The sequence below is a fragment of the Cydia amplana genome, chromosome 4 (assembly GCF_948474715.1).
Source record: "Cydia amplana chromosome 4, ilCydAmpl1.1, whole genome shotgun sequence".
Classification (NCBI taxonomy): Eukaryota; Metazoa; Arthropoda; class Insecta; order Lepidoptera; family Tortricidae; genus Cydia; species Cydia amplana.
This window is the reverse complement of record NC_086072.1, coordinates 4,714,296-5,002,653: the sequence shown is the minus strand read 5'-3', so window position 1 is coordinate 5,002,653 and position 288,358 is coordinate 4,714,296. Positions and strand designations below refer to the sequence as shown.

Genomic DNA, 288,358 nt, shown 5'->3' with positions numbered 1-288,358 from the left:
TCCGTCTGTCTCAGCCTATTTTCTCCGAAAATACTGGACCAATTAAGTTGAAATTGGCACATATATGTAAGTTTGTGACCCAAAGATGGATGTGTAATGTAAGTAAATGAATTTTAAATATGGAGGCAATTTTTGGGGGGTACCTAAATGAGAAAATTAAAAAACAAAGTTTTTCAAACTATATCGTGTTACATATCAAATGAAAGAGCTCATTGTAAGAATTTCAAATATATATATATTTTATAATTTCAACATAACTAGTTTAGCAGTTATTCAAGAAAATGGGCAAAACAAAGACCATTCCCCCCTTATCTCTGAAACTACTGGGTCTAAAATTTTGAAAAAAAAAAATACACAAAATAGTTCTTTACCTATAGATGACAGGAAAACCTATTAGAAATGTGCAGTCAAGCGTGAGTCGGACTTAATGTACGGAACCCTTGGAACGCGAGTCTGACTCGCACTTGGCCGGTTTTTTTATATCCTTAAACTCAATAATGTTATGAAGTTCTACAAGGTGTCATAAACACTATTTATTTGCGAGCTAAGTAAAGAATCTGTTTTTTTATTAAACACTTGGAAGAGAAGAAGAGAAGAGAAGATCCCTGGAAAGATCCCTTAAAGGATAAGTTCGCCTTATATGTTTAAGATCTAACCTGTCAAATTTGACATTTCCGCGATTCTGGAGATACTCTTTAACGATTTCCACAAGATATTACTTAGAGATCTAATTCACATCTAATAGATATCTAACACGATCTATCGTAAAAGTGACATTGGTTGCCCGAATTACGCTGCAAAAGAGAACTAGTTGAAATCTAAACTATAACGTATCTAGAATGGATCTAGTACGTGTCGTCTCTTGTGAATATCTTGAAGTTCGAATATGGCAAACAGAGCAAAGCGAAGGAGTGTTTTTACAAACGTCATTTTCATAGAAATTTGACAATAAATGATGACTTTTTCACACATTGTCATTGCAAATGCCATGCAGAGTTAGGTTGGTCCATCTCGATTAACATGCTTAGAGGGATGTTCCTTAATGTAATTGGAGGTTTTAAACTTAACAAAAAAATACACATTTTGTGTAATTTAAATCCTGTAAAGAGTTGAAGAGATGCTACTAAAGAGATAAACGAGTCACGTATAAGTACATACTTATGTAATGAGCCCGTTTCCTTCTGAAAGTTGTAACTTGCAACTAGGTAATCTGTGTTTGGGCGGAGTTTGTTGCTAACTTCGCGCTGGAGCCGTAATTAAACATGGCCTTAACGATGCGAGGAAAACATATCGCAATACACACTCACGAGAAACGATACGACGTGGAATAAATAGACTAACCACAATAGGCACCGTAAAATTATAAAACTTTGCTCTTTAACATAACTTTGCCCACCGCGTCACAGTTCAGTAAAAGCGAAATACCTTCAAAGTAGTTACAGATACACTTTCCTCCCTTTCTTCAGAAAGTGTGTCTGTAAGTATTTAGAAGTTATTTCGCAAGGGAAAAGTTTTATACTTTTACCGTATGTATTGTTTTACCTCATCGCGGCAAAGCGAAGTCACAAAGGATTATGCGCTTGATCTATTCGCTATTCTGTGGACAATATAATAAAAGTTAACGACTCTGTTACATATAAGTAAATCTCGTTTTTCCAATTTGAATTTCAAGTACCTGAAAGAGTAAATTCTCACTAAGGACTAAGTTCTCAGAAAAAATGTATCCCCCTGTAAGGGTGCAGCGTAAAAATTAGCTTTAGTGTAAGGCCTGAGTGGACGCTCGAGTTGGGCGTGCAGCGGGGCGGGGCATGCGTCGTGCATGTTAAACAAATGCAAACGTATAGGAGCGGCCTTAGTGCACGCTGCTGAAATTACTCCTGACCCCGACGCCACGCTGCATGCCCCGCCGAACGCTCCGCTTCGAGCGTCTACTCAGACCTTACAATATAAAACTAATTTTTAAAATGAAATCGTTTCACGTTTTTACAAATGCAAATGTCCTGCAAAAAATCACACTGAAACTAAACTATATTTGCAAGGGCAGACTTCAACCAAACTTTGAAAGGTTCTAAGTTTGAAGCTCGATGGAAAGATATCTCGAAAATATGTTACATTTTCAGTTATGTATCGCCTCATAGCAGTATAATTTTAGTAGATAGCTAGAATGATAGGCAAAACTTTAAACAGAAGTAACTATTACTCATGAAATAAAACTATTATATCGCGTATATTGAATTTATATTACATCCCGACGTTTCGAACCCTTTACAGCGTTTGTGGTCAACGGGTGACGGGGGATGTAGCATAAATTAAATATACGCGATATGTTAATCCGTTTTAATAGTTTTTTTTCAAAAATAACTACTTATTGAAATAAAAATTAAAAACCCGCAAGATGGATCTTCCGTCGAAAGTTTCGTGCGGCGCGCCATACTTATCTTTTATTCCCTTCTAACTTCTAATTTCCTGGGTTTACGCGCTTTCTGAAGATAAGATTTGTAAAGTTCGGACATAGAGAAAAAAATACATAGAGTGCTCACTCCATACATCAGTTTTAGTACCAAAAAGACTATTAGCATCTAGCATCGAGTAGCGGAACTATCAGTACTGCTACTTGACAATAGATGTAGCACCGACCGGAGAGTCTTATGCTGTTGAGATAAGACTTTCCGGTCGGTGCTACATCTATTGTCAAGTAGCTGTACTGATAGTTCCACTACTCGATGCTAGATGTAGACACTGAAATGAATAGTCTGAACTGATGTATGGAGTGAGCACTCTTGTCTTACTATATTTTTCTATGGTTCGGATTGCTCTGCGGAAAGGAAGCAATTGCGTTGGTTCTATCGACCGTCAGTAATAGCTTCTTGAACCATCTCCGTTAGTCACGCAATCTTTTTGAGCTCAACTTCCGTTTCCGGCCTGACTCGCTGCCGATATCTGCCGAGGGTCATGGCAAAACTGGGATAAAAGGCTTGATAGTGGGGTGAAAGGGCGTGCTTGCGCGATATAGTTTTGTGACGGTCTATTACGACATTGTATGTGAAAATTCGTCTCAAGCTTGTCAAAAAAGTAGGGGTATTTTTTTTTGTTTAATAGTACTCTTAATTCTGAGTACTTATGCAATTATAATCCATAATATTTTTTTAACTTGTCGTTTTTCTATAAAATGTACCTAATATTTTTCTATAACCTTGGTTGGTATATAACTCATTTATTGTGTAATAAATGTTATAAAATGAATATAAAATTAAAATTAACTACAACTAATAACTAAAGCTAAAAAAAATTGAAAATACCTATCAAAATTTTGCGCCTTGGTTGGTTATATTTTAAAATGTTGATGTTTATTCTAACCGGACTGCATGAATGGACATTTTATTCAGCGCCCGATTATTTCGCAGTGAATGTGTGTCCTCGACTTTCATTCCATACCAAATGAAACAAGTTTATTCTAGCGTTTTAATGTTGCTTTTTAGATTTTCCATTTCCAAAATGGCGAAATAATAACCCGTCATATATGCTGTGAGTATATTTGTAAGTATGATTAGTTTTGTTTATGAATTTTCCACAATAGGCGTTTTGTGTGCCGCTACCTAATATATGTACTTAGTTTCGTAGTCCAACTCCTAAAATATTATTGGGCACTCAATTTATTATTCTTTCGTATTTTTTTCTTTTTATAATAAATATAAATACAAAGTAGGTTACAAAATAGAATTTGTTGTGACCCTTACACTAGACTAAGCCTCTCACATAGATACTATATTCGGCTTAACAAAATTAAATTATCTAGCGGTAAAGAAATGAAACTACTAACGTAATTATCATACTATTTGACATTAATATTATAATATATATACATTCTGGTTAAAATATAATTAAATAAAAACTATAGGTACCTACTTTTACCCAAGGGCTAAAAGTTTTGGAGCTAGGTACTATTGAAATGTTAGTATAGCTTATTACACAAATTGACTAAGTTCCACAGTAAATAGGTATATTCATAAAATATCTGAATATCGCCTTGGCACAGAAACTGCTAACAATATCAATTGGAATTTCAAACTGGAGAACCAAAAGCCACCGAAATTTATTGGTTAAATTATCCACTTGATAAAACTTCAACTAGTTAAACCTTTTCAAACCAATAAAATAAACCGAGCTCAGCCGAGTTAGGGGTCTTTTAGACCCCCATAACTTGCGGGACTCGTGCGTTTAAGGTCTGCAACATAGACATGTACATGAATAGACCACGTTAACTTACCTTGTTGTCTAACAATCATGCTTCGAGCACATGCTATACATTTCCGGTTAAATACAATTAGACTTTTTCTAATGCTAAATGAAGAACAAAAAGTTTTTTGTGAATTTAACATGTGTATTTTTAAATTGTTTTGAGTCCCATGATCGAATTTTATTAACACCATAGGTAATCGAAAAAGAGTGGATTCGTATAAAAATATAAATAGGTACAATAATTATAGACGTCCGACTGTCCGTGTCCATGACGCTCATTTATGGACCTATATTGAGGGTGCATAAAATATGTAATAAATAAATTTACAATAAGATAAATAAAAACAATAATCTAACCTAACCTAAAGAACCGAACATCATAAATTTATCTTTGTCCAATTTAACTAAATGTCTATGTCGGAGGCAGATCGTAAAATCGGCCATATCGAGATATTCCTAGGCATACCATGAAACGCCGCCATTTCAAGATCTGACTAGCGACTACCAGACATATCGTTCAAACATCAACGTTTGACGATTTGCCTAGCGACGTTTAGGCATATCAAATAAGTAGGGTGTGATATTCCTAGGCATATCATGAAACGCCGGCATTTCATGATCTGCCTAGCGACGACCAGCCATATCGTGCAAACCTCAAGGGGCGATATTCCTAGGCAGATCATGAAACGCCGGCATTTCATGATCTGCCTAGCGACGACCAGCCATATCGTGCAAACCTCAAGGGGTGATATTCCTAGGCAGATCATGAAACGCCGGCATTTCATGATCTGCCTAGCGCAACCACCAGCCATATCGTGCAAACCTCAATGGGTGATATTCTTAGGCAGATCATGAAACGCCGGCATTTCATGATCTGCCTAGCAACGACCAGCCATATCGTGCAAACCTCAAGGGGTGATATTCCTAGGCAGATCATGAAACGCCGGCATTTCATGATCTGCCTAGCGACGACCAGCCATATCGTGCAAACCTCAAGGGGTGATATTCCTAGGCAGATCATGAAACGCCGGCATTTCATGATCTGCCTAGCGATCACCAGCCATATCGTGCAAACATCAAGGGGTGATATTCCGAGGCAGATCATGAAATGCCGGCATTTCATGATCTGCCTAGCGACTACCAGCCATATCGTGCAAACCTCAAGGGGTGATATTCCTAGGCAGATCATGAAACGCCGGCATTTCATGATCTGCCTAGCGACGACCAGCCATATCGTGCAAACCTCAAAGGGTGATATTCCTAGGCAGATCATGAAACGCCGGCATTTCATGATCTGCCTAGCGATCACCAGCCATATCGTGCAAACATCAAGGGGTGATATTCCTAGGCAGATCATGAAACGCCGGCATTTCATGATCTGCCTAGCGACCACCAGCCATATCGAGCAAACCTCAAGGCTCAAAAGGAACGTAATATTAAAAGGTATGATCTGGCAACACTGGACTCGGACGCAGCGCCATATAGAATGCAGCGCCACCAGTGGCAAAAAATGCAATTATTTTACGATGCGATCGGTATGAATGACACTAGGAATTCGAGAATACATTGCTCCCATCGATCTGCCGAATCTTTTATAAGACAGATCGTGATATGCCTGAGTTAATTTTAGTCAGATCATGAAATGGCGGCGTTTCATGATATGCCTAGGAATATCTCATCAATTATTTTACGATGCGCCCGGTATGAAGCTAGGAATATCAACGAATACATTGGTCTGACCGATCTGCCGCCTCTTTTATAAGGCAGATCGTGATACGCCTGGGTTAATCTTAGTCAGATCATGAAATGGCGGCGTTTCATGATATGCCTAGGAATATCTCGATATGGCCGATTTTACGATCTGCCGCCGACATCTACACGACGTTCAACTATCTGATTAAACGTTGCGATCAATGACTTGACTGGTTGTTCTTCAGCCAATTAATTAGATGCCGGATACCTGTCGAATCCCATATGAGCCGTGGGAGCTGACAGATTAATGGACTAGGCAACTAATTAGCTGGCTAATTTAATTAGGTTGGCTGCGACATATACATGAAAAAGCCCGTTTGGTGTTCATACAAACTACATTGTTTCCAATTACGAACATGCGACATCTACTAAATATACCTGATACATATCTGTGACTTCAAATACTATATGAGGCCAGGGAATATAAATATGCCATAGGCAGATACTCGTAACGTAATTGAATTATCATACGCTGAGAATAGAAATCCTCGGAAATAAGGGAAAACTAGAAGTGACTATAGATTACACTTAGCACCAAAAAATGAAATTGAGTAAGTTGTTCTTTCTCACATAGTTAACAATATAATTCCAATTTGAAGTTATTAAAAAAAAAAACGATTTGGAGCATTTAAATAGTAAGGCGACAAGAATTTAGATAAGTAAAGTATAGGTACAGTCGTCATCATATATATCGGATTGGTCAATAAGGCGCTCACACATATCTGAACACGCCTCTATTGTCAAGGCGTTAGAGTGCGTGTTCAGATATTGTGTACCCCTTGGCCTCTCCGATATATATGATGGCGACTGTACCTATATAACACATATATTATTTATCTACCTTTACTTCGCCAAGTGACTTCGTATTTCGATTAAATCTGACAATGAACTTTTTTTAACAGATTAATTAGTAGATTAAAAAGTTTACTGATTAAGGCCCATCTTTGGACTTAGTAAGGATTATTAAAACAGAAGTGACATAGCATTTACAACAGTAAGTACAATATGGTAATTACTGTCATGACGTAGCTTAATGATACGTAGAATAAAACGAAGCGCCGGAAGCTCCGGTCGGTCCTGGCCCGGTCTAGCGTGAGTCATCCTGTAAAGTGTTAAAACAATCTCTGCTGGGCATATGCCTCTTCTCATGTGCGAGGGTTTGGACAATCATAAAAAGGCCTTTATTCTGATACTAAAATACCATCATTGAAATAAAAAGGCCTTCTAATTTTTTGAAATAATTTAATATGTAATTAAATTTGTAATTTATGTATTTGTAAGTAGTTTACTATGTTTGTATTTTTTTCTGCTTACGGTAAATAAATAATAATTAGGTAGGTACACTTCAGTCTCATTAGAAACTCAAAACTTACAAACACTTCAGAGAGTTAATATTCTGCTTTCAACCTTCTCGTAGTACTAAAATTGTTTTAATAAACAAAGTCCATTACTTTAATTAAACAATTTTCTTAAGACTTTTAATACAGAAACGTGAAAATTTTACTGAAATTAGTTGGAAGAGCGAACATTCTACTAATGTAGCTCTATTTTCGGCCTTCTTTGAGTGGTACGATATTTTCTTTAATTATAAAGTCAAAGAAGAAAAATACATATAAAATTGGACGTCGTAGGTACGTACAGTCAAGTGTAAAAATATGGGTGCATACATCATACTCAAGGAACTATGGGACATATTTTTGAGTAAGTTGTATGCACCCATATTTTACACTGCCTGCCTTCTACTGGAGTCGCAATCAGAATGTTACCTTAAGGCCCAGTAAGTTCGTGTTCTTCTCTCACTCTCACTGAGCGTAAGCATGAGTGAGATGGAAGTGCGTGCCCTAGCGCGGATATGTCTTTAATTTTATTTTGTGTACGTTTAAATAAAAAAAAGTAATCGATACGTTCCCTCAATCATACAATTACCGATTTTTAGAAGCATGTTTCATATAATATTTAGCATTTGTGGAGAATTTATTACACATTTTTAAAGTGCATCTTATCGATAGTATATCGAATCAATAGTCACTCGAAAAAGGCTTTAAGTTTGCTAATAAATTTATGGCAGCCCTATTGTGACCCACAAAAGTGCCACTCAAGACTTTAAAAACTCTTTTTTCTGAACCTACTGCACTTTAAAGGATTTGGTCTTAGAAGCCCTAAAATATAACAACCGGGTATTCATAATTTTTCCAGGGATTCCTTAGAAAAGTAACAATGTCTCAGAGGAGGCTTTATTTAGAATGTAAATAGTAACGCTGGGTCGAGGCACGAAGCCAGCTAGGATATTTTGTTTCACCCAAGGGAACCTGTGTACCTAGATCCATTGAAATAATGTATGCTGAAGAGCAACTATAAAACTCAGAACGTGGTCCAAAAGCTGGATCCGTTGAAACGTTGATTGATTTTATTGAAGACGATAAGTAAAAATATACTTGGATAATAGTATTTTATGTAACCGTTGTTTAAGAGAGGTCAAAAAAGGCGAGTGGCGTGAGTAACAATTTGAGGCGAAGCCGAAAATTGTTAATAAAGACGCCACGAGTATTTTTTGACTCAGTTAAACACCGTTGCATACAATACTTTTTCTTCGACCTAGCACTTACTATGAAATAAAATTCTAAATTTAACAAATATTTTTCATTCAAGAAGTAGCAAAAATTTAGGTTACGGGCGGAAGAAGTGATGAAACAAGTTGCTACGTTACCAAACATTTATTCACATATGTACAGTTTCTTTTATAGGTTCTATGATAAACTAGCGTTACTCAGTTTTCTTATGTAACAGCGACATCTTTTAGGGAATTAGTACAACAAATTAAATATACTTCATATCGGCTCGAACATACTCCCGCCTAAATGACAGAATGTCATTTCTTAATAATAAAATAAACATTACTAAAATAAAAAATCTTCTCTTCGATAGCTCATGTGTATACTGTCTTCACTTCCACCTTTCTTTTAATCGATTTAGGAACTTAGACTGCCAGGGCTTCCAGAGACAAATTCTCAAAATTGGAAGGTTTACTTCGGCATGGAGGCTATTCAAGGATTGTTTAGAGGCCATGAATCGGATGTTTGTTTGAATCTTCCTCTCTCTGTGTATCACGCTTTTGTTTCTCCTACACAAAACATTCTCAGTAGACCTCCAGCGGTTTGACGCTATCTCTCGATAATCGTCCTCTTCTTTTATGACTCCTTTCTCGTACAGTTTTTCTCCTGTCTCTCCTGTTATATGTATCTTTATCTCTATTTCTCTGAATTCTAACTTCTTTAGCATGTGGTTAATCTCATCTCTTAAGTACATGCTAATGAAAGTTCGATCTCTTTGCACGTCTTCGTGAATCTCTATTATTCTCTCTCGCTTATACTCGGGTTTGAAATCTCTGTTCGTCTCCGTATCTATTTTAGGTTTGTGCTTTGATTTTTCGCTCGTTTCTACATCTCGCTTGAATTCTTGCTTGTTTTTTATCTCGTATTTTGTATCTTCTTTGTGCTCTTTCTCATTGGATTGGTAAGATGTTCTTTTGTACTCTCTCCGCAACAACGAGTGATGGCTTTTGTATATTATTTCTTGAAACTCTTTACTTAGTGAATGACTCTGCTCGCATAACTCAGATTTAGCTACTGGTATTGTGTGAAATGACTGTGACTTAACTGTGACTTGGGATTCTCTCTGGATTGTGTTTGTAGGCTCGAATAATTGGGTTGTCTCTAACATAGGTGGTAAATTAAAAATACTTAAGGTTTTTACATCTTCTTCCCATTGCTCTAGAATATCTGCCATGTCTGCTTTCAACTCAGTGTACACTTCCTCGCACTCGAAATACATGTTTTGCTTAAAATACTGGAAAGCGTCTCGTTCCGCCAACTTCGCGTGCTTCACTATTATTCTATGATTTACTGAGAATCGGCTCCAATATTCTTCCAAAGACTCTATTCTGGTTTTGACATGCCCGATCGTAATCTTCTTGTTTAATACATTTTTGAAATTTTCTCTAGCTTTTAGTATTCTACCGTACGTAAATTCTTGTTCCGTTATAAAATCTAGCAACGACATCTTGGTATTTTAGAAAACATGAAATCTCAACTTGAAATAGATATCTAAAACTCGAAATCTCTTCTCTCGGAACTTCTTGAACGAGAACTACGGTAGGTAACTCATTTGCACTTTAAAGATTAATTCACAAACATTATTTTACTCAGCTATTCATTCTTGTAAATTCTTGAAAACATTTTTCTTGACACTACGGAAAATTCAGATGGAAATTATTTTTGTTTTCTTTGACGTGTAAAAATTTTCACATGTTCTATTTCTAAAATTGTATTTTTCCAAGTCAATGAATTTCGATCTTGTAAATAACACTAATTTGAAGCGGCGAATTTTCTGCGTTTGCTCGTGGGTTCGAAAATATGCGTTATTTATTTAATCTTTCCGAAATCTTGAATTTTAATTTTGTAATTTTTTATGACAATTTTGATGGATGGCTTCTCGAAATACTTTAAATGTTCTAACTCACTGACACTTTTTACTACGTTACCAAACATTTATTCACATATGTACAGTTTCTTTTATAGGTTCTATGATAAACTAGCGTTACTCAGTTTTCTTATGTAACAGCGACATCTTTTAGGGAATTAGTACAACAAATTAAATATACTTCATATCGGCTCGAACAAGAAGAATGAATGAAATTAAAAAATAAAACATGTCTATGGTTCACTTATTTGTCAGAGATGGCATTTAATATAAGGTTGGCAACAATGTATTTCATTCTATATTTTTTAAGTGGTCATTACACGTAGTATCGTAAAAGTGCCAAAAGATACTGCGTATATGCACAAATGCTTTTTTAGGGAATAGACTAAAGAGTTGTCTTGACAACTGTAAGGTAAGGTTTTAAAGGTGTGTGCACGACCCTTTAAATGACAAATAAAAGTACGGTAGTAGAAAATAGTATTTTATGCAACTGTTGTTTAAAAGAGGTCAAAAAAGGCGAGTGGCGTGAGTAACAATTTAAGGCGAAGCCGAAAATTGTTAATAAAGACGCCACGAGTATTTTTTGACTCAGTTAAACAACGTTGCATACAATACTTTTTCTACGACCAAGCACTTATTTTGAAATAAAATTGTAGATTTAACAAATATTTTTAATTCAAGAAGTAGCAAAAATGGAGGGTACGGGCGGGAAAAAAATGAATGAATGAATGAAATTAAAAAAAAAACATGTCTATGGTTCACTTATTTGTCAGAGATGACATTTAAAATAAGGTTGGCAACACTGTATTTCATTCAATATTTTTTAAGTGGTCATTACACGAAGTATCGTAAAATCGTCAAAAAGATACTGCGTGTATGCACAAATTCTTTTTTGGGGAATAGACTAAAGACTAGTCTTGACAACTATAAGTTAGGGTTTTAAAGGTATGTGCACGACCCCTTAAATGACAAATAATAGTACGGAAGTAGAAAATATTATTTTATATAATTATTTACATCTATCAAAATGTAAAAATAAAATTACTTAATTGGCTAACTGAATTTCTATGAAAGTTTGACAAAAGCTAGGTTAACCTATTTACTTATAATTATAATTTAAAGTAGGTACATCGTCCGTCTCATAAATATATTATCAAACCAAACATACACGATTCCCACCATATCTTTCTACGTTTAAGGCCGAAACAGACGACTGCTCCAAAATCACGTTCCATTATTATATTCTATTAGAGATTAGGGTGTCATTTGGGCAATCGCCTCTTGTAGCTCTTTCCATTGAGGTCAGTCCCAAAAACACGTATCAGTCAAAATTATTAATCGAATAGGTATTCAATATTCATTCATTTTAATTCTTTTAAAATATTATCGAACTTCCGAAATCGCATCCACAGGGGGGCGATCACGAAACTCAAGCGCCGGGAGGATCATTACCGAGTTTTAACGTAATAACCCCCCCGCCCCCCGCAAAGGTCCCGCGGGTGACATTTCATTGTGCGCATTAACGAAGTTGAAAACTGCCTTAAAAATTTATAATGCACTTGTGCGATATTTTTTTTGATAAAGAATCGCGTTAATCGTACCGGCTCGGAGCGGGCGAGCAGCGCGGCGGTGCTAAGGTTTAATAGGCTAGTGTTTGTAGATGTTCGGTGACAAAGACCTTAGAAAAATAATACGATTACTAACCCGTGGAGCGCCCTAACAAGACACGTTTGCCAGTAACTAGTATAGGAGTTATCCCGTGGAGCGCCCTAACAAGACACGTGTGCCAGTAACTAGTATAGGAGTTCCATACTACGGTAATTTTGGGGCGCTCCACGAAACAAAAAAGTGAGATGAGTTAAACGCTCTGCTCTTGTCGGCCAGTCTTTTGATTTCCTCATACGACGCATTCTTATACATCTCACCCAATTTAAAAGGAAAGAAAGAATTTAAAATAAAGCTTGGTTAATAATGGCTGTGAATATTCTTGGGGGGCAATAATTCATTCAACCACAGGCATTCAAGCAACATTGAATGGTTTAGTTATCTATGGTAATTGCGGTGGATTGTACACTAGCGAATGATTCTTAGGTATAGCTGGTCAACCAAATCTTGTCAGTAAAAAAGGCGCGAAATTCAAATTTCCTATGGTACGATATCTTTTCGCGACTACATTTTTAAAATTTGCCACCTTTTTCTACTGTCAAGATCTGGTTGACCAAGTATACCTAAGTTTTCACATGCCACGTGGCGTCGTAATATTTTTTCCAAGCTAGTTTGTTAAGCGGGTTGGCCGCGGCTAGTACGAAATAGCTGGAGCCATCTTTTTAGGGTTCCGTACCCAAAGGGTAAAAACGGGACCCTATTACTAAGACTCCGCTGTCCGTCCGTCCGTCCGTCCGTCCGTCCGTCTGTCACCAGGCTGTATCACACGAACCGTGATAGCTAGACAGTTGAAATTTTCACAGATGATGTATTTCTGTTGCCGCTATAACAACAAATACTAAAAACAGAATAAAATAAAGATTGAAGTGGGGCTCCCATACAACAAACGTGATTTTTGACCGAAGTTAAGCAACGTCGGGCGGGGTCAGTACTTGGATGGGTGACCGTTTTTTTTTGCTTGTTTTGCTCTAGTTTTTGTTGATGGTGCGGAACCCTCCGTGCGCGAGTCCGACTCGCACTTGGCCGGTTTTTTTTTAGTGTAAATCACAAAGGCAACCTCGTTGGTTTTAACAATGCATTTTAAAGTTAGATTTATTTTGTTTACAATTTCGTATATTTTGTGATGAAAATAAGGAGATCTGTATTTTTCTGAGTTAAATACCTATTTGGGGTTGACAATAGTTATTTGTACAACAAGTGATCAAAGTTTGATATTTCTTCGAGTGCTTATTTTGAGTACCGTGCAAGCGAAAGATTCTATAATAGATTCACGAGTGTAGCGAGTGAATCTAATTTAGAATCTTGAGCGTAGTAAGGGACTCAAAAGCGCACGAGATGTAAATAACTTTGATCTCGTGTAGTACACAACATTTTTCACCTCAGTGCAGTGAGAACATACCTATTAGACAACTTGAAAAATGTAATCCTTCTTCATCACTTAATACCTGCACTCATGTTTTCTTAAGATATACAAACAATTAAGTTTAATTACCGCAATGGAACACAAAAACAAAACGTAATAATAAATTCCATTAAAATAATATAGAAATAACAAACATTAACTGACACTTCAATCGACAACTTTTTTTTGTAAAAAAATCTTTGTAAGATACGGTCCGAATTGCGGATACGTACTATTTGTCAACTATGGTAGACATTCTTAAAAGTAAAATAATTAATTTTGCGTGATGATCTGTGTATTTTTTGAGTTCGTTATTTTAATTATTTAATTGTACAATAAAATACCTAAAATATAGTATTATATCAGTTTTTATCAAATCTTAAACTTTATTTTTATTTATTAATTATTCATACTCGTACGTGGTTTGGAACGATGCGGTTTGAAGTTTTTCGGGGGTCTATTATAAACAGTGAATATACTGTTGAATGTCGTTTTAACTTTTTTTTGCCTGTTTCTTTCTGCTAACAGTGTGAAAGGGACAGAGATAATAGAACCCAAGTATTTAGAACTTTTATTAGACCCCGCATGTTGAAATGACATTTGACTATAAAGGTCACTTGAATGTCATTTTGTCTCACTCAGTGAGCAAAATCGCATTTTGCTCACTGTTTTTAAGAATCAAAGTACCCTTGTTCGAGCTGCTGAGGTGAAAAGGGAATTTTTAATACTATTATCTTTCAGATTGTATTCAGGGCTATTTTTACTTCAAAAGTAAATCTAGTCTCTTGAAATCTAGAGAACGGCTAATATAATTGTTTGATTGTATTTCAAATTAACATATTACATTTATTTAAAATAATGATAACATTTGTTGTTTAGAATCAAGTTAATCTAAGTATTTCTGCAAAAGAAACAACGCACTGACTGGATTATTCCGGTTTCCCTTTAACGTTTTCCATTAACTTTTCATACTTATTTAGAGGAAATTAAAAAAAATACAGTTAAGATCTATGAAATACCTAGTTAATAAAAAAAAATAAAAATAAGCTTAAAGAAAATTACGACAAATTGTACAAGATATGTAAAATACTTCCTATACGTCAAAAGGTGCTATATTTGATCAGTAGAAAATTGTTTTGATGATAAATTTAAGGTGCTAAAACAAAGTAGATATAGAACAAAGAGCATAAGGCTTAAATTTTTTTTACAAAACACTGGTAAAAACTATTATGGCAAAAAAACTAATTTGTTTTTGATACCAAAATTGTATAACGAAATTAACTACCTAAGGGAAGAAAATAAATGTAGTAGGGCTAAATTTAAAAATGAGTTAAAAAATACGTTATTCAAAATGTACCCTATTAAAACTGTACTTACTCATGAACCTTTACCTGAATTTTGTTGTTATTTGACCTACTTGTCTTTTTTGAGTTGTCATCATAATCGCCATGCATTGTTCGCTTTTCGGATAGTATGTATTGAAGTTTAGTATTTAGTACATTAGTGCATAGCATAATATGTATGTTTAAAACGTAAAAATGAGCGCGATCTCGCCAACAAACTGCTATCGCAGTTTGGCGAGGAATATAAATTGTTATAAATTAATATTCCGCACCTACGTCAGTGGCGAGCAAGTCATTAGTACGAATCCGAGCCGGAGGGCCTCCCGCGAAAACCGAAATTCCTAAAATGCGGGATCTTTCTCATTTACTCCAATGCAGGCGTAATTAGAGTGACAGAGAAATAAGTTTTTGGCAAAAATTCCATTTTTGGTACAAATTTTTATCACTGACTGTACTTTTTTTTCCACAGACAACTAATACTCATCGAGACAATTCTAAAAACCCCAAACATAATTAGTTTCCGTTGTTTTCATCACAGAGTTCCTATGACTACCTCCTGTCTCCATCATCAGATCAGCTCCATGCTACCATAATATTGCATTGTCACTCGACTTACACACGTATGCAAATTTTCAGCTTCATCGGAAACCGGGAAGTAGGTCAAATTTAACTTGCACGATTTGATTACAGACAACGGGACAGGTGAAACTAAATAAAAGCTTGTAAAATGCCCGCAATTTTCGAAATACGAAGTCCAAACCTATGATCTCGGGTCGCCGTCAAGACTGGGGGGCCGATTCGGATTTTGTAATAGACATCTATTAGATATCTAACACGATCTATCGTAAAAGTGACATTGGTTGCCCGAATTGCGCTGCAAAAGAGAACTAGTTGAAATCCAAACTACCTATAATCTATCTATCTATATGTATCTAGAATGGATCTAGTACGTGTCGTCTCTTGTGAATATCTTGAAGATAAGATAAGATAAGATAAGATAATCGTTTATTTGATAAAACACGAGTTATACATAAGATGTCAATATATACAAATTCAGTTCTTTACATGTCTGGCTGGAATTTCAGCATTCAAATATTTATTACAAAATTAAATTACAAATATTAAATAAGCAATATAGAATCATGTTGAAGAGAAAAAAAAAATGACAATGTGTACCAATGTCAAATTACTGAACTAAATTATCTCAATATTGTTAATTATAAATAGTTGTATTAAATTTAAATCATTAATGTCATTATCAATTTTTCGACATTGAAATTCGAATACGGCAGTGGATATCCTAACGCAGTTTTAGTTTTCAGAATATTCACATGTTTTAAACAAAAATCTTAAAAGGCTTAATCTTAATCTTAAAAGCATGGTAGATTTTTTTTATGTAATAGTCAGCAAACTTCCTAGCTTTTCTAACTTCCTAGCTTTACGCTCCCTCTGACTGACGATTAGTAATCCTTATTGTAAAGAAATAAGGTCCATGATCAGTTGAGAATATTGCTTTTAGTACAACGAGGTCTACGAGTAACAACAAGTTCCGAATTTTGAGACCACTGAATAGTTTTGAGGATTTGTTCGCAGGCATTTTGGGGAATTTACGCGAAATCATTATTCACGTGTGAACAGGACTCGTTTGCGGCGAAGTTAGCCCATTAACCCTTCCCAAAGTTCGGCTTGCTTCATTTTGGGCCCAATTAGGTTATGGGCCCGATTCGGATTTTGAACTAGATATCTATTAGACATCACCAAGATATGTCAACTGTGTCAAACAAGTGTCAAACGTGACGTTTATGTTTGAAGAAACGTCACTTGTTTGACACTGACATATCTTGGTGATGTCTAATAGATATCTAATATTTGACGTATCGTAAAGTTCTAATATGGCTGTAAGTCTGGAACGAGTCAACAGCTTCGGTGAATGTATTTAAAAACATGTTCTGTATTACGTTGCTTATCTTCACGTTGAGTGTTAATTTTCTAAAACTAAGTTTAGCTGTGCACAATTACCAGCTCAATGTAATGATCTATTACCGAGTTTGCCAAATTGAAATTTTACATTAGTATAAACTAGTTAGATTAGGTAGACAATTGGCCTTCGAGCTGTCAGCTTAATATGTGAGATAAAATAAAAACAGAGTTTATATAAATATAAAGCGATGTTTTGGGGATATCCGCTTCTGTACCTACCTTCAGTTATTTTTTCATCTTTCTTAGCCTACGGTTGCCTGGAAGAGATCGCTTTTTAACGATAAAATCACCTGCTGATCTCGAGTATAGAGTCGCGCGTGACCATGCAAGTCATGCTATGCGGTCACATTTTCTTTGTCTATTGTGTTCAGTAAAGAGTGATGGATGAAGGTGAAGGTGCTATTTGATAAATCTGTTTTATTAAACAATCTGTTTATTTAAATATCATAGCGTCCTCACTCCCGTAATAGAAGTTGAAGAGAAAAACGGTACTACTAAGTAATAGAAAGTTATGCAACAAAGAAATATTAATTCGAGAAGTTGAAAAGGCAACTTGTTAACTTATCTCGTTAAAAGTCTCCTCTCTTAAAAAACAGTGCAAGATCTCAGAATAGAAAAGCTTCCTCACAAAAAAGACATCGCAAAATACACTGTATACTTGCACCGCCATTAATGTTTAAGTATGAATACGACATATATATATAATAAGGTAAATGTGGCTAAAACCGTCATTGGGACTATTCCGTCCACGAGCGTATATTTCTTTGATTTTCAAACGTAGGAAAAAAACCCATTTGCTTTTGATCGGCGATTTGTCGATGAATTTATCAATTTCGTTCGTTGTTCGAGAAAATTAAACCCTAAAAATAGACCCTAAAAATTTACCCTAGCCTAGCCCCACAGTATGCTCAATAAGGCTTGTGTTGTGGGTACTAGACGACGATAAATATACTATTAGATATACAGGCTGTTTGGTACACATGGTTTGCCCAATTAAAATGGCAGATAGTAGGTTGAATAATTTGCTATCTTTTCATGTGTAGAAAAAAATATTGCGCACGTTTTTTTTCCAGCTCTACGCCAGTTTTTCGTAAATTGTTATGTGCGCAGCAGTAAGAAAACCGTAAGCAATTTTGATTCTTGTGAAATCTTGACCCACTGTGAAATCTTTTTACATGAGTTTTTATTACGTGAGTTGTTTTAAAACGTGAAATTGACACTTACTGTGAAAAAGTTCTACGGTGGGTCACAAATCAATTTGTTCGAATGGACATGTACATGTTTCAACCAATTGATCTTACTGTCCTGGCGACCGAGGCTGCGTTAAGTATACATAATAGAATTCCAAGAAGGACTTCATTACGGAACAATCCGTAGGAGTTACAGTTTTAAAGCTTTTTGTACGTCGTCCCGAAAAATTAAAAAAAAAACACGTGCAAAAAAAGTTGGCGACCTGATCAGAAAAAGCCGGTAATCCTGCCAGATTAGCGGATTGACAGGCAGATGTGCCAAACTCGTGTACATATATGACTAGATTAATTCGGATGGACAGGGGTAGTGCACACCAGCAAACATTTTTACAGCATAACAAAACATTTGCAAAATTAATGTTGACGTTGATTGTCAAGCCGGCTGATCCTAAGGGTCGGTTGCACCAAACCTGCCTGTCACCATTGAAACGTACACTAAATGTAATTGTATCGGATGTTTTATAGATCACGAGCTGCTGAGTGATGTTGATGAAACCACTAATTGCGGTTTGGGCAAGTGGCTCTAAGAAGTGTATGTTAGGACATACATAACCTTTAACCTTTTTTGTATTTTTTTCCTAATCAGAATCATTAAAAACTATTGACCGTCAATGAGGCTTGAACTCACGACCTTGAATTTTTCTGCTAAATTAATGGAAATAGCTTTTGTCTTCTGCAAGATTACTGCTTGTGTGGATTCCAAACCGGAAGTAGGGATGCTCAGATCACCTATGCTTATGCCTTTTGCAATGCCTTTTGTAATAAGGTCCACCGATGTACAGTTAAGACTGTTGTTGTTTGTATTGTACCTAGCTTAATATTCACCAGCGTGTACTTACGTTTTAGCATTTTAGTCATGATAAACGACGCGTATGTATAATGACGCACAATACGCAACTCTTTACCCGAAAGAGAAAGTTGTGTTAGTAAAAATTTTACCATATTATTATTATTATAGGACATTTTTACACAAATTGACTAAGCCCCACAGTAAGCTCAAGAAGGCTTGTGTTGTGGGTACTCAGACAACGATAGATATAATATACAAATACTTAAATACATAGAAAACAACCATGACTCAGGAACGAATATCTATGCTCATCACACAAATAAATGCCTTTACTGGGATTCGAACCCAGGACCGCGGCTTCACAGGCAGGGTCACTATCCACTAGGCCAGACCGGTCGCCATATAAATGTTCTTGACTGTTTTTTGTCTGGTTTTTGATAATTTTCATTCTAAGGCGATGTATTTTAAAAACATTAACCTTTCTTGGTTTATTTATTAAAACCATAAACATAATTAATAACAAACTTACAATAAAAAGTAACCTAAAATTAAAACTACCTACAAAACTCAAACTAATAACGTTGTCATTAAGGCAGGCATGGCGTGATAGGCGGCCGGCACTCTTAGAACACGATAAACCGTGTTGTCCAAGGCTGTCCACAAAAGTTCCGCAGGGGCTGCGATGGGGTGAGACAATGTTGGATCCCAGGCGAAGACCGACAGCCAGCCTGAGGGTATTGCTGTACCTTTTTTCAGTTTTTTTCTTTCACTTTTCAAGCGGTGCTTAAATCGATCCCTGAAATAAGTATCTGGGGGCACGGCAGTGCCCCCGCCAAGTCGAGCGCGAAGCAAACACGGCCGTACCATCCTTTACTGGAACCATTTCGCCGCATTTTCAGGCCCCTATTTGAGAACCTCTGGATAAGACCAGAACGCAGAAATTTTCGTCATCCAGTAATCTATAATCACATACTTAAAATCCAAAATTTCAAGTCTGTATTTCAAGTCTGTAAGTCATTTAGTTCCTAAGTTAAGCGAAAGCAAAGTTTCGCATTTATGACACTCACTCACTCTCTCACTCATGATCATCAGAGTAGAACTATTACTTCCCATAAACTCAGAGAGCTGAAATTTGCTACAGAGTTAGGGTTTAATTGCTACATAAAGGGAAAACCTAAAAATATTGCAATATCTGTCACGTTTTAAAGATCTAAGAACTGCATGAGTAAGTTTGTAATCCCATATAAATATATGATATTACAAAGTTACTGTTGCAGTTCCTACAAATAGTAGGTAAAGTAAAGGTACACTACGATGCGCGATGTGAGTATGAATGAAGATATGTTTAGTTATGATATGTGTATACATAGCATGGGTATGAGTACCCGAAAAGAAGGACTGCCTACAAAAAGAGATGAGATCCCATCAAAAACATTACATGTAAAAAGGTGCAAGTCTCGCAACGCTTTTACTACAAAAAAGTTTTGAGATGTAATGTGAAACCAAGTCCGTTATTTTAATCAGTGCCAGGGGGTGTTAAAACCGTATCAATAAGATATCTTTAATTTGTAATACATATAATGACTTGGCATTCGCACATAATGCTTTACTCGTACCGTACTCGTAAATATGCAACCGATTAGCGCTAGCGTTATGTTTAATTAGAATTATTTTTAATAGGTGACGATGATCCTTTTGTCATTATGCAGCCGTACGATGGCCAAGTCATTATATTTATTTATTTATTTAAACTTTATTGCACAAAAGAAAAACTTATCGTACAAAAGGCGGACTTAATGCCAAAAGCATTCTCTACCAGTCAACCTTAAGGCAAAGCAGAGAGATTGTGGGCGGTGCAACTGCTACTACTACTAACAAAATTTAATATAAACCGCAAAGCTAATTTAAAAAATTTTACATACATAATATACACGATACATATAATATAAATACATATACCTAACAATTTAAATATATACAATAAAATATATAAATTATATAACTAAAACTAGGAATCCTTCATTCTAGCAGCAAAGAAAGCACGTACCGATTTCTTAAAAGCGAACTTGTTTGGGGCATTTTTAATACTAAGGGGGAGTCGGTTCCAAAGGCGCGCTACCTGCACGCAGAACGAATCTGACATGAAGCCAGTACGATGTGGAGGGATGGATAAAGACATATTGCCAGAAGAGCGAAGCTGACGGTCGCGAGAAACGCCGTAGTATTGAAAGAGGGACTTGAGGTATACAGGAGAGAGTGGATCGTTTAGGACAGAGTATAGAGAGCAAAGCATGCGAACACTGCGTCGTTGACGGATGGGAAGCCAGCCAAGCTGGGAGCGGTACGCAGAGACATGATCGTACTTACGCAGGCAAAAAATGAAACGAATGCAGTTATTGAGAAGGCGATCCAACTTATTGAGAAGTTCTTCAGATAGGTCCGGATAACACACATCACCATAATCAATTATAGGTAGAATTAGAGTGTTTATAAGGAGAATTTTAGTCTTAATGGGCAAAAAGTGCTTTAGCTTGTTTAGTGAATGAAGAGAACCCATAACTTTTCGGCTGACCTCAGAAACCTGCGCTCTCCAATCCAACGAACTGTCGAGCATAATGCCTAGGTCCTTAACATTGTGACTAAATAGTATTGGTGAACCGTTAAAGTTTACTGGTGCAATAGTGTCAAAATCCAGTCTGGCGACCTGTCGAGAACTACCAATAACGATAGCTTGGCACTTAGACGGGTTCACAAAAAGGCCATACTGCTCAGACCACTGTTGGATGTGCAATAGGTCCAGATTGAGCCTATCAATCGAACTCGAAATATTAGTCACTTCACACTGGTCGTAAAGCTGCAGATCGTCGGCATACAGGTGGTGGGAACTAGGGCTTCCAATACCGGGATCCCGGTATTTCGGGATCCCGGGATCCCGTCTTTTTAGACGCATTTTTCAATACCGGTATTTTTAAAGGCAATACCGGGATCCCGGTATTTTAAAAGATGAGAGAAATGCGCAGTATAAACCCTTTAAATCCAATATATTCAGCTGTATCAAAAAATTCAAAAAGTTTACTAAACGTCAGACGCATCTAGAGTTAGACCAAGAAAAGTCTGCAACGATTTTGATAGCACGCGCAGTGCAAGTGTTATTTTAAACGTCAAAATTCTATGAAATTATGACGTACAAATAACACTTGCACTGCATACTGCGTATCAAAATCGTTGCAGACTTTACTTGGTCTAACTCTAACTGGTCTCTAACTCTCATTTTATTATTGAAACAAGATCGTTGCCTATGCGTCAGATAAATATTTGGTGGTTGGTGGTGGATGAATCCTGAAGTTATGTGAGTGATGAATATGATGATAGTGACATTAAAATAATTAGTTCTTATAATTTTATCAATAACATAAAACGAAACAGCAAGAATAACTGTAATAAGGGCAAACCAATTCTGACGGAAATTTGAAAAAATGTTGTCTGGTTGGTTAAGTTGGACTACAAATGTGACTGGTGAGGTGAAGTCAACAAATTGGATAAAATTATTGCCAACCTGGAGTGCGAAATAAAATTATTATTGCAGATGGCGGCATTGATTGTTTATTGTTGTAATAGCCTTTAGGACATACATATCTGGTATTCCAGTGAGCCTTTCTAATTCCCCTTTTTAATAAAACTATGTATTTTTAAGCGATTCATATCCAATACCGGGATCCCGGGATCCCGGTATTGATGAAGACAGTTTCGGTATTAATACCGGTATTGTGAGAAGTCCGGTATTTGGAAGCCCTAGTGGGAACAACGAAGGCCAGGAGTGATAAAATTTATGAAAGTGGAAAAAAGGAGCGGAGACAAAATTCCGCCTTGAGGCACGCCAGTCGCAAGATCACACCAATCAGATAGAGACTTGTCAAGCCTAACCGCTTGTTGGCGACCACCCAGATAAGTCGCGAACCAGTTAAGGGCTGTCGGAGACACATTCAGATGCTTGAGCAGGGCAAGGAGGATATCATGGTCAACGGTATTAAATGCGTTGGAGAAATCTATTAAAACAAGTATCGTGACCATTTGGTTCTCCACGTTATACGTATTACAAATTAAAGATATCTTATTGATACGGTTTTAACACCCCCTGGCACTGATTAAAATAACCGACTTGGTTTCACATTACATCTCAAAACTTTTTTGTAGTAAAAGCGTTGCGAGACTTGCACCTTTTTACATGTAATGTTTTTGATGGGATTATTTTTACTAAACTTATTCTAAGCACTTACTGTAAATTTACAATACAGCAGGACAGACCAAGGCGTGTACCACCCCTAATGATCGGATGGAAAAAGCACTTCGGTATTAGTTCGGAAGTACAAACTACATACTTAAGTATAAACTAACTATGTAGTTGGACGCGATAAGTCCGGGAACTTTTTAAAGGGTTAATACTGGTATAGGTACGCAATGCAATTGATTTGTTTTGAATTGTTGTATGGATAATGAAAACAAAAATAGATATATCTTTTATGTATTTTAGGTATTGGATCAAATATTTTTTACTGGGCTTGTTTGTAAACTATACTATACTATATAATATAGGCCTTATTAAAAACTAGTGTTGCGGAGTGTGCCATGTGGCTCATACCGTGACACCAAGCTGACTTAGCTGAGTGAGGATGAGGACCATTTAGCGCTGCTCTTAATTTTGTGCAATTATTTTTAGTTAGTTTTAAGGCAATATATAATTGTGCTAATAAATGATTTTTCTCTCTTTTTTTTCTTTCTAAACTAGACAGAGCACGAAACGGACGGTAGAATAACTGAAAACAGCATTTCGTATAGTCCCCAAAACCGATTACGCCAAACCGGGTGAGATGCATTCTGATATCAATATAAGACATTTAAAGTACGAAGGATCCTCTTGCTCGTAGAGCATTTAGGCGGTCTTCACGTTGTATGTGGAGGTGTGCGAGCGGGACATCGCTTTAATAAGTAGGTACATAGCGCTGTCTTTTACACCCCGGAGCGGCGTGCTGATCCGGATCAGTATGGTAATAGCGTTGTGTTATTAAGTTTCAATGGAAATTTATAATTAACATTATTTTAATCCAAAGTTTTAACGGAACTGATAGTTTAAACCCGCCTTTTTGCATTAACGTTGGGGTGATTATAATAGTATTTTATACAATCGTGATATAATGGAGAGCTTTTTTAGGCAACGAAGCTTGCTGAGTTGCCTAAGGAAGGTACGAGATTGAAAAGCTTGATTATATCACTATTGTATACAATACTTTTTCTACGAGTCAACAAAAAAAATACTTTAAACTAGTAGAAGAATCATATATGTAGGTAAAAAAACCAAAAGTATACAGCTAAGATGCGCGAGCAGCCGCGATACCTTCATACTCGTACGCGACCCGGCCCCCGCGCCCCGCGCCCCCGGCCGGTTGGTCAACGACACCTTCTCGTAACTCATGAGGCCCTGGTACTTGCTCCGCGCTTTCGATTGGTCAATTTCATTATATGTAGTTGACTAAACTGTATCGGAATGAATATTATAGTTGCCTAAACAGTATCGAAATGAATATTATAGTTGAGTTGGGGTCCCATAGTGAAAAAAGTATGCGATTTCACTTTGGTATACGAAGTCTTAATTCAAGCATTGCAGTCGACGAGTAGAAAAGCCACATTAAACTATCCCGGCAAAGTTGAACAGATGTTTCGGTAAACAAAGTATTGAAAGCGTATATTCAAGCAACTTTCCCCGGACCACCTCTTCACTGCAACTCTCTAATATCACAAACTTTACTTTGCCATCAGAGACGGTGTCCTTTTACAATGATACTAAGTAGATTATTATGTTAAATTGTTGGTTCTCGTTTTAACTAACGGCAAAGACATTGTTGTTATAAAACGGGGTAGGTATTAGACAGTTATTTTATGGAAGCTACAAATTTGTATTGTCAGTACAATGTTTTCTCTAGTGTTTGGAGTGCCGCCAGAGCAGAGGTATAAAGTATGGTTGTGTTGGCTTAGTCGGAATCGTTCTCGACTCAGACGCGTAAACGAACGAAATAGGTATCTATATCCCTTTGAAGTTGCCAAAATGTTGGAAGTAGAAGTAGTAGAGCTGCGCTCAAAGGGTGTTAACGACATCCCATTACTAAATATATAATACCTACCTATCCGCCATCAATGTGTTAACCGTTAATTCTTTTTATTTATAGGTAATTTAAGTATTTAGTCACAATATTACTGGCCGTATTGCCCCGATAAATGGCGATACTTATTCGCTGTGTGATATAGTAAACATTGGTTTTAATATGTATCTTTTTGTGTTATCTGTCGTGGCATCACCGAATGGGCCCTACGGAAGACCAGCGCTGGCTTTATAGCTAGCATTATGCTGAGTTGGGTCCATTTCTTGATGCACACTTATTGTTCTCTTCTGTTCTTGCTGTTGTTGTCTGTACATGTTCGTACATGTTTTGTGATCGTCACGAATAAAAAATCTTTTATCTTTTTATCTAAAAACGACTAGTAATCTCACCTTGCCCCGGTCACCAGAAGCCTCTTTATATATTACAGTGAAACCTGGATAAGTGAGACTTCAAGGGACGAGCAGATTTGTCTCACTTAAAGAGGTATTCCACTTACCCAGGCTCTCAGTTAGCCAGGTACAAATAAATTTCTGTCTCATTTACAGAGGGTCCCATTAATAGAGGTGAGAATAGAGGATATATTTCAGTTATAGAGGTGGTTAATAAGGTATTTAGGTAATTATCTTTAAAAATCCATAAGGTAAAATAATCCTTGTCCCTAAATATTTTTAGTCTATTTAAATATTCCTTTGAATTTATTTTGAATGATTCTCCTAAGGATAGATTTTTACAATTAAATTTGATACGGACTTCATTGCGTCTTAGAAATCTATTAAATGAAAATTTGTTTATTCGTGTTACTTATCAATATTTCAGCTTTAGTTTCGATAGTTTTAACTACATAAAGTAACTAAATGAAACTTAAAGTCGTTTAGACACAATTGAGCAAATGCGGAATTTGTAGATAGACTAAGAGTTAGTAAGAATACGAAAATTGTTCAATAAAGTCCAAGTTAGAGAGGTCATAGATTGACATTATCTCAGATACAGGGTGCCCTATTGATATCCCGAGAAAAATTACGCCGATTTTTGTTTCGCCGACAACGATTCGCCGACGGGTTGTTTGGCAGAGTAACGATTGGCCGAATCTCATTACGCATAATAGTCGTTTGCGAGTGTAGTCAATAAGCAGAACATTGATACGCATATTTACTATTCGTAGAATAATCATTTAGTAACTGTCATAATTACCCGAGAAACCATTGGTCGAAACACAATAGGTCGAATGTTCATTTGGCATATTATTGACTAGCAGAACTTAGAATATTCTTACCCCCGGAGTTACACACAATGTTTTTCATCACACTTCCGAAGAAAGAACTAAATTTTAATCGAAATAGTTATAAACTAAGGTGAGAGTTCAAATATTTTGATGAAGTGTACCTGATGATGATGATTGTTTTGATGATAATGATGATGATTTACTTTAAGTAATATGTTCAGCGATTACTGGTCCGATTTGAGTAAGTTACGTTCGTGGTATTCCCATAATCATTTTGGTTCTGATCTGATGTTGGAATCCATTAGGAATTGACAGAACTCCTAAATTTTTAAAGGCATGTGTATTATGATTTCGGTATTTTCTAAAGTAACTCAAGCATTTCCTCCCGAAATCCACCAATTTGATGTAGTGCAATTGTAGCCTTACGACGAGTCTGACACTACATATTCGCTATTTCTTCGTAACTTACTTTATATACATATATGTATACCTACTTAAAGCATTTAATTAAAAAATGATAATATTTTATATCATCCTTTTGTTGCGAAAATAAAAAATTATATGTATAATGTGAAACATTATTCGACTAAACATTGCTTAAACGAAACAGTTTCTCTGCCAAATGGAAATCGTCCGATAATAGTTCAGCTAATTTACACACAAGCGAACTGAACTGTATGTGAACCAAGAGTTTACGTAACGTTAGTCGACCAAAAGTTACATTTACAAATAAATGACTCTGCGAAACGATGTTCGGCGAATCGTTGTCGGCGAATCGATAATCTGCTAAAAGTTTCTCGGAGAATCATTAGGTACCCCAGATACAGAGGTCAATCCCTATACAATTCTAAAAAAACAATTAGGAAAATGTAATCTTATAAAGATAGTCTCAGTAAAAGAGGTAAAATACACTCTCTGTCTCAATTATAGAGGTAAATGTGACTATAAAATCACAACAACTAATCCCAGTTATAGAGGTTCGTTTTATCTCACTAACAGAGGTAATTCAGTGTCGGGACCGCACCATGAGTCCCAGCTGTAGAGGTTTCTCACTTATCCAGGTCCACTTAACCAGGTTTCACTGTATATGGTTTGTCTGAATCCTTTAACTATTTATTTACGCACTACTAAAAGTAGAGAATGTTATCTGAAATAATAAAGGAGAATCGTTCAGTCAAGGCGTTTGGTGGTCGTTATATTTACAAGTTTAGCGGGAACAGCAGTAAAACGACTACATTTTATGCGAAGCGCCAACAGTTTTTGTGTGGTACAAATGGTACAATAGATGATGGGTCTGGCAGCCAAAGTTTTACCTTAACAAACAACGAAAAGCATATGCGATTACGCTTATTGCTATTTGTTCAACAGTTAGATCAACTTTGGCAAAGTTTGGTTGTATTTGGTTGTTGCAGAGTCAAAATAACAGTCAAATACTTTATAAAATATGCATGGGAACAACAATAATTTATTCCGCGATTTATTTATTCAACGACATCTTCCTGGACTACATTATGGCGTCGCAGATTTCCTCCTTCTCTGTCGCTTAAATATACAGGTCCGAAATCAACATTTAAGACTACTTTGGTTCAAAGTTAGTTTGGTCCTGGTCAAAAATCTGACAATGATAAAAATCTGTACGAAACTTGTACAAAATCTGTAATTGGATAAAAATCTGAATATTCTGTATAAAATATTCTTGGAAAAACAACTAAAAACTCGCATATTGATTACTATTGAAAACTGAGTATGTACCATGAACACTGTATTTTGGCGAATTCCCGATAAAAATAGAAGCGAACATCAGTTATTCCGTGAAAATGGCATGTGTAGGGTTTGCAATCCGGATCCGAAATGTATGCAATTATCCGGATCTGGATCCGGATCCGCGGATCTTCCCATACATTTCGGATCCGTCGTGCAAACCCTAGGCATGTGTAATTGTGCCGACATATTCGGGAACGTGCCAAAACAAATACCTACGAGTATACCCCGTATTCAATGGTGTTTAAGTATGTACAAGTAGGCCTAAAATAGAATAAAACCTCTAGTATCTCCTGACTTACCCCTAACCCCGAGCCTAGTTTTAGTGCCGCACTAAATGGTTTCCACGTTCAGTACACAGCGAAGTAGGTATTTTGATAACTGAACAAAGGCGTTACAAAGTTACTCGCTGTTTCATGAAACATTATCTATACATATAATAAAGCTGAAGAGGGTCGAAAGTCTGTACATGGAAGATATTCGAAAAAAAGTTGGTTGGGGATACTTAGAATCGATAACAGAACACGTTCCAACAGTTTTTAGAATTTTTGTCTGTTTGTCTGTTTGTCTGTTTATCTGTTTATCTGTTTGTCTGTTTATTTGACCGCGCATCACGTGAAAACGGCTGAACGGATTTTGATGCAAACTTTACTAATCTGTCAAGAAACTCCCTGGCCCTATTTTAGGCTAGAAAAATTCAACCCCTAAAAGGGGGGGTGGCCACTACACTCAATTAAGTTATGTTTGCACCTGAATCTTATGGCGCTAACTTAAGAAAGTGGTGCACACTTTTTTTTTGTGAATGTACTTTGTAAAAAAAACAACATTTTTCTTAGTCAATGTCAAACGTCTTTGCAAATACATATTAAATCACATTTATAGACGGGTCTAGCGCGGGTTTATTGACAATAATTAACATTATGTGAAGTGGGTGGTTTGAAAATATGATGTCTACCCCAAACTTTTTCATACACTTTTCGTCGGGTAGTTGCACAAATCTCTGTTTTGACATTTTGTTGGGACATCAGTTAGCCGCGACCATGACCAGTGAAACCTGTGTCGAAACGTCGGTAAATAAAGGTAATAAAATAAATTTCGAGATAGGCCCGCCCGTCTATAAATGTGAGTTAATATGTGTTCGAAACGCGAAAGTTTTTAAATAGGTATTAAGTAATTGTAAACGTCAAACAATTTGGGACTTGCATTTTAAACGCGTTACCATACCTATCCGAAAAAAACGAATTTTTCGCAAAATTCTCGCAACGTATTGAGGTTACAAGGTAGCACGGTCTCAGGAATCTGAGGAAGAATCGGAGACGTTCACGCAGTGCGAAGAACGGTTGACCGCTCAGCGGATTCGCACGACAGACGCGCTCGACGGTAAGTACTGCGGTGCATCAGCGGGTACTGGAGAGCCCAGCACACACATTAACCTACATTAATACTATTGTTCTGTGTTTAAGCACTGACAGCCTGGACGCTTCGGGCCTTCCTCCCTACGCGGAGCTCGGCCTTCGGCCTTCGCACTTAGACAGTTATACTATTGTTCTGTGATTAAGCACTGACATCCAGGACGCTTCGGGCCTTCGGCCCTACGCGGAGCTCGGCCTTCGGCTTTCGCATTAGATATCCACACCAAAATTCAACCATTGCGGCGGTGTCTCTGACATAGCCTCTCTCAATTTTTTCTATCAAAAAAATTCGCGCTCGCTATGCTCGTGTTTTTAACTTTTAAGGTTAAGCCTACTTTGATAAAGGTGGCATTCTGGGCACCCTACCAAGCGACTACGACTTAGGCCAATTTATAATTAAACATATAAACAAACAAACAAACAAGCGACTACTACTACGACTTAAGCACTGACATCCTGGACGCTTCAGGCCTTTGGCCCTACGCGGAGCTCGGCCTTCGGCTTTCGCATTAGATATCCACACCAAAATTTCACGTAAACCACTGCGGCTATGTCCCTGACATAGCCTCTCTAATTTTTTTTCTATCAAAAAAAATTCGCGCTCGCTACGCTCGCGTTTTTAATACGATTTTAAAGGTTAAGCCTAATTTGATAAAGGTGGCATTCTGGGCACCCTATCGAGCGACTACTACTACGACTTAAACACTTACATCCTGGACGCTTCGGGCCTTTGGCCCTACGCGGAGCTCGGCCTTCGGCCTTCGCATTTAGATACTGATACTATTGTTCTGTGCTTAAGTACTGACAGCCTGGACGCTTCGGGCCTTCGGCCCTACATGGAGCTCGGCCTTCGGCTTTCGCATTAGATATCCACACCAACGTTTCACGTAAACCATTGCGGCTGTGTCCCTGACAACATTACTCCCATCTCTCAATTATTTTTCTATCAAAAAAAATTCGCGCTCGCTGCGCTCGCGTTTTTAATACGATTTTAAGGGTTAAGCCCTACTTTAATAAAGATGGCATTCTGGGCACCCTACCAAGCGACTACGACTTAGGCCAATTTATAATTAAACATTTTTTTACACTGTTAAAAGTAATCCCCGGTACATACATATATGTAGATATTTAGTTGTGCATACATAAACATAACTGTAAATAAAGTGTAAATACTCGGCCTCAAGTTTTTGATATTTATAATATTCTCCTTTCCTGTAATCTTACTTCTAACTAATATAATATTAGACCTAAATTCGAAAGTTTGTTAGGAAGTATGGATTTCTATGTGTATAAATCTTAATTTTTCATGCTCAGAATGATTTGACTGGAGGACAGAATTGGATGATATTTGCTATGGACATGTTTTGGATAGGTACACTCAAGAACGTAAAAATACAAAAGTAGTACTGTATTGTCCGTTATACACCTTTTTTTTTTTTTAAGAGGGGAAATGCTTTAAGCATACCACCCGGCGCGGGGACGGGCCGGGATGGTTATGTGGGACTCCCTGTTGTGAGCTAATGAGACCCCAGGTTTACCCACTAAAACCCCTCTGTTGCCGCCTCGCTGCTATAAGGAACCTCGCCAGCGGCCGTCCGGACTCGGACCCGACTCTTGGGGAAATCACCCCTTCACCTCATTGGGCGCGTTGGCTACACATCGCGCCCGCCCACGCAGGGGTCCGTTATACACCTACTATAACTCTGTGTCGTTTAAATCACGTCTAATATTGGAATAAGGGCGAACTACTACTACTAAGGGCGGACTATTGGTTTTGGAGTGTAGTTTTGTTTAGTGGTAAGTACCTACCTAATTGTAAAATATTTTATCTGGACTTCAGTCCGCTAATCGTATCCATCTGTCAACTTTACTTCAAGTTCCGCCTCCAGGGGAGAGAAAGAGAAATTAGGGATGAATTAGCTTACTGACACAGACCGAATTCCACGCGGGCGGAGCCGCGGGCACAGCTAGTCTTTGTAATAAAATAAACTCTGGTAGGATGGCTAAGTTTTAGGTTAAAATAAACAGTAAGTTTGTATGTTTTTACTTTTTAGCACAATTTATGGAATCTCCTTTTAAATTTCATATTAGCTGTGCAGTTTTTCCTGTTTTGTCATTAGTGACACTCGGATCGGACTATATTTAGTCTCTAGAGTGGCAGAAAGGAACAAACCTATTTATACATAATTGATAAATACATTACCCTCATTTGCGTCACACTTAGGTAAAAACAATCCCATCCCTTCCACATACTGAACAATGTAAATCCCATAAGTCTGCGACGGCTTAAACAGGCAATCTGAAACGGAACCAGTTGAAAAGCTTTCCCAACTAACTGTAAAAGGCTTTGTGCGGCAAAAACTATCTTACTCGTACACATCTGCATGTGACGTATTTATTTCCACAAATAAACATAGCAGAAAACAAGTCCGATATTGAACCTTGTACTTATACGATTAGGGCGACTGAGAGAAGCTGTGTCGTGTAAAATATTCCGAGGTAGTATTGTAGTGTCAGTCACGGTGTGCAGCGTTGTCCCGGTGAAACAATCGAGCTTTGTCGACCTGTTCCGAGGGTAAAAGTCTGATGTTATAAATTTAAGTAGTTTTTGGGGAATGGTGAGTGGCATTCTTCATGTTACATATTGTAAAAATGCAATACCTACCTATCATGTTTAGAAACGTATTGTAATAAGTTTATGAGAATATTATGTGTCGTGTGTATTTTCTTAGGTGATTCGTCCCCGCGTGTTGCGTGGTCGCTTTATATAATTTGTAAAGCAGTTTCAAGCTACATGACTGTACTGTCGGGTGTCTTAGAGCCGGTATTAAAAAATGGGTTAAGTATTAAAAAAAACATTATTTTATAAAATAAAAACAACGGGTTATACTCCGGGAGTGCCGGCAGAAGTGAAAACTCAATGACTAGTGCAAAATGTCTGCAGCACTATGTATAATTGAGGTTAACGCCATCTAGCGTCACTGTTAGTACTCGAATTATATTAGTACCAGTTAGAGGGAAACTCACTAGATGGCATTTAAATCAATAAAGAAAAACTCAATGACATTGTAATATTTATATTAATTGACAGTTTTTCGATCAGGTCACGTGTCCGTTTTACGTCTTACGAATCTTACCTGTCGCGAGTTTAACATTTTTTCCCCATCACAAAAAGTGCACAGCGCCGCTAAAGAAGTTTTCACTTCAAAAATAAGTCGCACAAATATTTCATTAGGTGTTAAATATATAATAGAAATTGTTTATGTCTAGTGTACCTTGGCTTCCAGCTGAAGTCGATATTCTCCGCTCCATATGTCACGTAGATCCCGGAGGCCCCTAAATCCGGCGCTTAGTGCCCGATGTCGCAGGAGCCCCCAGGGACTGCCGGCCTCTTCGCGCCGCGCGGCCCCGAAAACTGCGATGCGTTTGACCTTTATTTTATAGCTATATATTTAACCCTCTAATATCTGGGTGACCGAGCTTCGCTCGGAAAACATAAAAAAACTCGAAAATGCGCGTTTTCCCAGAGATAAGACCTAGCTAGTTCGATTTTTCGCCCCCAAAAACCCCCATATAGCAAATTTCATCGAAATCGTTAGAGCCGTTTCCGAGATCCCCGATATATATATATATATATATATATATATATATATATATATATATATATATATATATATAATATATAAACAAGAATTGCTCGTTTAAAGGTATTAGATTAGATATGAATATGGCACATTTAGATATTATACGGCAAAATGACCAGCCTATTTAGTCATCTTTTTTTATGCAGAAGTTTGAGCTTGAGGCTGGAACTGTGTATTTTTCATCAGAACCATTAAAGGCTCTATGATTTCCAGGTACATGACACATTTTTCCCAGGGCCCGGGGCTTCCACGAATACTAAGATTAACTAACGGAATTTTATCGTTTACTTACCAGCCCTAGTAGCACGGTCGCATTTTTATCGTTTATCACCATGCCTGTCACGTTCTAACAAGTATGTAAGTGCGAAAGTGACGGGCATAGTGATAGTCGATAAAAATGGAACCGTGCTAAGCCCGCTGGTGGTGTGGTGATGTTAAAACAAATAATCCTGATGTTTGCATTTACTTGACTCATCAAACCTCAATAAAATATATGCTGTTTAAATAAATAAAAAACATCGTAATAATTTTAATTAGCAACAGGTGTGTGTATCTTGCAGCTTGATAATATAATTATTGACAGAGAGAGAGAGAGAGGGAGACAGAGAGAGAGAGAGAGAGAGAGAGGGAGAGAGATAGAGAGAGAGAGAGGGAGACAGAGACAGAGAGAGAGACAGAGACAGAGAGAGAAATAAATTTTATTTAACACCATCATCTTCCTCGCGTTGTCCCGGCATTTTGCCACGGCTCATAGGAGCCTGGGGTCCGCTTGGCAACTAATCCCAGTAATTGGCGTGGGCACTAGTTTTTACGAAAGCGACTGCCATCTGACCTTCCAACCCAGAGGGTAAACTAGGCCCGTATTGGGATTAGTCCGGTTTCCTCACGATGTTTTCCTTCACCGAAAAGCGACTGGTAAATATCAAATGATATTTCGTACATAAGTTCCGAAAAACTCATTGGTACGAGCCGGGGTTCGAACCCGCGACCTCCGGATTGCAAGTCGCACGCTCTTACCGCTAGGCCACCAGCGCTTGACATTTTATTTAACACCAAATGTTATTTATTATTGTTATCGACATCGATCGATTGGTGTGGCTGTGATAACACCCTTAGAAAGCGTGATCAATTTTAATCAGATTCAAGATAATGATTTGAAGAAACCAAAGGGGTGAATATTTTTTGGTAAATTCGCTATTATCGTGGCCCGCCTTCCTCAAGGTAACGGACGGGAAGATGGCGGGGCTTTATTTAGCGCAAAATATATTATCGCCCCGTCTATATTCTATATTGTGGGTCAAGTGCCCAGGTGAGGGCAAAGATCACGTCCCACGGGCCTGCTGATGGGGCTATATTTGGTCTGTTTCGTTATTTTTTTTGCATTCTCACTCACGTTGTTTGAGATCGTGACTAAGCGAATAAAAACTGGTATGACCGTTTTCGAGAACCCAAGGAGTCTTTTTCGTTTTAGTTGCAAATGGGCGTTTTTTTTAAAGTTACCCTACACTTTTTTTTTTTTCAAATTTGGGATTTTTTTTATGTTATTTCTAGTCAGAATCACGAGCTCTTTCTATCCTAATAGGAGAAAAAAAGTGTCCCAAATTTCCATACATTTTTCGATCATTCCATTCCGCGACCGCCATACAAAGTCTATGAAAAATGGTGACGGAATGGAAATAAAAACCTTAGGACACTTTTTTCTCCTATTAGGATAGAAAGAGCTCGTGATTCTGAGTAGAAATAACATAAAAAAATCCCAAATTTGAAAGAAAGTGTAGGGGACAAATTAAAAAAAAAAAAAACGCCCATATCTGCTTTCACATTGTAACAAATTTGTGAGTGCAAGAATGGTATTATAGGTTTTACGGGCATGATAGACTATTAGGGAACGTGTATGTACTGTAGGGGGCAGCACAGGAGCCCCTGTTTATTGGCGCGAAGTGTAAATGTCAAATTTACGCTTCTCATGAAGCCCACAGCATGGCAGAACCTAAAATTCATAAAAAAAACCTACGTAAACTGTAGAGGGCAGTACTTTCACTACTTTCTTTGGCGTGAAGTGTCAATGTACAGCTGTTTATGTTTCCAATTCAGGTCACAAGATGGCAGACCCTCCAACGTGCACGGTCCCTATAAAACCAAGACATCAATGCTGAGTGGGTTTTAGTTCAGTTATGACAATGTGAACATAAAAAAAACTAGTTTAAGTTAAATTATCATAAATAAAATTGCAGCTATCAAATTCATACTGAACCACAGAATAAATAATAGTACTAAGTACAGAAGACTCACTCTCTAACAAAACGCGTCTGTTACGATCAGGACAGATATGGCCGCTAGGTGGCGACAGCGCCACGCGCGGCTTATGGCTTTCCCCAAAATTGGGGCCGGAACGGATGTACTTTTAGCTACCTGTAGCAAAGCGACGAAATCGCGGAGTGAGATATGCCTGACTGAAGTACAAATTATTTCCGTGAAGCCCAGGGCGTCACTTACAGTTAATAATTAATATTATTATAATCAAACTATATGCTTGATTGTTAATTTAGGTTCAATCAATTGTAATTATTAGATGATGCCATTATGCATTATAATGGTACCTATCTGTTAGCTGCAATAGTATCGAAAAGGACAACACGCCAAAAATATCCACACTTAGTTTTACGCCGTATGACACGCGTTGGTGTTAAGTTAAGCTACGGAAATACGATACGTCAAAATGATAAGTGTGGACCTAGCTTTATTCGTATATAGTACAAGTTGGCGTTTTATGTAAACGCAAAGAGTTTATTAAATGGAATATCTATTATCCTTTCCTCAACTTTTAAAAAACCCGTAAAACGTTTAAAAAACTTCTCCTGCAATCATAATAATCGTTTGTGAACTGTACTCTAGCAGGGGTTCTTCCTAAGGATCTTCTTTTACATAAAACTTAACGAAAATGTTATTGTAATAAACGAGCCAAGTTTTTTTGAGCGAGTGAATTTAATATTCCACCGTAAAGGCGCGATAGCGAACTTGTTGCATCTTTGCAAAAGAATATTAATATTATAGTAGATTCAATGTGTAGTAAGTAAAATCTTAATTGAGTTATATTTAGAGTAAATAAATATAACAAGAATATATTATGTACACACATAACATATCTATAACCTGTACTGAAAAGTTTAAGTTCAATAGATATAAGAAGATACGTTGGAGTGTAATTTTATAAATACCTAGAGGCACACGCCTTGGTCTGAACTCGCGACCAATACCTGACCCACAAGTTTTGAACCTGCACACACTATTCTACCAGGAATGGTTTTCATCCTTTAAAAATCTGATCTAGATTTTATATGTTCTACATTGCAACTCGCTCGCACTTTGTGCCGTGAGTGAAATACACTGAGATTCAATTTAATATCAAATTTTTCGAGTTCGAATGTTGGCCCAGTGCTAAATACCAGTGCTCAAATCGTTATCGTAATTTTAGACGATATCAGTTAAACGCTTCATGAAACTTAAGTAATGCGACCAAAATACCTGCAAAGACGATTGCGGTTATAACATAGATAAGGCCTATACCATAACACTAAAAACCATAAGCCGAAACTAATAAGAGAAAATAGAAAATAACTGTACGAATAAACATAACAGTTTTGCTGAACAGATGGGAGGTTTAACACATCTTCCGACCGAGTTTCAAACTTAAATAAAATTTAACGATCGGCCCGGAGCCTTGTGGGACATACTGGCGTGGCGGACAGAAATGAATACAATCTGCCATAAAAGTTTACTTGACATTTAAAAACTTGTGAGTTAAGTTCAAATCTTTTGCACATCAACGACTCGATTGGCTCTTAGAGATAACAGCAGAAAAAAAGCGGCCAAGTGCGAGTCGGACTCGCCCATGAAGGGTTCCGTATTTAGGCGATTTATGACGTATTAAAAAAAAACTACTTGCTAGATCTCGTTCAAACCAATTTTCGGTGGAAGTTTACATGGTAATGTACATCATATATTTTTTTTAGTTTTATCATTCTCTTATTTTAGAAGTTAGGGGGGGGGGGGACACACATTTTACCACTTTGGAAGTGTCTCTCGCGCAAACTATTCAGTTTAGAAAGAAATGATATTAGAAACCTCAATATCATTTTTGAAGACCTATCCATAGATACCCCACACGTATGGGTTTGATGAAAAAAAAAATTTTGAGTTTCAGTTCGAAGTATGGGGAACCCCAAAAATTTATTGTTTTTTTTCTATTTTTGTGTGAAAATCTTAATGCGGTTCACAGAATACATCTACTTACCAAGTTTCAACAGTATAGTTCTTATAGTTTCGGAGAAAAGTGGCTGTGACATACGGACGGACAGACAGACGGACAGACAGACGGACAGACAGACATGACGAATCTATAAGGGTTCCGTTTTTTGCCATTTGGCTACGGAACCCTAAAAATGTGGCTATCCATTACAGAATGGTCCTTATGCTACATATCCAATAAGGACCATTCCATCAGAAATTTCAACAAAAAATGTGATAAAAAGGTCCTTATTGCACATGAAGCATAAGGATGGAAAGCCACAAATTATTTTACAATCCCGTCGTTGGCCTGCTTCCCTATCCTCCTCTGTACGGATATGATGGTCGTTCTTGTCTACGTGACAGCGTGATAAAACGGTGTCCGTCACTTTCTTTCCCACGGTGTTAAACAGTGACAGTTATTTTATCACGTGGATAAAGATGGATAAAGCAATCCATAATAGGCTGGCTGATCTCTATCGTCATCTCATCAGTTAATTTAATAATCTAATAAGACTCTGTTACTCTATAAATTGATCCATTTCCGTGGCTATCTAATTCAAACAGGTAGATAAACTCTTCACTATAATAAATTAGCTTCTGATCGCCAGTTCTTCTCCATATAATAACTTAAACGGATCATACAAAAAGTTTTCGCCGGAACCGCGGCGATTTCTACATCGCGCTAATGAAATTTTTATGGGGATCGTATATAAGAGTTTGGGAGTAATTTAAATATATTTATTGACTTTATTTGTGACTGGTTGTCTCATTTTATAATCATTCCTTCATATGTAAAATGCGCCCTTTTAAAGAGGAGGGCATACAATGATAATTAGCAATTAATACGGTTTAGCGTAAGCAGACAACATTAAAATGTACCTAAAGTTTTTTTCACTAGATGGTTGCAACTTGCAAATATTCTAAAATTAGGTATTCATCTCATTCATAATATTCAAAACACACATAATATTCGTTTCCATACTTACGATTAGTAAAATGTTTAAATGTACAAAATATGTGTAGATATGTTGTTGTCGATTTCCCTATCAATGTGTCCCAGTCCAAACTTCGTCGTGATTACGTTATAGCTCCAACAATATGGTCGGCGGCTTGCAGCTTCGTCGCCTCTATTATCATAGGATTATTGCTTAAAACACTTCTTAACCGCACTAAGCTGTATAAGGGTTGCTCTTGTTACCATAAGTTTTGTTTTGAGCAGGAGTCTTGCCTCTGGGTAAATATGATAAGGACGGCTTAACTTGATTTACATGTTCACCTGATATTGTATCTACAGTTTCAGATTTCAGTAGAACTGATGTATTTGTGCCTACTTAAACTGTTTTATACGATCGGCTTTTTCGCTAATACATATTTGGGTAAGTAATCCGCTACCCATAATTTTTCTAGAAATAATGCTCTGAGCGATGTTGATTTCCCTACTAAAGAATACAAATTTAATAGGTTATATTTAATAAGTACATTATACTTTATGTTCCATTAATTTTCAGTGGATGTATGTTATATTTGAGTAATTATGCTTTACCTAGAATTATTTCGAAATACACTGAGCGAAATTGATTTACCATTTATGAATCAAAAATATTGTTATGAATTATTTTACACTGTTTTTCAATAGTAGTTTATGCAACAGTGATATAATAAGGGTTCTTAAAATTCAAGGGTCGAAGTTACAAAACGAGACGTAGTCAAGTTTTGTAAAAAAAGACCCGAGAATTTTAAGAACCAATTATGAGCTGTTGCATAGATTACTTTTTCTATGACAGCTGCAGCAAAAAAAAAAAAAAAAGAGTTATTATTAAAAAAAAGAGTTATTATTAAAAAAAAGAGTTATTATTTAAAAAAAATTTAGTTATTATTTAAAAAAAAAGAGTTATTATTGTAAATGAAAACATACCTCTTTCAATCAAGATGATCGGAACTTGTATCTTTAAAAAAAATAAAGCAGTTGTATTATACTCATAAGATGACTGCTAGCAGTCATCTTATGAGCCTATAGACAAAGCATTCAAATGACATTGCTTTAGATATCACTGTCAGTCATTTAATTGACACATTTAAGTGCTGGAGTAGAAAAAGATATAAACCTATCCTAATGGCAAACAAAAAACTCAAATACTAATGTCCTATAATAAGCGAAATAAAATGGGCTTTAGTGGAAATAAAGTAAAAGACATATAAAAGACATAATACTTAATTTATTTTGACCATAAAATATGAAACGTAATAAACATTAAGTACAAATAAATTTTAAGGAATGAAACATAGGGACATTTTGATGTCTCCAAGCTTCCATATATACCTACTGTACATTAAACTAGCCCAAAAATAAGTTTCACCAACTATAAAATTGTAAATTGTAAATTCATATAGATTAAAAATGTTTAGCGTTAGAATAATTTATACTGTAATTTATCATTATGAAATAAATAAACTAAAGTAAACTATAGAAATAGCCCACCTAACGCCTACTGTAGTCCATATTTCTAGCATTGATACTCTCAATACAACTTACTTGAACAAAACCCATTATAACTTCTGAACTACGTCCGAGTGCGGCGTATGCTAAAACTTCTGTTTTATAACGGGTCGAGGGGCTGATTCGGAATATAATAAAATTATAACGTTTTAATCTTATGTTCACACGACCTTCATCAGACCGTGACTTCATAAGTTACTTCATCAAATCGTCTGATGGCATGTGTTACGTTCTCGCATACTTGAAGTCGCGCAATTCGTGTAGCGCGCGAGTATGCAACTCATGCTAGCATCTCACTAATAAGTGCGAAAGAGATGCCTTATGAGATGACACATGCATTCGTGAGCATGGCCGAGCGTTAGCACACACACACACACACACACACACAGTTAAAGCGGTTTACGCTGACTCAAGGTCGTAATAATAAAAAAAACAACGGGTTGCACTCTGGGAGTGCCGACAGAAGTAAAAACTCAATGACTAGTCCAAAATGTCTGCAGCACTATGTAATATAATACCCAGGATCTATTGAAATTTAGTTCCGAAATTGCTGGCTAGTGAGCTTAAATTTGTAGCGTTAATTGTTTAAAATTCGAATAAAATTGTAAAGTTACCTTGCAGACCTCGCATCTAAATATATTTGGTCATGATATTTTGAGTTTTATTCACCAGTACTAGAGTTCATCAAGATGTAGTTTTATTGAATTATATTGGACTGATATAAAGAATGTAACTGTGAGATCCTCGTATTTCAGCCCGTACAAGATTAGAACATTGAGCTTTATTGCTTAATATAAAAGTCCATTTTTAAATAATTGACCTGATTATGATACGTTATGACTAAAGTTCTTTGGTGAATAAAAACGAAACAGCAGGCTCAGGCATACATTTTCGCTACACGGTAGAAAGAGAGGGTTGCGCCTTACGCCTTACGATGTCCCGAGTTTAACATTTTTTCCCCACCTCAAAAGGTGCACAGCGCCGCTAAAGAAGTTTTCACTTCAAAAACGTAACAACATTCAAATGTTGAAACAGAATCGACCTCAGAGTCTTATTTAGCTTTACTTTGCAGTCGCCACTAAAACGTGTGTTTAGAATATGGAACTTCAGAAAGTTGTTAGGTAATCGGAGCAAATAAGTAGTAGTTTTTATAGTAAATAAAACTAGCAGTTAGGAAACTAAAATAAACTTACGCAAAGGTTAGTTGTCAAAGGATCCGAGAGATTTTTAAACATATAAATCTGCGGTTAAAATTACAGATATATCTCAAAACGGTAAACGGTTGGCATTTTAAATTTATGCATTTTTAATGGAATTAATGATGTACCTACACTGGGAGTTATATTAGTTATAATGTTATGTAACATTGTGTGACAGGGACAAGATACTCGTAATGTAACATGAAAATTGATTACCCTTCTTACGGCATTACATGCTTCTTACACGATATTCCTCTACTTCAAGCATCTGTACTTGTTAAATTTTTGTTATGAATGTATAAGCTTATAAAATTGTAAATTGGAGCAAATGAAATCTAGTTAGTGATGAAATAACATTTGCGCAACTTGGCGATATTTTGTATGTTTAACGATTTAATGCTCGCAGTTTGGAAGAAACTGAGAATACTTGTTACTTTGATGTTTATACAATCAAGTAAGTAAACGTTTACGAGATAAACATTTCCGTTTTAAGTGAGCTCCCGCACATACTCGTTCCTACTTAACAATATGTGACAACTTGAAAAAGTATCATCCGAGCATAAAAGCGCGCGCAGTAGAAATAATCGCAGAAGTTGTTTTGGTGGAAATTTGTTTTAAAATAATGATTAAATTAGTTACGTTTTACTATAAACTTATATTAATTGCACAGAACAAGTTAGAATGGCGATGCGAGCAGGGTAGGTACGTGTCGCCGCCGGTTATGAGCAAACGCTCGCATGCTACTCGCCCGCGCTGACCGAAAACGATGTAAACATGCCTTTTTGCGCCACAATAACCTTCAGATTAAGAAGCCAGATTAATTGTATAAGATTTTTTTAATCGAATATCTTTATCCTGGCCGTAATTTGCGGTTCATCATAGACGGGTTTTGGTACCTATGTTTATATTAAAACGGATGACAAACGTTTTGTATGTTTAAATGGCTCGACATGTTTCTTTTTATATACTTAGTGAGGAGCTTCGACGTTAGTCACACGCGATGGCTGACTGATTTAGACTGTGACCTGAAAGATTATTCGGCACGGGCGAAGGCGTCAGCAGGGGAGGCGTGAAACTACTTTTGTTTTCGGAATTATTATTTAATCATCAGTTGAACACAAAACTCTTCCACACTGACCACCGACATAGTTCCTAAAACAGTTAGACTTTAAGTTTAGCCGGGATTGTGGTTTGTCAAAGCATCATGGCTGGAAAACTGTTTTAGGTACGTACTACGTTTATGGTCAGAGTGGGCGAGCGTCAGCTAGTGATAATTAATTTCAGAGACGGTACCGAGTTGTGAAAATTAATAGCTTGATATTACTGTTTTTATCAACTTTACGTCCAGGGAGAGGGACAGATATATGACAGAAAAAATAAACCAAGAATATCCCAACAGATTTATGCGATAAACGCTGCCGCGGCTTGTAAAAAACGTTACCTACTTCGTTTAAAACGACACGAGACTACGAGGAGGGTTTTAAATCTCTGGGAATAAAAAGTATGCCTTCGTAATGATAATGAAGCTCGTGATATCAGGCGCGGATCCACCGTTGTGGGCACGGTGGGCATGCCCACAACCCTAAATAGTATGTCCTATCGATTCCCTGACTAGCCGATTTTTTTACAGACGCTTTGGCAGAGGAACCTTTCGCAGAATTTCATTGCGAATTAACCTATTGAATGCGTTCACTGCCTATTGATATGCGAGTTAACTTTACTAGACTGATCGTTTGGTACCTATAATAAGTACCTAATTATAACTGTCACGATTACCCGAGTAACTATTGGTTGAAAGTGTTGAAACACAGTAGGTAGTGTGATCAACTGGTACCTATGAATTAGAAATTCTCGTAAGTTAATATCAGCTGACAACAGAGTCCTAATTATTTGCAAGCATAAGGATTATTTACTAACAGGGGCAATTATTTTTAGCTTATGGGGTCTTAGAAATCTTAAACATTCACAAATATTAGTACAATGTCCTAAATTAATAATGCCAGCTTTTAATTTACTGGTGTATTTAGGAGTTTTTTTCCGCGTTGTTGCGTTGCATTTATTTTTATATTTATCTATGTATAAAAAGTGTTATCTATGCATCAATGAATCAATGTTGTAAGTAACGCAATTGCTAAATCACTAATTTACCTGTAACTTTAGTACTTTTAGTAGTCTAGTCTACAAGCTCAAAATGATGAAAAATAGAGATACTGCACCCAAAAATACGTGTGATACCCACTGTGATACCTGATTCGATTCGGAATAATGTCTAGAAAATGTATTCGGAGCGCATATCAAAAATTGCTAAAGTTATAAATGTTATAATTATTAACATTAAAAAATACATAGGTATGGTATTTCGTTTTTGGCCAGTACATATCTCATAAACTAATTGGCGTGAAAAGGTAAAATGTTTTAAAGGTATTAAATATTCATTAAAAAATTTGGAAAAAAATAATGGTGTAGGTATGGTGTATTTTAAACATGTCAATGCATGTACTACTGTTAGAAATTTCTAGACATTATTCTGAATTCAATGAGGCATCACACGTATCTCTATGAGCAGTATCTCTACTTTCCACCACCCTGAACTCGTCGACTAGACTATCTACTTAACGAAATCTTTAAAAAAAACGGGCCAAGTGCGAATCGCACTCGCGCACGAAGGGTTCTGTACCATTACGCAAGAAACGGCAAAAAAATCACGACTAAAAGTTCCTTAAACGAGAAGATTACTCTGCCAAATGAAATCCTTACAATAATTGTTCTGCTAATTAACACAAATATCTGGGTGACCGAGCTTCGCTCGGAAAACATATAATAACTCGGAAATGCGCGTTTTCCCAGAGATAAGACCTAGCTAGATCGATTTTTCGCCCCCGAAAACCCCTATATACCAAATTTCATCGAAATCGTTAGAGCCGTATCAGCGAATAAGCGAATTGAACGGTATGTGAACCAAAACTAGAAAATGTCGTCTGTGAATCGATAATCTGCGAAAAATTGCTCGGAGAATCATAAGGTACCCCCCTAAAAGACTTGTGACGTCATCACGGTTTATTGAGATCGGGATGGTCGTTCAAGAGCTTGGAGGATACAACTAAACGGAGTAGCCATTAACAGGCTTTCCCCTCTGTCGAAAATAGGCGGCCAACGGTCATACACAATGTATGGACTGACGTTTATCTGACATGGCTATTTTTACGTTACGCATACATTTGACGTTCCCCTCCCCCGCAAAAATCGGCAGACTGTTTTGTACAGAAATGGCGTCTCCGTTTGATTATATCCTCCAAGTTCAAGAGTCATGATTGTTCATGACTCGTACTTGAAGATTTTTGGGTTCCTGTGACCACAACCTTTTTTGAGGGCTGGATCCGCGCCTGCGTGATATTGAAGTAAATACGCCCGAGATACGTTTAGCTTTAACATTTTGGACACTTTTTAAAAGTAGAACATTATTGTGACTAATTTCAGACGAGGTTGGTAGAAGGCCGAGGTGTATGGAGTTATTTTAAGAGGAAATAAGTAATTACTATAATATTTCGACTCAAGTTGTAAACCAAGCAAGAAATATGAAATGAGTTCTGGCTCCCAGTTAAGTGGGCCATTTTATTTAAAGTAGTCCCCTAAATTTTATTTTTAATTTGTGAAATTCTATGTTATTTCTATTCAGAATCACGAGCTCTTTCTATCCTAATAGGAGAAAAAAAGTGTCCCAAGGGTTTTTTCCCATTCCGTTACCATTTTTCATAGACTTTGTATGGCGGTCACGGAATGGAAAGATCGAAAAATGTATGAAAATTTTGGGACACTTTTTTTCCCCCTATTAGGATTAAAAGTGCTCATGATTCTGAGTAGAAATAACATAAACAACCCCAATTTTGAAAAGTAAGTGTAGAACAACTTTAAAATAAGATGGCCCATGTAACCCTTAATTACAAGGTCTTATGTCGAACGGAGTCCCTCAACGTCGTCAAATCACTTGGTGACACGTGTTGCATAGGTACAAACAGCAACACTTAACTGTCCATCAGTGGACCGTATTACAAAAGACATAAGGTTCACCGATGGACAGTTAAGAGTGTGGACGATGGTGCCATGTGTAACGTACTTTGGGGTATCATCGGTAACATCGAAAGATTTGAAAATTGTATTTTAGGCTGGTACAGTCCCCACCAGATATATCGGAGTGGCCGAGGCAATAGAGGCGTGTTCAGATATTTGTGAGCACCTTGGCCGCTCCGATATATCTGATGGCGACTGTACAATACTTTACAAGCACTCACGCTACTGCAACGCTTACTAAGGCTGCGGTCGTACTGCAGACGCCGCACGCAGCCGACAACGTCACGTCGCACGCAGCGTCTGAATGGTGTGTTCGAGAATGCTCGGGAGTGGTCGTTTTCGCTCGCTGCGTGCGGCGTCCCCCCGCCAACACCATTCAGACGCTGCGTGCGACGTGACGTTGTCGGCTGCGTGCGGCGTCTGCAGTACGACCGCAGCCTAAGGCATCTTGGTTAGGTTAGGTTAGGTTGTAGCAACAGCTACAGTAGAAAGTCTTCGTCACACAGGCGGGGCGTGAGCGGGGTGTGAGCGTTTTATTTATGTCAAAGCGGCACGCCCCGCTCACGACCCGCCGGAACACGCGCCTGTGTAACGAAGCCTTAAGTTCGAGTCAGACCGTTGGAAAGCGGGGTATTTTTGAAAATGTGTTCTATATTAGAAGCACTTTCTACTGTAGCAACAGTACCTAACCAAGATGCCTTAGTAAGCGCCTTTAAGGATATTGTAGAATGTTGACCTGCTGTACCTATTATAGTTCGTTTTTTTTAGCATTAGAAAGAAGGTAAGCGATCTTGATCTTGACATGTCTTTTAATTAAAAAACGCCTATTAAAAATCAGTAACTATTACTTATGAAAGCAGAAGAATATAAATGATCGTGTTAGATTCATATTTGTTACATATTTGCTGTGACTTATTTTTAAAACGTGTTTTTCAATTAAAAGACACATCAAGATTGTTTACCTTATTTCTAATGCTAAAAAAAAAGAACTATAACGAGTGTATAATTCACTTGCTTTTTGCAACGTGCATGTCATGAGCATAATTCCACTGATATTAAAATTATTCTGGATAACTACAGCCCCTATTAGGCAGCTTGTCAGTACTTTTCTTTCACAGACATGGGTTTAATGTTTACTGAATGTTTTTCATTATATTAAAGAGCATTCTGTAAGTATATAGGTATATCTTAACATGTACAAAGTAAATCCGTAATGTAATATTTCTTACCACGAGCAAAGACCTATGTAACTATCTATTCTCTTTGCCACGAGTCATGAAATTGGGTCATCCAGACTATAGTGTGTAATTAGATAATTACGGATAGTCTATATCGGAAGCTGGTACCTATTGAAATTTGATAATTACATCAGGGCATATATTACATAGCTAACAGCCGCCTTTAGACAAGGCTAATAATTATTAGTTGAACAACAAATGAATACCTACATATGTAGATAGATAGATAAAGCATTTATTGCTACAACAAGGGCACACATTTTTTTGTATATATTTTAAGTAAGGGTACATATATTTTTTTATTATTTTTGATGAATCTTATTAAATATAATTATAACTAGTCATGCAAGATATGTCTGGGAATAGTTTGTCTATTTAATAGAATTGTTTTTGTTTAAATGGGAAATACATTGTCTGGAAGAGTTCGCTCTTTAGCGATAAGATCACCTGTTGTCTACAATAGTATATATCCACTTATATACTCACCAAAAACATTAGCTGAATTTTCTTTTTAAATCAATACGTCGTTTTTTTAGCATCGTTTCAAAAAGCTCTAAATAGGTTATTTTTTTTTATTATCTTATCTACGAGTCAACCCTAAAAATCTGGTTTGAACTTTACAATTCCGTCCAAGATTGCATTTTAAAAATGCAAAGTCTGAACCAAATATGACCGCAAACTGCTTGCATACACAAGTCACTGCAGAGTTTAGTTTTAATTTGTCAAGCGGGTAGTCATAGGATAGGGTTGGAAATTTAATCTGCCTCTTGAATGTTGGCAGAATGAACAGTCTTTGCCTGAGCTCATAAACATGTGTGCAAGTTTTGAGAGGAACTTTTGCACTTTAACGAAAACGGTGCACCGAGTCTGAGTTGAGAATAACTTGATTTTGCGACATAGAAAAATACTGACCTAGTTATTGTGCTAGCTCGAATTCCATGACGTTGAAGACAGGTAAATTCGGATTGAAAAAAGCAAGGAAAAGCAGGGCTTGTTTATACATAAATTTGTTTACACTCTTGTCTGTGTATAATGAGGATACTTTGTTATTTTTTTATGACAGATATTTTTCTGCTCTTTACAGCACAAATTGAGGTTTAAAAGTTTAAATCCACGATTTATAATCACTGCACACATGTAAAAAGTTAATACAAACTTATTCAACACGCACCACCTACAGTTATTTCTTTGTTCTCATTATTTTCAAGTTGGAGCAAACAGAAAAAGCAGTTTTAATACCATTATTTATCAGTCATCCATCACAGATTAATTAAAATTACAAAACACTTAAAATTTAATGCACTAAGCAAGCATTAGATACGAGTATTTTCATTATTTGCGTAGTTGTATATTCTTTTTGTATTAACATTTTTATATACTATGCTTGCTAAGGCAAAACTTACATGGATCTACATAATAAATATTTATAACTGTACTTATCGCAGATGGCACACGAAGAAATATAAGTATTTGTCTTTATTTTTGGATATCCAGTATTAATTACTCAAATACCTATTCTATTAGACGACAAGATAAAGTGTAAGGCCTGAGTGGACGCTCTCATATATATATTATACTACTCTTTGGCGTGCAGCGGGGCGGCGCGTGCGGCATGCAACAAATGCAAACGTATAGGAGCGGCCTTAGTGCACGCTGCTCAAATTACTCCTGACCCCGACGCCACGCTGCACGCCCCGCCGAACGTTCCGCTTCGAGCGTCTACTCAGGCCTTGGAGGATATAATCAAACGGAGACGCCATGTCTGTAATTTTCTGTACAAAACAGTCTGCCAATTTTTGCGGGGGAGGGGAACGTCAAATGTATGCGTAACGTAAAAATAGCCATGTCAGATAAACGTCAGTCCATACATAGTGTATGACCGTTGGCCGCCTATTTTCGACAGAGGGGAAAGCCTGTTAATGGCTACTCCGTTTAGTTGTATCCTCCAAGACTCAGGCCTTACACAAAGGAAAATATAACTCTCTCTCAAATTAATATTGAACCTCTTCAAACTGGCTTAAACTTTTTGGACAGTGACAAGGCACGAAAAATAAATTATAATTACATAAGTACGTCAAGAAACGTCATTTATTGTTTAAATTTATTGTGCTAACTGTTAAAATCTCATTTATACTTAAAAGATAATGTAATAAATTGTTTCATAATAAATGTCTGTGATGCGTAGGTGCGAGCAACATTTTGTTCAAAAATGGGAAAGCGTAATTTGAAATGTTACCGCGGATTGGTCGATATGGTGAGTTGCATTTTTACCTTAGGTCAATGTGGATAAGACCGTCTATGGTTGAGGGCCGTTCTATTTCCTACACGACAAACTTATAAAAAGTTGGTGGTCTGTTGGAAAAAAGCGTCTAGGTATACAGAAAGACCGTCTACTATCAACTCTTGCGTTACTCATACTCTATTCTACTTCCAGAAGGTCAGTAGAGTTAAACGAATGAGGCTCTTCCGTTCTGTGTATGTATGAGTGACGTACGTATACAAATGCGAGAGTTCTTGTCCTATGGCGCTCTTCCCTGTAATGCATTTTATATGCCGGTATACCGGCGTCTTCCTCGCATTGACCTTCATTTGATTGTGCTTATAGTCCGCAAGCCAGGAAGAGATTTCCATGAGCTGGGGCCTATTGCATAACATTACAATTCATAATACAAATGGCAGTCACTTTCTAATAAAAGGGAATAAAAAGAGGCGTCCGCTTGTATTATGAGTTGTAAAATGTTATGCAATAGGCCCCTGGTCATGGAAATCTATTCGGAACGGCAACTGATATGATTCAGGGGTAATTTTATAGCATTACAGCTAGGGGCGCCAATGCTCTGTAAAATTCAATATGTTATAGTAAAGCTAAAGTAATAAAATTATATGATGAATATGACAATAATTAAGCTATAGTGATCATAACTATGTTGATTCACAAAAACGTAAAAAATCTTTATACAGTTTATGATGTTTGTCGGCAAACAAGTCGCAGTTAGGTGCAAAAATAAAAATAAATGTTGAGAAGTGTCCGAGTGCGGACGATTGGAGAGTACTGAGCGCCTACCGCGAACCACGTTCGACGTGTTGCCTCTCTATCGCACTTGTAAATTCGTACGTAAGTGTGACAGGGAGGCAACATATAGAACGTGGTTCGCGGTAGGCCCTCTGGTGAGCTGTTGTGTGAGAGGTTTCATTCGCTAGGAGGCGAAGTGATATTCACGGTGCTTCATTATACATCTTTTTTAACCACCTTGGTGATGAAATTGCATTTCATGGCTCCTCTACACGATGGGCCAACGCCGGCCACTCCAAGGGACGCAGCCATGCGGTAGAATGAGATAGCAATATCACTTGCTCCCTCTAACGCATAAATGCGTCCCTTGGAGTGGCCGGCGTTAACCCATCGTGTAGAGGAGCCATAAGTGATATAATATGCTTCCGTCTGGCTTCTGCGTTACGACCTTCAGGGATACAGCTTACGGTATTAAAATATTCTTGTTTTTACCCGTTCTTGGGGTTCTTTTCGTAGTTGGATAGGATTCATGGTTTTAATCTTAGCAGTCTATTGATTTTATAACGTCGATGGCAAACAAGCATACAGTCTGATGGTAAGAAGTTTACATAGTCTACACTTCCGACACAAATTAGGATTTACGGTGATATTGCGCTTATATTGTACAAAATAGGGAACTTTATCTATCCACAAAATTTTATCAAAATCTGACGAAAAAAAAAATCGACAACTAAATAAAAAAAACAACGGGTTGCACTCCGGGAGTGCTGACAGAAGTGAAAACTCAATGACTAGTCCAAAATGTCTGCAGCACTATGTATAATTGACCTATCCTCCTTTCTAGGTATTGAAAAACTTTAATTCCGAAATAAAAATGGTGGCTAGTGAGCTTAAATCTGTAGCGTTAATTGTTTAAAATTCGAATAGAAATTGTAAAGCTACCTTGCAGACCTCGCATCTAAATATATTTGGTCATGATATTTTGAGTTTTATTCACCAGTACTAGAGTTCACTTTTATTAGCGATTTCATCAAGATGTAGCTTTATTGAATTATATTTGAGTGATATAAAGCTAAAATATATAGCTGGTAAACCAAATCTTGTCAGCAAAAAAAGGCGCGAAATTCAAATTTTCTATGGGACGATATGCCTTCGCGCCTACATTTTCCAAATTTGCCGCCTTTTTCTACTGTCAAGAAAGTATAACTGTGAGATCCTCGTATTTCAGCCCGTACAAGATTAGAACCTTTCTCATGTAATGTCATTGAGTTTTTCTTTATTGATTTAAATGCCATCTAAATGAGTGGCCATCTAAACCTTACGGTCACGTGATCGCCTTACGGTCACGTGATCGCCTTACGCTGTCTCAAGTTTATCATTTTTTCCCCACCTCAAAAAGTGCCCAGCGCCGCTAAAGAAGTTTTCACTTCAAAAATTATACTAAAATGATAAGTTCTCGTTGTTCCCAGACCGCCAGGTTGTGAACAGGAGACTGCTCGCGTCATTATTCGCCGCTACGAAGCTCGTGCACAATGCCGCTATAATTTCCGAGGACTTTGATCATCACTCATTGCAGAGAAATATTATGTTCGGACATAGTGTATGTTTATTTCATTTTTTTTATTACACATTTTTTTTATTTAGCTTCACTGCGTATCCCTTTGTATAATATACAGTGTGGAAAGATAAGTCGGGCCCTGGAGGGAAACTACCTTAAATCCTTAAGCTGGCTCATTTTACTTAAAGGTCGCCCGGGACTCGAACCGACTAAAAATTCCAAAAAATATAAACTCGCAATTTTATTCTACTAGTCGATACAATAAATGTTAATGACAACATTTCTCCAAGAAAAATTAGGTCTTAAACTCGTCTGTCGTACAAAATATCAATAAAATCGAATATTTAATACTCAAGATTTTTTTAGACAAGCCAAATTGAAGAAATAAAGAAAAATACTTTGAATGCAGTTTTGTTTCTTTTTAAAAATAAAGGAATGTTTCCTTTAAGTAAAATGAGCCAGGTTAAGGATTTAAGGTAGTTTCCCTCCAGGGCCCGACTTATCTTTCCACACTGTATATGGTGCTTCAAATCTTTTAACTTAAATTTGAACCACTTCCAGGTATCTCATTGAACTGAAATTTCGCATACTTCCGTATTTGCGATGACAATGCATTAATATGCTAACATGGAGCTGATCTGATGATGCAGTCGGAAGGTAGCAAACGGAACTCTTTGATGGGAGAACATAAACACAATGAGTCTAAGTAGGTTCATTTGAAAGGTCTCGAGACGTACTTTATAGGCATGCAAAGTACAGTTGGCAATAAAAGTGTGTATCATAAAATATTTTTGACGGTTACTTCTTTACAAGACTTAATAGGCTGCGTTTCACCAAAGATGTGCGAGGATGCGTAGCGAGGGAAGTGCTTGTTAACACATTCATTTGTTAGCAGATCCCAACGTTTTCCTGCTTTGTATAGGAAAGCGACTACGAAAAGAGAACCCGCCAAGCGGGTTTTTAGCACTCAACGTGTTATGAGCCAATTGAATCACTCAATTGAACTATACTCACTCAGCGTAGCTCTAAATAGTAGAATAGTAGTACATATTCTATTGGTTCTTAAGAAACACATTCCTCGCTAAGCATCCTCGTATATCTTAGGTGGAAACGCAGCCTTATGCTTATAATTTTAATACTGTGGTACGGCGATCTGTCTGGCACGTTAGTTTGCAGTTGACTTAAATTAAAATTGTATAAAAATTTGGGCCCACAAAGGTTCACCTTTGTAATATCGATGGTCCCAATTATTAGATGATCAAACGAACTTACCTGAAGTGAAGTTCGATCTTAATTATCTTGTCTTCGCCGAGGAGATTTATCCTTTACATGGTAGTTGTCTAGCTATGCAGCAACCTAACGCACAAGTATTTAGAGTAGAAAGAGAAAACAAGATTGTTGTCTCTTTCTCCCATTGAATGCTCCCCACTCGCCACACCCGGGAGCAGCTTCATTGTTTTCAGAGACGAAACTATAGGAACAGCAACATTGAACTTAAGGGGGAAAAAATAAATATTCAAACCAAATGAAATTAAGTGGAGGGAGGGCCCTTAAATCTCCTCGGCGAAGACAAGATAATTAAGATCGAACTTCACTTCAGGTAAGTTCGTTTGATCATCTAATTATCTTGTCTTCGCCTCCGAGATTTATCCTTTACATGGTAGATGTTCAGATTTTCAATGTTGCGTCGTGTAATATAGTTATAGGTAATAAAATAGGACACAAAAGGAAACTCATCAGTAATATAAGGTATTTAAATAATGTATTAATTTTTACACTATCTAAATATCACATTAATACATAACATATTATTCTGGTAACAAATTTGTGTTTGAATCAACAATTGGTCTGTCATAGAAATTTGCAAACACGGCTGATTGCCCAGACCAACCAGCAGATCGTCTTATGACGTCGACACTTACACCATTACGCGCAGCGGCAGAAGTTGAAGCGTGCCGCGTGCTATGAGCTCCGAATATGGAAGTGTCGACACCACTAGCCTGAAGAGTCTGCTTGATCCAACGACCTATAGTCTCGGATGAAGCAGCTCTGTGCGGTTTTTTATGTGTTAAGAATAAACGATCTTCATTATCAAGTCTAAGAGATGATGTAAATGACAAGTATTTATTTAGCACCGTCGGTGGACAGATGTTTAAATTTTGATTGAAAAAGGGCAAATTAAAAACAGGTTGAGCACGGCCGATACCAGAAGTTTTAATCAAATCTGAAACTGTGATTATTATTCGATCATTGTACGATTTAATATTTGTTATTCGAATTAATGAAAGTGTCTGGGTCCTTTGTCCAGACGCTAGCGCTAATAACATGACTAACTTTTTTGTTAATTGTTCTAAATCATTAGTATCATTATCAATGGTTTGTAAGTATTCTAACACTACACATGGGTTCCAAGTAACGTTATAACGCGGGAACACGGGTTTCAATTTAAATATTCCTTTAAAGAACCTTTTAACCTTTTCATCCTGACCAACACTATGAGGAGAAATCAATGAAATCGCTGACCTATGATTATTAAGAGTTCCATAAGAGGCTCCAGACTTAAAACATTCTGTTAAAAAATGTAATAGAAAAGACACATTTATATCATAGGGAAAGTGATTATGAGTTTCGCAGTAAGACCACCATTGCCGTAAACTAGAAGAATATTGAGACTTTGTATTTTTCGCCAAGGAAGCGAGCATAATATCTGCAGATTCTAATGATATTCCTTGCCTGATGAAGGCTTCCCGGATAACACACTCACAGCCAGGGAAAGCTGACGATGAAGCGGGTGTGTTAGTCTGAAAGACGAACAAAGAAGATTTTTATTAGGAGGCAATATCAATATATCACATATAGATAAGGCCTTAAATAAGGGATACCAAGGTTGGGACGGCCACTGCGGTACAATCACGATGCCCGTCGCTTGATCAGTTACAATTTTATTTAGAACCTTCAATAAGGCATAAAAGAAATATGAACTCCACTCTATCGTAAAAGCATCAATATTGTACGCAAATGGATCTCTTTTCCAAGACACATATAAATGACACTTTGCATTTATCCTTGACGCAAAAAGATCAATCTCCGGCTGACCAAAGGTTTCTACAACCTTTGCAAAAGCATACGCTCCTAATTCCCACTCCGTATCGACGTTAAGTTTCCGGGATTCACTATCAGCCTCCACATTTAATGATGACTTTATATATGACGCGAATATATGTATATTTCTTTTTTCACACCATTTCCAAATCATGTTCGATACCGAATTTAAATGAGGATATTGGATACCCCCCATGCGATTGACGTATGATATAGCTGTGGTATTATCCACGCGTAAAAGAATTTCACAACAACTTAAGTCTGCAGCAAAAGATTTTAATCCAAAAAATACTGCTAAGAGTTCTAAGTAATTAATGTGCTTACAACTCTCTGATGAGGTCCAAAGACCTCCTGTCTTTTCACCATTACATGCAGCCCCCCAGCCAGTGGTTGAGGCGTCCGTGAAAATTTCCAATTTGTTCTTGTAGTGCTTTATAGGATTTACCGACGATAATATATTTCTCTTCCACCAATTTAAATCATCTATCAAAGTTTCTGGGATAGACATAAATGAGTCGTAATTGTCATTATTCTTTAATAGTGCCAAGTACTTAACCCGTTCAAAAGACTTGGTGTATAACCAGCCGTAAGCCATAGCGGGACACGCGGCGGTAAGCGAACCAAGGAAACGCGCAAAATCTCTGATTCGTATACTTTTTGTAAGCACCATATTATTTAAGCGTTTCAACAGACTCTGACGTTTACAATTAGGTAATTCCAAGGTCATTGACTCTGAATTAAGGACAAAACCTAGAAACTTACATGACGTGGAAGGTGTAAGCTTACTTTTTTTATAATTAATTACAAATCCAAGACGAGTTAAACACTCAATTGTATGATTGACGTTTTCCATACACATCTCTTCCGTATCTCCAAATAAACACAGATCATCTAGGTATCGTACAGACTTATAACCACGAGCCCTTAAGTAACCTATTACTGGCTGCAATATTTTGGTAAAAATGTATGGAGCCACAGACAAACCGAAAGGCATAGCATTAAACTCGAATAGTGAACCCTCGACAAAAAAACGTAGATATTTTTGGTGAGAATCATGAATTGGTACTAATAAATAAGCTTCCTTCAGATCAATTGTAGCCATAAAACATCCCTTTGAAATTAGTCTAGTTGCAGTTCGAATGTCTTCCATCTTAAAGTGATCTGTATTTACGAATCTGTTTAACTTTTTGAGATTTAGTATAAAGCGCATACTGCCATCACTTTTCGGTACTAGGAAGACATCCGAAACAAATTGGCCAGTAGAAGGAAAACATTTTTTAATTGCCCCAATCTCAATAAAATGTGCTAACTCCTGTTTAATTGCAATTAGCTCATTTTTGGAAAAAAGTCTTTTTGGATAATCGCTTAGAGCTTGTTTTGGTTCAGTGATAAATGGGATCTTATATCCTGAAACAGCACGTAAAATAAAATTATCATTCGTAAGCAAACGCCATTCCGGTAAATAATGTCGCAAACGACCTGCGTGTACCTGATACTGTAAGTCTAATTGCGGTCCCGATCCCGATAGGTTGAACGATGCGTCTGCGGCGGGTGACGTCGAGCGCGCGGTGGCGGCGGCGGCGGAGGCGGCGGGGGGTAACGTCGACCGGGCGCTCGCGTCGGTAGTTCGCGCCGCCGATTCACGAGCTGGTGCGGAGGGTAGGTCGTCGGCGGCCCACCGACACGACGCGGGTAGTATTGCCTGGCTCGTTGTTGCCGCGGTCGATAAGGCGGTGGGCCTGTCGAGTTTAACCCTGCGTTTGCAGATGTCGATGCTTGTATAAATTGACTTGTCTTCTTTATGCCCTTTGAGCCCAATTTGTCACCGAACAAAAAACTATCTCTTTTCCTGTCCTTAAAGGATTCAATGAGAGATTTATCAACCAGAGGTATAATGACTGATCGACGGGTGTCGGTTTCCGCATAATGAGAATCGGCGATTAGTTTGCCGGCATCATTCAAAGTAGATCACCTCGGCAATGTCAGGGTTCTTCTTTAATAAATATGTCAGGGCCTTCCCGACAGCCGCAAGAGCTCTCCCAAGCTGATCCTGCTTACCATATAATCGCTTGTCCCGAAGGCGGCAAGTCTCCACCAGCATTGCTGCTACCTCCGGGTTCAGTGTAGGAGCTTTGGCCAGAGGAACATTGCTGGGAAACAAATATTTTTTCAATAACTCCTCCCGCGTTTCCTTTTTTAAGCCGTTTATCAAAATCTGTTGGAAACGACTGGCGATGTCAGGTTGCAGGTCCACTCCAAATTCACCTTGCTCGGTTTCCGTTTCGCCAAGAGCTTTTATTAAATCTGGGTCAAAATTATCCGCGACCTCTTTATTGGCGGGAGAAACAACAGGATTGGTTTCTTCTAAAACCTCAGCATCCACATTCGTAGGACTGAGATGTTCTGTAACAATTTACGAACATAACGTAAAAATAAAAATGTAACAATTATAAAGGCCAAATGCTCGGGCGCGATGATCTCACGCGCATTAAACGGGTTACCAAATATTGCAAAAAAGAGGGTAGCCTGCAGTTGCGGTACCTATATTGCTCTCGGCAAATACCAAGCGTTATTTTTCCAAATTAACAGTAAGAAAGGCAGAAAGCCTGTTCCAATATTCTTTTGAGATAGGTACATAACCCGAAGAATACAACGGGTTTAAAAATATGTATAGGACAAACATTTTTCTACCGAAGAATTCAACGGTAATAAGTCGAATACTGCAAAAGTGGCCCGTGGAATGCAACTGAATAATCATTCGCATAGATGCGTACTGTGTAGGCAATTTTTAGCCCGAAGAATACAACGGGATTTATAAATATTTAAAAATATAATTTCTTTTACCGAAGAATTCAACGGTAAAAGCAATAAAACACGGCGAGCTGAGGGGCCATAATATTAACCTTCGGGTGGCACATCTTCATCTTCACTACTGGAGCTGGAGTATATAATACGCCGACGTTTCGGTCTTCGATCCTCTTGAAACATCCGTTCGTAATCCTCCATTAGCCGGGCCCATTGTTCTTCACCGGTTTCTTCATGACGACGTCGTGACATTTTTACTTATTAAACGTAGGTAGGTTTATTTCACTTGTGCAGTCGGTGCGCACGCACAGACAAGAATGAAGCTGCTCCCGGGTGTGGCGAGTGGGGAGCATTCAATGGGAGAAAGAGACAACAATCTTGTTTTCTCTTTCTACTCTAAATACTTGTGCGTTAGGTTGCTGCATAGCTAGACAACTACCATGTAAAGGATAAATCTCGGAGGCGAAGACAAGATAATTTGAAATTCAAAATCTGATTTTTTTTTCACTTTTAGTTTTTAAAGTAAATATAATAAAGTGTTTCGATTCTGTTATACCTACGTTTATGTCTGCTAATTAGGTAATTAGATTTTAAATCAAAAACCTACATAGTTGCGTAACAAACTTTTAATTAAACAACGAATTGCCATTACTTGAGTGTGCAGTGAAGGTGAAATACGAAAAAGAAAAAATGTGCATGCCGCATGCCCCACTCTCTTGACAACAAATTGTAAAAAAAAACAACAACAAAATATGAAAATTATTTAGGTAAAGAAATGTAGGTACTTACACATATATATGACCTGGCTATATAATGTTTATTTCGTTACCTATACTACCAATAATAACCTTATACTAGCCTCCTAAGGCCCAAGGTCCTACCCATAGTACTTATTAACTATGTTATTCAGACTCAGCTCCTTCAACAATTGTGTAGTCATAGCGTACCACGGTCCTACCAGTAGGACTTAATAGAAAACTCATCATTTTGTTTTCAAATTTCGTGCTTATCGAAATTGGCGTGTACGAACTTCTAAAGGACTGTTTTGTTTTGCCTGTAAGCCCTAATAACAAGTTCGTAAAAAAAAACAAAGTGCTGTACAAGGTGCTGTATAACTACAATAACATTAAAAAAAAGTCTTCTAAAGTACTTGGGTGTGAATGAGTATAAAACAATAGTACTACTGGTAGGACTAGGGGCCGTACTGACTATATACATACTCATTTTTTCGTTGGGCCTTAGGAGGCTAGTTTACGTACTTATTCTATGCCTTTTAGACTAAATATTCATTAATCCAAATTGTCTAGAGGTATTGTAAGTTATAGGCAGTTAGTTGTATTTACAAAACGATGTGACAGGACTATAACAATTGTATTGCAAACAAATAAAACAATCCTGTAGCAATCTTGCATCGCAAACACGTTTGTTTGATCCACTCTACAGCTACGAGCACGTATGCTGTACGGAAATGTAGTGTTGGGGTGAAACGTTGTCGATCCGCACGATTATGGTGATTGTACCATCGCCCACACTGTTAACCTTTTGGACGCCAATGACCGATATATACGCACCGCAGGTCCAACGCCAAAGACGGATTAATCGGTCATAGACCACAGAGCAACAAAGACCTACGTGCATATGCATAAAGTTCAATTTCAGTTTTGACATTTCGGTGACGTGGCGTCTGAGTGACAGCTTTTGTGTTTGACACGGCGTCGAAAAGGTTAACTGACAGTTTGTGAACCTTATAACAAAAGCCATAAGGTCCACCGATTCTTTATTCTTTAAATAAACACAAGTATAAATTTACAGCTCTATAGATATGCCAAAACACTTAAAGTGTCATTCAATAGAACTTGCGAACTATGTAAACAAAAGTTACTAGTAATGTAATTTGATATTCAGTGTCAATTTTAGTATGGCGGTTTGTTTACATAGTTAGCAAGTTCTATTGAATGACACTTTATACTGTTAATACATCGATGGACGGTTAAGAGTGTTGGTGTTTGTATTTGTCTACGTGATAGTGTTACAATGACAGTGTGTCTTTTTTAATTACACGGTGTTAAAAAGTGATAGGTATTTAAGTAAACTTATGTCACGTCACGTGGTCAAAGCGATCCATAATGCGCCTGCTAAATTTAAAGTGTGAAAGATTTATAAAACTTTTTCGCAACGAGGATTTAAATTAGCATAATAGAAGTCTTCGCTTAACATAATCGTAGTAGTTAACTAGTACAAAAATCGTTGTGTCGCTTTCATACAAATATTAAAGTTCATAGCTGGGACAAATCAAACGCCTCAATATGGTGTATGTCTTAGGCTAGAAATACGTTGTAAGGTCAGACCGCAGTCCCTTTCGTAAGAACTAGGGCCTATGTCGATTCTTGGGATTAGTTGTCAAGCAGACCCCAAGCTCCCATGAGCCGTGGCAAAATGCCGGGATAACGCGAGGAAGATTATGTAGGTAATTAATCATATTTAGATTTGGAAGCGTGAAATGCTTATACTGTTTACATACCATTAGGCGAATCGTGTGCTTGTATACCACCGGACTAGATTTTTTCCTGTTTGTATGACCCTTGAGCCCCTCTGTATATGTTTTCTCTCTGTATTGCTTTCAATAGCTCTGCTGCATCGATTTCTTCTGTTCAGAATTACTAGTTTCCGATGTAATATTCTCTCTATTGGACAAGCAGGAAGTAAATAATATATGGGAGGATTTGCAGTAGTGATTTCAATGTTTTCTGCAACGAGATAGAGGTATCTCTCTCTCGCTCTGGTCCGCGGTTACAAGGTAACGTTTCAAAACATTTTGACACAATTTTATTGTAAAAGCGCGTAAATATATTTTTGGAACGTTGGCTTCTAAAGATGCTTGTGAACTCGACTGTACGAAATGAACTTCAGAAAACCTTAAATGTTTTCATTTACTATAAATATTGTGTGTTTTTATTTGTTTTAGTTTAATACAAGACAAGTCACGCCTACGCCCAGTATATTTGAAAATTTGGACCCCAAAAGTGCGCTGGAGACGTTCAGCGTTTGGCTACGGGCACATGAAGATGTACAGGTTTGTATCCGGTACCTTTTACCACTTTTAACCTTAGTAGACTGATATAATAATAATAATAATAATAATAAAGCCTTTTTATTTCCCAAATACATAATTTACAACGATTTTAGATTTTTAATTTTTTTTCTTAATTTATAGGGACCCCTCTTGTAGGGTATAGGCCTCCTCCAGATTCTGCCACCTCGTTCTGTCCTGGGCTGCTGTTAGCCAGCTTTTGCCGACTACTTTCACAATATCATCCGCCCATCTTTGTCGTGGATGTCCGACTTTGCTTTCCTGCCAGACTGATATAATAAGACATACAAAATCGGGCTCATTTCGCCGCTGTCTGATAAATAAGACAAAACTTCGTGTAACTTCGTACCTCCCCGGCGACACGAGCACGCTCGATGACGTATTCTATGGCGGTTAAAAGGTTAATAATAGGGTATTTACTGTATTTAAAATAAATTATCTTACACCATGCATGAAATAAAGCACCAGAAGATTAATTAGAGAATATGCTGTCTATATTTCTATTTTAAAACCCGTATAAAACTATAAAGAGTAGGTAATTTGATTGTGATGTCACATGCTAAGCGTTTGATATGAATTCCATAGTAACAAAATCGTTTTGACAGTTCGAAAAAGAAACTGATTTGACTAGTAGGTAGTCAAATACCCTATTGCCAGTGAACGCATATAAAATTATGACCCAACGTAAAGTATTCGATTGTAGGCGGTGCTTACAGACTGTTCGATTGGCAACTTCAGTTCGGCCGAGATGACAGTCAGTGACGGATGGCTAAATTGGTTTATAAAAACTACGTTTTTTTGTAATTAAAAATGTCTTCATGTGTCGTGAAGTGGTGCAGAAATTGTTTTAGTTCATATCAAGGACAGTGGAATCACTTTTCACTTGTAGTAAACAAGTAACTTCAGTAAAATTTGGAATACACATGACGACATTTTTTCAATACTACCGTGCTAAGCTAAAACGTAACAACTGCATACGACTTTCATAACAACATACGACTTTTTAAATTGCGAGGATAATAGGGATGGTTTTATGCCAAATGAAGTAGACTATTTTATTAACTTATGTTCGGTTTAGGTATTTTCTATATCCAGTAGAATCCGCTTATAATAACATTGAAGGGAAGTAACAAACATGTCATACTAAGCGGATGTCATATAAAGCATAGTTGATAAACTTTTTATTTTATTTTTTCCAAATTAATCTCAAACTATTTCGTGAGAGATGAGTTTTATTAACCTTATACCAATTATCAACTTTCACCGAGAGTTAAAACTAAAACAATTTTAACGCCACAGTGGTCCTCGCAGGGAAATATGTGGGGCGGCCACGAAAACCAGCGAATTTGTCAGTATAACCGGACATAATTCCATAAAAATAGTATTTATAGGTCATAGTAAGCGGTTTATCACTATAAGCGAAGTCATCTTATCCGACTTTGTCACAAATAATTTTATATGAAAAGCAAACTTCGCACAGTAATTTCGTCATAGTAAGCGGTTGGTCAGTATAAGCGGAGTCATAATAAACGGATTCCTCTGTAATTATAAATGTAGTAATAAATTCCTTCTTACAGATTTGTATTTTCCTTTTTTATTTCATGAGATGGAGCTATAAAAAAACTACCTAGTTATTTCAAATTAATAATCAAATTTGGTATTGTCATTTTACATTACTTTCCATTCAGATTCCCACAAGATGCTATTCGCAGAGAACTATGGAAAAAAGCTGTCCAATTAGAGAGACATGAAATTGAGTGGATGCCTGGCAAGATATCTAATGTTCTGTTCATGAGATAACCCGTGAGATAATCATACCCGGTCTCCTATATGTAGATACATTGTTTTCTATCACGCTTTCACTGAATTAATTTAACAAATACACACATTATCTCAAAATGTTGATCATTTGAATCCACCCTCTAAGTGTCACATATATGTAGGTTCTCTCTCAAGCCATTTCCGTCAGTAGAAAAGAGCGGCGAATTTAGAAAATGTAAGCGCGCGAACGGTTATGGTCCCATACAAAATTGTAATTATGCGCCTTTTTCTACTGACAAACTTGCTTGACCGGCTATATACATATGAAATATTTTCATTGGAACTGAAAGTGGGGATTTATTGTGACTCCGCCTGTTCAAATGTTTTTGACCCGATTCGTGTACCCATGTAAATTTTGCAGGCTGTATAGCCTGTCCGATTTCTAAGATCAAGTTCGCCATACATTTACTATGGCGTACTTGATCTTAGAAAAACGGACAGACTATACCAGTACGGCTACCATCAGTTTGGTACTGACATAAACGGCGTCGAGAACGTAATTTACTTTTTATTTTTTATTTTATTTATTTGGCTCACAAAACAAGTTACAGACATTTACAGGAATTACATTAATAAGCTTACAGTTTAGATCTGGACTATAACTCCAAACATGTGTGCACAGAAGGATAGGAACATACAGTTAAAATATAACGCTAGAGGGATGAGATGTCAACAATAATTATAAGATTTAAGAGTTATCTACTAATTAAACTAGGTCTAAAAACTAAACAAAACTAATTAAACTAGATCTAAAACTAAACAAGATAAAATATTTAAAATAACTAACAACTAAGAATAGAAAGCGTATTTGGAAAATGATAAGTGCGAACGCAGCTTATGTACAGAAAGTCTTAAGTATTTTATTTTTAAAAGTGGATAAGCTGCGTTCGAATATGTCTACCGAAGGATTCTCGGCCGCGGTTTCGTTATATAGTCGACACATTCTAGTCACTGGATTGTAATATGAGGTGTTGTTTTTGTAAATCTGTAGTTGAAATATTTTGAGTGAGGGGTTGCGAGTTTTGTAACGTGTAATAAAATTGAGAAGAGAAAGAAGGGAGGGGCACTCTATTTGGGAGTGTATAATTTTGTAAAGTATTAGTAGTACTTTCTATACATCTCGCTCGTACTCGCATATTAGTGCAAACGAGATGTATAGAAAGTAAATTACGTTCTCGATAGTGTAAATGTCAGTTTTGACACTGTCAGTGACTCATGGTACGGGCTCTGAACGTGACTTCGCACTGCCATACAGATTGATAATAAAATATACAAAATACTCGTACTTATTATAGCGGTATACACTTATACAACAATGAATATTTAATTATGTTGAGTTAGTCTGTCATTTAATTTCATAACAACATTTTAACTAGTTATCTTTTAATCTGCATTAAATTATTATACGTGAATTATTTGACTGGTTCTTCAATGTATGACATAAACCTATCCCTGTCCAAGTCATATTCTAATCAAATATGAACCGCGAACTCTCAGCGGCCAGTACGTACAGCAAGAAGGTTATTAGCGGATTAATGTCGCTGATTGGTAGTTATTGACATTATATGCATTTCATCTACACTTAGCTGTGTACGTTAGTGTAATAGAGACAGGCTCTGTAAACGTATCGTCTTATTTAAATGTAGGCGTAATTGTGTATGTGTGCTAATTTGGCCCGAGAATTTGAACGGTAATGTTCCCAAAGGCGGTTTCCAGTTATATGCTTTCACTGCCTATTGCTCTTTCCTGGTTCCCATAAGAGTCTGATATGAGCTTAGAAATAAATTAAAAGTGGAAAGCTTCACTGTCTTGCATATTGCACTGTTCGCAGACGTTTCTGTGCTTGATACAAAATTAATTTACTCTGATGTGAGCTTTGGTAGTACAATTCTAAGAATTTGCGCCGGCATCGGCAGTAACTTTTACGAAAGCCGCTGTAAAGGTCCGTTTCTTCACGATGTTTTCCTTCACCGGAAAGCGACTAGTCAATGCCAAGTAATATTTCATGTTGAAGTTCTAAATTGTTTCTGCATGAGACCAAGAACAGCGTAATATTATGAATGTCAGGCTAATTACAAAAGTGAGAGCATACAAGAGTGAAAGTTCTATTACGACCATATATATTAAATATATGAGAGTTTTCGCAGTATATTATAGCTTATGAATTCTTAACGCAGAATCCAGAAGAACGTGGTTTGCAATAGAACATAAATTTATAACTCATACAAACCCTTTTGTGCCATAAAGAAAATATAAACCTCCAGATAACAAAAATATTATTACGAATTTAGCAAAACAGTTTCAGGCAAATCTTGTTTTAGTTTTACAATAAAATACCTAAATACCTTTGTACAGAAACTCATTTCCTGAATAAAAGCTTTGGTGAAATCCTATTGAATCTCGGTTTGCAGGCAAAATGGAAACTGTAGCTACTGCAAAGGAAAGTATAGGATTCCGTTCGGCAGTAGACAATTAGATTCGAAATCAATTTCATCAATTAGATTCAAAATCAATTTCAATCAAAATGGTTTTACAGCAACACTGTACTGTGATTTCTTTAAAATGTGGTCGTTGGAAAAATGGAATGTAGAGAGTTGAGAGGGTTTCAAGGCACGAGAGTTAAACAAACTATGCTTGCGAGTTAAACACAAAAAAAAAAATCAATAAACAAACGCGATAAAAATACAAACTGTAAAACATTAAAAATAAAATTAAAATGAAGGTAATGAAACACTAGCGACCCGCCCCGGCTTCGCACGAGTTAACAAATTATACATAAAAGTTCTCTTGAATCACTCTATCTATTAAAAAAAAACGCAAAAAAATCCGTTGCGTAGATCTAAGCATACATAGAGACCGACAGACAGCGGGAAGAACTTTGTTTTATACTATGTAGTGATTGATCAATCAAAACCATAATAGTCAATTCTACAAACCAACATGAGAAGAAAACTTAAAATTTGTACCAGGTTACTTTCCAAAAAATACGCTTTTAGCTCAGCCCGAATAGAAAATGGTCTATTTATTTTAAGGCGTTCTGAAATTACATAGCAGGTGCACCTAATACTCCAGTTGGTCGTGGAAATGGACTTCCATTTGTGCGAAAATTCTATGTTTTGTGCTTGTTATTTTTGAAAATATAATAAGCAATAAGTAGGTACGAAATTATTTCATTTGGAGTTTATTCTTCCCATACGAATCGTTTGGTGCCTTTATTTATAAAAATATCATAGTGGTAATAAAATGTTAAAAAATAAGAAATATATGTGTGTTATATAACCTTTTACAACCCAAGCTTACCGTAACAAAGAGTTGGAATTATTACGTTTACAAAAAGGTAAATCCAAATTTCCTATAGCCTATGCTTTGGCTGATAATACGTTGTCGTTTCTTAATGCTAAAAAACAAAGCAATTTTGCTTCTGTACCGTGTAATCATATAGCTATTTGGAGACTATTCTGGCAGGCTCGCTAATAGGTCTTTAGTCCGATCGTTTGCTGCATGCGGTGTTACTGTAACTTATGCAATGGAATACTAGTTAGACTTCCAACAAAGGTATTGTCAACTACAAATAGTGATGTGCTATTTCCGAAATCCCTAAGGCCGCCTTTACACCTGTAAGTTTTACTTACGTAAGTAGGGACACAGCTATACCACAGAATGAGAGATGAATATCGTTGTCTCATTCTAACAAATAGCTTTGTCCCTACTTACGTAAGTAAGTAAAACTTACAGGTGTAAAGGCGGCCTAAGGATATCTACTAAAGTGCTTGGGAATTTTCGTGGCCTAAGAGCATAATATTATTGCAAATCTTATATTTTGCATTTGGAGTACTCTTACTTAAGGGAGTCCTTTGACCAACTCTAAGCGTAGTTCGTCCCTCTTACCCAAAGGGATTCTCAGGTGATTCCGGAGTAGCGAGATAGATGGGTGTTCTTACTTCTTATATGCCTGAAAATACACTCGATCAAAATCAGAAAAAGAGGCAATTATTCATCGCTTTTTAAGTCGTACTTTGGAGTGTAGAATGCACCGTGTCCAATGTCTAAGCACCGTTGCTTTAAATACCTACGTTAACCAACGTCTCATACTAAATGCAGCAAAATTGTACCAACATTTAGCACCAAATAGATAGTGACGGCAAAATACCCGCATAATATATCGGGACACATCCTTATTTCTAAGGTAACAAAGGTGAATTACGATGTATTTGATGCTAGGGTGGGCATTTTTTACTTTTGATTACTGATTCGGGTAGATATTAATTAACGTTAAAAGAAAAGTAATTTCTTGCTTTTTTTGGTGACCAATATCGGCCCAATCGTCCTTGTATATGACACCGTAAGATTGTGAACCCGTTAGTTTATAATCTAACGTAGGTTAGGTTAGGTTAGGTTAGATTATAATCTCCCTACCGTCAGTTTATAATGTAACTAGCGAGATTATAATATGACGAGTGTTTACAATTTTACGGTGACATATATAATGAATGAACGGTCTTGTTATCACTATCCGCAGGTAATGCTGGCAAGTGTGATCGTGGTGATCGGGATTTGGTGGTTCGTGCGCACCATCCTGTCGTTAATCATCAATCTGGTCTGTCCACTTTTGGTCGTAGCCTTGGCTGTGGTAAGTACCTACTGATGTGCCGTAGGAAGGTTTCCAAAATTGCGAAATTTCCAAAATTTAAATTGTCTTTGTACCATTTCATACCTTGTCACAGTTGTGAAAGTAGCTAGGGTCCTCATACTATTGTCACTGTGCCAGGTACGAAATGGTTTAATTGTTTGACTGTAAGTATGTTCACCTTGTAAAATATAGCTGAGGGTTTAAAAAAAAAACATCATGTGTATGTTGTGTGGAAAAATGTATGCCTATTGTATAGACAGGTATTCATTTTCATAAAAAGAAATAAGGTGAAATCAAGGGTCCCACTCAGCATAACAAGCTGCTGCGATAATTTTGTTCAGTAGATTTCAGTTTTATTTATTTATTTATTCAGGTTTGTGTACCGCAACTGAGAGGCCCGCTTATGGGTGAGAATTATCCGCTACTCGCAAACCTCCTGAGAAACATCTTGCTGAAGTTAGCTGAAAACATAAAAACTTGACGGCTGTCATATAAATGGATTGCAATTTGTAAGTTTTGTTCTTAATTGACTAAATTAGTATTACGTTGGTTACGGAAGTTGATATGTGCGCAATCAAATTTTGATTTTGAAAGATAAATGGCTGCGAATAAAATCGTGGAGATAACCTGATGGTGGAAGGTGGAACTTCTTCATCATCTTCCTCGCGTTGTCCCGGCATTTTGCCACGGCTCATGGGAGCCTGGGGTCCGCTTGGCGACTAATCCCAGTAATTGGCGTGGGCACTAGTTTTTACGAAAGCGACTACCATCTGACCTTCCAACCCAGAGGGTAAACTAGGCCCGTATTGGGATTAGTCTGGTTTCCTCACGATGTTTTCCTTCACCGAAAAGCGACTGGTAAATATCAAATGATATTTCGTACATAAGTTCCGAAAAACTCATTGGTACGAGCCGGGTTTGAACCCGCGACCTCCGGATTGCAAGTCGCACGCTCTTACCGCTAGGCCACCAGCGCTTCTCGCATCACGCTCTTACCGCTAGGCCACCAGCGCTTCAAGGTGGAACTTCTTGGCCACAAAAAAATGTTTTATGAAAAAGGTGTCGAAGTGGAGTAGACCCACGTGCAAAGAACAAAACGTACAGATTAAAGATTAACATTAAAGATGTATCACATAATCTTGTAAACAAAACAGTATCGTGGTATACCTATACTACGATACTGTTTTACAAATTTACACACGATACAGTCAAGATTATGTGATACAGAAGATACGTTTAGCAGATTCAATTTAATACAGGTGTATTAAATTGAATCTGCTAAACTTATCTACGTACAACATTTGCATTTTCCAAGGCAAACTATACGAAACGTTCATAAGTCATATTAGTCATATATACCATCAATCATCTACACTGATAATAATGATTCAAAATCGTAAACCATATTTCAAATACATAAGGTCTACCGTCGGTCAGCGAAAAGTATCGCTGTTAATACAATAGCAAAGCCGCTCACCGGATATTAACTCTCCACAAAAGAGAATAGGGAATATATGTATTGGCCGGAAAAATTGTCAGCACAAGCTCAGACGAAGCAATACTTTCGTAATGAAATGACGACTGTAAAAAGCAATTTCAAAAGTACCTGAATATTCAGACCGAGCTGGCCTAAGGAATATTCAGGCCGAGCTGGCCAAAAAACTTTAATTTAAAAATGTCTACATGTGGCCCAAAATATCGTTGACATTTTTATTATTTACGGCATGTTGTTGATAATTTTAAGTATTTTAACAAGTGTTTGCTTTTTCGTATCAAAGCTAAAGGAGGATATTTTGAAGATAAAACGTTTTGTTTTAGTTAAGTAATTGTAGTTTAATTTTTATTGACAGGTTTGTAAAATATAAAAATTACGAATCTTTGTACCATTCTGCGCTTTCTAAATTTCTACTTTATGAGGTACAGAACACTAAGCTCTCTATACGAGTATTTAGTATTAAGTAAACTTTTTGAAAGGCTCTTTAGTAGGTATAGTAAAATATATTACGATGATATATGGTGTCTACTTATTATGTTAGAATAGTATAGTAATGATACTTAGGTACTTTTTAGGGTTCCGTACCCAAAGGGTAATAAACGAGACCCTATTACTAAGACTTCGCTGTCCGTCCATCCGTCCGTCCGTCCGTCACCAGGCTGTATCTCATGAACCGCGATAGCTAGACAGTTGAAATTTTCACAAATGATGTATCTCTGTTGCCGCTATTACAACAAATACTAAAAATAAAATAAAATAGATATTTAAGGGGGGATCCCATACAACAAACACGATTTTTTTCCTCTATTTTTTGTTGATGGTGCGGAACTCTCCGTGCGCGAGTCCGACTCGCACTTGGCCGGTTTTTTTAATCGGTACGCTCCTAGGCCACTTGGCTAGAAGTATCTGGATTAAAACGAAATTTGTAAGGAAGGCAATTTCCCTTCAGACTTATACATAAAAACTCGCGCGTACCCACTACAAACGACCCATTTTAATTGTCCTTGGGTGTGTAATTGTGTAGCTATGTACTCGTAGTTCCAATCACTCCGCCTGTGCAACCGCTGCCTTTGACTTTTGAACGATGAATAAATTAGTTTCTCTTTTCAGAAACCTCGACGAAAACTCTTCCATTCACTGGATTTACAACATAAATTGCAATGAATACGACGAATTCACACTGTCGAGACTGGAATATGTAAGTGCCTGTAAATTGTAAAAGCGTGTAAATATGAAATTCGCTAACTCGTAGTAAATGCCGAAAATCTGATTTTTGTGTTTTTCATTGTTTTCTAAACATATCTAGGTAATTTACCATTCATTGGGTTATTTTATTCCACAAAAACATTTTTGAAAGGATATTGATGATGATGTTCAGTACGGATCAAACGAAGGTTAATGGTAACTTTACTAACTTAAGAGAACGTAGGAATATCATTGTTAGTAATGTCATTCCAAGTGATACCTGCTCTGCTTAAAAACACAAAATCGATCATCGCTTTGAAGCCATTAATTTTCATAAGGTCTTTCATTATTAACTTTCGTACTGAAAATCAGGTGTATGAACCTAAGTGTGATAATGGTCAAGGTATCCTGTAATCCCTCATGAGGGCTCTTAGAAGGGATTTCCATTTTTCACGGACCAACGCGACCAAGGCCAGCTAATGCAGTCTCTAGCCCAACCCACTAACCCGGGGTTAACCGGTTAAACCGTTAACCCAATATCAAATTGTACTGGTAACCATAACTCCAGGTTTAACCGGTTAACCCCGGGTTAATGAATAGTGCAAGTGGCCCTAAGAGTGATAGTTAGTAATTTACGAGTAACACAGAGTTTAGTCACTGGTCAATTTTCCGTTGTACATCGCTGCTGCGATACCTCAGGTTTATGAATCTTTATTCTCAAGAATATATAACAAAAACTTCGCTTAAATGAGAGTTATTACATAAATTTTTTATTAAATTATACATGCACGCATATTGTTATTGTACCTATATTGGTTTTTAAAAGATAGGCAACGCGCATTTGACACGTCTGGAGTTGCGGGCGCCCACAAAATACGGCGGCCGATTACTAACTAACAGGGGGGTTGCAAGCTGGCGTAATATACCTACTGCAGTGATTAGAATGTTCGAGAGTGAGTGTGTGAGTGTGAGTGTTCAAATGCCGCAACAATAGCGCTGCTGCTGTAGTTGTTATCCGAATGCCACCTTAATAAAGCAGTAAAAGCCGATGTATGTCAGTCGACGTGACGGATGTATAAAAGGGTCGTTACCAGTTGTTTGTGAGACATACGGAGTGTTGTAGCGGTGACACGAGACACCTTTACAATCGCCCGTCAATAACCGCGCCATAAACGGGTGACCGAAGTTTCTAGGGTTGCCACTGACTAAAATATTACTATCCCAAAATAATGCGGTTGGTTTTGCAAACAAATTTTGTAGACAATCTTAACTTTACTGTGGACCTTATGCCTTTTGTAATATGGTTTACCGATGGACAGTTAACAGTTTGGGCGATGGTACAAATTATGTATTTTGCGCCTTATCTACTGAGGAATTGCTTCACAATAGATTATATTTTACGTTTTACTTATTATAAAAAAAAGCAAAATAGATTAACAGGTTGTACGTGTTATACTTAACTCTTTACTAAGTACACTTAAGTACGCGAAAGATTACCTAGTGCGAAAGAAATGGACATACACTCGAACAGCATTACCCTCCTTCTGATGCAGTCGGGTAAAAATACATAGACTCACTCATGGGAAAGAAATCGTCAATAAACGATCTTCAAAATAAAATCTTTTGCTTGGACAGATTCGTTAATAAAAAAACCGGGCAAGTGCGAGTCGGACTCGCGCACGGAGGGTACCGCACCATCAACAAAAAATAGAGCAAAACAAGTAAAAAAACAAGCAAAAAACGGTCACCTATCCAAGTACTGACCACGCCCGACGTTGCTTAACTTCGGTCAAAAATCACGTTTGTTGTATGGGAGTCCCACTTAAATCTTTATTTTATTATGTTTTTAGTATTTGTTGTTATAGCGGCAACAGAAATACATCATCTGTGAAAATTTCAACTGTCTAGCTATCACGGTTCGTGAGATACAGTCTGGTGACAGACGGACGGACGGACGGTCGGACGGACAGCGAAGTCTTAGTAATAGGGTCCCGTTTTTACCCTTTGGGTACGGAACCCTAAAAAAGACTACGAAAATTTGGGGCACCCCTGAACAGTAATATCGCTGCTCCGCAACGATGTTGACAGATGGCGGAATATAACCGCAGTTTCATGACGTTCGCCCCAAATTGCACTCCGACGGTTCTCTTTGTCGCATGACGATGAAAAACGTAAACCTTTGGTCCTACATCACTACATAGTATAAAACAAAGTCGCTTCCCTGTCTGTCTGTCTGTCTGTATGCTTAGATCTGTAAAACTACGCAACGGACTTTGATGCGGTTTTTTTAAATAGATAAAGTGATTCAAGAGGAAGGTTTTTATGTATAATTTGTTACCCCGTGCGAAGCCGGGGCGGGTCGCTAGTAGATTTATAAGTGACAAAACAGTACCGGCAATCGACCAATCTATCTGTCATCGTCTTAATTGTACCTATGTATTTAATGTATTTAAATTTCACTATAAGCGATGTACCTTATCCGATTAAATGTAATTGTTTTAATTCATTAATAACTAAGTATATTTTGCAAAACTAAACCGAGTGGGAAGTGCTGTATAGGTATCTTACGCCAAATAACAGCTTTCTCCTTCAGAGCTAACTCGGACAAACTGAGCGAAACTATCAATCCATTTCCAGGATGTGGATTTTGTGTTCTACATGGTCCGCCCATCTCCATTTAAGTTTTTTGCCATAGCTGAGAGCATCTAAAGTCTATTTTTTTATTCGGTAGACTGAAATGACAGTTAATAGTATGAAATGACATTTCATGTTCATACTATTAACTGTCATTTCAGTCTACCGAATAAAAAAATAGACTTTATGCTCTTTGTGTGTTGTCTTATTTTTGTATGGTAGATTTTTTGTGTTTTCTTGATGTTTAGCATGCTATGATTCCGCGTTGGCAAGTCCTTATTTTTACCATAAGTAGTTTTTGGAGTAAACCTCCATGTCTGACAGCCGCATGTCAGACAAGGTAATAAGCATGTATTCATGACTTTAGTCTTCAAGCTGACAGGCATGTTACTCTTAAATACTTTAAATACTTCTTTTAGCCGCTGGGAGACATACTTATATTGTAAAAACTCAAATGCGCGTTTTCCCAGAGATAAGACCTAGCTGAATCGATTATTCGCCCCCGAAAACCCCCCGAAAATAGCAAATTTCATCGAAATCGTTAGAGCCGTTTCCGAGATCCCCGAAATTATATATATATATATATATTGAATTGCTCGTTTAAAAGTATAAGATACAACAGTTAGTACCTTGTACCAACAACCCGGACCAAATTCCTCGTATTACTTTAAAGCTCAGAAAGAAAATGACTGCTATAATATCTACCACGACTGCCATATTACCGTGTGTTTTGTCAACCAAATGTACGCTTAGATACTACACAGGGGTTTTTATGTTTCATATTATTTACTAGCGACCCGTCCCGGCTTCGCACGATTAAACCTTAACAAATAATATACTTAAACCTTCCTCAAAAATCACTCTATTGATACTCGTAGGTGAAAACCGCATGAAAATCCGTTCAGTTTTTGAGTTTATCGCGAACATACAGTTTCCAAGTTTCCTTCTAATCAAATTTTATCACAATATTACCTACGGCGCACGTTGAAAAATATTATAGCTTTACATCGATAACGATTGATGTAAGTACCTACTCAACATCAAAAGAAATAAATGTAGAATTCTTACAAAACAGCGCGTCGGCAGATTTCAGCGCCACCTTTAGCATAGAGAAAAAAAATACATAGAGTGCTCACTCCATATATCAGTTTTAGTACTAAAAATACTATTATTTTCTTAGTCGACATCTAGCATCGAGTAGCGGAATTATAAGTACTGCTACTTATGTTGCACCGACCCAAAAGTCTAATACTAAACAAATTTCAGCTAACAATATAGCCGCATTAGGAGTTGAAAATACTCTATTTTCTTCTTTAATATTAGTTGTAAATTGTAGTTCAATACAATTTTCGTAAGTCGCGACTCACTAGACATCTTGTATCAAGTAGCGGTACTGATAATTCCGCTATTCGATGCTAGATATCGACTATGAAAGTAATAGTCTTTTTGGTACTAAACTGATGTATGGAATGAGCACTCTATTCTTACTTTATTTCTCTATGCCTTTAGCAATATTTCATATATTTACATTGCGTATTTTTCGAGAAGAAAGGTTATTCGAGAACCCTTCACGTCTTCGAATTACTCATGATTCGGAGAAATCAACGAGTGAAAGGCCAGAATACGTTATCACAACGAATCGCCTTATTGGGCCGGAACTTGTTTGATGGATAATAGAAACGCTGGATGAAGCTAGAGGTTAGAAGTGACAATCTTTACTAAGTTATTATCTTATTAAGTATTGACACTGTAAGATTGTGAACCCATTAGTTTACAATCTAACGTAGGTTAGGTTAGATTAGAATCTTCCTATAAATTTCGCTCGCAATCTCAATCTTCTATCGGTTTGGCTCAAGACCGGATAGTTACTCGTAAACTAGTGTCAAATACAAATATGTAGGTAAATAGTGGGTCAAGAAAGTGGTCTTCACCCTACGGTTGAGGTTCGTTTGAACGACATGAGACAACAAGGTCGATTTACTTTAAACTCCGTTAGAAAAGTCAACCTTAGCGATCGTTAGATCTCGTAGAAACTTTTGTCAAAACTGGTAGACCACTTTCTTGGCCCACTGTACTTTAAGACAGGTGTTTTGTTTGTCTGATTTATGATTTGAATTTGATTTGAAAGTTTATCTGATTTTGCGCTAGGTACTGACGTAGTTTTCCTTTATCCTTATTTAGCTACTAGCTTTCGGCCCGCGACTTCGTCTACGTGGGATGATGATGATGATTGATAAAGCTATCCTCGGGCCTCAAACTATTTTCATACCAGATGTCATCTAAATTGGTTCAGCGGTTTGAGCGTTAAGAGGTAACAGACAGACAGACAGAGTAACTTTTGCATTTACAATATAGAAATATACCTATACTACTTATACTAGTCGGAATAACAATTCCTATTATACTCAAGAGTGAAGGTAAATAAAAATAATATATAATTTCGAAGACGCATTTGCTTAAAAATAGTCTGGTTTTATCCAAATATTCCTCATGAATATTACAAAATAAGAGATAATTACCCACGCCGAATACTCTACCTATGCCAGTGTAAATTGTATTAAGAAAAGTTAACGACAAATTCGCTTCTAACTGAGAGAAAATGTAAGCAGCCGAAAGGATCATTGCTTTTCTTGTCAAATACCTAATTACTTTCCAAAGAAGTTAGACTGATTACACGTGCTTGTACTGTATACTTAATAGTGTCTATGCTTGCATTTGTATGTGACACACACTTCAGTAACTTGTATTTATTATGGCCAATAGTTTCCTAATTTCAATTTCCGTAGTAATAGCTCTATAAATAGTAATTTATATTGTATTTTTTCCTTATTTACTCGTAATGCATGTTAATTATAAGATTTAATTTTTTGAAAAGTTGTGTCCCGCCGAGTTTATTGCCGGTCCCATATTGGGATATATTCCTCCAATTGAGGGGGGATTTAAATCTTCTCGGGGCAGAGGTGTAGGGTTGGAGCCGGTGTTTCTTCTTTATTTGACGTTCATAAGTGCATTGTAATATGCCTACTTGAATAAACTATATTTTATATTTATCTTATCTTAGAATAGTTTGAAATAGAGTTATATTTCTGGCTGGTGTTGTTTAATACACCATTGTGTATTAAACAACATACTAAAAGTACCGGGGGGTGCGGGTGAAGCTAACGGGTAGGAGGGAGGGGGTTTTAAGGTCCCTTTTTATAGTTTTTCGTAATTAACGCTTAAACGGTGGCCCGTAGCAAAAAATGTTCCATTACATAAGTAATCTACTTAAAATTTTCTACAAATAAGATTTAGGCAAAAATTTAATTTTTGGTACCTACGAGCTTTTATCGCTGACTGTACTTTTCTTACGACAGACAACTAGAACTCATCGAGACAATTCTAAAAACCCCTAACACAATTAGGTTGCTTTGTTCATCACAGAGTTCCTATGGCCACCTCCTGTCTCCATCATCAGATCAGTTCGACAGTACCATATTATTGTATTGTCATCAGAACTACATACAGCTGCCAATTTTCATGACGCTACGATCCTTGGAAGATGGTTAAATTAGTTACCTTAGATTCCATTACATGTTAGTTACATACAGGTCGAGAGTTCCTATGGCCACCTCCTGTCTCCATCATCAGATCAGTTCGACAGTACCACATTATTGTATTGTCATCAGAACTACATACAGCTGCCAATTTTCATGACGCTACGATCCTTGGAAGATGGTTAAATTAGTTACCTTAGATTCCATTACATAGTTACATACAGGTCGACCTAATAAAAGCTTGTTAAAAAAAGATTCAGTACACTTTTTCGCTAGGATCAATATATTAAAATATATTAAGGTGGGAAAGTTACGTAACCGACTACGTCGTATCCGACCACAGCTACGTCGCTGTGCCTATATTCATACTGCATATACAAACATTGAAGTTATACTTAATTTACGAACAGAGGGAATATGTTTTTCAACTACCTACATACGAGTAGTATACCTAATGTAGCGCGGAAACTCCACCAAAGTTTAACTCCTACGTTTTTATTGCAACAAACTTTAAACCACCAGGAAAATGCAAGCGGAGTCGGGCAAGGCAAAGTTACGAAATAATGAAAAAATTCCAACTTAACGAGTGTGTAGCATTAGTTGCCCGACAAACTTACAGATTTATGACCCCGACCAGTAGAAAAAACATCTAAATGCATACCAGTATATTTCCGCAGTTTCAAATAACATTCTGTAGTTGCTACTAATTGAGCTTATTGGTACGTTTTTAATTGCTTGTCACAATTCCATAGGTACCGCAAAAAAAAATCCAATTTTTATTGAGTTAACAGAACGTTATGCTGGGCATGCTGGTGTATTCTCATGGCCATGCAATTTTGAAAATGGGTGTACATTTATACTGGTGGTTATATAAACCTCACAAAACTCAAACTTAACTAGGTAGCTTAATTTAGAAAGACACAAGCTAGCTCAATTACAAAGTTAATTTCATAATGGAATTAATAAAGCAGTTAATAAGCTAAATATTTGTCAAGTCATCGTGTGCACTAACTTATTCAAGCACATATTAGTTGTTATACAGGGTGTCCCAAGAAGTAGTGATATACTGAAGCTGGGAGATAGAGGACCTAGAGGGCTATCTGAATCACCCCCATGTATGTTCCGCGATTTTTCGTATTTTCGGAGTTATGATTTTTTTTAATTTTTCACCTATCGCCGAGTACGATGAGATTTTTATTTATGGTGACGTGAATTATTGCGGTAGATGCTTGATTTTTTTTGTGTGCTAAGCTGATAGATAGGCCAATTCAGTATGGTAACATTTACTATCGTTAGATTTCTGAATGGAATTAAAAAAAAATTTAATGCCAAGAAAGATAAAATTACCCAGTATTTTTATTTTTCTAAGCGCCCTTGAAGTTGTGAACATCAGTATATCACTACTTCTTGGGACACCCTGTATATATTATTTTACACTAGCGACCCGTCCTGGATTCGCAACCTTAACATATACACCTAAACCTTCCTCAAGAATCCCTCTATTGATAAGTGAAATCCGCATGTGAATTCGTTCAGTAACTTTAACAGACAGACGCGGCGGGGGACTTTATTTTATAAGGTATAGTGATTTCCTTGAATAAAAGTATAGGTAATCTATTTTCACATTTGGTAAATAATCCTCTACTATCCTGCATTTATTACTAACGAATTTTATTTGAAAACCCTCTTTAGCTCCATAAAAAGTCTACTTTAATTCGTCTCGCTCGTCCACAAAATGGGTGTAACGAAGTGTGGTAAATTCTTTGCATCTCAAAGTGTGCGGCTGATGCATATTTAGCTGAGCCGAGGTTTGTAGTCGGAGTGCATTTAAGGAGGTGAAAACTCGGTTTCGGGCGTCCGGGTAGCGCTGAAACCAAATTAATAAGTACCAATTTTGAATCATCCATCTTCCTTGCGTTAGCCTTAGTTTTTTGCCTTTCGAATGGAGACACTCGGAAATCTAATGCCATGAATTGTATAGGTATTAGTATTAGTTTTCCGCAAAAACTTCGTGAAAATATTCAACACATGTTTTTAGAATTTGTTCCCAGTTTATCAAGATAGGCACAATAACATAACGAAACTGAATGTAGTGTTATGTAGTAATTCTAAAACGGAAGTCGCGGGTATATTCTAAAACGGAAGTCGCGGGGATAGATATAAATAGGCTTGCTAAGACAAAATTAATGACAAACCGATTTCACACGCCCCGCTCAGGTGAGACAAAGGGCAATAGACTGTGCCTATCTTTTTTCGGCACGTTTCGTCGTATTGTCGAACCTTTTGTAGTTTCGATTTGGATAAAGCTAGAGAGTTGGAATTTTTAGAGTTCCATGTAAGTAGTTAGTAGATCGCTTTATTTGTTAGCTCAAGTAACATCGAAAGTGCCTGGTTAGATTAAGTTAATACAATATTTTTTATAAATATATTATGTTGAGTTCGTGTGTGTGAAACCTTCTAAAATTCACTTTAATTATTCCCCCAAAAATATCAATAAGTACAAAATTCAAAACCCTGTTGCGAAACCGGAAACCAAGCCTCGTTAATATTACTCTAATGAGCTCGTCTTGTTCTTTTAATATTGTAGAAATTGCATCGCTTTTGACGGGAATATTAAATTAAAGCTCCTCTTTCATACCAGAAAACCGTTGCGCCTCCTAAACCTTAAACAAAAAACGTTATAGACCGCGAGCTAGGAACAGATTTCCATGACCAATCGCCTCCCGGGCGATAACTCGTATAGTGGTTAACGGCTATGCATCATGAACCCTCGTGAACGTCAGCTGCCGCTCCGTTGGTGGGTTGAGGAATGGCAGCCACCCAAATACGTAAAAAGAAAATTGCCATCGCCTCCCGTTTGATACTTTGTCAGATGATAGTTTCCTTTGTTGAGGCCAGTATTTCCAATTTTGCTTTAGTGACATTATGAAACTAAATCTAAAATTTAAGTCGTGGACTACGTCCCACAATTTTTTTGTCCTTTCATATCATGATGGAACCGGTACCCCAGTAGATAACTGGACTGCCCCTTCAGTAAAAACCTTGCACAATGTGAAAAAAATCGTACCTATACCTATAGATGTTTGTCCCGCAAAATTCGACAAACATTTTTGTACAGAAATACGACATAAGGCTATTCCAGTGGCTATATGTTATAAGCAGGCATCGGAGTTTTTGTCGCATGGTAAGACTAATAGCAAGCTATGGAGTCGACATTTGCCATAAATGTAAACTCTTATTCATACTCATACTCATGATTAATTTTATTTAATATGAGAACAGATTACTAAATAGTTACAACGTATATAAGTTTAATTTATTAAACCTCATTTGTTGCAATAAATGTATGTTTCAATTGGGCGAGTTGTACTTCACAACTCAAGCACACTATAGCAGATTTTTCATAGTCATATTGTAAATCGTTGTATGGCTCTATCCATGCCAAAATTGCAGCTATTTCTGGGTTAGGCATAATAATTAATTATGGAATATTCCACAACGTATTTACCACTTACAGATATAAATAACTACTACTATGTTTGCAATCACCAGTGATTGACACATGACAAACACTAAAATTAAATTAATTAAACCCATCTATGTTTTAAGGGAGTTCCCTCTGCCAACAAACTGTTCTGCAGTTTGGCAGAAGAAAAAAATATGTATATTAGGGTTTATTTCATCTGAATAAACAATTTCGTTTTTTTTTTTTTTACTAATCAATTTTATCAGCGGTCAGTACCTACATGACATTAGGTCTTTCGCAGCGATGTAGTTTGTATAGTTGTACGTTAAAATAGTTGAAGTTATGAATTCATAATGTAATAGAAAAAAAAATTTTTTATATCATTCGACTAAGATAATATACACGACCGACCGCTCTAAAGGCATTTTAAGATAAATTAAATAAATGAGTATGAGTATGAATAAGAGTTTACATTTATGGCAAATGTCGACTCCATAGCTTGCTATTAGTCTTACCATGCGACAAAAACTCCGATGCCTGGTTATAAGCCCAGTAAAAATATGATATGATGATATCTCAGTTTTATTGTGCCATGCTTCACTCTTGCATTTACATACTTGTTAGACCAGGAGCCAGATTCTTATTTTTATTTATTGTTCCGAAACTGTGTCAGCAGTCAGTGACATTTCTGGACCAGAATATATAAAGCTAAAGTTAAAATCGAATCAGATCTCGAATGAAAACTGCTTCACATCGATATTTATAAAACTTTAGTGACAGTTTAGTCGATATTTAATTAGTCGCTTTCACAAAGATCCATCTAATATTAGTCTGAAATGCCACATAATCCCTGAACATACATTACGATGTATAATTTCGTGCTCGGCCTCGCGGAAGTTTATTTAAATGCCAACAGCTATCGCACAAGCCGCTTACAGAACGGAACACAGCAGTAGCGACTATCACAGTACTGGTAACTGCAGTGAAGAGTAAAAAAAGTAATTTTAAATTAATTTTAAAATTAATCCGCTTCCACTGGGATTTGCAAACAGTTTAAAATATATGGAAGAATTGCGGGAACCGGGCCTCGACCTAGATAATTACATACTTTATGTTTAGTAGACACACACACACGCACGCACATGTGTTAACCCGTGCAAAGCCGGGGCGGGTCTCTCAGTTTACTAGTGATTCACTTATCTGTCAAATTGTAATCACTTCAGAAGTGATTACAATTTGACAGATAAATTAGTAAATTACTAATTATTTTAATTTAATTAATCTAAATTTGGAAGCATTACTGTTTAATTTTAGTGATTGGGTAACCCAATTTACAGATTTTTGGCAAGAGCCGGGGTTTGAAACCACGATGACCGAATTGAAAGTTTAACATTACGAGTACATCTTCTGCTTTGCCAAATTTGTGACAGGGATTTGCCTTTTTACTGTCACGGGTTGAAATTCACTGAATATCTGAATAGTTTCCTGTGACATCCTGTTTGATACGGCATCCTTTTTTTGTGTTGATGTTCTTTCTACTATTCCGACTATTTAATTCCATTATGTCCGGTATTTTGGCCGGATCAATTAATCATCCGGTCAATTAAGGCCTGTACACACCGGCTGCGTGTGCGCGACGTGCACGTGCGCGTGCAGCGTTGTAGTATACACAGTGGCGTAGCTAGAGGATATGCCGCCCGGGGCAGGCACCAAATTTGCGCCCCCCCCCCCAAACGAAATGAACTAACGAAAGGGTTACTTTTTACTTAAATTAAAGTTTACTTTTGATTTAGAGAAATAGGTTTTTTTAGTCCATCGGTGGCTAACAAGCTTACGACTCACCTGATGGTAAGCGGTCACCGCATCCTATGGACGTCTACACTCCAGGGGCGGGCGTTACATGCGCGTTGCCGACCATTTTAAAACTTATACACTTCTTTTTTGGAGATCTCCTTACACTTGAAGATTCAATATCACTTGTAAGTTTGGGATCGTAGACTATTCATAGCGCGCCTTTGGACTGATTTGAAGGGACCAAGGTGGCATCTTGGTGCTCCTGCCCAAAGGTGACAGTCCATGGTCGTACGCAGCATTTTTTAAGAGGTGGGACAGAAGTAGGGGAGGCTGGGGACATTGTAACAGGGTACGGTTGAAACAGATTCTTAGCTTATGATCAGAGATCAGGGTGGGACAACTGCCCCAACTTGCCCCACCGTGGGTACGCCTATGGATCTGTCTGCCTCAGAGTAAAATATCGCCTCCCTTTATTGAGCACACCGAGTTTTTTGGATACGAGCGCAGCCTACCCAGCAAGGTGGCTACGAAATTATTGGACGTCACTGATGGAGATGTCAACACCGAGGCTCCCAATACTCCCTGACATGGGAAGGGTTGTGCTGTGGGCTATCAGAATATGTATGTTAGCCGACTTTTCGTAGTTTTCGAATTATGATTTTTATTTTTATTACTTTTAACTTTTGTGGAGAAATTCCGGGGTGAAGCAATTATTTATTTAAAAAACTATTGAACTTTTTTGAATATTTCTTTTTGTAACATAATCCTTGACAAACAGCGCAGTTGTTAAAAAAAAATCGGCATCCTCACTTGGCTGATTTGGGAAAAAAAGACAAACTTTTACGTTCAAGCATGTCAAGCTTAGATGTTGCCCTTACCTAAATAAATAAAAAATACAAGCGATTTCAAGGACTTTTGGTTATTTTAGAAACTGCTAGTCCCTATAGTTAGGGAGGCGAGGTAGCTAAATGGCGTAATTCAACGGCGCCGTCGAGACCTATCAAAATCGAAAGATAAAATAATTTCGAAAAGAAAAGCTCGTATGGCAAAAACCATTTTAGCGGTGGGTTTGGCGTGTACGGTTTTTCAAAAATGTAAAAAAAAAACAGTTACTTGGGCATTCTCGAGCGCGTCAGATATTCATACTACGTATGCCCCGAGTGCCTCTGATAACAACGGTATACTAATCTGCCGGTTTGCGTGGTGGGGGTAGGCATATAAAGTAGTCAAAAATGCAAAAAAAAAAAATTTACTCGAGCGCGTCAGATTTTCGGAAGGGGTGTTAAGTAGGCCCCAAGGAAGCTTCCTTTAAAAAAACTGACGATTTCGGCGTGACGATAAGTTACGATGAATTTTTGAAAATGCAAAAAAAAAAGTTTTTTTGAAATACTCGAGCGCGTCAGATTTTGATAGGGGAGGTTTATCTCGGTATCCTGAAAGCATATTTTTTTAATCTGACAAAAATGTTGGTGGGTTCTCTTAATCTGACCGGGAGTTTGAGTTTTTATGATGCTTCAAGTCAAAAAGTTTTAACTTTGGACAAAAATGTAAAGAGACCTTTTTTGTGTAAAATAAAATTACCTTTTTTGTTTATTTAAACTTTTTTTTTGTAAAATGTATCGTTCGCGACTTATATGCCGCAACGCGTTCTTAGGAAGACGAAATGGCTCCTCCACACTTCCGGTCATGCGGAAACCGGCAGATTTTGTATTTTTAGTAAGTTTTAGATTATATTCTTCAAAATAAAAAAAATAAAATTCGCGCTCGAGAATGCCGGATTAACGTTTTTTTTTTACAAGTTCGCGACCCTATAACTTATCAAGGACTTATCGTCAGATTAGTTAAATTTAGTCTTTAAACACTAAAATCAACCCCCAATATCTTAATCTGACGCGCTCGAGTATTTCAGACTATCCATTTTTTTTTACTAATCTGATCGTCTATCCTAGGCGCGCGTCACTACATATAGAGCTAAATACTTTACAAGGTTGTTCTATTAGGTCTAATGTATCTCTCATATCTTAAACTGCCACGCTCGAGTATTGCCGAAAATTCCCCTATTCGCCTCCCTAACTACTACGTTTTTATTAAAAGGTCAAAAAAGTGATACTTAATAGTCATAATTTGTCAGAGTCGCCGGTCAAAGGAACTGAGGTGGAAAGCTTCCAAATTAGTAATTCATTACAAAAATCCTGTTTTGTTATTTCTACTATTATTTTATGGGGTCACTTCCCCATCGCTATTTCATGTTATCAGTTCAAATACCACGAACAATTATTAGAAGGCATAAAAGCAACGCAAAGCTTCACCTCGGAATTTCTTAACAAAAGTTAAAAGTTAAACTCGAAAACTACGAAAAATCGGCTAACATAAGTACATGGGGTATATTCTGATAACCAACGACGACACCCTACCAAACTTGTGCTGCCTAAAGCAAAATCCAAATTATGCAGCAGGAATTGTTACTGCATGGCAATAAAAGTGTTTAACAATATTCCAATGGAAATAAGAGAAAACCAACAACCACTATTCTCTAGAAAATTACACGAATGGCTTATGAACAAGCAATTTTACCCCCTAAAAGAATATTTGGAATGTAAAGGTTTGTAGTAGCACGTTTTTAATATTTTAATTACCTATTATGTTATTTACTAATTTGTTATTTTTTTATAGTTATAGCTAAATTAATTTAGTTGTACCTAGCTTTTAGATTTAAGAAATATTACGTGCTGGACCTCGGCAGATTGTGATGGACTTTTTGTATATATTAACACCTTTTGTACTCACTTTCATGCAATAAAAAATTATGATTATGATTATGATTATGAGGATTCTAAAAAAATTTTTTGGACGTCAAGGTTTGGACCACCCTGTATACAGGGTGGCTAAAAAATGACTGCATTTCCGTTGCCAGGGAGGTTTTGGGATTATACTGAGCAATTTTTACCATGAGACCAACCTCTAAGTCGCGAAAAAAAAATTTGACTGTTTCCTACATTTTGGCTGGTTAATTTTCTATGGGAGGTCTTTTGCCCATTTTGGCGGCCCCCCTTGGATGGCGCCCGGGGCACGTGCTTCCCCAGCCCCCCCCTAGTTACGCCACTGAGTATACAGATCCTTATGAGAGACGGCACACCGCTTGCGTGACGTGTGCGTGTGCGGCTCCAACTATTTAGCGCACGCGCACGCGCACGTCACGCACACGGAAGCCGGTGTGCACAGGCCTTTAACCCTGTCCGTAGCAGCAACATACTTGCCATTATACTTAAAACAAAAACGCATCTCTACAATAAGAATTATGGTTCGAAATCGAATCACTAGAAAGAAATATCTAATGGTTAAAGGGTTGAAGTGTACCTCACGCCTGGCTACGACATTGCGTGACTAGCTTCGGCTAAGGCGACAACTATAGGTCCAATTGCTGTGTCTCGCTCCAACCTATGGTATATTGGCCTTAGCCGCAGCAGTCGCGAAATGTCGTGGCCAAGGCGTTATATGGCGACGTAGTGCCATGGGTCTAGATTATATATAATTGTGAATCCTTTATTTAGTGAAAACATATAAATATACTTTTTCTACTCCCGTACTTTTATTTGTCATTTAAAGGGTCGTGCACACATCTTTAAAACCCTATCTTAAAGTTGTCAAGACAAGTCTTTAGTCTATTCCCTAAAAAAGCATTTGTGCATACACGCAGTATCTTTTTGGCTCTTTTACGATACTTCGTGTAATGGCCACTTAAAAAATACATTGTTGCCAACCTTATAGTCATAACACACTGTCGCACCGCAACGTGACCTTGGTTCGTCGCACCCATAAGTGAGAGCGAGAAAGAAATATATCTTTCTCGCTTTCGCTTATGGGTGTGAATGTCATATCTGACAAATAAGTGAACCATAGACATGTTTTTTTTTATTTCATTCATTCTTTTCCCGCTCGTACCCTCCATTCTTTACTGCTTCTTGAATGTTGTGAATCTTGAATATGAATACTATTGTGCTTGTCGAATGAAAACTTAACTTTTGTGTTAAAAAACAGTGACTTTCAAGTTAAAATGGATGAAGAAATATCAGTAATAGCACAAGAATAACTAAAAACAGGTAGATACCGTAGATGACATGAAAAATATTTGTTAAATTTACAATTTTATTTCAAAGTAAGTGTTTGGTCGTAGAAAAAGTATTGTATGAAACGTTGTTTAACTGAGTCAAAAAATACTCGTGGCGTCTTTATTAACAATTTTCGGCTTCGCCTCAAATTATTACTCACGCCACTCGCCTTTTTTGAGCCCTCTTAAACAACGGTTGCATAAAATACTATAATGTAATAGGTACATAATTTTAAACTTAAATGTATTAACGCCCCACCTGGCCCTGGGGTTGTAATTTACATCTTTATTTAATTTGTTCACTCCTTGTTTGGACAGAATTAAATACGTCAGGACGCATGGCGCCACGTGCGAGTTTTTAATAATATCTATATTGATCTTTGTAGACTTGACTGCTTACCCACAGGCGGCCCGTACGCTTGTTTGCCACCGATGTGGTATAAAAAAACTTACCTATTACACGCATTTTCGGTTGCATTTTTTTATTAAAATGACATTACTTATTACAATCTATACTTAATTTATTATATATAATATTTTTATCATCTTCCTAGCATTGTCTCGGTATTTACTACGGGTCATGGGAGTCTGCTAATCCCAAGAATTGACGTAGGCATTAGTTTTTATGGAAGTGACTACCATCTGATCTTCCAGCCCAGAGGGCAAACTAGGTCTTATTGAGACTAGTCCAGTTACGAGTACCTAGCAGTGTTTTCCTTCACCCATAAGTTCCTAAAAACGCGACATCCGGATTGAAAGTCTACCGCTAAGCTACCAACGTAGGTATCTTAATTAATTTACAAAATTAATTCTGACTATTTATAGGTATCTGTTTATTTACCTTTTCATTTAATCGAAATTATAGGTAATATTAGAATTGGAGATATACGTGCCTGTTTAGGTAAATAAATCAAATAAATAAATGGACAAGCAACAGAAACCAATATTTACAACAATAATTTTTGTTATGCAAATATCAGATTACATTCGAGGTGACTGTATCAATGCAACTACAACACAAAATATCCAGAAGCCACGTTACAACCGAAACGAAAATTCAGTATTCATAATAATATAATACTTTTCCTATATCTATCAAGGCGTCACGCTCACACTTACGTAAATGCCCTCTAGAGCGAGAGTGAAATCAACTTATTGCGTTTTAATATTATTTTTGTACTTCAAATGCGAAATCGCGAATAACGTCGCAGATGCAACGCTGCGCAGATAAGATCAGAATATTAAATTAAATTGAAACGTTTTCAACAATCTCTGAGATCCAATTTCCTTGATAGCAAATAATAGGGGCATCGCTAGGTTTTAAGTGTAAGGCCTGAGTGGACGCTCGAGTTGGGCGTGCAGCGGGGCGGGGCGTGCGGCGTGCATGTTAAACAAATGCAATCGTATAGGAGCGACCTTAGTGCACGCTGCTCAAATCACTTGGGAGCTCGACGCCACGCTGCACGCCCCGCCGAACGCTCCGCTTCGAGCGTCCACTCAGGCCTTACACTTACACTTACAAGTATAGTAACCACGAGAATGTTCGAGATTAAACTTTCGTGAGACATATTTTAAACTGTTTAGACGACGGGCCCGAAACATGTCGCCAATAGCGACTAAAAATTCAAGTGAGTGAAACCGTTGTCGTATAAACACGAGAATGTTATTAATAAAGATTGCAACTAAAATAGGATGTTGATTCCTACACTTATTGGCTTCGTGTAAGCTAAGCTACCTGAAAACATATTACGTATAATGAAGTTCCTCGTGTTTTGTAATTTGCCCCGCATTTATTAAAAAACTTTCTCTGTACCGAGAGCCACCATTAGGTGATTTCCAAAGCGATCTTAGGGCGCTGGGCCAGGTAGTAATTTTGGTATCATCTTGGGTCGTCCCATTCGTTTTTCGTCAAGTTCTTAAATTAGTCCTATTCTGCTTTCGTCACTCATTCTACATTGAAAGCCACCGACGATTGTGACAAATGTAGAATGAGTGACGAAAGCAGGATAGGACTAATTAAAGAACTTGACGAAAAACGAATGGGACGACCCAAGATGATACCGTAATTTTAGGCGTTGAGTTGCATTGCTCGGGATAGTTAGGCCCACTTGCACTATTCCACTAACCCGAGTTAATCGGATAAACCTGGGGTTACCATGGTTATCAGTACAATTTGACACTGGGTTACCGGTTTAACCGCTTAACCCCGGGTTATTGGGATGGTGCAAGTGGGCCTTACTTGTGTTGAACATGTTTATCATAATGCCACACTCCGGGAGCAGTAATCAGATTATTCTATTCTTAATAGTTTTGATACAGCCTTAATAAATTTTAATAACAAAACTTCCGTGAGACAAAGACATATTAAATATATTACAAACGGGTCACTCACGTATTTTAAGTCGAAAAACGCTCGACATGTTTCACTTCGTACCGAGAAGTGTCATCAGGAGCTTGCGTTTACGGTGACGGACCGGCGCAGACTGCGGGCCGCAGCTCTCCGCGCCCGATGACTCGGCGCAGGCACCGGTGGCGGCAGGGGGGGGGGGGCGCGAAACTACCCTAATTTATGGCATTATTTATGGATTATTAGTTTTTCGACTTAAAATACGTGAGTGACCCGTTTGTAATATATTTTTTCTACTCCCGTACTTTTATTTGTCATTTAAAGGGTCGTGCACACACCTTTAAACCCCTCTCTTATAGTTGTCAAGACAAGTCTTTAGTCTATTCCCCAAAAAAGTATTTGTGCATACACGCAGTATCATTTGGCACTTTTACGATACTTCGTGTAATCTTACCACACATTAAACCACTTAAAAAATATTGTATGGAATCATTGTTGCCAACCTAATTATAATTGTCATTTCTGACAGATGAGTGAACCATAGACATGTTTTGGTTAATCATCATCATCATCAGTTTTCATCTTTATAGGGCTGTACCGTGCGTCGTAGCGCAAAAATAATCAAATTTTCGTTCCCCTTTGAAACCCGTAAGTAATATTTAAAAAACACAAAAAACTAAAAACAAAGAAAGAAAAATGTTTATGGGTTGTATCTCCTAAACCGTGCGTCGTAGCGCAAAAATATTAAAATGTTCATTCCTCTGTAAGAAGCCCCTAATTAATATTAAAAAAAAAACACAAAAGAGAAATAAAAAAAAAACAAAAAAAAACTTTATAATGCTGTATCTCCTAAACCGTGCGTCGTAGCGCAAAAATAATCAAATTTTCGTTCCCCTTTGAAACCCGTAAGTAATATTTAAAAAACACGAAAAACAAAAAAAAAAATAAAAAAAAGAAAGAAAAATGTTTATGGGTTGTATCTCCTAAACCGTGCATCGTAGCGCAAAAATAATAAAATGTTCATTCCTCTGTAAGAAACCCCTAATTAATATTTAAAAAAAATACAAAAAAGAAATAAAAAGAAAAACAAATTTTTTTTTATAATGCTGTATCTCCTAAACCGTGCGTCGTAGCGCAAAAATAATCAAATTTTCGTTCCCTAAGTAATATTTAAAAAACACGAAAAACAAAAAAAAAAAAAATTATAGGGCTGTATCTCCTAAACCGTGCGTCGTAGCGCAAAAATAATAAAATTTTCGTTCCCCTTAAGAATCCCACGCACTGAACAACCTATCATATTAGGAAATTAAACAATCATCATCATCCATTTTTATTATTATTTCATTGCATTTCAAAGTAAGTGCTTGGTCGTAGAAAAAGTATTGTATGCAACGTTGTTTAACTGAGTCAAAAAATACTCGTGGCGTCTTTATTAACAATTTTCGGCTTCGCCTCAAATTGTTACTCACGCCACTCGCCTTTTTTGACCCCTCTTAAACAACGGTTGCATAAAATACTATAATAAGCCTTAATACAGTTTATAAATGGCAACAATGACCTTGATAATGACAATCTGTTTCAACCGAATTTAAAGCATAATATACCTAAGATAACGTCGAATAAGGGTGTAAAACTTTTGTCCCAAGCGTGAAACGTGACGTCGCCGCCGGCACGTTTTGAAACCGCCCTATGTACGTTAAATCTTCGATGTTCTTATGTCTTTTTCGATTAGTACACTGCATAGATCACATACTTATTAGATGGAGTATGTTTGAAGCGTTTTGCATAATATGCCCATATTATCTCGCACGCTCTCATGCCAATAAAATATACATGGCCGCGAATATCCAGTTTATTGATGATAGTTGTTTTTTAAACCATTGCCCCAATTTTACATAAATAGTGATTTTGTTGGAATGATTTAAGTACTTACAATTATAAGATTCCTCAATACTGCTTATTACCGATAGTTTCCGAGTGCTATATTTTCATTAAATTTTCCTAATATTATGAAGCTAAAAAAAGAAATCTTCGCATGTTGAACAACAACCACATACACAATTTTATAACACTAGTAATATTAGATAAATATCAAATCAAGGTGAGATATACATAAAAAGCAAGTTCGTTTAAGTAGATAGGCGTTGCAGAAAATTATTATAAACTACGTAATTACCTATATTTTAAACCAAATGTAACTTATTAATTGCAAAAGCCCCATTAGGCCCGAGCTACGCTTGTAAGTTTTACTTACGTATGTAGGGAAAAAGCTATTTGATAGAATGAGATAGGTAACGATATTCATCTCTCATTCTGTAGTAAATAGCTGTGTCCCTACTTGTAAGTAAAACTTACAAGTGTATCTTGGGCCTTATTTAATGACCGCGCAATGGAAGATCTCATGAAATTTAATTAGCAATCCATACAATCTTCGTCTACTTAGTGATCGCGATTCTTCGTATTTTCTATATTGTAATACATAATCTTAGGGACGCCGGGAATCGCAGACCGGCTTAGTGCGAGCGACACAAGGAGAATTCCATTCTATTTTTCTCCGGCCCTTGAGATATTACGGGGCTTAAAATTCCGTTTGATGTCAAAACCGCGCATTTATAACTCATAATGGCTCCTAAGTAATCACTGCTACTGTTTTGTGCCAAGTACTTAAGTTACGCCACGATTGAAATTATTTTATTTAGCTTGGTCTACTTAAATATTTACTAAGTTTACTGTCTACTGACTGTCTTAAGTTGGTGTCTGTATTAAGTTTACTGTCTGTCTACCTTTTCAAATATCTTCTTCTCTGTCGTATCGCTGTTGACAGAGCGGTCGTGGTCACGTTGAGGCGTCCGCATCGGTAGTAGAGGCGGACACAGCTCTTCGCACGATCTCCCGCCATCTCTCCCTGTTGGCAGACTGCCAACAGGGAGAGATGCCAGAGCACAGTCAGATACGCGGTCTCCCACTGCTGATCTTATTTGGTCAGTCCAGCGCATAGATGTGATCTGCCCCGCGACCTGGTTCCCTCCACTCTTCCTTGTACGACCCGTCGCTCTATGGAGTCGTTATCTCGCCTAGAGACATGGCAATAATGTAAAAAAAAACCGATAAAAGGATTCTAAATTGTCAAGATCAAGACTATATCCAACACACAAAGGTACTAAAAACGTCAACGAAAGCAAGAACTTCATTCTATCAGCAATGAACTGGCCCAACTCTCCAGATCGGACCGATCTGGCTGAACAACTTTTAATAACTCTGTTATGGCAGGGGTAAGGTGGCAACTTTAATTAAATCATCTAATTTTGCCAACTTGCCCGATTCAATTGAGACACCTCGACAGCAATTTTTGAGTTGGTTTATCTTAATTTAAACGTTGGAGTTTTTATAGTAAGTATTTTCCATATTCTAAATTATGCTTGTTATATTTTTAATCCTGCTCGTTACTGTGAAATTCTACTTTTAAATTCTAAATACCTAATCACTGTACTTTCTTTTTAGGAGCAAAGGAATTTTCGAATTTAAACTGTTGTGAGACATGCTAACATTGAATAATTTTACGGTTTAGACTCACTTGTTTTAAGTCACTCGCGCGACATGTTTCGGAGAGCCTAGGTCTCCTTTCTCAAGCACTAACAGTGCGAGCAGCGTTCACGACGGCCGCGCCGTATCGCGTACACGAACCGTACCGTCATGAACCGTACCGTCGTGAACGCTGCTCGCACTGTTAGTGCTTGAGAAAGGAGACCTAGGCTCTCCGAAACATGTCGCGCGAGTGACTTAAAACAAGTGAGTCTAAACCGTAAAATTATTCAAAGGAATTTTGTTATAACTATAAGTGGAAACTGTTTTGGCTTCTGTTTTCACTATATCTTTTACCTTATTGTGTTATTATGTGCTGTAAGTATGTTTCCCAAATAAATCAAATTAAAAAAAAATATTTTTATATCGCATTCAATGGGGAAAGAACGTTTTAAATTGTAAAATTAACTCCTCAAAGAAGATGAAACGATTTAGTTGCTCTTAAATATTACTTCACTATTTGTTTTAAGATATACGGTAAATACCAATATTCTCAGAATCTGAGCCAATATTTATATCCTCAAGGAACACTGAAAAAAAACCTTCGTTAACAGAAAAGTTGTCGGTGACATTTGCTTTGTTTTTCAGTTGGAGGTTTTCTGTTGGCTAGGCAGAAATTTCATGCCCAGCTAACTTTGAGAATAATAATAAATTTCTTTTGAACTTGGTTCTGTAGCTAAATACGGTGTTCACGAGTAACCCGAAAGATTTTAACAGTGTATTCCTGATCATATCTTTTGTATCCCCAGGACCCTTCTTTCCTGAACTAGTGTGATCAAATCTTAGGGATTAATATTTTTATTACCACGTAAATAACACAATATGCAAAATAAAACACAACAACCGCGATGTATGTGCGAAATCTACGGCGCGGTCTTCCCCGACATCTATCTAGAATGTGAACAGCTAAGCATCATACCGAGTCGTAGGCGAGCGAGAGCCGACACGATTTTTTTCCGGACGTAGAAGGCTCGCAAAACATCCGACATTTCTCGTCGGCAACGACACAACATCGGTGTGGGGTAAATGTGAATAGCTTCATATAAAATGTTCTGCCACTAGGACATTCGATTTCGGATCCGACATCTAAGTGAGCAATCTAAGCTCACTTATTTCTCTATGTCTAAGTATCATTTTAAAGATACTTAATTATAAATCGAGTTCTATAGACGCCACAATATCTAGAGCTTTTAATGCCTAAACATATATAAAAAAATATTTCTTTGATTTTCCTACTTGTCCTAAATGGCGAAAAGCGGTCAGTGTCTAAGCTTAATGAAACCAATCTGCCGCATGAATTACGGTTTAAGAAATCACAAGTCCGGAAAGAGGCCGTTTCAACAGCCTCAATAACTAGAACAATAAAACAATCGTGACAAAGCAACCCTGAAAACTAATTTCCCGGGCGATATTTATGTTCTTTTAAAGAGCAAAACAAACAGACATAAATCAGTAACGTTATTAGAACAAAGTTGAGAAGTTAAGCGGATAGAAGAGTCTATTATTAACTAAACAAAAACAATTTCGGCGATGGAGTGGACTTTATGAGTATTTTGTTGGATTGTTTGCTGAGTTCAACTGCTTTGTGTATCGTTTAGTACTGTAAATGGTCATTTCTGAAGGCGTTGACTAGAAAAATTGTGATGTTACTACGAAGGCTATGGAATAAAAGGATTACCGATGGAAGGAATACAATTAGGATAGCGTATTTCAGTATTGAATCGAGACCATTTAGTAATATGAGGCCATATATAAATATGTAAAAAAATGTTTGAAGTGAAAACTTTTTTAGCGGCGCTGGGCACTCTTTGAGGTGGGGAAAAAATGATAAACTCGAGACAGCGTAAGGCGATCACGTGACCGTAAGGGGCGTAAGGTGGCCACTCATAATTTAGATGGCATTTAAATCAATAAAGAAAAACTCAATGCTATTTGATTTTCAAGACTCTTTACCTATGTTCAAATAATTTGACGTTGTCATGGCAGTATGTACTTAAATAAACATGTCAATGAAAAAGTGTGATCTTATTTGAGAATGATAATAATATATAATAGTTAGGGAGGCGAGGTAGCTAAATGGCGTAATTCAACGGCGCCGTCGAGACCTATCAAAATCGAAAGATAAAATAATTTCGAAAAGAAAAGCTCGTATGGCAAAAACCATTTTAGCGGTGGGTTTGGCGTGTACGGTTTTTCAAAAATGTTAAAAAAAACAGTTACTTGGGCATTCTCGAGCGCGTCAGATATTCATACTACGTATGCCCCGAGTGCCTCTGATAACAACGGTATACTAATCTGCCGGTTTGCGTGGTGGGGGTAGGCATATAAAGTAGTCAAAACTTCAAAAAAAGAAAATTTACTCGTGCGCGTCAGATTTTCGGAAGGGGTGTTAAGTAGGCCCCAAGGAAGCTTTCTTTAAAAAAACTGACGATTTCGGCGTGACGATAAGTTACGATGAATTTTTGAAAATGCAAAAAAAAAAGTTTTTTTGAAATACTCGAGCGCGTCAGATTTTCATAGGGGAGGTTTATCTCGGTATCCTGAAAGCATATTTTTTTAATCTGACAAAAATGTTGGTGGGTTCTCTTAATCTGACCGGGAGTTTGAGTTTTTATGATGCTTCAAGTCAAAAAGTTTTAACTTTGGACAAAAATGTAAAGAGACCTTTTTTGTGTAAAATAAAATTACCTTTTTTGTTTATTTAAACTTTTTTTTTGTAAAATGTATCGTTCGCGACTTATATGCCGCAACGCGTTCTTAGGAAGACGAAATGGCTCCTCCACACTTCCGGTCATGCGGAAACCGGCAGATTTTGTATTTTTAGTAAGTTTTAGATTATATTCTTCAAAATAAAAAAATAAAAAATCGCGCTCGAGAATGCCGGATTAACGTTTTTTTTTTTTACAAGTTCGTGACCCTATAACTCGGCGGCGTCAAGGACTTATCGTCAGATTAGTTAAATTTAGTCTTTAAACACTAAAATCAACCCCCAATATCTTAATCTGACGCGCTCGAGTATTTCAGACTATCCATTTTTTTTACTAATCTGATCGTCTATCCTAGGCGCGCGTCACTACATATACTTACTTTACAAGGTTGTTCTATTAGGTCTAAGGTATCTCTCATATCTTAAACTGCCACGCTCGAGTATTGCCGAAAATTCCCCTATTCGCCTCCCTAACTATAACAAATAAATAGAATACCTCCGCTAAACGTATGTATCGTGTTACCGGGCGTCGGTAACATAGTAAGGTGAGTTTTCACTTCTATCGGCACTCCCGGAGTGCAACCGTTGTTGCTTGTTTTTAGTGTCCTGTCTAGTGCATAGTGTTCAATATATTATTATAAATCAACATATTTCAAAGTGGTGGTTAGTGGTTCTTGTCGATCATTGGTGCCACTCGTTAACTATTTTGACATTAAGCATATTTTTTGTTTTTAATTATTATGGATATTATTTAATTTTATGTGACATAATTAAAACACATTTATATTTTAATTGTGTATTTTGCATGCCCTTCACTGTGAAATATGATTGGTCAAATTAATTTAGAAGAACTGTGCATGTTACCATACTTAATGCAAATAAATGTACCATTATCATACCACAGGCCCCGTAGACAACATGCCAAACGCTTGCAATGAGCAAGCGATTGTCACCTTGGCTAAGCCGCCTGATCCGGCGCAGATCGGTTCGTCAAAACATGGTGGCTTTCAAATTCATGCGCAGTGGAGGTTGACTTGGACCGCAGAGTGTCGGCCCCCTTTATACCCCGCTGAAAGTTAACTTAGGGGAACCTTAATAACTGTTGTAAATATCTTTCAAGACATTGTCTTCCAAGTGTAACTTCTGGGGTTAAATTAGGTGCAGAAATATTAAGTGGATTTGTTCGCGAGCCCGAATATCATCCCGTAATGAACTTTACCAAAGAGTGCAATACCTAAATTTACTGCTACTTAGTTCTGAAAACTCTAGCAATCAAGACTGAATGTATACGAATGTTAGGTAAAGTCTTCAACGATTTGGATAGCATACGCAGTGCAAATGTTATTTATAGGTATACCTACGTCATAATTTCATAGAAGTTTGACGTTTAAAATAACAGTTGTACTGCGTGTGCTATCAAAATCGTTGCAGACATATCTTGGTCTAACTCTAGGTGACCAAGGTCAAGGGCAAGGTTGGTAACTCTAGGTTTTAGTGACCTAAAATTATGAGTGCAATAAAATAAAATAAAATAGTAAATACTGAAATATTATGGTTTTGTCTTTTGCCGGAGTGATCTCTATTTGTAAATATTATTTAGATGCAGAAAAAACAGGCAATATGCTGTATAACCTAGGGCCTGATTCAGATTAACATACGACCTAGCTAGAAGATCGCTCACGCTGATTACCAAGATGATCGTCAAGGTCTCATAAAAACCAGTTCCAAACTGTAACAATTTAAGTTCATAAATCTGAATCGAGCTTCTATTCTGCACCCCTAGCACATGATTGGCGCGACAGTATCTCGCGGCGAGATAGACTACCCGTCTTTTTCTAACTATGTTAATAAAAGAGGGACGGGTAGTCTATCTCGCCGCGAGATACTGTCGCGCCAATCATGTGCTAGCCCGGCTGGTAACTCGCCCCGAGCTTTTGTTTATATTCGTATCATTTATCGTTGCATGAAAATGCTCTTAATATTGAGGATATTTTCATACTGCACACTATACGTGAAATTGAATAGCCTATTTTCATAATATGATGGCAAAGAATGCTTATAACGCGTTGAGAAACTTACTCGCATCCGTAGTCTATGAAATATGTATATTACTTCCCAAATGCCAAGCCATTTTGCCCCTTTTTATTAGGGCTCCGTAGCCAAATGGCAAAAAACGGAACCCTTATGGATTCGTCATGTCTGTCTGCCTGTCTGTCTGTCCGTCCGTATGTCACAGCCACTTTTTTCCGAAACTATAAGAACCATACTGTTGAAACTTGGTAAGTAGATGTATTCTGTGAACCGCATTAAGATTTTCACACAAAATAGAATAAAAACCAATAAATTTTGGGGGTTCCCCATACTTCTGAAACTCTATTTTTTTTTTCATCAAACCCATACGTGTGGGGATGGATAAGTCTTCAAAAATGATATTGAGGTTTCTAATATAATTTTTTTCTAAACTGAATAGTTTGCGCGAGAGACACTTCCAAAGTGGTAAAATGTCCCCCCCCCTCCCTGTAACTTCTAAAATCTCAGAATGCTATTTTTTTTATTTTTTTGTTAAAAAGGATATTTTATTTACAAAATACATCATAAAATATGATTAAATTAATTAATTAAAGTTAATTACAAAAAACACACCAAACACAATTTTTTTGTTTATCCAGTATTGAAAAATCATTTATTTACGAGGGTGAATCAAAAAGTCCTTAGAAATAGGGTCAAAAACAAACGAATATCATTTTTATTTTTTTTACTTTACAACATAATTTCCTTCTTGTTCTATATATTTATTATACCGTTTTTCAAGTTTTTCTAATCCATCATAAAAAAACGATTTTTCTTGAGCCTCAAAAAACTCCTCTACGGCACCCATGACCGCGTTGTTGTCATCAAATTTAGTTCCGCGAATGTGCTCCTTTAGTTTCGGAAACAAGTGGGAATCACTAGGAGCTAAGTCTGGCGAGTAGGGCGGATGATCAAAGATCTCAAAACCAGCTTGGCGGATTGCTGTGAGAGCCATTTGTGATCGACGAGCCGGAGCATTATCATTGTGAAAAAGCACTCCCGCACTCAATTTTCCTCGACGTTTTTCTTTGATTGCTTGACGCACTTTTGGTATCAAATCGGTGTAATAGGCACCTGTAATGGTTTTTCCTTTAGGCAGACAATCAATAAAAAGGATTCCTTCTGCATCCCAGAAAACTGAGGCCATAACTTTACCTGCTATCGGAAATACTCTAGATTTCTTTATTGGAGGGGAGGATGGCCGTTTCCAGGACATGCTTTGCTTTTTTGTTTCAGGGTCAAAATGGTGAACCCATGTTTCGTCCATTGTTACGAAACGACGATAAAAAGTGTCCGGATCATGCAAGATTTTCTTTAGATTCCGCTTCGAAACTTCTAAACGCAAGTCTTTGTTAGCCTGCGTTAACATTCGCGGAACCCATCTTGCTGACACTTTTTTAAAACCCAAAACATCGGTTAGTATTGAATGTACGCTACCAAACGAAATCTTTAGAGTCTCTGCTATGTATTTAATTGTTAGTCGCCGGTCGTCCAAAACCATTTTCTCAATTTTTTCAACGGTTTTTGCGTTAACTGAGGTAGAGGGTCGGCCGGAGCGGGGGTCGTCTTCGCAGCTAGATCTGCCTCTTTTAAACTCGGCAACCCAGAAAGCGACGGTGGAATAGGGTACAGCACTAGTGCCTACGGTTTGCTGAATATCCAAAAAAAAATTCTTGGTAGTAATTTTTTTCATACACAAGTACTTTATCACGGCACGTAACTCATTTTTTTCCATAATGGGACCTTTTAGTCGACTTATTTCGCAAAATATTGATTTACCATGTAACGGCGGGAACAATTCGAATGAAACCAACTGTCAAATATTACGTTATAATGACAGTTAAAAATAAAAAATAAACTTCATTTAAAAACTTTTTATAAACAGCCAGTTCTAAGGACTTTTTGATTCACCCTCGTATATAAGTAGGTAAGCCAAGCAATAACAATATCATAAAAAGACAAATAAGTTATGTTATGAACTACCTACATAAATATATAAATTAAATCTAAGACCCCTCAATAAATCTAACATTAAGCACGCCAAATAAAAATATCGTTTTAATATTTTGAGATAGGTATTGATTTTAAATGTAAGTTTTATTGTTTTTGTTTTTGTTTATTTTTCCTTTGTACTTTAAGAAAAAAAAATATCTTTATATTCTTTGGTTTGATAAAGACGAAATCATTATTTTTATATTTTTACGTAATTGTAGACAATCTATAAAAGATTTCCCTTAAAAAAGGGACGATGTGTGAACAGTGTGCACGCTAAGCCGTATGTACTTATAACTGTCACGTATGCCAAAATTGCTTTATATTTATACAGGGGTCCCTTTGTTTCCCATAAAGTTTTAAGACAATATGACTAAAACTGTGTAAAATGTGTCCCCCCCCTGTAACTTCTAAAATAAAAGAATGATAAAACTAAAAAAAATATATGATGTACATTACCATGCAAACTTCCACCGAAAATTGGTTTGAACGAGATCTAGTAAGTAGTTTTTTTAATACGTCATAAATCGTAAACCGCAGTTAAAATTTTCACAAATGATGTATTTCTGTTGCCTGCGTAATAGTACGGAACCATTCGTGCGCGAGTCCGACTCGCACTTGGCCGGTTTTTTTCGCGAAACCGGCCACAAATCATCCACCATGTTTATCTTCAACACCACTCGGATGCAATATCCACGGAAAGCGTTCCCTTGGACCTTAGGAGCATCGTGTTTAAACACAAAATTGTCGTTAAGAGGGAAAAAAAACCATAAAACATGGCAGCACTAACGTCCCTCATCCATCATACTTGAATAGGCCAGAAAAGGTCTCCACCGGGAAATTGCCATGTGTGTACACCGTGTTTTTTTTGCTTTCGACATTTCTAAGTGTTCTCAACTAAGTTGTTTGGTGAATATTGTTGCGTTTTGCGTGGGATAGGTTTGCATCCTACTGACTGCGCCAAATGATTTAGATGTTATGTACAAAATAAAAATATATCTCATCTGTTACTACTGGGAACAACTGAGAAAAAAATCTAGTATTTGTCATCAATTCACTTTTATAGTAGCTACTGGAAATGTTTGTCTTAGTAGCAAAGACTACACTCCTACTAAGAAACCGCACCGCTGTAGGAGCAACTTAAATAAGCGGTCGCGTTTCCATACTAAATTAGTACGGGAGCGCTTGTATGGTGAGCGCGATTGTGTTATGTGCTCCGTCTTGGTAGTTGAGGTGGTCTGTGTCTTAGTAGTTACCACGAAAATCTTATTATTGTTTCATGTTAATACAGTGAAACCTGGATAAGTGAGACTTCAAGGGACGAGCAGATTTGTCTCACTTAAAGAGGTATTTCACTTACCCAGGCTCTCAATTAGCCAGGTACAAATAAATGTCTGTCTCATTTACAGAGGGTCCCATTAATAGAGGTGAGAATAGAGGATATATTTCAGTTATAGAGGTGGTTAATAAGGTATTTTAAATTATCTTTAAAAATAAATAAGGTAAAATAATCCTTGTCCCTAAATATTTTTTAAGTCTGTTTAAATATTTCTTTGAATTTATTTTGAATGATTCTCTAAAGAATAGATTTTTTTCAATTAAATTTGATACGGACTTCATTGCGTCTTAGAAATGTATTAAATGAAAATCTGTTTATTCGTGTTACTTATCAAAATTTCAGCTTTCGTTCGATAGTTTTAACTACATAAAGTAACTAAATGAAAAATGAAACTTGAAGTCGTTTAGACACAATTAAGCAAATGCGGAATTTGTGCATAGACTAAGAGTTAGTAAGAATACGGAAATTGATCAATAAAGTCCAAGTTAGAGAGGTCATAGATTGACGTTATCTCAGATACAGAGGTCAATTCCTATACAATTCAAAAAAAAAACAATTATGAAAATGTAATCTTATAAATATAGTCTCAGTAAAAGAGGTAAAATACACTCTCTGTCTCACTTATAGAGGTAAATGTGACTATAAAATCACAACAGCTAATCCCAGTTATAGAGTTTCGTTTTTTCTCACTAACAGAGGTAATTCAGTGCTAAAGTGTCGGGACCGCACCATGAGTCCCAGCTATAGAGGTTTCTCACTTATCCAGGTCCCACTTAACCAGGTTTCACTGTAATAATGTTATCAAGGTAAATAGCGAGTGGGTTGAATTTGTGTGTCATTATGTCGACCTATCTGTTCTATCGTATAAAAATATCAGCAAGAATAAGGAATAAAATCAATGGAGCAGTCATGTTTGAGCACGCAATTAGGACAATCTGCTCACGCTAAGGAATCCCTGAGTCACCAGGGACCGGGGCCTTCATTACGCTGCGTTATAAGAAACGGGTTAACAGCTGGGAGGTGCAAGTGTTAAGAGATTAGTATAGGGAATAAACCGCCCAATTAATAGTCCAATGCTTAACTATGATACAATACAATACAATACAAATACTCATTACAGAAAACAATACAAAGAATACAGAAAAGATGAGGTTAAACAACAAGCGGTCTTATCGCTAAAAAGTTATAAGGTACTTAGTAATAAGTAGTACCTGTTAGTTTAATATTATGTTACTACCTGTAATGTCATAGCTGTTGGATCTCCAAATACAAAAAAAAATAAAAAAAGTCATAAAGTTATGTTAGCGTATTTATTATGATCCACAAGTTCAACACTTGATTAAGTACCAATGTTATTTTAGAATGGTTTTTAAGTGCTTTTCACCTTTTATAAAACAACTATGTTATGCTGCCTTATAACTACGTATTTAATCCAAATATTTAATCCAAAATATCTGGGCGACCGAGCTTTGCTCGGAAAACATATGAAAACTCAAAAATGCGCGTATTCCCAGAAATAAGAACTAGCTAGATCGATTTTTCACCCCCGAAAACCCCCATATAGCAAATTTCATCGAAATCGTTAGAGCCGTTTCCGAGATCCTCAAAATATATATACATATAAATAAATAAATATACAAGAATTGCTCGTTTAAAGGTATTAGATAGATTAGATAGATAGATACTATCCAAACCTAAACCAAGATGTGCTAGTTTTGGAGAATTTGGACTATAGTTGGGTGGATTAACGGTAGCTAAATATCAAAATAATCGAAAAGAACTCCGCGAGCTGTACCGGGTGCAAAGGTGCCCATCACACTGGCCGCGTTGCCACGTTGGATAGCGATGGCAATTAAAGGTATAAGATTCTTAATAAAATACATAAATAGTCCACACAAAATATATTCTTCAAAGAAATAAACAGAATAAAACTTCTCGCTCATCGTTCCATCCATATCCCCTTGGGCCGCAAATATTGTTAGGCTCTTTTTAGGGACTTTTTTCCCGTAACTTTGCATTTTTATTGTTTCAGATTAGATACCTGTTAGCTCGTTTTTTCCTTGTCACAAAATCTTTCTTTACCAAGTAAATTTGGATTTAAAAATAAGGACACTAAAAAATAAAAGTATTGTTTATTAGCTACTGTCTTAGATACTTAACCCAAAAAATAGCTACGAGCAGAATAGGGAATATTACGCAAAACTCTGCGTAGGAGGCGCCACTTCCGCTATCCGTCACAGTCTAAGGGTTTATCGCAAACGAGAGAGTCGAAATGTTATCTAACCTCATTATCAAAACATATATAAAATATAATAAATAAGATTAAAAAATTAAAAATAAACAAAAAGAAAACCAAAAAAAAAATAACTTAATATAATATCTTTTTTAAAAAAAGGGAACCGCCTTCAATAAACCAACCCACTGAAAAGCACAAAATAATTTTTATATGGCACCCCCCTATACGTGTCCGGTACTGTCCAGTCACTATCCCATCGTAAAGCAAATTTCTGCCAAAAAGTAATTAATACCTAATAATAAGAAAATTTATAATCATCCGGGTAATTACTTAGTTTTTGAAGGCGGTGCCCAACCAACAAAAACATTCTTTGCTGCTAATCAGAAAAAATAATACGAGTATGTAGGACCTAGAATATTACGGACGGACTGTCACCTAAGACAAACTGTGACACTGCAATGGCGGACGGTTTGAATGTGTGCGTGTAGACGAGTGTTACCATGTAACACAAATTCTCCCCTAATTGTGAAACAATTATTTTTAATATCGTCCTTGTTTTCAAATAAAAAAATTAGGACAGTTTTACGTTAGACAATAAAAAAGGTGTGTACGTATCTGATTTTATAGGTCTTGAAAATGCGCAATATTGCACAATTACTTTGTGCAATCATTATTTTCAATACCTAATGATATTTAGCATCGTAATGAAATCAGTTCGTCATGTTTTTTTAATTTATACATTTAACTTGAAACATATCTGGTTTTCAACAAAAAAAAAAAACAAAAAATTATAATACATAACAAACAAACGTTAGTATCGCTCCTTAGTATCGGGAAATTACCATACCGACCTAGTTTGAAATGCACAATCAATAATTTAACCATTTACCTAAATGATCTCTTAATACATAATGAATTGGCTCCTTTTTTTAACTCAAAAATGCGTGTTTTTCTAGAGATTAGACCTAGCTAGTGTCAATAACGGCCATACAAGAGTCTCTCAAACAGCCTATAGATGGCGCGACGGTTGCGTCAATTGAGCAACGTCACTGCCATCAACACGTCAAACCACTTCTTTCCCATCGTGGCCGCAAGAGGGCGCTCGTTCGTCACAACAATGGCGCCAGCATTCCCGCCAAAACGGACCAATCGGCGGCGTTCGTACCAATCACGCCACGGGCACCTCACAACGTGATTGGTCGAGGCAACTGTAACCAGATTATTGGAGGGGAGTTCGTTATCCAGCCGTTTGAAAATGGAGACCGACGTGGGCATTACGCTTTGAACCTTCATCGAAAATACAAGTGTAAAGTGATTGGTTAAGGATAGTGCTAAAAGATAAGTACTAGATTTAGTCTTTATAGTTATTACCTGTGTCCTTGGTAGATTCGCTGCTTGTTGATTTTACAATTAGTATCTAACGGTTTTCGGTTGCTTTCCTTATTGTATTTAAATAACGGTCACGTTTGTGCTTAATATTAATCTTTAATTTAGATAGCGTTTTGCATTTAACCGTTAACTATAGTGATAGTGATTGGCTTTATTGGTTAAGTGTTGTAATTCGAATAGGGTTACGAGTTATCATTTGAATTCAATTAAAGTAGGTTTAATGATTCAGTTGTGTGGTTTAAATTGTTGAGTATCCTTTTAATTCAGTGTTCCTATATAATATTGCCAGTAATACTAGAATACCTAGGTATTCTAGTATTTAGTACTCATCACTTTGGAAGCTAGGTTTTCTAGATTTAATTATTATTGTGCATTATGGTTTCAATTATCGTGAATATGAAGTCTATAGTTTAATAAACGTGCATTTGATTTTGATATGGTTTTCCTTATTCTAAATTAACCTTCACAAAATACCCTTATTTGAATCTACTCTCAACTGACATATCAGCGCAAGTAGTTAAGCAATAATTGCATTTTTAGGTGTTTGCTATTAATAAATAATAGGCGTAGCGATGTTGGAATAAATGACTCTCAGGTCAGGACATTGGGTGTTGTTTCTTTATTAACAATTGTTTAACACTAGATCGCTCCAGAAAAACACATGTAGCAAATTTCATCGAAATCGTTAGAGCCGTTTCCTAGATCCCCGAAATATATAAATATACAAGAATTGCTCGTTTAAAGGTATAAGATTAATTTATTTTACTAATTATTTTTAATAGATATTATTTTATTATAATTATTATACTTAACATATCTTCCAAGATAAGATCGGCTACGTCAGCCTAGGAGTCAAACTAGGAGTCGTAGTGGTCGCCATGGCCGAAATCGGCCGGAAGGATCATCATCATCATCATCGTCATATCTTCCAAAATAATTGTAAGATTAAATATCTAATTCCTGCAACATAATTAAAAAAACGGAAAACTTGGATACATTTCCGGACTATTAGTAGCACGGAATACTAGACGTTCATCAATAGACTCCGGAGTGCATGTTTTATTTGTAAAATATTAGCGACCTATTAACATTTGCGATTGCGTCATCATCATTTTATACTAAAGGTACAGTGTGGCTACCACCAGTTTGGCACACCAGCTTTATTAAGCTTACAGCGGGTCTAAGTCGATTTATGTTAGATAGTACAGTCACCTGCAATAATATGTTACACAACGAAGGCCGCAAAAATATCTGACTCGATCTTATTTGCGGAGCCATAAGAGCGTGTCACATATTTTTGCGGCCTCCGAAGAGTAACATATTAATGCAGGTGACTGTACCATAATTTTTATTTATTTATTTTATTATTTTCTTCCTGTAAAAGTTTTGAACCCCTGAAAGTTTGTTTACATTCTTTATATCATAGTAGGTGGTGGTATTTGTAGGTGAGTTGTGAGGTCTTCTTTAGTAGGTGAGTGATCTGGTGTGGGTGTTGTTTCTTTATTAACAATTGTTTAACACTAGATCGCTCCAGAAAAACACATGTAGCAAATTTCATCGAAATCGTTAGAGCCGTTTCCTAGATCCCCGAAATATATAAATATACAAGAATTGCTCGTTTAAAGGTATAAGATTAATTTATTTTACTAATTATTTTTAATAGATATTATTTTATTATAATTATTATACTTAACATATCTTCCAAGATAAGATCGGCTACGTCAGCCTAGGAGTCAAACTAGGAGTCGTAGTGGTCGCCATGGCCGAAATCGGCCGGAAGGATCATCATCATCATCATCGTCATATCTTCCAAAATAATTGTAAGATTAAATATCTAATTCCTGCAACATAATTAAAAAAACGGAAAACTTGGATACATTTCCGGACTATTAGTAGCACGGAATACTAGACGTTCATCAATAGACTCCGGAGTGCATGTTTTATTTGTAAAATATTAGCGACCTATTAACATTTGCGATTGCGTCATCATCATTTTATACTAAAGGTACAGTGTGGCTACCACCAGTTTGGCACACCAGCTTTATTAAGCTTACAGCGGGTCTAAGTCGATTTATGTTAGATAGTACAGTCACCTGCAATAATATGTTACACAACGAAGGCCGCAAAAATATCTGACTCGATCTTATTTGCGGAGCCATAAGAGCGTGTCACATATTTTTGCGGCCTCCGAAGAGTAACATATTAATGCAGGTGACTGTACCATAATTTTTATTTATTTATTTTATTATTTTCTTCCTGTAAAAGTTTTGAACCCCTGAAAGTTTGTTTACATTCTTTATATCATAGTAGGTGGTGGTATTTGTAGGTGAGTTGTGAGGTCTTCTTTAGTAGGTGAGTGATCTGTTACTGAATGGTATTCTGTGTGACAGTAAGTCGCAGTCGGAGCGAGATATCACGTACAAGATTGCTCTCGCTCTAGCGATTTTTTGATGGCTATGTAATCTGCTGATTTGTTATATATAGGAATTATATGTGTCTAATAAAGTTGTAAAGACTCAACACATAATTTAATAAACTAAAAGTACACACTGGCGTGCCAATACGTGACGAAAATTTGGTGTAAACTAGAAGTAACATGGCTATTTTAATCCAAATCTTTAGAATTTCCCTGAAGGACCATAATTATAAATTATTTCACTCTCTATCTAATATTAAATATTCTTGCAATTTAAATTTGACTTCAACTTTTGATTAGTACTGCCGCATGCGAGGAGGAGACCCTTTGTTTATAACAGTATTAATTTGTTTATCGTCAACACATGAAAAGGGGTTCAGGAACTATAAATTTTCTTTGATCGGCCCCCATAGAACCTCAACCCATCCCAATATTTGGTGTCCCGCTGTTAAGCTCGACTCCGCAGAAGGGCTTTCATTAACCAACAGCGCAGATTTCCCACAGGACGTCATTCCAATTATCTGTCAGAATTTTTGTCCGTCCAAATCGGATATTTTGTTTTGCCCCGTGCGGCCCGACTCGTTTACCCACTCAGTTGCTTCTGGTAACTAGAGCTACCAACTTTGAACACCTACAAATTGCTTCTGGTAGCCAGAGCTACCAGACGACCATTGTACGATTTTTGATTTTTTATCTGTAACTGGCGGCTTGGAAGCGGTTTAAACTATGTTCCGAGCATAGACAAGTAACATCGCAATACAGAAAAAAAAAATTGCCAACATATGGCCAACATGATAAAATAAAAATATTTAAAACAGCTGTCGGTTTCAAAGTTGTGCGAAAGTGAAGTTGCGGAAAAGTGGTCAGTGTTTTAAAAATGCCGTAAGTATTTTTAATTACTCTTTTACTATCTAAATGTTATACCAAACGATTATGTATTTATCTAACTAACAGATAGAATGTATATTTCAGTTCTAATGTAGAATTATGAATTACTATCTCACTTCAAAGTAGTTAAACGGTGATTTTTTTCGGTTACTTGCGATTGAAATAAGATAAGATTTTGAAGAATAAGTCATATTTTTCAAATAAAATATTGTTATTTAAATAGTCTAAATATTAAGTTTCATTTATAATCATAAAATCATTTAAACCTGTGATATGTTATACAGGATTAGCGAAAGAAACAATTGTAAGTATGTGCCGGGCGGCTGGTAACTCTAGCTACCAAAAGCAATTTAGCGAACGTCTCGCTCGGACGTCGTAAGGCATGAGGCACACTAGACGCTTTGCGTGCCCGTGTGGTACATTCTTGTTATGTGTTCCTACTAATGTTTCAACTACTAAGATTGTGTTTTGGGGAAACCTGACATTATTTGCACATGGTTATTGGTATATCTTTTATTAGTGCATGGTCATATACAGGGTGTCCCCAGACTATGTCACATGAAGGAAAAGTACCTTAAATAACGTAGATAAGAATATGACGGTGAGTGAAAATAATGTCTGCATACTTTTTCGAATGCTGAACCTACCTGTGCCGAACGCGCTGTGTGTGCCCCGACCCTAGTCACCAGCGGCGGCCATTATTTCAACATGGCGGCCAGTCCTACCGGCGCTCGATCACGTGTTTTTATACCGGCTTTGTTTATTTACGTTTAAATTAGTGTAATTCCGTATTTAGCAGTTTTCTTTTGTGTAATATGGTTTTGTTCTAACATTCTGTGATTAATGATGTGAAAAATTTATAGTGAAAATGTGGTATTGTGTTGTTTTTATCGGCAAAAGAACCCGAAACTACGGTGGTACGTAATACTTTCTTGTTATTTACACTTGTAAAATCGTAATGAATGCGATAATTGCAAAATGTGACTATTCTAATTAAAGATTATTAGTTACTTGTTCTTATTAGAACTATATTTCCGTACTTGAGTCTCTTTAACCATTCAAAAATACATCACGAATCAACGAAACATTTCGATCCGTCCTGCGTATTTCTTGCGTGACGTGTCGAAAAATGAAATGATGTTTATTTAAGGATTTTTAATAAACACTTATATGGTATTTGGTACTAAATAAAAGAAGAACTGATCTACTTTTTTTTACGATGCTAAAAAATAGGTGTTATCGCTTTAGTTTTTTTTTTAAAAATACATGTCTGCTTGAAGGTTTCGACTTTTTTAGTTTGTCAAGTTTACGCATTTTTTATAATTATTTTTATTATAATTACCCATACATTAAGCAACGGAATCAGATTCATTGTTTTATTAACTATTCTGTGTAAAAAAATCATAGCAAATGGTTCATTAGACGCCAAGTAATTAATTTTTCAATAAAACACTGCATCGCGCGGACATTTGCATAAAACGGGGAAGCAATTTACGCTACCATTTCTGAAATCCAAAAGCAACTGAGTGGTTAATTTTGTAGCCGATGAAAAGTTAGGGCGCGCGTGAATTTAACTACTACCGTATACTATGGCTACCTACCTTGAATGGTCTCATCAATTGGTAGGTACAAGTACACCGAACTGCAAGATTGTATGGACATTTTATCAATGGATCATTACAGTTCGTTTCGCCATCAATTTTGAAATCACTGTAGGAAGGTAAGTACTGGTTGTCATATTTCTGTGCCCCGTATAGTTCTGTGAAAGATTCATTGCTTGCATAAGATTGTGTAAAGTCTGCATGGCACTTTCAATTTAAAGTGTTGAACCCGAGTAACTTACTCTCTTCGCCAATGGCATCGGAAAGTGGCATGGTGGCAGATGAAAACAAAATTAGGTATTTCCGAGGGTATAATTGTCACTACAGAGTATAAAATAAAGTCGCTTCCCGATGTCTGTCTGTCCCTATGTATGCTTAGATCTTTAAAACTACGCAACGGATTTTGATGCGGTTTTTAAATAGAGTGATTCAAGAGGAAGGTTTATGTATAATTATTAATTTATATTAACCCGTGCGAAGCCTGGGCGGGTCGCTAGTACACTTATAAAGGGTCAAGGCTTACCAAGATATGTATTTTTTGAATAGAAGTTAGAATTTTTTTTCGTTCTTCGGAAAAGTAAGCGTTTGTGTTTGTTTATCCCTTACGACATTTCAAATTTCCATTTATCGCACATGGTATAAATAAAAACACAATTTAAAAGGAAACCACGATGATTTAAAAGACATGGAAGCTTCGTTGCTGAATTTTTGGCACGCCTTGCGGCTCAAATGCTTTTGCAGATTTTGATGTGTGTGTCTACGAGATTCATCCCAATTCGAAATGTAAAATAGACTATAATAGTGTGCTTTTTATATTTTGATGAAATTGCTATTATAGAGTTTGTGCGTAAAGAGAAGAGTCGTAGAATGTATTGGGTCCCATACATTTCACATCTTGTGGCAATGGCATTATACATTTTCTTGCTGGCGTAAATTTGATTTTGTGGCTCGTTAGGCTGTCATAGTTCGGGTCAAATCTCTGAACACAAATATGGAAAAGTGGCCATATATTAAATAATAAATAAATAAATATAGGGGTCGCAGTAGATCGCCCAAGTCCGAAACTAAACAAAGCCTGTACTAGGCGAATATGTACATACTTATAAAAGATAAATACAAACCTAGACACATAGACAGCACCCATAACTTGAAACAAATATTCGTTATGAACACACAAATAAATGCCCTTACCGGGATTCGAACACGAGGCCTTCAGCTTCGTAAGCAGGGTCTAGGTTAGGACTAGGTTAAGAGACCGTCCAATATTAAACAGCAACCAAACAATCGCACAAAATAAACGTTTAAAAAAAAGGCGTTACAAAGTGAAATACACTGTTTACAGTGAGTCTATGTTTCTGCAGAGCCTGTGGTTTAATTATTGACATCTGAAACAACAGAGGTGCTCAGGTGCTGACTACGAGTAAGTATGCCGTTGAATAGAGAAAAGTGCCAATTAAGTTTTTTAAACGGTTAGCCAGGCGTCTAGCCGTTCTGCTGACTGTGATTGCAGTTTGAATTCAGAAATCTTCTAATACTATGTTAGTGTTAAATTTGTTTACCTCTCGCGTCGAATGATGGTCCCTATGACTATTTTTACATGGAGTAGCTGTCACGTAAAATGTTTGTAGAAAATTAAAATTAGACTACTGCTGAGAAAGTACATGTTTTACAATGTCCTATTACATACTATGTATATTTCGAGTAGAGTGGACACTGACCTCTTAGCCAAAACTACTCCCACACTTAAGTACTGCCTATAAAAATAAAAGATAAGATATATTATATAGAGCAGTGGACAGTTCATAACTTGACTCAGACATACCTTTGCGTGGGATTATACGAACGTGCTACGTATTTTGTATGAGCTGGATGAATTATGATTTTTCTACGAGTATTCGGCACAAATGCTTAGGTACTTATTGGTTTTCTATCTTTAGCAGCAATGAGCATGGTTCCGTTCATGTAATTATAAGTTTCCCACTCTAGTTACAGCTAGTTTTCATAAATGTATGGTTTCCACTACGTTTTTTCAGTCCTAACAGGGATGTTACCTGTATTTAAAATAAATTATTTCACTAATTAGAAACGTAGACAGCTGTTACTTTAGACACAATTTCTTTTTTTTTTAATACTTACCGTTAGTTACTTGACTGTGACCTCATTGTTTAATACTAGTGGCTCTGTGAGCTGTAGACCTCGCGAGCAGAGATTAAAACTGAATAAATGTATTGCAAAAATATTTATTAAAATATAGGTATAGTACATGTAATATAAACAAAAAATTAAAAACTACATAAAGCTACAAACAAAAATTAAACGAATACGCTTAACCCGCGCTTGATAATTAAAAAATACGATTTTTTTTATTTTTTCAAAATAAAAAAATAAAATAAAAAACGACTATACGAAATTAAAGTATAAAAAAATACAAAAAGTTATGTAGCAGTATACAATTACTGGGGATGGAACCAGGGACCTGCCGATGCTACGAAATTTAGCTACTCATTCTCAAGTAAAAACTAAATATCTAAATACCGCCAAAACCAGCGATACAAATTTTCTGAATTTTTGCCCATTTAATCTATAAACATATCTCAAAAAGAAAAAAACTCTTATGATACCGATACGACTATTTGTTTAGGCGGGAGCTATCACGACTCCGCCATTTTGAATAATTTCCAAAAACCGGATCGACAAAAAAAATTTATTTAGTCATAGAATTCGGTCACAAAATTTCACGAAAATCGGTTAAGAATTGCGACCTGTAGAGGAGAACATCCGGACATACAAAAGCAAAATGCCCGAGTCAAAACGTAAACCTTCGCTACGCTTCGGTCAATAAATATTATAGGACATTTTTACACAAATTATATAGAATTTTTCGCAGGCTTGCGTCGCGAAACTAGCACTAGACGAAAAACAACTTTCCTCACTTACTACATACCAATAACAATTTTATCCGCGCCTTTTAGTTTGCCTGTGCAGTTACAAGAGACTGTAGTTATCTGCAGAGTTTTAAGTTCCGAACACTGTGCTTGTTGTTCAAAGAGATAAAGAGATAAAATATCAGGAGAGCTCTCGTGACGTTGAAGGGCCCTTATATTGTGCTGACCGGCGCACCTTGAAAGTTGTTTGGTAAATTGCAAATTTTTAACTAGATAACATTTAACGTGAACCTGAGGCAGAAAAACTAACGGGCAACTGCACAGTTAACAAAAGTGACGGGGCAAACTACGTGTTAAAAGTATCTACTGTAAATAACAGCTTAAACGGCTTAACCTAACGTAGCCTGTACTATAATACCTTAACAAAAAGATACATTTGAACGCAAACTCCAGAGATTTATCTCTATATGGAAAAAAATCCAGGGTGGCAGATATTTTTGGCCCGTTGATGCATCTGTTACTAATCATGTTGACTGAACCTAAAGGTGACAGTCCATTTCCAACCGCAGCTGCACTACTGTTCATTTTACTATGGAAATTTACAGTAACAGCGACGCGTTCAGTACCAGTAGTGCAGTTGCGGTCAGAAATGGAATGTTATCCTAAGGGCGTCCGCTAGCTGGCGCGGGTGCACGGAGCGGGTGCACGGAGCGAGTGCACGCACGCGGATGCCATTGTAGGTAAATTCCGTCGCACACTTTCGCGCTAGTTAGCGTTGCTCATACTCTTTTTCGTTAACCCACTCACCCGCTCCATGCAACCGCGCCATCTAGCGGAGGGACGCCCTATCATCAATAAAGGAGACGGATAACTCATGGCATAAGAATATAAGTAATAAAATCTATATATATAAACGTGAAAGACCTGACTGACTGACTTAAATCAACGCTGGGACTAGAAAGTCCAAATTTGGCAAGTAAGGTTTCCTTATAAGTTCTAGGGGTCCACTAAGAAAGGATTTTTCAAAATTCATTCTCTAAAGGGGTGAAATGGGGGTCCAAAAGTAAAAAAACTCTCCTGCGCGTGCGAAGCTGCGGGCAAAAGCTAGTACACTATAAAGCGCGATAACCTGGGTATATATTAAAATATACCTAGGTACCAAGTCTTTTATCTTCTCGTGCAATCATATCTAGAACTAGACCGCTTTTCCGGTTATGTCTTTGTTATGTTCTCTCGTAACTGAATTTGTGTGTGTCGGTGTATTTGTGCAACAAAGAGTATTGTATTGTAAAATTTGTGAGTTCAAAGTCTTTACTGGTCTAGAGAAGGGGATTTTATTTTCCAAGTTGCTTATATTTTAATAAATCACATATATTGTTGTTGTATATAATGTTATACGATTTAATATTGGTTGAAAATTATGAGCATAATGACATATTTGCTTAAAATTTACAAAAGCTGACGACTGGTCTGGCCTAGTGGGTAGTGACCCTGCCTGTGAAGCCGCGGTCCTGGGCTCGAATCCCGGTAAGGGCATTTATTTGTGTGATGAGCACAGATATTTGTTCCTGAGTCTTGGATGTTTTCTATGTATTTGTATATTATATGTAAAATTAAATGTAAAAAAAGCGAAATCAAAGAAAAAGTATACATGTAAAGCTAATAAATACATAAATGTACGGCACGATCTATATCTACAGGTCTGAATTTTATAGAATCATACAGTTATAGGTCGTACTTTGTTTAGGTACTTGTTAGACGACCTATAAAATATAATTTCATAAAAATCCTGCAGAAAAAAATATTTGTAACAAAATACACAGTTGTGCGAGGAAATCATAATATAACGATATTTTGATGGATTCTAGTTCATATATAATAATATGGTCATATAATCATGATATGGTTGTTAAACAAAAAAACATCAGCTATATTATTTTCATTTCCTCATACTTCCGGTCGGTAAAATGATTGGACGTAAGTAGGTACTTACGCTACTTACTGTCTGTCGTTCTGCCAAATACGTAGCTTTTAGTTTTTAGTCATTAGTTTTTATTTTTATATTATATTTTTAATTCGTTCTTTTATTTTTAGTAATTAACATAGTTTTTAAGTTTATACATAAGTTACTAATAACGCTATGGATCAATGATCTGAAATAAACGATTTTTATTTTTTATTTATTTATAGCGCAGAAAAATAATACCTACTTGTCTACCTAGGTATGTTGAGTTCCAAGAAATACTTTTTTTTATGCATTATAGAATACCTCTATTACCTAACCTTTAAATTCCCTTGGATTAACCACTCTTGAAATAATGCACTAAGGCCATGACTACGGAACCCTTAGTTACAAATATTGGCTCTCTTAACATTGGCTGAAGCACTTATCTATTGGCCGGGCGTGCCTAAGCGTCGAAACCTAGTTGAGCTACATCCCTTTCCAACATGACGTTCGTTATATACTGTTATATATAACCATCCTTGTCTTGTGTGATAAGTCTTGAAGATACTCGTAATAAGGGTGTATCATGCTATTGCAGCTGTGGGTCAATCACCTTTTTCTTGTTTTTCATAAAAATCCGGCCAAGTGTAAGTTGGACTGGCGTTCGAAGGGTTCCGTATTACGCAAAGAAAATTAACGACTTATAAAACAATTTACTGTTATCCTCTAGAGTGCACAATCTATTTGAGATTTCACTCATCAAAAATGCAATTTGTACAAATAGTTATGAGAAATAAATGTCTTACAAATACAAATGGTTTATTCGCAGTAATATGGGGCCCGATTCGGATTTTGAAATAGACATCTACTAAGATCTAACCTGTCAAATTTGACATTTCTACGATTCTGGAGACACTCTTAAACGATTTCCACAAGATAAGACTAAGAGATCCAATTCACATCTAATAGATATCTAACACTATCTAACGTAAAAGTGACATTGGTTGCCCGAATTGAGCTGCAAAAGAGAACTAGTGGAAATCTAAACTATAACGTATCTAGAATGGATCTAGTACGTGTCGTCTCTTGTGAATATCTTGAAGTTCGAATACGGCAGATGGTCTTTTATTTAATGATCCAATAAACCAGTTAACAAGCCCAATCAAACCTTGATTTATTTTGTTTGTTACTTACTTGAAAAAGAACTTAAACTTATTTAAAATAGCAAAGAAAAAATTAAGTCTAATAAGATATAACACTTTAAGGGCCACTTGCACCATCCCACTAACCAGGAGTTAACCGGTTAAACCGTTAACCCAGTGTTAAATTGTGCTGGTAACCATGGTAACTCCAGGTTTAACCGGTTAACTCCAGGTTAGTGAGATGGTGCAAGTGGCCCTAAGAGTGTAAGGGGCTTACCAGTTTGTAATGGGTCTCCTCTTTCATTTGGAGACTTCAACTAATACACATAATAGTATTTTATGCAACCGTTGTTTAAGAGAGGTCAAAAAAGGCGAGTGGCGTGAGTAACAATTTGAGGCGAAGCCGAAAATTGTTAATAAAGACGCCACGAGTATTTTTTGACTCGGTTAAACAACGTTGCATACAATACTTTTTCTACGACCAAGCACTTACTTTGAAATAAAATTGTAAATTTAACAAATATTTTTAATTCAAGAAGTAGCAAAAATGGACACGGGCGGGAAAAAAATTAATGAATGAATAAAATAAAAATAAAAAAACATGTCTATGGTTCACTTATTTGTCAGAGATGACATTTAAAATAAGGTTGGCAACACTGTATTTCATTCAATATTTTTTAAATGGTCATTACACGAAGTATCGAAAAATAGCCAAAAAGATGCTGCGTGTATGCACAAATGCTTTTTTGGGGAATAGACTAAAGACTTGTCTTGACAACTATAAGGTAGGGTTTTAAAGGTGTGTGCACGACCCTTTAAATTACAAATAAAAGTACGGGAGTAGAAAAAGCACTTTATCAACTAGTTTGACAGTTAAAATTGCATCAAGAAAATGAGACCCTTTCTAAAACTAGGTAGGTACATAATTTAGAAAAAAAAAACTCCAAAATTACGGGAAAATCTAGTATATAATAAAGTAAAACCACCGTCGAGTACTCTCGAGTTCCGCTCAAAGGTCGAAAGATACCTAAAGTATCTTATAATATATCTGAAGTATCGGATCGGCGCGAAGGGCCATCAGATCAGGGACCAAGTCGTTACGGTCTTGAGGGGACCCTCAGGTGATTTCGTACAAATGGAGTTTCCTTTTCGTTTTTTATACTAATTACATACAATAAAAAAAAACAGTCTTGTGAATTCGCAGTCAAGGGTGTCCATAGGTGACAGTAATTGCTTACCATCAGGCAGTTTGTCTGCTCGTTTGTCATCTATATAATAGATTTTTAGATTTAGATATTTATTCTCACCGTATGAAATTATAATACATTATAAATTAAGCTAGACTAATCTACACGAATTCATATAATGATCGTTGATCGCCATTAATATTTTACATAATATTATATAATAGATTAATAGATACAAATTAAAATAAAAACAAAAAGGAAATACGTACTAGTAATTTTAACTGAAATAACGTGTAACACACATATACCTAATATAAACAATAATATACCCCTCCGGGAAATATGCGTGATTATATGTATGTATGTATGTACGTAATATAAACATAGATATAACACAATGTAAAATTAGGATGTAATCTATCCCAATAATTAATCATCTCTGTAGATCATTGTTAACATGATTACAGCATCACTCTTCCAATGAAAGACGGTACCTATGAAACATTTGTTTATCCTGCAGGTACTTAATTCCACAAATGGCTCCAACCGCGACAAAGCGGGCCCCTAATATTTTAATGAGACGCTTATACAGTACTTGGATATGAGTGTTGTTCTTTGATTACTACCAGTATTCGGAGGGTTTCGCCAATTAATAGTCATCAAATTCCAGCCTGTGATCGATGTACTTTAGAATATCACAAGAAAATTTAATTTGTGTGAAGGAGAATTCATATACTTGGGTACTCATACTGGCGTACTGCTCTAAAGTACGTACTCGAGACGCAATCAAAAATGTTAATTTTAAGTCCAAGGTTGATATCGTTCACATGAGCGATATGCCTGTATGGAAAATGGAATTGAAGTTAGGTATTTTAATACACTTGGTTAATATTTGAATTGGTACAAAATATATCTCGTCTGAATTCAATAAATTCTAAAGCTGGTAAAGTAGCATTTAGGGGATATTGTGTTTGGTTGTGTCTTTGAATTTGGTGCTACTAATAAAAAATGATCCAACCAATCACACACTACTTCCTCATACTACGTGACCAGTTTTAGGGTGAAGAGGGGTCTTTACCACGCTTGGTTAATACAGCCTTAACATGAAAATTGCTTATAAAAATACGTGTATTTTTGATCGAAATCATCGATGACTTGTTTTTGTTAAAAAATTAATAGGTAACAATATCCGCGATCCCGGGCACGCACGGCCGTCCGCTCAGTGCTCAGCGAGCTGCGTTTGCAGTAGGACCTGGCCGCGTAGCCAACTTGCCAATCGCTTACGCTCCGCAGCGATCGAAACGTAACTGTCGCTGTTACACTAATATGGAAGAGTGATAGAGAGACACCAAGCGATTCGATGGCGAAGCGCAAGCGATTGTCACCTTGGCTAGGCCGCCTGAACTCACTGGTCAGCATTTCGCGTATAAGCATTTGCATTCAAGCGTAACCTATAATCATGGCCAGCCTTCTGGGCACACTTCCCATCGACAGCGATTTATATCTTGGGTAGGTAGGTAGGTTGGGTGGGGTGGGTGTTGGGTAGGTACCGTGCCTACGTTTTCTATTGGTATGCCAAGTAACGTAATAAGATTTACTTAGCCCCAACGTTAACATCTTCAAGAACTGTACAACTATTTAGCACGATTCAGTTTCAAAGAACCAAGCATCTATTCAAGGTGTTCGCGTAAAAAGGACCGACGGTGCTTGATGAAACTTTGCCACATTCCAAGGGCTCTCGTCCCTTTTTGAAAGGGATATGTTATTGAGAGGTAACATTATAGTACACCAAACGAACACCAAACATTGGTAATCGGGGGAAATAATTCGTGTTTAAGCCAACAATTATAGAAAATTTTATGTAGATTACTTATGTAATAGAACATTTTTTTCTACGGGCCACCGTTTACGAGTTATCTACGAAAAACTATAAAAAGGGACCTTAAAACCCCCCTACCCGTTATCTTCACCCCAACCCCCCGGTACTTTTAGTATCTTGTTAACTACATCATTCCCTGCAATTATGCCAAAATTTGCTTATACACGTATTATTTCCGCTGTAATTCCTTCGTTTGGTGGCCTATTAGTTAGTCTGTTTTCGGATTTATATACCTATTTTATTTTAAATATTATTTTGCACTCCTGCTGCAAACAGATGAACTGTATTTTAAACAGATAATAAAGATCAAAAGAACATCTTAGAGCATTTAACTTGTGCTTTATAAAGCTGTCATAAACACGACTACCGGAATAACAAGCATATTATTAAGCATATTATTATAGGTATTGTTAGAAGTATTGGTATTTATTCTTTCAGTATTAGTAGGTTACTACAATTTTTATCCAAAGTATTTTTTTTAATAATATACTTACAAGAAGTACACACTGCCTTAAAAATATACTTTGGTAATGACGAATAAAGGTTGCTAAAGATTTGCAAGAAAAAGAAAATACTATTTTTTATTTTGTTAAATGAAAGGTTTTGACTCAAAAACATAGGAACATTATTGTTAGACGCGCTTAGGTACTTCATTTCTGTGTTATGTGTGTAACGTCACATATTGCACATATCTGACCATGAGGCCAATTCAAACGTATATATTTTGATTTGAAAGTGATGCCATTTAGTTATCATTCGCGCGTGCATTTCACTTGTATTTGAAAGAAAGAAAGAAAGAAGATGTATTTATTGCCACAACAGCGAATACAGAACACGCAATATTTAAAAAAGAAGTTACTTAACCTATAAACATTATACCTACATGTCCATCTAAAATATTATCCATTTGTTGGCGCAAGCGTCGCACGGGCGAATGCTATCATATTGGTATCAAAATGTACGTTAGAATTGGCTTTCAGCAATTTGTTCGTGGCTCAGGAACGGTCACGTCGTCTGATAATATCTAAAAATGGAACATGTGAAGTCACGTTCTTAAGATTTGAAGCTCAACAGCTCTCACCGGGCTGAGATGCACTGAAGATTTCGTTCGATTCTCAGCTTCCGTTTTCATTTCTACTCGTCCGTGTTGGAATGATTAGGTATTTGTTTAGAATAAAATAAATATTCTCAGAATGCTATTTTTTTTAGTATTTTTTTTATTTATCCAGTATTGAGAAATCCTTTATTCATATAAGCAAAGCAATAACAATATCATTAAAAGATAAATAAGTTATGAACTACATAAATATATAAATTAAATCTAAGACCCCTCAATAAATCTAAAATTAAGCACGCCAAATAAAAATATCGTTTTAATATTTTGAGATATTGATTTTAAATGTAAGTTTTATTATTGTTTTTGTTTATTTTTCCTTTGTGCTATATTAAAAATAATATCTTTATAATTCTTTGGTTTGATAAAGCCAAAATCATTATTTTTACGTAATTATAGACAATCTTTATAAGATTTCCCTTAAAAAAGGGACGATGTGTGAACAGTGTGCACGCTAAGCCGTATGTACTTATAGCTGTCACGTATGCCAAAATTGCTTTATATTTATACAGGGGTCCCTTTGTTTCCCATAAAGTTTTATGATAATATGACAATCAATACATTATGACTAAAACTGAAACCGTTAACTTGAATTTTCGTAAGGTTATCATATACTTAGATAGGTTAGGTTAGGTTTGTTTTATGGCAATCCTAAAAAGTGACGCGTTTCTGAACCAAACAAATTTTGACTAACGAAAATGCGGGCAAACGATACATTATGACTTAAAACTTTTTGGGAAACAATTGAGGCCCTTTTATACAGTATAAGCGGGTCAAAATTTCCAACAGGAATTAAGTATAAAATAATTTACCGCACTACACGGAAACGTCGGAAACCATCCACATTGATGAATTTATAACATAAAAACATAATACATTATGATTCTTTATATCGATATCAAACGTCATAAAACTTTATTTCATATTTATTTTATTTTTCATTTATTTGGAAAGCAAACAGAAATTATTTGAGCAGGAGATAAGTTTACAAAGACACACTAAGGACATTTACTTATTTCCTTAACAGCTCTCACTAAAACATGTATAACAGAAATATACTACACATAGTTAAATGTACCTTTAAGTAGTATTAAGAGTACAAGTAGTATTAAAAGTAAGTTTAAAGTAGTGTTAAGTATAAAGTACTTTGAGAATCGTCAATGCACAATATTATTTTGCAAACATAAAATGTTACCGCACGCCAAAGTAAACCCAGAACCCAGAACTGTATTTTTAAAAATCGAAGTGTTTTCGAGTTTGAACTGGATATTTTCTCGAAGACAACTGGGTATTTTTATGAAGAGCCCCAATCGGACAATGTCTCATGTTTGTTACTGTTATTACTTCTACTCGAATTGAACTAGAGATGGCTACGAGTTGTTTTATATTTTGTAAGATTTTCATTTAAGTATATTTTCGGTTACTTTGTATGTAACTTTAGTAGGAAGAGCGGGATCTCCTGCCACAAGTATAATTTTACTTGGAGATTCCAACCATAATTTGCTGGTACACAATATTGTAACCGATAAAATTTCATTTTCATTTTATATTTAATAATATGCTGGCATTCTCATATTACATCAAACAAGGCCTCCATGTTATTTATTTACGTATTTCCCGATTCGTTCTCCGTAAGTTTATTTATTTTGCATATTTATTTGTGTGTTCTGATTTAAATCTTGTAAAATTTATATACACGTTTTTTTAGAATTGATTTTGCTGTATATGTGTGTATGGGTATGTGTGTAGTTTCGTAATTTTGAGGCTAAACAGCGGATCGGATGATACAGTCGAAATAATGGACATTGGAATACCGCAATCAAAATAAATGTAATTGTTTGAGGCTAGAAGCCTCCCGAAAATTAATTTGACTTGATTTAAAATTGTAGTTTGCAATAAAACCGGGCGTTTTATACAGTACCTATATAAAACTCATCACATAAGTAATACATTCTTGACATTTTACGCAGATTGAATATTTATATTATATTAAATCATGAAAAATATACTAATCTTTCGCATCACTACGTTGGTTTATGTCATGTCGCTGCGCTCGTCGTCGGGCTTACACTCGTAATTTACCCAATATCTTATATCCCTTTAAAGTGCATTCGAAATTGGACTTTAAATCATACGAATTTTGCTTTCTTTTACACTCTTTGCAGCTATTAGTATATCGGCTAGGACAGGACCACCAAGTTAGAGGGATGTAGTATATCGGGGCATGTCGGTCGACTCGCAGTCATAGATAGCTATCACAGCTTATGAGGTTATCGCACTGATGCGTACCTATCCGCACGCCGCTCCGGTGAGTGAGTATGACAGCGCTATGCACGTATAAAGCAATGTCTCGCTCGCGCATCAGTGCGGGTAGGTAAATAAAAAAAAAACTGTCTTAGTTTTCTAAGAATTCTTAAAGTCTGATAAAAATCGATTTCAATCTAGTATATGCCATGTAAAGCGCGCGATATAAGCATTTTATGAGAAACCGTAGTGTGTTTAACCTTAATCATGTCACAGTTAACCTCGTTGGCGGCGTTTAACAAATTGTTACATTTAACATCAAGATTGGCGAAAACATGAAACCTGCTCGTTTTAGCACGCGAGACAACGATACCAGAGGGCCTACCGCGAACCACGTTCGACGTATTGCCTCTCTGTCGCTCTTGTAAATTCGCACGTAGGTGTTGCCTACACGTCGAACGTGGCTCGCGGTAGGCCCTCAGATCGGCCAGGCGGCCTAGCCAAGGTGACAATCGCTTGCGCCTCGCCGTCGAATCGCTTTGTGTCTCTCTATCACTCTTCCATATTAGGGTGTTATTTTTTTCAAAGTTGTCCCCTACACTTTTTTTTTCAAATTTGGGATTTTTTATGTTATTTCTACTCAGAATCACGAGCTCTTTCTATCCTAATAGGAGAAAAAAAGTGTCCCAAAATTTCCATACATTTTTCGGTCTTTCCATTCCGCGACCGCCATACAAAGTCTATGAAAAATGGTGACGGAATGGAAATAAAAACCTTAGGACACTTTTTTCTCCTATTAGGATAGAAAGAGCTGGTGATTCTGAGTAGAAATAACATAAAAAATCCCAAATTTGAAAAAAAAAAAGTGTAGGGGACAACTTAAAAAAAAAACGCCCATTAGTGTGACAGTGACAGTTGCGTTTCGTTTGCTACGTTGCGTTAGCGATCGGCATGTTGTCTATGGGGCCAGGCCACACCAGAGGGAGTGATAGAGAAGATAATGCATATTCGATCGATATATTTAGACGGAGAGGCAGATGGGCTTCAGATGCGCAATGCCCGATTCGGATTTTGGAATAGACATCTACTATCGTTATCAGGGATGTTACGGAGCTCCGTTTCCGTTTCCGTTAAGTCGGAACTTCCGTTTGGTATTACACATCCGTTTCTGTTCCGGTTCCGTTACTTTTGAAACGGATGTTATATCGGATGTCAATGCTTAGCGCGGCAGCGGGACATGAGCGGCGTACATCAAAAACAAACAAACAAACCAGTCATTCACTCATAGCCCCGCTTGCCACGTGCTGCAGTAATTAGATGTTTTGATTTATTCGTGTTGTTGAATTTAAAGTACCTATTCGTATGTTGTGTTGTGTAATGTGTACCTACTGACAGTAGGTACGACTCACATTAGTCAGGCTCCGGTTCTGGTTTCGGTTCCGATTCCGTTTCTGGTTCCGATAAACTAAATTTAAAACATCTGGTTCCGCTTTCGGTTCCGATAAAACCACATCCGTCACATCCCTGATCGTTATCGTATCATGGTGATATCTTTTAGACGTCACCATGATACGATAACGATATGTTTAAGATCTAACCTGTCAAATTTGACATTTCTGCGATTCTTGAGATACTCTTGAACGATTTCCACAAGATATGACTTAGAGATCCAATTCACATCTAATAGATATCTAACACTATCTAACGTAAAAGTGACATTGGTTGCCCGAATTGAGCTGCAAAAGAGAACTAGTTGAAATCTAAACTATAACGTATCTAGAATGGATCTAGTACGTGTCGTCTCTTGTGAATATCTTGAAGTTCGAATACGGCAGTTGATGTTTGTTTTGATAAGATCTTGAGTCATGTCATTTAATTCACAGTTTCTGCGTACCAAATAAGTGCAAGCGAGATGCCTAATTTGATAACTTTTATTCCATTTCGCGAGTACCAATCAACATTAGTGGCTTACGCGCTAATCGTGACGGACGTGTACAAAAACTACTATATTATCATCGGGCGTTCACAAATACATATACACTTACATTACAATTACTTACTTTACAATTATACAAATTACTAAACATTAATATATTTATGTATAATTCATGAAATTTAATTTTCTGTTATTTTTAACCTCTGCCCACTGGTAAATAGAAACTTCCCAAAACATAATGCAATTATGATTTCTCAAAAACATGATTCAAAATACATAAGAATGGAAGGTATTTTTAGTCCCTAGGACAAATATACGTAGGTTACGAGTGAATGAAATTGATTTAAATAAGAATGTCACACGTTAAAAATTCATAATTAAATGTAGTTAGGACCACGTGTTTCTGCGCTTCGCATCCGGTGTGCATTGGCCTTAAACCTGGTCGCACATTGGATGCAAATTCAGGTACTTAGTACACAAACATACGGCGCGATTCGGGAAATGATTTAGAGATTCACTAGATATGAAATAGTAAAGATATGTGATGTTCCACGGCAAAAGGTACCATTGCCCCGGCTGAATATTGGAGCGGCGTTAATAATAGCGTAAGCGCCAGCCGCCATAGGGTACCTTTTGCTATGGGACATCACATATCTTTACTATTTCATATCTAGTGAATCTCTAATTCATTTCCCGAATCGCGCCGAGAGGCCAATCCGAACGTACACTGACATCAAATTAACACATTCACTGCCAGCGAACCGCTACGCGGATTCTCTGTTCGTAGCTATGCGCTTTTAGCTACAAACCGCGGTATTCGGAAAACAAGATCCGTTCTAGAGAAGAGAACGATACGACATGTACTAGATACCAACAAGTTTAGATTCCAACTAGATATCTTTTGTAGCTCGGGCAACCGATGTCACTTTTACGTTAAATTATCGTTTTAAGATCGTTTTAAACTCGTTTTGAGATCTAAAAATACATAACGAGACGTTTTAGACATTGTGAAAATCGTTCAAGAGTATCTCCAGAATCGCTGAAATGTCGAATTTGACGGGTAACATCTTAAAAATATCGTTATCGTATCTTGGTGATGTCTAATCAGAGGGCCTACCGCGAACCACGTTCGAAGTGTTACCTCCCTGTCACACTTACGTACGAATTTACAAGTGCGACAGAGAGGCAACACGTCGAACGTGGTTCGCGGTAGGCGCTCAGAATCGGGCCCACACGGAAATTTCGCTGCCAGCGAACCGCTACGCGGATTCTCTGTTCGTAACTTCGTAGCTATGTAACGTGCGAACGGCTACGCTCGTAGCGCGTAGTTCGCGCTGGCATGTCAGGCCAATTCGAACGTACGTACACTAACATCAAAGTCATTTAGTTATCGTGCGTCTCGCTCGTGCCAATTCATGAACGGACAAGTACAAGCGAAATGCTATATAAGCGTTGCAGTAATTTTACTGCAACATTATGCTGAGTCGTGACCGCTTTTAGCACCACGCTCTATGACTTAATGATTGACCCATAATGTAAAGTATTTGGTGTTAAATAAAAATGTATCTCTAGCTCTCTTTCTGTCTCAAATACAAAATAACTAAATGACATCATAATGTCAGTGTAAATTCGAATTCGCGCGTGTGTTAAATTTACTCATCATTATCATACTCAAATTAATTTATGAAGAGCTGCTTTGTGACTTCGCTACGTTTCTACGACGTAGATGTTTCGTGTAGCACTTTGGATTTATTTATTATGTCTTGCATCCGTGGCATTAATACCTATACGAGGAGCCCGATTTAGATTTAGCAAGTTGTTATGGATTTAAACTGGTTTTGATACGACCTTGCTGATAGTCTTGGTGTTTGGCGTGCATCTCACGCATTGAGGGCGTTTTTAGGGTTCCGTACCTCAAAAGGAAAAAACGGAACCCTAATAGGATCATTCGTCTGTCTGTCTGTCTGTCTGTCCGTCCGTCCGTCTGTCACAGCCTATTTTTTTTGTTGTCCCCTACACTTTTTTTTTCAAATTTGGGATTTTTTATGTTATTTCTACTCAGAATCACGAGCTCTTTCTATCCTAATAGGAGAAAAAAAGTGTCCTAAGGTTTTTATTTCCACCATTTTTCATAGACTTTGTATGGCGGTCGCGGAATGGAAAGATCGAAAAATGTATGGAAATTTTGGGACACTTTTTTTCTCCTACTAGGATAGAAAGAGCTCGTGATTCTGAGTAGAAATAACATAAAAAATCCCAAATTAAAAAAAAAAGTGTAGGGGACAACAAAAAAAAACGCCCATGACTTTCACTTCATTTCGCATGCACCAATCGGCGTGACCGATCTTCAAGGTCGAAACAAGTTGATAAATAGAAATCGATCCATTACTTCACTTCTCAGTAATATGTGGCATAGCTCGTTCGATACTTTGGGTGTAATTTTATTGCATATACTTAGACATAAAAATAGTATTATGAAACTCTGGCTAAACTGGTAACTTCCAGTAGTACCATACCATAGTAGCACCCGTGGTGATAATAGCACCATTAGTAGTAGTATTAGTACCATAAAATATTCACGAATGAATTTACTTTCCTTTAATTAGTATATTAGTATATTAAAGGAAAAAGGAAGGAAGGAAGGTTAATTTTAATTAGTTTTACAGTGAAACATCGATAGCTTAAATCTCGATAAAGCTAAATCCTCGTTGCACGAAATAAAATGCTATTCCTTTCCCTTCAAAGCCCAAAACCTTTATAACTCAAAATACGAGTAATTAACCTCATTAAGATGAAGAAACCAACGATTTACTTTATAATATCTGGGAGACCGAGCTTTGCTCGGAAAACATAAAAAACTCAAAAATCCGCGTTTTCCCAGAGATAAGACCTAGCTAGATCGACTTTTCGCCCCCGAAAACCCCCATATAGGTAGCAAATTTCGTCGAAATCGTTAGAGCCGTTTCCGAGATCCTCAAAATATATATACATATAAATAATTACACAAGAATTGCTCCTTTAAAGGTTTAAGATAGTAAAATTTTTACTTCTATAAGTCGGAGTGTGATACTTGACCTACATAAAACGAAACCTCTTTAGGATGAACAAAAACCTCTTTTACAGTACATATGGGGCTACTTTTCCGCACTAGTGCGTAAAATGGCACTTTTCGTGTGTATGTCGAAACTTTAAAGTGCCATATGTACTGTAAAACGTTGTTCGATACACGTGCGAATAGGTAATTCGCAACTCGTGTCGATTTAAAACACTCCCTTCGGTCGTGTTTTAATTTATCGCCACTCGTTTCGAATTTCCTCTTTTTCGCACTTGTATCGAAAATAACTATTCTATCCCCTTTATAAGACGAAAACTCGTTAGCGCAAACTTTTTGGCGTTTCCCTTGCTATTCGTGTTATCGAAGTTTCAGCGAGTGTCGAGTGGTTACGAATGCTTTGCTACCCTGTGAAACACAAAATTCACTTCACCAACCCGAGGAAAATACTAACTGTAAAACATGACAATTCAAATAGAAATACTACGTTTATTGAGACGCTTCCCCACTTCGGTAGTGCCAAGTCTGTATCAAATTAGCGTAGTCAGCCTCTAAACAATTTCTTTGAACAATAAGGTTGCCAATAAATAATTATAAAACGTCTACGTATAAAAACTATGTCCGTACGGTTGCACTAAACAAAACATTATTGAAACTTACTGGCCGCTTTTAATGAATCCTTGCGCTAACAGACTGGATTCCAAATTCAAAACTTAGCTTACTTCAGTTATTCAGTAGCCCGCGAGCGCTCGTGGCGGACGCACGCACGATGCCGCCGTGATGATTCGCACGCTCATCCTCATATACGTCGCGTCGTTAGTTCACAGTGAATATAAGGGTGATAATGTGAAACATGTGCGTCATTCTAGCAGGACCCTTATAAGGCATGGCCGTTCTAGGACCCACCTCACCAGGCACCGGGCCAGGGAGCTGGTTGCCCAGGACATCGAGGCTGAGAAAAGCAGTGAGCTAGGTACTAAGTTCTAAAGGATGTGATAATTATAATAAGTAGTTTTTATTTTAGACGATGTTTTACGTTTTGAGGTAAAAGTTTCTTAAAATATTTTGAGTCACTTTTCTGCATATCTTTTCGTCAAGCAGTGAATATAAGAGGGAAAATAGTCATTTTTTGTTCAAGTTATTATGACTTACAGTATGATTGCAACTTCACTAATAAGGAATTATTAACAAATTTAAATTGAGTTTTAATACAACTAGGTTACCTACGAGTAAACACTTAGTTAAAGATTACTATTAGGTACAGTCAAATCAAAAACTCCTATTATTTCACGCATAGCAACTGATGGACTTTTATGTCCCATTGCCGAATAATAAAATAAAACCAGTGCCGATTATATTATAAACGTCGTATCGAGGTATCTTCGTATCTTCGTATCGTCGTATCTCATGCGACGTCAGCTTCGGTGGTGCGGTCACATTTCGCGGATGAACGACCAGCGTGTGGCTAAGCACATCTTTTATTCTGAGCTTGAGGAGGGCAAGCGAAAACAGGGCGGCCAATTCCTCAGGTACAAAAATGTGCTTAAGCGTCACATGAAAAAGTGTGGCGTAGAGCTCTCGCGATGGGAGCAGCAGGCAGCCGTGCGTACGGAATGGCGGGCTGCACTAAATGCCAAGATAACCGATTTTGAATCTCGGCGGCGCTTGGAGCTTGATGCCAAGCGTGATAAAATAAAAGCCAGACCACCTGCGGCAATACCCTATAATTATGTCAACGGTGTGCTTACATGCCCGCAATGTTCGCGAACATTTACTAAAAAGATCGGCTACATCAGCCACTTGCGAGCGCACCAGCGACAGCAACGGAGTTGACAGCAGTCGCCGTGGCCGAAGCCGGCCGTGGAGTTATTATTATTATTATTATTAAACGTCGTTTGAATATATTTCAATGTCGCCGAGAATTTCACTTGGTTCAGTCAAAATGAACCCAGATAACCCTATAACCAAAACAGAATTTATTAACATTATTTAGAATGGACCTAACGATGTTAAAAACTCGATTTTTTACCATATCGCTGGGTGAGAATACGTTTGTGCCATACGCCACTTACATTGGTTTACAGAAGAGCGAAAACAGCAAAAAAAAAAAAAATGTTTTTCGAAAAGTTTTACATTTAGGAAATATTGAACTTATTTATCATTTAGGCATTAATGTTTACTATTTATAGTACTATACAAATATTGTGAATATAGTGGTAATCATGAAATAAAAGCACTTTTATTATTGCCATATCCGTTTATGATGAGTAAATGTTAAACGTACAATGTATGATATGACACAAAAATTTTGGATATGTCACACCTTTGTGATAATTTTCTGTTAACAGAGTGTAATTGGGCCATTTTATTTAAAGTTGTCCCCTACACTTTTTTTTCAAAATTGGGATTTTTTATGTTATTTCTACTCAGAATCATGAGCTCTTTTGATCCTAATAGGAGAAAAAAAGTGTCTCAAGATTTCCATACATTTTTCGATCTTTCCATTCCGAAACCGCCATACAAAGTCTATGAGAATATGGTAACTGAATGAGAAAAAAAGCGGCCAAGTGCGAGTCGGACTCGCCCATGAAGGGTTCCGTATTTAGGCGATTTATGACGTATTAAAAAAAAAACTACTTACTAAATCTCGTTCAAACCAATTTTCGGTGGAAGTTTACATGGTAATGTACATCATATATTTTTTTTAGTTTTATCATTCTCTTATTTTAGAAGTTACGGGGGGGGGGGGGGGACACACACATTTTACCACTTTGGAAGTGTCTCTCGCGCAAACTATTCAGTTTAGAAAAAAATGATATTAGAAACCTCAATATCATTTTTGAAGACCTATCCATAGATACCCCACACGTATGGGTTTGATGAAAAAAAAAATTTGAGTTTCAGTTCGAAGTATTGTTTTTTTTCTATTTTTGTGTGAAAATCTTAATGCGGTTCACATAATACATCTACTTACCAAGTTTCAACAGTATAGTTCTTATAGTTTCGGAGAAAAGTGGCTGTGACATACGGACGGACAGACAGACGGACAGACAGACAGACAGACAGACAGACAGACATGACGAATCTATAAGGGTTCCGTTTTTTGCCATTTGGCTACGGAACCCTAAAAACCTTGGGACACTTTTTTTCTCCTATTAGGATAGAAAGAGCTCGTGATTCTGAGTAGAAATAACATATTATATCCGTTACTATCCGTTCACTGTATTTGATGTCTTTTTCTTCTTGTCTGTTACCCTCCGTGATTCTTCTCACTTGATGGTCTCATCGGAAGACCAGCGCTGGAAGCCACCAGCAACATGCTGAGATGAGGCCATTTCGTGGCACTTTAATCTTATTTTGTGTTTTCTTTCATATTATGTATGGTCTGTGCTTACGAATAAATTATATTCTATTCTAGTCTATTCTATATAAATTCACAAATAAAAAAAAAGTGTAGGGGACAACTTTAAATAAAATGGCCCGATTATCCTATAGTAAAATGTCGATAGGGCACAACATTTTTGAAAAATATGGTTTTTCAAAAACCGTTAAGTGTCAATTAGCATATTTTTTGTTATTTTAGAAATCATTAAAAAATTATTTTGCTAAAAATGGATATGGCACAAACGTATTCTCAGCCGGCAATATATATGCAAGTTAGGTTTTGAAATGTGGACGTAGGTGTTATTGGGCTTATCCAGTTATATCCATTAACCTTTAACCTCAAACTATAAACGCGATAAATATAAATAAATGTAATATTAAAATTTAAAAATAGAATTTTATCTTACACTTACAAGTGAATATAGGTGAATTCCGTTCTTAAGCAATTTGCATACTTAAATGAAAGTAAATTTAGAAGCACGTTATGTATTTCCTGCATTATGCTGCATAGTATTATTATATTCTAAAAGTAACATAGTAATAGATGGAGTAAGAAGAACATAGTTTATTTAGCTCGAGGCAGAAACAACACTATAACAGTTACATATATCACAATGATAATTTAAGTATACGTAGATTCACGTAAACGTGCCCCGTCCAAGCCAATTTTGTCATTTTAGATATGACTAATCTTATTATCAACTAGCACTCTAATAAATAGAATAATGTAGGAGTAATATGTTGGCTTAGGCCCACTTGCACCATCCCACAAACCCGGGGTTAAGCGATTTAACCGTTAACCAAGTGTCAAATTGTACTGGTAACCATGGTGACTCCAGGTTTAACCTGTTAACCCCGGGTTAGTGAATTGGTGCAAGTGGGCCTTACTGGAACGAAATGTTTTATTAATTTAAAGGGTGGCAATAATATTACTTATTCTACTAATATTCTGAATGTATGTGGGTGAGTGTGAGAGATACGAAAAAAGCGGCCAAGTGCGAGTCGGACTCGCCCATGAAGGGTTCCGTATTTAGGCGAATTATGACGTATTAAAAAAAACTACTTACTAGATCTCGTTCAAACCAATTTTCGGTGGAAGTTTGCATGGTAATGTACATCATATATTTTTTTTAGTTTTATCATTCTCTTATTTTAGAAGTTACAGGGGGGGGACACATTTTACCACTTTGGAAGTGTCTCTCGTGCAAACTATTCAGTTTAGAAAAAAATGATATTAGAAACCTCAATATCATTTTTGAAGACCTATCCATAGATACCCTACACATATGGGTTAGATGAAAAAAATTTTTTTGAGTTTCAGTTCTAAGTATGGGGAACCCCCAAAATTTTTTGTTTTTTTTTCTATTCTTGTGTGAAAATCTTAATACGGTTCACAGAATACATCTACTTACCAACTTTCAACAGTATAGTTCTTATAGTTTCGGAAAAAAGTGGCTGTGACATACGGACGGACAGACAGACAGACAGATAGACAGACATAACGAATCTACAAGGGTTCCGTTTTTTGCCATTTGGCTACGGAACCCTAAAAAGCAGGGGAATGATGAAATGACGAACGATTCTGACTCTTGGAGACCCTATACATGTCTTAAGGATAATTTGATTAACTATATATTGTAATTTTTTAGTTATGACACTTAGAGACATTTACACATCTAAATAATTTTAGATTATAATTTTTGTATCTTTGTGTTTTTTTTTAATACTATTATTATAGTTTTTTTTGTAATTCGACATTTAGAGACTTTATACATCTCTATGTAATACTTTAGTTTGATTTGATATTTGCGGCTTAGATGTATTTTATAATTGCCGATGTGTTTTTTTTTCCTTGTATGTAAATTCCATGTTGACGTGTAAAAGTGCCCTTGTGGCCTATTTGCTGAATAAATGTTGATGTTGATGTTTGATGTTTGAACGACAGCGATATGGAAGAAAAAACATCCTGTCCCGACCTCAAGAGAATGTAATGGCTCCTCTACACGATGGGCCAGCGCCGGCCACTCCAAGGGACGCAGCCAGACGGCAGAATGAGATAGCAATATCACTTGCTCCCTCTAACGCATACATGCGTCCCTTGGAGTGGCCGGCGCGGGCCCATCGTGTAGAGGAGCCATAAAAAGGGCAAGCGAATGACTGCCCGATTCGAACTATAAGATACGTCAATTAATAGATCTAGAAACGATATGGATTACATGTGTCAGTGTCAAAACTGACGTGTTTGTTTGAAGAAACGTCACATTTGACACTGACATATCTAATCCATATCTTTTCTAGATCTATTAATAGACGTATCTTAAAGTTCGTATCGCGCCGACATAATTATGAAAGTGTGTATATAGCAGACAGCTAGTACAAGCATTTACTTACGTATTTTTAAAAAAGCTCTGTCTCTCGTGAATAACAATTCTATCACTCCGTGGACAAGGCGTGAAAATGTCTCGCCGAATGAAATGGATTAATCATTTACTTAAATTAACGTCTTAATGCGATTAACTAATTATACGAACTTCCTTTTACATTAGAAAATGTTCTTTCATGTCTTGTCCTCAACTTAAATTCTCGAGCTTATTTTCATTCGGCGATATTTTTTAAGTTATCTTACTCATACACGTAGTAAATGAAAATCATTATTTAAAACTGATGAAGAGCTTTTTAGTTATCAACAAATGTTATATTTGATGATTTTCAATCTAAAAGAACTGTTTAAAAATTAAAAAAAAGAGTGTTTTACACATTGTATGAGTTTTGCTTAAAAATGTGACTTTATTACCAATGTGCTAAAACAAATTCTATCTCAGACTAGTTTTATTCACTAAAATAAAAAGAAATCTCATCGACAAGAGCACCCAGAAAATGAGAAACTCTTCATTTCCTGCAAGGGCTGCAAGTTTCCAGCAGATAATGAACTAATAATAAAGACTGAAGGAATAAATTCCCGGTGGCGCTACAACTGAACAGTGCAAGTTTAAGTGTAAGGCCTGAGTGGACGCTCGAAGCGGAGCGTTCGGCGGGGCGTGCAGCGTGGCGTCGGGCTCACAAGTAATTTGAGCAGCGTGCACTAAGGCCGCTACTATACGCTTGCGTTTGTTTAACATGCACGCCGCACGCCCCGCCCCGCTGCACGCCCAACTCGAGCGTCCACTCAGGCCTTACACTAACAGTTCGGCTACGGGCCCGATTCGGATTTTGTAATAGACATCTATTAGATATCTTTTAGACATCGCCAAGATACGATAACGATATGTTTAAGATCTAACCTGTCAAATTTGACATTTCCGCGATTCTGGAGATACTCTTGAACGATTTCCACAAGATATTACTTAGAGATCTAATTCACATCTAATAGATATCTAACACGATCTATAGTAAAAGTGACATTGGTTGCCCGAATTGCGCTGCAAAAGAGAACTAGTTGAAATCTAAACTATAACGTATCTAGAATGGATCTAGTACGTGTCGTCTCTTGTGAATATCTTGAAGTTCGAATACGGCAGCAACGAAGCAAGTTTTGAAAGTTCCCGCTGAATTAATTTTACGCGGATTTATTGATTAACTCGAAACTTCGATGGTGTAATTTATTTAAGTTTTTGCTAATTTCGATGCCTTTTTTTCACATTTTTGTTACGTAAGTACTTGTTTACGATTACAGACTAGGTTCACCTTAAAATTTACAAAACAGGTATTTAAAGTAACAAGAATACCTATATTGTAAATTTTTAGCTTTTAAGTAGTCTGCTTGCTAATTTTCCTTATTTTATTTATAGTCATAGACAAATACATAGAATAATCGCTGAATAAGAATGACACCGTTTCACCGCAATTTTTTTCTTCTTCTTCTTCTTCTTATATCAAATCCGATTAGAGAAACTGGAAAACATTAGAAAAGCATTTCGACTATTGCAAATCTCCCTTTGGAAGTTGTTTGCAATCAAGACTTATCGCCGAGCGGAAAACCATCCCGAAAAAACAAAGCTTTATAAACAAAAACAGACATAAGGTAAACGTACTGGTGCTCGACGCGGTCCCAGTACTTATATGTCATGTTGAAACTTAAGTCATTGTCAATAGAGGTGACGGCAGGATCTCATCTATTGGGCATTAGCATGTCGAGCACTAGTACGTTTACCTTACCTCAACTGATGTATCTTGATCCAAGATTTTTAAACCTTGGACTATAAACTAACTACATAACAGTTTAAGAAATATACAGTTACAAAATTTAAGATTGAATATCTTGTGAAAATAATTTTATGACTTGGGTCAAAATATGCATCATCAATCAAAACTGATATTTTAGTTGATACTTGATAGTTTGTTATTTGACAAAATCTTGACCTTGGTCTAAGATCTATAATACAAGAAATTTCATTTCTTGGACGAGGACATTTTCGAGTTTCCTTATATCGAAAATCCAAAAGATATTTAAAAAAAATATTCATGGCTCAAGAACTTTTATTAACTGTGTAAAAGTATTTGTATTCCAAATTCAAGCGACCTGGTTGAAACTTTCAGTTGCACGTGCATTTGCATAGTTTGGAGCCATGGCAATTGCTGAAACAGGAAAATTCGTGACAAGATGCACTTTATTACCATTTTGACGTACTTGCTAGTTCGGCAACAATTTATGAGATAAGTGCATGCTGCAGTTCAACTTTCGAACCGGCTGCACAGCTCGTACGTTACAAAAGTTTACCCTAATCTTGTTCAAATAAGGGTTGTTTGGGTTTAAAAGAAAACTGGACATGAAGGCTTGGAAATTTATTCCATTATTTTATTTAAACGGAAACGGAATAGCTTCTGCTTTACAAATGAAGAAGAGTTGTCTTGAAAAAATAGTTCAAGAAAAAGACAAGGAAGCGGACTGGTTCTTTATTTTCTACATTAAAAAAAATATTCTGGCACTCTTGCAGGATGCTTTCTTCTCGTTTTCTTCGAAGTTTTTAACCCTTTTGGCAAAGTTTACAAGAAATAGATATGAATATATATTTTTTTGTAAATATTATGCTTATTATTATTAAGGCGCAAGCGAAGCGCAGTATGTTTGTGAATTTTGGAATTTCAAGTACTTATATGAACTGTGAGCTTGAGAAAACATTTCACTCTGTGCATGATACGCCTATATAAAATATAGTTTAAGTATACATAATTATTATTATTATGAAACGTAACCAAATTTTAAATCTAAAATAAGATTTATGTGAGTTACCCCTTAAACAGGTAGTGTATCTATGTATATGTACCACATAGCAAATGACTTTTTTCGACGAGCTGATTAAATACAACGACCGCAAAATGTCATTGCCGTATGTAAAAAAATGACAGGTGTCAAAACAAATTTCTTTGACAATTTAGTTGTCAAGTTCAAATGACAACAAATGGCAGTTTTTGTACGTTTCTCCCGCTGTATAAGTTCGCTACGCGGAAAAAAAGTAGTGTAAGTATTTTGTTTTGTATTTTTATGGTAGATTATTAGATAATGTATGTGTAGTAAGTCATAACTTACCTTAGTTATTGTTTTATGATAAAATAGTTCGAGTGGTTTATAAGTGGCCTCTGCCCTGCAGGGAGTTTACATGACATTTAAGGGTAAGATTCATTACTATGAATGAGCCCTCATAGTAAAAAAGTCATTCAAACTAAGAAAAATATATCGCAATAATATTATATTTTCCTTTGGTTATTAAATTAAATATTTATTCAACGATTAATCTTACGAGCCACGATATCCGCGCGACCTCTATTTTCTTGATTAAATTGTGGTTTTATTATTTTATCGATTACATGTGAAGACGTGACTTACCCTTAAAGCTACTCTGTATGGCTAACAAGGCAGTGGCCATATATGTGCCACGCAGCACCATTTTTAACGGGCAGAGGGCTTATAAAAACCACCGGGTATTTTTTTATTGAATTAATGATAATAAGAAAAACAAGAAATTACTTTTCTTTTAACGCTATTATCTGCCCGAAACAGTAATAAAAAGTAAAAAATTCGTCAGGCCTGTTTAAGGGTTAACATGGTTACACCAAACTATCTTTATCTAATCATAATCGTAATTTTTTCATCGAATGGATAGTTTCACAACTACGTCTATTGTATTTGGTGCATACGGCCTTTCAAAATTCAAATATCTATTAGGGTTCTTTCACACATGGATTACATGTTGATAAAACATTGACAGTAATATATAGGTATATCGTGACATGAAAATACAATTCAACATTAATTCAACAGCCAAAATCGTTTTGAGATCTAAAAATACATAACGAGACTTTTAGACATCTGGAAATCGTTCAAGAGTATCTCCAGAATCGCGGAAATGTCAAATTTGACAGGTTAGATCTTAAAAATATCGTTGTCGTATCTTGGTGATGTCTAATAGATATCTAGTTCAAAATCCGAATCGGGCCCAGAAAGTACCTATAAGTACCTATCAGTTTTACATAAAACTAATACTTTGCTATTAATTTTAAATCTGGATGATATTTTTTATTTAGCTACTTGTAATATAACAATATAATAATTGTTTTCATTAATTTGTATGGTATAAACTAAGAGTGTGACATTTGTATTAATAAAAATTGGGGATTGCGTAAGTATTTCATAATAATGAGAATAATAAGTTTATTGTATTGTTACATTCTTTTTTAATTTATTTGTCTTTTTAATTTTACTGTGGGGCTAAGTCAATTTGTGTAATTATGTCCTATAATATTGATTTCTTTATTTTTATTTATTTATTTAAAGCTTAAACTAAATAAACATTTAAACGAAATATGTAAGTTCTATTGGGATTATACCGTCAAAAAACTCTTAGTTTAAAATTAGAAACCTTAACTAGCTAAAAATGAGTTTAAATCAAAATAACAGATTCAAAAACGCATTTACAAGATTTCTGTAAAAAAAATCTGGGCGAAACGCTGTCTTTTCGCTCCTGCTTAATAAAACTGTGTGGTAAATATTACAATAGAGAAACAAAGGTTCTTTTGAAGACCTCTTTTAATTTTAACTTCGTAGGTATAAAGCTTTCAGCATAATCAAATTTTCAATACAGTCATCTCAATCCTGGAGATTGCTATTTATTTTGAAATATTTTATTTGCGAATATTTTAAACTTGGAATGGTTACAAGCATACATATAAATCTCTTTTTGAATAGGTATAATACCTCGTTTTGAGGGGTTCCGTACCCTAAGGGTAAAAACGGTTATTTTGTAAGGTAGAAGCGTAATTTCGCGATTTTCTGCCGCTACGTGCGGATTAGGGCTAATTTAGACGATGCTAGAACTCGCATGCATTACATTGCGGGTTTTGAACGGTCGGTTGAATTGGATGTAACCAACAGTCCGCAATGTAACTAAAATCGCATGCGAGTTCGCGCGCCCTCTAAATCAGCCCTTAAGGGCGTAATTCGGTTTGGGCGAGTGCTTCATATTTTTGAAGTCTTTAGTTCAAAGACGGATGCGAAATCGAATCACGAAAGACACTTAAGACAGGTATGTTTTTAAGTACGAATTACCTCTGCTTCTAACTATCTAAAAATACATATTTCAAAATTCTACTGCTTATTTTAAGGGCATTTTTAGATTAGCTTTCTTTGACGTTGCTTTTTTTTATATGTAATTGTTTCAAATACGTTGTTTAGGAGTGCGAGTGCGTATATTCTTAAATAATGGTAGACCTTTAAGGTTATATAAGCGCGACCAGAGGCTGCTACTAAGTCATCATCTTCCTCGCGTTGTCCCGGCATTTAGCCACGGCTCATTCCCGAGCCTGGGGTCCGTTTGGTAACTAATCCCAAGGATTGGCGTAGGCATTAGTTTAAGCAACTGCCATCTGACCTTGCAACCCAGAGGGTAAACTATTAGGCCTTATTGGGATTACACCGAAAAGCGACTGGTAAATATCAAATGATATTTCGTACATGAGTTCCGAAAAACTCATTGGTACGAGCCTGGGTTTGAACCCGGCGACCTTCGGATTGCAAGTCGTACTCTTACCGCTCCTAGGCCAGGGCTGCTAGCCTGCTACTAAATACAAACATTAAAATAGTTATCGAAATTTCGCTATCTACCTCTTCACCCCATACCTTCTTCATGTTTTACGAAGGCCAAACAACCACATATCCAAGCAAGGGCTGACTTGGATAATTCCCGCAAAAAGGGGGCAAGGTCGCCCACGTACCACCTGGAGGCGCACATTGGAAAAGGAGGCTGCACCAATTGGCCTCGGCTGGGCGGAGCTGGAGGAGGCCGCGCTGGACCGCGAAAAATGGAAATCCCTTCTGAGAGCCCTATGTCCCTGATGAATAAAAGGATACCATCATCATCATCATTATCACCACTTCACCCCGCTCATGCATGTTAGAGCTTAGAGCGTTGAGGTTTTTTAAATTCGAATCCCATACTCCAGTTTCCCATACTTCTGGGCAGGCTCGCTCCATCGTAGGCCACGTCTTCGCCTCGGCTAGTCTGTGGCCATGAGTAAGCCCATTAATTATATTTAAAAAAAAACTCCAGTTTCACTGAAGCATACAAGTGTCGGCTCGAAAACGCAACCGAAATAAAATTCTAACCAGTAAGTAACTAGAACACCTACCAGTTATTGAACTATAATAATATAATTAGAGTGGAATGTATCGGGCACCATACATTCCACGACTCTAAAAGTTTCCGCACAGACTCTAAAAGTGTTTTCACACTAATGAGTATTAAAAATTCCGTTGTCACAGGTATGTTGACAGAGGTTTGCACAAAGGGAAACAAAATGCCTCTCTAACGTGCCAATTGCCAGAATTCAAAGCAGGCGTTACTGTGAACAATTTACTCGATCTGCAATAGGGGAACATTCTCAACGAGGCATCCTCGGAATGTACCATCACGCTCCGCGATGGTTGTGCCATTTAGGGTCCTAACTAAATTGGTGGTCAATACTTACGCTATAGAATTTCTAATTTAGCAAGAACTCTAAACGGCATAACAAACCCGTGTGGTGACTGTACACTACCCAAATCATAATCTACCCAGGAACATAGATTGATTTTCTCTAATAAACCTTACAGACAAGACAAGAAATTGCGGGTGGAAATTTGATGATTCCTTACAGTGTCTAAGAAAATACCTTCATGAGAACAAGATACAAAAACAGGATATTATAATATATATAACACATTACGAATCCGTAAAATGACTGAGCCTTAAGTACAAAATGGGGTATCAAAGGCGTCTAGTTTTGATACATTGGCGATTGGGGAACAAAGACGCTGGATCGATCTTCTGCCAATGAATGCCTCCGTTTCTGGCCGCTTCGACATACTGAACACGGTGATGATGTTTATGGACTAAGAGCTAGTCCCAGAAAATGGTACCGTAAAACTACCCAACTGTAGCAGTCCAGTACTACAACTATGGCCACAAGTTTAATACTCAATTAAGTATACCAATGTTTTCTTCTGTTTTGTCTGATTTTTTCTTCCATTAATAATATGTAAACCTACGATATTCAAATAATAGTCATTCGATTTTGTGTGGCTCCCTTCAATACGAATTCCCTTCAATTCTATTAATAGAATTTAAAACATCTACCATCGCCCACACTGTAAACTGACAGTTCGTGAACATTATTTCATAAGGCATAAGGTCCACCGATAGACAGGTTAAGAGTGTTGCTGTTTGTACAGTCACCTGCAATAATATGCAATTTATTGAAAATAAGGGTTGGCTAAAGTACTTATAAATATATCTACTGTAGAAAACTCTTACTTCGCCGTTGGTGCCCAACATCACCCTAAAACATTAATGCCACGGCTGATGATCTGGTGGAATATGTTCGCAAGAAGAACCGGTACGAGCTGAAAGTGTTCCAGCTGCGATCGCGCCATTACGTGCACTTCACCTCGTTCGTGGTGCGCGTGCCGCGGCCGCTGCTGGAAACCATCTCGAGCGCGGACTTCTGGCCGAAGGGCGTGGTGTTTCGGCGGTTCCGTGGGAATCTACCAAATCCTACACCGGAACATGCGACACACCAGAAAACAACCGTGTTGCCGAAAAAATTTTTAGCTTAGAAGATTCTTATTATTGTGTATGTATGTTAGTTGGCAAGGTATGTATCTATGGGCCTCAGTTGCCTGACATAATGATATTTGATTTTTTGATTTTGATTAAAACAATAATTTTGCTAAGAAATACATGTTGTTTGGTATATCGTTTGCCAAATTAAAATGTCAGATAGGTTATGTAATTTGCTATCTTCTCATGCCTAGAAAGAAAATTGCGCACGTTTTTTTTTCCAGTTCTATGCCACAGTTTTTTGTAAATTTCAAATTTTTACGTGCGCAGTAGTGAGAAAAACCGTTTTTTTTTGGCAAGGGAAGATAGCAAATTACTGCAAATAATAATAATACTCAACCTATCTGCCGTTTTAATTAGGCAATCGATGTACCAATCATCCTGTATATATCCATTGATCTCACAATAAAAAGTGCTGCGTAAAATAAGTTTAACTACATTTGCATGAAAAAGCGGTCGTCCATTTTTCTCTTAACAAGTTTCATTCCAATACTCTATTTATTAGCATGCTTCAATTTAACTTGCATGTTTGAATGCGTTTCGTGCATTTTGCTACCTATTTTTAGACTACACGCTACGGCGTCATATTAGGCCCTATTATTAAAAAGTACACACTACAATTTTTCTACGTGGACATTTTATAAATGTAATTTTGTTAATGAAGAAAATGGTTTATTATTATAAAAACAATCATACCCTTAATTGCACTAAGTAATGTCAAAACAAGTTTTACAATACATATGGTGCTTTATTTCCGAACTAGTGCGGGAAATAGCACTTTCCATGCGTATGCCAAAAGTTTAAAGTGCCATATGCACTGTTAAACGTTGTACGATACACGTGCGAATAGGTAACTCACAACTCGTGTCGATTTAAAACCCTCCCTTCGGTCGTGTTTTAATTTATCGCCACACGTTTCGAATTTCCTCTTTTCCGCACTTGTATCGTAAATAACTATTTCAATGAGCAACAGAGAAATATGAAAATGTACCCGGGTGTTAACGAGGAGCATCGATCTCTGTCAAAAACGGAATTCGTGACGATATTGGCAGTTTTGTTGACATGGTTACTGAAATACCTCTTTGAGAAAGTATGAAAAATATTCAGCTTCGCTGTTACTGCTAGTAAAAAATAAAGAGGCTAGTAAACTAACAATCTCCATAAAACACCGCGTGCAGTATCATTTTTAGGGTTCCGTAGCCAAATGGCAAAAAACGGAACCCTTATAGATTCGTCATGTCTGTCTGTCTGTCCGTCTGTCCGTCTGTCCGTCTGTCCGTCTGTCCGTCTGTCCGTCCGTATGTCACAGCCACTTTTCTCCGAAACTATAAGAACTATACTGTTGAAACTTGGTAAGTAGATGTATTCTGTGAACCGCATTAAGATTTTCACACAAAAATAGAAAAAAAACAATAAATTTTTGGGGTTCCCCATACTTCGAACTGAAACACAAAATTTTTTTTTTCATCAAACCCATACGTGTGGGGTATCTATGGATAGGTCTTCAAAAATGATATTGAGGTTTCTAATATCATTTTTTTCTAAACTGAATAGTTTGCGCGAGAGACACTTCCAAAGTGGTAAAATGTGTGTCCCCCCCCCTGTAACTTCTAAAATAAGAGAATGATAAAACTAAAAAAAAATATATGATGTACATTACCATGCAAACTTCCACCGAAAATTGGTTTGAACGAGATCTAGTAAGTAGTTTTTTTTTTATACGTCATAAATCGCCTAAATACGGAACCCTTCATGGGCGAGTCCGACTCGCACTTGGCCGCTTTTCTCTTATTATTATGTTGCTATTTCCATATTTTAAAACGTACCTTTTCAACAGTTAGGTATAATATAAATGTGACGTTCGGATTTCAAATATCTCGGTACGGTCTTATGGAGTTAAAAAACGTATTGGAAAAAAACTGTAACTATGCCTGGTGGCATAGTTACAGTTTTTTTGGCAGGTTGTTTCAATAGGTTTAGATATCACGAGTCATTTCATAATTATTCACTATACAATTAACTCATTACTTACTAAGTCCTAAAAAAACCCTATGGGTCGAAGTATATCCAAGGGCCCCCGAAAACAATAATAAACAATAAGTCCTACAATTAATAGGTACCTACATTTGCTTACAATAAATGTTAGAGTCTAAACTGATTAAACAGCTAACAATAAGATTAGTAGTCTGTGCGCCGCCGTGGTGAGAATATTTCTAATTTCTCGTATTAGGTACCTACGCGTTGTTATTAAAAAGTTCGTAGCTCGGCCGTGCGTCTCTGTGGGGAGGATTGGATTAACGCACCAAAGCACGAAATTTCTCGACGCGATAAAAATCTCTAATTTTCGCGCCCTAGCTGTTGTAATAGCCAGTTTTATAGTACATATAATTTGAAAATGTCCAACCTGCAGCGCCCGTTTTTGCCCGGAAGGCACCCGTGAAATTTTTTATTAAAAAGTATGCTACGTGGCTGCTGACCAAGCGCTTTTGTGGGTTGGCTTAGCAAAAACTTTCTTGATGCGATAACAATCTCTAATTTTCGCGCCCTAACTGCGGGAACAGCTGGTACCGGACCGGAGTACACATAATTTAGTAGCTGTCAAAAGCGAGAAGTTATTTCTCGTCTCGAGTTCCATGGTCGGATGTGAAATTGTCAACTTTACAGAAGAGCGAAAATAAAATTGGCACTTATGTTTGCCATTATTGCATGAACTATGTGGGCTTGAAAGACCATTATTTTGTTTTTTTGAGAAAGGCCCTTTTACCTTCTATCCTGGATTAACTGAAAACGTTGTAAAGGCGGTATGTATGATAAATGTATTAGATCCGACTTCTTAATTTCTCCCTATTGAACAGTACAAGGGCATAAAGTCGTAGTTTCAGTTTAAAGATCCTTAATAACAATTATTCACTTACACGAGAAAAAACACAACAATCAATTACGAAATTAAATTAGTCAGCAAAAATGATAAACATTATCGTATCGCGCTAGTAAGTAGTAGTAGTTTGACTTGATTACAGTCAATACTTTGAATAATTTAGGCATATCGTAAGTAGACCACTAAATTCTATTTTATAAAAATACATATAAACAAACTGTATAGTTTATGAAAAGTTGAAGATTTAAAAGAGTCCCGCACGAAGATAAAATGGGATATTATTTGTTATTTATTTAAAACCATCAGACCCATTTTGTTTTTATCTGTTGCCTGTTACGAGTACCTACCACCTTATGCCCTCACTCACTCCGCAAAACCAGGGAAATATCAAATACACCCCACGAATTTTTTTAGTATCAATTAGTTAGAAAAAAAATGCTCAACATTTGCATGTCAGCCTATGTCTCAGCCTTTATCAAACTAAAAGGAAGTTACCGCCAAGTAATATTTAGGTCAAACACATTTTGAGAAATAGAAAATGAGGTTTTCATTTATCTTTTATGGTTTGGTTAGGAAGTTTCTGGGGATACATAAGGCCTGTACCTATGTCAGAATAATGATGGGTGGGTAGTCTATTGTTTGAATTTAGGTACCTACCTAAATGTTACACTACTTATTCATAATTTAATTATTCATCTATTCATAAGCAACCAAACATACGTACATACGGGTCGAACTGAGAACCTCCTCTTTTGAAGTCGGTTAAAAATAGAAAAATGTACCATTTTGGGCAAGACTCGAACTTACGACCTCTTGGAATACTAGTCCAGTAGCTCTTAACTGAGTTACCGAAGGTTACCAGAAGCGGTTTTCCACAAGGTCGTAAGTTCAAGTCTTGCCCGAAATGGTAAATTTTTACAATTTCCCTTTAAGTTAATATTTTGCAGTATCGCTTGCACACGTTAAATGTTTCTGTTTGATAAAAAAAAAGTATTTCATTTTCATTAACGACGGACGAAAGTTGAAACTGCATGTAGAGAGGAAGTTTTTTTTGATTTTATAAATGCTTGGATCTGAACATCACCCAAAAATGAAATATCCAAACCTTGCCGTATGTTGCCTGATGTTCCTGTTGGATGTCTATTTTTTTTATTCGTGTTTCAAAGAATCAATACTAACGGGTGAAATTGAATAGAGGAGCGTATGTTCATATTGACATAAAACAAAGACATACTTTAATATATTGTTATTATATTTGTTTGATTTAAACATGACTGAGTCAAGTCTGATCTCGCATATATATTTGTACGTTGCATAGGTAGCTATACTGCACGGAATATAGAAGTGGCATTCGGACTTTACGAATTTATCTAACTGGTAATTTTATCTCATTTTGTAATAACTAATGATGATGATTATTTTACTAATATTTTCTCGCTACAGGCCAGCTATCATGGTCGCATTTTATCACCTGTCATGCTATGCGTCACTTTCGCACTTACATATTTGTTAGAACGTGACAGCCATGGTGACAAATGATAAAGAGCCGGCCATCTTAGCCCTACAGCTTATAATAGTCCGTCTATCTCGCCGCGAGATACTGTCGCGCCAATCATGTGCTAGGGTTACTACGGGCATTAAGAAACATGTTATCTACATGTACGTTGAGCTGAGATCCCTAAACTTATGTAACTTATATCCCACATCACTGTCGTTGACAGGTGCTATCATCTCGCCGACTGCGTCCGACGCGTTCTATCTTTCAAGAGACGTCCATCATTTACAGTGATTGATATAAGTCGTCTGAACTCAATTTAAACCTAGAGAAGTTAGTAATTTGTCGCAGTAAGACGTGATGAAATCTCACCATCTCGAAGCGCTTAGATTAATTTGATTACATAAATACATGTCATACATAATTACATAGTCCCTACTATGCTGTGACGCCTGTGACGAACAATGAACATGTCACACTTTGAAATCCATTACGGGATCTTCTACGTGAATATCACAAAAATACACGTTTTCTTTGTTAAAACTTTATGTAAAAAAGTTACTCTTCTTTCTTAAGATTTCTAACTATAGGTACAATTTTTGTCAATTCCGACAAACTTCTTAATGATCTTCCGTAACATTTTTACTCATAAATGCGTGGAGTCGGATATCGTTATGTAATACGAATTCATCAATTGTGCTGAAAGGTACACATCTGTTCAGAAAATATATCTTCTTGTATATATTAAAAACAGCATTGGACTTCAATAATGATGACAATATCTTTATTACATTGGTAAATTGAAATTGAAAAGAAATCCATTGTCCACTAAAGTCTAGAACTGTGTCTTATGCATAATTATTGAAGCGCGATTTGGCTTATACTCCTTATAGTGGTGTTCCTAGGCTTGGAACCCGTTGTTGCCTAACTGAAAAGTGGCGCCGTTACCTCCACCAGCCCCTTCAAAATGTTTCCTTACAACTTTATTTTCATACATTCATCGTAGACAAAATCAATGTACTTACCTATGAGATTCGTAAGGGAAATTCGAGGGGCGGGGGGTGGAAATAAAACCACTTTTCGGTCTGTGGCAACATCGAGTTTCTTGAAGCTTAGGAGCACCAGTGTAAGGACCCCAGAAGTCAAATTGCGGTCTAATAAGTATGCAAACGACACAGTTCTAGAGATCCTCGCCGCGTAGCCAACGTGCTAATCGCTTACGCTACGTAGCAATCAAAACGCAACTGTCACTGTCGCACTAATATGGACGAGTGATAGAAGGACACAAAGCGTTTCGTTGTCGACGCGATAGCGATTGTCAGCTTGGCTAGGCCGGCTGGAAGATTTGTGTTTAGTTTGGCGATAGCGGAAGCATTCATGTATGGGGATCCATTTAATTTCATTTGGTATCGTGTTTTGATTATGAAAAAATAAAAGAAAATTATTTTGACGCTTCAACTTTCCATACAAGGGCCAAATTTTTTAGCGTCAAACATTTTTTTATTATAGTTTTTCCTAATCAGAACACGATACTGAATTTGCCCTGAAACGGATCGCTACTATATTTGTTACAACCTGTATAGTATTTGGTTATAATTCCCGTCTCCGTCAGTCGGTTGAAAATCAATTCGGCATACAAATACAATAATTGGTTACAATCACACATAATAAATCAACATCATCTCAAGCATAATATAATGAATATAATATCCTAATTTAATTCAACCAATATAACTCAACTAACTAATGTGCTAAATAACCATTGAACCGAAATTGTATACATATATTGGGAGATGTAGAACTCGATACAAAGGCTCTTGCTTCGGCTTTGAGATCCACATACAGGTGGACGTCTAATTAAGGGACCCAATTATCTGTATGGCATGCGCATCAAGCTGGCAAGGGGCTTATAGCTGTACACCGACCGTCTTAGTAACTGACTGATACAAAAGGCGAAATTTGGATATTATGGTTTTGTTTTTGTGGATCAACTTTTTCTTGTTACCCGTTTCCATGTTATACCACTATACATCTAATGTAAAACTCTTAAAATATTTGGGATAATTGCATGTTTGGGTAAGTTACGAATATGAACCCATTTCGTTATCGACCAACTAAAAACGGTTAAGGAGACTGTGTTTTAAGATTTTCTTACTGTATCAATCTGTGTGCCTATTGTTTTGTGGTTGACTTGGCAGAATAAGAATAATATTTTGTTTTGTGTTTATTAATAATTAGTTCAGTGTGGGTTAGCAGTGTTAGCACATTGTTTAAAATACCTACTGGTGAATTCTCAATGCAACTTAAGACTTCAGTGTCGTTAAGATATATATATCATTCTTACGGTAGATGGCGCTATTCGCCTCCCTAAGGCGGGTGAAACAAAAAGGAATGAAAGGAGAAATTCTCACGTTTCTGGTAAGCTTCGGTAGTTCAGTAGGGTAAGTGCGATTGGGCCAGTGTTCCAAAAGGTCGCAAGTTCAAATCTTGCCCGAAGCGTTGGTTTTTTCCATTTTTCCTTTAAGTAATTTAAAAATCTATTTTTAACTTATACGAAGACACAGATTTTCCATAGGTGGCTCTACTACCGAAATCTGAACAATCCCGTATCGCATTAAAGTCGCGACGATATTCAAGACCCTCATCCGAAACTTGGAACCTAATAAAAAAAGTCATCCCGAATCAATACCACCCGGGATCTCATAACATCTTATTGCCATCAGACACATGGCGGGAGAAACTTTATTTATTGCAATTTGTACTTAATCCCGAACACTGATATTAGTTCTGTATATGTGTATTTACTTGGTATATTTACTTAATATTTACTTCGCTTGGATTAGCCTGGGAACAACAACAATGGGTCGTAATAAGTGGGTAATATTTGCTTCTTTTGTAAGGATTTGTGTTTCATTTTTTAATTACAGCTTTATATTAGCAGACAGAGTAATCTCAGTATTTTACTTTCATACAATATTTCGATTAAAAATACAATAGTGTGCTCAATTATAAAACAAAAACAAATATCCATATTTTAGCAGCCCCAGAGCCCTGATACAACTGTAATTTGCCCTCTATGACGCTGGATGGGCTTAAAATAGATCAATCTGTGCCCATCATACTGTTATCCTGAACAACATAGATAATAAGAACGTTGATTGTAATACCAATGGCAATGAATTATTCGTGTTAGTATTTTTTTATTGTAACATAACAAGATCTAAACGTAAACAATTTGAGTACCTACTCAGAAACAGTATCTCGAAAGTTCGACAAGAATTTACTTATTTGGATTGACGCTCTTGAACCGAACTCTTTTCACTCGTTTCGCTCAATCGCTTCATAAAATCTTTCTGCCGTAAATATACCTTTATAAAACTTCCGCGCCACCCGTATAAGACCATGAGGTCCAACGGTTTTCAAATAAAATACTTTTTGTTACACGTATTCATAAAGTATAGAAAGTATTTTACGAGTTTCATATGACCTCGAGCCGTATGATGGGTGTTTTTAAGTATTTACTGAAGTATTTTGCGGTGCGGTGCGGCTTATGTACGAAATATCATTTGATATTTACCGCTAGCTTTTCGGTGAAGGAAAACATCGTGATTCAAACCTGCATACATCTGCGAAGAAATTCAAAGGTGTATGTGAAGTCCCCAATTCGCATTGGGCTAGCGTGGGGACTATAGCCCAAGCCCTCTCGCGCATGAGAGGAGGCCTGTGCCCGGAAGTGGGACGTATATAATAATAATAAATAATTATTGTTTATTTTGCGGTACTGCTTTTCAAATACAGTGGATGCTACGGGCGTATAATTGAATTTTGTTTACATTAACCTTAAGCGGGGTATATTAAACGTGGGATGTACGGACCGAAATCAGACTTGAAACAATGAGATTCCAACATGATGTCAATTCGGGTTGTTTCACGCTCATATTTGTATATTCATGCGAGCGAGACGTATTGAAGAATTATATATCATGTTAATACTAACATACACGTTTACACACGTTTTGACTTCTGAATGCTCCTCTAGCGTATGTACAAATCCTAATGAGTATAAGGAACGAAAATAACTTACTCGTACTCCAAGGATGATGCGTACTTAATATGAAATTAACGTTATTTGTATACGAATATTTCGGTTTCTGCATGCAATGAGCTCGTCGTTTCGCATAAAGCTCGATTTGTAAACAAATATATATTTTAAGAAACTTAAAATAATTGTTTAAGATAATCGATCGGTAGCAATGCAATCGAAGCAACCGTTACTAAAGGTTTGTTAAATTAAAAGAGTTACCAATCTCATATTTCTGAACACGGGTTTGAGTAACGGGTTTCAGTGAGTACATACTGTAGACTAGGCTAGAACCGTTGTAGGCTAACCTGCTGTAAATGTCTGTACTGGCAGTATGCAGGGCATGTTGCTCCAGGGTCATAAATTTCAGCAGTAAAGCGTCCCTTTCTGCAAGGCCTTAATATAAACTCCTCTTTATAGGATGCAAATAAAAAAAATCGTTTCTTGTAACGTTAATGTATAAGCGCGTATAAGTTAGCAGCACACTATGACAAAATATAGTTAGGTAATCTAATATTACAGACAAAAACATATTTTACAGTACGCATCCACCTATGGATCAGTGTCATCATCATTTCACCCTTTTTGGAACCTTTCTGCACAACGTTTTCCTGTACGCCCCTTTTATCCAGCCAAATCTTTATGTCCCAGCATCAGTTCAACAAGCAACCACACCCACATCAGCCTGGCAACTCTGAGCTATGCCAACTTCCTTCTAAGAATCTCCTCACTAAACCATAATAATATTGTTGCTTTAATATCGCTGATGGTGAAATTTTCGACAACTTCCGCTCTTCAAAATCCGGAAGCTGTAGAAGATTGTTTCCTTGTTTGAGTTTCCAAAGTGCCTTCACTGTCACTTGAGCAAATTCTGCTGCGAAAATTTATGCCCGAATCCTCTTCAACGCTGACTTGGGGTTTGTTTAAGTCATTAATGCTGTTTATATACATTGACTACCTTTCATAAACTTCACATTGCTAAGCAATCTCCGTAAATTTGTTCTTGTAGTAGGTATAAGAATTTTTAAGATCCTGACGTGATAAAAAAGAGCCTGTAACATTTTGACTTATATTACCTACTTAAATACACTTAAAAGACATACCTAACTCTATCTTACTAATTAACACATAAATGTATCGTTCGTTTATAACGCAATCACTAAAAAGTATAAAACAAAGTCGCTTCCCGCTGTCTGTCTGTCCCTGTATATGCTTAGATCTTTAAAACTACGCAACGGATTTTGATGCGGTTTTATTAACCTTTTAACCGCCAACAATTTTTGATCTAGCGTGCTCGTGTCGCCGCCGACAGTAATTGTACCACGCAGAGTAAGGTTGGCATAGTTACGAGAGTTATAAATGTGCTGTAAAAACCAAATCAGATCTTTGTCTTATTTATCAGACTGTGGCGAAATTAGCTGGATATGTAATGTCTTATATTCTGACCGCAGCTGCACTACTGGTACTGAACGCGTCGCTGTTACTGTCAATTTCCATAGTAAAATGAACAGTAGTGCAGCTGCGGTTAGAAATGGACTGTCACCTTAAAGTATAATTTGTTAACCCGTGCGAAGCCGGGGCGGGTCGCTAGTACAAATAAACAAACAACTTTGCCAGGTCGTTATCGCTTTTATATCGCATTTCCGACTATCAATTAAGAGCCAACAGGAGCTAAGATTTAAATATTTTAGGTAAATATACCCGTCTCGCTAACGGAAGCGGCTCCTAACACTAGTGCGATAAGGACAAGGCGAAAAATCCTGCGTAAAAATATCAAAAATCGAGGTTTCGTACTAAACTGTTTCCTCCTCCAAAACTTAACCAATTGTAACCAAATTTGGAAATCTAAATGATTATGACATTATCTGTGTCGGACCGTTTTGCTTTTTTGACTAATTGATGTCAGTTTTGAATAGCACGCCTCTCATTGCGGCATAGTCAATTAGGCCATTTTGGCCATTTTTGAAGGGCTCTAGCGCCTTAAAAAATAAAAATATAAAAAAAGCAAATCGGTCCGACACAGATATTGATAATATTAATCTGTGTTGAAAAAATCATTGTTCTAGCTTCAAAACCCACGGAGGAAACAGTCGAGTACGTTTGTATGGAGAAATGACCACTCCTGTTGGCTCTTAACAGTTAGTGTTGGTAGAATTTAATAATGGACCGGCATCGGCATAACTTATAGTTGCAATTAAAACTCCATTCCACCCTGCGGTGCACCGAAAAGTAATTTATCAGCAACGCTAACCAAATCTTGTACACAATGGAACAAATTACTGCACTGTTTTCAGTGTTGTCGCATGATGAAAATTATTATTTGTAGTGCAATTTTAGTTACTTAAACGGGATATTATTATTTCAATTTCAATTCAATTCAATTTCAATTTCTTTATTCATAATTCATAACGTAAGTTACATGTCAATTTTATTATACATACAAAGCATACTTACTTTTTTTATAAAATTCTTACCACTTAAGATTATACGTATTTACATACCTACAACAGTAAAACATTAGTCTAACGTCTAGATTTCTATATTTTTCGCTGCCGTTTGTTCATGTCGCTTACTAGTATGTACTGTGTATAGAATAAAAAAAAATAGAATATAATAGAATTTATTCGATTAAGCACAAACAAACGAGACAATAGAGAATATAATAGAATTTATTCGAAAGCATACATAATATAAAAGAAACACAAAGTAAGATTAAAGTGCCACGAAATGGCCTCATCTCAGCATGTTGCTGGTGGCTTCCAGCGCTGGTCTTCCGATGAGACCATCAAGTGAGAAGAATCTCGGTAGGCAACAGACAAGAAGAAAAAATACCTACATAAAAATAACATGTGTATGTATGTGTTTTGTTAACAAATCTCTAATGCATTCTAATAATATATGCACTAAGAAGTAAGTTTTGGTGCATTTGATATATCGGAATTACCCCTTGCCGTAGGTATATGTGGCATATTATTTTAATAAAATTAATTACGTGAAGAGCAGCTTCGAGCGAAATTTGGGAAATATGTACATAATTTCAATATACCTAGGTACTCATGATATTTGTGTAGGCTTATATTTGATTATCTTCAGATTGTAATAATAGCAAGTTAGCTCATTAGTTATACATACGCATTACTTCGCTCCCATGTTCAACAAATTATCGTGCTCGTCAAATATACTCTCTTAACTTAAGGCCCAGTAGGTTCGTGTTATTCTCTCACTGAGCGTAAGCTTGAGCGAAATGGATGTGCGTGCTCAAGACCGCAGATATCATGTTTTTTTAATTTTAATTTTTTGTGTTTTAATAATAATATTAAAAACGCTGAAAGCATAATATTGCTCAGTTTTAGAAATAATTTTCGTCTTTTTAGTTTTTGCGCAAAATTTATTATAATTTTTTAAAGTTCTACCGAATGAAAGTCGAAAACTTAGGATTCGAATGGCTGACGTCTCTAGAGAAAGGTTTCAAGATTGCTAATAAATTTTTGGCAATCGTAATTATTGTGTTCTAAAGAAGCGACTTTTAAAAAACTCCGTTCTCTGAACCTACTGCACCTTATATAATTTAACACATCACGAGCTACGACGAACAAATCTATATACGAGTATAAATCTAGTTAATATATGTAGTTTTCATTTGTTGTGCTATAGCAAATTAGTACCTATTTACATATTATATTATACATACTTTCAAATACGAGTAATACTTCTAATGAACTATAATATCTGCAAGCGACATCTGTATAAAAGCAGTTGAAGTTTCCAATCTTTCTCTGTAAGCCGGAGCTTGACAGCCGTGACAATAACAGGTGATCACGTATGATTTCCATAGAAAACGAAGCGCCGGAAACTCTGCCCCGGACACGGCCCGGTCTAACGTGAGTCATCCTATACTAGGTAATTATTTATATTTTGGCTGCTAATCAATTTTATTATCGGCAGATCAAATATAAATTATTTACTTTCCATTAATCATCTATTGTAAAATCATTCATAGATCTAAGTGTTTATTGCTTCAAGGCTTTAATGGAAATTTAATGCTTATTGTTTCCGTAACGATGATGTATATTTTGATGATGATCAATGAGTAAAAAAATATATGTTTATTTCGAAGAAAGTATTACTTAATTCGGATTGCATTGGTGACGACCTGAATGACGACCGGTCTGGCCTAGTGGGTAGTGACCCTGCCTGTGAAACCTCGGTCCTGGGTTCGAATCCCGGTAAGGGCATTTATTTGTGTGATGAGCTTTGTTCCTGAGTCATGGTTGATTTCTGTGTATTTGTATATCTTGAGCTTACCGTGGGGCTTAGTCAATTTGTGTAAAAATGTCCTATAATATTTATTAATTTATTGGTGTACTAAATATATAATATGAGATATATAAACTCGCGATGTTATGCTGTTCAATTCAATTATTCTTAACTAATAGGTTTATAATAAGTCTAGAGCCTTGGAGAAAATATGCTCGCGTTGTAGGTACAGGGTACAGTCAGCATCAAATAAAGTCAAAATTCTAAAAGTATTCTATAACTAATAGACCTCAAGGGCTTTTTCACATGTTAATGCAACATTTTACAGTGACATCATCATGAAAAATAATATTAGCAATTAAAACAACAGTCAATACCTGGGTAAACATTAAATTATAATAATCTTAAAATAAATACTTAGTTCCTATCCAGATATCTAAATAGGCTAAATAGGTAATGCCGGTTAACTTGACGAAATATATCGGAACACATCCTTATTACTATGGTAACAAAAATAATGTTATATTTTTACGGTACTCGTATATTTGGCCATATTTGGTCGTCACTATCTGTTGATGCTGACTGTACAATCTACAATTAAGGGAAGACTGGAATCTAAGGGAATTTTTCCCAAAATTATAAAAAGTTCGTAATTCAGTGCGCAATAAGTAGGTACTTAATATAAAAATTCCAAAATCTGAAATGCAAATTGGGTTGTATGATCGTTGAATACAACTTTAAATAGAATTTCCCATTTGCCAGGCGATAGGTACTCGTAGTGGTGTCCAGAATACCAATATTTGGGGAGGTTAGTGCTTGCAGTTAAACCCGTCGCAGTCACAAGAGTTTAGTTCATCAAACTAGTTGATTCGATTAGATGTGTCCACTAGCTAGGTGTCCGGTCCGCACCGCGTCTCCAATTGCCATGGAGGATAAATCAAATTATCCTATTGAACTGGATCTAATACTCATAACATGTATATAGTGGACTAGTTTAGGTTTGTAATAACGGCGGACATTGTTTGCGGGATTAGGTTGGGTTTTAAAATATGATTTAAAAAATAGAAATGCCCATTAATTTACTGTTATGTCGTAGTCAAACTTTGAAATTAATTTAAAGAGCTATTGCTTACGCCTATATTTGTTAATTACTTTTAATACAAAGTTGAGTGTCATGTTTAATTGTATGATGAGTCTGAATATTTATTCCTTAGTTATAGTACATTTTCGTCTAGTGCATACACATACATAGGTATCTAGAATTTAATAAGCTTTCTTTTAACACCGATTTAAACTTTCACGATTTTTACACATTATTAAATTATACAACGGGACTTAATCGCGTATCTAAGTTTTAAGATTTACCTCCGACGTTTCGAGGACGGCGTTGTCCCCGTGGTCTCGGAGAAGACTGGCTTAAGTTGACATCAGCATCGTCTAACCGCGCGAGTTTTTCGAACTACCCGCACTTGGTCTTGTTTATCCGCTTGAACGTTTTGCGCACTAGGGATGTCACTCTGTCGACACACAACACTAACGATATTCGATTTATCGACTGTCGATATTCGTTTACGCTTACATTTACTAATGACTGGATTCCATGTGGATGAGATCTTGAACCCCTCGTCCCGATTGAAATTACTATGTTTTTTGATTTCAATGGCTTCCCGTACTTTCCTGCTGTAGAAATGACGATCCGTGGACAAGATTTTAGGGTTATGCAGCTCAATCCAGTGGTTTGGTCCTGACTCCAGTAAATGCTCAGCCACGGCAGACTTGTTCACCTGACGATTTTTGACAGCTGCAATATGTTCCTTAACTCTTTCTGCTATTGTGCGCTTTGTTTCTCCGATATAGGAACTACCACAACTGCAATCAATTTTGTAAACGCCAGGTGACTGATACGGAATAACGTCCTTCGGTGACCTTAGGCTCCCTGCTACTTTGAATAAAGGAGTGTACACCGTCTTTATAGAGTACTTTCCAAGTACCGTGCCAACTTTATCGGTTACCCCTTTTACATACGGCAAAAATGCCGGTTGTCTGGAGACATCAGGACGTTTTCCTCTTGACTTCCGTCTGGGTTGCCACTTTTTCGAATCGAATATCGTTAGTGTTGTGTGTCGACAGAGTGACATCCCTAGTGCGCAAAACGTTCAAGCGGATAAACAAGACCAAGTGCGGGTAGTTCGAAAAACTCGCGCGGTTAGACGATGCTGATGTCAACTTAAGCCAGTCTTCTCCGAGACCACGGGGACAACGCCGTCCTCGAAACGTCGGAGGTAAATCTTAAAACTTAGATACGCGATTAAGTCCCGTTGTATAATTTAATAAAGTTTTCTTTTACTCCAAAGTCTCCAAACTATACACTCACGCGTCGAATGATGGTTCCCATCACAGTTCACTTTTCCTCGACCTCGAGCTTGTGATTCTAAATAGCCGCATGTAGTCATAAAAACAGGCCAAGTGCGAGTCGGACTTGCGCACGGAGGGTTCCGCACCATCAACAAAAAATAGAGCAAAACAAGCAAAAAAACGGTCACCCATCCAAGTACTGACCCCACCCGACGTTGCTTAACTTCGGTCAAAAATCACGTTTGTTGTATATGGGGGGCTCCCCATCCACCCATACTTAAATCTTTATTTTATTATTCTGTTTTTAGTATTTGTTGTTATAGCGGCAACAGAAATACAACATCTGTCAAAATTTCAACTGTCTAGCTATCACGGTTCGTGAGATACAGCCTGGTGACAGACGGACGGACGGATGGACGGACAGCGGAGTCTTAGTAATAGGGTCCCGTTTTTACCCTTTGGGTACGGAACCCTAAAAAAATAATTTTCACTAAGTATAGCAATCACAAATGTAAATGTATTTGCTCCATCAAATAACGGTAGACCAGGTACAAAGAAATTTAGAACTGAAAACTACTTCACAAGTTTTTTCCTCATAAATTCGTAGATTCCCGTTACTTTCTGAAAGTTTAACAAGTCTCATCGCAAGTTCGAACACATTTTCCAGAACTGTTTGCACTTAAGTTAGGAAGTATCAGTGGGCCTATGATACTCGTACTTCGTAGTTATATGGTTTATCATGGTGGATGACATGTTACCTATAACTTATAACAAAAGTATTACAGTGGGAAAGAGTCGCAAGACACTAAGATAGGTTATTTATTCTTATATATTAGAGACATACAAGATATATACAGTGTATTAAAAAAGAAATTAAAAACTAGCTTAAGTCTAAAATAGGCCCTTGAGGCATTGTACCAAGGATGCTGGCGACATTTCCTCGCTGTATCGCAATGCTGATACGTTGTGCGAGGTAGCCGCCAGCTCTTCGGTCACCAGTTACGTCAACCAGACGCTTCGCGATTTCTGCGAACAACTTATGCGCGCTGGGACCCCATGGACCTAGAGTTTCAACTCCAAATGGTACAAAATGGTACTCTCTACCGAGGCTCTTATATTTGTTAATATTATATGATATTTTATTATATTATATTATATTTCTTATATTAGATAGGTAATATTATATGATAAATGATATGGTTTTAAGAAAGCGATGGGTACTATTCATATTCATATTCATTATTAATAATGTACACATACATTACACGTCAAATATACAATCGGTGAAATAATAACTAAGCAATATTACATCAAAATAATGATATGAAAATTATACACAAATGAGTTCAATAAAATTAATTGTTGCAAGCGCTGGTGGCCTAGTGGTAAGAGCGTGCGACTTGCAATCCGGAGGTCGCGGGTTCGAACCCCGGCTCGTACCAATGAGTTTTTCGGAACTTATGTACGAAATATCATTTGATATTTACCAGTTGCTTTTCGGTGAAGGAAAACATCGTGAGGAAACCGGACTAATCCCGATACGGGCCTAGTTTACCCTCTGGGTTGGAAGGTCAGATGGCAGTCGCTTTCGTAAAACTAGTGCCCACGCCAATTACTGGGATTAGTTGCCAAGCGGACCCCAGGCTCCCATGAGCCGTGGCAAAATGCCGGGACAACGCGAGGAAGAAGAGAGTTCAATAAAATTAATTATTGTATGTACGCGAATTACGTATGTAATAAAATTACTCATGAAAATTATTCTATTTTACTGTGTTTTACAATATTTCATTAATGTCGTAAAAGGCATTGTCGATTAGCCATTTTTTTAACTTATTATAAAATGAATTGTCATTTGAAATACTGGCTATTTCTACAGGAATAGCATTATAGATTTTTGGGCCTATAGCATACGTCGTTTTGGTAGATTTGGTTAGTCTGAACTCTGAATCTGGATGTTTCAAGTATACCTCTGTTCCTGTACCTTAAACTTCTTAGGTTACCCGCCCTGAGGGGAAATGCGTCCATGTTGGTTCTTACGAACTTCGCGACGTTGAAAATGTACTGCGATGGTAATGTCATTATTCGTAATGATATAAATAGTTGTCGAGCTGGTGAGCCGGGAGGAGCGTTGGCTATTATTCTTACAGCTCGTTTCTGCAGCACGAAGACGCGATGCCAGTCAGCGGCGACTCCCCAAAATTCGAGACTGTAGTTTAGCACAGAATGGAAAAGAGCAAAATAACTGCTACGCACTTGGGCCCGTGGAAGAATAATAGACAGTCTTTTAAGTGCAAAACAGATTCCCGCTAACTTTGTGCAAACTAATTGAATTTGGGTGTCCCATTTTAGTGATGTGTCGAGGGTAACGCCCAGGAATTTGGCAGAAGTGACTTGTGGGAGTGTTGTGCTGTTAATGACTACAGCGAGCGGTCTTGGAGGTCTGCCACCAAGGTTAAAATGAAGAACCTGGGTTTTTATACTATGAATGGCATCTCATGTTGTGTGGTAGGGCGCAATATAGCGGAAGTCATTTCAGATCTAGAGCAGACCCCAACTGGGGAAGTACCTCCACCTTACAGAAAACCGCACCCAAATAACGCTAGACTCCACTTATAGTGCCTTGTTCCTGCCGGTGAGTAAGGTTGCCAGTGCTCAACGAGGGTGCGGTGTATTAAGATCGGCAACGCGCATGTAACACCTCTGGAGTTGCAAGCGTCCATAGACTACGGAGTCTGCTTAACAACAGGCGAGCCGTTTGCTTGTTTGCCACCGACGTAGTTTAAAAAACACGATACATAATAAAAGCGCAACCGTCATATCGACAGGGATCCGATTTTACACGAGAAAGTGATCAGGCATCAATTCGACACGTGTATCTAATGGTTGTGTTCACAAAGCGGAATACATAGCTTAGAAATGCCATTAAGAAGATGGAATGAAGAGAAAACTTTCAGATACCTACCTAAATATATACATAATCTACAAATATACAGTACAAAATCTGTAATATGATATTGTGACCGCGGTCACTAAACTCATTATTCTTAACTAATAGGTTTATAATAAGTCTAGAGCCTTGTGTATCTGACACGTGTATCTGATAGTTACTTTCACAAAGTGGAATTACATAGCTTGGAAATGCCATTAAGAAGGCGGCCCGAAGAGAAAACTATTAGATACCTAAATACATCGCTATGGTGATACCTATTTTGCTTAGCATTAGGATGAGATGGGATGAGAGTCAAAATTATTAAGTATTTTTTTCAAAAATATTCAATTTATCCAAAAATGTCCTTAGAAATATTCCAGTTATTTTTAAAGACCCATTTAATGATGTGCAACACGTTGGTGATTTCTGAAAAAAAAAATTGTGACAATTAGTTACATAAAAAATACATTTCTTACAATTTTGAGTTCTTAATCCAGTAGCGGCTTACAAAATACACCTATATTTCAAATTTATATGCCCCTTTCAGCACTCTAAACAGTTTATACCCACCAATTTGGGTATAAACGAGTAAATACGGGTATATTGAGTAAATACTGAGTATTTACTCGGTATTTACCCGTGAGTATTTACTCACTACCCATCTCTACTTGTGGGCCAAGATAACCACGGAGTGGGTGCCCCACGAGTCAAACCGGGGATCCGGCAGACCTCGTCGGCGATGGCGAGATAACTTGGACTCATTTTTGAGAGACTGGCCAGATGTAGCTCAAAACCGGGATGAATGGAAGAAGAGGGGGGAGGCCTTTGCCCAGCAGTAGGACACAGTAGGCTCACAATAACAATAAATATAAGTTAGAACATTTAATTCTTTCGCGTTTTAAGCACATATAAAATTTATTTCCGACGTTTCGACGCAGGTTTCACTGGTCGTGATCGCGGATAACTGCAACCGCAATCCGCGACCACGACCAGTGAAACACCAGTGCATTGAAACGTCGGAAATATTAGGGTAATAAAATAAATTCGCGATAGAACCGGATTTAAATAGTATGTTTTAATATTGTATAAGTTCCCATTTCTGCACAATTTTGCCAACCAGCCAAAGGCACATTACCCGTCATCACATTACTTCGGACTCATTATTATATCTCGCTCGCTCACAGGCAGTTACATTTATAAATTTCCGTCGTCACTTACTTATTACATGAACGTTGCTTTTTAGGGTTCCGTAGCCAAATGGCAAAAAACGGAACCCTTATAGATTCGTCATGTCTGTCTGTCTGTCTGTCCGTCTGTCTGTCCGTCCGTATGTCACAGCCACTTTTCTCCGAAACTATAAGAACTATACTGTTGAAACTTGGTAAGTAGATGTATTCTGTGAACCGCATTAAGATTTTCACACAAAAATAGAAAACAAACAATACATTTTTGGGGTTCCCCATACTTCGAACTGAAACTCAAAAATTTTTTTTTCATCAAACCCATACGTGTGGGGTATCTATGGATAGGTCTTCAAAAATGATATTGAGGTTTCTAATATCATTTTTTTCTAAACTGGATAGTTTGCGCGAGAGACACTTCCAAAGTGGTAAAATGTGTGTCCCCCCCCTGTAACTTCTAAAATAAGAGAATGATAAAACTAAAAAAAATATATGATGTACATTACCATGTAAACTTCCACCGAAAATTGGTTTGAACGAGATCTAGTAAGTAGTTTTTTTTTATACGTCATAAATCGCCTAAATACGGAACCCTTCATGGGCGAGTCCGACTCGCACTTGGCCGCTTTTTGGAATGGTTTAGTAGTGGAGCAAGAAGGGAGTAGTCCCTAGAAAAATGTGATTTATCAAATAGGTAAAGTAATTACTTCGACTTCTTCTAGCTAGGACCCTAAATGGCGTAACAATCCCGTGTGGTGACTGTACAAAACCCCCCAGCTTATTGGAACATACTACTCTTAGGCAGTTTTACATTGTAAGACCTTATCTTGTCGCCATAAGTATCTTTTTACAGCAAAAAACCTCAAGCCACCGGAAGGTCTAAAAACATCATCAAATATTAGGTAGGGTCTTATAGTTACGGTCTCTGGGCCCGATTCGGATTTTGTAATAGACATCTATTAGATGTCTTTTAGACATCACTAAGATACGATAACGATATGTTTAAGATCTAACCTGTCAAATTTGACATTTCCGCGATCCTGGAGATACTCTTGAACGATTTCCACACGATATGACTTAGAGATCCAATTTACATCTAATAGATATCGGCTGGTATTTAACTGACCACCAGATATAGTAAAATTTAACACCAAAAAAATCATTTTCACCACCAAAAATAATGAATGATCATTGATCACCAAAATTAGAACTCCAATTTAATGCAAAATGATTACCAAATTTAACACAGTTTGCTATCCTTTTAAAGCAAATGACACCAAAAAAAACATTGTTAACCCAGAAATAGTAAATTATCACCAAATTTGAAACTCCATTTTAATGTGAAATGATAACCAAATTTTGACATCTTGCTATACTTTAAAGAAAATAACACCAAACTAATAATTGTTAACCCAAAAATAGTAAATGATCACCAATATTAAAACTCCATTTTAATGTGAAATTATAACCAACATTATTTATCTTGCTATCCTATAAAATCAAATGACATCAAACTAATCATTGTAAACCCAAAAATAGTAAATACCACCAAAATTTTAGCCACATTTTAATTAAAAAAAAAAGTGCAAATATTTAACATCTGGTTATCCTATTAAATTAATTAAACCGCTTCGTCACCTTTTTTTAGTAGCATTTCGTTTCTGTAACGGCCGCCGTTCTAACCTAACCTAAGCCACTTTTCTAGAAGCATTTCATTTCTGTAAGGGTCGCAAATCAAACCTAACCTAACCTTCTTTTTAGTAGCATTTCATTTCTGTAAGGGTCGCAGTTCTAACCTAACCTAACCCACTTATCTGATAGCGGTTCGGTTCTGTGAGGATCGCAGTTCTAACGTAACCTAACCCACTTTTATAGTAGCATTTCGTTTCTGTAAGGGTCGCAGTTCTAACCTAACCTAACCTACCTTTCTTGTAGAATTTCGATTCTCTAAGGGTCGCAGTTCTAACCTAACCTAACCCACTTACATGATAGCAGTTCGGTTCTATGAGAGTAGCAGTTCTAACCTAACCTAATCCACTTTTCTAGTAGCATTTTATTTATGTAAGGGTCGCAGTTCTAACCTAACCTGACCCACTTTTCTAGTAGCATTTTGTTTCTGTAAGGGTCGCAGTTCTAACCTAACCTAACCCACTTACCTGATAGCAGTTCGGTTCTGTGAGAGTCGCAGTTCTAACCTAACCTAACCCACTTTTCTAGTAGCATTTTGTTTCTGTAAGGGTCGCAGTTCTAACCTAACCTAACCCACTTACATGATAGCAGTTCAGTTCTGTGAGAGTCGCAGTTCTAACCTAACCTAACCCACTTTTCTAGTAGCATTTCGTTTCTGTAAGGGTCGCAGTTCTTACCTAACCTAACCCATTTTTCTTGTAGCACTCATTTCTGTAAGGGTCGCAGTTCTAACCTAACCCACTTACATGATAGCAGTTCGGTTCTGTAAGGGTCGCAGTTCTAACCTAACCTAACCCACTTCTCTGATAGCAGTTCGGTTCTGTGAGGATCGTAGTTCTAACCTAACTCACTTTTCTAGTAGCATTTCGTTTCTGTAAGGGTCGCAGTTCTAACCTAACCTAACCCATTTTTCTTGTAGCACTCGTTTCTGTAAGGGTGGCAGTTCTAACCTAACCCACTTACATGATAGCAGTTCGGTTCTGTGAGAGTCGCAGTTCTAACCTAACCTAACCCACTTTTCTAGTAGCATTTTATTTATGTAAGAGTCGCAGTTCTAACCTAACCTAACCCACTTTTATAGTAGCATTTCGTTTCTGTAAGGGTCGCAGTTCTAACCTAACCTAACCCACTTTTCTAGTAGCATTTCGTTTCTGTAAGGGTCGCAGTTCTAACCTAACCTAACCCACTTTTCTAGTAACATTTTATTTATGTAAGGGTCTCAGTTCTAACCTAACCTAACCCACTTATCTGCTATCAGCGGTTCGATTCTGTGAGGATCGCAGTTCTAACCTAACCTAACCCACCATTCTAGTAGCATTTTGTTTCTGTAACGCAGTTCTAACCTAACGTAACCCATTATTCTAGTGGCTTTCTTTTCTGTGAGGGTCGCGCGTGACTAAATTGAGGATTGGATCGAGCATCGGGCGTGCGCGGCGCGTGCGGTGCGGTTTACGGGGGATTGAGCCGGAGGGGCTAATAATTTTGGCATCACTTTACTTTATTTGGTAATACGTATACATTTTTAGTAATCATAGTGGTTTATTTAGGTGAGAATATTGCATTAATTTGGTCTTCAAGATTTGGTGATCATTCATTATATTTGGTGATCATTCATGATTTTTGGTATTTGAATACAATTTGCAGGGTAGTTGTGTTAAAAACAGGTGGTAGTTTTGTACTTTTAGACCTTATTTTTTTGGTGTTCAGTAATTTTATTTGGTGAATGAGATTTTTTTATTTAGGGTACCAAAGTTTTTTTGGTGGTCATTATATTTGTAGCCATAGATATCTAACACGATCTATCGTAAAAGTGACATTAGTTGCCCGAATTGCGCTGCAAAAGAGAACTAGTTGAGATCTAAACTATAACGTATCTAGAATAGATCTAGTACGTGTCGTCTCTTGTGAATATCTTGAAGTTCGAATACGATACGGCAGTCAGTTTTCCGACGCAATGTTTTGTCAAAGATACTTCCGCGTTGATTGGATCCCAAAGTTCTCGATCCACGTTTTTCCGGGCATTAGGTCTGCGGTGTTTGTCCCCTGTCAAGAAAAGCTTATTGACAAGGAGCCTTCTTTAATATATTAAAAGAATGTTTTTCTAAAATTCTGATAACTACAAGAAATTGTGTTCTAGAGCGTATTTTTGTTGGTTATAGTTCGTTTGTTTAACATTAGAAAGAACTTGAAAGAAGGTAAGCGATTTTGACATGTCTTTTAATTGAAAAACACTTTAAAAATCAATAACTATTACTTATGAAAGCAGAAGACTATAAAAGATCGTATTAAATTCATAATTGTTACATATTTACCGTAACTTATTTTTAAAATGTGTTTTTCAAGTAAAAGACACATCAAGATAGTTATCAATTGATCATATATCAGAGTAAAATTAAGTAAATAAATTACATAAAAAAAGCGGCCAAGTGCGAGTCGGACTCGCCCATGAAGGGTTCCGTATTTAGGCGATTTATGACGTATTAAAAAAAACTACTTACTAGATCTCGTTCAAACCAATTTTCGGTGGAAGTTTACACGGTAATGTACATCATATATTTTTTTTAGTTTTATCATTCTGTTATTTTAGAAGTTACAGGGGGGGGGGGACACACATTTTACCACTTTGGAAGTGTCTCTCGCGCAAACTATTCAGTTTAGAAAAAAATGATATTAGAAACCTCAATATCATTTTTGAAGACCTATCCATAGATACCCCACACGTATAGGTTTGATGAAAAAAAAAAATTGAGTTTCAGTTCTAAGTATAGGGAACCCCAAAAATTTATTGTTTTTTTTTCTATTTTTGTGTGAAAATCTTAATACGGTTCACAGAATACATCTACTTACCAAGTTTCAACAGTATAGTTCTTATAGTTTCGGAGAAAAGTGACTGTGACATACACGGACAGACGGACAGACAGACAGACAGACATGACGAATCTATAAGGGTTCCGTTTTTTGCCATTTGGCTACGGAACCCTAAAAACACAAAGATCAAAGATTGCATATGACACCGTAAGATTGTGAACCCGTTAGTTTACAATCTAACGTAGGTTAGGTCAGTTTATAATCACCCTACCGTCCGTTTATAATTTAACTGGCGAGATAATAAACTGACGGTAGGGAGATTATAAACTAACCTATCCTACGTTAGATTGTAAACTAACGGGTTCCCAATCTCACGGTGCCATATGTACTAGAAAATTTGGGGCGGATGACACTGTGGCCGGGTGCTGTATGTGATAAAGGCGTTAGTTGCGTAAGGCCGCCTTTACACCTGTAAGTTTTACAATTACGTAAGTAGGGACAAAGCTATTTGTTAGAATGAGATAACGATATTCATCTCTCATTCTGTGGTATAGCTGTGTCCCTACTTACGTAAGTAAAACTTACAAGTGTAAATCCGGCCTAAGCTGAAGACGCTGGTCACTTTTTAGGGTTCCGTAGCCAAATGGCAAAAAACGGAATCCTTATGGATTCGTCATGTCTGTCTATCTGTCCGTCTGTCTGTCCGTATGTCACAGCCACTTTTTTCCGAAACTATAAGAACTATACTGTTGAAACTTGGTAACTAGATGTATTCTGTGAACCGCATTCAGATTTTCACACAAAAATAGAAAAAAAAAAACAATAAATTTTGGGGGTTCCCCCATACTTAGAACTGAAACTCAAAAAATTTTTTTTCATCAAACCCATACGTGTGGGGTATCTATGGATAGGTCTTCAAAAACGATATTGAGGTTTCTAATGTATTTTTTTTCTAAACTGAATAGTTTGCGCGAGAGACACTTCCAAAGTGGTAAAATGTGTGTCCCCCCCCCTGTAACTTCTAAAATAAAATAATGATAAAACTAAAAAAAAATTATGATGTACATTACCATGCAAACTTCCACCGAAAATTGGTTTGAACGAGATCTAGTAAGTAGTTTTTTAGGGTTCCGTACCCAAAGGGTAAAAACGGGACCCTATTACTATGACTCCGCTGTCCGTCCGTCCGTCCGTCCGTCCGTCCGTCTGTCACCAGGCTGTATCTCACGAACCGTGATAGCTAGACAGTTGAAATTTTCACAGATGACGTATTTCTGTTGCCGCTATAACAACAAAAACTAAAAACAGAATAAAATAAAGATTTAAGTGGGGCTCCCATACAACAAACGTGATTTTTGACCGAAGTTAAGCAACGTCAGGCGGGGTCAGTACTTGGATGGGTGACCGTTTTTTTGCTTGTTTTGCTCTATTTTTTGTTGATGGTGCGGAACCCTCCATGCGCGAGTCCGACTCGCACTTGGCCGGTTTTTTTTTAATACGTCATAAATCCCTTAAATACGGAACCCTTTATGGGCGAGTCCGACTCGCACTTGGCCGCGTTTTTAGTACTTATATTGACATCTATTTCAATTTACTATTTATAAATAGTTTTGTGACCACTTTATGAAAATGATTCGATTTGTTCCCTATGTTGAACATAAAAAAAACAATTGAACATTGTCTAAACCTAAAGTTATCTAAACATAAATAAATATAAACGTAAATAGGTACATATAAACTTAAATTAACACTAAACATGTATAATACCTACCTGCTATAGCCCGCCCCGTACTGCTCCCGACGCCAAAGAGTGCCCATAACGCTCGCTGCGTTGCCACGTTGGCAGCCTGTAAAAATCAGAGTAGGTATATTACTACGAGAATAACATAGAGTCACATAGCGGCTCGAACTTATTAATTACCTTGGATGGGTTCAATTGAAATGGGTTGTTATAATTTTTCTTATGCACTATAATAAATTTTCGGCCTCGCGGTAAGAGCGTGCGACTTGCAATCCGGAGGTCGCGGGTTCAAACCCCGGCTCGTACCAATGAGTTTTTCGAAACTTATGTACGAAATATCGTTTGATATTTACCAGTCGCTTTTCGGTGAAGGAAAACATCGTGAGGAAACCGGACTAATCTCAATAAGGTCTAGTTTACCCTCTGGGTTGGAAGGTCAGATGGCAGTCGCTTTCGTAAAGACTAGTGCCTACGCCAATTCCTGGGATTAGTTGCCAAGCGGACCCCAGGCTCCCATGAGCCGTGGCCAAAATGCCGGGACATCGCGAGGAAGAAGAAGATGCACTAATAATAAATATAAATATTAAGGTGTAATAAAATTGTGTATTCATTAATAACATTAATAAATAGAACTATCGAATAAGAAATATAAATCACGTCAGTTTATTATTATTTTGGAAAAGATGTTCGAGGTATGATCCTTTAAGTTTTATGATTTCGACAAAAATACCAACTGTCGTATTCGAACTTCAAGATATTCACAAGAGACGACTCGTACTAGATCCATTCTAAATACGTTATAAAATAAAAAGTCATTTATTGTTGCAAAACACAGTAACAAAATAAAACAAACAAGGAAAAAGAAAAAGACACAATAAGCACATAAGTCCAATAGGGTTGTTGACTGTATAAATATATATATGTTTAATTATAACTAAATGTAGAAGGAGAAGTTAATTTGAACGTGACGTCGTGTGTGCGTTCCATATACACTAGTATCTAGCCGTTCCGACAGTTAGAGAAAAAAAAAAGAACTTGATTTGACCTGACAGTCAACCACCCTATAAGGGCAATAAGCATTAATTACAGCAGCAGTAAAGTAGCGATAAGTATACATACATCTATTAATTTATTATAGTTCAGATATCAACTAGTTCTCTTTAGCAGCGCAATTCGGGCAACCAATATCACTTTTACGTTAGACAGAGTTAGATATCTATTAGATGTGAATTGGATCTCTTTTCATGTCTTGTGGAAATCGTTCAAGAGTATCTCCAGAATCGCGGAAATGACATATTTGACAGGTTAGATCTTAAACATATCGTTATCGTATCTTGGTGATGTCTAAAAGATATCTAATTGATGTCTATTTCAAAGTCCCCCAAGTACTTTAATTAAATCCTATATACCTACCTAACTGAGTTTATCTTAAGATTCATTAAGGCGACGCAAAATTTAGCAAGAGGCTAATTGCCTTGCTGGCAAAGCAAAAATGTAAGTGAGAATTTTTAACTTTTCTTTGATGTCATGTCATTTTGCCGAGGTAATTGTAGAACACGTTAATATACGCTGTAAGAGGATCCCGGAAAGAGTTTCTTGTTGTTTGCTCTTTGCGTGTATTTTCTCCAATGTTTTACTTTTCCGGGAGTTGAGCATGAGCGAGAAGATTATTTGTATTGTGTTGTAACATACGTTAATATTTACCAAAAATACGGAATGTTTTATTGAGATTTTCACCTTTTTGCATTACACATAAATATTATGGAAGGCCCTTCTGCTGATTGGAATTGACAGTTTAATCTGGAGCAACTACGCGTGTGTTTATAAAACTGATATGGAATGGAATCTTGGGACAGAAACCGTTCCGCCTGGGCCAAATAGGTACTTTTCGCCAAAACTGACTTGTTGGGAAGTGAAATTTGGCCCTAACGGAAGTACACCCGCTGTCACTGTCAATATCCTTGATAATAAGAGTGACGTTCGTAGCCGTATTAGGTACTGCAGCGATTAGAATGTTCAATTTGTCACTATATGTCATCTAAAAACATTATTATTTAAAGTCTGATTTACTTATAGCATTACTAGCTGTTGCCCGCGACTTCGTACGCGTGGATTTGTATATTGGTGGTTATATATTCTACATTAGCTTAGAACATTATGCAGCAAGAGATTGCGGTAGGACGGTTAATCATTTCTTAATTATTAATATTATACAACGCATGAGACTTTTCTTTCACAACCTACGAAGTTTCAAGCCCCTAACTGAATAAAATTATCCTCGATGTAATCCCTCTAAACCCCCTTAGAAGATTTTCATGTCCTCTATTTAATAAAACCTACTACCTAACTACCTATTTACGAAGTTTCAAGTTCCTAGCTTTAAATAAAATTTGCACCCTAAGACGAACTTTCATCCCCTTTTTAACCCCCTTAGGGGTTGAATTTCCAAAAACGTTGCAATTACTTTTTTTTGTAATCGGCTATTATGCCTTTCTAAGAAGTTTCAAAGCATTTGTAATGGATTCAAACTTTCAACCCCTGTTTAACCCTGTTAGAGGATGAATTTTACAAAACGCTGAAATTACTTTTCCTGTATTTTAATAATATCCCCAAATACAAAGACTCAAGTCCTGCGTTCGAAAAAATGTTTGATATCCTTACAAACTTTCGACCCCTTTTTCACCACTTTAGGGGATGAATATTCAAAAACGCTGAAATTAGTTTTCTTGTATTTTAATAACATATATTTTTACGAAGTTTCAAGTTCCTAGCTTAAAATAAAATTTGAACTTCATACAAATTTTCAACCCCTTTTTAACCCTGTTAGGGGATTAATTTTACAAAACACTGAAATAACTTGTCCTGTCTTCTAATAATATCATCAAATACAAAGATTCAAGTCCCGCACTCTCAAAAATATTTGATATCCGTACAAATTTTCAATCCCATGTTTTACCACCTTCGGGGATGAATTTTTAAAAACGCTGAAATTGGTTTTCTTGTATTTTAATTTAATATCTTTTTGCAAAGTTTCAAGTTCCTAGCTTAAAATAAAATTTGCACCCTATGACGAACTTTCATCCCCTTTTTAACCCCCTTAGGGGTTGAATTTCCAAAAACGTTTCAATTACTTTTTTTTGTAATCGGCTATTATGCCTTTCTAAGAAGTTTCAAAGCATTTGTAATGGATTCAAACTTTCAACCCCTGTTTAACCCTGTTAGGGGATGAATTTTACAAAACGCTGAAATTACTTTTCCTGTATTTTAATAATATCCCCAAATACAAAGATTCAAGTCCCGCACTCTCAAAAATATTTGATCTCCGTACAAATTTTCAACCCCTTTTTTACCACCTTGGGGGATGAATTTTTAAAAACGCTGAAATTAGTTTTCTTGTTTTTTAATTTAATACCTTTTTACGAAGTTTCAAGGTCCTAGCTTAAAATAAAATTTGCACCCCAGGACTAAGTTTCATCCCCTTTTTTACCCCCTTAGGGGTTGAATTACCTAAAACGTCGCAATTACTTTTTTTTGTCATCGGCTATTATGCCTTTCTAAGAAGTTTCAAAGCATTTGTAATGGATTCAAACTTTCAACCCCTTTTTAATCCTGTTAGGGGATGAATTTTCAAAAACGCTGAAATTACTTTTCCCGTCTTATAATAATATCCCCATATACAAAGTTTCAAGTCCAATACTCACAAAAATATTTGATCTCCATACAAACTTTCAACCCCTTTTTCACCACCTTGGGGGATGAATTTTCGAAAACGCAGAAATTAGTTTTCTTGTTTTTTAATATAGTACATTTTTACAAAGTTTCAAATTCCTAGCTTAAAATAAAACTTGCACACCATACAACCTTTCATCCCCTTTTCAACCCCCTTAGGGGTTGAATTTTTCAAAATCGCTTCTTATCTCTTGTACACTTTATAAATTCAACCTAGTGTGCAAATTTCAACTTTCTAGCTTTTGTAGTTTCGGCTCTGCGTTGATGAATCAGTCAGTCAGTCAGTCAGTCGTGCATTTATATATATATAGATTACAAGACCCATCGTCTCGTCGTAGGTAAACTATTTTCTATATGGTATAAAGTTTAAACCCTATACAATCTTTTAACCCCTTTTTAACCATTTTAAGGGATGAATCTTTGAAAACGCTGAAATTACTTTTCTTGAGTTCTAATAATATGGCTTTATACAAAGACTCAAGTCCCGCACTCTCAATAATATTTGATCTCCGTACAAACTTTCAACCCCTTTTTCACCACCTCGGGGGATGAATTTTTAAAAACGCTGAAATTAGTTTTCTTGTTTTTTAATTTAATACCTTTTTGCAAAGTTTCAAGGTCCTAGCTTAAAATAAAATTTGCACCCCAAGACAAAGTTTCATCCCCTTTTTTACCCCCTTAGGGGTTGAATTTCCTAAAACGTCGCAATTACTTTATTTTGTAATCGGCTATTATGCCTTTCTAAGAAGTTTCAAAGCATTTGTAATGGATTCAAACTTTTAACCCTGTTAGGGGATGAAGTTTCAAAAACGCTGAAATTACTTTTCCTGTCTTATAATAATATACCCATATGCAAAGTTTCAAGTCCCACACTCACAAAAATATTTGATCTCCATACAAACATTCAACCCCTTTTTCACCACCTTGGGGGATGAATTTTCGAAAACGCTGAAATTAGTTTTCTTATTTTTTTATATAATATATTTTCACAAAGTTTCAAATTCCTAGCTTAAAATAAATCTTGAACCCCATACAACCTTTCATCCCCTTTTTAACCCTTTTAAGGGATGAAATCTCAAAAACGCTGAAATTACTTTTCTTGAGTTCTAATAATATGGCTTTATACAAAGACTCAAGTCCCGCACCCTCAATAATATTTGATCTCCGTACAAACTTTCAACCCCTTTTTCACCACCTCGGGGGATGAATTTTTAAAAACGCTGAAATTAGTTTTCTTGTTTTTTAATTTAATACCTTTTTGCAAAGTTTCAAGGTCCTAGCTTAAAATAAAATTTGCACCCCAAGACAAAGTTTCATCCCCTTTTTTACCCCCTTAGGGGTTGAATTTCCTAAAACGTCGCAATTACTTTGTTTCGTAATCGGCTATTATGCCTTTCTAAGAAGTTTCAACGCATTTGTAATGGATTCAAACTTTCAACCCCTTTTTAACCCTGTTAGGGGATGAATTTTCAAAAACGCTGAAATTACTTTTCCTGTCTTATAATAATATACCCATATACAAAGTTTCAAGTCCCACACTCACAAAAATATTTGATCTCCATACAAACTTTCAACCCCTTTTTCACCACCTTGGGGGATGAATTTTCGAAAACGCTGAAATTAGTTTTCTTGTTTTTTAATATAATACATTTTCACAAAGTTGCAAATTCCTAGCTTAAACTAAAACTTGAACCCCATACAACCTGTCATCCCCTTTTTAACCCCCTTAGGGGTTGAATTTTTTAAAATCGCTTCTTATCTCTTGTACACTTTACAAATGCAACCTCGTGTCCAAATTTCAACTTTCTAGCTTTTGTAGTTTCGGCTCTGCGTTGATGAATCAGTCAGTCAGTCAGTCAGTCAGTCAGTCAGTCAGTCAGTCAGGACACTTGCATTTATATATATAGATTATAACATTGCTTCTGACATACGCTTTACAAAAACTTCTTAGACGAGCAATGGCTTGGACTAAATTTATTTTATATACATCTTTAAATCAGACACGTGGTCACTAAAGTTATGAGGCTCACGTTCTTATATATATGATATATATATAAAGCTGCAACACGACTGACTGATGATCAATTGATCTCCCGGAATGGGGTTCGGGGGGTATTTGACTATGGTACGGTCGTATAGAGGGCGGCTCGGTGACCTCCAGAAAAATCTGACATTTGGTCTACCGCTCTCGGTCAGAAAAATGTTTGACGGCCCGGCCAAACGGTGAGACCTAGGTGGGGGGTGCTCGACCAAATGTCATAGAGGGACCCTGGCAGTTTTTGAAGCCGCCATTTTTTTTTCAAACGGGACTACTTTTTTTTTTTAATTTTTTCAAGTTTGTCCTAGCGCGCAAAAATTTTGCGCCCGGAAACTCGGGGTCCCCTAGATTCCTATGAAGAAAAAAAATTTTGAAAAATGTTTCAATTGCGGAAAATCTGGTCACTTTTATTTTGTATGGCAACTTTTAAACGGTGCCAGATAGGTGGGGGGTGCTCGACCAAATGTCATAGAGGGCCTCGAGGGAAATAAAACTGCATTTAAAAAAATTCAAAATGGCCGACTTTTTTTTCTTAATTTTTTCAAGCTGGTCCGAGCGCGCCGAGATTTGGCACGGCGGGAGATAGAGGCCTCTAGATTCCTATGAAAAAAATTTTTTTTCGAAAAGTCCCAAGATGGCGGAAAAATGGTAATTATTTTTTTGTATGGCAGCTCTTAAACGGTGCGAGATGGGTGGGGGGTGCTCGACCAAATGTCATAGAGGGCCCCGAGACAAAACAAACTGCATTAAAAAAAATTCAAAATGGTCGACTTTTTTTTTTTTTTTTTTTCAAGTTGGTCCGAGCGCACTGAGATTTAGCATGCGGCGAGCCTGGGGGCCCAAGATTACTATGTAAAAAATTTTTTTTGGAAAAAGTCCAAAACGGCGCGGACACTGGCAAAAGTCAAATTTCCAAGTAGGTTAAGCGAGCCCGAAGGGCGAGCTTCAGGCCGGGAGGCCGAAAGCCGACCCCGCGGAGGGCCGTCAAGCCCGGAGCTTCACCCCGAACTTCCAAGCGTGCCTCACCCCCAGTAATTTTGGGCGAGGCCGAAGGCCGAGCTGCGGGAATGACGAACAAAGCAAAATCCTATACAAAAAGTGTGTTAAGCGAGCCCGAAGGGCGAGCTTCAGGCCGGGAGGCCGAAGGCCGACCCCGGCGGAGGGCCGAAGGCCCGGAGCCTTCACCCAGACCCCCAAGCGTGCGACCCCCAGTAATTTAAAGCGAGGCCGAAGGCCGAGCTGCGTGAATGAAGTGCTTCCAAGCGTTCTACCAAGTCAACTGTGTTGATAAGCGAGCCGTCGGGCCGAAGGCCCGGCGGCGAAGCGTCGAGGCTCGCGAAGGCCGAAGGCCGAGCTCCGCGTAGGGCCGAAGGCCCAAGCGTCACACGAGAGGGGGAAGTTGGAGCTCAAACACGACCCAATAGTAAAAGTGGCTTAGACAAGCGAAACGGCGGGCCGAAGGCCCTCCTTCGGCCCTCCGCCGGGGTCGGCCTTCGGCCTCCCGGCCTGAAGCTCGCCCTTCGGGCTCGCTTAACACACTTTTTGTATAGGATTTTGCTTTGTTCGTCATTCCCGCAGCTCGGCCTTCGGCCTCGCCCAAAATTACTGGGGGTGAGGCACGCTTGGAAGTTCGGGGTGAAGCTCCGGGCTTGACGGCCCTCCGCGGGGTCGGCTTTCGGCCTCCCGGCCTGAAGCTCGCCCTTCGGGCTCGCTTAACCTACTTGGAAATTTGACTTTTGCCAGTGTCCGCGCCGTTTTGGACTTTTTCCAAAAAAAATTTTTTACATAGTAATCTTGGGCCCCCAGGCTCGCCGCATGCTAAATCTCAGTGCGCTCGGACCAACTTGAAAAAAAAAAAAAAAAAAAGTCGACCATTTTGAATTTTTTTTAATGCAGTTTGTTTTGTCTCGGGGCCCTCTATGACATTTGGTCGAGCACCCCCCACCCATCTCGCACCGTTTAAGAGCTGCCATACAAAAAAATAATTACCATTTTTCCGCCATCTTGGGACTTTTCGAAAAAAAATTTTTTTCATAGGAATCTAGAGGCCTCTATCTCCCGCCGTGCCAAATCTCGGCGCGCTCGGACCAGCTTGAAAAAATTAAGAAAAAAAAGTCGGCCATTTTGAATTTTTTTAAATGCAGTTTTATTTCCCTCGAGGCCCTCTATGACATTTGGTCGAGCACCCCCCACCTATCTGGCACCGTTTAAAAGTTGCCATACAAAATAAAAGTGACCAGATTTTCCGCAATTGAAACATTTTTCAAAATTTTTTTTCTTCATAGGAATCTAGGGGACCCCGAGTTTCCGGGCGCAAAATTTTTGCGCGCTAGGACAAACTTGAAAAAATTAAAAAAAACGAGCTGCGGGAATGAAGTGCTCGCATGCGGATCTTTTCTTTCTAGCAAAAGTACAACTTTATTTCTTTTTCCCTTTGGAAAACAAATTACTACAGCACCAACAACAGCACCAACTACACAACAACAACAACAACAAACAGTACGCACACCGCGGGGCCCTCGGGCCCCGCGCACAGGGCAAAATCTAGTATATATATATAAATGCAAGTGTCCTGACTGACTGACTGACTGACTGATTCATCAACGCAGAGCCGAAACTACAAAAGCTAGAAAGTTGAAATTTGCACACTAGGTTGAATTTGTAAAGTGTACAAGAGATAAGAAGCGATTTTGAAAAATTCAACCCCTAAGGGGATTAAAAAGGGGATGAAAGGTTGTATGGGGTTCAAGTTTTAGTTTAAGCTAGGAATTTGAAACTTTGTGAATATGTATTATATTAAAAAACAAGAATACTTATTTCAGCGTTTTCGAAAATTCATCCCCCAAGGTGGTGAAAAAGGGGTTGAAAGTTTGTATGGAGGTCAAATATTTCTGTGAGTGTGGGACTTGAAACTTTGTATATGGGTATATTAGTATAAGACAGGAAAAGTAATTTCAGCGTTTTTGAAAATTCATCCCCTAACAGGGTTAAAAAGGGGTTGAAAGTTTGAATCCATTACAAATGCGTTGAAACTTCTTAGAAAGGCATAGTAGCCGATTACAAAACAAAGTAATTGCGACGTTTTAGGAAATTAAACCCCTAAGGGGGTAAAAAAGGGGATGAAACTTTGTCTTGGGGTGCAAATTTTATTTTAAGCTAGGACCTTGAAACTTTGCCAAAAGGTATTAAATTAAAAAACAAGAAAACTAATTTCAGCGTTTTTAAAAATTCATCCCCCGAGGTGGTGAATAAGGGGTTGAAAGTTTGTACGGAGATCAAATATTATTGAGGGTGTGGGACTTGAGTCTTTGTATAAAGCCATATTATTAGAACTCAGGAAAAGTAATTTCAGCGTTTTTAAAAATTCATCCCTTAAAAGGGTTAAAAAGGGGATGAAAGGTTGTATGGGGTTCAAGATTTATTTTAAGCTAGGAATTTGAAACTTTGTAAAAATGTATTATATAAAAAAATAAGAAAACTAATTTCAGGGTTTTCGAAAATTCATCCCCCAAGGTGGTGAAAAAGATCAAATAAAGATATGGAGATCAAATATTTTTGAGAGTGCGGGACTTAAATCTTTGTATAAAGCCATATTATTAGAACACAAGAAAACGAATTTCAGCGTTTTTAAAAATTCATCCCATAACAGGGTTAAAAAGGGGTTGAAAGATTGTATAGGTTATAATTTTATTTAAAGCTAGGAACTTGAAGTTTCGTAAAAAAATATTTTATTAAGAGAAAAGAAAACTAATTTCAGAGTCTTCGATAATTCATCCCCCAAGGTGGTGAAGGGGGTCAAAAATTTGTATGGAACCCAAATATTTACTTGAGTGCGGGACTTGAATCGTTGTATAAAGGCATATTATTACAATACAAGAAAAGTAATTTCAGCGTTTTTAAAAATTCATCCCCTAAAAGTTTAAACAGGGGTTGAGAGTTGGTAGAGGGTTCAAATTTTATTTAAAGCTAGGAACTTCAAACTTCGTAAATACATAGGTAGTTAGGTAGTAGGTTTTATTAAATAGTGGACTTGAAAATCTTCTGGGGGTTGAGAGAGAGATTATATCGAGAACAATTTTATTCAGTTAGGGGCTTGAAACTTCGTAGCCAGGTTGTGAAAGACAAATCTCATGCGTTGTATAATAATTAACAAATGATTAACCGTCCCTTCTGCTATCTTTTGCTGCATTATGTTCTAAGCTAATGTAGAATTTATAACCACCAATAAGTACGTAACAATAAGTACGTGTAAGTACGTAAGAAGCAATCTAAGCTCTTATAAAACCCGTGAGCAGCAGTCGGGTAGAAGCACGCGCGGTGGAAGTCTCATTCTGGTACCGGCCCATACTACCGCTAAAGCTAAGAAATCCCTTGGTGTTTTAGGCGTCAGACTGTTCAACACGTTATCACTGTTTCGATGGGACCATGATGGGACATTACTTTCACTGTAAAATGTTATTTTTAATTTAGATATTTGAATATGGATTATTAGAAAGCCTTAATGTAACTATTTAAAATTATTTAACGAAACATGGAATTACATATTTTAGTTTTAAGTTTATAATTATGATCGACACGACATATGTATTTCTGTTCTGCTTTTATTTGTTGATAAGTATGTTTACATTTAGTGAAATGTAATTTTATTTTATGTACTTACTCCTAACATGTAATTAACGTTATCAATAAAATATGAATATGATTATGATTATGAATATGAATATACAAATCCACGCGTACGAAGTCGCGGGCAACAGCTAGTTAAGTATATAGTTAGGTATAAATAATGTCACGATTACCTATCATATTATCCATAACACCGTTTAAAAACAAGATAATAAAGTTAGAATCGCCCTCATGCATATATGTACCTACATATTATATGAATATTTTAATATATCAATATAGATATTGTATGCATTTTGTATTGCCTAAGAGTCTTTGTTTTAGCTAAGAGTTCATCGGAAGCTTGTTTTGTTCCACTTCATGAATTCACTTCATTGTTGTTGATAATTCTAAAATGAAGAAAATGGTAATATGAAAAAGAAGCGCTGGTGGTCTAGCGGTAAGAGCGTGCGACTTGCAATCCGGAGGTCGCGGGTTCAAACCCCGGCTCGTACCAATGAGTTTTTCGGAACTTATGTACGAAATATCATTTGATATTTACCAGTCGCTTTTCGGTGAAGGAAAACATCGTGAGGAAACCGGACTAATCCCAATAAGGCCTAGTTTACCCTCTGGGTTAGAAGGTCAGATGGCAGTCGCTTTCGTAAAAACTAGTGCCTACGCCAATTCCTGGGATTAGTTGCCAAGCGGACCCCAGGCTCCCATGAGCCGTGGCCAAAATGCCGGGACAACGCGAGGAAGAAGAAGAAGAAAATGGTAATATATTCATTGAGTGAGCCACTTTACAACTTCATTGTATCCTGATTTCCTCTGTCTCATTTAATAAAAATATTTGTATTTTTATTTTGTCATACAATTTTCAGTAATATTGCTGTAAACTGACAGAGGCAGTTCAATTTTCAATAATTGCAAGATTTGAAATGAAAATCGTTCACATTGTCGAATTATTGATGGAATGAATGAATTCAGAATAATATTAAAATAAAGGAAAACTGGCTGTGATTGCTAAAGCAGTCATTTTAATAATGTAGGATTTTCCTTTTAAGCTTCGATTGATCGTGATTCTGCGACCGGTTTTTATAACGTGTTAGAAGAAAATCATATTAAAAACCACGCCAATGACCTTCGATTTGAATCCCTTAGTTTTCTAATGTTATTGTACACTTTGTCATTTAATATAACGTCTTATGGCTCGTTATTGGTAGTGCTTTCTTCGACATACCAGAGAGTAGGGGGGAGGGGGGCTAGCCATATATATATAATTATAATATCTGGGAGACCGAGTTTTGCTCGGAAAACATATAAAATCTCAAAAATTAGCATTTTCCCAGTGATAAGACCTAGCTAGATCGATTTTTCGCCCCCGAAAACCCCCATACTTATACCAAATTTCATCGAAATCGTTAGAGCCGTTAACGAGATCCCCGAAATATATATATAAATAAATATGCAAGAATTGCTCGTTTAAAGGTATAAGATATAGGTTATACTCATACATAAGAAGCACAAAGAATATGTACTTCCATATTTATTTCTATACCCACGAGGGCTACGAGGAACACTGTTATTTATTATTTATTATTAATTTTCGCATTCCATTCATCTTTTTCATAGTCGTTGTTAACATGAGCTTGTCTCTTTCGGTGAGGGGAGCTCGTTAGCACGTGCATATTTCTCGCTTGCCCAGGTGCGACTAAAGCTAACTTGTACAATTTGTCACAAGGAAAGCGCTTCAATTTTGGAATGCCTTTAACATAATTATTTGAGTCAAACTGTGTAGGCATCTATCGCACTCATTATGATCCGCGTGGCAATCAGGTCAAGAAAGCTCTTCACGTTAAAAAGGTGTCTTTAGACGTGTTTGACCCGATTTCATTATCTACTCGTAATGTTTATTTATACTCGTATTTATTTTGCGTCAAATATTACCTAGTTGGTTCTTTCTTTTATTAATAGCACCTTACACAGCGCTTATTGGATGTTTTTTATAGGTGCCTGGTTTTTACTTTAGACACGTACAGTACGAAAGAATTATGTTTTAATTCTATTCCTTATTTATTTTTAATATATTATAAACTAGCAAACGTTTCTTTGTTAGATATAATATTTATCATATCATGATGAGGCGCAGTTTTTCTGTCTGTTTTTATATCACAAACTTACATACATTTTAAAAGATAGTTTACACGAAAAACATTAAGGAATCTAACGTCTTCGCTGAGCTGAATTTCGGCTTGGAAATGACATAGCGAAACGGTAAATCACAATGGCGGCATAGCCGCTTTAAAAACTATTAGTTGAGCTATTATCCGTCTTTAGATCCAGCATCATAGTGTCATTAATATCATCCTGACGTTTCTCGAAGCTTCGATTAATCAATTATCTATTCACCAGCTTTGTTGTTCTGATAACAATCCAGTGGAGCATTGTAATTTTCGCCAGGCGTATAATATTCAAAGCATAATATTTAGTCATCCTGAAAAGGGTAAGCAAGGGCCTGTTTATGGTACGATGTTTAGTGTGGTTGGATGATGGTAAAGGTTTTAGCCAAGACGTATCTAAAACCTTTAATTTTAATCCTTAATCTTTAATAGAATAAATAATTGCAAATAATGAAATAATTTATCTTTTAACTTGTTGTCAATAATTCAACTACCATGAAACCCATTAACCGTAGCCTTAGTAGCGTAATAATAGTTCCTTGGCTAGAATCGAGCCAGCCTTGAGACTTAACAGCCTCAATCTTGGAACTAACGTGCTTATTAAAACTGAAAAGCACACGGTAACGTAAATATTGGAGTATTTTACTTTTACTTGGATTTTTTGTAGGAATAGCCATACTATAAAGGGCGTTGTAATCTTATTCAACGAGTTTAATTTTATATTCAGTACATTAAGCTGTGATAGTCGAATAGATCAGAGATATGACCTTCGAATTCGATCGTGGAAGTCCGATAATGCTTCCGATCATCGCTGTCAGTCCGATATATGAATCTAGTATTCTCTATAGTATAGTAACTGACTGAAATAGACTTTAGTAACTGGATAAGGCATGTTGGGTGGGGGAAATGAGCGAACGGGATAGTCTTATAAATCTTTCACTGGGAGTAGCAGCGAAAGCGCTATTATTGTTTGTCCTTGTCACAGTCTCACATTTTTTTTATTCCCCACCATTAATTAGTATGGGTTATGGTGGGCAACAAATAAATTCGACCAATTATAGCGTCGCATTGCGTATGTTTTGTCCCTCACGGAGGCACGCGTATACCACTTCTATAGGATCCTACCTTCTATGGTCCGATACATGTCCGCTTGACATTTGATCGCATTGACAGTGATGACCAAAAATCTGTCAACCAGTAGGAGAAGCGATTGAGGTCTTGAAGAACCTTCCATACAGGATGTAGCGTTGTCCTACATGAAGACCCCAAGACTTTACATCTATATATATATATATATATATATATATATATATATATACATTTGATGTTCATCCCGTCGATACTGTAAACTTTCCCTCATATTTAAGAACGTATTTAAGGGTTTGCAATATAACACTTTAAACTCTCGCGTTTCGTACACATACTTAATTACACAAACGGGTCTACCGCGATATAATTTCATTGTTTTTACCTTAAATTCCAACATTTCAGCTGAGTTGCACCAGCTATGGTCACGGAAAGACTGACGTCCCAGCAAACGTCAACGGAGATATACTTAAATAAAACAACAATGAACTACCCGAAATTAGTTTATAAAAATATTAACACACACAATACTCACAGTATCCTTACACTGCTGTCGCGAACATCGCGAACCGGCTAATAGTTGCCAGCGTCATGGAGTAGATGGCGCTCGCGGTCACGTTTAAGTTAAATAACCGCTTCTAGGTTATGGTGATTTTTTAGGGGAAGACAAGAGGGTAGACGCCGAACGATAGTTAGAAAAGGAGGTTATGTGCGAACATATTCTACGGGGAGAGATTTTGGCTTTGGGATCAATTCAACGACTTTCTTATGGTGTTATTAGAATAATGATGTGTCTCCTGTAAATTGTGACCAACGTATATCAGTATTCAGAGGGTTATATAGCATAATTTTTAAAATCACATTTCCTAAGTACGAAATTCCTAAAACAGAACATCGAAAATCAAAATGTAGTTAGTATTTTCGTGCACTAGTAGTATTGTATTTTAGACATTTAAATAGTAGGTTGATTAACCGTAGGACATGTATCTTTAAGAATTTCGTACATTAGACATTTTGATTTTCGATGTTCTGTGTTCTGTCTTTAGGAATTTCGTACTTAGGAAATTTGATTTTAGAAATTATGCTACATAACCATTCAAGTGAACAGTGATCCGAGGGAATTGTTGATGGCTTAGCTTAAGAAAATAAAAAAGAATGTGGCTCTCTCGAGTTGTAGATAGGTTCTATTTTACATTTTGAATTAAATAACAGTCTTGAATGATTCATGGTTAAGGCAAAGGTAATCACGGTTCATATCCCAGCACCTCCACCATGTCGTCAAGCTCACCATACAGTATGTTAAATGAAATCGCATAAACGATTAGATCTGTTAAAATAATTATATTCGAATTTTATGGCATCTATGCCTTTGCAATTTTATTTGTGATGCGAGTGAACATTATTTTTAACATGTATGGTGAGCTTGACGACAACTGCACTGGTCCGAAGATATGTATATGTAACCAGCGGATATTATATCGCGGTAGACCCGTTTGTGTAATTAAATTATGTATTTAAGGGTTTCGAATCGACAAGATATAATAACCACAATAGTAGGATTATGGCGCGTTTTGGATTTTTCGTGAACTATTTATTTTTATTAAAAAAAATCTTTTGTTTACTTTAAATATTTACCAACTTACGGGAGGAATGTATTTAGATTTCCTACATACATTATCTGTAAAGACTATAAATATCTCATTAGAATATAATAAAAAATTAGACCTGTAAAAATTAAATTTTTTCGTGCCCGTATATTTTCGCTGCTAGGATGTATCTAAAATGGCTTAAGAGATCTATTTTCTCACGAATACCTCTATAAAATAGATTCGTTTACTTTGCAGACTCGGAAATGCCATCTGTCGGGAGTAGGAATAACGAGGCATTGTGCCCTACAGTTCAGAGAAAAAGTAAATTGAACCAATTTCCTCTTTTGTGTCTAACTCTGACGATGTTTTTCGTTTCGACATTACACGACTCCTGTGAAGGTACCTATGTTTCCGTTGATTGGCCTACTGCAATATAATAAGGCACGAGTAGGCGCTATTTTCTCTCATCTTTTAGGGTTCCGTACTCAACTAGGAACCCTTGTACTCGTATTTTCGCGATGTCCGTCTGTCTGTCCGAGGCTCTGCTCCGTGATCGATAGTGCTAGAAACCTTTCTTGTATTGTACCTACAATTTGGCATCAATATATAAATCAAAACAAAATTTAAAAATAGTTATTTACGATACAAGTGCAGAAAAGAGAACACACGACCGAAGGGAGTGTTTTAAATCGACACGAGTTGCGAATTACCTATTCGCACGTGTATTGCACAACGTTTTACAATACATATGGCACTTTAAAATTTGACATACGCACGGAAAGTGCTATTTCCCGCACTAGTTCAGGAAAGTAGCACCATATGTAGGTACTGTAAAATATATTTTAGGATAAAGTGGGGATAAAATTATTTTTACAGTACATATGATGCTACTTTACCGCCCTAGGGCGAGGTTAAGGGGGTCATATGTCAAAAATTTAAAGGGCCAATATGTACCTACTGTAAAACGTTGTACAAAGACGTGCGAAAAGGTAATACGCACTTGTATCGTAATGTACTATTACAGTACATATGGTGATAATTTACCGCCCTAGTGCAGTAATTTGCACTAGGGCGGTAAATTAGCGCCATATATGTACTGTAAATTTTATTACGTCCAAGATTGTTTCATTTCGATCTGAAAGCCTACCCAACTAACATTGCTATCATTACGAGTATGTTTCCATAGCAATCTTTAACCATGACAAACTTTCCTGCTTCCATGATCAAAGAACATCTTGTTATATTTCCAAAATTCGCCGGCAAATTTCAAAGAACGGTAATTTTATTAATTAAACTGGCTTTAATTATAATTACTGTCACTTTATTTGCAGCGCCATTGACGTCATGGTCCTTTCACGAGTGAATGGAAATAATGAAATTGTGGAAAATAGTATAAATTTGTTGGCACTGGGTTCAGCGGATTAGAGGGGTGGAGCCAGGAAAAATGTTACAAGCGTTTTTAGGGTTCCGTAGCCAAATGGCAAAAAACGGAACCCTTATAGATTCGTCATGTCTGTCTGTCTGTCTGTCCGTCTGTCCGTCTGTCCGTCTGTCCGTCTGTCTGTCCGTCCGTATGTCACAGCCACTTTTCTCCGAAACTATAAGAACTATACTGTTGAAACTTGGTAAGTAGATGTATTCTGTGAACCGCATTAAGATTTTCACACAAAAATAGAAAAAAAAACAATAAATTTTTGGGGTTCCCCATACTTCGAACTGAAACTCAAAAATTTTTTTTTCATCAAACCCATACGTGTGGGGTATCTATGGATAGGTCTTCAAAAATGATATTGAGGTTTCTAATATCATTTTTTTCTAAACTGAATAGTTTGCGCGAGAGACACTTCCAAAGTGGTAAAATGTGTGTCCCCCCCCCCCCCTGTGACTTCTAAAATAAGAGAATGATATAACTAAAAAAAATATATGATGTACATTACCATGTAAACTTCCACCGAAAATTGGTTTGAACGAGATCTAGTAAGTAGTTTTTTTTTATACGTCATAAATCGCCTAAATACGGAACCCTTCATGGGCGAGTCCGACTCGCACTTGGCCGCTTTTTTTAAAGAGGAAGCTTGCTTAGCCCCTTTTTCAGATTTGAAAATTTTTGGTGAATATCTTCATCGCGCTGATGGGGGCGGCTCCTAAAGTTTATGCAATAAGGACAACTGCAGCTTAGATGAAAAATCGTGAGCGGAAATCTCAGAAATCGAGGTTCCTTTTTCACATTTTCCTCCTTCAAAAGTTAACCAATCGTAACGATATTTTGGGAACAGAGGGGCTACCGCGAAAACCAAAATTCGCAAATTGCGGATATCTTTCTCTTTTACTCCAATAAAGGCGTAATTAGAGTGACAGAGAAAAACGCCCGCAATTTGCGAAATTTGGTTTTCGCGGTAGCCCCTCAGAATTTTTGGGAAGAAATTATCTGTGTCGGACCATTTTGAGTTTTGCGTTTATTGTTGCCGATTTTGTATGTAGGCGTCTGTTTACGGCACATTTATTACGTTGTTTCAAGTCCGATTTAAAGGGGATAATGTAATTAATGTATTGTTACAAATTTAAAGCTACACGGCATATCTTAACCTAGATTACACAGTTTTACATTTTAAACTTTCATTCATTATTTTTCCTGGCTCCAAATCTTAATATTCGGAATGGGTAGGTTGGTAGATATACATGGTTTGTGTCTATCGAGATGAGACTGTATAATTTTGTTACTCAACGGCGTCAAAGGATTTCACGGAACCAATTAATTTGTGAGATTTCTATTCTATTTACTCTCGCCAATGTTTGCCCCGGGCACCACAAGGAGCCGATTTTCTTGTAAATTAGCGGCACCTGGCACTTGAGATGGCTGTCTGGTTAATATTAGGCCTTATCCTTGAGTAAGGGGTATGATACAGGCTTATTTTGCAATGCCTGCCGTACTACATTACACGCCCGCTATTTTATACAACGCCGGTGGCAAATAAGAGCACGGATTAGTGTTTATCACAATCTACAATAGGCACGCGTTATAGGCTTATTTACATTTACTTAATGATGCTGTTTCAGTTCTACAAGCCCGGATCTCCTCTACAAGCCGCATTTCCTAACCGATTCTGGTGAAATTTTGTGAGCAGTTCGATAATTAAGTAGGTGTGTGGATTTTTTTGTCTTTTGTTACTATAATATTAACTTGCTATGTCTACACACGTTAATACTTGTTCGAAGTCCTATTTGATAGGCCCACAATCTCCACCGTCAGCCCGAGTCAAGGGTTAAACAGCGGGTCATGTGTACAAAGGGGTTTAGCTAGCTTGTGTAAGGCTTACTGCTTGAGCGCCTTAGCGAGCAAATATCTGTCGTAACTTAACTGAATCGGCGATACCTATATTATTATGACGAATTATGCTCTAAAATGATAATCGTTATATCTAACCACTAGCGACCCGCCCCGGCTTCGCATGCGTTTTACCAATTTATACACCTATAACCTTCCTCAAGAATCACTCTATTGATAAGTGAAAACCGCATGAATTTCCGTGTTTTTTAAGGTGTACTGTGATATATGATTTTTTTATTCTGACCGTTCCCCGCGAACTAAATAGGTTGAATAAGCTACTTTAACCAGAACATTAATCCCTAAATACAAAAATAACAAATATAGTTTATTTCAGTAATCTACATAGATACCTAGTATTTTAATACAATTGAGACATGCATTGTTTTGCCGTTAGCCTTATAAGTATATCTTAATTACCGCTGTTCGAGCCGATAACGAAGAAGACACATTAAGTTAATTCTACGTAATACCAACTATAAACAACTATAGGTATAGGTAGGGTCGGCAAAGTAAAAATACGTGTTGACTGTTCAACGTTCTGTATTCAAGTGAAGCAAGAGTAATCATATTGAACGAATGACAGATTGAGTGAGTGAATGCATTTATACAATGAATGAATGAATGGAAGGTAGACTTGGATTTTTGTAATATACCAACAGTCCCCCTCAAAAATTCAAGTATTTTATACATTTAATATACACTCTAATCAAACTATTTTTAATCAAAATTAAGAGTATTGTTATACAAGCTTAACATTGCATTTTAATCATTTTACATTGTTAGTTTATACAATCATTTTACATTTATATTATGCAATTATAATAGAATCAAATTAAATTCAATTTTACTCTTAGTTCATGAAACTTTGTCATTGGAATCGCCTTCGTGAATATATCTGCTAGTTGGTTTCCTGTGGAAATGTGTTCTAGCATTATTACATTGTTGTTTATTTGTTCACGGGTAAAATGATATTTTATATCAATATGCTTTGACTTTTTGTGATTTGTGGGATTATTAGCAATGCTAATGCAACTATTGTTGTCTTCATAAATAAGTATAGGCTTAGTTACTTTTATGTGTACACTAATAAGTAACGATTTTATCCATATAGCCTCTTTTACAGCTTCAAATAGACCCATATATTCGGCTTCTGTTGAGGAAACGGCTACTGTATTTTGTTTACGTGTGCACCACGAAATTGTACAATTATCGAACATTTGAAATAAATATCCTGTTGTACTTTTTCTATCAGTTTCATCGCCTCCCCAATCAGAGTCCGCATAACCAGTCATTAGCTGTTTATAATCACATTTATGATAAGTCAATTTAAGGTTTAAAGTTCCTTTCACATATCTTAAAAGATGCTTTAAACATGTCCATAACTCCTCATTGCCTTTACTTTGAAATCTACTTAGAATATTAACCGCCGCGCACAGATCAGGACGCGTACAAAGCATTGCGTACATTAGGCAACCTATGACTTGTCTACTGGGTGCATTGTATTGTACATCACTATTCAATGCGTCATAGTTTAACTTATTTGGGAAAGGTGATTTTAAGGGATTGCAATCACTCATGGAAAATTTGTTTAAAACATTTTGTAGATATGTTGATTGGTCCAAAGTTATTTTATCTTTGGTTCTTTCAATTCGTATGCCAAGGAACAATTTAATATCATTTAAATCGGTCATCTGAAACTGTTTCATTAAACAGTTCTTAAGTTGTTGCATTGTTTGTACACTTTTAGTTACTATTAATAAATCATCAACATATAAAACTATATACACATTCAAATCAATCGAATTTTTATTTAATATGTACAAACATGGGTCAACTTTCGAGCTTTCGAAACCCATGCCCTTAATCGCCTGATCGAAACGTTCGTACCAGCATCGTGAAGACTGTTTTAAGCCATAGAGTGTTTTATTTAATTTACACACTTGATTAGACTTAGAAGAAATACCTTCTGGCACCTGCATATAAATGTCCTCCTTTAAAACGCCATTCAAAAATGCAGTCTTCACGTCCATATGATGGACAAGTAAATCATTTTGATTCGCGAATGCTAAAATCATTCTAAACGTAGTAATCCGCGCAACTGGGGCAAACGTTTCGTCATAATCTTCTCAATACTGTTGACTAAAACCTCGCGCTACTAATCGGGCCTTATACCGTATCGGTTCACCTAACTCGTTATTTTTAATAGTAAAAACCCATTTGCTACTTACAATATTTACACCGCTAGGTTTATCCACAAGACACCAAGTTTGATTGCTACGTAATGAATCAATTTCACTTTTTATTGCACTCAACCACTCATTAGTATCTGGCCGATTGAAAATATCATTGAATTGCACCGGTAATGGCAACTGTTGTTTAGAACATAGCGACAAAACTGCTAAATCTGGGTCATTCATTAATTCGTAATTTTTAGGGGGTAGATTACGAATTCTATCGCTACGTCGTAAACAACCGGGTTCGGTGTCAAGTGACTTGTTGCTAACGTCACGTTGTAAAGACTGTTCATTGTTGTCATTTAGTGACTTGTTATTTATGTCACTTTGTTTATTGCCTGTCAACTCCACCGAATCATCTGGCTTGTTGATTTTGGCGGGAATTTCATTATTGCTGCATATTGGCTTGATCAGCTCCACCGACTCATTGTTCGGCTTGCTGATTTTATTAGGAATGTCATCACTGCATATTGACCTAGATTCACCAAAATTTGACTCGTCAAACAATACATCTCTGGCAATTAAAAACTGATTATTTTCAGTGTTAAATAATTTATAACCATTAGGCACATAACCAATTAAAATTGATTTAAATGATTTTTCGTCAAATTTGGTCTTTCTAGTTTTATTATGAACATATGCAGTGGAACCGAATACCCTCAAGTGACTTATTTTCGGTTTTATACCATGCCACATTTCGTACGGGGTTTTGCCAATTAGCGCTTTAGTGGGTAGCCTGTTTATTAAATAGGTTGATGTCAACACGGCTTCACCCCAAAACTGTTTACCTAATTTCGCACTTGTAACCATGGTTCTAGCCATTTCGGTTAACGTACGATTCATGCGTTCAGATACTGCATTTTGGACAGGTGTGTAAGGCACAGTTAAATGATACGTTATTCCCTTATTTACACAATAATCTTTGAACTCGTTTGACAGATACTCTCGGCCATTATCGCAATATAAATTAACTACCTTACAATTAAATAGATTTTCGCTTTTAGCAACATAATCTTGAAAACATTTTAAGACTTCAGATTTCGAATGCAATAAGTAGGTAACTGTGTAATGAGTATAATCATCGATAAAATTAACAAAATAATTTTTATCATCAACTGTAGTGGGAGTTATAGGGCCACATACATCACTGTGAACTATAAATAAGGGCCTGTTGTTTGTGCGTTCTGGTTTTGACTTTGCAAAAGGCAGTCGAGATTGTTTACCTAGAATGCATGGCTCACACAACTCATCGGTAGGTGGAATTATTTTATCAATTACAGAATAATCATCAATCATATTTTTAAGACTAATGAACTTCTGTTTATGTATATGACCAAGCCTTTTATGCCATAAATTGTATAAATTTGAATTTCTGTTTACATTTACACTCAACGCCTTTTGCAAATTAATAGCAAGTGTTATCTTAGACAGGTTATTGCAAGTTATGCCAGACATAATGCACTTATTATTTTGATAAATACGTACGCCTTTCTTATTAAAAACAATTTCCATACCTGCTTTTTGCATTCGACTTACTGACAGTAAATTATCGGCAACCTCCGGTGAATATAAAACCTCTTCGAGGGAACCTTGTATTCCCATGTCGGTGGTGACATCAATGCGACCTCGTCCTATTGACTGTATGAATGCTCCAGTTTTAGCTATATTTATTTTCAGGGGTGAGGTAAATTGAGTATATGATGAGAAAAGGTCCTGTGTGTTTACGACGTGATCCGTGGCTCCAGAATCTAAAAGAAAAATAATTTCATTACTGTTATGATTAGGTTTTGGTAACTTACATTGCGAGAACATAAAAGCGAAACTGTCCTCATTGTTTTGTTCCGGTACAGCAGCGTGGGCGATGTTTTGCTGCGGCTGCTGCGCGCTGCTGCCGCCGCCGCCGCCATTGCTGTTTCCTTGCGATTTCTTGAAGTAACGGCAATCTTGTTTGAAGTGATTACGTCGTCCACAAAAATCACAATACATTTTATATAAATGATGCGATGAATTTCTAGGTTGTTGATTTGTCTTGAACTGATGATAGTAATTAGGTTTCTTCTTTTTGTAATCGGGGACGTAGCTCGATGTGTGATCCATGTGTCTCTTCCTTTTGTGAAATGGGATGTGAGTTGAGAATTTGTCACTTGCCGCATGAAGTACTTTTAATCCGGTAACTGTCTCGTTCTTGATTTTAACCTCTTGATCCAAAAGGCGCGTTTTAACAAATGATAGGTTTAAACTATCTTCGCCGAGCGTCTCCAAAGCAGTAATAACGCCATCGTAAGCAGCAGGTAGCGTAAGTAATAAATGAGATATTTTATCCATTTCCTCGAGTTTGGCGCCAGCGGAAATCAGTTCAGTGATTAAACTATTAAAATTTGTGAAGTGCTGGATCAGATTCACGTCAGGTTGCAATTTTAAATTTAACAACTGCTTACGTAACGCCAATTGTGTAGCCAAGCTTCGCCGTTCATATATTTTATCGAGATTGTCAATAACGGTTTTTGCGGAATCCGTATCTTGGGCGAAATTTAAAAATGCGTCACCCAAATATTCCACAATTGTACCTTTAGCGATGAGATTCTTTCGATTCCATACGGCGTCAGGGTTTTCGGGAACCGGTGCTTCTATAACGGACGCCACTTGAAGTTCAGCTAAAAGTGATTTGATTCGAAACTTCCACGTGCTATAACGGTCTCCATTAAACGGTTGAATATTTCTTTTTGCTCGTTGATCCATTGTTACGTATTTATATTAGAACGTAATTTTAAAACGGAATTTTAGCAACTACGTGGCCTGGGCCCATAACCTATAGGTATAGGTAGGGTCGGCAAAGTAAAAATACGTGTTGACTGTTCAACGTTCTGTATTCAAGTGAAGCAAGAGTAATCATATTGAACGAATGACAGATTGAGTGAGTGAATGCATTTATACAATGAATGAATGAATGGAAGGTAGACTTGGATTTTTGTAATATACCAACAACAACATTTAATGTCAGGTGACTACACTCACACAAAAACAGCCCACGCAACGATAAATCCTTGTTCTAAGCCGATTTCATATCTGTCAACAACAATAAAACTCTGAGAATACATGTACCTTGCGGAAAATAAAGATTTGAGATTACACATATTATATTTAAGTTTAGGTACCCTGTATTTGGGATCCTTGAGAAACAATAACCTGACTGGCTTGCAGAGGTTAATATAAATTGCAATAAGTCGGATATTGCCTCTTCAAGCATATGCAAGCCTTTTTTGGAACGATGTTCTTCGGGTTCACTGAAAATAAATGAAAGATGCTTGGAAACTAATAATTCTGATGTTTTTAGGCACTACCTACCTTGTATTTTAGGTAGGTACCTATTAATTTGTGATAAGATTTTAACAAGTGATATAATTGTTTACTCGTGTATAATATTTTCGAATAATTGTGCTTTACAGGTTGTCCCGAAAATACGTCGACAAAGATTTTTCGTGTGTACATATATATAAAAGTAATTTTAATAAACGTTTGCGTTTGTGCAAATATTTTATTTTAATACATTTGGTTTCAGTTAAATAATCGTAGCTTAATTTAAAACACAACATTTAAAATTAAATTGAGTACTTAAAAATAAGTAAATATTCCATTTTTTTTTAAAGTATGTTGTTTGCATCAATTAAATCACTAATGTCTTCAAAAAACCAGTTTTATGGATAAACATAAAATTACTAGTTGATTGCTGATTGACTAATATATCCAGAATTAGGACGAATAAACTGTCAGCAGTTTGGATTTGTGTAATGTAAATATATATTTAAAAAGGTATGAAAAAAAAAACAACGGGTTGCACTCAGGGAGTGCCGGCAGAAGTGAAAACTCAATGACTAGTGCAAAATGCACTATGTATAATTGAGGTTACCACCATCTAGCGTTAGCGTTAATTACTTACTTGAAACCCCTAAGCACATAACTATTAGTACTCGAGTTATATATTAATATAGAGCAAAGTTAGAGCGAAACTCACTAGATGGCATTTAAATCAACAAAGAAAAACTCAATGACATTACATGTACCTAACAGTTTTTCGATCAGGTCACGTGTCCGTCTTACGCTCACGTGACCGTCTTACGCTGTCTCGAGTTTTTTCCTCACCTCAAAAAGAGCACAGAAAAACACGTAAACTTCTGTAAGTGTCTTGAGTTTCTAATCCTAAGCACGTGTAGTGATATCGTCGAAAACGTTTCAGCAGCAGATCCTGTGAGTAGGTAGTAGTCTATGGTTTGTTTAGATATGAAGTGGAATCTAACTTAGTTGCTAAATACTTGGCTGTTTGCGGCAAGTGTGGGCGCCTGATTGGGACATTCACATCCCGACATATTGCTGAATTAGTTATGTTTAGATTTAGACAAGCTTAGAATTTGTCCTAAGAATTAAATTTACTTAAAACTAATCCTTCAATTTGAATGAAGGAAACGGGGTGTGTTTATGTAATTAGGTATCTCGCACCGAGGCGAGGTGTGGGTGGCAAGCGGGGTGACATATTGTCTTCTTGGACCTCTTGTTCAAACTGTAGGTACGAAGTTACGAAGGTGTAAACCACGTGTTTAGAAGTTAAAGTTAAAACAAAATTGTGAAGCTTTCTGTTTTAGGTATTATGTTTCGTATTAAAATCATGGCTCCTCTACACGATGGGCCAGCGCCGGCCACTCCAAGGGACGCAGCCATGCGGTAGAATGAGATAGCAATATCACTTGCTCCCTCTAACGCATAAATGCGTCCCTTGGAGTGGCCGGCGCTGGCCCATCGTGTAGAGGAGCCAATGTTGACGTTGTTAAGTAAACAATACTTACTGGTACACTTTAGATGGACGTCTTTAAGGCACGAGGGGTATTTTCTGGTATTTTCGATTTAATTTTCTACAATGAAGTTCTGACCGAGTGATATATATATTACTAAATGGTTTCAGAATTACGTAGGTGTACAGTAAGTAAACCGTAGGTGTCAAATGCGTGGAACGGCCCTCAAAACCTATAACATAGCCTGTGTAACACAAAAATAGAAAAACAAAAAGCAAATAGTGTTTAAAGGGATCCGGTTCATGACCGATTCCTTATTGAATCGCGGCATCTGGCACCCAGCAGCAACTGTGTTCAGAGACATTCCTATCGCATATCGAACATTGGAGAACCGCGGACTCGTGACGAACCAGTTGTAACGAGTGCTGTTTGATTACACGCTGCATCCCTCTAACATGGAGACAAATATCTAATACCTTTAAACGAGCAATTCTTGTTTATTTATATATATATATATTTCGGGGATCTCGGAAACGGCTCTAACGATTTCGATGAAATTTTCGGGGGCGAAAAATCGATCTAGCTAGGTCTTATCTCTGGGAAAACGGGCATTTTAGAGTTTTTATATGTTTTCCGAGCGAAGCTCGGTCACCCAGATATTATATTTTGATTCAAATACAAATCATAAATCAAAAAGAAAATAAATAGCTGCGGTAAATATAAGCAACATTATCTTAAGCATAATTTTCCATAACAAAACGTATAATTCAAAGAGGAAAAAGTGGAGATGGGGAAAAGTCGTCCCATATCCCTCAAAATAAGATTTTGATATAAATCACACGCACACATTTCCTGTATCGCCTATACAGGGTGCCCAGTAACGGATAACCATCTAACCACCAACAGGGCACCTTAGGCTGGTCCAGAAAACTTTTTTAATAGCTAGCACCATACTTCAAATTTAGAAAAGTGCGATTATCTCGAAAACTACGAAACTTTTACTAGACCTATAAGTGCATTTTCTGGACCAGCCTAAGGTGCCCTGTCGGTGGTTAGAAGGTTATCCATTAATTACTGGGCACCCTGTATACGCCTGTCGCATTGAAATAACGCGTCTACTTAGCTTTTCCTCTTTGTGTATTATTTTAAAGATCTCTAGGTCACGATACCCTGGTTTGATCCAGCACTCAATTTTCATGTGTTTTCGTAACATTGAGAATACATAGACAGCAAAATTACTTGCGATAAATAACCGTAGCTATCAATTCACAGCCTCCCGCTTGTAATGAAAGTCGCGATTGCTCTATTTGTTGTCCTCGTAAACAAAATCCTCCTTTATAGGGGGATTGCAAAGATTTTACACACCCTACCCAACGACAGCTGAATCCCCTTTACGCGAAAAACGTCTTTACAAGAATCACCATCCGTACGGATGGAGGAGAGTTTTCACATTTTAATACAGATGAGGTTTCTTTGGAGGTAAAGGTACAAGCAGGTAGTGAAGAAACGATGTCATTATTTTGATTATATTGGGTATTGTTATTAGTTGCTGTTTTACTAGGTTTCTTTTATTATTCCGTGACGCCTTATATTGGTTAATACCATAATGATATAATCTACTTGTATAAGTTGGTGTTTGCTTGAGTGGTTAACTGGTTACGTCTATTGTTTGCTTGGGTGATTCGACGTAAGTCCCGGAAGCCACTGAATTCTAAGTTTAGGAGAATGCTTTCTTAAGCAGGTAATACGCTAGTTTAAGTTTCATGGACCATAATGTTAGTTTCTCTTGGGAATCGAAATCTGTATAACAAAGCAAACATCAAACATTCATCAAATAAGCCACTTGGGCACTTTTACAAGCAATAAAATAACCAAAAATTACAAATATGCAATCAATGAAATATTATTTAAATGTATCCGGTCTCTAAATGTCGAATTACACAAAAGAATAAAATAATATTAAAAAATATACAAACAAAAGACACAATAAAATTCTTTAGAGATGTAAATGTCTCTAAGTGTCTCAGATAAAAAATATAATAAAAAACCGGCCAAGTGCGAGTCGGACTCGCGCACGGAGGGTTCCGCATCATCAACAAAAAATAGAGCAAAACAAGCAAAAAACGGTCACCCATCCAAGTACTGACCCCGCCCGACATTGCAACTTCGGTCAAAAATCACGTTTGTTGTATGGGAGCCCCACTTAAATCTTTATTTTATTCTGTTTTTAGTATTTGTTGTTATAGCGGCAACAGAAATACATCATCTGTGAAAATTTCAACTGTCTAGCTATCACGGTTCGTGAGATACAGCCTGGTGACAGACGGACGGACGGACGGACAGCGGAGTCTTAGAAATAGGGTCCCGTTTTTACCCTTTGGGTACAGAACCCTAAAAGCGATCATCAAATTATCCGTCGAGATGTAAAGGGTCTCCAAGACTTGAATTCTTATATAGGTAAGTAATTAAAAGACAAAAAATAAATCAGACAAACAGACAAACGACCGCATGAAGTGTCTCACGTTGATGCCACTCAAAAGTATAAATACATAGGTACTTATAACATAACATAATAGCCCGTTTAAGCTTAAACAGACCGGTCTCCACAAACAGCTCCCGTTCACAAGTATGACGCGAATCTCAGCCATCGCCTCCCTTCATTCGGGAAAGTGGCGACTCGATCAACGACGCCGCTTTAAGCAAAGAGTTTTAAGCGAGCATGGCATGTTCAAGCTATTGGGCTGTTTAATTATTATTATATAAAAACTAGCTGTTGCCCGCGACTTCGTACGCGTGGATTTGTATATTGGTGGTTATAAATTCTACATTAGCTTAGAACATTATGCAGCAAAAGATAGCAGTAGGGACGGTTAATCATTTGTTAATTATTATACAACGCATGAGATTTGTCTTTCACAACCTGGCTACGAAGTTTCAAGCCCCTAACTGAATAAAATTGTTCTCGATAATCTCGATATAATCTCTCTCAACCCCCAGAAGATTTTCAAGTCCACTATTTAATAAAACCTACTACCTAACTACCTATTTACGAAGTTTGAAGTTCCTAGCTTTAAACAAAATTTGAACCCTCTACCAACTCTCAACCCCTGTTTAAACTTTTAGGGGATGAATTTTTAAAAACGCTGAAATTACTTTTCTTGTATTGTATATGCCTTTATACAACGATTCAAGTCCCGCATTCCGATAAATATTTGGGTTCCATACAAATTTTCGATCCCCTTCACCACCTTGGGGGATGAATTATAAAAAACTCTGAAATTAGTTTTCTTTTCTCTTAATAAAATACCTTTTTACGAAGCTTCAAGTTCCTAGCTTTAAATAAAATTATAACCTATACAATCTTTCAACCCCTTTTTAACCCTGTTATGGGATGAATTATTAAAAACGCTGAAATAATTTTTCTTGTGTTCTAATACTATGGCTTTATACAAAGACTCAAGTCCCGCACTCTCAATAATATTTGATCTCCGTACAAACTTTCAACCCCTTTTTCACCACCTCGGGGGATGAATTTTTAAAAACGCTGAAATTGGTTTTCTTGTTTTTTAAATTAATACCTTTTTGCGAAGTTTCAAGGTCTTAGCTTAAAATAAAATTTGCACCCCAAGACAAAGTTTCATCCCCTTTTTTACCCCCTTAGAGGTTGAATTTCCTAAAACTTCGCAATTACTTTTTTTTGTAATCGGCTATTATGCCTTTCTAAGAAGTTTCAAAGCATTTGTAATGGATTCAAACTTTCAACCCCTTTTTAACCCTGTTAGGGGATGAATTTTCAAAAACGCTGAAATCACTTTTCCTGTCTTATAATAATATACCCATATACAAAGTTTAAAGTCACACACTCACAAAAATATTTGATCTCCATACAAACTTTCAACCCCTTTTTCACCACCTTGGGGGATGAATTATCGAAAACGCTGAAATTAGTTTTCTTATTTTTTTATATAATACATTTTTACAGAGTTTCAAATTCCTAGCTTAAAATAAATCTTGAACCCCATACAACCTTTCATCCCCTTTTTAACCCTTTTAAGGGATGAATTTTTAAAAACGCTGAAATTATTTTTCTTCAGTTTTAATAATATGGCTTTATACAAAGACTCAAGTCCCGCACTCTCAATAATATTTGATCTCCGTACAAACTTTCAACCCTTTTTTCACCACCTCGGGGGATGAATTTTTAAAAACGCTGAAATTGGTTTTCTTGTTTTTTAATTTAATACCTTTTTGCAAAGTTTCAAGGTCCTAGCTTAAAATAAAATTTGCACCCCAAGACAAAGTTTCATCCCCTTTTTTACCCCCTTAGGGGTTGAATTTCCTAAAACGTCGCAATTACTTTTTTTTTAATCGGCTATTATGCCTTTCTAAGAAGTTTCAAAGCATTTGTAATGGATTCAAACTTTCAACCCCTTTTTAACCCTGTTAGGGGATGAATTTTCAAAAACGCTGAAATCACTTTTCCTGTCTTATAATAATATACCCATATACAAAGTTTAAAGTCACACACTCACAAAAATATTTGATCTCCATACAAACTTTCAACCCCTTTTTCACCACTTTGGGGGATGAATTATCGAAAACGCTGAAATAAGTTTTCTTATTTTTTTATATAATACATTTTTACAGAGTTTCAAATTCCTAGCTTAAAATAAATCTTGAACCTCATACAACCTTTCATCCCCTTTTTAACCCTTTTAAGGGGTGAATTTTTAAAAATGCTAAAATTACTTTGCTTGAGTTTTAATAATATGGCTTTATACAAAGACTCAAGTCCCGCACTCTCAATAATATTTGATCTCCGTACAAACTTTCAACCCCTTTTTCACCACCTCGGGGGATGAATTTTTAAAAACGCTGAAATGAGTTTTCTTGTCTTTTAATTTAATACCTTTTTGCAAAGTTTCAAGGTCCTAGCTTAAAATAAAATTTGCACCCCAAGACAAAGTTTCATCCCATTTTTTACCCCCTTAGGGGTTGAATTTTCTAAAACTTCGCAATTACTTTTTTTTGTAATCGGCTATTATGCCTTTCTAAGAAGTTTCAAAGCATTTGTAATGGATTCAAACTTTCAACCCCTTTTTAACCCTGTTAGGGGATGAATTTTCAAAAACCCTGAAATTACTTTTCCTGTCTTATAATAATATACCCATATACAAAGTTTAAAGTCACACACTCACAAAAATATTTGATCTCCATACAAACTTTCAACCCCTTTTTCACCACCTTGGGGGATGAATTTTCGAAAACGCCGAAATTAGTTTTCTTGTTTTTTAATATAATACATTTTCACAAAGTTTCAAATTTCTAGCTTAAACTAAAACTTGAACCCCATACAACCTTTCATCCCCTTTTTAACCCCCTTAGGGTTTGAATTTTTCAAAATCGCTTCTTATCTCTTGTACACTTTACAAATGCAACCTAGTGTGCAAAATTCAACTTTCTAGCTTTTGTAGTTTCGGCTCTGCGTTGATGAATCAGTCAGTCAGTCAGTCAGTCAGTCAGTCAGGACACTTGCATTTATATATATAGATAAACTAGTAGTTCGCCCCGAACTGAGAACTCGCGTTTCGCCAAAAATATCAATTGCAAAAATGCAGTCGTCAAAGGATCGAAAACCGCGTACGATTTATTGCAAGGTCTGTGGAGCCCTTAACTGATACTGTATCTGTGGTAAGCCGAAATATTTCCTGTCAAATGTCAAATGCCTATATTATGTTTATTTTATTTTATTTTTATCTTGCTAATTATTACAAAATGGAAAATTTAAAAACGATATTATAAAAGTGTAAGCCGAGCACTTTCATTTGATACCAAACTCGACCATACTTTCTTGCAAATAAAATGACCAGAATAGCAAGACACCTCACAAACAGCTTTTTGGCCTTCTAAGCTCTTCTAGCGCAATAACCCCTTGATCGAGCCTGCTCATAATTTAATGACTAAAATATAATGCCCTCGACTACACGTTTACCCAATTTATTTTAAATTAGAACAAATTTACTTAAGTTATTGTGTATCAAACTATCTTCTGACAGTTCAGCTTAAAAACATCGAAATGCCGGGACGTGCCGCTAGCCAGCCGCGTGTTCAAAGTTGAATGTAAGAACTTCGCTTCGCTTCGCTCGCTCGTTCGATTAATTCAGTGAGATACAACATTTTTGCTTGCAGGTATGTTACATTAAAGACGGCATAGCGCCACATAATTCGTAACCAGTGTAAGGGTCCTGTCAGAATCATGAAAATATATACCTATAGGTATGTTTACATATAAAATCCATTTAAAATAAAATAAAATCTTAGAGGTATATAAGGTCTCTAAGTGTGCATAACTAAAATTAACTAAAACAATACAATCAAGCGAGAACATGATGGTATCTTGTGTCAGTTCTACTGGACACTAGTATGGTTACTTCACGATAAAAAAAACACTAAAACAAAACAAATTTTGCTTAATTTTTTATCATACTATTAAGATCAAGATACTGGCTTAAAGGGGTCTTTATCATATATAAAATCATTTACAGCATAGTACGCCTTACTTAACAAGTTGCCAGGAACTTGAATGATGAATTGAATTTGAAAGTAGGTTAATCGAATATGTCAAAACGTATTAATTCGCCGAGATTAAATTTCTTTGGAGTTTACAAAAGTTAAAAGCAAGCATCTGTTATTTGAAAAATGGCGTTATAATGTCTTTATTTTTGTTACCATTTTTGCCTTAATATTTTGTAACAAGGTTAGGTATTGTATTATTCTGTGACAATTAATAGAAAATATAACGGAATTACAAGATCCATTTCTAGTTCTACGTTTTAAGATGTTAATGGAGAATATTTCTTTGTTACAGAAAGCATCGACAAATCGGGGGAAGACCCGATAGTATCCGCCCTCAGACCGTACGGCACGGACAGCGATGACGGCGCCATCAAAGACTCCAACCAGTTCCAAAAGTTCTTTGGAAACTATTCCTCCGCTCAATACACCAAACTCCCAGACGTAACCCTCACAGGACACTTGTTAAACCTAGAACATAGCTACGACAATGAAACCCAAAAGATAGACACCCCCGAAAACGTAAATACAGTGACCAATGAAACTGTAGATGTAGAAAACATCACTATATCTAGGCCTGTACATGAAGACGTTGTTACTAGATTCCTAAGGTTAATAGAAACCCAGCATTTGCTGGGAGAAAACTGTACAGCGGGGACTGATTTGAATTTAGGCGAAGGTGTTGTAGATAGGTATGCTCAAGAAAGATTTAGGATAGAAGCCGACGTGGCTGTGAATAGAGCGAACATGTTGACCAGATTATGGAAATATGCTGGTCCGTCAGTGATGCACAATGAATACTTGCTGCATGCTAGTGTATTTTCTATGCTGGAGTTTGATGATGATATTTTTGCTGCGGGGAACTGCTACGACCAGTTTCAGTATAAGGATTACCAGCTTTTTTGTCCCTTCGCTTACCGATTGCCGGAGGGGCCAATATTGGCTAAAGACTTGGCCGTGGAGTACAAATATTTGAGCAACACGTCCGAGTGGTTCTACATCGCTCGCAAAAATGCTGAGCGCGTGATACGCAACTACAATCAGTTTCGCAGAGGTGAGTTGTTAACATTATGTTTCATTCGTTCTTAATTCCAGAATCGTTCCCAGATAGCAGATCAGCTTGCAGCAAATATGATTTTTCTTTGATTATAAATTGCTTCGTCAAATGTACCTAACAAGGCAAGCTTGTATCAATCTTGGAGTAACTTATAAATTTGATATATGATGCTTCAAATTTGTTGCAGTATTGCCGCAATCTTGCATTTTATTTCATGTTTCGAATAATGATCTTTCAAATTTGCTGCAAACTTTGAAGATACTGCAAGTTGCAAATATGATTTTTGACATTTGTTTCAAAGTTGCTACAAACTTTGTATATATTTCAATTTGCAAAGGTGGTCTTTCAAGTTTGTTTTATAATTGTTATGTACTTATGTATTTAAATATTCGATGTATTAACTATAACAATCGGTTAATACAAAGGTGTACTAAGACGTGTACATGATATAGTACTCTAGTAGATCGGTTTATGACATTAGTCTGGTTTCTCTGGTGGAATATCAGAGGTCCATGTCACCTTTGTTTTATTAAGTAAATATACAAGTATATAGTTAAATATAATAATTGATATTGATATGAATTTGCTGTTTTAGTTCAATACTTTCTTGACATCAGTCGTAATAGAACTTCACGATCTGCAAATACATTTTTAATGAGCCATTTTCAATAATAAAACTACCTAATTAACCATTGTCAATAAAATTCTACTAGCATACCTACCGATGCATGTTAAAAAGCACCCTTATTGATAACCGGCAATGTGGTACCTTTTTCCGAATACGTCACTAATTGTCAAGTCTTACATAAAGTTTAAGCATTAAAATGCGTAGAACACAAGAGACGATCGAATGAATGCTAATTTCTTTAAGCAACAAAATAATTTTCATTATAAGAATTATTATAATATTTTGAGAATTTTACCTAATCATGGTCATATTCAATCAAGTTTATATTATGTTAATACAACCAAAAATAAATTATGTATGTATGTATGTATGTAAACACTTTATTGTACAGGTTAAGATACAATTAAAAGAAAGTATACAATGTACAAAGGCGAACTTATCCCTATAAGGGATCTCTTCCAGTCAACCTTTGAGCAATTGAAAGTAGATCAATGAAAATGACAGACAAACGAACACATGTACAGAAAAACGAAGTTGACGCGGGCCGCACTTTGTTAATATTTATGACTTTATTAGACATTGTCGTTTGTCAATATAACATACAAAATAGCCAGGGAGGCTCGCGGGCCGCCAGTGACAGGTTGACGGGCCGTATGCGGCCCGCGGGCCGCGGGTTGCCGACCGCTGGTCTAAGGGATAGCGGCAACTTGTTCCACAACTGCACAGCGCAGTTATTTTATAATTTTTGTTAGATTTTTTTTATATAAGTACTTACAATGTAGAACGTACGTACGTATGTATACCTAAAATATATATATCGTTGTCTTCTTGAGCACAAGCACACACCTTGAGCTTACCGTGGGGCTTAGTTAATTTGGGTAAAAATGTCCTATAATACTTATTATTTAAAGACATAATAATAAATAACCACAAAAAGCACTGGTGGCCTAGCGGTAAGAGCGTGCGACTTGCAATCCAGAGGTCGCGGGTTCAAACCCCGGCTCGTACCAATACCAATGAGTTTTTCGGATCTTATGTACGAAATATCATTTGATATTTACCAGTCGCTTTTCGGTGAAGGGTTTTCCTTCACCGAAAAGCGTGAGGAAACCGGACTAATCCCAATAAGGGCCTAGTATACCCTCTGGGTTGAAAGGTCAGATGGCAGTCGCTTTCGTAAAAACTAATGCCCACGCCAATTCCTGGGATTAGTTGCCAAGCGGACCCCAGGCTCCCATGAGCCGTGGCAAAATGCCGGGACAACGCGAGGAAGATGAAGATGATGATAATAATAAATAACACAATCCATAATTCCTGCGGGAACAACATACTTAGGCCTTTGTCCTTCAGTACACCTGCATGAAATAAGATCTTATCGAGCAACAGCCGTATTGGAACAATAAGATACGTCAAATATTCGATATTGAAACGAGATGGATCGGATATGTCAGTGTCAAACAAGTGACAAAAACATAGCAGGTAGCATCCTACAGAAGTGGTCTACGCGTGCCTCCGTGAGGGACAAAACATACGCAATGCGTCGCTATGATTGGTCGAATTTATTTGTTATGGTGTGTTAAAAAAGATGTGACAAGAAGGACAAACAATAATAGCGCTTTCACTGCTACTCCTACTGAAAGATACATAAGTCTATCCCGTTCTGTCAGTTATCCCCACCACTCATGCCCAATCCAGTTTAATACTAGATTCATGGTCAAAAATGACGTTTCTTCAAACAAAAACGTCACTTTTGACACTGACAATTCCATGCTAGCATATTATTGCATTGTCATCGGAAATACGGAAGTATGGGTTATTCCCACTAGTTAGAGTTTGTGCGGAAAGAGAAGAGTCGTGGAATGTATTGGGCCCCATACATTCCACGACTCTTCTCTTTCCGCACAAACTCTACCACCAAGTTGTTACCAGTGGTAACTACTGGGAATTTTTTTCCCACCTTTTACCACTGGTAACTACTGGGAAAAATTATTCCCAGTAGTTACCACCAAGTTGGTTTAGTGGTAACTACTGGGAAAAATTATTCCCATATTTGATTGGTTTTGATGAAATATTTTTTTTGAGTTTCAGTTCTAACTGTTCTAAGTATGAGGAACCCCCAAAATATATTGTTTTTTTTTTCTATTTTTGAGTGAAAATCTTAATGCGGTTCACAGAATACATCTACTTACCAAGTTTCAACAGTATAGTTCTTATAGTTTCGGAAAAAAGTGGCTGTGACATACGGACGGACAGACAGACGGACAGACTGACAGACAGACAGACAGACATGACGAATCCATAAGGGTTCCGTTTTTTGCCATTTGGCTACGAAACCCTAAAAAGTGTGTAAAAATACCGCATCCGGTTTCAATATATAATCCGTGTCCAATAGTAACTTGTATTCGACGTTTAATTCTAAGTTTGAAGAGGCGATTGAGCATCATCATGAACCAATAGAAACAAGTTGGAATCTCGAAGGTTACCTATAGAGGTTAGGTTAAATAGAGGCATTGTATCTTACTTCAAAGTTGTTGGTTACTTTCAGTGGAAGGCTGGTCTCGGGGTTAATCTGCTCTATGAAAGCTAGGGAAAGGTTAAGTAAGTAAATACACTTTATTGCATCACAAAAGAAAAATTCAATAACAGATTTAGAATGTAAATTAGCGACCCTCCCCGGCTTCGCACGGGACAAATAAATTATACATAAACTTTCATCTTGAATCACTCTATCTATTAAAAAAAAACCGCATCAAAATCCGTTGATCATATTGTTATGAGTGGGACCAATATATTTATGATGATAATTTGGATTCTCCTTTATGATTAGGTAATTCAGCGTCAAAAGTACACTTGCGGTATTGTATTGTGCCATAAATTCTAGGTGATAACTTATAGACATTAATGTAATGTTCAGTGTCGGGATACGAAATAGCCACACTACGTTCCAGTCACTTAATTTCGTTCAATCTCGATCAATCTGGCGTGGGGTGACCAAGCGATTTCGATTAACGTAAGGTAGTTTTGGGACTAAGAAAACATTTTAGCGATACCCGATAAAAAAAAAATCAGTGTCAAAAAGTCTACTAGACGATACTCATCTATTTTAGCTTACCTACGTTATTTATGTGACACAATTTTTTATAGGCTAGCTGTGCATCCTTTTTCTACTGAAGGTTACGTTTATGTACAAGCACCTACCAGCAATGTAAGATCGTAGCTTACTTCTGTCGATTCCTGTGAAAACGGACGGAATCTTAGCTACTTATGGTGGTAAAAGTAGTATGTGATCTATGTATGTAGGTTAATTATCGATGTAGGTAATTTTTCATGCTCCAAGAAAACTTGCCCGTCGTGCACATTTTACGTTGGCATATTGTTGTTGTTGGTATAAATCTTTATAGCGCCTAATGCAACAATGAAAATGTGTATTGGCGTTTGTTATTACAAATCTCTTATGAAAGTCATAATATATATTTTTTTACAATAAGAGGGAATTTATTCTTTATAACCTCTGTTAAAGTTTTTTCATCGCAAAACGGAGACATTGGAATCTAAAAAGTCCGCGCATGCACATGAAAACGTCGTCACCCTGCTAAACCTATTTCCACCAATTATCTAGCTGTCCGGTGCCCGGTCTATTTCCATTATGAGTCCATTTTCTTCGAGCACTATGCCTTACAGATAGATAGTCTATCATTTAAAGCACTCCGGAAATAATCGGAAAAGAAATAATTAATAAATACGAGAGCGGAAGAATATTGTGCTAAGAGTATACCTAACCCGTTTTTGTTAATACAACAGATAAATGTGAGCGCTCTCAGCCTCCAAAATTGCATTTAATTTTTATTTAAACCGGATACCCTGTCTATGCAGATGTAACGATTTAAAATAAGTAATTGTATGCGATGTTCCTTTTAAATTAATTCTTGAGCTTTTAAAAAAAGTGATGCATTAGAATGAGTGTTACCTAATACTGTGGGCCTACTGAAAAAGGGTACAAGTCTCGCGCAGCTTAGGTCTAAAAGGGCATAAGTGTTACGTGGAACTTACGCTCTTACGCTTATTCACTAGAGCTACAGAATTCAAGTTCATATTATTATCGTACCTACACGGAATCCAGCTTGAATAAAAAGTTTATCTACAATAATCTATTTTGTGTTATGAGCAAATGCTCCGTTCTCATCAAGACCCCTTCACAGGATTCAACACCTACACGTACAACGACACAGCCCACACGGCGCGCGTGCCCGACGAGATACTCTCCGTGTCCTACGAGGACGGGAAGTGGTCCAAACCGTACTACGACTGCGGCGGCGGCAACATCTGGATGCTGACATACACAGTGCCTTTCTTCGGATACAACAATGGGACTTATTTTTTCAAGTAAGTGCTTGAACTGGCCAAACTTTTCTGCTTGTGTGTTACCCAGATAAATTGTGTGATCCAGTATCAAAGCAAGAGTACCGACATTATATAGCGCAAAATAAAATACAAGTGCTTCGATATACACGCATCAGCTCCTGAGCTGCTAGTGTATCAAAATAAATAAATAAATTATAGCGCAAAACCATCGGGAGTGGTATGTTGCCCCGGAAGCCAATTCAAATACAAATTTTGTTATCAAAATGAACTCTAAATAATGTCATTTTGTTATCATTCACCCGTGCGACCCGCTTGAGCCAAAATACATAATATACCTACCTACCAACAAGCTCGAGTGAAATGCATTCGCGAATGATTCAGATAACATAATGACATCATATACTTGTAGATATAATTTTGACAACACAATTTATGTTTGACTGATTTGTTATAGGTATACCTAAGTCGTTCTTAAATCCCAGTTATATAATTACAAATTACTTGCTCGTATTTGCTTAGTATGAAATATAAAGAGACAAAGTGGCTTAAAATATACAGTAAGTAGCAGGAGATTTTCTGTGAAGAGCCTTCTAACTTCGTCGTCCCATTACTTTTACTTATAGTTCCACATTGTCTGCAGTTTTTCGATCGAACAAGAAGAGGAATCAAAGTTTCACGTTAAAAATGGGTAGGCTATTGAAGGAATTTCGTCTGTAGAGGAATTCTATACGAACATTAAGTTAAGCTAGGTTTAGACGAAGCCAGTGCTGGCTTGTTATTGGCCTCGTGTAAACAGTTTCTTAAGACAAGTCAGCGCTGGCTGCAAGCACTGGCGGGAATAGAGCGATTGTCTATTCACGCCAGTGATGGCTAGTCAGAGGACTGGCGCCAGCGTTACTAGGTTCGTCTAAACCTAGCTTTAGGCGGCCTAGCACAGACACTAGACATCTGGCTAATTTGTGAAACTTTCTATTCCATTTTCTGTCTACCAAACTTTGTAATTTGTCTAGGTAGCCTATTAGTAGCTAGTTGAAGTTACGAACGAAAGACTTTGCTAAATAGTTAAATGTAGGCATAGTAACTGAATTCAAAGGGTCACTTTTGAATCTTAATTCCATTAGGTACATAATCAGAGATGGGCATTAATCGATTAATTTTTTAGTTAACTAATCAATCGATTAAAAATATCAATCGTCATTTTTTAATCGCGATTAATTTAGTTGCGATTAAATTAGTTGTGAGAATGTACAACTAACAACTAAATTAGTTTTAGTTTCAATCGACTAAATTTCACGGTTAAATCTATATTAAAACTATGTCATCACTGGTTTTTGCATTTTTTATTTAACTTGCAATATGTAACTAAAAGTTGGTATGTATGCACATTGGAGGTACTCGTATGTTGTACCTGTGTTGATTTGGGTAGAATCTTGCAGCTTTTTTCGAAGTAGATACCTTCAACCGATTGAGCTAAAATTATGTATACACGTTTAATTTGAAATGCTTGAATGACAATGTAATATTATGGGCAATAATATAACGATATATGTGTAGTATATATCGTTATATTATGGATACAGGTAACGATAAGTCGCGAAAAACTGCATTGTTTACAAGTCGCAAACAATAATGTAGATTGGTGCATTATAAATACTTAAGTTGTACACGATACTGAGTAAATCCTAGACAAAGAAATTATCAATATTCGGCTGTCGCTGTCAATAATAAAACTCTTTTTAGTGTCACGCGGCGACAAAACAATGGGACAATCCTACTTACCTGGAAGTTGTTTATTGCATTTTGAAGCAAGTGCCGACGCATTTTCTAAAAAAACTACGTTCTATTTATTGCATGAGACATCTGCATGTTGTTTATTATAGTCCGTCAACCAAATCTTGTCAGTAGCAATGTAAAGCAAACTAAAGTAGGGCAACACTCAAAGAGCAGTATTGCGCTAAGAAAAGCAGCATTGTACATCGAACCAAAAGATTTTTTTTTCCGCTGAGCGCGCCCTGCATACGTCAATTCAAATTGTCACTCGCGGTTTATTGAAAAAATTTGAAACATGGACGGACAATTTAAAAGCTATGTTAAAACAATGTTAATCAAAATGACGAACAAATTTGAAGATATCAAAAACAACTCCCTATCGTAGTGCTTATATTCTCTTTGTTCCCTATCTATGTCTTCTAAGTTTACTAAAATAAAATCATATCAAAATGCAGATAATTAGATAGTGCATATACTGGTGCATATATTTGTTATTTACAATATAATATGCCACTTGTTAATGAAAATTAGTGTACTCTTCTGGATGAATATGACATACCTGTGTAATTTTTTTGATTGGTATATATTGTACAATAGGATTACATATTAAAAATAAAACAACTGATATTTGGGTGTTTATTTAATTTAAAGGTAAATAAGATAAGGGTCACTTTAGCTTACACTATAATTCAGGTCATTAATTTAAAAAATATAATGAAGTTACCAATGTTACCGGGTCACTTCAACCAAGCTTAATACTCTGTAGTATTCTATTGCATCTTTGTAAATAGTCACAACTGATTGCTGAAAATATTAGACATGTGGGCCTATGGACGGTTTCCAGGACACAATTTATGGTCTTGTTGGATAGATTTAGGCATACGTTTTAATTTTATTTATGCCTTTTAACCCTAAAACAAAAAAACTGAACATAATCTTAAAAGTTCGAAAGAGTTCTTCCAGTATGTACTTGTTATAACCTCAATTTTTAGTAATGTTTACCATCAACGAGTATGATTGTACATTGTAGGCCCCTTAGCTTTGCTTATTCTTATTTAATGTATTGGTATTTAATGGTGACAGTAGAAATATCTCTTGAAACAGAAACGATTCAGAATGAAAACCAAACTAAAACAAATAAGGTGACGGCTGTCATTCACGGTCCACATTCCATAGATAAAACACAGATGACACGCATTTTGGAATTATTCGAACACAGTGTTGCTAACCCGCGATTTTTCAAATTTGCCGCCTTTTACTACTGACAAGATTTGGTTGACGGACTTTATCTATGCGGTCTAATTTGTTTTCAACGTGTGGTCATTAAAAATATTTTAACCTCTTTGTAAAGAACTCTCAGCGCTAACTATTGTACATTTTCCTTGCGTCATTCTACATTCAAATATATCAATCAACATACATATTTTATTTATTAGGGCTATTGCCAATATATTGAAACGGTAGCAAATTGATCGATCAGGCTACTCGATGTACTCATACTTCATAAATTCATACTCATAGATGGTTTGAGGTCTCTAGGTCATATTATATTATATATTGAACATGTTGTCATGAATCATTTTAGATTCTAGGTGCTTATTACTTATTACGGAAATTTTAATACCCTTAGATAAGAGAAATTTTACACTCCATAAAAATGGTCAAAATATCGCAAGTAACACATGTGATATTTCATTTTTATACATGCGTTAAGATGTCCTAATCTGCTGGCTGTCAACATAGCCATACCGAGGTTTTCCATTTAATTTGCTTCTAACATTAGTCGCGGAAAAAATTGTCTAACTAATTAGTCGATTACAAAAATTAGTTGTCCGTAATCAATCGGCAACTAATTTAGTTGCAACTAAATTAGTTGCACTCTATACAACTACGATTGATCAGTCGTCGTTTTCAATCGTCAGTCGCAATTAATTCTTTTAGTCGTAATCGTTAATCGTTAGTCGATTACATTTTGCCCATCTCTGGGTACATTGAATCGAAAAGTGACAAAACTTCAAATTCCGTGACTGTAGGTAGGTATTCGATTCGATATCGAAAATATCTTAAATAACTCGACCTAGTCATTTAAGGTATAATATATGTATACCTATGCTCATTAAAGGCCAATAATTTGATTGCTACTTTTAATATGGTGCTTATTTATATTTCTTTTATATTTTATGATTGATATAAAATGTAATTTTCCCCTCGAGAAATGCAAGTGGTAAGAAGAATATTTTCTTAAAAGGAAATGTTCAAAGTAAGACACCCGGGCTCCTGCAATAGCAAACACTCACCTGCCAATAGCTGGCGGCTGGCACAGACACAAATTAACCTAATTACTTTGGCTACTATTCACATAGCTAACTAACCCAGTGCGAGTGTAAAAAAAGTAACTCCCGTGCTGACCAGACATCGTTGTAACGACCGACTGGCTGACTGGATGATATTATATATTTCAAACGTCACACATGAAGTGTCGGTTGCACCAAACAGTCTGTCACCGTAAAAGCGTTGGCAAAATTTTATTGACGGGTCTATCGCGAAATTTATTTTATTACCTACCTTTATTTACCGACGTTTCGACACAGGTTTTACTGGTCGTGGTCGCGGCTAACTGTACGGCTACCATCAGTTTCGCACTGACATAAACGCCGTCGAGAACGTAATTTACTTTCTATTCATCTTGCTCGTACTCGCAAATTAGTACAAACGAGAGTTATAGAAAGTAAATTACGTTCTCGATAGCGTAAATGTCAGTTTTGACACTGTCAGTGACTCATGGTACGGGCTCTGATGTCCCAGCAAAATGTCCAAACAGCCCGTCCATCCGTCTATAAATGTGAGTTAATATGTGTTCAAAACGCGAAAGTTTAAATATAGTAAAATTTTATTGTATGGGAAGTTTCATAGTTCACTGATGAGTGACGTTGATCAGTCTGTTAAAAAAATGTAGTTGAAGTTGATGCAACTGGCAATTTTATTGTCAGTTTTAAATGTAATTTTTAAACCGACAACTTTACCAGACATCGGATCTCAGGGAGGTATATAGGGAGTTTCCACTTCCATAAACGCAATTTTCGGTGCTCTTACGATTAGTTATCGCTCCAAGTTTTGTTCGTAAAAATATAATTTTGTTGAAAATATACAAATGTAACAAAATAATAGCTCAAGTTTCTTCTTCTTTATCTTAAAATGTGCTTAATCCTAAGCACTCATAACCAAGCAGTTATTTAAAATATGCTTTGTCATCTCCAAAATAATACTTACAAAATTATACCTACAGGCACTTTCAAAGAAAACTTGGAGCGATCACTAGCACAGAATAAAGTAATAGTTGTCACGAGTATATGTGAAAAGCATCATTAATTGAGTTAATCGATATATGAACTCCCTACTTATCATTAATTTTTGCCATCTGAAATCCCAGACAGACAGTTTTAATAACTAGATTGTTAAACACACGATTGCGAGGATTTTTTTGTACTGGTCAACCGCAAGCAATAGGCCTTGTAAGCGTACAGAACATAGCCGTGTGCTTCGTCAGACACGGTCGAGAAGGCAAATCCTGGGCCAGCCAGAATGCCGCGATAAGGGCTAAAAGCCTTGGGAGTTTATAGGTCTTCCTTTAGGGCGATTTGGTAAATTGGCGCTGCGGGTTTTTTGGGCGTTTACTAGGTAAGTGACGGGTAAATACGTGTTATGTCAAATGTCATAGCCTCATAGCAGTTAGTCTTTAGTTTTTAAGCTAGCCCTTACGGCTAACTTATTGTCTAATTTAATTAACAACGCACGTGCTACTTACCTGCTTAAAAAAATAATCGGTCACTTTAACCGGTTATTGAATTACAAGTCCTATGGAAGATTTAAAATGAAAAATAATTTGCGATTTCTGGTGTGGTCCCGAATGCGGATCGAACGCTACAGAACCAGTCTAAAATAACGTCAGTATCTCCGTTAAGTACTATGGCTAAATATTTTAATAAATTGAAGAAAAAAACCCAGATAAAACCAAACAGAGCAGTGGTAATTATACTTAATTACATCTTGAAGTTATGGGCCATAGTTCATGGGTCATAGTTAGTACGACGATTGATTCAAAACAATAATTGTTAAAACTGGCTGTCAGTTTAGTTCTTCGAGTTCTGGGTTTCAGTATACCTAGTGTTGCATGTATTTAATGGGCAATTAAGTATATTAATTTAGATTGTATTTAATTTTGAGCTTTGTTTAAATTTATTTCTCAAAAATGGTGCAAGAAATAGAAATAGTTTACAGAAGCAACGTTCTAATTTTCACAGAAAAAAGTAAATCCATAAAAAATTTGCTTTGCCGCTTTAAAAAAAAATAGAAGTGTATTTTTCTGCTGAAAATACGCCAACGTATTTGAGACACCTAAATAGTCGCGGTACCAACATTATAATAAGTGCTGGTCATCTGTTTGGCTGTTTAATGGACCTATGCATTAATTTAATATGGCCATTTAAAGTTTTAAAAAGTTTGGAACTCGTTAAATAATGGAATTTGTATGCAACATTGCAGTCCCGAAATCGAGACTGCAATGTTTTTAACTTTTTAATTTTTTTAATGACCATAAACTACGCATTTCGCGACCTATTTTTTAACCGGCAACGTCGACTTTGCCGTCCATTTTTGAGAAAAATTATATTCCTTGATGATTCTCTTCCAGAAATCTTTTTTCTTCAGCAAATGGCAAAACATACAGAAATATCCAATAACACTAAGCAATAAGCATAAAGGCGTTATCGTACGTTCCTAATACTGCGCCTATATCCGTCTCAAAAACATTTTTATCACTTCCCCATCTCAAAACGATACGATTATTGCAGCTCAAGATACGGGAGCAGCTTCGACACTAAAAAAAGAAATCTTGATCTGACATTACTTGCAGAGCATCTCGCTCGCACCAATATGTAACGAGCTACATACTGGGAGTAGAGTCAAATCGGGGATTACATTTTAAATTTCGAATGCTTTCTGGCTTGGGTATTAGGCCGTTAATCTCCGCGGGTAAACGGCATACTATTTGACGATAAGATTTTGGTCGGGTAGCGAGAACCACCTTTATTATAGGCTTATAGGTTTGTCAAGTCAAGCGAATGGAACAGAGATTTTACTGCTTACGTCACAATTACTTGTAATTTGGGACGATAACACGACGATAAGATGATTTTGTGGACGTTAACTTTCATAAGAATTCTACCATCCTACGCTGTGTAGTGGAGAAACTGTAATATAGGTATATTAGGTATTATTTTTATTAATGGGCAATTTCATTTTAACTTGTAGGTACTTTAAAGCGCGACTTAAGTCGCGTTTCAGTAACATATATTTAATCGTCACATTCCTGACAAAATGTATGGGATTTTCCGTCAGTTTTGTGACGATTGATAACCGGCCATTAATGGTAAGTACCTACACAGTTAAGTGAAAATGCCCTAATACGAGTATAGCAATTGCTAGTAGGTACTACCTACAGGCCAATTAGAATGATATCTGAATAACATCACTAAGTTGTCGTGCGTCTCGCTCGCGTCAATACATATAAGTAGGTATGTACAAACGCGAGCAAAATGCACATTTTTCAATTCGTTTGTATGTCATTGTGATGTCAGTGTACGTTTGAATTTGCCTGTCACTATTTGGAAAAGTATTTGGTGGCAGATACTTGGGTTTTTTTATCCACTAAGTTCTAAGTACTGATGCTGACTGTATAGGTAGGTACGTTCTCATTTTTGATACTTTTAATATAATAAAGAAATATCATTACCTTAGCTTAGAGGAAATATTGTGTGGGCGCTTTAGTGAGACACGCCGGCAATGGATTTTGATACAACATTATTGTCATAAAATCGATAAAGTGTGCCGCAACTCACGTGACCTTTTCTTTTAAACATCCTTCAAGTTTTATTGAACTTGTTCTTAAATTAAACAGGTCTCAAAAAGCCACGTGAATCGCAAGAAAGGATGCTGAGGCTATTTTAAAACCTATTATGTCAAGAATTCTTATTCTTATTCTATAAAAGAACCTGTAAAAATGCCTGAAAGTTTTTAGACTATGTAAAATCTTTCCCTGACTGGCATTTTCTGTGTATATTTCGTGTTTCTGAACCGATACGACACTCATAATACATTATGAGTGTCGTAAAAAAAAGCTTTCATATTTTTTTGGTGGTTTAGTAAAACTGGTTAGGTGGCGATTCAGAAAATGAAGGATGTGTCACATGGATGTGAGACATGTCACTTGAGAGTTGAGAGCGAAAAGTTTAACACATTAATAATTATACTTACAAAGAGAATTAGGTATACATTTATTTCACTTTTATCGCTTGTACTTGCTTGTACCTACATTTCTGCAAGTACTCAAAATAATTATATTATATATATAGGTAACTTTTTTGCAATGTAAATAAATACAAAGTACGAGTAATCGATTTAAAAATTAGTAATTAGCAGCTAAAAATATGTTTCGTATTTTTTTAACTTGATTTCTATACAGATATCGATAAATGTAGCCTCCAATAATTTAACGGTGTCGCTTGCAGTAGTTAAGGATCAAACGAAGACGGGTTGTAATAAATGAGCTTAAGAGTAGGAGATGTACCGACTAGTCGGGAAAGCCGACTATCCGGCCACATTTGTAGTCGGCGATTAGTCGGCGACTAGCCGGAAAAAAAGGCCGATTAGTCGGCCTATTATTAATTACAGAAAGCAGGTCATAAATAAAATAAAAAGCCAATATTAATCAAATGTTACATGCCCATTTTGCTCAAATACGTATTTAGGGTACAAAATGAGCTTGTGTTCATATTAAATTCATGTACCTATAGGTAATTATGTGGGTGTATCATCGCGGTAGCGCAGAACCTCTTTCAGTTAATATTGAAAGCGCGACGACACAAGGAGCAAAAAAATGTTTTTCTAATGCATCCGAACTTGAATAAAGCTACTACAGTTGCCATACAAATGTAATCTTTATCGGGAAGTAACGATTATGAACTTGGCCGACTAGCCGACTAATCGGCCATCCGAACGCCGATTAGTCGGATAGTCGGCTAGTCGGCCAAAACCATAGTCGGTACATCACTACTCTCTTAAGTTAAGAGCTATCAATCTGACTCTTATGTACCTAAGTTCACGAAGAATTTCGTACATTGACCCGTCACTTTCTATCTCTATCGCACGCACATAATAATATTTCTGTCGCACTCGCACAGTGGCATTGGCCTAGCGACCTTACTTTTCACTAATTTACATTCGCTTATTTTTTTTAAGTACACATGTATAGCGAATATGACCTTAAAAATATCTGCTACATATTCGATTGAAAACTGAAGCCATTTTCGATGTGATTTCTCACATAAATTGCGACATAGGTACCTGTCCGTGAATTCCTAGCATTTATTGGCTTTCGTTTGATAGCGCAGTATCATAATAAGTTTATGGCAAAAATTTATTTTTTTGTACAAGCTTTTATCGCTGACTGTACTTTTCTTACGACAGACAACTAATACTCATCGAGACAATTCTAAAAACCCCTAACACAATTAGGTTGCGTTGTTTCATCACAGAGTTCCTATGGCGACCTCCTGTCTCCATCATCAGATCAGTTCGACAGTACCATATTATTGTATTGTCATCAGAACTACATACAGCTGCCAATTTTCATGACGCTACGATCCTTGGAAGATGGTTAAATTAGTTACCTTAGATTCCACTACATAGTTACATACAGGTCGACCTAATAAAAGCTTGTTAAAAAGCCAACATTTACGTATATTTATTTTACTTTGCCGTCACGACGTGCAGTATAAAGTGATGTTTTCACTGCAGAGCACTGATAGCCTATAAAGGAAATCGGGTCGTTGATATCTATCGGTTTAACAGGTTCAATAAGAGCCGATATTGCATTGGATACTGTAAGGGACAGGTAAATGAGAGCTATAGTTTCTAACAGAACCAAAGCCGGAGGCAGAAAATAAAAGCGAGTGCGATAAAATTTTACTTGCGCATTTAGACTTGGCGACATTGGCGGCCTGAGCCCGTACCATGAGTCACTGACAGTGTCAAAACTGACATTAAATTTACGCTATCGAGAAAGTAATTTACTTTCTATTGAGTTTCTATACATCTCGTTTGCACTAATATGCGAGTATACGAGCGAGATGTATAAAAAGTAAATTACGTTCTCGACGGCGTTTATGTCAGTGCCAAACTGATGGTAGCCGAACTGGTGACATACCTATTTTTGCAAACAACAATTGAGTCTGGCTCACATCCGTATTATTTACAAATACAAATACAAATGCATTTAAATATTTCAGCGCTTTTTCCGGTTAAATTCTAAATGAGGCCAGGCCTCGTTTGGATAACTTAACACAAAATAAATAATAGATATAGGCATTCGTTTTTAGAATGACTCTGCTTCAAATGGGAGCCTCCTATACCGAGAGAAAAACCATAAAATTTAGACCTACTGGCTTTGTCTCAAATTAGTTAGATGTATTAGGTACATGTCGAATTAAGACTATTTACGTCTGGAGCGGCGAAGGTCAGGTTTTAGGGACCATCCAAAAAATGGTATAACGTTTTTTGCTTCTACCCCTATTAAGAATCAAGAAATTCTTATTAAGCAATAATTAATTTCAAATTGCCTAAAAAAATCCATAATATCAATTTCGAGAGAGGTAAATAAATGGACGATCAACCAAATCGACGTTCCTTTGTCATAAGAATCGGTTGTTCACTTTTCTCTCGACAACATAAGTGTCATTGGCAAGAAAATTATTGGTACAGTCAGCTGCAGAGAAAAGGTACCACCGCTACATAGAAGTTTGTATGCAGGGGTGGTACCTTTTCTCTGAAGCTGACTATACGAACCCTACCCGCACTCCTTCCTCAACTAACAGTGCACCCAAACACACAAAGTCTATAAATGGAATGTGAAGTTATACAGGATAATGTTTATTAAATTGAAATCCTACGGTTGTGATGTAGGTAGCTCTGTGACCTGTATCCCGAAAATGTTATATTACTTACATATATATGTTTAACGAACTATCGAACCTGCTCATCTATTTTCAAGAGAATCGGTGAGAAATGAAACCTAAATATAGAGGAGAAAAGCTCGACAGATACGAAAACATTTATGCCCAAGCAAAAACGGACACCTTCTTTCTCGCTCAGTTAATTAACCTTTTAACCGCCAGCAATTTTTGATCGAGCGTGCTCGTGTCGCCACCGACAGTAATTGTACCACGCATAGTAAGGTTGGCATACTTACGGGAGTTATAAATGTGCTGTAAAAACCAAATCAGATCTTTGTCTTATTTATTAGACTGTGGCGAAATGAGCTGGATATGTAATGTCTTATATATCAGACTTTGGGGGTTAAAGGGTGGGGGGTAAAACAGCAATATTTCATGTACATACCTACATACCTACTTACTTAGTACTTAGTGGATGAATAAATGATTTACCCTCCTTCGTACAATTTACAACTAATGTTAAATTATATTCTTTTCGTGAGGAATTCTCTGGTATTTGGAACTATAAATTTTCCTCGCTGTACACTTTTTTCACAACCCAGGACCGTGTGAATTGTTTATGTTCTCCATTTATAAGGAATCTCTTTATTTCTAAGACGATATTTCATTTATTTACGCGTAACAGTAAATTTGCTACCAACATTTTGGAATTTTAGTCTAGGTTGTATTGAAAAAGAAAGCATAGGTGGTACGACTCGGCCGTGCTTGATAAGCGTATAGAATAGCATAACTCCTCGTCCGGAATAATTAGGCGCTATATCTTGCCGTCCGCATAACTCTAACCTAAGCATCCACAATCACTCCATCAAAAAACTCATTCAAATTTGTAACTTGTTGCACAAGAACAAGGTGTATAATTGAATGGGTTTGCCATAACTATAGTATAACTATCCATTGTGGATAGGTATTTACATAATCTTCCGGAATGGACGCAGTCTTGAGGGTGCGGTGCAAAACGTACGATAGTTGAGTCGAGCGAATAATGGTCCGATTTGAGTTAATTTACGAGAAATATCTACAATTTCCCTTGGCAGATTTTGGTGTACTACGTACCTATTTCATCTTCTTTCTAACCGGATTTTTAAAAAATCCTCTCCTAAAGAGTTCAATTTTGGCGTGAATGTTTCTATGAAGATTATAAAAGTAAGAGATTCGAGTTTTCGTAATAGTTTATTAAAATATATGAAAAGTGTTTATACGGATATTTCAAAATTCACGCCCTAAAGAGGTAAAATTGAGGGTTGTAAGTTTGTATAGAAAGTTTTCAGCGTTTTTGGAAAATTTTCCCGTAAGATGGTGAAAAAGGGGTTGAAAATTTGTACCGGGAACAAAATTATTTTTCAGTAGGGGATTTAAAACTTCGTAAAAATACATTGCGACAAACCAGTGTCGTGTATTTCCAAATTATAAACCCTATCCTGCTATCTTTATATGTTCATGCAGAATACACAGTCCGCTGTAATGCTGTGTAAATTTTATGAATCCTCTTTTCTTCTTCTTCGCGTTGTCCCGGCATTTTGCCACGGCTCATGGGAGCCTGGGGTCCGCTTGGCAACTAATCCCAGTAATTGGCGTGGGCACTAGTTTTACGAAAGCGACTGCCATCTGACCTTCCAACCCAGAGGGTAAACTAGGCCCCGTATTGGGATTAGTCCGGTTTCCTCACGATGTTTTTCCTTCACCGAAAAGCGACTGGTAAATATCAAATGATATTTCGTACATAAGTTCCGAAAAACTCATTGGTACGAGCCGGGGTTCGAACCCGCGACCTCCGGATTGCAAGTCGCACGCTCTTACCGCTAGGCCACCAGCGCTTTTTTATGAATCCATAAAATTAAATAAATAGCGTAATTTAGTTCTATCGTCCGTGGGAGAATGTTTTCGATGGCGACGTCGACTACTGTGACGTATTATAGTATAATAAGTTATAAGATCGAATAATTCTCATTTTAATAAAAAAAAGACTTAAAAGATATATAAACAAATACTACAGCAATTTAACAAATCCAAATTAACCACTTGTATGCGGGTGAAACTGGATATCAAAATTTCTATCGGCCCGATTAGAACTTTAAGATACGTCAAATATTATGTCTAATCCGATCTGGGGGCATGGCAGTGCCCCCGCCAAGTCGAGCGCGAAGCAAACACTGCCGTACCATCCTTTACTGGAACCATTCCGCCGCATTTTCAGGCCCCTATTTGAGAACCTCTGGATAAGACCAGAACGCAGAAATTTTCGTCATCCAGTAAGCTATAATCACATACTTAAAATCCAAAATTTCAAGTCTGTAGGTCATTTAGTTCCGAGGTTAAGCGAAAGCAAAGTTTCGCATTTATGACGCTCATTCATTCACTCATGATCATCAGAATAGAATTAGTACTTCCCATAAACTCAGAGAGCTGAAATTTGGTACAGAGTTAGAGTTTAATGGCCACATAAAGGGTAAACCTAAAAATATTGCAATATCAGTCACGTTTTAAAGATCTAAGAACTGCATAAGTAAGTTTGTAATCCCATATAAATATATGATATTACAAAGTTACTGTTGCAGTTCTTACAAATAGTAGGTAAAGTAAAGGTACACTACGATGTACGATATGAGTATGAATGAAGATATGTTTAGTTATGATATGTGTATACATAGTATGGGTATGAGTACCCGAAAAGAAGGACTGCCTACAAAAACAGATGAGATCCCATCAAAAACATTACATGTAAAAAGGTGCAAGTCTCGCAACGCTTTTACTACAAAAAAGTTTTGAGATGTAATGTGAAACCAAGTCGATTATTTTAATCAGTGTCAGGGGGTGTTAAACCCGTATCAATAAGATATCTTTAATTTGTAATACATATAATGACTTGGCAATCGCACATAATGCTTTACTCGTACCGTACTCGTAAATATGTGTAATGCTCAAACTGCAATTAGCGCTATACTAGCGTTATGTTCAATTAGAATTTTTAATAGGTGACGATGATCCTTTTGTCATTATGCAGCCGTGCATTGGCCAAGTCATTATACGTATTTCAAATTAAAGATATCTTATTGATACGGTTTTAACACCCCCTGGCACTGATTAAAATAATCGACTTGGTTTCACATTACATCTCAAAACTTTTTTGTAGTAAAAGCGTTGCGAGACTTGCACCTTTTTACATGTAATGTTTTTGATGGGATATAGATTACAATATCTGGGTGACAAAACATATAAAAACTCGAAAATGCGCGTGTTCTCAGAGATAAGACCTAGCTAGATCGATTTTTCGCCCCCGAAAACCCCCATATAGCAAATTTCATCGAAATCGTTAGAGCCGTTTCCGAGATCCCCGAAATATATGTATATAAATAAATAAATATATAAATAAACAAGAATTGCTCGTTTAAAGGTATTAGATTAGATAATGTCAGTATCAAAAATGACGTTTCTTCAAACAAAATCGTTATTTTGACAACCTACCTACTTTATGTTCCCAAAAAAGCATTTCAGCAAAAACAATATCCGTACCGTATCTCATTTTTCGTTTAAATTATGGTCACCAAAACCCGTGTTACGAAGGAAAATATCCCTCGCAACGGTTTGAGATAGCGACAGAATTTCTAAAGTGCAATTAAAAGCTTTGCTTAAACCCTTGTTTGTTGGAAATTCTATCCTTTTAGAAAATGTGCGAGATTTCCGGAATACTCTTGGTATCCATTCGGGAGCCAGTCTACTTAGGTTTGTTGTTTCCCACAATGGCGCAGTTCCAAGTAGGGTTGGAGTTAAACATTGTCTCTATTATTGATACCGAAACCAATTACCAATAATGTGATCATTCAAATGTGTTAATATGTATCTAATAAAGTGTCGATATGTTCATTGGTCAAAAACGAGATACGTGGCAATGGCAAGGGAGCAGTGAGAGGCCTTTTCCCAGCAGTGGTGGCTCTAGGCCAGTAGTTCCTAACCTGGGGGTAATTACCCCCGTGGGGGTAAAACTGGTATTTTACGGGGGTAATAAGCTAACCTAATATAACAATACAACAAACGTACACCTTTAGATTTTTTATTACCATTGGGAGGAGGGATAAAATCAGGTTCCCTAGTTAGTCATAGGGGTGACTGGACTGAAAAGGTTAGGAACCATGCTCTAGGCTGATATAAATAAATAAGAAGCATAAGAATACATATCAGCATCGTTTTAGTTCGTAAAACTTACAGTCATCAATTTTAGGGGGCACTATTTAATGGCATGTAGGAAGTGCCATATATAATTAAGTCTGTAAGGTATTAATAATAAGTGGGTGCCTGTATAAAAATACCGAATAAGTATTTAAGCTAAATACTTGTTATATTTAAAACATTTGTTTCTATCATTAATTATACGTTCATTATTACAAGAGCACGTCTGCTAACTAACATTACTTTCTCTTTTCCTTTTGTTCCTAAGCACACAAGTTTATCACTGCCATATAAAAATAAACGACATTCGGTTTCGGCCAATCACATTACCGTCCTCACTACTAAAACGCTCACAAAACTATCTCAGCAATTGAACGGACTTGTTTTATTTCAATTGCTGGCTGGAGCTATAATTTTTCCACGTACTCTGGATTGTTTTGGAAGTAAGCAAGCAATGGTGAGCTTTACAATTTGCGGTAAGATCTCGCCGTGATAAATGGGCAACGTGTAGGGAATGATAAGTGAAGTCGGGGTGAGTTCATAGGAAATAGAAATGGTGGGAAATAAGTATTTGTGTAAAATGGGGGGTGGTTTAGAAATATCCGGTTCGGTAGGAAACTTGTTATGTTGCCTATTTCAAAATAATTAAGTGAGCAGGTATCAGACCTGCTAGCATGAGTTGCGTTCTCGTGCGCGACTCCATACATCTAGCGCGACTTCCAGTATGGACTCGCGCGCGAAAACGTAACTCATGCTAACAGGTCAGATCAAAGAAGAAAGGTACCTAAAGGAAAAGGCAGGTTGCCAGTGTTGCCACATGTAGATGTTGTGCATACCTTCTCTGTTTGAGGTTGTTTTGATAAAATGTAGGTATTCATAAATATTTTTATATTTAGTATTTTATTTTTAATTAGTTAAATACTTATGATTTCATGCACAAAATGGTATCATAAGATAACAAAAAAATATAATTAAAAAAGTACATTTCTATACGCCTTACACCCATGACCCACCTAATCCCTAATGTCATACTAAAACTAATGTTTTGCTAACGTATACTTCCCTTATAAAGGACTTTTATATACTTACATAAAAGTAAAACAGGTAATTTCCGTAGACAGGCCTTTGAAAGGGTCACGCCGGCTCTTCCGTGCTCTTAAGATAAAACTTTTTATCCCAGCAGCCATACAAAAGAGTTTCGAGAACATTTTACACATCATTATTTTATCGCTAACACATGACATAGAAAATACCCATAACTCAGAAAAAAAAAATGGTCTTTCCGGGATTCGACACCGGAGCCTTCAGCTTCTTTGGGTTATATGATATGACTTTGGTTTGGTATGAATAATGCTTTGCTAACTGATTATAAAGTACGACTATACCACCGTGAAAATCGCTAAAAAAAGTGGAGAATTTAAATGTATATTAGCATTACAATAACCTAGAGTAAATTACACTCAAACAAAGTCGCAGGCAACAGCTAGTTCTAGTATAACATGAAGTCCCGAAATAAATTAAAAGTGGAAAAATTCACTGTCTTGGGTGGGACTTGAAACTACGACCACTGGATCACTAGTACAGTGCTGTGCCATCTGAGCTACCAAGACCGTACCCAATTCAGCGAATATTTCCACCATATATGAGCCCTAGGGAGGCTTTTTAGGGGGGCTTTTTTCCACTTTTAATTTATTTCGAAGCTTAATAGCATCGTTCGCAGACGTTTCTGCTTAATACAAAATTAACATGAAGTCCGTCGCGATATAAATCTCAGTTTGTTAGATTAAGCTCAATGATGTTTCCAAGCTTTTATTTAGATTAACTACGTGATACACATAACAACCAACCAATCTTTATCCACGTTTCGATAATCTTTTGTGGGCGTAGATACGACGACAAAGGAATCAATTAACCTTTTAACCGCCGTAGACTGATAATAAGACATACAAAATCGGGCTCATTTCGCCGCTGTCTGATAAATAAGACAAAACTTCGTGTAACTTCGTACCCCCCGGCGACACGAGCACGCTCGATGACGTATTATATGGCGGTTAAAAGGTTAAATATTAATAATCAACCAAAAAAATTATATGGTTAAATATTTATGGTTAAAACTAGTTCCTTTCAATTAGTTTTCCGTCAGTTTTCCGTTAAATCAAAAAATTTCCTAGTTAGGAATGATAACTTGGGAAATCACTACTGCCCGCCTATTTTTTTGAGAACAATTATTGTAAGAACTTGGATTTAAACAGGGATTCGTTAGCTATTTCTGTTTCAAAATTGCAACCAAAAAATATATAACCTCCCGCCACGTATTAACATAAGCTTTTACCGAAACAAGCCACATAACCATTGTTACTCACTATGTACATATATTTTCCATTTATTCCTCATGTTATGATGTCACAACTGCGATAGAAATAAAACCCTTAAGGCTGGTTATATTATACTATTGCACACCATTTCACGTACGAATAAAAAAAAAACATCCTAGTACCTACTATGCGAGCATGCAACTACTTATGGTCCAAAATTAACGGTATTTTTCGTTCAGGTGTGTCTTTTACTGTATGTTTTGTAGTTCTAAGGAATGTTTATAAATGGAAGAATAAACTCGGAGTAAACCAAAAGGAACATTGGTATTTTTATACTTAAATTTGGACCATAGTTGCAGTATTGTAATATAGTTGGGAGATTTATATATTTATTGAAATTCCTATCTAATGTGCACCCGGCCTGACAATGTCTAACATTTGTGTGGTACAACGGTTTCGCCACCACACACTTAATGGAATTGATAACATTTCTAACATCATTTTTGTTTCGCGCCTGTTTTTTGTTTGGTGCAAATGGCCTTTTGTTACGAAAACGTGTGAAAGACCTTTTTATTATAACAGTAGCCAAAATATCCAAGTCCGTTCTGGTGGATACTCAATTACTCATGGACACACTGCATGGGTCGATGTTTTTAGTTATTTTGAAGTTGGTCGTCACGGTAGTCTAGTCTAGTCCAGTAGGTACATAGTAGGTAAAGTCCTGTACTACAACTATGTCCTACAAAGTACACAAATTCAACACATAATTAAGTATCCGTGTCAATGTTGTCGGTTTTTTTCTACGTTTGTTATTCTTATTGATGAAAATATGAACTAAGGATTGGATAATTTTATTCAAGTAATAATCTAAGATATCCGAGTTAGTTTTGATCCACAGTTAGGAGAATTTGAATTAAGTATAGATGAGTTGTTTTACGTTAAACTTTAACACTCGCAACGCTCAAGAATCCACTTTTCGAACCACTTGCTACGCTCGTTGTTCAACTTTGCAATATTTCGCTTGCTCGCCATTAACACGAGGAGTTAAACAATAATTTCACCCCCTTGTTTACAAATAACTATAGTCTGTCAAAAGACTGTCTCATTTCAAACATAGACAGAGAGAATCATACTATCTTTGTCTTACACTAGTACTAGCACCCAAAAGAAAAGGATGAGTATAGTTTTTTTTTGTTATTATTTACTGACAATTTGGTGTGACCTAGGCCGTTGTCGGCCTAGGCCGGCTTAATCCATGAAAATCCACAGTTTTCTTACTATCCCTAAGTAAAATATACGGCGACCCTGATTAGTCTCGGGAATCGTTTACAACGTCCAAGTGAATGGATGAATGATTTACACAATCCATCTTCCCCCAGATGCTGTCCGTTCACGAATGGATGGAACACAGGAAGGATTAGATCTCTCGGTATCGATGTCACGGATCACTTACGTGTCGATGGGTGAATCCAATTTTTATTTTAGTGTCACTCGTTGCCATGGTTACAATTGTAACATCCATATCAACAAACATTAGTAGAATGTGATACAACATTTCTTGTAACAAATTGTGTCATTATTGTCATTTGTATATCGGGATTCGGGACACTTACAAAACAAGTTGATTCACCTAGATGCAGAACAATATGCGAAGACTCGTATAGTCTTTATTAAGCCAAGATTGATTTAATTGTATGGCTTCCTTAAAAACTGCTAAGCAGTTTATATAAAAACATCAGCCAACTTATATATTTCAAACTTATTTCAGAAAGGTTCTAATAGTTACTAAGAAGACATGTGTCAGTTATACTAGTCCTGTAGTATATTGGCGTTGCTTTTATAATTATAATATACGAGAAAGTGGTCCCATTTCAGTTGCGTGAAAAAAATCATTAACAAGAAATGAGTTTAAGAGATAATGGTTGGTGCTTGCTTAAAACTAAGCGCTGTGGCGACGGTTACAAGTAAAGTCGCACGATGTCTGAGGAATATTGAGCAACGACAGCGGGAGTGTGTGAATGATTCCTCGGACTTCAGTGTGCTATCTGTAGATTTAAGAGCACCTATGTGTATTGACAGTTGCTTAACTATTAGGTGGGTATGTATTTTATAATGCGGAGTCCGTGGCACGTGGTCAATAGATATATCGATGTGGGTAAGGTCCGAATATCTTTGAACACGACACAATTGTCGGATCACAATGTATTAAGGAAAAGGTCTTTACCTTAAATACCGATATTTAGCTTTGATCTTCGCGTCAAAGATCTTTTATATGCGGTTCATCAGTTCAATGGTGTACCTATCATTAGTTTGTTGAAGGTTTTCGGTACTTCATCATCTTCCTCGCGTTGTCCCGGCATTTTTCCACGGCTCATGGGAGCCTGGGGTCCGCTTGGCAACTAATCCGAGGAATTGGCGTGGGCACTCGTTTTTACGAAAGCGACTGCAATCTGACCTTCCAACCTAGAGGGTAAACTAGGCCTTTATTTGTTGTTTTCCTTCACCGAAAAGCAACTGGTAAATATCAAATGATATTTCGTACATAAGTTCCGAAAAACTCATTGGTACGAGCTGGGGTTTGAACCCGCGACCTCCGGATTAAAAATGTGTTCATTTGTTACAGAGGGACGAGCGGTATAGACATAGATCTCCGACGAGTGGACATAGACCAGTGTCCATTGAAGCCTGGGTCGGTGCAACTCAACATCTTCGCAGGCACCGACAAATGCAAGAAGAAGACTACTGAGGTTAGTACTTTCATTTACTATGATTTCATTACTAGATATATTTTAGACGTCACCAAGATACGATAACGATATGTTTAAGATCTAACCTGTCAAATTTGACATTTCTGCGATTCTTGAGATACTCTTGAACGATTTCCACAAGATATGACTTAGAGATCCAATTCACATCTAATAGATTTCTAACACGATCTATCGTAAAAGTGATATTGGTTGCCCGAATTGAGCTGCAAAAGAGAACTAGTTGAAATCTAAACTATAACGTATCTAGAATGGATCTAGTACGTGTCGTCTCTTGTAAATATCTTGAAGTTCGAATACGGCAGAATGTTTCAATTGGCTTGTTTCTTTCCAACTTGTTAGGAAAGGCCAATTACTATGTAGTGGCCATAACTATAATAGCAGTCACCCTATATAGATCTTTCCGATGAGGTTTTTGTTTTACCATCGACGAACTACCTTGGCTGCCTTCCGACTGCATCATCAGATGAGCCCCATGTTAGCATATTATTGCATTATTATCCTAATCACTAAGAGCTATTCAACTGAATCATATATGAAGAAGTAGTTCAAAAAGTTACAAGATTTGAAGCACAGAAGATACATTTATAGGTATATATAGGTACGCAGTGCATCAAAATAAAAGTGTGTAATAAAAATAAAAGCAAAACGAAATGCCATACATTAAAATATTCGATTTCATTGGTACTAGCTGAAAGGTTAAAGCTTTCAAATTATAAACACAAGCAATTTTGTAAATGGGTTCATTAATGGAGTCCAAAAATAAAAGTTAAAAATAAATATTGTAAACATGTACCAAGTTAAGATATTTACTTACCTATTTATACAGTCTACTTCACAAACCCTCTTCCATTTTTCAAACTCTTAAACATTTATACAAATAACAGACCGTCATATCCCCGAAAAAGATTTAAGTAGGTTAATAAACGATTAAGGTTGACAAAACGGAAGATATTAATAACATTTCTTACCATAAAACGACTTTTTCTTTTGAAAAACATTAAAAATAAGGAAAAAAATACAAATTGATGACGTAATCTATTTCAGAAACCGTAATTTGAAAAGTTCTTTTAAACTGCTATCTTAATCATAATCATAATCATTTAATCGCAATCCATGATGGTATTATTCTTCACTCGCAACTAATTGTCAATTAAGTAAAATCGTCAGATAAGAAAATAACGGTACTTAATACCTGCTATCGGATAGGTTGGGAAGATTTATATTAGCGCGATCAAGTTTATCTTTATGAATAAATGGAAGAAGATTCCATCGGTAGCCAATTTTTACAAGACTAACCAAAAAAGAGGTTGAACCGGCTCATACTTGTACATACTTGCCAATACTGCCAATACAATGCCTTACAATAGGGAATATTGCGAGAAAGTCTGCGTAGGGGGCGCTACTCCCACAATATGATATTTCACAATCTAAGGGTCTACCGCAAACGAGGGAGTCGAAATTTTGTTATATAATCTCTCTATGACTCTTACATATTCGAGCGATAAAGAGGCAGATAGCTGACTGAGTTTCGATTTCGCGTTTCCCGGTAGGCCCTTTGTAAACAAACCGCCTTGATGTATCAATATCATACCTATTGATCATCAAGGCGGTTTGTTTACAAAGGGTCAATAATTGTCTGTGAAAACTTGTCAAAAAACAGTTTAAGGTACACTATGTATAAGTTACTCTATGGTATACTTAAGTCACTAGCACGTAACGTAGTGGTATATTCTCTTTGGTCACTAGTGCTGCACTCTGGCGGCAAAACATTGCAGTAATACTCCCTATTTTGGAACTTTACTTAATTATGTAGGTATGAGATTATCATTTGATATTTTATCAGTTGTTTTTGCGGTAAACATTTGCTATAATATTCCAAGTAAACGTGCGTGCGCGCAGTCTTATACATAATATATTCGCATAGTGAAGTAGGGTGCTATAGTTATAGGCCACTACATAGTAATTGGCCTTTCCAAACAAATGAGGAAGAAACAAGCCAATTGATGCCTTCTTGTTAAGAGTGGCCAATTACCTACTATGTAGTGACCAATAACTATTTTTAGTATTTATTTCAATTTTAGCTCAATTGTAGCTGAAGGAGGAAATCGTTTATAAACTGCTGGATATTTAATATATGAGAAGGTCTGTCAGGTAATTGATATAGACAAAGTTTTACTCGCGCTTTAAAAAATGCGCCAAAAAGCTCATAATATCGAATAAACTTTTTTTCTAAGTTAACCATCGCAGAACCATACCATACCTAAACATCGAAAGTAGCAAATCAGACTAGGTACACGTCAAAAGTATCTACCATTATCTAACATTATGTACAATAACGTGTTTACATACATATGTACATTAACAGCTTAACAAAAAGGGTTATGTCTGTATATGTAGAACAATATTAGACTGTGGCAGATACTTTTGGCGCGTTTTAGCGCGTTGTTTCATTCGCTACTATAGGTACCTACCTGGTTTTCCTAGGCAACGTAAACACAATTTCTAAGAATCAAATAATATAGAAATACCTTATACGTAGCTATCTGAGACTATAATCTAGAATTCCGTTACACGTCAAAGCTCTACATCGGCCGACAGATCGGAGAACTGTCTCCGGGGAAACTTTTAGCATATTTCCTCGTTATTGTTTGAGTACGTCCTCAGCATTGACAAATAACTCAAATCCCTGCGGAAAGTCAATCCCAACCCTTATTCTGTCCATTATGTCACACTCAGAGGTAGGGAAATCTGACAGAATGTTTTACTTTTGTACAAGACTTTTTAGGGTTGCGTACCTAACTAAAGCTTAACACTGATTTAAACTTTCACGATTTTTACACATTATTAAATTGTACAACGGGACTTAATCGCGCATCTAAGTTTTAAGATTTACCTCCGACGTTTCGAGGACGGCGTTGTCCCCGTGGTCTCGGAGAATACTGGCTTAAGTTGACATCAGCATCTAACCGCGCGAGTTTTTCGAACTACCCGCACTTGGTCTTGTTTATCCGCTTGAACGTTTTGCGCACTAGGGATGTCACTCTGTCGACACACAACACTAACGATATTCGATTTATCGACTGTCGATATTCGTTTACGCTTACATTTACTAATGACTGGATTCCATGTGGATGAGATCTTGAAACCCTCGTCCCGATTGAAATTACTATGTTTTTTGATTTCAATGGCTTCCCGTACTTTCCTGCTGTAGAAATGACGATCCGTGGACAGGATTTTAGGGTTATGCAGCTCAATCCAGTGGTTTGGTCCTGACTCCAGTAAATGCTCAGCCACGGCAGACTTGTTCACCTGACGATTTTTGACAACTGCAATAGTGATGGGTAGGACATCAATTTAAAATGAGTTTGTATGAATACCTCATTTTCTAAAATGAGGTGTTACAATGTCTTACTTCAAATGAGGTGAAGTAAAGGATTTCTGTTTCTAAGCAAGCTTCGTAAATGCCTCCCTGAGAGCGCGTACCGCGAACCAAATTCGTCATGTGGCGTCCCTATCACACTTACCTACGAATTTACAAGTGCGACAGAGAAGCAAGACATCGAACTTCCTTTTAGTGACTGATTTCTCGCGCCATTTTGACAAGTAAATTAGGATCAAAAAGGCGTAAGATGTATGAAAGCTTGCAGCGCTTACGCTTGTTGTCTTTCGTGTTTAACTGTTAACGTATTTTCGGTGGTGACGCGAAGCGATATAGAAGTACGTCGTGTGTCTGTCTCACTCCCTCTTTGGGTATTTCTAATTCATTGTTTCATTTTGAAAGGATTTTTGAGGGGTTCATGTCATAGAGAGGCGGTGAGTGGTACAAACTCAACGCATTTCTCGATGGACCTTTTGTCGTTGCAATAAGGTTTGTAGTTCGGCAGTTGACACTGTGGTCCATTACTCGTTTCTTCATTTGAGACATTTGAGTTTTGAGTGTCGGCGAGCAGGCGAGCACCTAGCGCCTCGCGCGATCCAGGGTCTGGCAGGGACTCTCTTGCGAGTTTTGAGGAGTGTATGAGTCTTGAGGGTCGCGAGACTCGCGAGTGAATTTGAACGGATTAGCGTTTTTTGAAATTTGAAGTGTGTGAATGATTTGTGTGGCAAGAGGTGTTTGTGATGTGCGCGAGTAAATGAGTAAAATTAATAGAGGAGTGAAGTAAGACATTTTTGCGGTACGAAGTACTGCGACAAATTAACAAAATGAGTGGTACAAATGAGGTGCCTCACGAGTGAGCGACTCAACACTAAACTGCAATATGTTCCTTAACTCTTTCTGCTATTGTGCGCTTTGTTTCTCCGATATAGGAACTACCACGTTGTAAAACGTAAACGTAAACGTCGGAGGTAAATCTTAAAACTTAGATGCGCGATTAAGTCCCGTTGTACAATCTAACTAAAGCTTGTTCGTAAAAGGATAAAACACGTATCCGATGTTCCACATGGAAATGTAAATATTATTTGATTTATAACAGTCATAACTTTCTTAGTTCGTATGACTCATAATAAAATAAAACGCCCTAAGAAATATAATCGTATATCCCGCTACACCAGCGTGAAATACTACACCTTATAAGCAAGTGTGATGAAAATATAATAATAATAATAATCATGCAGAAGGCGGTGATCATGGACACGGCGCAGATAGTCCGCCGGTTCCTCTCTCTGCGGCCCTGACCACACCGGTAGCTTGGGCCTTGGCCCCGCTGCCGGCGGCACCCTAGGTTAGGTTTTTTATAATGTGTTTATATGTATTTTTTATTGTTTTGTAAGTGTTTTTATATTTTACTTTTATATTCATATTATAAATAACCTAACTTGAGACAAAAAATAAATAAAGAGAATAATAATAATTATATTCTTTATTGCGCACAATGAAAACATGATTAAATACAGCAAATTAACATAAAATTAAGCAACAACAGGCGGTCTTATCGCTAAAAAGCGATCTCTTCCAGACAACCTTCAGGTAGTAGAAATTATCGACGGGAAGAAATATGTAAATAAAAAATATGAATATGTATATGTAAAATATGTATATGTGTAATATATTTCCTTTCAGCGACTTAAGGTACCTACTCATTTCCCCTGGAGGACACAATCACTTCCACCCTGTTCAGTACACCGTAGTTGCTTTGAAATTGGGCCTTCGTTTGTGCTTAGTTCACACAGTCCCTATAGATTGCATGCTTAACACAAGGTTAATCGGATACACGTGCGACTAGTGGCGGTTATAACCACGAGTCTTATTATGAGTCTATAATTTGTCTTAACTCGGTTTGATTTTAGAAGACTTAAATTAATCAAACGGAGTCGATACCAGGCGTGTCTCACTCCGCGATTTCGTCGATTTCGTCGCGTAGCTAAAAGTACATCCATTCGGCCCCAATTTTGGGGAAAGCCATAAGCCGCGCGTGGCGCTGTCGCCACCTAGCGGCCATATCTGTGCTGATCGTAACAGACGCGTTTTGTTAGAGAGTGAGTCTTCTGTACTTAGTACTATTATATATTCTGTGTCGATACTGAAGTTATAAGGACCGTACTTAGTCAAAAGGACTCGACTTCTATAGTAAAGACTCAACCATCACTTTCATCTTAAATATTTTAAGTAACTTTTGCATTATGAACACATTTTAATATTGAAAACATTCGCGAAACATCCATCAAAAGATATATTATTATTATTTATTATCGATTTAAAAACGTAAATATGATGTATATTTGCGTATTCAACATTTTTATAATATTATTCACATAGATTGGGGCTTTTCACATAGACCGCTGTCACCGTGTCCAAGCTATGGGAAAAACACTATTAATTTGTATGTAAAATCAGCGCTACTGGAAAGTTGTAAAATAATTGCGTCGAGTCTTAACATCAAGGACTCTAAATAACTTAACCTTAATTTTATCTTAAATTAAGTAACCTACAGACAAGTCGCTATACCAACACAATTGGCAAACCATTCAATTGCTTAAGACATAGTCTTGACTGAAATGAATTGATTACACTGGTATTGTAGTTCATACATAGCAGAAAGCCCTGATAATCAGATTAAATTGGATTCGGAAGGATGATAAACCGAAGCTCGCGGATTTAAACCAAGTTTATTGGAAATTATGTATGGCATTGTCATTTGATGTATGATGGAAATATTGGAGACAGTAGAGGCCTATAATCGAAAATTAATTGAAATGTACGCATGTTAAATTTATTAGCAATATATAATATACATTGTTACAATAATAAACATATATTATGTTGTTGTGATAAATTAATTATTAAAATTAACCTCTCGTATGCCGAGTGTTTATTCTAATTAATTATTAATTAGATTTCAATACCCCTAACATAGATCCGCTTTTCGGCATACGAGAGTTTAATAATATAATATTTCGGAATAATAAAAACAAGTGTTTTACAATTAAAAAATCCACTAACTTAGCATTTATTATCTACAGAAAACTGAAGTCACAGTTCAACATAATATTAAGCTTTAAATTGCCGTGGTCGCCTTTCACCATCATCTTCCTCGCGTTGTCCCGGCATTTTGCCACGGCTCATGGGAGCCTGGGGTCCGCTTGGCAACTAATCCCAGTAATTGGCGTGGGCCTAGTTTTTACGAAAGCGACTGCCATCTGACCTTCCAACCCAGAGGGTAAACTAGGCCCGTATTGGGATTAGTCCGGTTTCCTCACGATGTTTGCCTTCATTAAATTGTACAACGGGACTTAATCGCGTATCTAAGTTTTTAAGACTCTCCGAGACCACGGGGACAACGCCGTCCTCGAAACGTCGGATGTAAATCTTAAAAACTTTTAGATACGCGATTAAGTCCCGTTGTACAATTTAATAATGTGTAAAAATCGTGAAAGTTTAAATCAGTGTTATGTTTTCCTTCACCGAAAAGCGACCACCCTTTCACCATCCGAAACCACCATCACCATCGCTCACCATCGCTCGCATCACCGCTTCACCATCTGGTGTACTTCACCATCCGAAATATAAGTAAATTCGATTGTTGCCAAAAATACGCTCTCGGTCGGCTCACACAAATCCCTTTAAAGGATCTGAAGGCCCTTTATAAGGTTCAAATCCGGTGTATTTGCTACGGTAAGTTTTGTGTGGGGACGTGGGCTGTTATTCTTATAGCTTACCGAGTAACTACAGCGCTACAAGAAATTCTAGAAATTAAATCAAATGAACCTAAGGGCGACTTGTCACAACAATCACATTTTTATGACATTTTAAATTCGATGTTTTGTTTTAAAATTGTTATAGGGTTATACCTAGTTATTGGCCACTACGTAGTAATTGGCCACTCTTAACAATTTACTTATCGGTGCAGATTCAATGCGTAGTGCATTGAATCTGCACCGATAAGTAAATAAAAGACTCATGAGAGCGCAAGGAAAATAAATAAATATTATTTATAGGACAATTTTTTTAAACAAAAATTTACTAAGCCCCACGGTAAGTTCAAGATGGCTTGTGTTGTGGGTACGCCGACAACGAGACATATAATATACAAATACTTAAATACATTCAAAACAACCATGACTCAGGACCAAATACCTGTGCTCAATTGCTCATCACACAAATAAATGCCCTTACCATTCGAACCCAGGATCATCGGCTCCACAGGAAGGGTCACTACCCACTAGGGCAGACCGGTCGTCAATGGTGGTCGGTGTAATATAATAATACATTTCCAAAATGTCAAAAATAAAAAGTGCATGTAGCCTCGAGGTCTTACTTTGCTCTGGTTCCTTATAACCGAGCGATTCGTGATACAGAGAATACACACCCTAAATATGTTAATTTCACATTCCATTGACAGCGATTTAGCTGTGAGAATAGTAAATAATAGGGTGTCTCTCAAATGGACAGGCTCTTTTCTTTGTTGGTGAGATTGTCAGTAGAAGGAAAAAGTGTTGTGAGCTTAAGGTTCCTTAGTCTACCTAATTTTGGGATTTGTGGTTAGACACAAGATATGCTATTCTATTCAATTTTTTTACACAAAACGCCTGTTTCATTGTTTCGATCACTCAACGGGACGCCATGTAAGGTAAACGTACTTATGCTCGACGCGGTCCCAGTACATGTCATCTTGAAACTTAAGTCATTGTCAATAGAGGTGACAGCAGGGTGCCATCTATTGGGCATTAGCATGTCGGGCACTAGTACGTTTACCTTAGGTACGTTTAATTTATTCACTCTGAAGTCGGTATTGTTAGGTATTATATACAGTCTGCATTTGAGTTACTAATTAAAGCAAGATAATATTAATATCATGTCCGGGCAGACATTAAGTATGTATTTTAGAATAGATTTCTGATAAGTGATCAGATTCTAGCCTTCCGTCTACTTACAAAAGTTACAAATAGACCAACGTTCGTTTTTGGCAGCTAAGGTATAATTAGTGGCACGCACATAGAGTTACAGTCGCTGAAACGTGAAATTACCAATCTCGCAGCTTGGAATATTTATCGTGCGTTTAACACTCTTGTAGGCTAAGAATTTGATATAACATAGTTTTCATTAAATGACTGAAAAACACAAAAACAAACGAAACAAAATTTATGACAATTAGTTGTAATTAGTAAAATCTATAAACATCGACCAATGATTGAAAATATTGTTCGATAACATATGAACACAAAATTAATACCTATCCAAAAAGCAAACAATAAAGGGTTTGTCATAGGTTATAAATCAGAAAATTACAAATTTCATATAGGGTGACTGCTAATTGGCCGCTACATAGTACTTAATTAGTCACTCCTAACAAATCAGAAAGAAACAAGCCATTCGAAACCTTACTGTTAAGAGTGGCCAATTACTATGTAGTGGCCAATAAGTAACTAGCACTATAGCTTAGTAACTTTGACACAATACAAGATTAATACTACTTAATAGATATAAATAACAGTAATTTTATTGGGGACGAAGTGTAATCGAAATTAACTTCGCATGTAAATACGCAATTACGCTCTATATAGTGCAGGATCTCTAGAACTGAGTATTTATATAAAATCAAAACTCAAATTTCTATTACACCTTATGTGTATAATTGCATGAATTCTATAGTAATTTAAATTGTTTTTTTTTCCTTATTTTCTCGTAATGCATGTTAATTATAAGATGTAATTATTATTGAAAAGATGTGTCCCGCCGAGTTTGTTGCCGGTCCCATATTGGGATACCCTCCTCCAATTGAGGGGGGATTTAAATCTTCTCGGGGCAGAGGTGTAGGGTTGGAGCCGGTCTACCTAGCTTTATTTGACGTTCATAAGCGCATTGTAATTATGCCTACTTGAATAAACTATCTTTTATCTTTATCTTTATCTTTATATATGCATACGACACAGTTCTAGAGATCCTGCTCTACTATGCAACACGAATGTTGGGCAAATAAGGCCAAATCAATCGCCGCATCAAGTTTACACGCACCAGAAAGCGTAGGTACCTTCCTAAGTGTTGGTTTATTCCTGAATCGCCGCATTTCATTAAGTGGCCACAACAGAATCACTAAGCTTTTATTCCTATTACCTACTTTTGCGAGTGATGGCTTATTCGCCTTTCACAAATGGACGGTTTGTGTCGGCCAATTCTTTTTTGTAACATTCGGAAAGTTGTTTTCCTTGGCTTGTGGCTTTTACTTCAGACATTGATCCGTCGCAAGGCGGATTATGTGGAAAAATCTGGGGCGATATGGAAATGTGCTCCATATTTGGGATTTTCTTACGCCTACAATTACTTTGTCTGTTGATAAGGTTCGAGTATCATTTATTGCTCAGCAATTTCTCGTCCATTGTTTTCGCTAATAGTGTTTGAAGACGTCTTGAATCTGTGCCCAATACGTATTTAATATTTTAAAGAATTATTTGATAGCTGACAGATATCAAACTAATGGTTAGAAGGTCCAGATTTCGGTTGTGAGTCTTCGGTTTAAATAATCTTTACTGTCTATAGAAATTACAGAAATTTCAATTCCGCTCTGTCAAGTCCGATACGACAGAGGAGTTGTAGGTAACAGTGAGCGATTTTTTATTATTATATTATATTTGCTTTTGTTTATGTCGGTTCAGTTATCTACAGTGGTTGTGGTATTAATTTTAATTGTTCTTGGTAAACCTACTTTCTGATCATTGAATATAGCTAGGCATGATAATTATTTTTTATTTTCATCTAAGGTCCTTTAATATAAAATCAAACACAATCACAAGAACAATGGCTTGAAAGAATAATGTGAAAATACCTATTTCATAAATATATGGAAATTGTGTTCCATATTCGGAGGCCGTTACGTAGACAATTACTTTATTTTGTTGGCAAGATTCGGGTGTCATTTTATTGCTTAAGGTCACCCGGGGCGAAAGCAACCATGAGGCTAAGGTAACTAATTGAAGTTTCTCTCAATGTAATGGTTTTTATAAAAAGCGCCATGTGTTGGAGGGTAGAAAAATAATTGCTCTATAAAATAAAACACAAATGACGCTCCTAAATCGCTCACTGTTGTACCGACAGAGCAAATTTTATCAACCGCCATTTTGAAGCAACGCTTTGCATTGTGGTGTGTTACGTTTTGTGCCAAAAAAAATATTTCAAACCGTTTTCTGCAAAACGTAACGTTCATCCTAAAGAAAAGATAAAACTTAAGTGCATTTGGTATATTTATTTGAACTGTAGGTCTTGCAATTAATATTTTATTGATATAGTTACATTAACCTCAACTTTTCGTGCACATGGGTTATTGCAACTATTTTGACAGTTGCAATAGCCCCATAGTTTTTGTATGAAAAGTGCCATTTGCTAGTGATGTTCCGTGTCGATATTTCGATAAAGGAATTTCGCATATTTTTGTGACTATTTATAGCCTGACCAGTAATATATGATAATTGTCAAGAGGGCGCTGTTATTCTCATGTATAGGGTGACAATTCAGTGTAGTATGAAAAAATTAGTTCCGCAACATGGCGCACCCTCAATAGATCCTGGTTCACCTATAAGATCTGCAATGGGGGCTATCGCGTGTGAATTTGCCACTAGAGGCGCTAGTGTCGGGTGAGGTCCAATAACATTCACTTTTAGCTGGTTGTGGCGGGTTTCGTGACATAAATTATAATTTCTTTAATATATCTGTTGAAAAGTGATCTCCTTCGTGAAATTATCGCAAATATGGATTATTTGGACTAACAATTTTTTTTACAAAAAATATTTTTAATTATTTTTGCGTACGAAACGGAACTGCACAACATTGCGGCATAGCTACTCGATATGATGATAGTTAATAAACTTAATGAGATTCAAGATTTAAAATTTTGTTTTGGCGCCGATCTTATAAAGTCGCCTTTGACAGCTATACCTCTGGACCTTAGTCAACAGTGGCGCCAACATGTGAGCAAAGAAACGATAGTCCCCATTGGTGCGAAGCATGTAAGACTTTTATAACAAATGACAAATGAGTAGCTTAAATAAGAATTGGATTTTTTTTTTCCAAATTTATATGGGACCATCTTTCGCAAAGATGCAAAGTTTTATTTGGATTGTTTTCGTAAGTAAGTACTTGTTATTTTACTGTTGAATACAGATGTTTCCTTTAGTTTGTAAGAAAAAAATAGAAACTGTTTTTATTATGTTGATTATTTAAATGTCCAATTTAAGAAATAAGTCTGTTTTTTCTTCTTTACCTTAGGTATCAGATTGACGAATGCGTATGTTTCTTAGCATTTCACACAAGGCTTTATAAAAGAGCTCGTACTTAAAACACTGTTTTCTTGTCATCTTTGAGCTATTAACAGTAAACAATTCAAATTACAATAAAAACTCAAGCTGCATAGCTTAATGATTTCAACGAATACTGAAGTCATATGAAGATTTATCGATAAGTAGTATACCAACACTAGCCACTATGGAAGATAGTTGCATTTACCCCATTAAAATGAAAAAATGAATTTGCTGGAGACTGAGCCCTATTCTCTGCGACTAGATACCATTTTCGGATAGGTGTTGCGTGAATAAACGTGTACTCTTACCCTCAACGTTTAGTTACTGATTACAATAATGTTATAAGTAATAGTCACATTAACCTCAAGGTGGGGTCAATGTAACTATTACTGCTCTCGTGGCACAATAAAATAAATTATTGAAAAACCTAAGCTTGTTTGTAGTGTAATTAAAGTTGAAAACGTTCATTGAAATGTGAGCAATTAAGTACATTTATTTGAATAACCCTTCTAATTATATAGCTCATGGTAGAGGGCGGCAAAAATATTATACTATTTTTTTAGTTGCTTTCGCCCCGGGTGACCTTACTTGTTGTTTAATAACATCGTAAAAATATTATATATATAGGGACCTAAACTGGTAATATGTCAAGTGTTTAGCCAATACTGTGGACAATAATTCGGGTTCTTACTTTCGATTTATTGGTGAGATTAGCTCAGGACTGGGACAAGTGGCGTAGGTACTAGAAGAGAGGCATATGTTGAGCAGTAGCAGAGAATAAATAATAGTACTAAGTACAGAAGACTCACTCTCTAACAAAACGCGTCTGTTACGATCAGCACAGATATGGCCGCTAGGTGGCGACAGCGCCACGCGCGGCTTATGGCTTTCCCCAAAATTGGGGCCGAACGAATGTACTTTTAGCTACCTGTAGCAAAGCGACGAAATCGCGGAGTGAGACACGCCTGGCAGTAGGCGATATGATGTTGATGATGATGTTGAAATGTATTGAAATTTAACAATTTCAAATGTTAGTAATATCGAAATTGAAGCCAGATTACATGATCAAATAGAATCCTATTTCTTATTACTAAAAATGTCACTTTGCGGATCGTTACACATTTTGCGGCCCAATCCGTCTTGAGAGAGTGAACTTTCCCATAATACTACAATTGTGATAGGGATAAGTAACGATTCTATTCATCATATTATAAAATCTGATTTGTTATTATACATAATCTTCCTTTAAAGGTTACGAAATATGTCAGTTGTTAATGTTAACATTTAATCTGCTCCACGATAATGCACTCCGATTCCCAAACTTTCTATTGATGTATTAAAATCAAGCAAAATATTAAATCCGGCTTTACAGTTTGGATGGCTAATGGGTGCGTCGTAAAATGTTTTACACGTCAGTAAACGTGATATTAAATTACTCGAACTATAAATTCTCGAACGAGACAACCGCCTATTTAGGATATTTTATTTTTTTCTCTATGACGATATTATCATCGCTAGTTGAGTATAAAGCGAATGTACGGGCATTCTTTAAGACAATCAAGACTATAAAAAATCTTAATTAAAAATAAATATTTATTCTTCAGATTATAAACAAAAAGTAGAGTAGGGTTCTTAGCCTACGTGATAAAATTAGATTGGTATTGGCAAAAAATATTAATTTCAGAAAATAAATCGAAGATATCCAAAAAAAATCCACATTCATTATATTTATATTACGTAAATGGTCATGCCAAGTTTCACGTGATTTAAATATGGCGTTTTAAAATCAGAGCGTTATAACTTCAATTGTATGGGAGCGGCCTTTTGACTTAGGGCCCGATTCGGATTTTGAAATAGATATCTTATAGACATCACCAAGATACGATGATAACGATATGTAAGAATTCACCTGTCAAATTTGACATTTCCGCGATTCTGGAGATACTCTTGAATGACAGAGATCCAATCCACATCTAATAGATATCTAACTCTATCTAACGTGAATGTGACATTGATTGCCCGAATTGCGCTGCAAAAGATATCTTATTGAAATCTAAACTACCAGGTAGATATCGTATCGTTCTCTTCTCAAGAACGGATCTTGTTTTCCGAATACCGCGGTTAATCGACAGCGTTGGTACAGCTACCTAACTGAACAAGCAGCTGAGTTTTCGGCTCGTCTATGTTCGGCGGTTTAAATAATATCCTCGAGGGTTTAAACTTCATGGCGAGTTTCCCGTCAAAAAGATATGAATAAAAATAGCCCTCTCTCAAAATTTCAGTGAAACATTGTTCTCAAAGTATATTATGTATTACGGTATGGTACGCTTTGGAATTAGTTTTAGTATAAATTTCATAGTAAAAAAATGTTTGGTATTATATTTTACTTTGGCGAAGTTAGGCACCAACGGTGACGTTAGGTTTGAAAGGAAAACATGACATAGGGCGATTACTATAGCTATTGGCCACTACATAGTAATTGGCCACTCTTAACAAATCAGAAAAATACAAACTAATTAGGCTTCAATTATAGCAATCACCCTATATGTCGCGGTGTGTATGCAACTTTAACTAGGTACTATTTTATTACTTGGCATAGGTACATTACGGTGTATTGAGAGATTGTATGAGAGCGGCATTTTTGCGGCGGGGTCATGTGGCTCATAATGAAACATCTCCTTGATACAGTGTGTTCCGGTACCCGGGCTGGGCTTCAGACGCGGGTCGTACTGGTGCGTCTGCCGGCGCGGCTTCTACTTCCCCAACACCACAGCCGACCTTAGATACTACAACGGCAGCGATATTGAGGAGGAGTACGAGAAAAGCTTACTAGTGAGTTCACAATACTTACTTAAAGTTCAAGGCATAATTGAAACTTATAACGAAAGGGAAATGACATCACGTGATCGCTTCTCCATACAATCGTGGGCCTCATTGTCATCTATTAACATTATAGAAAATATTATTTGACGTACATAATCACTACAGCTATGCCCCTTCACTTAAGCTTTTTCGATTTTTTTATTGTTATAAGAGTAATTTACCTTTTAAAAGTCTTTATGGAATTTATTTTTCGCCCCTAACTCTTGTAATAATAAAAAATACGAAAAATGTCAAACGAAGGGCATAGCCCTGGTCAATATACAATGAATTGTGTAAATATATTTTCCATTGCCAATATTCAAGGAACAAAATGAGTACTACGTTTGTATGGAGAAGCGGTCGTCCACCATCATCTATTTAAAATAGACTGTTCCATTTATTTCCGCCTTACCCTATCACGTTGACAGCGGGCAAGATGGTAGACAGAGTAGACTATTAATCAACAAATGTAACCCCGTTAAACATTCCAACCTGTTGAGCACTCACTTAGTAGACTAGAAGAAAATGTATATTTTCGGTTTGAATGGGTCTATGAAAGGGATATAACAGCGAAAATCGAATTTCGCAAATTGCAGGAATTTTTTTCTGTCACTCTAATTACGCCTGCATTGGAGTAAAAGAGAAAGATCCCCGCAATTTGCGAATTTTGATTTTCGCGGTAGCCCCTGAGAATCAAAATATGTTTAATGGGTTATCATACCACATCCAAAACAATAATAAACCTAATAATATTAAATAGGTATAGGTACCTACTTCAAAAATAAATACTCTCTTACTCGAGAATTTAACTAGTTACACATTTTATTGTAATAAATAAATATTAACTGAAGATTCAAGTGTTCGAGTAAAATTTAATTGGGTAATATTATTAATATCAAACGCCGTTAAAATTATAGTCACATAATTTTATTCCACGTTGCCCATTGAAAATTAAATTCCAGTGGCGCTTTTAGCGCTTAATTACTTAAGCTCTTTAATTTAATTACTGTTGGTAATTGAGGTGTCTGTTTGTTATTACACAAGGACAACATAACTGAGTGTATCAATTCATTAACCTTGTAGTCCAATCAACATGGCTTTATCATATGGGCATAAAAAAATAAGTTGAAGGCAGAGTTGAGTTTACTTTTTATTTTGTTAGCCTGGTTTAGTGCCCCACTGCTGGGCAAAGGTTCCCCTCCTTTCCGCCACTAAACCCTGTCGCCCGTACTCTCCCGCCAATCCGGAAAAAAATGCGTCCAAGTCGTCCCGCCATCTCCTTTTCGACTATATCTATATCCTCCTGAGTCCCTGAGTCCTTTATCTATAATAAATTATGTGAAATTAAGTATGTTTATTTGTCACATATAATGACTAACTTTGTCATATTTTAAGAACGTGCCTAACTAAATTTGACACTAAAGCCTAACCTAACAACTACGAGTACCATCTTGATATAAGTGTACTTTGCACGGCATCCTTTTGATTTCGTTGCTCTAGCGCACTAGAATTTTCCGACTAGCACTTCTCTTAGAAATAGAAAATGAGGGAACTCAATCTGTGGAGAACCGAGATGGAGTAATTCATTTTTCTGGAACTAAATTTAACACACTGTAAAAATCAATCGTTTTGTTGTTGTTGTGGAATTTGCCCTTGCAAATTGACATGTTAAAAAAATAACGAATTAATTATTAATACGTATTTCAATTACATTATAGTTATGAAACTTATATATCATGTTATGTTGAAATAAAATGATTATACAATTATTTGTAAATCTACTTTAAAAATAAATTTTAAATTATTTGGAAAGTAGATTTACAGAAAGTTCTATAGCTATAAATTACAAATTTAAAATTATACATTGTATAAATACAATGCCAGATCCAATTTACATTGACTACAATTTAATATTGCTCATTGGTATGGTACCACCTACCTACCTACCTTTTCTATTGGACTACTAAGTTAGAGGTTCAAAATTCAGAGCAGAATTATAATACGTGAAAAGCATACCCACCGAAGTTCGAACCACAAAACAACTAAGCGTAAATTAAACAAAAACATCAGAACTACGTTCACACTCTGTTATGTGGGCTGCGTAAAAGGAAAACAAATGAAACACGCATTTATTTGTTTTCGTCTGTTTGCATATAAAGAGCTCACGCAACGTCGAGCTTAAGCTTATCACTTGTCTTGCACATGACATGTTACATTCATGTATTTAATATATATCAAGATTTCGTTATTATTTATTGAAAAGTTTACGGAAAATAAAACTATTTGAACTACAATTGAAAAAGATTATCAGACTAATTACATTTTGAAAACGTGACCGATACGTTGTGTGTTGTTCTAAATGTTGATTCGTCACTGCAATAGCTTTATTGATGCAGTGAGAACTGGACGATTGATGTTTTTTTAGGGTTCCGTACCCAAAGGGTAAAAACGGGACCCTATTACTAATACTTCTATGTCCGTCTGTCCGTCTGTCTGTCTGTCACCAGGCTGTATCTCATGAACCGTGATAGCTAGCAAGTTGAAATTTTCACAGATGATGTATTTCTGTTGCCACTATAAAAAATAAATACTAAAAAGTACGGAACGAGTGGGCGAGTCCAAGTCGTACTTGTCCGATTTTTGAAGTGAAAACTTCTTTAGCGGCGCTGGGCACTTTTTGAGGTGGGGAAAAAATAATAAACTCGAGACAGCGTAAGGCGATCACGTGACCGTAAGCCCCGTAAGGCGGCCACTCATAATTTAGAGGGCCTTTAAATCAATAAAGAAAAACTCAATATTATTTGACATTTATGTTGCGGACTCCTTTTCAAAACCTATACTTACCTTTTTACACACTCTTTACCTATGTTCAAATAATTTGACGTTGTAATGGCAGTATGTAAATAAACATGTCAATGAAAAAGTGTGAACTTATTTGAGAATGATAATAATATATAATAAATAAATAGAATACCTCCGCTAAACGTATGTATCGTGTTACCGGGCGTCGGTAACATAGTGAGGTCAGTTTTCACTTCTATCGGCACTCCCGGAGTGCAACCCTTTGTTTTTTTTTCTTGACTCAATTATGACGACGGAGAATGATTGCGGCATATAGCAACATAATTTATCAAGGAGTGCCATCACCCGTTTCCGGCTATTGTAACGCTGCTACAGTCGCCATCCAAATGTAACCTCAAGCTTCATCAAATGAGTGAAACCTTTAGAAAAACAAGAAAAATAAGCAGACAGATACCTCGATTCACCTTTTAAAAAATCTAACAACATCACTATTCGAAAAGTTCTTAATATTTTATAGTGCCACTTTAGTTTTCAAGGCGTAAGTATATTAAATGAACTCAACAAATACTAATGGAAGACGATTTTAACGTAATTATCTTGACTATACTTTAAAAATTACCTACCGTAGAAAAGGTTCTCTTTGTTTACTTTAAAAAAACAACAATAGCTAAGTTTATACTAATTTGTCAGATCTGCAACCCCGAAATGCACAATTAACCCCCAATCTCCCACAAGGATCTTCATTATAAGCCTGGCTCGCTGATCGAAAAAATGTGAGGTCATTTTCACGAATCATTTGCTATGATTAAGAGTCTCCTAACGTCGCTAACGTCTAAAAATATAAGGAAAATGAAAGCGAATCCCTTGAATCCAATTTGTAAGCTATACCTGGTATATGTATGTATACGAGTAAATATATACCAACAAAACAATTTCATAAATAGGTTTCAAGACAAATTGGAAATAAGAGCCTTATTTTTCCTTTATGAATCAAACATTAATCTGGTCGGATGAATACACAACAAATATCCTAGGTTAAGCGGCAAACCTAATAAAATAAACTGATTGGTAAACTAGACCGAAGATTTAGTCAAGAGCGCACATAACCCGCCGTAGTACCAAAGAGAATTTGAAATAAAAATCATCAAAAATCATGTCAAAGTAAATTATGTAGTCACAGTAAATTTTTTGCTATCTTTCGACAGAAGAATAAAACTGATAGAACGCCATTTAATTTTGATGTCGAGTAGATGGCGTTACTTTTTGATATTTAACAAAAACACATCCGTGAAATAATAAGGATCAAAGTCAAATGGCGTTCTAAAAGTTTTCATCTTCTGTCGAAAGATGGCAGTAAATTTACTGTGGCTACATAATTTACCATGACAGTAACTCTCTTACACTAGAGTGTGTTCTCTTTGGTAGTACAGAATTTAAAGGTGACCTTTTTCTAGCAGTGGCCATGTTTTGACTACTTTTGACTTGATTTGTATAGAGAAGTGAAATGATCTGACCCATGGAAATTTTATTTATGATGTCAAAGCAATGTCAAACGAACCGACGCTAACTATTTTTCAATTTGCCAGCCGGTTATGACGCAGAGATAAAAATATTGAAAATATACCTAGTACAATTTCCGGCATTTTAAAAGTCTCTTAACAAAAAAATTACTCAGAAGAGTATTCTATCGAGACTTCAAATTCTATTCTTCTTAGAGTTCGAGTACTCTAAGAATGTTTGATATTATTTACCTAGGTTGACATTCCTTTTCACTAAGCTTAGAATAAATTTAAAAGTGGAAAAATTACTGTCTTGTCTCAGATGGCAGAGCGCTGGAATATCGATCCAGAGGCCGTGAGTTCAAGTCTCATCCAAGACTTTGTTTGTTTGGCTGAGCTTAATAGCATCAATCGCAGACGTTTCTGCTTTAAAAAAAATTAAAATTCCTTTTAATTCAGGTAATACGTATTACTAAAACACACTTTCAACCCACCATTATTTACAGAACCAGCGAAGCCTCTACTCAACTGAGCGTGCTTTCGAGTGCCTTCCGTGCGCCGAGGGCTGCGAGGCGTGTGTTGACGGCTCGCCCTGCGTGGCCGCCCTTAACTGGGTGGCACGGACTACCATCTTGGCCCTTGCCTGCTTTTTCATCTCCTGTCTCCCGTTCATTGTGTACTTCACCATCAAATATGGACATGTCAGGGTAAGAACGTATTGTAATTTGAATTAGATAATGGCATGTTCAGCCTTGAACGCCTGCCGGAGGCCGAAACTTGAAACCGAGCGAAACTTGAGCGCCCGCTAGCCTCCGTTTTCGCACCGTTTGATTTACCATCTTCTGTATGCCGTTCATTGTATTCTGAATACGGACACTTCACAAACCGTCGCATACGTAATTAGCCCAAACCATATGTCTTTGGAAAAAACAACAAACATTTTTGTCATGTTCTCAAAGGACTACCAGCCAAAAACGAATTAACTTATTGCTTTACATTAGGCATTAAAATATTTTCATATAAAACGTCAAATGTATGATCAACCTCGTATTATATATTTCTACTCCTTAATGCCTGAGTTTTTCTGTAAACTTTATAAAAAATTAATATCTCTATCTAAATGCTCTAACGACAATCAATAAAAAACCGAATAAGTGCAATTTGGAATCGTGCCCTATTACTCCGTGACGTCACATAAATTTTGCGGTCTGGTCTGTCGCTCGCTTGATCTGTTTTTAACCGACTTCCAAAACTAAAAGGAGGAGGTTATTTTTCTTCACTTTATCACACTGTATCTTGTCCAGGTTGTCCGCGCTGCAAGTCCAGCTCTACTCAGAGTCATAGTTTTGGGAGCTTTCCTCATCTACTGCACAACTTTGGTCATGTACGGACGGCCGACTGTATTCACGTGTACAGCAAGGGTGTGGCTTAGAGAAGTTGGCTTCTGTCTTACTTATGGAGCTCTTATGTTGAAAACGTGGAGGTAAGATATAAGACCTGAAGGGCCAGTGTGATCTTTAAAGACTGATAACTTAGACGTCGTTTGCAGTGCATTCCGCTTGTACTTATTATATCGCCTCGCTCGTTTCGCGTGCCAGCTGGTAATGTTATATTCCAATTATATAAATTCTTATCTCTATAAACTTCAAACAATACGCATCGTCAAGAGAGTTTACTACCTCTGGACTGGCCTGCCTCTTTGACCAATGATGAGCAGCCGCCAGGTACCCAGACCCAGTATTAGCGATACACTGGCTACAGGGGTATGGTATTTTTTATATTCTATATTCTATTACACTGTATTCTATATTTTTCACCTCATATCAAGGCCAGGTAATTTGCATACTTTAAACTTATATGTTAAAACAGTTAGTAAAGATATAATCATGTTATTAGTGACTACTATTGAAATATATAATATTCCAAAGAAAATTCAATTTCCCTAGTCAATTTCCAAAGAGTATGTTGCGATAAAAGAATTCCCCTTGAAAACTATTAATACTTACATTTTTTTACGCTTTTTCGATGCAATATCTAAAGGTTATCCAAAGGGCAACCAAAGGGCGTCCTTGGGGAACATAGGCTTTGACATACCAAAAATAGTTCATGGATTCATTTCGATAGAGGTAAGGCGCCTTGGGTATTCAAAAATAAAGATTTGTATTATTTGATGTATATACGTTGTAGTGTTGAGTCGCTCACTCGTGAGGCACCTCATTTGTACCACTCATTTTGTTAATTTGTCGCAATACTTCGTACCGCAAAAATGTCTTACTTCACTCCTCTATTCATTTTACTCATTCACTCGCGCGCATCACAAACAACTACCTATAATACTGTAGCGTATAACAATATATAGATAGATAGATAGATTTATTTATTTGTAAAGGAAGTGATGAATACATAACATGAATATACATTAAAAAAATTGTCGCTGTTGGAATTAATGGAATAGTCGACGCTGAAAAGATGCTAGTACCTCACCTCATTTGAAGTAAGACATTGTAACACCTCATTTTAGAAAATGAGGTACTCATACAAACTCATTTTAAATTGATGTCCTACCCATCACTAATACGTTGAACATTAACTAAAGATAAGAGCATATTTTATTTCAAACATGATTTTAAAACTTAGATTATGTTAGGGTTTTAAGTAATAAATAAACCCAAGAGATTCCAACATATTTTTTCTTTGACATTGATCGAGTAAGTTTGAAATGAGATTTGCTTCTTAAAAACTGTTTTGGATACAAGTTAATTCGTTTCTTGATTTTCTATCTAAGTGTAAAAAAAGTGTAAAAAATATTTTGTATATTTTTCTTTCTATCAATTCATATTAGGTACTTATAGCATTTAATGCTCTTTCGATCCCTCTTAAAATGGGACTGTATTTGCAAAGGCAGACTCCAACCAAAACCAATTTTCAATTTTATATCGTTACTTTGCATTTTAAACAGAAGTATATTATCAAAATAATTATGATAAAATGTAAAAACCCGCGTGACGGCCATATCTTCCGTCGCAAGTTTCGCGCGGCGAGCCCCATCTTTTGTTTCCTTCTAGTTTCCTGGATTTACGTCCCTCTTTCAACTTATTTAAAACATCACATTAACTGAAACTATTGTGTTCCCAGGATATCCGTGATCTTCCAAGTAAGATCAGCAAAAGCAGTGAAAATATCCGACATGTATCTATTGCGACGCATCGGCATCATAGTCGGGGTAGCGTGCGTGTTGCTCGCCATTCGTACGCTGGTGGCGCCGCCTGCCGTCATTGTTGGGAGAACTAAGGAAGATTTGAAGGCGTATTTGTGTAACACGGATTGGTGGGACCACTCTTTTACAACGCGTGAGTTATATATCCACATTAGTGTTAATATATTAGAATAGAATACATTTATTTACGTCACATCGTGGTTGGTTAAATCAGAGAGGGTATAAAAGGAATGTATATCATCTGGTTGTAAAAAAATACACCTGCTGTGTATGTTACTTATAGTTTTACGACGTACCTTTAGTGAATTTCTGATACATTACATTGTCGATCGAATGACTCACTACTTGCTTGGCAGTCTTGGCTCATATTTTTATGACCTAACGCGATTGAAAAATTTTAAGGTTTCAGTTTTAAAGCCACGCCAAAATAAGCTAAGTTATAAAATAACGAAAACGACGTGTTTTATTGGCGGATTCTAAATTGAATTTTCACCTACCCTACCTTGACAATATTGTTGCCAAGAGACTTTCACAAAGTACGGTAAACCGGGGTGGAGTGGGGTGGTACTTTGAACGGCGCGAAACACTGCTCATATATTTTTGAGAAATAAGGAATTGATTTTTGAACGCAAGCTGATCTGGTAGGCAATCTTAACGAAAATACACGAAAGCGTTCAGAAACCGATCCTTATAGATTTCAAGTACCGGTAATGTATCTACTGCAATGCAATCAAACTCACGTGCACAAGTACCATTTGTCAATAGGGATGGCGCCTGTATTTATCTATCTATCTAATACCTTTAAACTAGCAATTCTTATATATTTATTTATTTATTTATTTATATATATATTTCGGAAACGGCTCTAACGATTTCCATGAAATTTGGTATCTGGGGGTGTTCGGGGGCGGAAAATCGATCTAGGTCTTATCTCTGGGAAAACGCTAATTTTTGAGATTTTATATGCTTTCCGAGCAAAGCTCGGTCTCCCAGATATTATTTAATTATTTTACACCATGCACGAAATAAAACATCAAAAAATTATTTGAAAAACCTGTACGTTACTCTGCCTACAGCAGTTATTTCGGCCCCCAAAGTCCTACCTTACTCATAAAACTTAACGGGCCAGGTTTAGTTAAATTATGTTTTATCCCTTTCTTACAAATACATATTTCAATTAGCTAATAATCGTTCGTCCGAACATTTGTTTGAACGATTATTAGCTAATTGAGGTTTGTAGCACGTTTAAGAATAAGGGGGTTGGAGTTTACTTTATTAATTACATATTTTTAACCCCCGACGCAAAAAGAGAGGGGTCTGTCTGTGTATCTGTGTATCTGTCTGTGGTATCGTAGCTGCCAAACGGATGAATGAACCGATTTTCGTTTAGTTTTTTTCTTGTGTCATAGATAATTTTATCCCGAGTGTTCTTAGCCATGTTTCATGAAAATCTGTTCAGCCGTTTGAAGATCATCAGCTCTTATAATCTTATAGTCGGGGGGTTTTGTAATTTTTTAATTTTGTTTTATTTTGTCTACAGTGGAGGTGATATTCCTTATGTGGGGTATCAGATTGTGCATCATGGTCAGGAAAGCACCTTCGGAATTCAACGAGAGCCGGTTCATCTCCATGGCCATCTACAACGAGTTCCTCCTATCTGTCTTCTTAAACATATCTATGTAAGTATAATAATATACAAAAAAAATAATTGAGCCTATATACCTACGACGTCCCACTGCTAGGCACAGGCCTCTCATGCGCGAGAGTGCTTGGGCTATAGTCCCCACGCTAGCCCAATGCGGATTGGGGACTTCACATACACCTACATACATCTATGTAAGTGTCTTTCTAAATTTTCTAATCGGTGGCACAAAGCGTCGACCGAGAGAACGATTCCGATTTAACAACTTGTTATGTGCTTGAACTGGTTTTGACACGACCTTGACGATCGTATTTTATTTTATTCATTTAAGGATCACCAACGGATTGGTGATTGGTGCGCATGCACTCACTTTACTTCACAATCTTCATATGCACCAATCAGCGTGAGCGATCTTCAAGGTCGTATCAAAGTATATTATTAAATCAGGATGAAAACATAGTGTATCTTCTACATAGCCATGCCGATTCTGTGACTTAGCTATGCCGATTCTCTGACCATCCCTTCCAAACCTGTCCTTAACGTAGGTATCTACTTTATATTACTAATTTATTAAAAAAATTCTTAGTAGGGTGACTGCTATACCTAGTTATTGACCACTGCATAGTAATCGACCACTCTTAACAATAAGGCTTCAATTGGCTTGTTTCTTCCTGATTTGTTAGGAGTGGCCCATTACTATGTAGTGGCCAATAACTATAGCAATCACCATATCAAAATGGCCACCATTTAACATAAAATGACATATGGTATCGTAGTAAAAGGAAGAAAAAAGAAACGAACAAGTAAAGTACATACCACTTCTCACTATGTTTTCGTTTGCTAACAAGCTTAGGTAAATACTCGTAGCAAACTTTACATAAGTAACACATAAAGATCGTAAATACAATTTGTATTATATAACAAGGAAGTGCAAAAGATAAAAGGTCTTTGAAAACAACAAGGACATCAAAGATTGGGCGTCAAATAAAAATAAATGTACGAGAATAAAGACTTTGAAATTTTAATTAAGAGTTACTTGGAATTGGATAGTCTGAAATTGAAGACTTTCATTATTGAAGGAATCATGTCCGATCTTGTTTACTCGCAACTTGTATGTGTGTTAGTAAATAAACTTGTTAAGATCTCTTCTAGTATGTGTGTGAAATTCGGTAGGTATTATTTATATTAAGTTTGTTATACTTACAATATTATAGTTTTCAAACTCGTAATTTTCTTAGCTAAGAAGTTTGATTAAAAATATCCAACTATATTTAAATAACAACCTACCCCAATACATGAAGGTTAGGAATTTAAGGACTTATTTAGACTTCGCCCAAACTCGCATGCGAGTTTGTGAACTATATAAATTGTAAGTAAGTACCTCATGTAATGAAACTCACATGCGAGTTCTCGCACCGTCTACATGAGCCCTAATGAATAGCTGTCTTAGGGCCCGATTCGGATTTTGTAATAGACATCTATTAGATATCTTTTAGACATTGCCAAGATACGGTAACGATATTATTATGTTTAAGATCTAACCTGTCAAATTTGACATTTCCGCGATTCTGGAGATACTCTTGAACGATTTCCACAAGATATTACTTAGAGATCTAATTCACATCTAATAGATATTTAACACGATCTATAGTAAAAGTGACATTCCTTGCCCGAATTGCGCTGCAAAAGAGAACTAGTTGAAATCTAAACTATAACGTATCTAGAATGGATCTAGTACGTGTCGTCTCTTGTGAATATCTTGAAGTTCGAATACGGCAGTAAGTTTGTTTTGTGTGGTTCCACTGAAGACTCAAAACTATTGGTAAATGCGGTAAATCGGTTGACACTGTTTTTATAACAGGAAAATATCTTAGTTCGAAGTGTAACCTGCTTGAGATTACTTTTCTAACATATTTTAAAACAGGAGGAATATGTTTTTGAAAGACTATAGTCTGGTTAAAGCTTTTCAAATGTTTCGCTTGTTTTTATAGGTACATTCATCAAACATTGTTTAATTTTATTACATTCTGTCTTCCTTATTTTGTAGATGCTTTTATTAAATAGGTAACTCAGAAACTGTAACCTAGTATCAATACCTATGTCTATCACTACATAGTATAAAACAAAGTCGCTTCTCGCTGCCTGTCTGTCCCTATGTATGCTTCGATCTTTAAAACTACGCAACGGATTTCGATGCGGTTTTTGATAGATAGAGTAATTTAAGAAGGTTTATGTACAGTTAACCCGTGCGAAGCCGGGGCGGGTCGCTAGTTATAAATATAAGACGGTACAAGCAGAAACCAGGCGTCAATAAACCCGCATATAATTAACCAAAATAATTTACTTCATTGGCAATCCCGTGATAAAAAGCAAAATTACAATTTAAACTCGATATCAGGAGGATGAAATTATTTACCAATCTCTTGGTCCTAAGGGATCCTATTTAGGAAATTAAATTGGTCTCCCGGCCGCTTGACCTCGCCGGGGTTCGTTGAAGGGCTCAGACCACTAAGGACTAAGTTTTCTTAATTTTATTGGGGTAATTAAGATTTTACATTTGTTGAAAGCTTTATCAGAGTTACTATTAATTTATATTATGGAGATCCAACAGCAGAGCTATCAATACAAAATAGCACCAATAAATAAGAAATGTAATGCATAATAAAATTGTTTTCCATCTTATTTTCACGGAAACTTACGAACGTACGTATATCAGTCAGTCTCGGTACAAAATGTACTGACATTGACTGAACTACCATGACCAATTGATACGAACGTTTCCGGGAAAATGCGATGGAAAACAATTATGCACTACATCTGTACAGGATCACTCTTATAAAGTACCTATTTAAACATGTACTCTAATCTTAGCACGACCCCAGCCCGCTTGGTTATGCCCAGCAATAAACCAATAAGCTAATTTTCGATCTCAGTAAAACTTCGTTGTGGATGAAGCTAAAACATAAGATTTTCTCTTTTTTAGTTAAGTTTCGTAGCGTAGACACCCACAGGTTCTTTATTGAGTCACGTGACTTAACCAACCAGAAGAATAACACGGCCATGTTGATCTGAGCCTGAAATAAAACACAAGTACCTAATTTTCTTAAAGCAAACAGCGCTAAGTTTATAAAATAGTCAGAATCTTTATACCAGGAAATAATGACTTCATAGAATCGCAGAAAATGAGTTGAGAATTTCACAAAAACATGCCTTTTAATATTATCGACGTAGGCACGTTAAATATTTACTTGGTTTTCCTTTGAGTTTGATTCGCTTTGAAGGCGACCGTACGCAACGGGGAGAATGTTCCTTTCGTCAGCTCGAATCGTGATGTTATTAGAGATCAACACTAAGTGTAAGGCCTGAGTGGACGCTCGAGTTGGGCGTGCAGCGGGGCGGGGCGTGCAGCGTGCATGTTAAACAAATGCAAACGTATAGTAGCGGTCTTAGTGCACGCTGCTCAAATCACTTGTGAGCCCGACGCCACGCTGCACGCCCCGCCGAACGCTCCGCTCCGAGCGTCCACTCAGGCCTTACTTTTAGAGATCAACACTAAACTAAGATATCCAAGCGTATTTATAAAAATACGCAAGGTATTGGTAGCTGTTGATATAGTTTTGTTACTTGCACACAATGGTTATTAAATTGAAAAAATGGTTATCTTCGATTTAAAAAAATCCGATTCAAATATTGTGGACAAACAAAATAGAAGTAAAGAAAACCTGCAACTTAACTACGGAATTATTACATGCACACTCATAATATATGTATTTGTAAAACCTCCTTCATTGACACTTATGCCATAGGTAAATGAAAGTCTATCGACATACCGTACATAATTTTTTGCACATAGGTAGTATCTCTGACACAGGGATCACAAATACTACTTTAAAAAGAACACATAGAAAAGAACATAATGTAGCTTTCTATGAAAGAAGGGTCCTTATGCATATGAAGCATGAAGGACCCTTCTAATTATGTATGCTTTACATAATTATTATTCAGGTCAAAAACTTAGAGTCAATGTGGAGAAAACCGTCTCTAAGGAGGACCATTTACAAGCTTTCTTCGTTTTAAACTTTTGCGTTTGTACACATATGTACTCCATTTACAGAAGATCGTCAGAGCAGAAGGAGTGAAGTTCTTCCTTTCTGACTATGTATGAGCGGCGAACGTATACAACGAGAGTTCTTGTAGGTAGAGTCGCCATCAGATAAATCGGAGCGGCCAAGGTGTTCACAATATCTGAACACGCACTCTAACGCCCTGACACAGGCGTGTTCAGATATTTGTGAGCGCCTTAGCCGCTCCGATATATCTGATGTCGACTGTACTATGAAAGTCTTCCCAGCAATCAAATTTATTCACCGCATTGATCTTAACTATCCTATGTCGGCTTCGCTGCATCCGGCAACACAAGTATGTTTTGAAAGTGAATTGACAAAGGAACTGTTCCACAGGCTGTTTCTCCAGTCGCCAGCCAACCCCGACCTCCTGTACATCATCTTCTTCTGCCACACGCAGCTGACCGTCACGCTGCTCCTCTGCTTCATCTTCGGGAGCAAGGTAGGCACGGTAAGAGGAGAGGATTATAACTGTTGCAGCACCCTTGTAACACCCGCGCTTACACGACCTATCTGTGAAACTTAGGTTTATATGATAACACCAGAATGAGTTTTTACTTGTATCATTCTCGCATTAAGAAAGAAATTGATCATAATTTTATATTCAAAATTACTTAGTTAGGTATATGTAGTAGAGAGATCAAGAAACTTTCGTAGAACTGAAAAGGTTTATACCGACAAGTGGTATCGTTGGAATCAGCATGGTCAGTAGACCATTATCATATCACTCATTGCATGTTGTCGCCTAAAGTGGTGGAATGAGTTTTTATCACGTCATAAAGTCGGCAGTACAAAGTTTTTAACTTTTTTATTTTACTTAGTCTAACAAATTATTAGACAACGTTCAATAATTTCACAATCCAGAGTTGATTAATTATTATATTCACGAGCCATTCAAATTTCGCGTCGACCTTGTGTTCATCCAGAAATATACAACAGTTTCCGACTCAGACGGCATTAGTAATCAAGTGATATTACTTTAAAAATAAACCTTATTATTATGTCTAGACGTTTTTCATATTCCAAAACAAATAATTTACTACAAAGATATTTCCCTTATATGTAGAATTTCTCCACTTCTTAGGACATAGTAGGAACACAAAGACACACAAAATTAATTCTGTTAAAGGAAACCTTTGGTTCAAAGAAAGGCCAAATACGGGCCTTTTTATATGTCGTGTACAAATTCAACTATTCCAGGAATACATTGGGAAGGTGACTTTCTCGTATAAGTTGAAGCTAAATGCAATCCGTCCTCTCAGCCCTAATGTGTCATTTATAACAGAAGCTATCAGATGCAATGTGCAAAATGTGCAATCTGCAGAACGGCTAGACGTCTAGCTAACTGTTTTAAGAACTAAATTGGCTCTTTTTCACAGTTCAATAGCGTAGTCAGCTCTCGGGCTTATAGTTCAGATGTGAACAGAGGTTCATTTTATTTTCTACGATTGAGTTAACGAACTACTGTTTTAACTTTTTTGAGGGTCAATTTAGTACTTTTAATTTCCTATAGTCATCACTTGAGTCAAAACTAATTTATAAGTTCGCTGGCTATTTTATCTTTTTTGCTTAATGGTGGGATTTTGCTTTTGTATAGCAAATTAGTTTTCAAGCGGATGCTCCGTAGTCATCTGCTAAATGAAGAACTCGTCTAGTGTCCATCATCCCGTATATATAGGTATACAGGGTGACATTTGATTCGTGATCAGTAATATGTTTATCTAACTCCATAAACAACGAGCAATTTAATGCCCCCACTCTTACTAAAATCAGACAAGATTTTTTTTTGTTTGTTTATTTTTTGTCATTTATTTTACTTTTACAAGTGGCAATGTGGTATTTAAACAGCTTTGTAAGATATTTCAAATGGAAAATTAAGTAAATTTTATTTCTAACTGGGACAAATGACAAAATTAATGTCAATGACAGTTCCGATTCAAAGACGCGATTCAATTTACTAATTTAAATATCTTAATAAGCCGTTGTAAGAACCTAAATCCACTTATAAAAGTAAAATAAATGACAAAAAATAAACAAAAAATAAAAAAATCTTGTGTGATTTTAGTAAGAGTAGGGGCATTAAATTGCTCGTTGTTTATGGAGTTAGAAAAACATATTACTGATCACGACTCAAATGTCACCCTGTATAAGTATTAGTATACTTATTTATATAATATGTATATGTATGTTTATGTAAGTGTATATTATTCAATATTTGCCTTTGTAATGTATTTGTCAATTGTCTTTACTGGATTGTTCGTTTCTCCTTGCACCATCTTTTTAGTGTTTCTGTTTGGCCCTATGGTTGACTGGTAGAGAATGCCTTTTGGCATTAAGTCCGCCATTTGTACATAATTGTATATCTTTGTGCAATAAAGTTTAAATAAATAAATAAAAGTCGGGTTCTGGCGTACAAATTTATTACGTTGATACGCTGTTTGGCTCAAAATATACCGGGTGACACTTTTATTCAATAACTTTTAAAAATTATGAAGTATATTATATATCTACTTAATATTTTTCATACAAAATAAAAATTGTCTTCAATGTACTACGCCATTATCATGTGATTGACGTTGCTTCATCATCATCTTCCTCACGTTGTCCCGGCATTTTGCCACGGCTCATGGGAACCTGGGGTCCGCTTGGCAACTAATCCTAATTGCGGCTTAGTTTTTTTTAAGTGTATTATAAATCAAAACACAAGCATAAACTAAATATACCTACTTTGGTATAATTAGTTCATGACACAAGTTATTTTTAATAGTCGCTGAACAAATGTTGGTCAGTATAAGGAGTACAGCCTACAGTTTATTTTTTTGCTCGTATTCATTATCATATATCATTAATCGAACCGGTGACATTCTAAATTGGATATATTAACCCGTAATTCGGTTAACCACACAAAATTGAAGTGAACTGAGCGAATGGTACATTTTGCGGCCCGTCTTCGTAATGAATGCTTGTTCTCTTGTCGCTTCTAGCTAATCAAGTAATCAATAGGCAGTTAGGCAATATACCTACATGATTTGAAGATAATGAATAATAACAAATCAGACAGTAATGAAAATATTTAAATAGCTAAAATTAGTCTTGAAATACATTTTAGAATGGAAACCTTTCCCAGCGAGGGAACATGTATAATAGAAAAAATATCTGGGAGACCGAGCTTTGCTCGGAAAACATGTAAAATCTCAAAAAATAGCGTTTTCCCAGAGATAAGACCTAGCTAGATCAATTTTTCGCCCCCGGAAACCCCCATATACCAAATTTCATCGAAATCATTAGAGCCGTTTCCGAGATCCCTGAAATATATATATATATATAAAAATAAATAAATAAATAAATAAATATGCAAGAATTGCTCGTTTAAAGGTATTAGATAGATATAATTACAATTTTCTTTAATCTTGAATTTAGCGTTTTTTCATAAATGATAAAAGTTTTCTTGTGCTTTATTGTATTGGAAATCTTTATTTCTTTATATGAAAAAGAAACATTGCGATAGTATAAGTAGTAATTACAATAAATAATTCTTATTTACCTAAGAACTTCTTTCAAGGCAACATTTTCATTTAACTTAGGTTTAGTTTTACTTTAATTGCTCTAAATGTATTTGCCTAATTTATTTCGCTATACGAACAGATACGTAGGTACTGTAAAGAAAATACAACGGCATTCAATCTGTGACATTCAAACAACCAGCACCCCTGGGCGCTGCTTTTAATAGGTCACTGGTGATTTTATAGTACATATAAATATTAACCATAATACCTCAAGGGCAAAAGATACAGTTACAGTACATACACAATACAGTTATATCGAATTCTGACGAAAACAAAAAAAACTTCAGCAAAATAAAAATCGGCCCATATGCACCGATTCGTTTGTAAGCGAACAGTGGGCAAACAGTGGAGTTCACTCTGCGAGGCAAACAACTGGCAACCCTGAACGATGTGTGAGGCCTGAGTGGACGCTCGGAGCGGAGCGTTCGGCGGGGCGTGCAGCGTGGCGTCGGGCTCACAAGTGATTTGAGCAGCGTGCACTAAGGCCGCTCATATACGTTTGCATTTGTTTGACATGCACGCCACACGCCCCGCCCCGCTGCACGCCCAACATGAGCGTCCAATCAGGCCTCGGTTCAACTGCGATTTTGTATTCATCCTCATAAATCTAAAGTATTTTTCACATAGCTTGCATATTATCATCTACATATTATTTATAACCTTAAAATGCACGAATTTTTTATACTGAGATGAGCTGTCACCATACCCAAGCTATGTGAAAAATTATATAGTCAAGAAACAAACGCATCGACTGTTTTTTTTTATAGTCTGATTTAAATTGTAACTGATATTTTCCTATTAGCTTAGTAAATTACTGAAAAGTTTCTAACTTCTTATAAGATTTTTCTTTACTATCACGTGAATCTACAAGAAATACACAGTTACAATAATATAGAGGTAGAGGTAGAGTTAGTGTAACAGTATGGAAGTGTTATTATAAAAGGGACACTTCTATGAAATTATGACGTTTAAAATATCACTTGCACACTCTATGCTATCAAACATGGTTCGTGATATTATATTCATAAAATCGCATGTTTGCGAGGACCCTAATCTAACGAATCGGATCGAATGCACTTCAAAGTACTCGGGTTATGCTTTCATATCGTATGCTTTTAAATCGTTTTTTATTTTTCATAAAATATTATTTTGCTATGTGCTCGAAACAGTAAAAACAGAAAAATAAAGTTGATATTTTTAGCTTTTATTTGCAATGAGGTACGATATCTGAATTACTAGTATATATATGATCCCCCACTTCGCACGATTTAATCCGTATCCTCTATTGCAGCCATACTCTAAATGTGTTCCGCGGAAACCCTAGGGTTCCGCGACACCCCTGCAGGGGTTCCGCAAGAATTTAGAACACTATGCATTAGTCGCCTCGAAAAATTTTACTATGCCGCCACCGTATTGTAGAGTTCCATCAAGTATTTCGCTTTCCAAAAGGGTTCCGTCAAAAAAAAAAGATTGAGAACGGCTGCTCTATTGTAAAACCAATTACAAAATGGCAAATAATGTCAAATATCTTGTACTTTGTTCACAGGCTTACATGGTATATAAGGGGCATGGCAAAGATGAGCGCGAGAAGACCGGCAAGTTCAGGTCTCGTGCTGCCGAGTCTACCTACACCATGACCACGAATCGCAGCACGAGGTTCTGTGACAACATGACTGAGAGGGAACTAGAGGTAGGCATTTGTAGCTGAGGTGGATTTTGTACAAATCACATTGAGAAAACACATTTTAATACGAAAATTATTTTTACGTAGGAGGAGTTTAGAAAAATCTGCAATCAACTTGAGAAGCTACGGGAGCGGTGTGGCACTGGAGCCGTATCTAGACGCATCTCAGCCATGCAAGATGCTTCTGCGCTACATGAGAGAAAACCGACCACGTCGGACCATTCCGCACCTCTCAAACTAAATACTGTGTTCAGCGCAGTAGCTGACCGCCTCATGTGTACCGTCACTCCTGCCGAGGAATCCAGCAGCAGTGGCAGAGATCTACCCTTCGAAGCGCCTCCAGCCTACAAACACAAGACTTTTAGTCCTTTAAAAGCTGTCGATGACAGTCAAACAGAACCAAGTCACACTGACATTACTATAGCCACGGATTCTCCAAAGAGAAAGATTGAACTTAACGAAGAACAGAAAGACGACAAGCAGAACGGTGTTTTCAAAATTTCTGGTGAAGCGAACTGTAGTGACATAAGGCCGCCAGAGGTAGCCAGTAGGAATGGTTTTAGTAGTAAAAGTGAGAAGAGTGAATTGAAATCAAGCCCCAGTAGTACGGAGACTCTGAAAGGTGTTAGATCAGGCCACGCGCGGACACATGCCATTGTAATTAATCTTGATGACAAAAGTCGTTTTACTGAAGAAGTCACTGTATAATCTTCCATATTTATAGAAACGTCTCTTCTATCAGAAAAGGTAAATCGTAGATATAATTTCAAAGACTGTACTTACGTTGAGATAATTTGAATCCAGATAGATTGTCCAAAGATAGATAAGTATTTTATAAACGCTAGTCTTAACTATGATTAAGTGTTGCTAACTTTGGACCCTTTATGTATTTTCGTTGAAACCTTTCAGAAATATAAAGTGTTTTAGTCTTGATTAGTTTCCAATCCTTTTACCGACTTTTTTTATTTTTGTTTCCGAATTAAGTAACAGAACTTGAAAATAAATTGTTCTTAGAGGATTGCATAATAGGGTCCAATTCCAATAATGTAGTCATTTTGGATATATAAAATAATTTGAAAGCATATCAAGATGAACTTAATATTACCAGCTATTCCACAACTAGAAATATATTTTTTCCCTTTTAAATTCTTAATCATTACCTAAGTATAAAGCTGTAAATATAATAAAAAATACATAATATAATGATTAATTTACTAATGCGGATTCAAAATGAGTTTCTTATAATTTTTCTATTCTGCAAAGTGTTTTTGACTTGGTATTTTAGATTAAGGCTTTGTTTTAAGTATTTGGTTTTTAATGAGAAAACATACAGTCAAGAGATAATTAAAATATATATACATACAAGTGCGCATATAAATATTATTTTTAAAAGTATTGTTTATATTTTAATCAGGAATGTGTTCCAATTCAAAGATTAAAATGTTTTATTTACAATCTAGATTAATATGTAGAACATTAGCTTTGTATTGATGTTGACCATTATAGGAGTTACGAATGTAAGTACATGAATTAATGGTTACCAAATAATTCCTTCAGAGCTTTATTTTGTGTTCAAATAAATGTCATAATTATTAAATGCATTATGAGATTATATTGTAATTATCCAGCCACGAAAGACAACTAGTGAATCTAGTAATTTGTGAATATAGAGATAAGGTTTTTGATGTACGTATGAAGTTGTAAATATTGCTGATTTTATGATACGGGTTACAAGATGACATATGGATATTATTAACAAGAATCAGTACGGCTACCATCAGTTTGGCACTGACATAAACGCCGTAAATGTAATAGCGTAAATGTCAGTTTTGACACTGTCAGTGTCTCATGGTACGGGCTCAGCTCACACCAATTTGGCACTGACATAAACGCTAGCGTGAATGTATCTTACTTTCTATGCATCTCGCTCGTACTGGCATATCAGTGCGAGCGAGATGTATAGAAAGTAAATTACGTAGACGTTAGCGTATATGTGAGTGTTGGCACAGTCAGTGACTCGTGGTATGGGTATAGTAGATATTTACACAACTGCCAAACTTTTCATACAAGTAAATCTTATTGAATTGTGATGATCCTGTACGGCTACCATCAGTTTGGCGCTAACATAAACGCCATCGAGAACGTAATTTACTTTCTATACATCTCGCTCGTACACGCATATTTTTAGTGCGAACGAGATGTATAGAAAGTAAATTACGTTCTCGATAGCGTATATGTCAGTTTTGACACTGTCAGTGACTCATGGTACGGGCTCTGATGACAGACGGTTTTGTGCAACAAGCTCATATTGTTGTAGTTATGTAAAATCGTAATTTACCTAAGTAAGATCAAGTTTTATTTGAATAATATGGTTGGATTCGTTGTGTTAAAGTACGTGTATTCACTACAAGTGCATGCAATAAATTTTCTAAAGTATTACAGTATTGTGTAAGCAAGAAAGTTCCAAGAAGGACGGAACTTGCTTGCTTTGCTTGACAGGTACACCTACTTCCAAACATTCCTATTAGTATTACCTACAAATGTATTTTATTTGTTGTACCTGTGTTATGATTAATGCTTTATGGTCGAGTTTGAAATCGTTGAAAAAATATGCAATAACGCACAAATATTATATTTGTGATCAGTATATATGTTACCCTCTGTGTATGTCTGTATGTGTGTGTATTTATGTTACCCTTAAATGAAGGTTCCTGGAACAAGTGTACGTATAATAATTTTAAGATTTTTCTGCAAGTGACAACACGAGTTTATTATTCAGGTATAAGATCTGAGTCCACTATAATATATGATGACTACTTACAAATGCAGGACTTATTTGAGTATAAATAAACTTAAAATTACCGCCAATGATTCGGTTCGTTTCCTTATGACGGAATTAGCCACATGTGTATCAAATTCCACAGCCGTTCTTTATATGTCGCGACCTATCAAGAGTTGACATTTTTCACAAAGTTTTTTTTTCTATTGTCGCTACTCGCTTTCATGAACGACATATTTGTTGCCGGCTCAACTTTTTATATATAAAGAAAATTCTGGACAAAGCTCTTCCTCGAAAATGAATACAAGTTAAATGCTAAAAGCATGTTTGAGCCAAAGAAATATGGGATTGTAAATTTCATAATGATAAGTAAATAAATAAGTTCTAAAAGTAAATATGTAAATGTAAATATTACGATTGTTGCTTCAACATTTCATAAATAATTTGCAATAATATTGATGTAGGTAACAGTGGCGGAGCGTCAAACATAAATTATGTTTTAACAAAATTAGCCCCGGCTTGCCTATGGATATTATCCATAGGCAAGCCGGTGCTAATTTTGCTTACCTACATATTTCCTTTACAACTCACGTCCAAAAACAGGCAAGCCGGTAGAAATCGGCTTTTATGGACGCGCCGCCACTGGTAGGTAAGTAAAAAGAGAAAATATGAGTGTTTTTCAATGATAAATTGGATTGGATTTAATTAACTTAAACAAATGACGTTATTCATTAACGGCTGCTAACTTAAACAGTTGATGATCGTTGTTTGTCCCTATCTGTCGTTATGCCACAGAGAGGGACAAACGACGATCATCAGCTGATTAACTTAACAGACGTTTTTGAATAACACCAAAAAGATCAAAACATATGGAGTGAATGAAGTAAAAGCGTGTACAATTATGTTAATTATTTATGAAACGTTAAAATTTTCTCATGCATTCTCTTTTATAAAGCATTGTGATTTAGTTGATGCTGCGGATTTCCTTACAAATGCAGATATTAGCATTAATACTCACTAAGAAATACGTTGACTGTCTAAATAAAGAAGTTTAGTTATCTACCGAATTTTGTTTACATTCCCCGCAATAGTTACCCATATTTTGTTTCACAAGGGGGCAAAGTTGTTGTTTAACCTCTCGTGCTAATATTGATACCCTAGCAAGGTTATATAATATCATTGCCTAGCAAGCGAAAGATTCCAAAATTGAACCGCGAGGGTGGCGAGCGAGTGGTTCGAAAAATGGAATCTTAAGCGTTGCGAGGGCTTAAAGTCACGAGGGTTAAACACATTTTGCCACCGAGTGAAAAACAACAATTTTTCACCGCACCAACACAGGGAAAACAAAATCAAAGCACATCAAGCACAATTAATGTTGTTAAATATTTATCATTCAAAATCAACACTTAAAAGTCAATTCTATAAGCCAAAAATCAATCAATTTATCAAAATTTGCATTTGATTGCATTGCCCCACATGTGGATAAAATGTAACTTTCTCACCAGTTTTTACACAATCAAGAGAGCCTTTGCGTAAGTGAAGTATAGCGCATATCTGCATTGTTACTGCCAAGGTGCCAAGAGATCCCCTGTTGCTAAGGGAAAGGGAAAATGAAAAACGATGGCGTCGACGACGAGACTCAGACTCGCGACAGCGGAATATCAGCTATAAATATGGAGCTAGAAATCTTAGACTCTAAGATTTTGCACCGACTGAAATATAACAAAACAAAGTACCACTTGCATGAATTGCATATCATTATAAACGTCATACTTTAATATAAATTTGACATTACGATGACATTGCCACTCTTTGTCAGTGCAGCAATGCAGAATTAGATTGGTCCAACTCTACACCAAATCAAATGAGTTGTTCCATGTTTCCTTTATTTCAAACATTATTGTATCTTTAGCAGACGTTTGCTTACCTATTATATAAAAAAATTGGTAAGAAATTTTGTTTACGCTCAAAGGTACAAACAAAGGTTATACTTATCTTCAAATGACTTGAAGTACTTAATAATACTATACTTACTAATATAATATACTACTAATATAGAACCGGCACAGAGAACCTACCTACCTAATGGAAGCAGAGCATATATCTCGGGACCTAAACGCGTAAGCGCTATGAATTTCGCGGCGCTTACGTCGCTTTGGTCGTGTAGTACAGGTTGCGATTGCGACAATTTCAATGTTACATCTGCATTTGTAAATACCTGTGCTTACTGTCGTGGGGTTGTTTTGATTTAATTGAGTGAGACTGTGCGAGTTCATACATTTGCTACTAAATTCAAGTAGAAAATGTTGTATTTTATTACAAGTTGTGCTCTTTTCTCACTAAAGACTTTATATTAATGATCCGTCAGTCACGAACTGCGAACAATCGTTGTTTCGGTGTTTTCTAATGATTTCTTGTTAGAAAACATGTCAACAAAAACTTCAAACGGTAGGTAATTATCGTCAAATAGGAAATTTCAAGGTATTATCCTCACTTGGGATCCTCATTAATTCTTCAGTTCCAAGAATCTTTTTCAAAGGAAGAAATTAAATCCAAAAAAAAAATCATACAATGGAAGAAAATGTACTAAATGTAGGCAAATTGCTATGTCGCACACGTAATGTAGGGTTTTAAGGGAATCCTTAAAATCCGTGGAAACCCTTATATTAGACAATCGTAGTCGCGTATGCTCGGGGGTTGTATAAAGCTTTGCCATTTTATTAGCGTAATCAGACACACAAATATAATATAATCCGCATATAATCCGTTCTTAATTTGGAAGATCCATTTGTTATCGAAATAATGTAGGTAGAGTCTGTGCGGAAAGGGAAGAGTCGTGGAATGTATGGGGCCCAATACATTCCACGACTATTTGTAAACATCTACCGGTTTAACAGAAGTAAGTATACTTATACCTATTAAATATTAAATTACATGTCAAACGAGAAAAAGACAGGATAAAAATAAATAACCAAAGGCGACGTGACAATCTAATTAAGAGAGTCCAGCCAGCCTATTATGGATAGCTTTATCCATCTTTATCCACGTGATAAAATAACTGTCACTGTTTAACACCGTGGGAAAGAAAGTGACGGACACCGTTTTATCACGCTGTCACGTAGACAAGAACGACCATCATATCCGTACTGTACGGATATGATGGTCGTTCTTGTCTACGTGACAGCGTGATAAAACGGTGTCCGTCACTTTCTTTCCCACGGTGTTAAACAGTGACAGTTATTTTATCACGTGGATAAAGATGGATAAAGCTATCCATAATAGGCTGGCAGGAGGTCTAAGATGGCCGGCTCTTTATCATTTGTCACCATGGCTGTCACGTTCTAACAAATATGTAAGTGCGAAAGTGACACATAGCATGACAGGTGATAAAAATGCGACCATGATAGCTGGTCTGATTCTATTTGACTAGCTTTTTATTCAACTTGCCCTGTTAGTATGTAGGTATGTACTATGTTTGTTAGTTAGAGCGGTTTCGCACTACTACGTCCGATCCGAATCCGATCCGAACCCGTGAAAATATGGTCCGAAGTAGCCGTAGAACTATTTCTATGGTAATCCCGATTTCCGATTGAGCTGAAATTTTGCATACATATGCAAATTGGATGACAATGCAATGCAATTTTATGACATGGCGCTAATCTGATGATGGAAACAGAAGGTGGCCAGGTGAATGGGAACTCTGTGATAAAACAACGCGAGTTTGAGTTATCTCTATTAGTATTATAGTTACCCGTGAGAAGAAAAGTACAGTCAGCGATAAAAGCTTAGGTCTACGAAAAATGTTTTTGTGCAAAAACTTACCTATTTATTTCATGACACACACTCATACAAACACACTACTAGAGTGTGCGCGGAAGGAGACGAGTCATAGAATATATTGGTTCACTTATATTCCACGACCCTTCTCTTTCGCACAAACTCTATAATTATAACCCTTGCCTAATGACAGTCGAGTGAAAGTGGAGCAACAACGAGTTTTTCCGAAGAAGCAATGACGACGGAAAGTCATAATATGTTCCAAAATTGTTCCGACAAATGTGATTCGGCCTATTTCACATTGAAACCGTTTGCGGTTCCGAGGCATTGTGACTTTTGACAAAGGGACCGGATAATTTTATTTATTAGACTGCCTTTATTGGCTTTGCTGATTGCGAATGACATGTTGCGAAAGACGTGACCGCTTTTTTTAATTAAATTGAAAATGGGTTGTTGTTTAGACATTATTTTTTGAAACATTTGAATTTTACCAGTGCCTACTAGTCAGCTGCTTTATTAAAACAATGTGGTTTTAATTATGATTCTGATGAATATTTTTATTTTTATATCTTGTGTTATTGTTGTCGAATTTAAATCAAAAATCGTTTGACCGATAAATATTCCGAAATATTTTTCTCCAATATATCGTTTCTATTTCCAATGGATTATAATACCATCGGTACCTATTTGTAAACTCATCAGGTAAAAACCGACAGGTTAGGATATAGATTTGTGAAAAGACACATATCGATCACAACTTAGCGGCTGTGGCAACATCAAACAGTCACGTATTGTCCAAATCTTTTCCAAATAGTTCCCAAATCCATTTATTGACTACGACAAGGAGCTCAATTCAGATTTAACAATTTATTATGGTTGTGATGTGGTTGGGATACCTTGACGATCATCTTAGTGATTGGCGCCCATCTGACGCACGACTTTCACTTCATTTCGCATGCACCAATCAGCGTGAGCAATATTCAAGTTCAAGTATGATAAAAAGCGTAACAAGTTGTTAAATTAGAATCGAGTTCAAAGTCCATCAGTCGATCGTAAGAGGTTCCGACACTTCCGACTCGGAACCTTCCAAGTTCCGGTCTTTGGCCGAAGTCTACCGATTATTTACATAATCTGTGCCGGACGGATGTTTGATACCCAGCGCTTAAGAACGTAAGATACATCGGAGATACGGACATAAAGTACTGGATGTAGACGCTCTGACATTTTTTTCCTACCCAGCGCTAATCACGACACATTGTCGTTGTGTCTCTACGAAGCATTTCCTCTACATACCGGGAAACCCATGTCATATTGGCTACGACGTAGCGCTACGACCGTAGCTCAGCTCGTACGTCGGTTGTCGTTATGCAAAAAATCCGCGTTTTGTTATGTTATAAAGTAAAAAAAACTATTGCATAAAATTCCCGTGAGAAGCAAATGCCTATATTAACATTATTTTAATAAGAAGTATTATTTTAGTTTGTCATTGAACCTTCACAAAAATAGCCCATAAAAGCATCAATACCGTCCATCCAGACGAAAAATAATTCACCTCTACAAGTTTTTTCTCCGAAAAAGGTGAAAAAAAACCTCGAAGATTTCACTTAGTGCACAATGAAAGTAGAAAATATTGACAAATCTCATCTAGCTCAACTATTCCCGTGGAGAATACAAATATTGACTTCGTTAATGGCTCCGCAGGCTGCATGCCCCGAGATCTTGATAAATATTATTGTATTGACCCTACTGGGGTAAAGGCGAGGGTGTAATGTCGAAAATGTTGAAGCATAAATGCGGGAAATTAGTTGTATTGCGAAACTGAAGACCAATTCGAACATCCATATTGATATCAAAGTTTTGTGTTATCATTCGCGCGCATAGGGCTCGGAACCGGTTTTTTTAAAACCGAAAATAGCCCAATTTTTTTAATAATTTTATGCTCTTATGTAGCGACTGAATCATAATTTAGGTAACAACTTCGCATTACTAGATTGTCCCATTAAATATGAAATAACAATCCAAAGAACGTGATATAACGTTATAGCCGATTTAGACTCTCGCGCGAGCCACGAGACGAGCCGCGAGCCGCGCCACGAGACTCGAGTCCACCGCTTACACTCGCGTTCAGCTTGTCATTCGGTTATAAACCTTATGGCGTGCCGTTAATGTTTAAATTATATTAGCTCGACGAGCTTGCGAGCCACGAGACGAGCCGCGAGCCCACCGCTTACACTCGCGTCTCGTGGCGCGGCTCGCGGCTCGTCTCGTGGCTCGCGCGAGAGTCTAAATCGGCTATAATAATACCGGTATTTTTTGTATGAAGAAAAAACCGGTTCCGACCCTTGCGATTTCGCTCGTACCTACTTGTCCGTACATGACATGTATTGGCGCGGGCGGGTAGCACGGGAGAATGATAAAAATTTTAAGTACCTACTTACATAATTTTGACGTCATGAAGTAAGTTTGAATTGGCTATCCTGGGCTTAAAAGTGTAGAATAGAATTAAAATACAAATTTATCTATAATTCGCTACCTAGTTAAAAAAAGCGATATACGTAGCTACCTACATATAAAAAAACCTACCTTCCGCTCTTTACAGGATTGCAAGCTGAGACTGGTGTTTTTACATAATTATAGTATATTACTGCAGACGCCGGGAAAGAAGGGCTTGCCGGGTGAGTAGGTATAGATGGCCGACCGTAGGGAGGCCGGATAGTGATACGAAGCCGGCAAGACCTTTTCACGGCTAGGCATGTATAGTGCTTTTCTCAAACATGCAATGAAATAATAATAAAAATGGATGATGATGATTGTTCACGTCCTAATGTAATGTTGTTCAGTGCGTGGGATTCTTAAGGGGAACGAAAATTTGCTTATTTTTGCGCTACGACGCACGGTTTAGGAGATTACAGCCCTTTAAAGATAAAAAAAAAGAAATCGTACCATAAACCATAGAGCCAATACTGCCTATAGTTTTTTTTTAAGTGGTAACACACTATCGCACCGCACCGTGACCTTGGAGCGTCGCACCCATAAGTGAGAGCAAGAAAGAGAAACAGATATCTCTTTCTGGCTCTCACTTATGGGTGCGACGCTCCGAGGTCGCGATGCGGTGCGATAGTGTGTTACCACTTTAATGGCTGAATGCCACGATGGTGTGTCACAAATATCTGTGAAATGAAAATTTTAAAAAAATTACTTCCCGGCCTAGGCCTTCAATTTTGTATGAAATTCCTTTATAGTTCTCTCGAGTTGCTCCGCCCGAAACGTGATACTTCGAAGCCTGTTATAGCGCCCGGAGCGACGACATTTCATTGCATGTTTGAGAAAATTATATTTACGAATATTACTTTAACCTTACGCATCACACCTCATCAATAATAATAAGATGGATGGCTCCTCTCGTAAGGTTAGACGGCCCGATTCGACCAATCTTTCTAAAAAGTCACAGCGATATGAAACAGATCTGTAAGTGTTAAAAAAATTGGTCAGGTTTTAAATATATAAACAAATAGTAGCCTACTTGAGGAACTAGTAGGTTAACGATATTTTTACGACAAAGGGCACTAAGGCGCACTGCTGAATGTGACAGCCATGGGTCCATGGGAGGGTAATAAAATAACCCGACCAAGTGCGGGCTGATGTCGTACTCCAAGGGTTTAATACCACCACGCACTTTTTCAAACGTTTTAGTTTTTCCCCTTAAGGCTAAACTTAAGTCTGTCTCAAGTTTCATTATTTTTCTTTTATTTGGTTGATGTGTATTTATTTTTTACCATAGAACATCGAATGACAACCATGGTGGTTAAGATCCGTTCGAGAACCCTTTAATTTTGAATAACATTTTATTCTTATTGTTTGATATTATCAGGAAATACAAATACAAACCCTACAAAAAATCAAATGCGTACCATACCATTCCTGTTATTAAGATACTAGCTGACAGGCAGACGGACGACAGAACCAGCCGACTGCCGGGGTACTTATAACCTGTTTTTGTATAATAAAGGGATTTACTACTACTACTACTACAAATTCAACGTGGTTTGGGTTGACACCCTTCGAATACGGAACCCTTAAAACGATTTACACCCGAGATTTTACGTTCGGGGTAAATCATAAGAGGCAGCTTCGTATCCGGACGTAAAGGTACTATGTGGATTCAGACTACATCAGCTTTACTGCTGCAGGAATGTGGCGCGGCATTACTGCCGACTGCATTGCTGCCACCAGTGTCAAAAACCCAGGCTGTAATGCCGTACTAACTACAAACTACCTAGTTATATACCTACATTTTCGCCTATTCTTATGCCTTACGTCTATCAGACGGTCTAGCATAAGTTGCGTTCTCGCGCGCGCTTGCTGTATGAAGTCGCGCGCGAGAACGCAACTCATGCTAGACCGCCAGATCACAGGTTTTAATCATGAACCCGAAGGTCATAAAACGTTTTTTTATCATACGACGCGTTATATTGGTCCTTGGTAGTTAAATTTGACTATGATTGGACATAAAATAAATCCCTAGCCGCCTTGCGAAATTTCCTAAATATATTTCACTTTTTACGGTCCCTTAAATTAAGGAATGTATATGAAAATATGATGTCATTTACATGTAGGCCGTAAAAAATGTTTTGGGACAATATTTGCAAGTTATCTGGTATTCAGATATAAGCCTTATTTCAAGTTACGATCGTAAATAAAATTAAAGAAATTTCGGAGAAAGACGCGACGTCTTTTTATTAGGTAAGTACCTACTTAACGTTTCTTGGATATCATAAATTATGATTCATAATACCATAAATTATCTCAGTAAATCACATAAATTGGGCAGTTCACAATGAATTAGCATATACCTTTAAAAAAAAGTATGAAGTTTTTTTGACGCTTTTAATCATCGGTGCACGGCACCGGCCTTAAACTTTTGTCGGTTTTATTAGCTAAAGTAATATTAATACCGTTTATTAACAAAATTACAAGTAAAACATAATTGATTAATTAGTTCTTTTTTTCTGAACCGCCTATACATTAAACATATTGTTTTTTTACCCCTTTTTAAATATCATTACGTAGTGCATTTTATATAATAGATTACTTGGGCGTGTATAATTTGTATGTATGTACATATGTGCGCGGAAATTTTAGTGTTTCTGTGAGAGTATAGTTATGTTACTTAGAATATCCAGTAGAAAATATTTAGGCGTCACAATGGCAAAGAAATGGCACGAGAAAAATTATTGTTCATTGACGGGCTCATTTAGACGGCACGCAAACTATATACGATTTTAGTTACATTGCTGACTATTGAGGTTACTTCAATTCAGCCAACCGATCAAACAACGCAATGTAATCAAACTCGCATGCGAGTTCTCGCCCCATCTAAATTAGCCCAAAAATTGATTAATAATCCATACATGGCATTGCATTCGGGGCAAGAGCGTATCCTTTCTGTATGAAATACTTATTCTGAAGGGCTACCGCGAAAACCGAAATTCGCAAATCTTTCTCTTTTACAATGAAGGCGTAATTAGAGTGACAGAGAAAAATGCCCGCAATTTGCGAACTCCGTTTTTCGCGGTTATAACTCTGTTCTACTACCACTGTTTACTCCCTCAGCCAACTTATCCCGAACGAACCAAGCGATTACCAACACATGTTCAGTAATTAATCGAAGTTACATAAGCCTGGTAAAGATTAATTCCCCGCCGAATGGCTTACTGTGACAAATCTACATGACGCCTGCAGGCTTACGCCGATGAATGACTTGCTCCCGAGGTGCGAATTCACTGATACATGGCTCAGCATGCTCGTCTGAGTTTCAACAATGTATGTACTTAGTACCGAAGACGTAATTTAATCTTTGTTTTGAACAAAGCACGATTGATATGTTTATGAAGACAATATGTGCCGTTATCAATGAAAAGGGACCTTATTGTCGATGGCGGTCACGCCATTATAAATGATGCTCCGATATAAATACAATGCCGCGCGACGCCATCGACAATAAGGTCCCTTTTCATAAATAATGCCCCATATATGTGATAGACCCAATGTTTTATGTTTAGGACGAAGTAATGCACTAGTAACTACCTACGAGCCTTACTTTATTAAGAACAAAATCAGACTTTGACAATTTTTTTAAATCAAAATGGGATTATTAAAGTTCAAATGCGTTTAGTTTAGTAGCTATAGCTACCAGGCGTCGCCCTCATTACCTAGGCAATAGAGTTCACTGAAAAATATCTAGTGAGCAAGTGGTTTTAGCGGATCTATATCCGAATCCCTAAAGTCTTTTCTCCTATCTTTGCATTCCCTAATATTGTTTGTCATAATGATCAGTTGTCCTAACACTAAAAACCCTAATTTTGGTTTCCCTAATTATTGATTACTTATCCTTGTTATTAAGCATATTTTATTTTTTGCGAGGGTCACAGTTCTAACCCTAACCTAACCCACTTTTGTGGCAGCAAGTTCTAAAACCTAACCATTTTTCAGAACCATACAATATGGAAAATAATCGTTATGACAATTGATCGTTAGGGCATGTGCCCATTAGGACAAACCAGTTAGGGCAAGTGACTTTAGGACAAACGTTGTTAGGGATTCAGAATGACACCCGGTTTTAGCACGTCAGTCTCTCGGGACCAACTTGTTGTGCCGGCCACGTCTACTCCAATTGTTTTGTCCGAACTCGGACACAACTCTTACGTGCTCTCGACTTTTTCAATAAGCCGAAAATTCTATTGTGTCTAGGTTTGGTTCCTTAACGTAAAGAAACTTTCCTAGGTTCAAAACTTAAATTGGCAAGATGAAAATGTTCAATATCCTATGTAGATACTCCGTGCTGGTGTCCCATGTAACAAATAATAATTACAAAAAAACCGGCCAAAGCGAGTCTGACTCGCGTTCCAAGGGTTCTGTGCATTAAGTCCGACTCACGCTTGACTGCACATTTCTAATAGGTTTTCCTGTCATCTATAGGTAAAGAACTATTTTGTGGTTTTTTTTTTTCAAGATTGTAGACTCAGTATTTTCGGAGATAAAGGGGGGGGGGTCGGACAGGCAGACAGACAGACGCACGAGTGATCCTATAAGGGTCCCGTGTTTTTCCTTTTGAGGTACGAAACCCTAAAAAATAACAATTTGTCAATTTTCGAATTAGCGATGAAAATTATAGAAAAAGAAAAACATTATTCCCGAAGCAGCAATCCGTAGGATGAGATGCCTTGTACCAGAGTGACACTGACAGTATAATGCCTTTCCTGTGTTCGATTGAACCCGTATTATTAACTTCTTACCAACTTCTTGTCTTTCCACGCTTTCGTCAAGAGTTTGAACAATTAAGATGCTATAACGGGTATCGGGAATAATTAAGGGTTCCGAAAACGAAAGTACTTAGTGACGAAAACGAAAGTGTTTACCTGGAGAAAATTTATAAAGTTATAACAATTTATAAATGTCAGATTATAGATCGAGTGCAGTCGATATTTTGCTGTCTCTCTACCGCGCGAATGTGCAAGAGTAATAGAGAGGCAGATAACGAAATTTCGATTTTCGCGGTGGTTCTTCTAGCGGGCAAAATAGTCAATATATATATATGGCGACAAATGGGCATGCCTGTCCAAGGCATCTGCATATAATTATGTGCCTAAGTCGCGCTAACCCACTCGTAACTTATCAAGTTTATGTAGTTACTCATTAAGTTTCAGAATATATTTACAATTATTCATTTAGTTTAAGTTTAAGCTTAAGTTTACCGCAAACTAGAGCGAGCTCCCAACATAATTTATCCAAGCGATCCTTTATTTTCTCACATTTCCTAACCTAACCTAGGTTTACATTGAAATGTATGCTAGGAAATGGTTCTATAAATCAGTGCAGTATAATCGGTGGCCGAGTGCAGCCCGTGCTTTCCCGTTGGCGCACGAGAGGAGGCGAGACCATTTCTAAAGTGGTATCTAGAATTAACAAGCCACCGTCAAAAATATTTTTTGATACACGCTTTTATTGCCGACTGTACTTTCTCAACTTTGCATGTCTATCAAGTACTTCTCGAGACCTTTCAAATGAGCCTATAGGCTTAGTTTATAAACTCAATATGTTTATGTTTTTCCCTCGAAGAGTTCCTTTGGCTACCTTCCGACTGCATCATCAGATCAGCTCCATGTTAGCATGTTATTGCATTGTCATTGGAAATATGGAAGTATGCGAAATTTCAGCTCAATCAGACACCGGGAAGTGGTTCAAATTTAATTTACAAGACTTGAAGCTCCATAGGTGCAAAGAGATATAAGTACATACATATACGCAGTGTAGCCACTCATCTGTGAGTGAAGCTAAATAATAGTGTGTACCGTAAAATGGGGTGAGTAGGGTCAAAACTGAAATTCAAACCTCTTAAATATGAAAACTGAATGGTGTATAATTATAATAAGTGTTCCGGACGTTTGTATTTTAGTTTTTATTTTATTTTGGGTAGTTCCATTTCATAACTTTGACGATAAAGAGGAAAACCCACCTCACCCCGTAGTGCCTCGTATTTGGGGTGAGAGGGGTTGTCATACAAAAGTGATTGTTGCATCGTTTTTTTTTTATTATGCGTATTACTATAGCTCCATTTTAAATTGAAATACATTATTTTTGTAGCAGTAGCTTTAAAATCCCTTCTCACCCCCCTCTCAAACCTTCTCTCCCCATTCATAACCCACTCTCCCCGCGAAACCTACTCACCCCGTTTCACGGTAATAAAAAGAGTAAACTTTGAAGACTGCAAATTGATAAAATATTTTTCGACTCGGGCACTTTTACCCCTGATGTAACTGAGACATTATATGCATGAAGGGTTGAGGGACAGTTTATTTCTTTGTGTTGCCTCCAGTCCCTCCAGAACGGTTTGGCTGCGTTTTTCGATAAAGGTTACAACTTGCGTTGGTTCTTAGATAGATTTTTCAATTTTACAACTTAGATGGCGCTGTTACAATGTTGTACGGGGTTTTGATCAAATTAGAGTTGATCGTCAAATTTTTTATTGGAAAAGAAATGCCATAAAAATAAAAGTAGGTAACTTTTCGAAAAAAAAAAACAAATTCATATATACTATTGGATTCATATAACGCATCGCGGTGAACTCATTAAAATATATGCCTACATCAAATTAATCTTTATAATCTGAACAGGCGAACTTGAACTTGGTTCGAGTCTTAGACTAAATTAGGCCTCGACTCAGCGCTTTTAGGCTTAATGCGACTTTAATGTTGAAGAATATTAATTTTCTTTACAAATTAAGTAAATAATTATGCCGATCCAAATGCGTTCTTTTTTCCTGAATTAAACTCCCTCGCTCGGTAGGCGTTTAGATTGACCTAGCTGTGTGGTGGAGATTTAGGCCATAAATCCGCTCGGCCTAGGTCAAGCTCAGGTATCTTGTATAGTATCTAGGCACCGGTGCCTACCGACGTAAGCCAAAGGCAGTTTTCGGTCTCGAGGGTAAATAATTGACTAACTTACGTATATGGTTTCCGTGGGTAGGAAACATGTATACATATGATACAGTGGTTGCATCAGGGATGAAACCATCTTACTCTTATTTACTGCACAGGACTATTGGGTTGGGTAATGTTTGTATGTTTTACATATATTTTGTTAATGTTCGTTTATAATCGATAGGTAGGTTTATTACTTGTACCTAGTGTTCCGTACCACCTATTAAACCTTTGAGTCACTAGCACAAATATAAACCTCATAAACTGAAATAGATTACTATACACTAAAGAAAAAGAGCCTTAGAGTTGGTCAAAGGCATCTAGCCTTTCAAAGATAGCATACACCAGAAAATTTGGGACGGGTACCTACTGAGTTAACACTGACTTGGTAGTGAAGGTGTATAAATAGGAGCTCCTATAGGAGCACCTAGGACTTGAGAACATATTAGGGTTGTAGGATTCTAAAAATAACAAGTTTTGGCAAAAGTTTCAGTTTTGGTACAAGCTTTTATCGCTGACTGTACTTTTCTTTCCATAGGCAACTAATACTCAACGAGACAATTCTAAAAACCCAAACACAGATAGGTTCCCTTGTTTAATCACAGAGTTCCTATGGTCACCTCCTGTCTCCATCATCAGATCAGCTCGATGGTACCATAATATTGCATTGTCACCCGACTTACAAATGTATGCAAATTTTCAGCTTCACTGGAGGTCGAGAAGTGGGTCAAATTTAACTTGCAAGATTTGACCCGTACAAACATAACTCCATAAGTCCATACATACATAATATACTAGGTACACTGCAAGTTTAACAAGTACTTAACCGTCAAAAAAATGTTTTTTGATACACACTTTTATTGCCGACTGTACTTTGCATGTCTATCAAGTAGGTACCTACGTCTCGAGACCTTTCAAATGAGCCTAAACTCAATGTGTTTATGTCTTCCCATCGAAGAGTTCCTTTGGCTGCCTTCCGACTGCATCATCAGATCAGCTCCATGTTAGCATATTATTGCATTGTCATCGGAAATACGGAAGTATGCGAAATTTCAGCTCAATGAGACACCTGGAAGTGGTTTACATTTAAGTTACAAGGTGTGAAGCACCATAATATACAAGGTGGCCCATTTAGATCGGTCAGTATGGAAAAATCTGAAACTATAAGACATACGACGATCTCTTCTTAGGAACCATGTCATCGATTTTAGTAACAAGAAATACTGCATTCATACAATTTGTATACAAACCCTGCCACCATGTATACAAAGGGATATACGCAGTGAAAGTAAATAAAAGTGTACAATAAAAGCTTGTAAAAATGCAGATAGGATATGTTAAAGCGAATTTCCCCCATGCCAGTCAAAAGGGGTAAAGCTAATGATGTTACCTTGTGGCTCGTTACCCGGAGTGAGGGCTAACAAGCCTGCAGCGAACGGACCAATGCAATTAGTTTTATATGCGAGCAGCGTATAGACCAGTGGTTCCTAACCTTTTCAGTCCGGTCACCCCTATGACAAACTAGGGAACCTGATTTTACCCCTCCTCCCAATGGTATTAAAAAATAAAACGTGTACGTTTGTTGTATTGTTATATTAGGTTAGCTTATTTACCCCCGTAAAATACCAGTTTTACCCCCACGGGGGTAATTACCCCCAGGTTAGGAACCACTGGTATAGACAGAGAGGTAGGCGAGCTGAGACTAAAGTGTGACTTCATGACAAGTATATTAAACGACTCTGTGGTGAATGTTGCCATTGAAAATTAGGGATTACAAAAACACATATCCTAAATTCGCCTTTAATACATACGCAGCTTCGCTTAGTTATCATTAAAACATAATTCCGCTAGAAATTGGATACTTTCCTCTACTTAAAATAAATTATTTTACGCTGTGCACGAAATAAAGCACCAGATAATTCTTAGAAAAACATAGATAGAAGTTATTTTTATAAGATAGAAATATAAAAAAGCGGCCAAGTGCGAGTCGGACTCGCCCATGAAGGGTTCCGTATTTAGGCGATTTATGACGTATAAAAAAAACTACTTACTAGATCTCGTTCAAACCAATTTTCGGTGGAAGTTTACATGGTAATGTACATCATATATTTTTTTTAGTTTTATCATTCTCTTATTTTAGAAGTTACAGGGGGGGGGGGACACACATTTTACCACTTTGGAAGTGTCTCTCGCGCAAACTATTCAGTTTAGAAAAAAATGATATTAGAAACCTCAATATCATTTTTGAAGACCTATCCATAGATACCCCACACGTATGGGTTTGATGAAAAAATTTTTTTTGAGTTTCAGTTCGAAGTATGGGGAACCCCAAAAATTTATTGTTTTTTTTCTATTTTTGTGTGAAAATCTTAATGCGGTTTACAGAATACATCTACTTACCAAGTTTCAACGGTATAGTTTTATAGTTTCGGAGAAAAGTGGCTGTGACATACGGACGGACAGACAGACGGACAGACGGACAGACAGACAGACAGACATGACGAATCTATAAGGGTTCCGTTTTTTGCCATTTGGCTACGGAACCTACGGAACCCTAAAAAGTAGGCGAGTTGACCGTGACGTCACTACACACGTTTTCATATAAATTCCATATTAGCAAATCGTTTTGACAGTTCTAAAAAAGAAGCTGATTTGACTAGTAGGAAAGTACCCAATTGTATCATGGGATCCATGGACGTATTGAATATTTAGAATTTGGAATAAGTTTTAGTATAATTTTCATAAAAAAATGATAAGGCGAAATTGTGGACGTGTGGGGAAGATTTATTAAGAAGAGGGTTATTTTAGTTTTTTTTTTCTTTCAATTTTTTTTCCCACTCACTACTCTCACTGCTGGGCAAAGGCCATGTCTATCGCCACTCGTCAGGGCCTTGTGTATGCTCCCGCCAGTCGCCACAAAATGAGTCAGGTCATCTCGCCATCTCCTTTTAGGCCTGCCTCTGCCTCGAGTGATCTGCGGTTCCCATTCGGTCGCTATTTTGCCCCAACTTTCCAGATGCATCCGGCAGACCCTTTCTAATACGTTTCGCCTAATCCCACTTGAGCTTGGCGGCCTTCACACCCACCGCCCATATCTGCGATACCGTTTTGGAACTACTAAACAAGTTCATTTTATTATTCGATCGTTATCGTTTACGTCACCGTTACTTAATTTAGGTAATATGGTTGACAAAGTTTGCACAAGTTTCCTAACAGTAACAATGTAGAATAAACTTCTTAAGAGATAAGTCTGACAGCCATGAAAAATGTTGGTCTATCTGTGTGAAATATTGTCACGCTAAAAACTTTTTACGCTTTTTACGCCAAATTGTTACGTGGACCGTACCTGGCTGGGAATCGTTCCGCTTGCATGAGAAGCTCTTAATCAAACCAGGGATATAACCACGAAAATCGAAGTTCGCAAATTGCGGGCATTTTTCTCTGTCACTCTAATTACGCCTTCATTGGAGTAAAAGAGAAAGATCCCCGCAATTTGCGAAAAACGGTTTTCGCGGTAGCCCCTCTGTTTAGCGAGATTATTAGTTTGGATCGCGCGACCGGATGGAAATCGCCTCGCTTGTCGATGTCGGGTGCTTCCAGTCACAGAACAAATAATAGCACTACGTATTTCTTTATCTACGTATCTGTTTAGGTATACAGAACGTGTCTAAACCTAAACGTTCACGACGAACGACACGACATAATTATATATACCTACTTATGTGTAATGCTGACCATTTTTGTCATTGCTTCTGCAAAAAAATATTTGTGACACATATTTTGGTGCAGGCTGCACGGCGCGGAGTGATTCCTGGTCCAGTGCGGTGCCTTATGCATTGGCTTGAACGAGCGCTCGACTCGCGCGCATTTAACAGGTGTTTGGAATAGCACGAAGGTTGACCTGAATTTTTATTGTTTCCGATCCAATTTGAGATTTATAAATCTTCTCTTCTTTAAGTTAAAAAGTTTCGAGTATTTTGTCAAGTTGACGACACAGTTTGAGAGTAGGTATAAAAAATAAAGTTTTTAAAGGTGTTAAATCTCTGTTAGGTATAATCTGTATAATCTCTGGTAGATATAGATTACCCATTATGGTCCCTATTACGGTAAAAAATGGATGGTTAATCTAATGAGAAGACCAACGTATGACCTACGTAGGTACCTACCCCTAAGGCCCAACCACACACATCACCTCAACACTAGATAGAGCGTAGGAAATTCACGGTCACTACACATAAATACAGTACAATCTCGCTGATCCGGTACTAATGCTGATAGTATGGGGATAGTTTGAGGTCCGTGGAAGAACATAGTTAGAACCGTTTTTATCAATCATTATCATTATATGCAGACGACAGTCGTGGGCAAGAGCTAGTGCATCATAATGCGAGATCTCTGTAGTCATAGTAATGTACTGTAATTATTATGACGTGTAAAATTGTAATTTTATTACTTAACTAGCTGTGCCCGCGGCTCCGCCCGCGTGGAATTCGGTCTGTGTCAGTAAGCTAATTCATCCCTAATTTCTCTTTCTCTCCCCTGGAGGCGGAACTTGAAGTAAAGTTGACAGATGGATACGATTAGCGGACTGAAGTCCAGATAAAATATTTTACAATTAGGTAGGTACTTACCACTAAACAAAACTACACTCCAAAACCAATAGTTTTTTTCGCCCTTATTCCAATATTAGACGTGATTTAAACGACACAGAGTTATAGTAGGTGTATAACGGACCCCTGCGTGGGCGGGCGCGATGTGTAGCCAACGCGCCCAATGAGGTGAAGGGGTGATTTCCCCAAGAGTCGGGTCCGAGTCCGGACGGCCGCTGGTGAGGTTGCGGAAGAGTACTTCGGCGTTCCTGGGACCTCGCCTTATAGCAGCGAGGCGGCAACAGAGGGGTTTTAGTGGGTAAACCTGGGGTCTCATTAGCTCACAACAGGGAGTCCCACATAACCATCCCGGCCCGTCCCCGCGCCGGGTGGTATGCTTAAAGCATTTCCCCTCTTAAAAAAAAAAAAAAAAAGGTGTATAACGGACAATACAGTACTACTTTTGTATTTTTACGTTCTTGAGTGTACCTATCCAAAACATGTCCATAGCAAATATCATCCAATTCTGTCCTCCAGTCAAATCATTCTGAGCATGAAAAATTAAGATTTATACACATAGAAATCCATACTTCCTAACAAACTTTCGAATTTAGGTCTAATATTATATTAGTTAGAAGTAAGATTACAGGAAAGGAGAATATTATAAATATCAAAAACTTGAGGCCGAGTATTTACACTTTATTTACAGTTATGTTTATGTATGCACAACTAAATATCTACATATATGTATGTACCGGGGATTACTTTTAACAGTGTAAAAAAATGTAATTATAAATTGGCCTAAGTCGTAGTCGCTTGGTAGGGTGCCCAGAATGCCATCTTTATTAAAGTAGGGCTTAACCCTTAAAATCGTATTAAAAACGCGAGCGCAGCGAGCGCGAATTTTTTTTTATAGAAAAAAAATTGAGAGATGGGAGTAATGTTGTCAGGGACACAGCCGCAATGGTTTACGTGAAACGTTGGTGTGGATATCTAATGCGAAAGCCGAAGGCCGAGCTTCATGTAGGGCCGAAGGCCCGAAGCGTCCAGGCTGTCAGTACTTAAGCACAGAACAATAGTATCAGTGTCTAAATGCGAAGGCCGAAGGCCGAGCTCCACGTAGGGCCAAAGGCCCGAAGCGTCCAGGATGTAAGTGTTTAAGTCGTAGTAGTAGTCGCTCGATAGGGTGCCCAGAATGCCACCTTTATCAAATTAGGCTTAACCTTTAAAATCGTATTAAAAACACGAGCGTAGCGAGCGCGAATTTTTTTTGATAGAAAAAAAATTAGAGAGGCTATGTCAGGGACATAGCCGCAGTGGTTTACGTGAAATTTTGGTGTGGATATCTAATGCGAAAGCCGAAGGCCGAGCTCCGCGTAGGGCCAAAGGCCCGAAGCGTCCAGGATGTCAGTGCTTAAGTCGTAGTAGTAGTCGCTCGGTAGGGTGCCCAGAATGCCATCTTTATCAGATTAGGCTTAACCTTTAAAATTGTATTAAAAACGCGAGCGAAGCGAGCGCGAATTTTTTTTGATAGAAAAAAAATTAGAGAGGCTATGTCAGGGACATAGTCGCAGTGGTTTACGTGAAATTTTGGTGTGGATATCTAATGCGAAAGCCGAAGGCCGAGCTCCATGTAGGGCCGAAGGCCCGAAGCGTCCAGGATGTCAGTGCTTAATCACAGAACAATGGTATCAGTGTCTAAATGCGAAAGCCGAAGGCCGAGCTCCGCTTAGAGCCGAAGGCCCGAAGTGTCCGTCGTAGTAGTAGTCGCTCGGTAGGATGCCCAGAATGCCACCTTTATCAAAGTAGGCTTAACCTTAAAAGTTAAAAACGCGAGCGTAGCGAGCGCGAATTTTTTTGATGGAAAAAATTGAGAGAGGCTATGTCAGGGACACCGCCGCAATGGTTGAATTTTGGTGTGGATATCTAATGCGAAAGCCGAAGGCCGAGCTCCGCGTAGGGCCGAAGGCCCGAAGCGTCCTGGATGTCAGTGCTTAATCACAGAACAATAGTATAACTGTCTAAGTGCGAAGGCCGAAGGCCGAGCTCCGCGTAGGGAGGAAGGCCCGAAGCGTCCAGGCTGTCAGTGCTTAAACACAGAACAATAGTATTAATGTAGGTTAATGTGTGTGCTGGACTCTCCAGTACCCGCTGATGCACCGCAGTACTTACCGTCGAGCGCGTCTGTCGTGCGAATCCGCTGAGCGGTCAACCGTTCTTCGCACTGCGTGAACGTCTCCGATTCTTCCTCAGATTCCTGAGACCGTGCTACCTTGTAACCTCAATACGTTGCGAGAATTTCGCGAAAAATTCGTTTTTTTCGGATAGGTATGGTAACGCGTTTAAAATGCAAGTCCCAAATTGTTTGACATTTACAATTACTTAATACCTATTTAAAAACTTTCGCGTTTCGAACACATATTAACTCACATTTATAGACGGGCCTATCTCGAAATTTATTTTATTACCTTTATTTACCGACGTTTCGACACAGGTTTCACTGGTCATGGTCGCGGCTAACTGATGTCCCAACAAAATTTCAAAACAGAGATTTGTGCAACTACCCGACGAAAAGTGTATGAAAAAGTTTGGGGTAGACATCATATTTTCAAACCACCCACTTCACATAATGTTAATTATTGTCAATAAACCCGCGATAGACCCGTCTATAAATGTGATTTAATATGTATTTGCAAAGACGTTTGACATTGACTAAGAAAAATGTTGTTTTTTTTACAAAGTACATTCACAAAAAAAAAGTGTGCACCACTTTCTTAAGTTAGCGCCATAAGATTCAGGTGCAAACATAACTTAATTGAGTGTAGTGGCCACCCCCCCTTTTAGGGGTTGAATTTTTCTAGCCTAAAATAGGGCCAGGCAGTTTCTTGACAGATTAGTAAAGTTTGCATCAAAATCCGTTCAGCCGTTTTCACGTGATGCGCGGTCAAATAAACAGACAAACAGATAAACAGATAAACAGACAAACAGACAAACAGACAAAAATTCTAAAAACTGTTAGAACGTGTTCTGTTATCGATTCTAAGTATCCCCAACCAACTTTTTTTCGAATATCTTCCATGTACAGACTTTCGACCCTCTATGTATAGATAAATATTTAAATTGAATTGAATTGGGACTGGAACCGACACAACATTGTCAAACACATAACAACAAGCGCTCTTACATATTACCCGCGACCTATGACAGTAAATGAAACGTTGTATACAAGTAAAAGTTTATTGCATTCTTATCTATTTTCCACAAAAGCCGTTTTTAGGGAATAAAAGATTGGCCGGTTTTATCTCTTTGTGCGAGCTCCAGCATTAGGCCGGCCGCCTGGATTACGGGTCTGCGTGTCATCGATTGACAGCCTGTACAGGCAGCTGCAATTTATCGTCCCCTAAATTGGGGGTATGTTTTACTACTACTAGACTAGACAGGGTCCAACATACATCCAGAAGTCTTTTATAGTCGCCCAGATACCGCTCAAACCATAGAAGGTAGTACCTATAGAAGTGGTCTACGCGTGCCTCCGTGAGGGACAAAACATACGCAATGCGACGCTATGATCAATCACCATACTAATTTACGGTCGGGAATTAAAAAAAAGTGAGACTGTGACAAGGACAAACAATAATAGCGCTTTCGCTGCTACTCCTACTGAAAGATACATAAGTCTATCCCGTTCTGTCAGTTATCCCCACCACTCATGCCCAATCCAGTTTAATACTAGATTCATGGCTCAAACGCAAAAGAACCGCCAACGCTAGTAGCCACGTAATGCGCCGAAGTTAGAACCACACTGGAACCACATGATTTGAGAGATGCTGTCCAACGAAGGCAAAAGAAGCAGAAGCAATCCATCAACCACCAGCAACCCTAGCACATGATTGGCGCGACAGTATCTCGCGGCGTGATAGACTGCCCATCTTTTTATATGTTAATAAAAGAAGGACAGTCTATCTCGCCGCGAGATACTGTCGCGCCAATCATGTGCTAGCCCGCCTGGATGCCGACAGTCAAAAAAGCCGAAATGACGCAAAATCACAAAGAGCGGCGAAAGAGTCATCAGGAGGGCTGATAGTCGAATAGGGATGAATGCCAGGGGATTAATTGATTAATTGTTTTGATTCCTCGGGCGGATCTCTAATTTTAATACGTTTTCCTTAGTAACATAATAACAACAACCCTTAAAAAACAACACAACAGTAGCAAATGATAATAACAATTTACCATATATACGTACGTCCTACTTCCCAAAAACAGGTCTCTTCTCATACATTAGAGAACTTGGTTCACATCAAGAATTCACTTTATAACACGTACGTATTCAATTTTTAAACAGAGTGCCTACCGCAAACCACGTTCGACGTGTTGCCTCCCTGTCACACTTACGTACGAATTTATAAGTGCAACAGAGAGGCAACACGTCGAACGTGGTTCGCGGTAGGCCCCCATTTCCTACGGAACGACGCGCGACGACGCAAATCACTTAGGCCATTGCTACGTCGCTCAATCCTCCTTTAAAGTCTTTGAATTTTTAAATGAAGAAGTTCTCAATGCATTTTTTTCTTTTGTATTTATGTATACTCAAGCCTAGACATCAAATTTTACCTAGACAAATACAATTTAAATTTGGAAGAACAAAAGATCAAATTAGATCCAACAATGGAATGGAAGATCTTTTTATAGACCTTTGGGCGGTTCGAGAATCCAAGACCGATTTGAAAATAGTTATTTACGATACAAGTGCGGAAAAGAGGAAATTCGAAACGAGTGGCGATAAATTAAAACACGACCGAAGGGAGTGTTTTAAATCGACACGAGTTACAACGTTTTACAGCACATAATATGGCACTTTAAACTTTCGCCATACGCACTGAATGTGTTATTTCCCGCACTAGTTCAGGAAAGTCATATGTACTGTACTACTGTATAATATTTTTTTTGTACTGAAGGGTATCTTTATTACATTATTATAGTTGATTAATAATACTTAAGTCATAATGTATTTGTCTACGAGACGGCGTAATAATGTCAGTGTCTGTCTCTCAATCGCGTGATGTTTTTTAAGCCATCCATAATACCTACGTCTACAGAGCCCGTACCATGAGTCACTGACAGTGTCAAAACTGATGGTAGCCGTACAGGACTGTACTAAACGATGCGTTGAGACTGATAAGAAACATTGTAAAGTTGAGAACAAACACATGGAACCTTTCCCAGATTAGTTTGTCTCGGGTGGCGTAAAGATCTTGGATAACATTCTGTCTCGCTAACTTTAAATGAGCCTGTTTTTATCTCGTCCAAAAAAAGTTTTTAACACAAACACAATAAATTCAAAGGAGGACTGAAATGCTGAAAGCATTGTGAATAAAGGAATTTGAAGTTTCTGATTTAACGATTTGTTATCGTAATAAGTTTTTAATGTCAATGCTGGGTAATGTTTTACTGTATTCGATTATCTGAAAAAAATCGCGATGGTTATTAAACATCACGCGTTGCGTTGGCGCAACGCACGCGCAACGTGATTAAGTAAGTATAAACGTTCCGTCACACAGGCGCGTTTTCCGGGCGGGGCGTAAGTGACGAAAATGCGCCTGTGTGACGGAACCTTAAGTAATAAAATCCACGGATATATTATATATACTCCTTAAGATCATATTCGAATAGCGGCTGCAGCAAGTTTACATTGTAAGTGTCAATTTCCTTGGCAAATTGCGTTGATAAATTTTTAACAAGCAGACACGTCTAAGAATAAATTTAACAATGGGGAAATTACTGCATTTGGGTGAGACTTGAACTCACGGCCTCTGGATGTATCGATCCAGCGCTCTGCCAACTAAGCCACCAAGACCTCATTCATAGCCAGCAGATCTTTCCACCGTATAGGATGATTAGAACGTTAAATCCGTCATAAACTTTACTCAGCAGATTAAAGTGACGTCGCCCGCATCATCACTGCTGCAGCAACGCTGCTGCAGTAACGCTGCTGGCGCTATCCGAAGTCCCATTTAACATGATTTGCAATCAAGCAATTTTGTAGAACAAAATAATTATCTTAGCTTTTGTAAACTTGAGATGTCTTAATTTGTTAATTCTAAGACAAGAATAACTTGAAAACTTTGTATTTTCGTTTTATGACTTATTTAGGTAGGTACTCCTAGTAAACATCAAAAATACAGGTTGGCCAATAAAATTTAATTAATATTTTTCTTACTTACAAATACAAATGCATTTATTTCATTACTTTTTACATCAGTTATTAGGTATAATATAAGGGTTAGGTAGGCAATTAGTCCATCTTAGGTGTATGAAGTAAGTAGGTAAGTATTTATCTAAACATTGTGCAACAAATTGTGTAAGTAATGAAAAAGGTGCGGGTACAGCTTGCTGAATTTAAATCCGCCCTTGGTCGGCTAATTGGAATGGTATTAAGATTAAATAATTTTTAAATTATGAAATTTACAATAAAAAACCAATACATTAGTATGTAACAATAGTTTCCTTACAGGCTACTTAATACAGGAACAGTATAGCATATGTTTCGTGTGGTTAGTATTTACCTAAAAGTTAACTTTATGAACGCATCCCTCACGGGGCTGGTCACGTGTATATTCTCAAACTCTTTTTGATTATTCATGTACAACTTTTTAAGTGTAGATTTGAACTGTTAGATACTCTTTGCCTCACGCACAGGAGCGGGGATATCGTTCCAACATTTGGTGGCAGCGTAGCGAAATGACCCCCTGAACGCGGCCGCACGATACCAGCAGCAGCGCGTGGAGGGCTCGGCGCGGGCGTGCGGAGTCGGCCGCGCGCCGCAGCTTGTCGGCCTAGCCAGCGCGCGCGACGTTTGCTGTGCTAACACGCGGAACGTCGCGCACGCGAGGTGGACCCGCCGCCGCGCGGACATTTTCAGCGAATTTAATTGACTGAGCGCTGGAGTTATACGATCGCGACGCCCAAGCCGCTCACTAAATCTTGCGCAAGAGTTTTGAACTTTTTGTATACGCTGACTTGTTTTCTGTAATATACACGGCCCGTAGACTGTGTCGCAATAATTAAATTAACATCCCTATAATCCAAACCTAAATACGGCCCTGGCGAGTTACCGCTGACCACTAACTCAGTGCAGTTGTACAGCGGTGCGCGTATGAATTTAACTTAAGTATGTATTTTAACTTACTTCTACCCACTGAACTGTGACTTAACACAACTTTTGGTACTTTGTTATTGTTACTTCCGATACTTGTATATACTTTGTAAATATAATCAAATTGTCGCTCACGGGCGCAAACTAACATAGAATAATATAATAAATTAGTGCATGTATCTCATTAAGTGAAATGTAAATTTCTTTTGAGATCAATAAAATTCTTTAACCACAAATTGTGACAAAATTACTGATTCAACTAGCATTCGTCTCACTTCAGCGCTAAGGAATTCATTTATTTTATACAAGGACTTGTTTTTGGTTGGTTGGTTGAGAGTTGAGAGGTTGTATAATTCGTGACCAGGGGCAGGATCTAAACTGAATTGCTAAGGGACGGAGTTATGCGACTTATATTGCTCCGTCCTTTAGCGATTCAGTTTAAGTCCTAAACAGAATCGCAATAAGGACATCTGGAGCAGCCTAGTATTGACATAAGAACAACACATATGCCCTAACATCAGGTCCTACGCTTAAACTTGAACATTACTTTATTCAGCCCTACGGCAGATTTAGTTCGAGATGGGTCCACAAAGTCCACATTTCCTGTCCTTTTGATGTATGTCCCGAGCTTCATTATACAACTCAAACTCGAGTCTGAAACTCATTTTGAGGGATCAAGATCATATTTGACTGCATTTATACTCAGTTGGGAGATTGTTTAAGAGAAAGCTCGGTTTTCATAACTGCTGATTTTGCTCTTATGGCTTTTTCAACCTTAAAAATCCACTATTTCCAGCCCACAGGTTGTTTTTCTAGTATTAATTAAGGTTGTTCTTACAAAATTTACGTTAACGAAAATTTTTAGGAAAATTCTTACTTATAGGTAAGGTACCTACGTTTTTAACAAAAAGTCATTAATAATTAAAAACTACAATAATTTATAATTAAATAACGAAACGTATTATCTTCAAAATATGATTTCTCCGTTGGTTGCTTTATCGCGATGCACTTTCCTTACCTACTATCATTTCCTCAATCTACAAAGTCATAAAACAATACATTGTCGTAGTAAATCAAATCATACCTCAAACCCCTAACCAAAAATTTCATGTATAAAGTAACAGTCAAAAATATTTTTTGATACATTTGACCCTTTTATTGAAATTTAGAATTTAGGTAGGTATATACGGGGTCAAGCTAAATAAAAGTGTGTAATAATAAAAGTGTGCAAAAACGCGGTTAATATCGGATCAAGTTTGATATCAATATTCGATACTACAGCTTTGGTAATGATGTTGCCACGGGGCCGGAATACTGATCATTTCACGGTTCCCTCTTTCACCGCGCAGATATACTACTTATTGAATAATAAAGACAAGCAAAAAAAGTTTGTTTGTTAAAAGGTTTTCATCGTTCATATATTACCTATATTGCCGAGTTTTATTTCTACCAAGAAACTCTGATTTGAGTATTTTTTGAAGTGAAAACTTCTTTAGCGGCGGCACTTTTTGTGATGGGGAAAAAATGTTCATATATTACCTATATTGCCGAGTTTTATTTCTACCAAGAAACTCTGATTTGAGTATTTTTTGAAGTGAAAACTTCTTTAGCGGCGGCACTTTTTGTGATGGGGAAAACATGTTAAACTCGCGACAGGCCACGTGACCGTAAGACGGACACGTGACCTGATCGAAAAACTGTTAGGGCGCGTGTACACGGTGCCGCCTCCGCGCCGCCGCCGCGCACCTTCGCGCTATGTACACGAGACGCGTAAAGCACGCCGCCACCGTGCCGCCGCTGCGCCGCCGCCGCACCTTCGCGCTATGTACCCGAGACTCGTATAGCCCGCCGCCGCGCCGCCGCCGCGGGTTTTACGCGTCTCGTGTACATAGCGCGAAGGTGCGGCGGCGGCGCGGCGGCGGCGCGGTGGCGGCGCGGCGGCGGGCATTAGGCATCTCGTGTAGGTACAGTCGACTACAAAGAGATGTATCCACTTTTTCACCTTACTGCCTTGTAATAAAGTGAAAAAGTGGATACATCTCTTTGTAGTCGACCCTACATAGCGCGAAGATGCGGCGGCGGCGCGGCGGCGGCGCGGAGGCGGCACCGTATATACGCGCCCTTACAATGTCATTGAATTTTCATTTCTGCCGGCACTCCTGGAGTGCAACCCGTTGTTTTTTTTTTGGAGTTTCTAGCGTGACCTAAAAAAAAATCATCGCGCCTATGGCCCTTTATTTCGCTCTTACGACAATTAACCATTGCGATGGTTTGCACTTCCCGCTAGGAGAAACACACAGCCACACAGTCTTAAATATACCAAATATCTATAGATACAGTCGCCATCATATATATCGGAGCGGCCAAGGTGCTCAAAAATATCTGAACACGCACCCTAACGCCTTGACAATAGAGGCGTGTTCAGATATTTGTGAGCACCTTGGCCGCTCCGATATATCTGATGGCGACTGTAGGTACTCATACTTAACCTGGCTTTCAACGACGGGAGCCTATCAGCGAATTTACATTCGATCTAACGGAACGCGGCGGCTCGCATACTGAGAGCATCAGGGGATCTTAAATTGATTTTTTCCAATGACTTAATATCCGTAAAAATGTGCCGTGATTTAAATGTACTCAAGAGAGTCGAAGACTGTATCGATTGATCTAATTTTTTGGTTTTTAATGTAGAATTTATAAATCTTGGTGTGTTAATTGTGTCTAAATAAGTTAAATTTACGGCTCCTACTTTATACATTTTTATTTTTTAATCCAAAAAGGGCTGACCCCTCTTTTTATTTTGTCTAGACATTTTTTTTATTGTAGGTATACATATCGCGATTTCTTTATATCATACAATGCGGGAAATCTTGAATTCTTGAATTAGGATAGATTAACGATTCAGATAATGTGATCCTACTTGGATTCTTTCACCACATCAGCTACAAGCTTAATATTCAAGGACCTAATCTCCTACAAAAAACGTCCTGTATTCAATCCAAGTTTCAATATGAAAACAAATGTAATGTAGGGACTACCACTTAGGTACATCAGACAGTAAAGTACCTACCCAATAAGATTTATGTTTAAGGTTGAATACGTTGTGGTTCAAATTTTATCTGTGCTTACTAACTTCCTTGGCAAACATTTGAGCTAAGTGGCAGGCCTCTAAGTTTTTTATTTCATCCTTTTTAGGGACGGTTTTCTTTTCGTTAAAAGTTGAGGAATTATTTCATAACTTTCTCTTTTCGCCAGGTATAGACGAAAAGTAAACCAACTCGTTTAAGCCCCAAACCGCGAAATAAGCCGAAAGCCACTAAATAAACCAAACTCTGCCCCTTTTTGCTGTTGCTTGGGTATTTGTTTTGCGGTTAACACTTCGAGTTTGGAGTATTGATCTTACCTTGTATTTAACTAGGAAAAATAGGTCAGTATTTAAGTACGTGTCTAATTTATTTAATGGGTATGAATTTAGATGCATGGGAGATTAGCAACGCACTTAAAAATTAAGCATGTGAAATAACAAGTAACAAAAACCGGCCAAGTGCGAGTCGGACTCGCGCACGGAGGGTTCCGCACCATCAACAAAAAATAGAGCAAAACAAGCAAAAAAACGGTCACCCATCCAAGTAAGTACTGACCCCGCCCGACGTTGCTTAACTTCGGTCAAAAATCACGTTTGTTGTATGGGAGCCCCACTTAAATCTTTATTTTATTCTGTTTTTAGTATTTGTTGTTATAGCGGCAACAGAAATACATCATCTGTGAAAATTTCAACTGTCTAGCTATCACGGTTCGTGAGATACAGCCTGGTGACAGACGGACGGACGGACGGACGGACAGCGGACTCTTAGTAATAGGGTCCCGTTTTTACCCTTTGGGTACGGAACCCTAAAAACCAATTTAACCGTTTAAGAATTACTGTCTATTGCAATTTCCAATTACTATCGCAACGTAAAACTAAAAATCGTTGATCATCTGTTAAAAATTCATACTAAATATTAGGAAAGTAGATTATTATATAATATTTCATATATCTAGTTCTGTCCAAAATTGTTTAGAATCATAAATCTTACTTGATCCTCTGTGACATATTTTGTTAGTGACACAAAGGTATCAAATGTATGACGATACGCTTTTGCCAACTAAATGGCTAATTTTGTACCTATTGTTATTTTTGGGTCAGTTGGTTCGTGAGTGACGTCCCTTATTATTCACGGGACCTTACAAGCAACGAATTGATGTAGGTAATGTTTCATTTTGGACACGAGGATTCTATTATTCACAAATTGTGGTTTTGGGTAAACACGTAGGTAATAATAGCTTAGAGAAAAGTCGAACCAAAGATGTGCGTCACGGGAACGGTACCTACAAAAAGTACTGAGGTTAACTGAAGTAGCATGATTACGAACGTTGCCGAGAAAATACGCTGCAAAACAAATATAGTAAGTCTGTAGTGCATAAAAATCACAAAACTGAGACTGTCGCCTTAAGACTTTTATGCGTGATTTTTGGTAATAAATAAAAATAAATTTATAACTAGTAGCGAACATGTTGAGTAAATAAAGAAAATTGCTAATTGTGTGGTACGTCTTATATCACTATCAAAATGCATTTAACGGTATTTTCTTAGTTTGTTTTATTATTAACAAACTATGGAGTAGTAGTAAATTTTCATACTTTAAAACGTAACAACAATCAACAAGGTTCTTCATAAATAAAACATCTTAATCCTATTCTTCATCTCTGAATTCACACCCTTGACGTATTTCAAAGCTACTTAGGTAGCTACTCATAAAATCCTTTTATCTGAACACGATGCGAACACTGTACAGGCTTAGCTCACCTAATACTGTCGCGTTTTTCATAATGTACACATGCGTTTCTTTCTGTCTTACGAGAAGTGTGATAAATATACCAACTGATTTGCTCCCTGCTTGCCAATCTCTATGAATCCAGTACGTGATGTGAATTATTTTGTTCGTGACTTCAACGGTGTGTTCTGCTTGGGAACGTGCGTGTGCTCGTTTTTGGTATTCCCTTCTTAAAGGATGACTCACGTTGTCACGTTAGACCGGGCCGTATCCGGGCCGGAGCTTCCGAAGCTTCGTTTTCTATGGAAAGCATCACGTGATCACCTGTCATCTGTCATAGAAAATTAAGCGCTGGAAGCTCCGGCCCGGACACGGCCCGGTCGGCCCCGTCTAACAGGAGTCATCCTATATCCTCCTCTAGTAGGTAGGTACAGTAGTGTTGGAGGGAACTCGAGTATAAGCCCTAATTTGAAGAACGGCTAATTTCGAGAGGCATTAAATAAACTTCCGAGTGTTTTAGGTTCCGAATTGAGTCTTTTAAGCCCAACGCAAAGGTCTCTTGAGCCGAATAAAGACGCCGTCGACCATTTTGTTAGGTTAGGTTATAGGTTAGGTTAGATAGAAGCCCTATCGCTATTATGTAGGGTTTTTCTAAATACTAAATAGTAGCAGTAAAGAAAATAAGCGTTCTTGTACCTACCATGAATTTTCATAAAAACAATGTATCTTGAATTTTTTGTACAATAGGTACTGAAAGTTTTCTGAAAAGGACTGAAGTCTCAAAAGACTCTCTCTACAAAAGACTCGCGTCTCTAACAAGTTAAAAAGAACTCGAGTTTCGACTTATTTAATTATAAGAGTCTGGGTAAATACAGTCGAGTTTTAAAGCAGAG

At 36.9% G+C, this 288,358-nt stretch overlaps 2 protein-coding genes and 1 pseudogene across 2 annotated transcripts; 2 read left to right on the top strand and 1 right to left on the bottom strand.

The window, feature by feature from the left end:
- Positions 1-48,560: 48,560 nt before the first annotated feature.
- LOC134663097 (uncharacterized) lies at positions 48,561-66,909 on the top strand. Its single transcript, XM_063519430.1, has 4 exons — positions 48,561-48,640; positions 59,830-59,937; positions 66,296-66,406; positions 66,780-66,909. The coding sequence occupies exons 1-4, from the start codon at positions 48,596-48,598 to the stop codon at positions 66,885-66,887; spliced, it is 372 nt and encodes a 123-aa protein (XP_063375500.1). The 5' UTR covers positions 48,561-48,595; the 3' UTR covers positions 66,888-66,909.
- Positions 55,563-57,116, bottom strand: LOC134647446 (uncharacterized; annotated as a pseudogene).
- Positions 66,910-125,311: 58,402 nt separating the features above from the next.
- Positions 125,312-255,836, top strand: LOC134663109 (metabotropic glycine receptor). Its single transcript, XM_063519443.1, has 12 exons — positions 125,312-125,548; positions 195,909-196,667; positions 201,498-201,681; positions 221,601-221,724; positions 236,164-236,307; positions 241,145-241,345; positions 241,943-242,121; positions 243,774-243,988; positions 245,396-245,534; positions 249,958-250,063; positions 254,734-254,877; positions 254,959-255,836. The coding sequence occupies exons 1-12, from the start codon at positions 125,356-125,358 to the stop codon at positions 255,577-255,579; spliced, it is 3,009 nt and encodes a 1,002-aa protein (XP_063375513.1). The 5' UTR covers positions 125,312-125,355; the 3' UTR covers positions 255,580-255,836.
- The last annotated feature ends 32,522 nt before the right edge of the window (positions 255,837-288,358 follow it).

Bases quoted from the DNA above. Each gene is read 5' to 3' on its own strand.
- LOC134663109 (XM_063519443.1), top strand. From the start codon at position 125,356: ATGATTCGCACGCTCATCCTCATATACGTCGCGTCGTTAGTTCACAGT. The intron at 236,308-241,144 runs GTGAGTTCACAA...CATTATTTACAG, and splicing joins AGTACGAGAAAAGCTTACTA to AACCAGCGAAGCCTCTACTC. The intron at 245,535-249,957 runs GTAAGTATAATA...ACTGTTCCACAG, and splicing joins GTCTTCTTAAACATATCTAT to GCTGTTTCTCCAGTCGCCAG.
- LOC134663097 (XM_063519430.1), top strand. From the start codon at position 48,596: ATGGGAAAGCGTAATTTGAAATGTTACCGCGGATTGGTCGATATG. The intron at 48,641-59,829 runs GTGAGTTGCATT...TATTTGTTTTAG, and splicing joins ACCGCGGATTGGTCGATATG to TTTAATACAAGACAAGTCAC. The intron at 59,938-66,295 runs GTTTGTATCCGG...CACTATCCGCAG, and splicing joins GGGCACATGAAGATGTACAG to GTAATGCTGGCAAGTGTGAT.